The sequence below is a fragment of the Telopea speciosissima genome, chromosome 5 (assembly GCF_018873765.1).
Source record: "Telopea speciosissima isolate NSW1024214 ecotype Mountain lineage chromosome 5, Tspe_v1, whole genome shotgun sequence".
NCBI classification, from domain to species: domain Eukaryota; kingdom Viridiplantae; phylum Streptophyta; class Magnoliopsida; order Proteales; family Proteaceae; genus Telopea; species Telopea speciosissima.
The window spans coordinates 11,818,890-12,041,589 of NC_057920.1; the positions used below are offsets into that span (position 1 = coordinate 11,818,890).

The window sequence follows — 222,700 nt, forward strand, 5'->3', positions numbered from 1 at the left end:
GAGGGTGCACTCTATCGGAAAAGCACCAAGCAACTAAGCAATCTCTTCTAATTTAGCAATTAGGCCCCGTTTGTTTAGAGGGGTTTGTGGGGTGGGAGAATTGTGGGATTACTGACGGGTGGATCCCATGTATTTGGAAAAGTAAAGAGTTGATGGATTATTGTAATATTCCATGGGAAAGTTGCAAAATTCCACGTATTTAGTGAGTCTTTGTAAAGCCAAGGGGTGGGAAAATGATGAGATTTGCAATACCATGTCAGCAGACAATGGTCATGATTATGTTCCCTTCATTATCTCAACATTCTCATCCCCTTGCAAACAAACAGTTAGGGTGGGATTGTTGCAATGCCATGTCAGCATTTTACCACAACTTTCCCACCCCTTTCCAAACTATTCCTCTAAATAAACGGGGCTTTAGAATCATCATAAATACAAGCTCAAAATCAACTACTTTAGCCAATCAGAAAACACATGTTAGCTAGTGGGGCACGCCATCAAAACGTATCCAAATTGTTAGAGCAAAGTATTTTTTTTCATAAAATATGAAAAAAAGGAGGATATTCCGGGCGTTACCTCCCATTAAGCAAAACCGTTTTTAGTATTGTCAGACCCTATTAACTTGGCCTCATTTACCGCCAAGCGCAAATGTGTATCACTTCTCTTATCTTTTGAGATATGCTCTCATACCAGGGGGGTTTCATATCTCGTCCACAATTGGAGAATCGGGTCAATAACTTATACTCACTATATGATACGATTCAAATAGAGTGAGTGAACTCAAATATAGATAGAACCTTATGGCACAAGGTGAAGATAGGAGAGTCGAACCCGTGACCTTTTAGGAGCTTGAACTCTATAGGAAAGGAACCAAACAATTGAGCAAGCAGTTGTCTTCTAATTTAGCAATTAAAATCATCATAAATGCATACTCAAAATCAGCTAATTTAGTCAATCAGAAAACGCCTATTAGCTAGTACGGCACGTCATCAAAACGTATCCAAACTGTTAGAGCAAAATCTTTTCTTTTGAATAAAATATGGAAAAAAGGAGGATATCCCGGGTGTTACCTCCCATTAAGCAAAACCGTTTTTAGTATCAAGACCCTATTTACTTGGCCTCATTTGCCACCAGGCACAAATGTGTATCACTTCTCTTATCTTTTGAGATATGCTCTTATATCAAGGGAGATCCATATCTCGTCCACAGTTGGAGAATCGGGTCAATAACTCACACTCACTATATGATACGATTCAAATAGAGTGAGTCAACTCAGATGTAAATAGAACCTTATGGCACAAGGTGAAGATAGAAGAGTCGAACCCATGACCTCTTAGGAGCTTGCACTCTATAAGAAAGGCATCAAACAATTGAGCTAAATTTAACAATTAAAATCATCATAAATGCAGACCCAAAATCAACTAATTTAGTCAATCTGAAAATGCCTATTAGCTAGTAGGGCACGTTATCAAAACATATCCAAACTGTTAGAGCAAACTTTTCTTTTGAATAAAATATGGAAAAAAGGAGGATATCCCGGGCGTTACCTCCCATTAAGCAAAACCGCTTTTAGTATTGTTAGACCCTATTAACTTGGCCTCATTCGCCACCAGGCACCAATGTGTATCGCTTCTCTTATCTTTTGAGATACGCTCTCATATCAGGGGAGATCCATATCTTGTCCACAGTTGGACAATCGGGTCAATGACTTACACTCGTTAGATGATCCGATTCAAATAGAGTGAGTCAACTCAAATACAACTAGAACCTTATGGCACAAGGTGAAGATAGGAGAGCCGAACCTCAGACCTCCTAAGAATCTACACTCTACCAAAAAGGCACCCAAGCTCAAAATCAACTAATTTAGTCAACCAGAAACCGCCTATTAGCTAGTAGGGCACGTCATCAAACCATATCCAAACTGTTAGCGCAAAATCTTTTCTTTTGAATAAATTATGAAAAAAAGGAGGATATCCCGGGCATTACCTCCCATTAAGCAAAACCGTTTTTAGTATTGTCAGACCCTATTAACTCCGCTTCATTTTCCACCAGGTGCCAATGTATATCGCTTCTCTTATCTTCTTCTGAGATATGCTCTCGTACCTGGGGAAATCCATATCTTGTCTTCAGTTGGAGAATCGGGTCAATGACTCACACTCGCTAGATGATCCGATTCAAGTAGAGCGAGTCAACTTATATATAAATAGAATTGAGTTGACTCATGAGTTGGGCTCATTGTTTTCATATTTTGGATTTTTTTCTGCGTATCCTGAATTGGATCCTCTTGCTCATGGCAGGGTTGTTGGCACTCATGCCGCCTCCACTTTTGTCATGAATTCCATGCACTCCTCTTCGGACCTCAATTTTTTCTAATGAATTTTAAAAGTAACTTTTTTGCTTTGACACAAATAATTTAGTCGAATGACCATCGTGTTCTTTTATTTTATAATTTTTATACAAATTTACGAACCCAAAAGTTAACCCAACTTGAAGAGAAAATTTAATAAAATAAAAACCAATTAAGCACGTACATAATTGATTAAAATAGATAAAATTCTATTTAAATGCTGATTGAGGAGAATTTATATTTTATATTAATCAAAATGGAATTGTATTACATAGTGAATAGTATTAATATACTGTTACTTAAAAGAATTGTTAAGATGTATATCAGATGAGAAGAAAATTGATTAATAAAATATCCAAAATAGCATTTCTTTTTTCTTTTTTTTTTTAAGAGTTAATAGTGTACATTAGCGGATATTTATCCTCTCAAGTGTGGTGCATAGCGCAGTGCACCTTAAAGTGCATCCGATGGTGGGCATTGCACTTATTCACCTTTAAAATCCACCAATTCATTTTTGGAAACCATCGGATAGACTTTTGCAATGCACCGAGAAGTGCACCGCACTTGAGAGGATAAAAATCCATACATTAGTATAGTTCAACATTTGTAATATATCTTTTAAAATTTTTTTTAAAAAAAAAAAAAAACTGTTTTTTGCAAAAAAAATTTAAACTTTTTTCAAGAAATAAAAAATGTAATTTATAAAGTCATAATAAAATGCCGACTAAAAATAAACAAGTTTAATCACTCAAAAAACACGACTACTAGTAGGACACGTCAGCAAAATGTGTCCGAATTGTTAGAGCAAAATCTTTTCTTCTGAGTAGAATCTGAAATGGAATTGTATCCCAGGTGATACCTCCCATTATACCTTCCATTAATGAAAAGCCATTTTTAGTATTGTCAGACTCAACTTACTCGGCCTCATTTGCCACCAAGCGCCAATGTGAACCGTTTTCCATATCTTCGAAGATACACTTTCATACCAGAGGAGACCAATATCATGTCCACAGTTTAAAAATCGGATCAATGACTCACACTCGCAATATGATCTGATTCAATTCAAGTAGAGCGATTCAACTCAAACATAACTAGAATTAAGTTGACTCAGTCCATTGGGTTTGGATTTGGTATCTTGAATATGTTGAATTAGATCCTCTTGCCTTGTCATAATAAATAGTCCTCTCGGGTTGTTGGCACTCATGCCGCCTCCCTCCTCTCATGAATTCCATGCTTTCTTCTTTGCACCTCAATTTTTCTAATGAATTTTATAAGATTTACTCTATTGGTCTAGGTTACTTTTTTTGCTTAGACACAAATAATTTAATTGAACGACTATTGTGTTTTTTTTTTTTAATACAAATTTTAGAAAATTCAACCCAAGACAAAAGAAAAATAATAATAAAATTTATGTCTATCCAATTGACATTGCACGGTTTTAGGTATCGATATCGAATCGATCATGACCAATACTGATACAATATCAATAAAAAAGGGTCTATTTTTGAATTTTTACTCAATTCAATTCCAATACTATCTGATTCATATCAATATCGGTGGCAATATTGATACTATACACTAAAACCATGTAACAATGTTAATTGTTAACATATATCGATGGATATGGATAGAAAGCAATGAGGGTGTTTTAGTAAAATTCGCAACACTTAATCAGTGTAACTTGTCGGTGAAAAGGAAAGGACAGGTTAATAATCCCCATGACCCGAATCATAAGCAGGTAGAGATAGAGGGGCAATCTTGGGAGTTGAGGAAAGAGATGAGCCGCAGGAGATTCTTTGATTTTCCCAGATGCGATGCGGGGGGAAGAAAAAGTCAAAGAGAATAAGTGAGAACCCACCAATAGCCGCGTTCACTACGAACAACAAATGCCAATTAATCCAATTTTTTTTGGGTAGAATTATTCAAAATTTGAAATAATCAATTAGAAGAAGATTCTACATACTATATTAGTATTACTATCCTTGAGACCCATGGTTCAACGAATCGGAATTGAATTGTTCAAATCGGGTGATTTGTATCGGAATTGACAGGCAATGATGTCGATTTTGGACTGATCTTGCATCGGTGTATCGATATGGATTAAGGGTAGAAAGGTAAAAACAAATTTTTTTTTTGAAAAATAGAAGTACATCTGTTCGATCCATACCGATTCCAATCCTGATACTAATTATTAAAACTGTGGTGGATCGTGTGTATGGATATCTCCATGCCAATTCATTAGGTGCACTAAAAGAGTGTCTCACGATTGATACTGAGATAGTGTTAGGGAAGAGAGAGACCATGTACTATCATCATTGATACAACGTGTGTCTGTTGTGTTTTTGCATGTGTGTTAGTGTGAGAGGGCATGTACCATCAATAGTGTGTTGTGTCCTTTTCATATGAAATGACCTTATTGCCCTCATGTACGAAACTATTCCATCACCCTTACTTATAGATTCTTCTATGTCGTTTGCTCAGAGACCCATCCCTTATAACTAAAGAATTTGCATGCCACACCAATGGTGGTACAAAAAAAATTATCAAGAAAATAGTAACGAACCCCATGACAACCTTCTCTCATTATGATTGGTTTTTTTTTTCTTTCTCTTATTAATCTAAAAAGAGAATCCTTATCTTTCAAGCATTTTCAAATACCCAAATAATAAGATAATAAAATTTTAAATTGCTAAAAGGTTCTGAATTTAGCATCCCTCATCATCTACTATTCTTCTCTCCTGTTCATCTCTTTGAAAATAGAAAATGACACTTTCCTCAATGCGTTATGAGGGTCCATTATGAAACCAAAAGCATTGATTCTTTCACCAAAAGGAAATGGGTTGTGATATCATGTTAGAAAGTCTAATTTAAAACCTTAAGTTATTAGGTAGAGATAGCTTTAAGTATTTAAGGATAACAAAGATCTAAACAAATCGACATTGGATTATCTCTATTACTCCTAACTAATATTATAACATTAGCAGTGTAAATTAACATCTCCCACATGTTATAGAAAAAATATTTTCTGCAACCAACCATCGAATGGTGGGGAGGATTGGACACACATCCCCAGCCCCCAGGTATTGGCAAATGTTGGGATGTGTGTCCAAGTCCTCTCAATCGATAGATGGTTGGTTGGAGAGGAGTTGGAAGTCCAAGTAGTTGGAGAGAATCTGAATCCCGTGTTATGTGCTTAATGGGATTCAATCTATATAGATTCAGTATATTGGGCCAGCCTAATATGTGATAGGTTAAAGGATTTGATTTACTGTGCACTAAATCCGTATACACACAAGCAGTGTGTACATATATACACTAGGAGTGTGTACACACAAGCACAACTGCATCGTTCCTCTTTCTTGAATCCCAAAAGGGCTAAGATAAAAAGATTGAGCTCCTCTCTAGGGAGCCAAATGCCTAGGGTGCATCGAGCCATCAGGTTGTGCCGCACACATCTCGATGATTGATTGGGTACGTATTGGGATATGTGTGGCACAACCCAGCCCTTGGATGCCCCCTGGGCACTCCCTGGAGAGGAGCCAGGATCCAAGATAAAATCCTTGCAACCTATCACTTTCTCATGAGTGGCTAGTTTCTATTACATGATTATCTATTAATTTACTTTAAAAAAATAAACATTTTATTAAAGTTAGGGATAACTTATAAATACTTGATAAGGATTGGCCGGTGGGGTTTGTCTCAATTCTGGTGACCATTACTCAATGTTATCTATTATAGCTGTGATCATAATAATTTCAATTCTCCAATAAGAATTATGAGACATGATATGATGGTGGTATATATACTTGTAAAGAACTTTGATTAATTGCCTCATTATACGTTAATTGGCTTCACTAAATCCTAATTTGATAGAGAATTAGTCCCTTATTAAGGATTTGTATGACATAATCAATTTTGTTTATACATTATTGGAAGATAAGAAGCTCTATTATACTTTAATATCTCTAGTTGAATTAGTCAAATGGTAACATGGGATTTGGTCAGATCAACAACCACTTGTTTTCCAAAATTTTGATTCATAAGAGTGGTTGATCTATCTGATTTAACAAAAACCGGATTCGAACTGGGGTGAATATTTGGTCTGATTTTAAATATAAAGATGATAAGTTTTCCTTCACCCGTGGAGAAGGAATAATCCTTTCACTATTGGTGATTGTGATCCTGTGATTTGGATTCATGTGTCATTATTAAGTTTCACCCCCTATTATAAAGAGTTAAAAATAATTTTTCTCATGCTAATCTAATAATAAGATCTCCATGGGTGAAGAGAAAATGGATCCTTAAATTTATTATTCAAAAGCAAATAAAGTACTTAAGTATGATTTTAGTATTTTTAATTTGTCATTATGCCTACAATTAAAATAGTTGTTGAATCCTTTCTTTGCTCTTTGACCACTAGTCATTGGTGGACCTCAACATATAGCTTTTAATTTTTTTTCTAATGAAAGACCTCAATGATACTTGATTCCATTTCAAATTTAACAATTGAAGGGCTATTTAGTAAACAAAATTTTTTTTAAAAAAAATTAGTAAATTGTTTGGGCCTTTGGGGGACCACCCTCATATCTAAATCTCTCATTAGCTTTATTTTATATAAGATTAGGGCAGGTTTGTCTCCAAAAAAGAAAAAAGAAAAAAAGATTAGGGCAGGTTTAGTCTTAATTAAGTCATTTTAAACCACCTTCTAATGGTTTCTCCAAAACTTGAACCGGTTCAATTTAGATTTATATATTGTGATCTAACAATGTAATCTAATCCAAGGTTTTAAGAAATGGTATCTGATACGGATAACCGATACGTATCGATATTGATATCAATTTCATCAGTGACCGATATCGATCGATATCGGTTATCCGATACTTTGAAGTAAAACCTTGTTCTTATGTATTGAATTTGAATAGGTAAAATTTCCTTGACTAAATTTAATTTATTGAGGAAAAAACAGGGACAGTTTGGTGGAAGTCTGGAGAGTTTGGAGGTAAAAGTGAAACCAAATTAAGAAGGAAACCTGACTGATTCCTTTTTCAGTCCCACCTACTACTCCAAAGAATCTTTCAAAGCCAAACACAACCTGGAATTTCCTTTTAAGTTTCTTTCTATATTCCACGCCACAAAAGAAAGGGTTGGTTGCGTGAGTGTGTCATGTCATGTGAGATTCAAAACTTTTGCATAAAAAAAAAAACAAAAGAGATTCAAAACTCGGTGAGTCCAGACTCAGAAGAATGAGTCACTCAGTTTCAGACAGAGTTGAGGTATCGAAGATGATACGCGAGTTACGCGACGACCCGAGAGTGAGTTTGAGTTGTCGAGAACCGGCGTTGTCTAACCGAATCTTCGTAATTTAATCCTTCTTTCCTGGTTTTCCAAAACCACCTTTTTAGATCCCCGATTCCGGTTTTTGGGAATCCAATCGTTCCATATAAATCCTTTCTCTCTCTCTTCCTCTCTCCTCTCTCCTCTCTATTCATCTATCTATCGTTTTATCTGGGCGTTGTTAGAGGAAAGCTCACAGGAAGAGCACAGAGGAGGAGTGTGTGTGTTGTGAGAAATAGAGAAAGAGAGAGAGAGAGAGACATCTGAGAGACGAAATGGGTTCGAATTCGCCGGAACTGAACTTAGATTTCAATCTGGCGTACATCCCAGAGACTATCAGCAGTTTTCTTCTAGAGCTGTCGACGATCGGAGACGTTTCTGAGAGGCTATCGAAACTCAACGAGTATGTGAAGAGGTTAGAAGAAGAAATGAGGAAGATCGATGCCTTTAAAAGGGAGCTTCCTCTCTGCATGCTTCTGGTAAACGATGGTGGGTGTCTTCCTTTCATAGCTTTTACGGCAACCCCTTTGTTTTCCATCTTTTTCTTAAATTTTCTGTTACGGGTTTCTATTTTTTATGATTAAATCTGATGGGTTTTTGTAATTTTTGTTTTTTTAAATTGTATCTCTATCTGTGGCAGCCATTAAAGCATTGAAGGGGCAAACAATGCAGTGTACGGCATCAGATGTTCGACCTGTAATGGAAGAATTCATTCCATTAAAGAAAATTTCTAAGGAAGATGGAGAGGTGAAGAAGGAAATGGATTGCAGAGATAAGAAAAACTGGATGAGCTCTGTTCAGCTCTGGAATACTAATGGTTGTTCAAATGATGATCTCAACTGCGACCAGAAACAAAAATCTGTTGCAGATGTAAAAGATGTAATAATCGAATATTTTCTTTCTTTGTTCTTTTTAATTTATAGGAATCATATCGTAATTTTAAATGATTTAAACGAAGATCAGTTTTAGTAGAAAACTGGTTTTTCCTTCTTCTGTTTTTTTTTTTCTAATAATTTGCCCTTTTGGGTAATGTGATGACAGGGACCCGAAGAAGACGATAAGTGTGCCAGTGCCACTGAGAACCCATTTCAGTTATGCAAATACAACAATGGAGGAGGAGGAGGAGGGGCGTTCATGCCTTTTAAGGGCTATTCTGGTTTTCCGGCACAGCCCCCAAATGAAGAGAAAGAGGAGGCTTTAGCTATCGCTGGGCTTTCTCTTTTGTCTCCTGTACTTAAGACTCCCTCTACTGAAGCAAGCTCCGGTCTGAATTCGAAGAGAGCTGTTGCTTCATCTTCTATTAATGGTCAATCAAATTTACAGAAGACGATGACGATTACTTCGCAACAGCAGCAAGAGCAGGCTTCGAGAAAGCAAAGGAGATGCTGGTCCCCGGAGTTACACAGGCGTTTCGTTAATGCCCTGCAACAGCTTGGGGGCTCACAAGGTATAAGATAAGAGAATGATTTCCCTTTTTTTCCCTTTTCTTTTGCTAGATCCAGAATATAGATTTATTCTTTTTAGAAGGAAATTTATGAATCGAAAATTAATGTCTCTTTGAATCTCTCAATTCATCTGTATTTGATCCCTGATCATGTTTCGATGCAGCTGCCACACCCAAGCAAATAAGAGAGCTGATGAAGGTAGATGGTCTCACCAATGACGAAGTGAAGAGTCATTTGCAGGTGGGTTTTGAAGTTTTACTCTGATTTCATTTTACTTTTCTTGCTAATCTGTTTAATGGGTGATGAAGATGGAAATTGTCTTGTTTTGTTTCAGAAATACAGACTTCACACCCGTAGAGCTCCAGCCACTACATCCCAAGGGAATCAAACAGTGGTTGTATTAGGTGAACTATGGATGCCCCAAGATCAGTATGGGGTCACCTCAAAGCCCAGTACATCTCAGTCTGGGTCTCCACAGGGTCCCCTTCAGTTGTCTGGTACTGCTGGAGGTATCTCCACCACAGGTGGTGAAAGCATGGAAGATGATGAAGATGGCAAATCAGAAAGTTATAGTTGGAAAGGTCATCTTCAGAAATCCGGTGAAGACGATGTATAGACAAATCCACCATGAATTTTGCAGATAAATACTGTTCATAGGGAGTTTAGACTCAAAATGAAGAAAACAAGTGTATTAAACCATACAGACTGAACTACCCTTTCTGTGATAAAAAACAGATAGAGATATGCTGTGAAAATTTTGCAGGTTTTACAAACAGAAGTTTTAGGTTTTGGTGTAATGAGTTTCTTGTAAGATCCATATGTGCATGAGGAAACAGGATAAAACTTTCACCCCTTGTTAACGATCCTTTTGTGTGTCTATTCTAATTCATTACTGTTGTTGAAAGATTCAATTGGTGCTTATTTCCTGTCTAATCTCATTTTCATTCCCAGTTTCAGACTTCGAATCTACGATTGATCAACTTGTTTCTTCCTCTGTTGAATTCTTGATTCCATGGTTTGATCATACCAGAGAACTTTCATCTATTGCTCAAAAACTTTTGTCATACACTTCGACACAGTGCATAATCAAAAGCTTTAGTCATTCAACCAAATTAATAAAGGTGCTCTTCCCATGGTTTCTGACTTGGAAAAGAAAATGTTAGGCAGAGCACCATTTGTCTCCCTATTGTGTCTGAACTCTGAACAGTGACAATACTTTATCAAAACAACCCTTTGAACCAGTAGTCTTCAAGAATTAAGGAGAGGTGACAGGATTTTTTCAAGACTTCAATCTCTACATGTCCATCTTCTACTAGCTTGAAGTTTCTTTGCTGTAATCCTTCATTTTCTATGTAATAAATCTAATCTTTGACTTGTTTAACTATTCACATTAAGATTGACATACACATTTGAAACTAAAACACAAAAAATACTAGATTTTTTAATTAAGAATTGGCAGCTACTCTTGCTTTTATATTGACTTTAAATTCTTTGAGCTATGTTTTCAGGATTAAAGGGAGGTGGTATCCATATGAGAAGAGACCAGACTCCAGAGGATGTAGGTGAACAAAAGTAACTATATAGGTCCCAAGAGTAAAAGAAGTAGTTTTAGGCATGAACATTAACCAGAAGATCAGGTCCTTTTGCCATTACCATTCAAGTTCGAGACTGGGAATATCAGACACAACCAAAAAGTTAGCCAAACTTTCTTTGTTTTGTGTAGTTCTGAGGAACCTGAAACCATTCACTTAGATACCCTCTTTGCATCTAAATATGCTCTCCATTTACTTTCCAAAATTCTAACTAATGTTCTGAAGTCCAATACACATTTACTTTTTAAGTTTCCCCAGCAATATCACATGGAAGAACCAATGTTCAACCACAACTTCCCTTTTGCTTTGTGACTGGTTCCCCCCCCCCCCCCTTTCTCTCCTTATTTCAGCATTTCATTTTCTATTTTTCCGGTCTCAAACAAAATGAGAATAAAGGGGAGGCCAATGGATTCGAAGTCACTATGAAAGGGTCGGTTAATAGTAGTGCTCTTTCTTTCCCGAGTCTCCTTTCGAAGGCCTTTCTTTGAAAGCCTAATCTGGTAGGGCCAGAGGTTTTGTTTGCCCTAGTAATAAGATCATGGTCTACAATCAGCTAACGCTCAGGGAGCAATCAAACTAATGCGCTAATGCACCGCACAAGCAGCAAAGCAGCAAGAAAAACGTTACTTAGGGTGGTCGTAGATCAGCAGCTTGCACGGCTTACTCAAACAAGCAACCTTAGAGTGCGCTAGAACAACGAATGCAAACAACAGAAGAAGCCCATTTTTTGTAAGCTGATCTATGAGCACCGTTGCACGTTAGTGATTTAGGACCTGATCTAGACCACTCTCCTCCGGTGGTTGAACTGATTTACAATCACCCTTAAGAGTCTTGGTTTGATTGTTGGGGCTCATCCATTGTTTGTTCATTCAAAATGACTTGTCTTTTAAGAGTTTAAAACACTAAGAAAGTTGAGAATTAGAAACTTTTTTGTAGACTTTCTTGTCCATGATCTCCCATTTAATATCTTTCATAAACCCTTTTTTTGGGGGTAAAATCTTTCATTAAACCCTGTAGAAGGCAGAATGAACTGTATCAGTTAGGTATTGATTTTGATTTTTGAGTCTTAAAAATCGGTAAGAAACCGAGATCGATTGAACTAACCACAACCAAAAAATTGAAAAGCCCAATAAAATTCAAGATATTTTTGACTTTTCCTATGATATATGAAATAGGACAAAGTTTTCCTCCACCCATAGAGCACGGTTCATCCACTATCCTAGGGTTCACAAACCCCTCCTAAGGTTTTTGTATGTTCTAAAATACACTCCCGATACCCATTCCCGCTCTATGCTATCCCTCGGTGAATGGGATCCCATTCAACGTGGGTGGAGGGAAACTTGGTCTCATGAAATGATCCATGCTAGATTGATAATAAACCGATGAAGAAGGGAAAGGGCATGATTAAAAGAAATTTATAATGGACAAATACTGTTTTGATTTTTGTAGACCAAACATTTCATCTGTTCACTTTTAATTTGACTTGATATATATAAAAGGGAGAGGGATAGGCACACCGCCCACATGTGGTAAGCTGCACCAACAAGGCATGAGACGAGGCATCATACATGAGGAGTGGGGGTCATTTTAAAGAGAGAGAGAGAGAGAATGGACATTAACTTGCGGTACGAGGCCAGTGTGCCAAACTTTTCTTATATTAAAAACCAAACAAATCTATCGAGGCTCAACCAAATCGAGGGGTTGACACCCGGTGGGTCTAAATTGGTTCGAGTTTAAGTCATACGATACCCTAAACATTTATTAGCAAAACGGAAGTAAAAAAACAAAAAGCGAAAAAGACAAGGGCACAATAAACAAATTAGTATAGGGATCTAATTTTGGTAAAAAATAATAAATGTGATAGGATGGAGAGACAACGGACATTAACTTGCAGTATGAGGGTAGTGTGCCAATCTTTTCTTATATTAAAAACCAAACAAATCTATCGAAACTGAACCGAATTGAGGGGTTGGCATCCAGTGGGTCAAAATTGGTTCGAGTTTAAGTCATATGTTACCATAACCATTTATTAGGAAAACGAAAGTAAAAAAAAAAAAAAAAAAAGCGAAAAAGACGAGAGTACAATAAACAAAATGGTATTGAGATCTAATTTTGGTAACAAATAATAAATTTGACGGGATTCCTAACGGTACCAGTACCAAAATACCAGTTAAGTATCAGATGGAATTGGAACTACCAAGACCCTTTCAAAGGGTATATTTTACGTTCTTGTGTTCAATTTTTATGACTATAGTTTGATGTATTTGGACGGTATTTTCTCTTACGAAGGTTTCAGCTGATGGACCTTTACTTTTGTTTCTATAAACTTGTTTAGTGATTATACTAAAACCATATATGGACTTGTTTATTTCGTCCTCATTTATTCATAATCATCATTTTGAGAAGCTTACATGTGATCTTAAGGAGTTTGAAGAAGTAAAATCATGAAATTCCATATGGTTTTATATTCTATGTTGCTTTATTAAGTGAGAATCACCTTAGATCTCATAATAGTGAAAAGATCCACAACTTTTGATAATAGAAACATCTTAATAAGAACCATTAAAAATTTTCTCCCTCTTAATAATCGGGACTGAAACGTACCATAACCTAAAGTTGTTCTTTAGACTAAATTCCACCTGTCCTAATCTTGTCATTGTGGCCAAAGATTTAAAGTATGTGCATTTTAACCTTACAATGATACAACTTTTTATATGAATAGCATAGATACAATAAATGAAATCAAAACAAGGGAAAAGTATCTGCATGACGATTCTTGGATTCAGCTCCTTTCCTACGAGCACCCCATCTGGTGAGTGCTAGTGAGGCATCCACCGCGGGGCTGCTCACATTTGATAATAGTGAAAAGATCCATAACATTTGATAATAGAAACATCTTAATAAGAACCACTAAAAATTTTCTCCCTGTTAATAATCGGGACTGAGACGTACCATAACCTAAAGTTGTTCTTTAGACTAAATTCCACCTGTCCTAATCTTGTAATTGTGGTCAAAGATTTAAAGTATGTGCATTTTAACCTTACAATGATACAACTTTTAATATGAATAGCATAGTTAAAATGTTGATATAAAAAAAATAAATGAAATCAAAACAAGGGAAAAGTATCCGCATGACGATTCTTGGATTCAGCTCCTTTCCTGCGAGCACCCCATTTGGTGAGTGCCAGTGAGGCATCAACGCCCCAGGTTATGTGCCTAGCCCCACCTGGCGTGCATAGAGCAGCCCTATTGTTGGATGCCTCATTGGGAACTCACTGAGCTCGGTGCTCACTGGAGAGGAGCCCGATCCGATTATTCTCTCTCCTTCCAAACCCCCTTATTGTATGATTGTAACTCAAACCCTCCATTCACCTGAACTAGTACTCAGGCGTCGGAGGAAACCTTCTCCCTACAAACAAAATCAAAATGAATACTTATGCAAAGTTGCAAACACAATATTCATATAGATTACCTCTCAATGGGCTCTACTAATATGAACCAAAATAATGAAAAGGTTCCCTCAACATACTCAACATGTCATAGCATCTGAAATTTGTATGGTTTGTTTTTTTTTTTTTGTTGGTAAAACTTTGTATGATTGATAATGACAATTGTTTTACTTGTATAAGAAAGCCCCTCTAACAATAACTAGTTATACAATCTCTAGGATATCTAACTTTACCAGATTAATGGACTTACGGACCTTTTAAACTTAATTCCTCACAGTTTTACAACAAACCAAGACTTAGATTGGAGACCATGGTTTTGAGGAATCGGTATCAGATCAGTCGATCCATATTGATATCAGTGAAGACCGATATAAATTCATGGCCAATCCTGTATCGGTATAGACAAGGGTAAAAATATAGGGAGAAAAAAAAAAGACTAATTATTGGTGAATTGGTATGAACAAGGATAAAAATGTAAAAAAAAAAAAAAAAAAATTTTAAGAAAACATGACTAATCTAAATCGATATCGACAAAGATGGATACCAATACCAATTACTAAAACCTGCTCCAGACACATACAACTCTACAACAGAAAATTATCTCCTCTAATTCCCTGCTCGGCCCAATTCCCCCAATGCCTGTATTAATAAGGGGTGGTGGATCCCACTCGAGCATAGTGTTTGAGCAAGGGTAAGGTGATCATTGCACCACCCTCTTCTTACGGGCACTGGGAGACTGGGTCGAGTAGGAAATTGAAGGGGACAAAGATCCACTCTACAACTGTAATTGTCAAGAGAATAAAATATAGTTTTCTTGAAGCTGGATGGCACAAGATCTCGAAGCACGATCTTATTATCTATTCTTGTTGAGAATGATGTTAAGATTGCTTTTTACTATTCTTGGGACTATGCTTATCTACCACTGACTATTGTAATCTGTAAACTAGAATAGAATAGCAAGGGTTCTTGAGCGGCTAGAGTTTCTCCATGACACGAAATATTTTATTTATTATTTTTAAGCTCCTTATTTTTAAGAAAGAAAAAAATAATTTAAAAAATTCATATGAGGGAGCATTGAAAACCCGAAATCCTCTATGGTTTCAGAAAGAAAATCTTTCCCCAAAATTGAAAAAGTCAATCACACGTTTTTTTCCCCCAATTTCAACGCTCTTATGAGCTCATTATACATTCAATTTTTCATTAGGGGGAGGGTCTTCCATGCCGACACTGTAAGGGGAGTTTTTTATTTTTTATTTTTTATTTTTTATCTTATACCAATCATGTTGCGGGAAACGGTTTTATCTAGTAAGAGGTTAAGGAGAAGAGAGAGTATTACTGCAAGACCTATATGATCAAGGAAGAGAGAAAATGGAAAAGCATCCTCAACCAGTCGCCATGGGGGATCCTTTTCCCCTTTCAGTGGAAGTTTTCCCATGACACGAGATACCCCTTGCTCTCTCATAGTCTCTCTTCTCCCTCATAACCTCCTTGACACTCTTTCCGTTGCTCTACTGACAAAATCGATCGACACTTGGGCAATGTTATGGCCATAGTTAATAAGTTCAGGTATGACAAAAAAAAACAGGTACCAATACATAAAGGTATTAATTAGACGACAATAATAATTAAAAAAAAATTCAGCACAAAAGCATGTATAAAAATAATACAATATGTGTTTAATATGATACTTCCGTTAAAATTTGGAAGCAAAAATACAGGCATGTTTCACTATGCAACAAGCACGTACATCACCTGATTATAAATAGAATTATAGCATATAGACTATGATTTTAACAAGTATGGTATACTTGAGGATGCGTGGGGGGGGGGTGTATACCAATCACACTTGGGGAAACAATTTTACCCAAAAAGGGTCTATGCGTACAAAGGCATTGGTTCGAATGTAATTCTTTTATTTCATTGGGGCTAAACGGTCTTTTCGCACATAAAGACATTGGTTTGTGTCTAGACATAACAACCACGAGACTAGTTAGCATTCTATTTCCCAAAAAATAATCATCAATTTACAAGTAAATATGAGCCAGAATTACTGTATGTTTGTCTTCTTTTACTAAAGAAGGAAATTAATCTGGATCAATTAATTGGAGTATTGGACCACATCAAATACCTAAGAATGCCTAGATGATTCAGTTCTGAGTCTTCTAATTGGACCACATTATATGTATTTTTCTGCACAAAAGGGCTGGAGAATTTGAACCATAACATTCCTAATTTTGTTGTTTTCTTTGGATTCTTATAAAGATGGGCCGGATTATGGGCAACCCAAGCCCAGCTAAGGGTGACAAAAAAGTCAAAAGACCAAACCTTAACCCAAGCCCAGCCCAACCTTGGGTGGATAATATTAATTTTAAACCGGGCCTACCCGATCTCCTTATCCTATCCGGCCCGATATTAGAATTCTGATTTTTTTTTTTTTTCTTTCTGATATTGACTTCTCAACTAATATTGAAAATATTTCTTTATCAGTATCTATATCTTCTATTATTTATTGATTTGTGTTATGCATATTCGATCACATGTGGGAAAAAAAAATTTGTTTAGGGCTGAAATTGTCCACATGAAATGAGGGTGTAAATAAAAGGCTCCTTCAAAACACTACTCCAACCAATGGTGACCTAAACAAATTGATAATTATGATTAGTGCATTATAAATTATCCTAACAAAAAAAAATAATCCAAGTCTCAAGGATATGCATTATAATTATGATTAGTATTCTGTAGTAGATTTACACACCATTTAAATTATTTCAAATTCTATTTATTTTTTGAGTCACAAATTGGGCCTGTTCAATCCTAGCAATATCAGATTTGTTTTATTGGGCTTAAAAAATAAGTTTGTTCCCAATTGGGCCCAAAACTGTTAACTTGAACCGACAATAAATTCGAGGATGGGGCTCCTCTGTAGCGCAACATGGTGTGTTGCGCACATCCGAAGGCTTGCAGCGCATGGGCACGCAGCTCAATACCCTGCATGTGTGTTGGGGTACGTGCCCGAGCATGCAGGGCCGTTGGATGGTGCGCTACACACCATGTCGCGCTACGGAGGACCCAAATCCTAAATTCGAATTTGAAACCATAAAAACCATTTAACCAAAATCACTAAAATTTTATTTAACCGGAACCATTTATGAACTGGTTTCGGTTTGGGGTATTGAAACCATTTAATGGGTTCTGGTTTCTATCCTTCATACTTTGAAACAAGCCAAAACCGAATCGATTAACAGCCTTATTATATCTCCTATCACATCCCTAAAAAACATCACCCATTACACTAAACATGGTTCATGCGGTGATTACAAATCTAATTGATTCATCTAATCTGATTTTCGATTCATGGTAAGCTAATTTACACAAAGAGGTCAGTCAAACAAATCGAGTCGTGGAGGTAGACATGCTCAAGCCAAAATAATTTGTAATGAGACGGAAACTTTTGTAATCATTATCTCACATAATTGTGTTACTAACTCAAAAGCCTTATTAATCTACTAAAAATTAAGATATCAAATAAGTAATGAAAAATTATATTTTGATTATGTCAGAGAGTCTCCTAATACATTATTGGGTTGTTTAGGTAGGTGTTTGGGACAAGGTGGACCCACTAGGTCCAGCCCATGTTCAAACCCAGGCCCATTTTATAGTATTTACTGGACCACATGAGTTCCTCCTTCATAAGCCAACAAAAGCATTTCACACAGCAAATTGGTCAGCACTCAATAGTATTTTTCCTTTGTCACCATCTATTTAAAGTGCTAGATCGAGTAGATAGTTGCTTTCTAGGGCACATCCATGATTTTTTGAGCCTCTTTATAGACTTTATTTACAAGTAAAGTCCAATAAGGTTGACAATTTTTTACATGGATTGTTTACTTAGAAATGGAATGTGAGGGGAAGAAATGAAAGAAATTAATATGAAAAAAATAGAAATTAAAAAATGAACATAAATTTTTTTTTAAAAAGTTGTAAAACTGTAATTAAAAAAAAGGTATAAAGTTCTCTACATTGGGGCTCGCCCCCTGGATGACCCAAACCCGTCCATGTCCTGCCCCATGTGTTTGGGCACAACCTGCACCCAGATGCGCTCCTAAACAAAGAATTTACGTGCGCCCTGAAAAAAAAGATTTTCTTCTTCTTTATCAAATCTTTTTTTAGGCGACAATATCTAGAGTCTCAAATTTTCCAAACAAAACCATCAATCTGACTTTGAGTTTGGATTGGAATTGGTTAGGATTTGCTAGATTTTGCTGGGTATACAAATGGAACCTAACCCTACATGGACCTCTCTCTCTCTCTCTCTCTCTCTCTCTTAATGGCAAAGTACTACCCAAAAAAAATGAATTAAACTCAGTTCTTAGAGGTACTTCATGGACATCTTGGTCATTTTGTATGCTTTAAAGCAATCAAAATACTGCAATTACGTGGGATATTCAAATGTTTATGTTCTTCCTAGATAATATATCTTTTTCCATTGACTCTCTATATATAAGACTGGAACTACCTTGCACCAATTCGGTGACTTTTTCAACTTTTTTCAGTGTGTCTTTCGGATTTTGTTTTGGGATAGTTAGGTCCTAAGGAGAATTGAACTCATGACCTCTTATTTGTGAGGTATTGGTCCTTGTTAAGGATGTAAATTGATCAGATTCGGATTGGATGTGATTGGAGTCGGATATTCCCTGATCGAATACGGATACCTCTAAATAGATTTAGATACGGATCGAATTTGGATGTTCGACCATTCATTTACATCTCTGCCTTGTGTAACCTGACCTTCCTCCCCCTAGAGGATACAATTCACTCTCAATCCATATCTCTTAGATCTTGATTATCTTTTCATCATATTCTAGAAGCTGTTGAATCTTCAAAAACCCTCAAAATCCTTATTTATTTAATTTTTTATTATTAAGTATTTGAATATTTTTTTTCGGATTCGGATTTTGTTTATGTCAACTCAGCAACCCCTTGGGGTTGTGTCTTTCATCTTTGAAAATGTAAGAAAAGGTGGCTTATTCAGATCCACGAGGATCCACGTCACTCTCCAAGTACGTGTAGCACTTTTTCCCACCCACATGACCTAACAAGGTTTGCTTCTTAATTATTGAGCTTGATAACTACAAGAATGTCTCTTTCAAGGCCAACCCATTCAATTGCCCAGTATAGGGTATAGGATATAGGTTAACTAATATTTCTCAAACACTACTGGACGCAATCTAATAAACAAAAGGGAATAGAACGCTACCCGCGCCCAGCGTGGCTTGGGTGTCTGGGATTTTCACATTTACATGGGGTAAAGCGGTCATTTCCAGACCCCCAGGGTGGTTTCTGCGTCTAGAAGTGATCACCACGTTGGGCGTGCGACCGAATAGTAAGGATGTCAATGGATATTTGAAAATCTGTTTTCGAACCGCATTCATATCCGTTTTGGAGATCCAAATCCATCTGAAAACTAATTGGATACGAATATGATAATCCCCCTATCCGATCGATAATTATTCGATTCGTTTAGCAATCCGACGGTAATAAAATGTTTGAAATATTTCTTTGTGCTCCGTCTATCCGATTAAGTTTTTTTTTTTATACAATTTTATAAGTTAAGATAATGTGAATTTTTTTTCTAGATTTTCTATTGGTTTATATATATTGTTTTATGCATTGTGATACATGGAATCACATATCTATTAAAATAAATACAAAATAAAATAAAAAGTACAAAACATAAGAAAATCAAAGATTAACAAGCATCGAAGAAAGGGTAGTTGCTGAACTCCCAAGTCTCAACCTTAATCCTCATCAACAAAATGGTAAAGATGTCAACGGGTAGGTTATTAATTATTTGAATCCGTCCGAAAATCGATAAGATATTATCTGAATCCGTCTGAATATAATCGAATACAAATATGATAATGTCACTATCCGACCGAATTCGATCCATTCAAATCCTTACCTGATAGCGTTCTTTCTCCCTAAACAAAATTAGGGTTTGATTTGTGGGTTTAACCTCCACATTATGAAAAACGTTACAATAGAAGCTCAGACGGATACCCCAATCAGGAACCGACGTAACATCTTACCCTTTAGCTATTCACTTTGAGTGCTTAAGTCATGCATGGGCTTTCTTCCTAAAGCTGAAAGCGACCTAAGAAAAAGACCATTTCATCCAAAAAATTAAAAAAAACCTAAGAAAAAGACCAATTTAAAAAAGAAAGAGGAGTGTTCACACACGTTTTCTTTATTAATTGTTGATGGTTTCCTAAAATAGCCCACCTTAGAGAATTTTATCAAGATGGTCCAAATATCTGTCACGTGGTAAATTCTAAGGTGTCAATTCTAGGTCGCATCGGTTGGCCCGACTAAGAAACTTGAAATCGATTTGAACCGTTTGTTAAACGTGCAAGGTTTAAGTCCGAATTGAATTCGATCTATTTGGTCATTTTTTGTGCGAGTGTCCTACATGATGGCCTCACAACTGGTTTCAACTGCCTAAGAGCTTGATTAAACCCGATCCTCTAATGTCTGTTTAGAGATTAATGTCTCAGTAGCCCGTTTAGCCTGATTAAAGATCGGTACCCGATCTATTGTTTATAAATAGGATCATGCCTAACCTATGAGGACCAATTACTTAAGCAATTCGATGACGGTGCAAGATCCTAAAATAGTGGAGATTGATTAAACCCGACCAAAATTGACCAAACTAACCAATTGACATCCCCTAGTAAATCGAATTTTGACCCAAATTTTGTAGACAACCATAAGGTCTTCTGTTCACATGTAAAGTTTCAGACCAAATAAAGTCTCCCAAATAGCAAATTCTAGGTTTGAAAATTAAGAACTATAGAATAGTGCAGTTTAATGGTCAAAGTACCATAGACGTGCATCGAGAGTATTTGAGTATGTACTAACTATCTAGCAGCCAATTTAAATTGCTGCTTCATCAATATTTCACGTGGCACAATGAGGATGGGCGCTTTGATAAGCTTAATTAAGTTGGGTTGTTCAAAGGAGTTTTTTCCTTCTTAAAAGTTGTACCACTCTAGCACTCCTTAAATCCATCATGTGGAGGACTGTTTGGGGTGGCTAGTTATTGTAAAGCATTTAGTAAGTATAGTATAAATTTATATACATAGACTCTGTCATTTAACTTCAATGCTCATTATATGTTTGTTGGGTCTAGAAATCTCCATAAGTTGTCTTCTTGCCTGGTAGCCTGTGCAAAGAAGTAAGGGAGACTAGCAGGGGACTCTCCGATGCTTAAGTTCGATCTCTCTAAGCAACAATTGAGAATAATTCAGTTGGATCATGTGTGGTTATACCTGAGTATATATATAGTGCTTATGACTAGTAGAGGCGGTGAAGGAGAGAGTCCTGATATGGTAAACTTCGTCTTTGGTAAGGGCGTTACTGGTAAAGTCCTTTTAGGAGGGTGATCCCTGTTTCATAGGGATTGAGGTGCGCTTCTCTAATAGTTTCCTTGATGGAGTAGATTGGCGCAAGGAAAGAATAATCCAAGCTAACGTGACGTATTGCGCCGTCTTTAGTACATTCCATAGAGGAACAGATCATGGGAGTGATCTAGTACCCTTTGTTCATTATGGGGCTGTGCTTCCCTGATTATGTGGCGCAATGCAATTGGGTGGTTATATTTGGGTATAACAATGTTTAAGTAAAAGATTGTTTAAAGGTCACAGATACAAAACCTTTGCAGCTTAGAGTTTAGTAAGGGAGTGGGTTTTGGGATGCGAGGTAATCACTTAAATCCTATTAACCATGGAATTGAACTTATCTCGAAAAATAAAGTAGATGGAACAAAGACATCTTCGAAGTGCCCTAAAAAAGTTGATGATTCTATTGGCTATGTTTTCTATACTTCTAAACGGAGTTACCGCTTAAGATTTGTCCTGCACTACTTTCGCTCAAAGTAATGGGAAACTTAATTCTTGGTAGTCCATATTCTTCCCCTAGTTTTTTGATGTATCGTCAAATGGGTTAATCTCCACGTAACCATATATGATAAAATGGATTGCTCGTTTTGCAATCTAAGATCATAAGAAATTTTTTTGTATACAAAGGACAATGTAGATATTTCTCTTTTTATCTAGTTAATGTCTTTTTTCATAACAAAAAAATTGTTGATCACCATCTTACCTGGCATAAAAAGACGAAATTCTTTGTGTACAACCCCTATTATATAAAGATTCGAACTGAAGGTTTTTCTCAATGATGTCAGGCTTGATATAACTAACCATGGTTAAACCAAGAAATAATCACCAAGTGATCGGGGTGTCAGTACTGCGTCACTTAGAAGCAGTATGAGATTGAACATGGTTTGATGCAATTAGTATCATTCCCAACAATTGTCATTAAATACTACAAATAATTAAATGTCTCTTGATACTCTAGATTCCTTAGATTGATTTTATTGAGGGAGAAAGAACGCTACATGGGTGTGTGCGGTGTGTTGCCCCTGTGCTAGACACATGGGTGCACAAAATGACCATTGCACCCCTGGGATTTTCCGCCTTTCCATGGGGTGCGACGGTCTTTTGGCATACCCTTGTGTCTGGGCGCAGGGGCAACGCACCATACACGCCCAGGTAACGTTCTCTTTCACTTTTTAATTACATTGGAGGAATAATCATGCAAAAAAAAAATGAAAAGTACCATCTAATGTTATATTTATAACTTCGTTCAAGGAAGTTCTAATAGTTTTATTTACTTCTTTTTATTTTTTTTTGATAATGTACTTTCTTCTATTTTAGTAATATATATTGGACAGTATTCTAATGAGTTTACAATCAAGATGAATGCCATCACTGAGCAACCAACATTCAAAAATAGAAAAATTAGCAAGGCCTTCATCAAACCCTAGAGAAGGTGTGGAAGAGATAGACCAGGGAGGATCAGGGCACTAGTAGCATAGAAAGTACGGTTTCAAAAATTGGATTGGAATCAATAGAATCGGTTGACCCTTGTTGATTAATGTTGATTCTTGCAACCTACTTTAGAGTCTGCTATGAATGCTTTTTTATCTTCATTTTTGTCATTTTTTTATTTTCTTTTTCTGTTAGAAGGTAAAATTGTAGAAAATTTGTAAAAACTCATTTCTGATAGCAATATCTACAAGTCTTTCGAATAAAATACACCAAAAATTCATATTTCAGTGGAAATATTTGTTTCCGAGGGTTCTGGCTGATTTCAGCCAATTCTGATGTAATTCGAATTAAAATGCTTTTTAATCTTCATTTTTGTCATTTTTTTTTTCTTTTAGAAGGTAAAATTGTAGAAATTTGTAAAAACTCATTTCTGATAGCAAGATCTACAAGTCTTTCGAATAAAATACACCAAAAATTCATATTTCAGTGGAAATATTTGTTTCCGAGGGTTCTGGCTGATTTCAGCCAATTCTGATATAATTCGAATTAAAATTGTTAAAGGCCAATCCTGTGTTTGATTCCAATTTTTTAAATCTTGATGCAAATGTTTTTCTAGCCTGTTTGTACGTTCATTGCCAACAATAAATTGATAGGAAGAAGAACGCATTCAAGGGAAAAGATATAGTTATAGATCTTCTATACCCAATATGTGATGAAGAAGTGGAATCTATATTTTCTCTTGTGACTCATCTTATAGTCCCACTCAACAAATTTTCCATCTTGCCAAAAGTATTGAAGGAAAGGAAAAGCAATAATATTAAGGATCTAGTTTTTCTTCCCCCAATGGGTATTATCGACTTCATACTATAAGAGGTTGAATATTTATAACCTTAAATGGTGTACTTTTCCTTCACTCACAGTGTAAAAAAAACTTTCTCTTAATATTAATTGGCATTACCAATTTACCATGTCAACGAGAAACTATATTTTGTTGAATATGGTTTGATGTAATCATGCTTGCTTTTTCACCAAAAAAAAAAATGTAATCATGCTTGCTTTTCTAATTGTATCAAAATAATCATTACATTTGGGCTTTGTTGAAGGAAGATCTAATTTTACTCCTTTTACTTGGTAACATAATGGATTGAAAATCACATAAAACATTAGTTTCGTCATAGAAATTATAAAGTAACCAACTAATCATAAAACTTTTATTTGAATTAAATTTCTATCAATTTTTTAAAATAATATAAATTTATACATGGTAAAATTTTAACTAAAATATAGATAAAATTTGTAATAATCTATATTCAAATGAAATATTGACTACATTTTATGTTCTAAAAGAACAGATTTTCATACTAATAACAATTAACATCAAGATGGTACCATCCACTTTTAACCTCCATAGCAATTGAATAAATAAATAAATAAAAATAAAAAAACAAAAAAATAAATAATAAAATAATATATCATTCTTATTCCAATTTTAATAAACAATTGATTTGATTTTCTGATAACACATCAAGAAATATATAAATGAGGATTACTAGATGCCAAAATTTACCTTACATAGATATTTTGTCAAGGATCCTTGATTTTATTGTAATCAAATATTGTAACAACTTTGAAGAATCAATTAAGATTCATACTAATAAATAATAACTATTCAACTTAATCAAAGAATTTCTTCTTTCTTTTAAAAAGACATGTGCATCATGTGCACCTTCCTCGATATGTAGGCAAGATACAATTTTCACCCAATTGTATAATTCATTCCCTACATGAGGTCTCATTGTGGCCATGTGGAGTCATAACATGGTTGAAGAACTCATAATTTGGTATGTGGTGCTTTCTTAGCTACAATGTGTTCAGTTACCAAGAATCTAGTAACAATTATATATTGATCCTTGATGGATTCTAAACTCCAACTATCAACCTTTTACAAGAATAAAGGATTTATAGTCCAAATCTATCGTTATAAGTTTTTGTATCATGAAACTAATAGCCTGTGTTTGGTATGTATTCTAGGTCGATTTTGTATTCTCGGACAATAAAAATAAAAATAATTATTTTTATCGTCCGAGAATGCGAAATCAACCTAGAATGTATTCTAAGAATACATACCAAACACAGCTTAACTTTTCAAGATCCAACATTTATTTTTGTTGTTGGAAAGTATCGAAATTAAGTGAACTATCAAAGACTATTGTGCGAAAACTTGGGCCGTTTGGCAAGAGCTTGATTCATTGTGGATGTACCCGGATTATATTGTCGTATCCGGATTTGGGTGACTCTATCCTGCGGCTTCATGTATTGCCTGTAGTCTTCGTTGAAGATGTCATCTTGGATACAAGCAATCTTTTGTTCCAGTTTTGGGACGGCAAAGAGTGAGACCTTTAGCGGAGCCAGCCTTCCTTTCAAAGATATGAGTACACACAGATACCTTAGGTACGGGCTCAGGAGCGAAGGTTGGGTGCAATTCAAATGTGTAGCATTTTCAAGATGATGCCTACAAGGCAAGGACAAATTCGACACCTGAGAAGTGAGTAAATGATCATAAAAAGAGAACCTAAATACAAAGACACTGAATGCAATCTAACCATCGAACCATATGAATAACTGCAAATTTGAAGAGGAGATGATGTTGTGCCGACTGGTGTGACTCATCTATTCACTAAAATATAAAAGGGAAAATCTAGTTGTAACCACATTTGTATTCTACTATATAGAAGAATCATCTGGAAAATTGACCATTGGATATTTAGGGAATTGCCTAGTGCTAGCTTGGCCATGTTTACCTTCAAATAAATGCTCGTAATCAAAGAGTCTAAATATAAAGATACTGACTACGATCAAAGGTCGATCCATGTGAATAACTACAATATGGGGAGCAAATTAATGATATTGCACCAGCTGACGGTAATCATCTACTCACCGAAAAAATAAAAGGGAAAATCTAATTGTAATCATATTGATATTTAATCGCACATAAGAAATATGTACAAAATTGATCATTGGAAATTTGGAGAATTCCCTTGCTTTGTTGTCACATTAAACTTCAAATTTCAATCATTTACCCTTCCATCTAATGTCATATTTTCTCATGTATAGCCATGCATCCTCACAATAGTTCTATGCACTCTCATCTAGTCTCTTCTTTTTTTTTCTTTTTTTTCTTTTTTATTTTTTGGGCAACATGGAAATTTTTTATTAAACTAAAACTTGAAACTTGATAGTGAGTAGAAAGTAGAAACCTTGAAATCAATATTTTCACAAATTTTTCAATCCAACAGAACCGACACGTGGCAGAATCAAAATATCGTATCGGGTCTAGATTGTGACCAATGTGGTTGCCTATTACAGCTAGAGAAGCTCCCAATATAAAAATGACATTCTACTCTCGATGGTTAAAGACTTCGCTGCTCGTTTTTATCTGCCCTATTTTTTCAATTTTTTTTTTTCTTTTTTTACCCTATTCTTTTTCTCTCTTTTCATCTTCTTCTCTTTGGGATCCTGAAACTCGTTCCAAAAGAGTTTCAGAATCCGATCGAGAACGTTCGTTCCTTCGTTCGCTCGCTCGAAGTAGAGGTTTCAGGGAAGAGAAACCAAAGCGGCGAAAACCTTAGAATCTTCAATCGGAGAACGAAAGCAAGCAACCAAAGGTTTTTGTTATTTGAAACTTGCGGTATTGATCGATCCATCGATAACTTCTTCTATTCATCACGTGAATGATGTTATTGTTTGACATTTTTGGTTCGTCTGAACTTCCTTCTAGGGTTTAGTCTTTTATTTTTCTATTTCTTTTACAGATGTTGATGCTCGCTTCTCTAGAGATGATTTTGATAGAGTGAGAAAGAAGCTTCTAACTCTGATCTGGAGTTTTACAGGCTTAATCTAGGTTTTTGAAGGTGAGAGACCTGTCGTCACTGTTTTTCTTTTTTGTTTTTCCGGTTCTCTCTCTCTCTCTCTCTCTCTCTTTTTTTTCTTTTAATTACCTTTAATGTTCGTATGATCTCCCAAGTCTGAAACCGAAGATTTGAGATCGTTTCGATTATACATAAGGAAGATCTCAAACGATTGGAATGGAAATTTTCAGGTCCTTTTTCGTTTATTCATCCATTTATAGGATCCAAATCAAGAAAGATTCTCTGAGATAAAAGAGAAGATCAGATTTTCGATTTTATCTGTTTCTTCGCATCTTGATTAATTGTTCGCATCCGCAACCGCAACAGCACACCTTCTCTCGTCGCGAGAGAGAGAGAGAGAGAGAGAGAATAAATCTGTTTCCAGGTTGCTTAAGCGGTTAAGCCTCAGCGTTGCACCAAAGACGAGTACGAGAGAAGGAACGGCTTTGCGGTTCGAGTATTTCCCCCTCACCCCCTCCTCTTTTCGGTTACATTAAACAGTAAGCTATCACCAGTTAGTTATCTGACTTTGACCCCTTACTATCATTTTTCTGCTATTAGATTCTAGAGTGTTCTTCCTGCATTCGCTCACGTCTCTCTCCGGCGTATTTTAGTCGTTTGGAAAAAAGATACTAAATTACCCTAATAAGAAACTTTTAATGGCACACCTGTTTGCCAAAACCTCTATGAATCCAATAAAATCATAAACCAACTTTTCGGTTACATTTCTTTGCTTTATAAAAGAGGGCAAAGAAATACTGATTCTCTCTGTGATCATTTTTAGTTGTCAATCGTCACACGAAAATTTATTTATTGATTTTGTTGCTGAAATCTTCAACTCTAAATGTTACAGAAGTGAAGAGAAATGGCGTCGTCGTCGAATTCTCCGTGTGCAGCTTGCAAGTTCCTACGGCGGAAATGCACACAAGAATGCGTGTTCGCACCCTATTTTCCCCCAGATCAGCCGACAAAGTTTGCGAATGTGCATAAGGTTTTCGGCGCAAGTAATGTTGCCAAGCTGCTTAACGAGCTCAACCCAACACAAAGAGAGGATGCCGTGAACTCTTTAGCGTACGAGGCAGAAGCGAGGCTTCGCGATCCAGTTTATGGATGTGTGGGTCTTATCTCAGTTCTTCAACATAGGCTGAAACAAGTCCAGAACGATCTCACCAACGCAAAGAAGGAACTAGCAAACTATATTGGTCCATCTGCAATGCTTCCTTTGAGTCATCAACACCCACACCACCAGCTCCTGCACCCACACCCACACCACAACCCTTCTTCCAACACGGGACCCTACGGAATGTCCCCGGTGGGGTTGGGTATGCCAGCAGCACAGGCCCAGTTGTTAATGAGAGAGCAGCAACAACAGATGCTGGAAGCACAACATCTAGCCGCAGTTGTAGCTGCTAGAGAGCAACAAGAGATGATGAGAAGCTACGCCCAGCAACAACAACAGGAGGAGCTTGTCAGGTTTAATGGCGGCTTTGATGGGTCTACCGGGACTGCCATTGGGGGAGTTAGTGGTGGTTTTAATCAAATGACCGCAGCGTTACCTTCTTCCTTAGCTTTGGCTTCATTCGACAACCCGTTTCAGGTCCAGCAACCTCAACATGAACACCCGCAGCAGAGAGCAGGAAGCGATGAGATTAAGAGCAGCGTTGATCCGTCTTCTTAAGCTCCTCCGCTTGTCATTGCTTTTCCTTTGTTCTCGGTACGATCTCTCTCTTTTTTTGGATTAAGTCCTTGTATAATAGGGGGATTAGGGGATGGGGATAGGCGTCAAGGTGGTTTGAACTCATGATCTCTTGTTTGAGGGGTTGGTCTTTTGTCAACTGAGCTGACCCCTTGGGGTGGATCTCTCTCTTTTTCTCTCTCTATCTCTCTCACTCACACATACGGTTTTACACGTGTAACAAGTGTGCGTGCAAACGAAAATTTGGAATAACTGGACGTTGCATGTGTGCGTCGTTTCAATTTGGTTGACCGGAACGCCTCATAATGTTGCAGGTCAGAATATGATTTTTTTTGTTTAAATTAGTGAAACTTTCATTTATAATTACCCAAAAAAAAAAAAAAAAAAAACTTTCATTTATAAAAACATTTATACGAGTACTCCGTACATAACTAGAAGAAGAAATCGTGGATAACTTGTAGTATTTAAATTTATTTTAAAATGGAAATAAAAACTTCATTTGTTTTTCATTTTTGTTTCTTAAGATTTTGATATACAACGAAAGATACCAAAACGTTAACGCTAGGAGGAGGAGGTTTTGCAGTCAATGCTCAGAGGTTTCGTAGACAGGTGGTGATGGTGGTGATCTTGTTTTTTTGTTTGGTTCTTTTTTTGGCCCTTTTGATTGTCTTTCCTTTCTCTAATCTTATTAATGGTTGCCTGGCCATTATATGTAAAAATTTCGCAATCATCACGTTGGCAGGCACCACCTTGAAGCTTTGTCCCTTCTCTTATCCTATCTGGAGAAATAGAAATTAATATATTTTTTGGGATTTTGGTCTACTCTCCTTAATTAATTAATTAAGGCAAAGCCCTGTAAACACAACCTTCTTTAACTTTTCTTGAAAAGTCTCTCCTCAGATCCCTGTGGCTTAAGAAACTCTTTTTCAGCCAATCGAAAATGAGAAGGGAAAATTGATTTCTTCTTTGTGGATTTAACTTTTTGTGTTTTTTGGATTTAAGTGGATGCTTAATGCTTTTACTTTGGACAAATTGAAAATATGCTATACTGAAATTTTGTCTTGTATTTGAATGGTAGAAGACGATTTGATCTTCTTTCCCTCTTTCTCAATCTCTCTCTCTCTCTGGAACTGAATATGTTCTATACCAGAATTTTCTGTATAGTCCATTTCTTTTTCTTTAATATTCATGGTCTATTTCAAAGTCTCTGTATCTCATGGCATTTAAGAATCTGTTTGTTGTCACTAATACAGGTTTAACGGGGGCCCATATCCATAATCATCAAAAGACAAACGAAGAAATAAAAAGTGAAATCAACAAACGACCAGGAGGAGAAGAAGAAGAAAAAGAAGAGCTCGAATCATCTGATAAGAGGAGGAGGAGGAGGAAGAGGAAGAATGGGTGATGGTGTTTTCTGTTTTTTTTTTTTTAATTTTTATTGTTCTCGTGTTTCCTTCTCCTTGAAGTCAATGACAGCTATCTTTTTATTTTTCTTCCCCATCTTTTCATATATTATAGTATAAAACAACTTAAGTTGGTATATGGTAGGATTTTTTGGGTATAGCTTCCCAATCTACAAAAAAAACCCAGTTTTTTATTTTGTGCTTATTTTCATTCTTGCTCTTGAACTGCAAGTCTTTAGCAAGTAAAAGGGAAGTTCGAAGTACATATATATATTTATAGCAGAAACGCAGATGTATTGAGACTATCTCTTTCCTTTTTTATTTCGTTGCTTCTTTCTATGACCAATTGGTCAATGCAACTCCAATTAATACTATCTGATGACATGTGGTTTTGTGTTAGCAGGAGAATCAAAAAGAGAGAGAGAGAGAGAGAGAGAGAGAAAACCCTATAAAGCCTCCTGGTGTGATTTTGATTTATCTTTCTTTACATCTGAAATTGGGATTTCCCTTCTCATGGTGATGAAATGAAAAACATGAAGGGCAAGCAAGTAGTAATTATCAGCGATAAGTCACAAACCTGAATAGACAGGAGATCAGGAATATTTTCATTTCACTGTTTCACTTCAGAAAAGTAATTGAAAGGATGGGGGGAAGGGTATGATGTGATAGAACTTAGTCTTTACCATTACATATACAAACGTACACTGTGACTTGCAGTACTACTTGCCTGTCCTCCTGAGTCACTGACCCAGAGTCCCAGAGCATCATCGGCCACACCCCAACACCTCTGTGTGACCCCACACACTAGTCCTTAAAACAGAGAGTCTCCTACTCTCCTCTCCTCTCCTTGGGCATGGATTCTAGCAACTTTTTATTCAACACAGGTTTGTCAATTGGTCCCTCTCCCATTTTTTTAAAATAGTAAAAGACAGAAACACTATTCACTTCTGTACTCCACCCCTAGCCTACCCATGTGAGCTCTGTAATTTATTTTAAACACTTTACCCTAACTTCATTAATCCCCACCACCAGGTTTGACTGATCTGATCAATCTTCTCTCCTAAGACCATGGATTTCAATTTCATTACAGTAGTAATATGTTATTAATAGTTTAAGCTTCATTCTCAAGATTTTTTTTTGTTTTTTGTTTTCTATTCTATCCATTTCTTGACATCCAAACACACAGCCTTTAATGATTTGAAAGTTGAGTTGAGATGAGATAGATCATAAGGGTGTGTGGATTGGAAATGAGAGCCTTTTCGTCTCAATTTTTTTAAAGGTTTATGGGGACCATGAGAACAGAAGAAGCCATAGGAGAGAGAGTAGAGAGAGATATGGGTTGATTACTTTTTGGAGAAGATGCTGAAATTTATAAAGTGTGTGTGTGTGTGTGTGGGGTGGGGTTTCTGGAGTTGTATGAGTGTGTAGTCCATCAAGAGGAGAGTTAACTGGGAAAGTGTTTTCCCAAATGACTTTCTGGACACGGATTCCCACAAGGCTGAGAATAGAAAATCAACAATGGCAGGAACTAGGAAGTCAAATCAAATTGCTTTTGATTTGCACATCCGTATTCTGATCACTTTTGATCTGTGGAAAAATATAAAATTATTTTTATTTTTCTAAGGAGAAAGATAAAGAAATAAAATTTGTTATTTTGCGTAGGTGATATATCAACCAAATCCAATGTCAGGTATCTGTGGAGACAAAAAGGAAGAACTTATGACTCCTGGAAGCCCCACTTTCTGACATTTTTGGAAGCTTCTTAACGTTTCAATTTGTGTGTGTGCTTCTTTCTTTTCCCATGGCTTCATGCTTCATTGCTTCATACCTGAATCAGGGTTTGAAAGAGCAAAATTAGGATCAGAATAATCAACCATAATTGGATAAATTCTATCCTATTCTTAAAAATGCAGCACAGATTTACATATTGGTTGGAATCGGAATAGTTCGGAATCGGGATCGGACATCAATTCTGATCTGTGCCAATTGATCCAATCAATCTGAATCAAGAGTTTTAAAACCCTAACTGGAGGTGTGGTATGCAAAGTAATCAAGTTATCATAAGGGTTCGCCCTCTCTAGTCTTTCAGTGAAAATTTCTTGTTGTGGGGTGTTATTTTTTTAATTCCATTTTTTCTTCACCCATGGTGACGAAAGAATCCATTCACCATGAGATTTTTTATTTTTTTTTGGATCAAGAGGAAATGTCATTCAAAATTTACCATGGGGAAAATCCTAGAGGGAAAGTAAAGTGGTATTTACAATAAATTAAGAGTAAATCTCAGTGTAACCAAGCATGATTACTTTAAGATGTCATCTTTCCACAAGGTTTTTATTTATTTATTTGGTAAACTTACTTACCACATGATTCATATATAAGACAAATGATCATTATGATAGTTGATATCATCAACTGATATAAGAATTTTTATTTAATTATTAATGTTTTTTTTATAGAATAAAAAGGACTCCCCTATTGTACGAAGTATGACAAAGTGTAACAAACTATGGTTACATTGAGCATGACCCATTAATTTAAATTTATTTTTACTACTATAAGATTTATAAATATGAATTACTAAATGAATTAGATAGCTGTGTCACATACGACCAAATCCCAAGTTGATTGTGGATAATGGTATGAAAAAAATGAAACGAATTGTTAATGATTTATTAAATAGTTCATTACTTGGATCTTAAGGATAATGGTTTCTTGTGTATCTTTGAAGATCTCAAATAAGATAAAAATAAGAAAAAAAATTAGTTGAATACTCATTTTGATAGGGGTAGGCGACGAATCCTTATCCCCTCCAATTCGTTGCCCCTTCCAAATCCTCTAATTCCTCACATGGGGGTGGAAATGATCACCCTACCTCCCGCCCGAAAACACTGCCCAAGGTAGGATCCATTCCCCTTATTGAAGGAATTGAAGGAATTGGAGGTGTTCACGAATTGGAGCTGATAATTATTCTGCCACATGCAAGTTATAACTTCCAGATAGCATCATATTTGGTACTCAAATTTTAGGCTCAGTTAGAGCTCACCAAAACCTATTCATGTGAATAATTTCAATATAAATGGATTCCTATAAATAAAAAAAATCATGGTCAAAGTTAGACTGAAAAAGGAAAGTGGATTAAGGGAAAACCCTAGAGATATATAGTGGACTAATATGGTAGGTGACCATCCATATCTACCCAACGGCCTCACCTTTGAAATCATTAATCAGTGGTAGAGACATTTTCTTTTTGTTTTTATTGGTCATTTATATTGGTTAATTGTAATTAAACTTCATAGCTTAGTTTGGTAAATAATACCTTTGTTTGAGTAACCAGCTAATATAATGCGAGTTTTAGGTATGGGTTTGGTATTGATTTTATCGGTCAATACATATCGGTACGTATCGTCCTATCTGATACATGTCAATAAGCAATCCTAGAAAAATACCCTTAGTCCAAAGATATGGTATCCATATCTTTAAGGGTAAAATCGTTCGATCGTTGATACAAACGATATTGTTCATGGTATCGGTTCCAATACTGATACTACCGATACTAAACAATAATATATACATAAAACCATGGGTAGAACTATCCAACACCAAATCAAGTGGTAATCCCTTTCGCCCAACATGTATGGGGACAAAGATGAAATTCATCTGTCCAAGAGTCCAATCATAGGGTTACATAGAGGTTGGATTTTGGTTTATGCACGCGTGCATGCATGGTTTTTGCCATGCATGAGATGATGTTTCAATATGGGACTATTGCTCCATGGTACTTTATTATTTTCTCTCTCATCGTTTGATTATGATCACTATGTGAATGATACTGTTCTCTGCACCACTATTGGTGTAGCGTGTAGATTCTCCACCCCCCCCCCCACACTCCCACTATCATGGGAAACTCTCTCCTATACCTTAATTAACTACTAGGTTTGAAAGTCGTTAATATATCCTTTGCTCCTCATTCTCTTAACAAGGTGAATAACTTTAGCTTCTCTTTGTTATAAGAACTTTGAGTTGCATTTGATATGCATTCTTGGAATAGATTATAGGTCTATAGTGCATTGAAGCAAGCAAATAGAGAAGAATTGAGTTTCATAACTTTAACCCGAAATGGATTACAGAGTCTGTATAAAATAGTCAAAGACTTGAGGTAATGAAATTGGATTGCTGATTCATACATGACCCCTTCTGGCTGAATTAGAATCCATGGAGACAATGTTGATTAAATAATTGAAGTAAAGAAAACAAATGTATAACAAGATGCTGTGGTGTAGTGGTTATCACGTTAGTCTTACACACTAAAGGTCTCCAGTTCGATCCTGGGCAGCATCAAATATTTTTTTTTACTGATAGACGAGTTGAGCTCGTCTCCAAGGAGCATCCAGCCATGTGTGCAGCACAGCCCCACCCTTGGATGCTCCTGGGCGCAGAGCTCCCTGGAGAGGAGTCGGATCCCCGATTGACACCCTCACTCATGTTGATTAACAATCAGCCACCAAAACAGTGTCCATCTTCCTCCAGCCTTCAGCAATGGTTGAACAGTACTATCAAAGTTATTTTTTAGTCCCCCCTTGGAAGAGGTAGAGAATGAAGAAGACCTCCATCAAGGTCATTTTTTGGGCAACTCAAGACAAGCTTTTCCTAAACTGGGCCAGGTTTACAGTCCATGCAGGGCATGGTTGGGTTAGGTTGTGTTGAGCTGCGCAAGAGTTGAGACCCATGCTCGAGCTGGCCCATCACGACTATGGATCCTTGTTGGTAATGTCCAATAAGTACAGAGCAAATGTTTGTTGGGAGAAAACCTAAAACATCCCAACCCTAAACCAATGGAGCCCCTTCTCTGACATTATGGGAAATTTTTTCTAACTTCAAAAACCTAAAACATCCCGACCTCCACCCCTTCTCTCTCTCTCTCTAAAATATCTCGGTGGTGGAATTGGTAGAGGTGGAGGAGTTGGAGGTGGTGTTGGAGGTGGGGCTTCAAGGTGGTGATGGTGTTAACGGTGGTGGTGGTATTAGGTATCTACATTGTAAAAGAAGATGATGATATGGGGAAGATGAGGGCATTTTGGTCTTTTCAAATTTTAGCAAATAGGTCAGGGCAATTAGGTTTTTTCAAGTTTTAGAAAAGATAGAAGAAAGGGTCGTTTGGTCATTTTATAGCATTTAATGTTTGGCATGGACTTGAATGGCTTTAAGGGGGTAAAGCAGGGGTGGTACGTGGAATTTTCAAGGGTGGTACGTGGACTTATCATAACCTTAGGGGCTACGAGGAATATTGGGTGCATTTTAGAGAGGTACGCATATTTAACCCAAAAATATGAGGATGAAAATTCTAACATGGTGTAGCTATTTGTGGTGATGGTTCTCAATACTTGACAAACTAACTAATGAAGTGAGATGGGGCTTCCAATTTGATTTAATGAACCCTGCGTCTGGCTTTTTTTTTTTACTGAAAAAAAATGAAACATTAAGAAAAGCTTTCAAAGAAAGCTTTGTTCCCATGTGAAATTAAGACAACCCTGGGGTAGCTCAATTGGTAAGGGTCCAAGATCAAGGAAGAAGAGGTTCTGAGTACAAATCTTCTCCACCCTTGGGGCCAACTGCAAAGTAATTTTATGGTTTCCATTGGTCCCAATCTTTCTTGGTCCTTGTCGGTTTGGATCTCACATGGACCCTGAGTTTATCCAATCTACTCATAAAAAACCTACCACCTCATCCATGTGAAATAAAAGATGTTGTTGCTGCTGAGCAGCCTCTTGGTGACGTGTGCAATCTGCAAGGGGAGAAAGGACAAAGAAGAGACTCGGAGAGGTTCTGAGTACAAATCTTCTCCACCCTTGGGGCCAACTGCAAAGTAATTTTATGGTTTCCATTGGTCCCAATCTTTCTTGGCCCTTGTCGGTTTGGATCTCACATGGACCCCGAGTTTATCCAATCTACTCATAAAAAACCTACCACCTCATCCATGTGTAATAAAAGATGTTGTTGCTGCTGAACAGCCTCCTGGTGACGTGTGCAATCTGCAAGGGGAGAAAGGACTAAGAAGAGACTCGGAGCGGACTCCGAGGGGGGACTCTCCGATGCCTAAGTCAGTCCGGTGCACGAATGAGTTAATTAGAGGGGTACAGAGAGAGTAAAAATGTCAAGATTCTCTTACCTGGGTTCCTCTTTGTGCTTTTCTACCTGGAGTGGTTATCGAGGTAGTTGACAATCTCCATGCTTCCCATCTTTTGACACGTAGCAATAATGGGGTAGTTACTCGCTCCATTGAGGGGTGACGTCTCCCAGTGGACAGCAGTATCTTCTCCTGTAGATGCCAATTCTAATTGCTTCCTGAATTGTGCATGATGTCAGCTATTTTCCCCCCAAGGCAAGTCTTGTCGCCATGTGTAGTCCTGTTGTTCTCGGGGCCTTCTTGGCAAGGCCGTGCCACGTGTTTGTTGTTTATCGGATGGCTATTTTTTGGCGTATTAGATTTCGTTCATGTTGATGTCCTATATGCATTCTCATTGGCTTCTGGTGCAAGGGCCACACAGCTTGGTAGTGAAGAGGTGCATCCAAACTGTTGTGTGATCGTATTCTTTTAAAACTTAAAGAATTTTTTTTATAAATAGTCATATGATCAGCTATGATGTATGGTGCAGAATGTTGGATTGTTAAGAAACATCATATAGATAAACTCGGTGTAATGAAGATGAGGATGTTGAGATGGATGAGTGACAAAACTAAGAAGGATAAAGTAAGGAATAATCATATTAGAGTTGATTTGGGAGTAGGTTTGATAAGCTATGAGAATGTCGTTTGAGGTGGCATGGCCACGTTCAATGGAGGCCTTTGGATGCTCCAATATGGAAGAGTGGTTTGATTCAAATTGAAAGGGACTAAAAGAGTCAGGGGCAAACCTAAAATGACCATGCATACCTTAGGCCTTGTATCAAGTATGATTTCTAATAGAGCTGATTAGAAGGCAAAGTTCCATGCAGCTGCCCCCATTTAGTTGGAATAAGACTGAGTTGTTGTAGTTGTAATTGTAGTTTTTCTCTCTTTAAAAAAATTAACTGGAGAGGGATCTCTACACTACCTCAGTATAGTTTCGGGCGAACGATGAACCCCGTTTGGAATCACCCCAAAAGGGGGAAGGACACTTATGATATCACCTCCTCACATGAACAGTGATATGCGAGGGAGTGTGCAATTTCATTTTTGAGCTGGTGTTGTATAAAACTTTTACCCAAAATTAATATTCATCTTATGCTTGGAGAGGACCCAGATCCTCTCCGATGCGCATCTGATGGTTGGGGATGCGTGGCCAGGTGCTCCTATCAGTTAGATGTGGCTTAAAGAGTCATTTCCCATAATAATAATAATAATAATAATAAATAAAACCCTAACCTAGAAACTTTCAGGCTTTTAATGTGTAAAATTTGCCCATAGCCGAAATGACCCAGCCGCGACCAAACTGTGGCCCATGTCTACAGTCGATTGGGGCGTCCAGCCCAGCCCAGCCCATAGTAGGCCATAACAAAACTGGTGCTGCCCTGTAGACTGAGCAGAGGAGACTAGCAGAGAAGTAGGAAATGGCGAGGTGGTGGAACGGCGCCGCAGGTGGGCTGAGCAGGGCAGTTGCGTTGGTGAAGCCTAGGGCTTCATCATCATCATCATCTGCAACTGCATCGTACCATACCATACAGGCAATACCAAGAGATTACACAGGTAGCAGAATGTCCGCCAGGGACAGAGCCCAAGGCAGGATCCCTGCCGTCATCTTCGCCCAGCAATTCCAAGAACTCGACCCTAATAGCAGTACCAGTAGTGGCAATGACAGTAGAATTAGCACGACAGTGTCAAGGAAGCATCTCATCACCACTGAAAGGAAACAAATTTATTCCATACTCAAGTCCGTAGAACCTCTATTCTTCTGCTCTACCACGTTTCAGCTCCAAATTCGTGCAGGTGCCGGCTCCTCTCACCTCCTCGAGTCCGGAACAGTCCTTCCTATAAAGGTAATGCACGCATGATTAAAATCTTATGTTTAATTTCTGTCATTTTTGTTTGGGAGGAGAGTAAGGGAGTTTGATTCATCGATCGATCGATTATTCGTCTGTTGCAGATTCATAAGGATCCCGACACCGGGAAAATCCTAAACCTGGTTTTTGCTTGGGCTCAGAGTGGTTCAGAGTTGAAGGTCGATGTGCCAATCGTTTTTGAGGGAGAGGATCGTTGCCCTGGGATCTTGAAAGGTCAGTTCGACTCTCCCTTTCTGTAATCTACTAGTTCTAAATATAGTCTCTTATACTGGTTTGTTATTTGTTGCGTAACTTGAGTTTATATAGGGAGAACTAGAGTTTAAACAAACAAAAATTGGTACGCTACTCATTGGATAATTGCTTGGCTTTTGAGAATACTTTATTAGAATCGATAGTTTTGGGGAAAAAGAACTCAATTGAGATTTTTGAAGTGCAGGAGTAGTGTTCCCCATCCCCCTCACCCCTCCAAATGGAACATCACTCCCACTTGTTATTTGGTGTCACTTTCAGAATCCACACTCAAAATATCACGTGATCTTCTGAATGAACTTAACATGTCTTAATGTAATTCTAGACCGCTGAATTACCAACTAGAACCAATAATCAGGATCTGCTAAGGGTAGGAGGAATCAGCTAGGTCAAATAAGTGGGATTTTGAAAATTAGGGTTAGGATTAAATGGAATCTAGGGTTTGATGTCAAGGTTAGGTTAAGTTAGTGAAGGAAAGTCTTCCAATGAAGGTTCTGAGATGTTTTATGGAGGTTGAGTATGTAAACAAAGATGGTTTTTGAAAATTGAGGTTTGGGTTTTTGGGATAATGGAAGAAGAAGAGATCTAGGGTTTAGAGTTAGTATTAAGGGCAGGGGTTCAGGTCGAGTTCTCCTAGGGATGTGAGGGCTGCTCGATCCAAGTTTGGTTGGATTCTGATGGCTGGATTGACCTAGACAGAATTTAGGGTATGGGGAATGAAGTTCGAGTATGGGGAATGGTTAGGGTTTGGTTTAGAGGATTAAGAGAAGAAGGGTTTGGGGATGGGGATATGAACTTACTTGTGAGCTTAGCTGCTTAGGGTTCCTTGAACTTTGATGCAGAAAACCAGCAACTGAAATTCAAACTTCAAACTTTCGGCTATGGCAGAATTGAAACAACTTGAATGCTTAATTGCAGATCGAAGGGAGAGAGGCAGTGAAGGCTATCTCAGCCTGGGTATCTCACCCTCACAGCCTATCTCAGGACAGTGGTAATTGCAAAGTAATTTCTTATTCATTAAATCGTGGGAGGGCTCTCAAGAGCTCTTACATATATATAGCCTTATGGCTGGACAGAATTCAAACTCTAATGATGACTCAAAACTTAACTAGGACTCATAACTGAACTAGGAATACTAACTAGGACTTCTAACTAGGATTCAAACTTGCACTAGGAATCCCAATTAGAATTACAATTCAAATAAAGATTAACTAGAAAAAAAAAACTCTTCAGCCCACGATGTTAACTGCTGATGTAGAGATTCCCCTACACCTACCCGATGGCTACTCATGCTGGTGTAGGGAAGAATCCCTACACCTGCGGCTGGTTTTAGACAGCTAATTTACATCATGTCTACCACTTCTGCTTACATTGTCTTGCTTGCTATAGAACAAGATTACACTTATACATGTTGACACAACTATGGATGCCATAAATGCATTCTCTCAGGTTGATACCTCTATGAATCGTGCTCCATAAATTTATCCCTTGTCCGTTTTTCAAAAGGACCTACAATGCTTGGATGTTTCTTTGACTCACAAAAATCCTTCTTGTCCTTCAAAATCAGAAAATGAATCCTCTGGTCTGGCATTTGGGAATAATGATATCCTCTTCTCCCATGTCTAGCTATACGATAAACAGAATATTATTTCTGTTCAGAGATTGTTGGATTACTGTCATACAAGCTCTCTTTTTTAAAGTTCAAGGTCAAGGTAGTTTATTAAATTCTCGCATGTATTAACTCATAATTTTTATTTTCCTGCAACTTGCTATAAATTTTGGTTCCATTTATTTCACAGGCTTCGTTTGTTTCAGTGAAAATTTTTACATTGTGAAATATTTTCAAATGTTTGTTTCCAAGAGTTAAAATGCAGAGTGAAATATCACTGGAAATTTTGCAAGCCCTAATTTGAAATCAAAGGAGTTGCCAGTAAAGCCGGAACAAGAGCCATCATCTTCAGTTCTAGATTAAAATATAATGCCTTACAGGAAAAACATCGAACACGTAACGTGCAGAGAGAGATATAGACACAGTAATGGGTGAGAGGATTGAGGAGGCATGGGTGGCCCCATCTGCTCTAAACCGCAAAGCACAAACACACACACACAGAGCTTGCGGAAGCAGGAGGTGGAGCATAAGAGATTGGAAAAGCAAAAGGAATGTTGCAGATGTGGGAAAGGGTACTGCATAGGCACAACCGGAATAAGTGCAGAAGATGGGTTAGGGCTCCAACTCAGTTTTGATGCTTGATTTACATATTATTGTTCTCCTTCATCGGTAGCTTTAGCTTATTTGCAGATCTATTTAGATCTACTTGTTTAGTCTCAACCGAGTCCTGATCTTGGACTCTCGATTGATACTCTTGGACCTCCAACAACATCTTCTCAAACATTGAACTAGTCCTCATAGAGTCATAGGAACATCGCCGTTCACATAGCCTCCATTCCTTCCTCCTTTGGCAATCCCCTTCTTCTGCTATTTCTCCTCTCTCTTCTTCCTCACCTCTTAATGTCATAATGCCTGAGTCTTCCGTGTCCTTTGCGGATCCAAAGCCTTTCCTTCAATCTATACTTCCTTCTTTTCCCCAAAGACTGCGCCGAAGAGCAGAGGCATGCTAAATTTGAGATCCTCTTTGGTTTCACTAGATTTCTTGTCGACTGCAGAGGAAGACACTGATTTCTGTCGAATCCTCAAAGATTTCTCCGATTTCCTGAAACACCCACCCAATGAAAATCCCAAACTCAGCTCAATATCATTTTCTTCCACCATTATCTCACAAGCAGTTGCCATTAAATTGAACTTAGAGCAACATTGCTGGAGACCCTGTGAGGGGAGACATGGGAAGTGGGGTTGGGACAAGGAAGATAACCAGCGCGATCTATGAGTTGCAATGCCAGAGCATTTCCCGACGAATGCGTCGAGCAATTCTTGATGAGTACTGCTCCACAATGCCCTGACTCAAGGACCATTAAATATGTCGAGCGATTCGCGATAAACATCTACCTAAAATATTGTGTAAAATTTGTCAAGTTTTTTTCCGGTGAATGCATTGGTTTTGGTAAAAAAAACCCGCAATAAAAATTTTCCACATAACAAAACAAATGGCGGAAAATCTAATTTACAGTAAAATTTGTTTTACCGATTACTTTAGGCTGAAACAAATGGAGCTATTGTAAAATGTAAAATATTTTTCCGGAAAACTGTTATTATTTAAAAAATTTATTTCATATTTTGGTGTCCAATTCCGCCATCATCTCACAAGCAGTTGCCATTAAATAGAACTTAGAGTTTCCAGCTAGAGCTCTATGACCTATCCAATGGGCAAGGTCGGTTAGAGAGAAAGAGTACTAGTAGCGCCAGCGCCATTGCCAAAGCAATTCCCAATGAATGTGTCTAGCAATTCACGATGGATGAGTACTGCTTCACAGTGCCTTGACTCAAGGAATTGAATGTGTCGAGTAATTATTTTGTATTGGTTCTAACAAATCTCATTAAATATTTTGTGTTTGAGTCTTTGGTAACAATGAAGGGGCAAAAACTTCAACTGTAAAGCTTTTAATGGGGCCCCAGTAAGTAGGGGTCCAAGTTCCACCAGTTGTCGCCGATTACTTCAGCATACATATAATCTTCTTGCAACCGATCTGATTTTTTAATTTTGGCCTTCTCATCACATGGTAAACATATAGGAAAAACCTCCTTCTGATCTCCATTATGTATAGGAATATCACAGTCGTCAAATTCTATGCTAATTATTGGTATAAGGTCCCACATAATGAAAAGGATTGCTTCAATATTATGGGGCCCATCGGTAGTAATGGAGGCCAATTTTTTAATGTTATTATTACTATTATTATCATTGTTGTTGTTTTCCATTAACTATAAGGGGCTTACCTGTAATTACAAAAAAAGGTAAAAAAAGAAGAGCTAAATGCGAATAAACCGAGCAAAAAAGTATGGATAACGTTGGTCAAGATGGACAAGACGGTACTGATGGTCCTACTTGTCTCATGTCAAATTTCTTGATTTGGGTGTTTGTAACAAAGATGGAAGAAATTCTTGTGAATTCTAGTGAAGTACGGAAGGGGGAAAAGAAGAAAGAAGGAGGAAATCAATTGGTTAGAAGGAAGTGGATTCTTAGATAGGATATATTGGATATTGAAAATTCCAGTTAATGACCAAGACAAATGAAGCACTACTACTTTTCAATTGGTTGTGGCAACTTATGGTGGAAATAGCAACATCTTGGAGGGAAGTTATTGCTTGTGTATGGCATTGAGGCTTGAATGTGGGATTCAAACCGAGCAAGTACCATCGAATGGGGTTTTGTGTATGGGAGATATACTGAAACAATATGAGTACCTCTCCTCCAAAACAAGGTGGGAAGATGGTCTAATTTTTGGGGGATAATTAGTTCATAGTTGTCAAGGTGTCGCCTAGGCATCCAGGCTCTTTCTTGGGTCCAAGGCGACAACACGCCTTGTTGAAACTTTACAAGTTTACGCTGATTTATGTTTATTGTTTTATTTTTTTAATGAATATGCTTATATTATATCCTATGCTTAGTTTATTATATGTTGCTTTAATCATATTAGGTCATTACTAGCATAATTATATCATATTTCATTGATATAAATTCTATGTTGCATATAAGCATATTTATATAAAATTATCATGGCTATATTATATTATATTATATATTGTCATATATTGCACGCCCAGGTGGGCGCCTTGTCACCTAGGTACCCTTCCAACGTCTTGGGTTGCCTAGTCGCTGTGGCAACCTATAAATTGGTTGAAAATCAGAAGCATGTGAAACAGGAAGTGATCATTGACTTGAGATTGGAGTGATACAATAGCCTGGAACCATGATTTAGAAGAAATCTTCTGGACATGACAGTTGTGAGTTTTCAGCACTTCCTACAGATTTTGTGGTGATATTTTGGATCCAGGTAATGGGGACTCAACTATGGAAGGGTGGATATGGGGGCTGGTCTTGCCTTCTTAGTTAGGACATACTCTTAAGTCCCCGTCAAGGGATTTTAGTGAATATTCATATGTACATGTACCACGGGCATGTAACTCAATGGCCGCAGATGCCCTCCCAAGTCAATGTGTTTTTATATGTATAATACATAATCTGTGTGCATTGTGGTTTCAATTTTCAAAAATAAAGGTGATATTCAGAGCTGCAATAACTTTAGAGGCATAAAACTAATGAATCATACCATGAAATTATGGGAGAGGGTTATTGAAACCCACCTGAGACAAGAAACTACTATTACGGAGAATCAATTTGGTTTTATGCCAGGAAGATCCACGGTAGAAGCTTTTTGTTGATAAGACAAAAGCAGGGATTAACGTCAAGTTGTAGTTATGTAGAGATTGCAATTTGCAAGAAGGATCTTCATATGGTCTTTATTAACCTAGAAAAGCTTATTACATTCCCTAGAGAGTTAATCTGGCAAATACTAGAGAAGAGAAGTGTTTCAAGTAAATATGTGGACATAATTAAAGAAATGTATGATGGTGTGGTGACTAATGTAAGAACTGTGGGGAGTCGAGGCAATGAATTCCCAATTACAATTGGTGTCAACGATCAACTTTAAGCCTTTATTTGTTTGCACTTATCATTGATGATTTAACACAAGACATTCAAGATGAGGTTCCTTAGTGTATGCTTTTTGTTGATGGTATTGTTTTGGTGGATGAGACAAAAGCAGGGATTAACGCCAAGTGGGAGTTATAGAGATCCAACTTTGGATTAACACCAAGTTGGAGTTATAGAGATCAACTTTGGAATCAAAAGGTTTTAAGATAAGTAGAATGAAGATGAATTATATGGTGTGTGTAACTTTAGTTACATTAGGACAGAAAAGGAGGTGGTGAAAATTGATGAGAGGGAGATTCCACAAGTGAATATTGTAGGTATTTGGGCTCAATCATAAATAAAGAAGGTGTTATAGAGGATGATTTTTCACTGAGAATTAAAATAAGATGGATGAAGTAGAGAGATGCGTTTGGAGTATTGTGTGAACGATGTATTCCTTTAAAACTTAAAAATAAAATTTTTATAGGACAGTCATACTACCAGCTATGATGTATGGTGCAGAATGTTGGGAAATTAAGAAGCATCATATAGATAAAACTCAGTGTAGCGGAGATGAGGATGTTGAGATGGATGAGTGGCAAAACTAGGAAGAATAAAGTAAGGAATGATCATATTAGAGCTGATTTTGGAGTAGCTCCGATACATGATAAACTATGAGACAATCGTTGGAGGTGGCATGGCCATGTTCAACGGAGGCCTTTGGATTCTACAATACGGAGGAATGATTTGATTCCGATTGAAGGAACTAAAAGAGCCAGGGGCTGACCTAAAACTACCCCTAGGAGAAGTGGTGAGGAAAGACATGCATAGCTTAGACCTTGGATCAAGTATGACCTCGAATAGAGCTGATTGGAGGGTAAGGATCCATGTAGCCAACCCCATTTAGTTGGGATAAGGCTGAGTTGTTGTAAATTGTAATACATAATGTTACGGACCAGGAATCACCTAACTAGTAAAAGAGTAGAGAGTAGAGAAAAGAAGAGAGAAAGAAGAAGAAGAAAAGAGAAGAGAACCAAACTGCAGAGAGGTTTGGGAAGGGCAGCAGGCGATAGAATTGTTATGTTCTATCATGGCTCCCTTACCCCAATATATAATAAGAATATAAATTTCAAAATAGGTAAGATAGTTAGGGATTTTACTATTTACCCCTAACTCCTTACAAATTACAATCTTACACCAAGAGGAAAAGAAAATAACATAAAGACCCAAACCCCACAATTTATGAGTTATGACCAGAATACCCCTAATTCTCAACACATAATTTGTCTGCCAAACTACCATTGGTTGTCCAAATATAGGATGCAGCAAATGTCCATATGGCTGAAATAAGGAACTTGAAATTGTCAAGTGGACCAAACTTCAGCCATACATGAAATTTGGAAGTACAATGAAGCTCATTAAATGCCCCAGTGAAGGGTAGTGATATGGTAAACATTAGAGGAACTAAAAGAACAAGGGGGTAGTGATGTAGGCAAAACCTGGAAATGGGCTTTATTTAGTTGAAAGAAGGATTAGGATGGGTTATCCATATATTGGGCTTATGGCCCAAGGGGTTCTCATTAGAATGGGCTTCTTTAATGGCTTATATTATTGGTAGTTTTAAGATGTGTATTGTGGGATAATAATAACTCTGTTATAGTTATGTATTAGGTGTTGATCACAAACGGGGGAGTGTCCCTATCGTGTTAGGTGTTGAGTCTGATTTTAGTGTTAGTGTTTGCTTTCCTTTATTGTTTTCTTGTATTAGATTGCAATTAGGTGTTGGAGTCTAGTAGGTTTCCTATTAAGATTCTACTTGCTGGTTTATAAATAAAGGAGGAAGCCACGGACATACTGAATCCTATCTTGGCAAGTTGGATTCTCTTCTGTTGTTCTCTCTGTTCTCTCCTCTCTCTTCTACTTTGCAAGTACTGGTTTCAGATCCTGATTTACCACAGGGTATCAGAGGTATGAAGAAGAAGAAGAAAAAGTATCTGAACCCCTCTTGTTGCAGAAAAATGAAAACTAGGGGTGTCGAACCTGTTGCTGATAACTGCTGTTGTCCTCTTGTTGATATTATAGAATTTATTGCTCTTGTTTCAGAGTTTAATCTCATTCATCTGTGTGGGTGTGCGTTTCATGGCGATGGGTTTCGCAATTCTTAGATCTGCAATATCTATTCTGTCGGTTATAGCTGTTATTGTACTTTTCGCGGCAATTAGGGCTATTGTGGCTTTGATCCATGTTTACAATGCTGAAATCTTCAAGGAGGTTGGAAACGCTTATCTGCTCTCTGGTGGTAGTGAAAGAATTGTAGCTTCTCGCTCCTCCTGCTTCTGCTGAGCGGCATTTCAGATTGGGTACCCACAATGGCCTTTCTTATATCCGGTTTGAGAATATCACTTTCTGGAGGAGTAAGGAAGCTTCTGACAGGCATTCAAATATGGAACAATGGAACATGGCACAGGGCTGGTTAAGGCTATTTTTTTAGAGGCAGCTGATCGGGTTACTATTGCTGGCTCCGCCTTGTTGATGGAGATTTCGTTTGGGATTGGTTGTTAGCTAAAATCAAGAGTGCTAGTGATTTCAAACTCCTCTTTAAAATGTTGTGGGGGGTTTGGAGCCCTGGATAGATAGTTGATCTCATTGAAGGATTCTGGTTTCTTCTGCCCTGGTTCAAAGTCGAGATAGAAGATGACTTCCCCACTTCCCCACATTATTCTCTTGTAAGGAGAACACTCCCCCTGGGAGAACACTCCATGTTATTCTCTTGGAGTGCATTCCCCCTTTTTGTCCCTATTTCTTTTTTTTATTATGTCTTTCCCTTACTTTTATTTTTCTTCCAAGTTTACCCCTAACCTATAATTTTTAATACCACATCATGTCCTCTCTCTTTTACCACCAATTTATACCTTGGAAATTTTAATTTATTATACCTTTGCCATTCCCTTTTACCTACCAAGTACCCCCTTGGACATTTTGGTTAATTACGGGTCTGCCACTCCTCTTAATAATCTTGCAATAAATTACAGATTTGCCATTGTTCTTTAAAATTGATTCATAATGACCCCGTGTGGGTTTTTTAAATTTGGGAGATTGCACCGCTTGTCTTGAGTTTATTTCTGTCCTTTCCCATTATATTTTGACACTTCAGAATTTCTTTTTTCTTTCAACTTTATTTTCTGCTTAGTCCGAGATTCTGTTTTCACGCCAAAGGGGTCCTAAACTGGTGCCATAATTTACAGAATTGCCATTGGTGTTGTATATTTGTAATTTTATTGCTTTGGTAGGCCCTCGATCACATCAGTTTGGGGTTGCAGTTTTTTTGAAGATTGGTACCTGCATGGAGTGATGTTTATTGTTATTATTGGAGATTATCTGCTCAGATTTGTTTAAATCTGGCCTATCTGGTTTTTGTTTGCTACCACTATTTTTTGGTATGGGGTTTAACCGTTAAGTGTTGTTGGTCTTAATTGATACTAATTCTTGCTACCATATGATGATGGGTTATCTTTAATTACATTCTCTGCATTATTTGTCCACGTGTAGTTCTATGCGTGAGGGGGAGATTGGAGTTATCATATGGTATTTGAAGATTATTATTGTTATTTGCTCTGGTCGTCAGCTGAAGATTATTATTATTTGGTTGTTCTTGTTTTCTGTTTGTGTCCTCAACAACAATATTTTCTTATGAAGTTGGTTATACTTGTGGTAACAAGATTCTTTTATGTGGTCCGTAACAACCTTATGCTGAGTTATTTGGTCCCCAGCAACCTGATGTTGCTACGTGGTCCTCAACGACTTTATGTTGCTACTTGATTCTTAGCAATCTTATGCTGCTACTTGGTTCGCAACGACCTATGCTGCACTTTTTATTTGTCTTCTTTGTGACTTATTACCTGTTTTACTTGAGAGAGGCTTGTGATGTTGATGTTGTTGCTATAATATTTTTGGATTGCAGTTGGTGTTCTCTACCGCTTATTTTGTTCGTTGTTGTTTGGGTTTATTTGACACAGATTTTTTTTCTACTACTACTACTGCTGATGATTGTTGTGCTTGAGTTAATATTGCTATCAAAATGATGTTCTTTGTGCTCACTGGCGTCTACGACTGCTATATTTGTTCAAGACTGGTGCCGCTTTTAATATCTATTCTTGTTGTTTGAAGCTGGAGTTTTCTTAGGAGAGTCATGGAAAGATTTAGAGAGAGCAAGAAGGATCTCCATATGGTTTTTATCGACCTAGAAAAAGCTTATGATAGGGTACGTAGAGACTTAATCTGGCATGTGCTAGGGAAGAAAAGTGTTTCAAGTAAATATGCGGGCATAATTAAAGATATGTATGATGGTGTGGTGACTAGTGTTAAGAACCACGGGGGGTCAAGGTAGTGTATTCCCAATTACAAATTAGATTACATCAAGGTTCAGCCTTAAGCCCTTATTTGTTTGCACTTATCATGGATGAGTTAACTAGAGACATCCAAGATGAGGTTCCTTGGTGCATGTTTTTTGCAGATAACATTGTTTTGATAGATAAGACAAAAGCTGGAATTAACACCAAACTAGAGTTATGGAGATCAACCTTGGAATCAAAAGGATTTAAGAGAAGTAGAATGAAGACGGAGTATATGGTGTGTAACTTTAGTAACTCCGGGAAGGATAATGAGGGGGTTAAAGTTGATGAGATAGAGATTCCGCAAAGTGATCATTTTAGGTATCTAGGATCTATAAGTAAGGAAGGTGATATAGTAGAGGTTGTCTACTTGTCTCACAGAGAATTAAAGTGGGATGGATGAAGTGGAGAGGGGCATCCGCAATGTTATCGGATTCCTGTAAAGCTTAAAGGAAAATTTTAGAAGACAGCCATAAGACCGGCTATGATGTATGGCGCGGAGTGTTGGGCGGTTAAGAAGTGTCATATGGATAAGCTAAGTGTGGTAGAGATGAGGATGTTGAGATGGATGAGTGGCAAAACCAGGAAGGATTAACACTAAAATAAGGAATGATCATATATATATATATATATATATATATATATAGAGAGAGAGAGAGAGAGAGAGAGAGAGAGACGCACACACACTCCTGCTTGAGGGGGAGTGTTAAAGATTGCAGCATTGGGGGTGATTGTAGTTAACCACGATAGGGGGAGTATCCCTATCGTGGTATATCTCTAGTTTCCTTACTTTATCTACCTAGTTAGTCTAGTACTTTATTTCCTAAGTTAGAGTTAGACTAGGATTTCTATTTTCAAAATGACTATGCTTTGTAATTGGCTGTTTTAGTATTTATATATACACTGGAGGGAGCTGGAAACAGCCTCTTTATAAAAACAGGGGTAAGGCTTCGTACATTATGACCATAGTTATCAAGGCGGGAAAGCGACCATGGCGTTTTAGAGGGGCAAAATTCAAGGCGACACCGCCATGGCGCCCAAGGCGTCCAAGGAGCATGCCTTGGCGACGCCTTGATAACTATGATTATGACCCTCCCCAAACCCCGGAGTGGCGGGAGCCTTGTGCACTGGGTAAGCCCTTTTATATACGTGGAGGGAGGCTGCCTAATATAATCAACTGCTTTTCTCTTAGGCAGTCTCCTCTCTTCTTCTCCCTCTCTTTGGCAGGTACTGGTTCCAGATTTCTGGGTTTGTTACAGTTGGATTATACCCCTTTGAGTTATTCAGTTCCTCTTTTGAATCTCCAAAGCCTGTTCTGTTTCTGTGTTTTCTGTTACTAGATCTATCTGTTCTGGTACTTTTAGATCAGTTTCTATTTTTCGTATCTATTCCACCCTCTTAAGCTGTTCATAATCCCTGGCAGTATCCATTCCCTAATCCTAGTTTGCGGTTAGGATTTAGGTGAACTGAAAATGACATCCAGAGAAATGGTGAGAAAAGATGTCAATGGCTTTGGGTTAACATTATGACTTCAAATTGAGTTGAATGATGACGATACTGGACTCGTGTAACCAACCCCATTTAGTTGCTATGAGGCTCAGTTGCGTATTGTTGAGAACTGGCAGCTTCTTCCAAACTGGATAGGTGATTAGCAACAACTGCTCAATAAGAGCTTCTGAAGTGAGGTTCACCAGAGCCCCGTCATTGGTAGTGGTTCGGACATGCTTCTTTTTTCCGGTAATGTTGGGGGTTTTATTTATTGCTGATCAACAAATACTTGTAAAACCTCTGGCAAATGACCTGAAAGGCTGAAACATCATAAAGCACATAGTTAGAGAGATGGACATCTTATCTAAAACTATGAATCTTTTGTCAAGTCCCTATCCTACTTTGCTTGCACATTGGATTCACTTTGCCCTCCCAACAGATATCCTGTAAAATGATTGTGATGCAGCTCAAAATGCTGCATCAGATTGGCTGCAAAAAGTAAGCTAATTTGGAGAGATCCTATTTGACTACCTCATTAATTTGATTCTTCGTATCTTTATTGGAAAATGATGACTTCGAGCTGGGAGATATGGATGCAGCAAATGTTGTGATCTTGGGGGTCTGGAAAACCTGTTTGGGTTCACTGTGGGCCCAATAGAATAATAGGAAACTCAATTTAAGAGTATAGTGGCAAAACAGTAAATATTCCTAGGCTTAGAAGGGGGTGGCAATCTGGTCAATAACTAGAAGTTTTAAGGTGCTTCTTGGTAGACACATAGTTCCAGGTTTGCGATTTCAAGTATGGTTTCGAACAGGTTCGAAATCGAAATATTTCAACTGAAACTGAAATTTCGGTTGAAACCTGGACACTTTTTCCAACAAGTTTCTGTTAGTAGATCTGAATTAGAGAATGTTGCTTGTATGATCAATGTGATCAAACAAGCCTTGTATTTATAATAAAAAAGATTACAGCCTAATGTCCAAAATACCCCTAGCTTAGCCGACTTAACTAGAAGGTACATGAACATAATATTACAATTGTAAAAAGACCAAAATACCCCCACGGTAATCTGGTGTACATTGTTCAACACTTCCCCTCAAGTTGGAGCAAATATGTCAATCATGCTCAAATTAACTAAGTTTGGATGAAATAGCTTTCCAGACAATCCCTTGGTGAAAATGTCAGCAACCTTAGTAGTAGACTTCACAAAGGGAACACAATTCACCCCCTCTTCTAATTTTTTCTTCATGGATGGAGCTGAAACTGAGATCGAGTGTGCCTGTAGGTGTGGAGAATCACCCTTCCAAAAACCAGCTTCAACAGAGACCAGCAACACAAGTTTCGATATTTTTCGGGTTTTGGACAAAACCAGAATTTTGAAAAAAATCGATCAATGAGAAGGGATAGAAGCTTGCTCAATTATCTTCTGCAGTTCTTGCACTTCAAAAAGGTGAATCGAGTCCTTGTTTTGTAGAGAGGATCAATCCAAAAAAACTTGAAGGCTGCAAATATCGCTGATAGGGAGCAATCTTCTATCAAGCAGAATTTTTTTTCTTTCATGAATGAGGTAATGGACGGCAGCATCTGGATCTTTAGATCACCTCATCAGGGCTGCCCTTAAGGGAGAATGAAGAACAAAAGGAGAGAGAAGAGGGAAGAAGAAATCTCAAATGAAAGAGAGGAAGGAGAAATCGAGAATGAAAGAGAAGTGAGGGCCCTAATTCGAAACCTGCTCTGATACCATGTTAGCAGATCTGAATTAGAGAATGTTGCTTGTATGATCAATGTGATCAACCAAGCCTTGTATTTATAATAAAAGAGATCACAGCTTAATGTCCAAAATACCCCTAGCTTAGCCGACTTAACTAGGAGGTACATAAATATAATATTACAACTGTAAAAAGATCAGAATACCCCCACAGTATTCTGGTGTACATTATTCAACAGTTTCAACGGTGGGTTCCGAGGGCCAAATGGTTAAACTAGGTCCTGAAACTTGTAGGAAATCCTATTTGGGCCCTCTATAAACATAGTGGAACGATTATATTTTAAATTATTACACTCAAAAAGGTTGTTTGACTTCGAACCCTAGGTTGATAGTGTATGCTGTATGCATATGGCCTATTCACAATGTTTAGTACTAGAACAAATATAATTCAAGTAAAACATTTTAAATATGCATTAGGAATGAATATACATCAAATTATAAACCATTTCATAAACCATATAGCAAACATTGTTTGTTACAAAGAGTCAAATGTTTTGGAGTCAACAATATAAGCAATAAGTCACCCCTTTGCCCATCCTGGAGTCCTAGACTCCTAGTACACAATGTTGAGATCCGGCAAGGATCAAAATGACTAAAATGTTGTTGCTGTTGCCAAATCAAGTTATCCTCTGAATTTATCACAAAAGTTGGCCATGTCATATTATTGCAGAAGAAATGCTTGAAGTCCTCTATAGCAGCTGTATAGTTCCAGGTTTGCGATATTGAGTATGGTTTTGACCAGGCTCGAAATCGAAATATTTCAACTGAAACTGAAATTTCCATTGAAACCTAAACACTTTTCGATGGTGGGTTTCGAGGGCCAAATGGTTAATTAGGTCTTGAAACTTATAGGAAACCCTATTTAGGCCCTCTATAAACATAGTTGAACAATTATATTTTAAAAAATCTCACCCAAAAGTTTAGTACTAGAACAAATATAATTCAAGTAAAACAACTTAAATATGCATTAGGATTGAATATATATCAAATTATAAACCATTTCATAAATCACACATCAAACATTGTTTGTTACAAAGAGTCAAATGTATTGGAGCCAACAATATAAGCAATAAGTCACCCCTATGCCCATCCTAGAGTCGTCGACTCCTAGTACCACGTCGAGATCCGATAAAGATCAAAATGACTAAAATGTTGTTGTTGTTGCCGAATCAAGTTATTCTCCGACTTTATCACAAAAGTTGGCCATGTCAGAGTATGGCGGAAGAAACGTTCGAAGTCCTCTATAGCAGCCCTATAAATAGAATCATCAACATATTGGAAGTACCCTAACCTAGGATATAAATATCTATATGAGGAGCTCAATTGAGAGCCACTGCTACTAGATGGTGCTTGTGGAACCAGAACCGGCACCGACACCGGCATGTATGGTTGGGGGGCTGGGAACGAGAAGATGTTGTCCACAAATGATGACCCAGTGTGTGATTGTGTTAGAGTTGATAGTAGATATGTATCAGGGGTAGTTCAGGAACTAGACTTTGGACTAGTTGCCTTATTATGTCTTTTTACCTTTTACCTCCCTAGGGAGGTGGATGTAATACTTTTAGTAATTCTATTGGAGTAATATAGATGTGTTGGAGAAGTTACTCCAACACACAACATTACCACCGAAATACTCTCTTCTTCCCTCTCTTATCTCCTCCTTCTTCCTTCTTCTCTAACATCTTCCTCCTTTCTCCCTTGCTTCCTTAACCTAAAACTCAACTTGGTATCAGAGCAGTTGGTTTGAGAGTCGTATTTAGCCTCTTTCTTCCATTCTTTTTCTTCTCTTTGGAATCCTAGGATTCAAAGGGTTTCAAGGAGAAGTCACCAATGTAAAAAATCTGGTGTAGGAGTATGAAATAGGTTGGAAATAACCTAGTCAGATGTTTGAAGATGCTCTTTGAGCTTTGTTGAAGCTCTTATGAAGTTTTGAAGCCATTCCATCCACTCCAACAGTTACCGCCAGCCTCAGCTTGGAGTTCCTGGTTCTCTCTCTCTCGGCCTGAGTTTCAGCCGTGGAATGACCCAATAGGATCGCCTAAGGGTGCTCTTTTCATCCCATCTGGTCTCCTTTGCAGCTTGACAGCCCTGTTTGAGCAGTGCTCTTTTTCGTGGGATCTCTGTTCCTGCCCAGGTAATATCGTGACTGTAGTTTGTCTGTTCCTCTTGCATTTGGACTGCCATGTGTTACTGTCTTTGTTGAGAAATGCTTAGAACCAGCCTGTGTGAGGTGCTTAAGCTTGTTTCAGTTGTGTTATCCCTTGGTGGATGCTAGGGTGAAGCTCTTTCCTATGTTTTACTTGCTGGATTTTTTTTTTTTTTGCCTTTTTTGGAATCCTTATTTGGGTAGAGTGTGTACTCCCCACTTCAATCGATATTCTAAGGTATTGTCAAGATGGCTGAATCTGAGAAATCTGGACTTGGTGTGGCTGATTCACAGCCTATTCCTTCTCCTACAGCCCATCAATTGGTCTATGAAAGCACACATTTACAGATTTCCTTTGTCAAACTTGATGGCACCAATTACTTGGACTGGTCACATTCGGTGAAGCTTTCCCTTAGGAGCAAAGGGAAACTTGGGGTACATCACAGGTGCTATCAAGGCCCCAGAGCCGAGTGTGCCTACTTATGAGAAATGGGAGACTGAAAACTCTACAGTCATGACATGGTTGATCTTCTCCATGAAGCCCGAGATTGGGAGAAGATTTATAAGAAAGGAGATTGCCAAGGCCATCTGGGATAGTGTCTCTCAGACCTTTGACAGAGTAGGTGACTCTTCCAAGGTTTATCAGCTTCATCAAAAGATTCACTCCATGAGGCAAGGGGACAGAACTATCTCTGAATACTATAATGCCTTCCTTAGTCTTTTGGAGGAGTATGACCACTACAGAGATCTCCATTTGACCAGCCCAGAGGATGAAGCAAAGGTGTATCGGACCCTTGAAAAGGAGCGGGTCTTCTCATATTTGGTGGTCTGAACCCTGACTATGGGCCCATCAGACTCCAACTTGGAGGCCGGTCTCCTCTTCCATTTCTTAGTGAGGTCTGCAGTTACCTACAGAGTGAGGAGACTCGGCGTGTTACTATGGACCCAACACCAGCATCATCTCATGGGAGGTCAGCTCTCAATTCCAGTTCTTTCCAAGACACCCGTAGAGGTGGTAGAGGCCAAGGGCCCAACCGTGAGGCAGCCAGTGCAGTGGAGACAGTTGATGCCAGTGGAGTTGGGAGAGACAAGTTTAAATGTGATCACTGTGGGAGAACTGGGCACACCAAGGATAGGTGTTGGTCTCTTCATGGTCGTCCTCCTAGCACACATAGTCGTGGTGGTCGTAGAGGGGGAGCTCGGGCTCACTCCGTGATGACTGAGGCAGATGCTACATAGGATGATCCTGCTTTGGTTGATACAGTTCGCCGGATTATATCCCAGTTGAGCACATCTCCTACATCTACCGTGGCCAGCTCATCTTCGTCCTCAGCCTTGCAGCTCTCAACTACAGCTTTTACTGCAGCCCAGTCTTGGGTCATTGACTCTGGTGCCACTGACCACATGACTGGTACGTCTGATAATTATGATTCTTGTACCATTTGCTCTGGTAAGGATAAAGTTAGGATAGCTGATGGATCCCTTTCCTCCATATCTGGTAAAGGTTGTATCCCTGTTACCTCATCTATTTCCCTTACTTCAGTTCTTCATGTTCCTAACCTTACTGTTAACCTTTTATCTGTGAGTCACTTGACTAAATCTCTCAACTGTTGTGTCACCTTTTTTCCTTCTCACTGTCTTTTTCAGGATTTGGTGACGAAGAGGATTATTGGTAGTGGACGTGAGGAGAAAGGCCTTTACTTTATTTTATCCTGGTTTACCCACAGCTCAGTCCTATGTGTGTGGACGTGATGATAGTAATTCTGTGGAGTCTGTTATGTTAAGGCATCGGCGTCTTGGCCATCCATCTTTTGTTGTAATGAGGAAATATTTGCCTCACTTATTTTCTTCTGTTGCTTCTTCTCATGTCTTTCAATGTGAACCATGTATGTTTGCCAAACATTGTCATTCCTCTTATCCATATCATGGTAATAGAACTGCTGCTCATTTCCATATTATACATATTGATGTTTGGGGACCTTCCCCAACTACTTCTTTATTTGACTTTCGTTACTTTGTCTTTTGTTGACGACTTTTCTTGTGCTACTTGGACTGTTCTTATGAAACATAAGAATGATGTTTGTGAGGCATTTCAGAATTTTTATTAGATGATTCTTACTCAGTTTGATACTCGTATCAAAATTGTCCGGTCTGATAAAGGGGGAGAATATATGTTTAGTGGCCTCCAAACCTTCTTTACTAATAATGAAATTCTCCATCAGCTAGCGTGTGTTGACACACCCCAACAAAATGGGATTGCTGAGAGGAAGAATCGCCATTTATTGGAGGTCACCCGTTGTCTCTTGTTTGGCATGCATATTCCTAAGACCTTCTAGTCTGCTGCTCTTCTCACTGCTTCTTTTCTCATCAATCGCATGCCAACCAAACTTCTTGCTTTCAAATCTCCCTTAGAAGTCTTATCTCCACAAGTTTCTGCTTTCTCTTTTCCTCCTAAAATCTTTGGCTGTGTTTGTTATATGCATGTTAACAAATCACATCGCACTAAACTTGATCCCAAAGCCCTCAAGTGCCTTTTTCTTGGCTACTCTTCTACTACCAAAGGTTACAGGTGCTATCACCCATCTTCTCGCAGGTGCTTCATCTCCAAAGATATCACCTTCCTTGAGTCTGTACCTTTCTTTGCCCCATCTCAACATCCTCTTCAGGGGGAGAATTGTGGGAATGAACAGGCCGCTGATTTTCGTCATTACCCTCTACCTATCTCTCCCTTTATGCTTGACATTGGAAAGTCTGTGAATGTGGATGATGTGCATGCTGATTTGGTGGTTGACAGAACTGCCTGTGGTCCTAGTAAGGAGAAAGATTACCACATTACATACAAAAAAGGTGAAGGCTTGCATAATGAAGGAAAGAAGACCTACCAAGAGTCCTCTTTGGATCCAGATCCACATCCTGAGATTCATCCTTCTCAATCAGGTGATATCCCTTCTTCTCCTTCATGTGATTTAGACCTCCCTATTGCTGTTCGCAAAGGGAAAAGAGCTTGTACTAATCCTATTGCCCAGTTTGTTTCCTATGATGCTCTTTCTCCTATAGGTCTTGCCTTTATTACTGCCCTCTCTACTGCTTCTATTCCCAAAAATGTTATTGATGCTATGTCTGGTCCAAAGTGGAGACAAGCTATGTTTGAGGAAATGATGGCACTTGAGAAGAATGGTACTTAGCAACTGGTGGATCTTCCCAAGGGACGTGTCCCTGTTGGATGCAGATGGGTCTACACAATCAAGTAAAAATCTGATGGCAGTGTTGAGAGATACAAAGCAAGGTTGGTGGCTAAGGGATATAGTCAAGTCTATGGAATTGACTATCAGGAGACATTTGCTCCTGTGGCCAAACATAACTCAATCAGAGTTCTTTTGTCATTGGCTGCCAATAAAGATTGGCCATTATATCAGTTGGATGTGAAGAATGCCTTTCTCCATGGCGACTTGGAAGAGGAAGTGTACATGCAAACTCCACCAGGCTTCAAAATGCCCTCAGCTGAAGGGAAAGTGTGCCTCCTCAAGAAGGCACTATATGGTCTCAAGCAGTCACCAAAGGCATGGTTTGAGCGCTTTCGGCAAGCCATTCTGAAGAATGGATATTCCCAGAGCCAAGCTGATCACACTCTCTTTACCAAGCGGGGCAATGGTACCATTACAGCCCTCATTGTCTATGTTGATGATATTATGGTCATAGGAGATGATATAGCTGAGATAGGTAACCTGAAGAGTTACTTGGCACAACAGTTTGAGATTAAGATTTGGGCCCCTTGAAGTATTTCTTAGGAATTGAAGTATCAAGGACTAAGAAAGGAATCAATATATGTCAACGGAAGTTTGTTCTTGATTTGTTGACAGAGACAGGAATGTTGGGCTGCAAACCAGCCAATTCCCCTATTGAGCAAAATCATAAACTAGGAGAAGATTGTGGTCCTTCTCTTGTTGATGCGGGAAAGTACCAAAGGCTAGTGGGGAAGCTTATCTATCTTGCCATGACACGCCCAGATATCTCCTATACAGTGGGAGTGGTGAGCCAATTCATGCATGCTCCCAAGAGTGGCCACTTGGACGCCGTGTATCGTATTCTTAGGTATTGGAAGTCTTCCCCAAGGAAAGGACTGCTGTATGCCAGACACAACTACTTGAAAGTGGAAGGTTTCACAGATGCCGATTGGGTTGGCTCCATGACAGACAGGAGATCTACCTCTGGCTATTGTGCCTTTGTGGGGGGGGGTAATTTGGTTACATGGAGGAGCAAAAAACAGCATGTTGTAGCTAGATCCAGCGCAGAGACAGAATTTAGAGCTATGGCTCATGGAGTATGTGAACTCATATGGTTGAAAAGACTTGTTCAGGAACTGGGATTTGACACTGAAGGCCCTATGAGACTCTATTGTGACAACAAGGCTGCCATCAGTATTGCCCACAATCCTGTTCAACATGACCGAACTAAGCACATAGAGGTTGATAGACACTTCATCAAGGAGAAGATAGACTCTGGCTGCATTTGTACTCCTTTTGTGAAGACTGGTGATCAGCTGGCAGATATCCTCACCAAAGCCCTTACCTCTCCTCGGTTTAGTATCCTTCTAAGCAAGCTGGGAATGCATGATATATATTCTCCAGCTTGAAGGGGGAGTGTTAGAGTTGATAGTAGATATGTATCAGGGGTAGTTCAGGAACTAGACTTTGGACTAGTTGCCTTATTATGTATTTTAACCTTTTTATGTCTTTTTACCTTTTACCTCCCTAGGGAGCTGGATGTAATAGTTTTAGTAATTCTATTGGAGTAATATAGATGTGTTGGAGAAGTTACTTCAACTCACAACATTACCGCTGAAGTACTCTCTTCTTCCCTCTCTTGTCTCCTCCTTCTTCTTCCTTCTTCTCTAACATCTTCCTCCTTTCTCCCTTGCTTCCTTAACCTAAAACTCAACTGATTGACCCTCATACTTAGAAGGTAATGATGATGAAGAGCTAAGCTTGCTTCCACTGCGTTCCTCAGCTGGCCAGGTACTTGTTCCAACCTTCTACGGCAGTGATTTGGCCAAGAAAGCACTAAAACTGGGTTTTCCAAGGTTCATTGGTGAAACTAGGCAAAATGAACAAACGTTTGAAATGTGGTATTTAAACTATGGTCAAAGTAACGTTTCGGCCAAAATTTCAGCGAAACAAAAGTTTGGACCGAAATTCAACCGAAACCTCAGAATTCGGTCGAAATATGTGCAGTCCTTAGTATCACATAGTGTTTCATTACGAGCCCTTGCGAAACTGAAATATTTCACATAGTTTTGTGCAAGTTCGGCGAAACTGTGTACCATAGGTAGACAAGGATATAAAGGGGATTAGAATTTATATTGTGAGGGTATACTTGGAAAAAACCAAAATAAAAGGACAGAAGGAATTAACTACAATAGGGGAGGGGTATTAATGGAAAGTAAGGGAAATAAGTTGAAGGAGCAAAATATTGTAGAGGGGAAGTCGTCCCTAACCTCCAGACAACACAATCAGCGGAGGAGGGCTTCACTTCGAGTAGAAGATCCCCCTCAAGATGAGGTCGATCAGACTGAAACTGTGGGGCATGAATTTCAACCCCTAACCCTATCAAAACCTCCCAACAAATGGGTTCCGGTAAAAACAAACAAGTTGAGTAAACCTGCAGCTTACAGGTAGGGCGGTTTCAGTTTCAGCAAAGATTGGGAGTCTGGTCTACATAGAAGGGAAGTTGATTTGGGATGAAACTCTGTGACTTAGGTTGCCCTAGGGTTTATGACTTTTCTACAAAGTCTTACATTGAAAGAGGAAGGCTGAAGTATATTGACTAGAGATGGAGGTGGCTGTTGGTACACTGGAACAGGAGAAAGGAGAAGAGAAACAGAAAAGAAAGAAGATGAAGGAAGAGGGGGGTGAAAGGGGGAAATTGTACCTAAGAGGGAAGTGTACAAGGGAGGAGAAAGGTGGTGGGAGCAGCACCTGTCGGCCAGGTCTGAGCCTTGCCAAGCTCTGAAACAAAGTAAACTCAAACTCTTCCCTATTCAAATCTGTGTAATTGATGAGTACATCTCAACATCTAACGAGATTAAAAAAAAAAAAGACTTGTAAATTGATTGTAAAGCTGAAACTAACTTGAACTCGAAACTCTATCTCTTATGTCTTATGTAATCTAATCCCAAACAAAAGAAATGAAACTTACAAGATTAACCCCAAAACAAATAAATAAGTCAGTACCAGACTATATTAGACCAAAATTCCAAGTTTGCTTGGTTTCATTTGGGTTTGGGTTTTGTCTGAGTCAACTTGTTGAGGAATAATCTCACTACCTTCTTGAGCTTAATTTTTGGGAGATCCTTGGCAGGAAGAAGCTTCATTTCTCCCAGCCGTGCTTAGAAGAGTAGGTATTCGCATACCTGCAATGTTGCATCTTTTTATCTAACAACCTCAGTTGACAAAAAAGAATCTGGTACACCTTCAGTGGGAGGACATCTCATTGTACCATATCCACGAACCGACCAACAAAGTATGTGAGCAAGCACCTATCAATAATTTTAAGATTAGTGTTGTTCACCCATGCTTACTTGTAATGGAGTGGGGTGTGGCTCTATGATCTGTCTTCAATTTCAACTTGAAAACATCTTCAAAGATGATATTAGTGCAACTGCCTCCATCAATCACCATGCTGCACAATTGGTCATTGCACTTCACTCGGGTTTGGAAGATACTGTTGTGGTTGCAATCTTCGTCCTTAGAGACCTTGTTAGTGGTTAATACAGGACGAAGAACATAACAAGGTTATCGCTCCCCATCATTGTCGTTGTTGTTGACTTGCCTAGGTTCACGCTTTGCCTCCAAACAAACTATCTCAAGATTCAATTGCTTTTCTAAGGCAAGAGGTATAAAAGAATCCTTATCAATATAGACTACCAAATGGTTGGGACACCATAGTTGTCACAGCGTCACGGCGATCCAAGTCGGTGGAAGGGTGTCACGTCGATATATCGACATGTCGCCCACCATGGCGTTGCCATGGCGAGCATGTCAACCATGTTTAATTTTTTATTTTCTGTATTTTTAATGTCATTTAGTATGCTATAATATATGTCCTATAACATCAAAAATCAACATGAAAGTGTACTACACTACTACTAATATACTATGCCACTATGGTTTAATTCATGAAAGTGTAACTAATATCCATTAGTGTATATGAAAGTATGAAAAATTGAAAATATAGATTAACCTGTCAAATAATTGAAAGCAATAGTAAAAATCAAATGATAGGTTAACCTGTTTACTGAAGCTTGATAGCAATAGTCTTTCTTCAGTGTGTGTGATTTGGAGCAAAGCATCTAAGCTATTAAATGGTTTAAAAAAAAATTTTTAAATCTAACTTTTATATGTACAAATATCGACCGATATGCCAACATATCGTGGTATGGCGTCGCCATGGAAGCCATATCGAACGATATATTTACATCCACCATGGTGTAGCTCGATATGCCACCTCTCCCAGCGCCAGGACGCCATGACAACTATGTGGGACACTGAGCAGAGACGAGCCATTACCCTTTGCGTGAAACACTGAATGGCAGCCTTTAGCATCACAAGAGGTTTAGTGGAGAATATGGCCTATTAGGTCGTGAAGATGCCATAGATGAACCACTAAACTGTGGCTTGTTGAATGACTTTACCAGGGGAGAAGACTGTTGTTGATTGGAACTCTCACCCCTAAGAAAAATATCTGAGAAAGTCTTCTGAGTACAGGGTCTCTTCAGACTCTCTTCTACCTGATATGCCACCTATATTGCATCCTCCATCGTAGGTAGTTGACTGGATGCTAATTGCAGCACTGACCTGTGGACGCAAGCCACTACAGAACTGGGCAACTAATAACCTCCTCATCCCACTCAAAATCAGTTCGAGTGGCTAAGTAATAGAATTTGGCCACATACTCCTTAATTGTCATATTGTCTTGTCTCAGCTGTGCAAGCTTGAGGTGCATGCGCTGCTTGTTGTCGGTAGGCAGAAATCTCGGTTCATGGCTTCACTCATCTCAGCCCAAGTAGTGACTAACCCAATGCCTCAAGTTGATTTTGTTGCTGGTGTTTGATCCACGGACTAGTACCCTTTAGTTCATCCTCTGCAAACCCAATGCCTCGAGTTTGATTTTGTTGCTGGTGTTTGATCCACCGGACTCGAGTTGTACCCTTTAGTTCATCCTCTGCAAACCCAATGCCTCGAGTTTGATTTTGTTGCTGGTGTTTGATCCACTAGACTCGAATTGTTCCCTTTAGTTCATCCTCTGCAAATAGAATCTTTTTTACCTCAGTCAATCCGTACCATCTAAAGAAGATCTCCAAACTGTGAACCCAATCTAAGTATTGTTTTGGACTATTGTCCCGGAAGAAATCAAGGACATCTAATTTGGCTCCTCTGTCAGCTCCATAGGGAGCATCGTCAAAAGGACGGCCAGCTCCATATGGTGGTGGTGGTGGTGGTGGTGGTGTAAAATGATACCCTCAACACTTCCCAAGAGGGAAGTCTTCAGGGGAGGAGAAAGGAGGGGGGAGCAGCACCTTTAGGCCAGGTCTGAGCCTTGCCAAGCACAAAAACTAAATAAACTCTTCTTCTATTATAATCTGTGTAATCGATGAGTACATCCCAACATAATAAGGGCGTACCCAGTGCACACCACCGTTGCGGGGTCTGGGGAGGGTCATAATGTAGGCAACCTTACCCCTGCTTTTGTAGAGAGGCTGTTTCCAGACTCGAACCCGTGACCACTTGGTCACAATGGAGCAACCTTTACCGTTGCACCAAGTACATCCCAACATATAAAGAGAAATTTAAAAAAAAAGAAAGAAAAAAGACTCCTGAACTGATTGTAAAATTGAAACTAACTTGAACTCAAACTCTATCTCGTATGTTCTACGTAATCTAATCCCGAACAAAAGAAAATAAAAATTACCAGATTACCCCAAAACAAATAAATAAGTCACTGCCAGCCTTTTAAAAGAGCGTCCCAATGCATGAGGCTTCTGCAACTGCAGGGTCTGGGAGGGGCAAATTTATGCAGCCTTACCCCCTGCTTCGCAAGAGAGGCTGTTTCCAAGTTTTGAACCCACAACCAACAGGTTGCAATTGCACAACTTAACCGCTGCGCCAAGTCACTACCAGCCTTTGTAAGACCAAAATCCCAAGTTGGCTAGGTTCCATTTGGGTTTTCAAAGCTGGTCATATTGTTCCAACCACTCTAGATCCACTGCTTCAGCAAGACACTTGAATTGTTGCCATGCTGATGTCCAACCATGTCAGGCAGGGATGAGTGTCCTATTTGAAAGTCTCCTTTAACATAGATTTAATTTTGCACTGGCTCAATATTTTAACCATCCTGGTTAACCAGATCATTAGTTATATCTAGTTTCATGGTTCACTCTGGTTCATAGTTGTCAAAGCACTAGGCGAACCAAGGCAGTCAAGGGGGGTCAAAAATTTAGGCAACACCAACTAGGCGCCTTGGTTGGGCCAGGATGCCTAGACGACGCTTTGACAACCTTGCCCTGGTTATGATTCATAACCTGTTCAGGGCTCAGATGAACTGTTTCAGGGTCCACTCTGGTCTAATAATTTTTTGGATCTGAACTTCCAAACATCAGTGGTCAGTCTGGTTATTCCATGAAGAGTGGGTTATTCACAGGATGGAGCTTTAAAATATAGTTGGAAACTACAAATAAAGTGGAAGTCTTTGGGCAAAGATAAGTTTAATTTCTCAACTTTTCAACCGAAGGTTGGTGCCTAGATTTTAAAAGATTCCTTCATCTTAGAGTTGTGGTTTGAACCTGATTGCTTACCATCTTTAAAAGAAAAAAAAAAAATCATCATATTTTTTATCCAGTAATTGCAAATGGAGCCGTCATTTGAAGATTTACTATTTTGTGTTGTGAAGGTTGCTGAAACACAATTAACAGTTTCAGTCTTCTAGTTGACGACATGCTACCTGAATCATTGTATGGTGAATACTGGCCTGTGGTGGTGTTTCCACCATATGACTGTACTGGACCTCTGGGACCATTAGTTGACCATGGTCAGGGTTGTATATGATTCTTGTACCATAAATAGCCATAAAACCAGCAAATGGTTCACATACCATTTAACCATGGTGCCTAGGGAAAAAAATTGAACTGGTTGATTTAACATAAAAACTGTTCATCAATTGACTGGGCACTTCTCTGAAATCTTTGTTGGACCGAATAATAACTCTTCAGGGAGTTCATTTTTCTTGGACTTGAACCAACATTTGCCAGGTTCCCGGATCCACACTCCACTCTCAAACAACAAAGCATAACACCTTATCGTTTTCCTCCTCCCTTTATTTAAGGTTTCACCATTTATGAGAACAAAAAGTGTGATGCAGGGGCATGGGCAAGTTAGTATTTCTTTTGTTATCAGATAGGATAACTTTGTCCATTTATTGAATGGATGGTTAGGATTTGAATAATCCAATGGGTAGAAATTGAATGAAAGTTAGGGTGGTTACAGTATTTTAGCTATAAATTCAATATAGAATGTATTTTAGCTATAAATATTTGTACAGTGCAGAGAGGAAGACACTTTTGGATGTTATTTTTGAACTCTATTAATTTCCTCCTTTGTTGACCTGTACCAAAGGATCTTGGTTGCCTTTGAACTACGAAGAAGTGAAAATGGATTTGAGTTCGTCTCCACATCACGTTTGCCTGTTTTGGAAAATGAAGGATCACCCTTCCCCAGGGGAAACCTGTGAAAAAACAGATGGATAGTCTAACTGTTTGCCAGGTTGGCTCATTATAATCGCTATATGAAATGATTCCAGTTGTTTTATTAAGAGAAGGAACTAATACATTTCAGTTTTCCACGTCTCCCTCCTTGATTAATGAGCTACTTAGTAGCCTTTGATTGATGGAACTTAAATAGTTCCCCAAAATAGATAATTACATTTCCAACTTTGAAAATTTTGAAGGTACAAATACCTTTGAAGAAAATGAAATACATTTAATGACAAATAATTGGTAAGTGATTAAATATTAATACATAAGTTTTCTTACCGGAAAAGACAATGATAGCTGTGCTTTGGTTTCCCATGAATAACATAGGAAGTCGTCTGCACAAGCTTGTGCTGACGTCATTGGGTCCAGCTCGCTTTCACATGACAGTTGGCTGGGATCGATCACCTGTGGGTCTTTTTCTGTTCTATGCCTAGGTTGGGTTTAAAATTGTTGACTTTTTTTATTCACTTTTTCATGGATGGGTTCTTTCATTTGAGGTGCCACTGTGCCACAGAATGGAATTGTGACATCATAAGGTTATCCAACCATCTTCTGCTCTCTCATTTTCACATTCTAGGATATTTATTTGAGGACTGGTTTCTTGGATGGCCCACTTTGGAAGGCATCTATGGCTCTAACAGCCGCCAGGTGGCAGGTTGGATGACCAAGTTTTGTGGATGGGTAGGGCCCAAATACCCCTGGCTCACATATCAAGTTTCACGCCAAACAAATTTAGCCATGTGGCAAAACTTAAGCCTTGAATATCCTCTAAGAACATGAAACTGTTGGAAAATGTTTGAAGACAAATTGATGGCCAAAAATAAAAGAAAAATGCCAAAGCATGGGGGAATATATGATTGAATTTGGCCTTGGAACTTGACATATGGCCACTCTAGACCATAACTTATCTGTCCAATGATCATTGCCACATGACCTTTCTACGCCTCTCAATTGAGTCGGCCAAGTCGGAAAGTTTTCCTCTGATGTTGTTAGTGTATTCAAATTTTCTCTTCTTATGTCACAAGATGTTTTCTGGAAGTCCCTTCCCTCTCTCTCGGTTGCTTTCTGTTAACCCATTTTTTTCCTTAGTAAATGTTCTATCAACTGTCTAAAGGGAAAGGTTTTTTGTTTGTAAAATTGGATGGATGTGTTTTGCAGCTATAGGTGTATGGATTTTTTTCTTGTTATATCATCTAAGTTATGCACCCAGACTTGTATTATGAGTGCTTGGACTGGATACGCTACGGGTGGGCATTCCTATAATGACTTTTGAAGATCGAAATTTTTAACTTGATGGTGTTAACTGTGAAACACTGGCTTTTATGGTCTGGATCAGAGTTTCATGTAGAAAAAGTTTATTGCTTGCAGCAATTATCATATGGACAACTTGATTTCTTGGGTTCTAGTTATGTCAAGCCATTCTTTGGTTTGAAATTTTAATGCTTGTTTAACTATTCTGTTCCCAGATCTTAAAAATTTAATGCTTTTGTGGTCTGAATGGATTTTGTGGTCCCAATATCTTGATGGTTTTGATTTACTCATTTCATCTGCAGTTCTTCTCCTATGACTATTCTTGATTTATCCTTTATCTCTGTGTGCAAATAGGAGGGCATCTGAACAGGATAAGAGCAAGTTTGAAATACCTGTGTCCCGCTGAACATATTCCGCCAAAGATTGAGGTGGATGTGAGCAATTTAGATATTGGAGACAAAATTCTCGTGCATGATATTGAAGTCCATCCATCATTGAAGCTTTTAAATAAGAATGAGAAAATGCCGATATGTAAAATTGTGGCTACAGAGTCAGAAAGCTCAGAATCTGCAGATAAACTAACTGCGTAGTCGGGGCTTATGACACTGCAGATACTTTTAAAAGCGGTTGCCACCTTGCTAACAGAGAAATATGCTTCCTCTTGAATTGGTGCATTGAAATGCATGGTGATTCGAAATGCATCCAGAAACAGTATTGTGGTCTTTTGATGTTTGGTGAGTGACCATGTTCTCCGGATGTACTTGACCTACCAGCATTATTTGTTTATTTATTTTTCTTTTCTTTTGTTTTCAAGTTCGAACTTCGAACATTTAACAAATATCCATATAGAATTACTGAGATTGTATGAATTACCTAGCACAAGATTTAATGGTTTAAGATATACTTTCTTGGATAAAAGCTTTGATTTGCTATTCCAAGTATATTCCCCCCCCCCCCCCTTTTTTTTTTATATTGTCAAGTCGTGTTTACGATTAGGGAAAAAGAACGCTGCCTGGTTACGTGGATCCTGCACGTATACACATGGCCATGTGGAATTACCACCCTGCCCTCGTGAAATAAAAAAAGCCCATCATGTTGATGCCTCTGTGTGTGCTCTCATCGGCCCCTGTGTTGGTGCCAGAGGCCATGCGATCAGGCAGCGATCTTTTGCCCTTAGGATTATTATGGTGCAAGAATTACTTTTGGAATGGTGTGATGACCAGTTGACTGCTGGAACTACCATATCTGTCCTATTCTTACATTAGGCAATGTCGGGAATTGGTGGTATTAAAGGTTTATTTTGATCCAATTCTAATTCTCAATTTTCCAATTCTTGCCAATTTTCAGAATATGGTGCAAGAATTACTTTTGGAACATGTGAGAATTGCATTTGGGTGCACTATTTGCAAACTTCAATTCTAACACCCGAATTGGAGAACTGCGTTTGGTTGATTATAATGAAAATTTTGAATTCTCAACACATCAGTATATTGCAATCTGAAGCTCTGAATTATGAAAAGGGGAAGGGGTTGGTTTGGGGTTGTGAGAACCACAACTCTCACTATTCATTGCCATTCATGATACTGCACTCTAAACATTGTCAAAACCATTAAATCATGCATATTGGTTAATAAAAAAGATGAAACAAAAGCAACAGCATAGCCGGTGGAGACCTAACTCTTCTTAGTAGCAATTCTGGTTCATTAGAAGAAAAAAAAAAGATGATTTTCTTATCAATAGATCCAGTCCATGTCCTCTCTATCCAATGGTTGACATAGCCACATCATCTATCCACGTGGCATGATGAGTGTGAGCTATGTTAAGAGGCCTCTCTCAACATGGTACTATGTAAAGGAGTTTCTTTACCTTTGAATATATTCATAATAATTGAGTTTCTAACCTTTGATTATTTATTATAATAATTGAGTTTCTTACCTTTGATTATATATTTATAGTAATTGGCATATGAAACCTCATTTCATACAATTTATATTATATAATTATAATTTCTTTTTGTATTTTCTTGCCTCTTGTATCCCACATTGTATTTTGCACCGAAAATTCTTATAATATTACTCATATTTATGGTATACAAAGAAACATTTTTTGACATGAGAATTTTAGTTATAGCAATTGTTTTATGTTACCTCATTTCATAACTTTTTTGCCTTATATAAATTTAAATACAGTTATTTTTTTGGTAATTTTATCACATTAAAAAAAAATTCATACTTGACATATCCCATACCCTATTTTTCTAGTCTTTTAAGTTTTTCTAATCAATAAGAGAAAAACTCATCTACATGGTCTTATGATGAGAAGCCTCTCAACATCACCTACCTTCAATGTGCCACATGGATAAATGATTTGGCTATTATGATAATTGGATAGAGAGAGCATAGTTCTCATTTGCCTTGTGTGCAGTTTCATACTCAGATTCAATCAATACCCCCATATATGTCCATGCACGTCTATAGTACTCTAGCCATTACTATGCACTCTCTCATGATTGTGGTTTTTCAAAGTTATATTTTGTCACTTTAAAAATTCCATTTCTACTGAAATTTGACATGTGAGTAGGGGATGATGGTGCCTATCTACCCACAAAATTTAAGCCCCATTTGATTTGCTAAGTTATAGACATTTGGGTCATTTAAAGAAGGCTCTTAACACATACTTGGAAATTTCACCTAACTATTAATACGAAGAAACTTATTTGCAAATATAGTTTCTTTCTATATAAAATTTTCTTAAACGAATATCATATGTATGCGGATATAACTCATATCTTATTTTCCCTTCTCATCGCCAACCCCCCAAATTTATTAACTTGCTCATGTTGGTGAGTGCTAATATGGCAAGTTCGGTCTCAATCACGACTTCTGGAGCTTTACATTATTCCTAATTCCACTTCATATTTTTTTGTTGGGAAAAAGAACTTTGTGGAGGAGCGTGCATGTTGCGTCTGACACAAAGGGGTCGAAATGACTGCCCCACCCCCTATACAACAACAAACTCAACCTTATCCCAACTTAATGAGGTCGCCTACATGGATCCAACAAAGAAGTAGGTAAAACTGAAGTTTAAATAAAATAGGGGGATGAATAGATGGGAAAAGAGAGATGAAAAGTGAGAAATGGAAAATGACAAATGAACAATAGAAAATAAAAAGAAAAGTGAAAGATAAAAGTAAGAGGAAAGAGGCACAACCCAACAAGTCAGGAGAATCTTAGCTAAGTGTGGTCTGCTGCATGGATCCTTGCCCTCCAATAGGCTCTATCCGATGTCATATTTGGTACAAGACCTAGATTATGCATGTCTTTCCTCACAACTTCTCTTGTGATCATTTTAGGCATGTGTTTCTTATAGCTCATTTAATCGGAATCATATCACTCCTCCATACTGGAGCGTCCCTGGGCCTCCTTTGAACATGATTGCCCCAACCCCATGAAAGGCGCAATTTTCATCCCCATGATTCTTCCGTGTGCACTCTCGTTGGCCCTCTCAGCACAAGGGCCACACTCCCCATAGGAAACACTTCTCCTTCTTTGTTACTATCAAAATAAATGCAATAGGTCACCTTATAACTATTAATTATAGTTCAATGGAATTTTATTTGTTGTACAAGAATATAATTTATGGAAATTCTTGCATACAACTTCATTTAATTTCTTTCCTATATGAATACATTTGGTTCACTTATAACGTCTATAAAACCCTTCTTTCATTCTTCGCTTGTTAGGGTTTGCATCTGCGAAGTCCATTGTCTCTCAGAGCCATGATGTCTCCATTGTGTAAGGAGTCTTTTCCCCAGTAAGTCCTCTATTGTCTATCTTTCTCTCTCTTTCTCTCTGCAACTAATAGATATAAAACAATGGATCTCTATTTATCTCCCTTGATTGTCATTTTTTTCTAAATAATTTTTATTTTTGAAAATATTTTTTTATGACAGTCGAATGATAACTTCAAGAGATCTTTATTTTATTTTATTTTTTTTAAAAATGGTTTCCCTCCATCCACGGTGTCACCATGGTCTATCATTGCGATGGGATGGGTGTCAAAAAATAGGGAAAGATATTTCGGACCTTTAACTGATAAGAAAATCTAATAATGGATGTACACTTTTGAAGGAATTTTTTTTTTTTTTTTAAGTGGAGTGATTCTTAATAAAGGGGTAAAGTATTTTTTCCCCCACTAGCATGTATCTCTTGATTAGCATAACTCTTCTTAGATCTCTCCATTTATCTATCTTTGATTACTCAAATGATGACTTTGATTATCATTTTCTTTCTTTACCAAAAAAAAATTATCATTTTCTTCTATATAGTTTTTATTTCTATAAATTTTGACTTCTTTTCTACAACTGTGATGACTTGTCTACAACTGTGATGACTTCATCTACTCCAGTGTTCTTTTCATATATCTGGTGAGTTAATAACTATGCCATTTTAGAATGGTAGGAAAAAAGGATCGGGATCGTCTCCAGGGAGCAAGGAACGACTAGGGTGTTGCCAGCCATTGAGCTGTGCCGCACACATCCCTAGGCATGCGCTGAGATGTGTGCGGCACAACTCAACCACTGGATGCCCCTTGGCAGCACCCTGGGTGTACTACTCCCTAGAGATGAGCTAATCGATATCGAAACGGTAGAATATGTATCGATATCGTTGGTATCTTATATTGATATCGTAATGGTAGAATTGGTACAAGGGACGGTAAAATGTTTCAAAAGCCCTATGTATCGGTATTTGAAGGATAAAATGTTCCAATCTAGTTTGATGTGGTCGATTTGTATTGTCGATTTGTATCAATATCAGTATCAATATCAGTGTCTGTATCTATATTGACAAAATCGGTAAATGTATTAATACTGATACGTAAGACCATGGGCATGAGAATGAAAATAATACAAAATTCATCCTTCTACATCAAGAAGAAAATATTTTCACACAACCCAAAAAAACAAACGGGAAAAAGAAGGCTGCCTCGATGCGTGCATAGACACAAGAAGGGGAAAATGACCGCCCCACCCCCTGTGGAATAAAAAATCCCACCCCAGTCAGATGCCCCGTGTGCACTCTTGTTGCTCCCGCATTGGGGTAGGAGCCACACAGCTTTTAAGAGAACCCCCTCCTAAAATATATAAGGAAGAAAAGAACGCTACCTAAACGAATGTAGTGCGCTATACTTGACCCAGGGCATATACCCTAGAATTTTCCACCTTTCCATAGGGGTGTGTATCTAAACGTGCGTTGGGCTCCTCTGTAGCACAACAAGGAGTGTAGCGCATATCCAATGGCCCACAATGCTTGGGCACGCAGCCCAACACCCCGCTTGTGTGTTGGGCTGGGTGCCCAAACACTAGGGGCCATCGGATGGTGTGCTACAAACCATATCCAAGCAGTGCGGGACAGCACAATTGCACATGCTCCGAGGTAGTGTTATCTTTCCCAATAAGTTAATGGAAAGAGAAACTTTATAATTTTGTAGTTTTCTCAGTCTTATTTGTCCCACCTAACATCGAAATCGGATCCTCTTCGGTGGACATCGGAATTGGGATTTGGATCAGTTCTGGACCTGGTTGATTCCGATCTGATTTTGATTCGTGTCGATTAGAATCGATCAGCCAGATTCTGCACTAAATCATAGGAAAGCAATATGGATTGGTTGCTCTAGATCTGTCATAATGGGGATTGGCCTTGACCGATTCTAGTCCGATCCGAGTCTCTTATTATGAGATTGGTCAGATTGGCGGAGTTAATGTAATGTTGACCACTTAACTCATCCATGCCATACGTAACCTTGTTCCTATTTGAATTTCTTCAAAAGTCTACCAGGAATTGACCACGTTGGCTCAGTAAACTCGGTTTGAAAGTTTGAAGCCGAGTTGTAAAACGCCGAATCGAAAATTAGGTATATATAACCCTTTTTCCATAGAAGACGGGAAAGCTGATTAAAATGTACCGGATTGCGTAGTGCGCACTGGTTGACACTTGACGATTTATTTATTTATTTAATTATTAAATAAACTACATAACTATCTAGTGAGGCGGGGACCACTTGGCTAGTAGTAATCTGACCGTTGGTTAAGTACAAACTATCAAAATCAGAAATTACGATGAAATAATATAATGGGCTAAAATATATAAATTAATAAAGTTTAGTCAAATATAGATTTTTTATTTTATTTTTTGTCGTGTATCGAGTGGTAGTATTGTTTGACTTTGATGGTGGTGAGAGTTCATGTGGACCTTCGGACAACGTTCCTTTTCCTTCGTCTTTCTCTCTCTCTCTGGTTGAGAAATGTTTGTAAACCGCGTTACCGGAGAGAAGACCCAGATCGTCCATGGCTGATCCTGGAGATGGAGGGTTAGGGTTTATTTATTGAATATGGAGTTCTCTAATTAGGGTTTTTGCCTCCGCCATGGAGGTCTGCATCTGCAATTCCTTTGAATTGATGTTGTTTGGGTTCTTCTTCATTCTATCCTAATTTTCATAGCGTGAGCGTGCGTACCATGTTTACCGATCCTCAGAAATGCCTTGGTGGCAGAGCGCCGTTTTTTCTCCTTCTTCTTCATCGTCTAAAGACCCTAAATCCAAATCCTTAGCTGCTTCTCACCAAAAACGCAATAATGTAAGGGACATCAATTTTTTCAGGAACCGTAAAGCATCGAACGAGCAGCCGCGTCTCACTCGAGCGCGGAAGCTTCGTCATCTGAATGAAGAAGATATTGAGGGCTTACCACCCTTGAGAAGTCGTAGTCCCCTGTCTCAGCCAGATCCGATGTTGGTCTCTCGGTCGCCCAACAACCTTGAGCCGGCATCAACTTCTGCTAGGACCAGGCCATCGTCGGTAGTGCCACATCCGTTGCCGATACCCGAATTGTATATGCTTCTTCAGAGGGATTCTGGGTTTACCTCATCTATGCATACAGGGGACTGTCCTCTACCTTCCCCCAAGGAGGCGCCCAGCAGAAAAGATGGAGAGGACGGTGATCGAACGGACTACTTGTCCGGAGATGGGACCGAGGAAGGGGTCTCTGGCCGCAATCCCGCTTCCAGGTAACTTCGTTTTTGTTTTTCAGATACCTGTAAATCGTGAATTTATTTAAATATTGAACGAGGACCTTCATTCGTTCTTTTACTTACATTTCTTCCCTGATACATAGAACAATGGTATAATTTGCACATCTACTGCTTTGTTTTGATGAAAATTGAGAATTAATGTATTAGCATTTAGTAAAATTGTGTATCCAGCTCTTATGTCTTTCTTTCTCTGGTTGATTAATTGGATTGGACACTTCACTGCATTTTTCCTTCCTTGGGTATCCAATTCAAGGCCTATGGCTTGAGCCCATTTATCTGTAATTAACTCCAAACCTGAAGGCCTGAACACTGTCTCTATTCCGCTACCATTGGAAACCCTACCCTCAGATATTATGCACCATTAAAGGGGAAAAGAAAAATGATTGTAGTAAAAACAGGTGGAACAACCATAAGTTTGAACTGAGCAGTTTAGCAGTTAATATCAAGGATCTAAATCTCGGGTTTCAACCAGAGATATGGTCGAAACCTGGTACTTTTTCCCAGCCAACTCGAGACTGTGGTTTCGAGGCCTAGAAATGGTTTTGTAGGTCTGATTTTTTGTATACAGCCTAATTTTGACATTCTAAACACAATGCATGAACTATTTTCACACAAAAAAAAAAACAAAAACACTATAGTACTTATGGTATTGACCCAAGTTTACTAGTGTACGCTGAAAGATATACTAAATCTGGTATTATAAATACTTAGTACACATAAAGTTAAAGTACAAAAACACTGAATAATACATGTTATCCAAATTATAAAAAAAAGTGCTCAATAGTCAACACTTGCTCAATTCCATGCGGAGTTTCTTGGTGGGACCAATCCACGAGTTGCGTACCACTGAATATTTCAGAGCCGTTCCTCTGAATGTACCACATATGTATCCATAACATGCTTTGGGCCCAATTGTTTTGATAGTCCATAATTGCCCATCTATGAGCCCCATCATTGGATTAAAAGAGTTGATGTAGGTTGTAGATGCACCAAACGAAGGAAATATGCGAAGAAAACCACACTTTTCTCCTCTGCTTCGATTGAAACTTGTGAGAAATAGCAAGTTTCGATTGAAACTTGTTAATTTAAGTCGCGGTTTGGTTTGGTTCAATTGGTTTCGACCAGTTTTGATTGAAACCGGTCGAAACTGGTCAAAACCAACCGAAACCTTTAACTTTTTAAACTCCCACTCTGTTTCGTCTTGGTTTCTTGCATAGTTGTCAAGGCGTCGCCTAGGCCTCCAGGTGGATGTCTAGGTGCCTAAGCGACTGCCACCTTATTGTAGGGTGCCTTGCATTGGTTTAATTGGTATCGAACCAGGTTATGGCACTTATTTATGCCAAATATCATTTAAGTAAATGTTTTTATATTTACTTAAGATATTATTCATCAATAAGCAAACACTCCCCTATTTGAATCCAATAAAAATAGTTAAAAAATCAAATTCCAAAAGGATAAAAAGTCAACCCCTTAGTTCAAGAACTAAAATTGGATTTTTGGCGGTAGGTGAAATTTTCAACTTTCTAATGCTGGGGTTTTTCTCAAATCTAAAAATTCCTTAAATCTTAATATGGTAAAACATTGCTAAAAAACAAAAGTACGGTAAAATATTCATTTGTTTTGATATCTAAAAAAATATTTTCATTCAAAGCGATTTTGACAGCATTCGCGCACACCAAGTAAGGTTTGACCGGTACACAACTTCAATTTAAATGAGATTTAAGCAATCTTAGATTTGTTGGAAAGGTGGTTTTACGCTCTACCTAATTCAAAAAGTCTCATGTAAAAATAATATCATTTGTTCAATCAAATTTGTTAGAGAACAAGAACATTTCTCTAAATCGAGAGCAGGTTAATTACTTATTGATAACATCATATTTTCTAGGAACAGTAAAAACAAAATGTGAGACTAGGTATTGCTGAAAATGACCAATTCCAAGAACATACGAACCAAATGTGTGTTTTAATTGTTTCACATATAATTGATATATTAAAAAAATAATACTGGAATGCGATTTAGGCCGCCTAGGCGCCGCCTAATTGCCTAAGCACTTAGGGAGGACCTTGAATGCCTTAGATCGCCTAGTGCCTTGAGAACTATGGTTTCTTGCGAAACCGAGATTGCTCGGTGGTTTTGGTCGGTTTCGACCGAGTTCTTTTTCCATGATTTATATGTAAGAGGGACTAAATCCACCCACAGTGTATTAAGAGATACAATATGTTATTTTAGTGATTTCAAGGGACTTGGGTATCAGTCCAAATGAAGCATGGTAAAACAATAAGGTTCTTTCCTAGTTTACCAAACACACGACTTTTCCTATACCTTAACATCTGTATCATAAGACTCCCCAACAATTAGTCCTACCATGAGACTACCTGTTAAAACTTGAACCTTTATGCTTTTAATAAATCAAGCAATACATTGAGGTCGAATGGCCTGTTCAACTTCCTCTATCTGAATGGCTTCATCTCCAATTTGCTTTTCTCCTTCCCTTTGGCTTTTGTACTAGTAGATTATCCCACTCTAAAGCATAGCTGAGTGAAGAAGGGATGATCTATGGTATGTAGATACTTCATTCAGACAAGAGAATCTGGAGGGAGAATAATAGGTGCTGTCTGGAAAAATTGGTGCTCTAATAGCATGAGGACTACTTGAAATAGGGTTACAGGTGGAGATCAGATTTGAATGGGTGGAAAATTAAAAGTAAAATAGTTTGGGGGTTCAGAGGAGGTTGGGATTCTCTTAAATTAGCAGGTGTGGGAATGAAGAATGATTTCTGGTTTGAGAAGGCAGATATTGGTTTGAAGCAGCAGGAAAAACAAGTTTTTGTTAGTTTAGAGATAAATAGCAAGGCTGATTCAGGAGAAACAAGGGAGTGCTAACTTGGGATGACATAATCTAATTGAAATGGTTAATTTTAATGGAATCTAAAACTGGACTGTTGAGTTTAATAACTGTAGGCCTGCTTAACTGTTGAAAAAGGTGAGGGGAAGAAATCTAGTATTCCCTCGGGCAGAGAGAATCCAACTATCGAGTAGTTAATGCACTTCACACTCAAGCATGTCGCTTAAAAAATCTCTCTTATTTAATTTAGTAAATAATTAGATGCAGCCTGATGCAATCCGGAAGTGATATGAGCCCACCCAATCAACAAGATTCCAAACTTTGAAAGGGAAAGGCAGATTCATAAATAAACAGAATATTAGAGGGTTACTTAGGTAGATAAAGAGGGAAGGGATAGGATAGGAATTACTAATTAAAGGCTGGTGCCAGACTAGGCCATCAATATAAGTAAAGGATAGAAGTAGGATGGAGGCTGAAAGGGAGGGGTATTTTGGTAAAGAAAGGAATATGTTGACAAATAAAATAAGGGAAGAGGACTATAGCTACATGGGAATGGGAGGTTGTCTTCAACCTCACTACACTCACACTAACATGAAAGAACCAGGCTTGATCTCGATGAGAAATTTCACCCAATCCTGGGCCAATCAAGTCAAGACTTGGGCTGGAGATCTGTAACTAGAAGACCTATTGATCCTAACCAACATACTCTTAATGCAGCCAGAGATGAAGTGAGATTGAAGGACTGAAACTATGGTGGAAGTAGAAATAAAAACCTGGTATATGCTTGGATTTCGATTTCACAGCAGGGGGTTCTTTGTGGATGTGATTCTAGGGATCAAGTCGCCTACTGTAGGGGTTCCTTTGACCCAAACTTCAAGGTAAAAGGGTTTGAATATATGCGATTCGATTCAACCTTCGGGGGTGCAAGTACTGCCCAGGAGAACAGGCAGATAAAGAGAATAGAAAGGAAGAAGGAAAACAGAATGGAAAGTGAGAGAAGAAAAGAGGAACTAGGAAGGGAGATAGGGAGGGATATCTATATGTCTTTATTGACCTAGAAAAAGCTTATGACAGAGTCCCTAGAGTTAATCTGGCAAGTACTAGAGAAGAGAAGTGTTTCAAGTAAATATGTGGACATAATTAAAGTTAAGTTTGATGGTGTGGTAACTAGTGTAAGAACTGTGGGGGTTTAAGGTAGTGCATTCCTAATTACAATTGGGTTACACAAGGATCAGCTTTAAGCCCTTATTTGTTTGCGCTTATCATGGATGAGACAAAAGCAATGATTAACACCAAGTTAGAGCTATAGAGATCAATCTTGGAATCAAAAGATTTTAAGATAAGTATAATGAAGATGGAGTATATGGTGTGTAACTTAGTTACCCTAAGACGGATAATGAGGTGGTGAAAATTGATGAGATGGAGATTTCGTAAAGTGATTATTATGGGTATTTGGGCTCAATCAAAGTGATATAGTGTAGTGACTAGTGTGAGACCTGTGGGAGGTCAGGGTAAGGAATTCCCAATTACGATTGGGTTACATCAAGGATCAGCCTTAAGCAAAACAGCACTCAATAACTTCAATTCATTCAATCGTATGTGGCTGAGCAGTCTTACATTGTTTATATAGACTGGAAAATAAATTCCTAATCAAACTATGAAAACTGAAATATACTCCTATTATGAATAGAAGTGCTTACAACTTAGCTGAAAATAAAAAACAACTAATAACTAACTATTCTTACTTGAACTGGGAATGAAAATAAGATACCACTAAGCCTAATCCCATATGCCTACCTTGTACCCACATTTTAGGCCCATCTTTTGAGGAGGTTAGACAGTTGGGACGTATTGAGACTCCTACTCGAGTTCAGCCCCTGACTCATGTTCTGCTACACCACCAGGTGTCCAATGCATTAAGTAGTGTGAGAGAGAATAATGCGAGGGTTTGCTCCCTGTATTCCTCTGAACCCTCTGGAGAGAGATGCGATAATGTTCAAATCGTCTTGGAAGTCGATTCTATGGATTCTGAGATGGCCATGTCGGGAGGTCCTGTGCAAACTTCGCTGATTCATCTGCATTCTCAGTCCGAGTTGGTTCAGGATGTGGCAATTGATAATCCGAATGGGGACGTGGTGACCACTACACCTAGTGCAGATGATAGTGCTTTTGATGTGAATGGTAGGAGAGTCTTAGGATCTAATGGTGCCTTTTTGGATCGGGAGAGTCCTTCCTTAGCTTCTAATAATCAAAGCGGGATTCCTCCCATTCCTCCTTATAATCCTAATGGGAAGAATGTCAACTTTATCTATAGGTTATTGGTTGTTTGGGTCTGATTATGTCCTTTGTTCCTCTTTGGGTGGTCTCCCTTCAACTTGATTAGGCTGTAGGTTAGTCCGTTGTTTTGTTGTGGAGCTTTCTGCTTGTTTCTTCCATGTTCTTTCACCTTTTATTTTTTTGGGGGGAGGAGGAAAGATTCTTTGTGCTTCATTAAATATATTTTTGATTCATCCAAAAAAAAAAAAAGTGGCCCAATACAAAGAAAACTCATGGAATCAAAGGCCCAATTCATACATAACCCAACCCAAGGCATATTTCCCTAAAATGAGCCCTCTAGGTGACTTATCTACATCAACTTCACTTCAATTTCTAACAATTAATTCTATCCATTTATTCAAACAATCGTATGGACTGTTTAAGCCTTACAAACAAACATGAGTCAATCTCCTTCCATCGACCAGCCTATATGAAGGAGTTCAAACTTCTAAGTTGATTTAAACTCTTGAAATAAAGACCAAACAGAATAGATAATCTCTTCCCTTGCGCAGATTAATAGAAGAGTCCTAAAACAACTTAATAATAAAGTAATAAAAGACTTAAACTGAAAAGAAAACTTTTCCATATGCACATGCTTTGGAAAGAGTCCGAAGTTAGCTCAAAATTAACATTATCTCCTTCAAACTGGGTCCCACAAATTTATTAACAGCTATCTAATAAGATAACATCCTAACTAATAGCTAATGGGCTCCACTACTAATGATAACTACCTAATTATAATGCAAAAGTCGACCTCGAATCAGGGATACCAGCGGGAGATCGATTGCAGCTAGGATCAACACAACAAGGATGAACAAATTGAATAACTGAAACTTTTATTGTTTTTTTTCTTTTTTCTTTTTACATTTGAAAGAAGAACATAGAAAAGGATAAGAAGAAAAAGAAGAGGATATAGAGAAGATAGAAGAAGAAGGGGGTAGGGGAAGAATAATTATCACCTCCAATTCGCGGGCTCCTCCAATTCCTCCAATTCCTCTAATAGGGGGAGTGGACCCCACCTTGGGCAGTGTTTTCGGGCAGGGGCTAGGGTGGTCATTTTCGCCCCGATGTGAGGAATTGGAGGAATTGGAGGGGGCAGCGAATTGGAGGGGATAACGATTGGGGAATGGCTCTCTCAGCCTGGGTCTCTTACCCACAGCTATCCCAACTGTTGAAACATGGAATTTCTCCCATAACTGATGGCAAGCTTGGCTACAAATTCTATTCTCCAAATCTCTGTTCCTTCCATACAATAGGGGACCTATTAATAGCTTAGGCAAGCTTACAATAAAAATAGAAACTAATTGAAAATAAAAAGTAGAGAAATGGAAACTACGTAAAATTGGAAACTACTAAGGCTTTATAGTTCAGCCAACATGCAACGAATAAAATTAGAAACTAGTAAATATAGTAGAAAGAAACAAAATTATAAACTACTAGATACCTAGACTTAATAACTAAGAAACTATTACAAAAATAGAATAAGTTAATAGCAGCTTCTAATAGAATATCCACCGACATCCAGCAGCTAATCTTCACACTAGCTGTCCATGTCAGCCCCCAAATCACTGTTCATGTGAACAGTAACTTGGGTGCTATTCATGTGAATAGTAACTTTTTTTAATTTTAAATTTTTGTCTTGGTCTCTTATCTTTTTCATGCTTCTCTCTGGGCTGGGGTTGCCTTAGGTGATGCTCCATCGAACCAACAAAAACTTGCCACATCATCAGACCAGGCTGCCTCTCACAGCAGTCGAATCCCACAACCTTGCTCGCTGGTTTTGGGGCTTGTTCGTGTGAGTACATATAGACTTGTGATCTACATCAAATTAAAATACAAGTTTCGTGTGCCTCAACTCCCCCACTTTTGGGCCTTTAATTCAGCCCATAACAAATAAAAACATTTAAAACAAAAACTCATAGCCAAGTACTGTCAACACGGGACCTAATGTTGCACCAGAATTGCATTACTTAGATTGGTTTTACTGAAAATAACCATCTTAAAGAGTTTAGTGGCCAGCCAAGAGTGTGATTTTAGTTGGCACCATGTTTAACATTGTTAATGCAGCACTAGAAACCCTAATTCCCGAATTAGAATTAGGCCTAACTAGGCTGCTGAACAGGCCTAGGGTATAATAGAAATCAGAGAGCACAAAGGACTAATTTAATAGATTATTAGGAGTCAGTGTATGTGATAAACAAGCTAAAAATCAATAAGGTGATTTTGAAATCAGAAGATTTTGTCAATATTTAAATCTTAACAGAATATGAAATGCTCAAACAGAAAATAAAGATAAGATATCAGACCTTACCATCTAGAGAGAGTCTCACACGAACTCTTCACAAAAAGCTAACTCAACAAAGGACTCTTAAGACTATTTCTGAATTCAAATCTGAAAATAGAAACTTCCCAATAACTAAAACTGACTTATGACAGACCAAAATTACAAAACTGCCCATGTTAATAAAGTAAAAGACCTCACTAAACTAACTACCACTTTGGACCCCTATATGTGCCTAGTATTGATCCCATCAGCCTGGACTTTGAGCTGGACTTCCTTGGCTTCAGGTTCCACAATCTATAATAATTATCCAGCTGATCTGAGGCCACTGCATCAATCGTTGTATTATGTTTCGGGCCTTTTTCTTGGGGGGGCTGCATTTGAGATTTATTCTGTTAAGTTGACTATATTATTGTTTTCTTTTTTCCCATTGTAGATGCCTTTTGTCTTGGTCCTTGTGTTTGTAGTTGTACTTCTTTGAGCTCTTGTTGTTTAAAGGAGAAAAAGATTGTTCTCTGTAGTTAACACCATGGAAATTGAAGAACTATCTTTTTCCCCTGGTTGATGATCTTGGAAACATTTTCTATGAAGAACATATTGTAGACACCTAATTTTTGTCACCCCTCCCGGCGATGATTTTGTTTGTCGCTTTCTATGATAATGATAAGGTCCTGAACTCTTGATTGAGTCCATTCTATGATCCATCTTCACATTTATGAGGCTATAAAAGAGCTGAATAGATGTGTCGAGAGGCATCAAAACCTACACTTTCTATGGACTTGAAAGAGTTCTAGTTGTGTGTGGTGAGACGCTATATACACCAACCCAATAATTATTTGACAATGACAAACTTTCCACCTCTACTCCTGACTTGAACGCCTTTCCTTTTCTATGAAATTGTCTCTATTCCACGATAGAACAGAAGCTTTCTTCTGATATGCAAAGAGAGAGTTTTTTGTGTGCAAAGTTGACGTCAAAGCTCTGTCTTGATGCGACTCTTACCCATTAGTACACCTTCATCACTTTACTTGGCGAGGGAAAATTACTGATATTTGAAAGTTGACCATATGAATTGAGCAAGGGGAACATAGGGGGTAAAGTTCTGCCACTGGTAGATTGTTAATCCGTTTGTGGTTACTCTTCCCTTTGTAATCATATTTGACATTATTTTTTGTTTTTTTTTTTTTGGGGGGGGGGGGGGGAGGGAGGGAGAACCACCATATGTTTTCATATTTACACACAGAATAGCCACAGCTGAGATGGATGACTGGCCAAACTTGAAAAGATATGATCATGAATGAATGTAATCTAGGATCTTTCACCAAAGATGGAAAATTGAATGGAAATGGTTTCACTAAACTGGTGATATGGTAGAACAGGCTGTGGGTTTGGGCTATAGAGAATTTTAGGATACCAAAGAAATAATAATTGAGTTCTAGAGAGTAAAGGTCATATCATATGTATGAGGACGTAAGGAAGATTTGATGGGTATGTGTTAGTGGGGATTGTGACAGGAATGAGGAAATCGGCTAAAGTTGATTGGAAAGGTGTTAATAGCATTTAAATTGAGAAATTAGGGTGATTTTGAGGAAATGGATCAAGGAGTATAATCATTGTTGCTGTGGTTGTGGGTGATATAAATTCAGCAGCTTAAATTGACTAACAGAATTCTAGGAAGTCAGGGCCTTGAAAACATTAGAACCTTAAAAATAGAATGAGGGGTACCAAATTATCATCATTCCTTTACAACACCCAATTGACATGTCACAGGGATGTAGTTATATATGATTTGCTAGTTGTGTAAGTTGTTATTCTTCGTTTTTTTCCCTTCAAAATGAGTTGACTAATACGTTTATGTACATTTTCTTATTGCAGTAGGTCTGCATACCAAATAATCCACAGAAGCGCTGAGCATGTTGATGCACTTTCAGCCAGATCTCCAACTGATCGTGGTAGGACTGTGCTTCATGATTCAAATGGTATTGACAATGTTCGAAGCAATTATATGCTGAATGTTCCTATTAACAGTGCTCCAACCAGTGGGTTCAATAGTCCTGCACATAGCCCTCGAAGATATGGTTCTGGCGATTTTTTTCCTTCTCCCTTAATGGGTTCTCCAGGTTTTCAGGTTTGGTCTGCCCCAGAGATCCCACCCTTAGATATGCTTGGGGGGTTGTCTCCGCGAGCATCACCAGAGAAATTTATATCTAGTCCTGATTGCTCTCCACTTTATAGTCCAACAATAATGAGTCCTGGCATAAAGCCTAGAAGTTCAAGTGGAGCTGCATCTCCATTGCATCATAAGCAATCTGCAGAGAGTTCTTCTGCATGGCATGAAAGCAATGGTCATGTCACAGTCCACCCATTGCCTCTTCCTCCAGGTGCCATAACAACTTCGCAGCCAGCATTTGTTCATCAAACTACACCTAAACCAGAGACATCATCAATGACAAGTCAGTGGCAAAAGGGAAAGCTTATTGGACGTGGTACATTTGGAAGTGTTTATGTTGCCACCAACCTGTAAGCTGGTAGTCCATTTGTTGTTATGTTTGGTTTTTCTTTCCCCTGCTTTTAACACTAATGCATTCCGTTCCAAAACAGAGAAACTGGAGCTCTTTGTGCTATGAAGGAAGTTAATCTCATCCCAGATGATCCTAAATCTGTAGAATGCATGAAGCAACTGGAGCAGGTTAATTCTCCACAATCCTCTACATTCTATAGGGGGATTTTATATTGATTTTTTGTATTATAGCCTAATAAGGTTTATAACAAAAAAAGTAGAGCTAACATCATGATATGAATGTTTTTGAAGTCTGTGGAGGACTTTGTAATGCGGAGCTGGGTCTTGAACCTTTCTTTATTTTTTGATAACTACCACTATCCATTATATGTTTAGGAGCTTCATAACAAGTATGCTAGGCTTTTTCTCACTGCCATTCTAGTCAATTTGAGAGTGGGATTGATCATTGTTTCCTTTATTGGTCATGCTTTTGGAGGAGCAAAATTATTATTCATTAGTAATGCAAGCCCTAGTATTGTTACTGCTTTGTTCCATTGTAGATGTTGCAAAAATCTTAATGTGTTTGCCTCCTCTGTTCTGTCTTTAGTATTTCCAACACAAATACACTTTAGATTGTTGGTGACTAAATGCTGCTAACAGAGTTCTCATCCTTCTTTCATAGACTGGTGATTTTAAATACTATTGTTTGTTATTGTTGGACATTTCCCAAAAGCGAACTGTTCTCCTGATTCTTTTAGTTTTGAATTCTATTATTTTTCCTCAGTAATATAAACAAGGCTGAGAAAAGTAGCTCTCTTTTGGCCATCTGGCATTGGACTTATGCATGTAATTTAAAGTATAGGTAGACAGGAAATTGGTAAACATGCTGGGTCTTGTAAACAACCTTTAAGGCTTTAAAAATTTTGATTTGCAGGGCACATAAACTCCTTTGGTAGAGGACTCATGTAGAAAACTTCTCACTTTTTGGGGGTTGGGGCCTTGGGGGTTAATAGTTATGTATTTTAATCAAGCTGACAATGGTGAGTTGGTCCAGTATTTGGGGAATGGGGAGGAGGGGCATTTAGAGTAATGTTATGGTTGGTCTTCCCCCCCCCCCCCCCCCAGCCCATGCCCAATGCAGGCTTATTGGGATAGTAACTTGAGGACCTCTTGTTTACTGATATGAAGTACTTCTGTAGTATACTTTGGTTTCTGGTACATCATAATGTTGTGGATTCCTTATTCATCCATTGTTTGCACCTTTTCCTGCACTGTTTTAGTTACTATCATCAGGCTATGTGGGAGACTTTTCAGTTCCTTGGTTGATAATTGACCACTTATTTTTTTTATGAAAGCATCACACTTGATATATAATCAGCCTTTTGCTTTTCCTTGCACCGAAAGATTCCTCTGTGAATTAATATGTTATTCAAGCTTACTTTGTAAATTTTATATGGGCAAGAGATCTCTACTTGGTCGCATGGTCTCTACACAAGGGTCTGGGCCAATGGGGGAGCATTCCTGGGTATCTACCCAGGAGGCAGAGGCATCATTTCACAGTGCGTGTAGGAAACACCACCAAATAGAGATAATTTTCCCATTTTATATAATGCTTTATTTTTTCAATTGATCTTCTTTCATGAGCAAGATGTCATATGAAGTACATCTGTTTTAATTGGCTGTTTGAAATGGTCTCAATGTCTGTATGGTTGAAAAGTTTACTGTAGATTGGAATTTTGGCTTTTGACATAATAAAATCTAGTTATTCCACTGATAGAAATTTTATAATCTTAATAGCAGTAGTGATGGACTATCAATGATTTTATGTCTTTGCTGATAGACGCTATAGAAAATAGGAACAGTATACAGTGATACAAAGTTCAATATTCAGGAGAAAATTAGGGTTGAGATAGAGATCCAAATGGGAGAAACTAAAGAAAGAGGACCAGGGTTGTGACAATTTTATGAATATTTTGAAACAAAGGCTTAGAAGGAAAATTATAGGGTGAAAGGGAGAAATGGGTTTCACTTGGCACCCCAAGTGGTGTGACTGAGCTATATAACTGGAAATCCTTAAAAAATAATAATAAAATAGAATGAAAACCATCGAAAAACACAGTGTCCAGTTAGTAAAACATGAGTCTGCAATCTGTTGGAGTAAATCTTCTAAAATTTTGATCAAACAGTTTGGCACCAATTTACTGAATCATTTATTGAAATCATGAAACAGAATAAGATTGTTATTCTTTATTTGCTTCCATTTTATAAACCTTCGGTTGCCCTTATCCTATGTCTAATCCTTGCCTTAGTTTCTTCTTTCCTTCCTACTCTGATGTATCCTCTCCCCCCCTCCTCCTCGTTTGCTCTTTATTTTTCACCCATGGCCTAGGCCTTTCTTAGCTCCTCTTCATTGTAGTTTAGCCCTAAAACTTTAAAGCTTAATTTTTTCTACATCATTCTGCAAACGAAGTTCCCCGGGGTCATGGAGATTTTCAGATCTTATTAGATGTGTGGAATATTGAACATCATGTTTAATATCTTGTTCCAGAAAGCTGAGGTCTTGTGATGATTTGGCAAATGATCTAACCTGACAAACTGGTCAGGCCTAGAAGTTTTTTGTGGGTTCCCTATTGTCTTGCAGACCCCCCCGTGAATGGGGCAAATGTTTGTGAATTGTACTCCCCTTTCTGTTCTGTAATAAATTCGTGCTATTTATAAAAGAAAATATTCTGGAAAATATGGAACTAGAGAAAGACAAGGTCATTTACAACCCAAGTCCTGTTCTGCTATCCCACACCATCTCACAAATATTCATGTCTTTATTCACTACTTCAAGCCTGGTCATCTTTGGTCTCCCCTTTCCTTTTACCACTTTAATTTACACCATATCACAGCGGTATATCCAACAGTCTTTGTTGCATGTGCGGTGTGCCTGAACCATCTCAAACAATTCTCTCTTCTTGCTGGCTATTGGGGTGGAAATGTTTATTTCTTTAATACCGATATCCTTGTGTTAGAACTGCCCTAAATATTTCAATTAGATGGTATATGTTGAAGTATATCGAGCTAGGGTGTGTCGAGCTCATAGGAAGTTAAGGTAATCTCGATCAGAATATTCCAATATTCTGATTGAGATTCCCTCCTATGTGTCTCTTCTATTTGTGATTTATGATTAGGAATTTAGGATTACCTAGAAATACTTGGACTTTGGTTTCATTACCTCATGGGAAGGATCTTGTTTAGTGTCGGTGGGTTTATACTATCAAATACAATCTGGATGGTTCTGTTGAGTGGCTTAAGGCCCGATTGGTTGCTAAAGGCTATACTCAAACTTATGGTGTTGAATATTTTGAGACTTTCTCGCCTGTTGCCGCCTGAATTCAGTGTGTATTCTTATTTCTATGGCTTTCAACTTCGATTGGCCCCTATATTAGATGGATATCAAAAATATTTTTCTCTATGGTGATCTTCAAGAGGAGGTTTATATGGAGCAACGTCCAGGATATGTTGCTCAGGGGGAGAATTCTACCAAAGTATGCAAGCTTCGTAAGGCAATTTATGGGCTGATACAATCTCCAAGTGCATGGTTTGATAAGTTCAGCTCCATTGTTACTCAGTTTAGGTTCTCACAGTGTTATTTTCACCAATCCATTTTTGTTCACCGCCAGAGTTCAAAGGTGGTGGTGATGGCAGTTTATGTGGATGGTATTATTATATCTGGTAGTGATGATTCTAGTATTGCTCTAGTTAAATCATATCTTTATCAACATTTTCAGATGAAAGACTTGGGTGTTGTACTTCCTTGGTATTGAAGTTTTGCGAAGCAAGAAAGATGTTAGCTTATCTCAAAGGAAATATGTCATTGACCTTCTATCTGACACTGGAATGCTTGCTTCCAAACCAACAAATACTCCCATGGATCCACATCAAAAGCTTGGTTCCAGTGAGAGTGAGGATTTTACAGATGTACATCAGTATAGGAGAATAGTTGGGAAACTCATTTACCTTACCGTTACTTACCCGGATATATCCTTTGTTGTTGACTTGTTGCTGTTATTAGTCAGTTTATGCAACATCCAAAGAAAATTCATTGGGATGCTGCTTGCCGCGTTTTACGATATCTAAAAGGTGCTCCTGGCAAGGGTCTTATTTATCGACCTAATTGAAATGCTAATCTGGTTGGGTTTTCTGATGCTGATGATGATAGGCGTTCTACTATTGGTTATTGTACCTTTGTCGGTAGTAATATAGTCACTTGGAAAACCAAGAAACAAACTATTGTCGCTAGATCCAATGCTGAGGCTGAGTATTGGGCAATGGCACATATTACAACTGAATTAATGTGGGTAAAATCATTGCTTCAAGAGTTGGGGTTTCCTATCTCTCAACCTATGAAGATGTTTTGTGACAATCAAGCCGCTATATATATTGCAAGTAATCCAGTGTTTTATAAGAGGACAAAGCACATTAAGGTTGATTGTCACTTTTTTTGGAATGCAGTTATGAAGAAGTTGATTTCTACTCCGTTTGTTTCAACTACTAATCAACTTGTTGATATGTTTATCAAGCCGCTGTTTGGACATGCCTCTTGTAGGGGTTGTTCCAAGCTGGGTCTAGGTGATTTGTACGCTCTAGCTTGAAGGAGAGTGTTGAAGTATATCGAGTTAGGGTGTATCGAGCTCATAGGAAGTTAAGGTAATCTCAATCATAATATTCCAATATTCTGATCGAGATTCCCTCCTATGTGTCTCTTCTATTTGTGGGTTATAATTAGGATTACCTAGTCTCCTAGTCCTAGTTTCTATTTTCTATTTGGTTTCTATTTTTCCTATTGTAACTAGGACTCCTAATATGTTTAGGAATCCCCCATTTGGTTGGAGTCTAATTCATATAAATAAAGGCAGTATGAGGGAGACTGTTAAATTCAATCATCCTTAACAGCTCTCCTCTCTTCATCCTCTTCTCTTCTTCTCTCGGTTCTGGTTTTCTAGTTGTGCATTCTGTTACAGTATAGATTATACCTCTGGGTTGTTTTTTTGTTCTAAGAAGTCTTTTAAGATGGCTCCCTTTTATTGACATTTAACAATTGACTCTATGAGAATGTTGTCTTCTTTTGTGGCATAAACATGTCATATTTTGGAAAGCCTACCGGGATTATCCAATATGTTTCATTAACTATTTATTTATCTGGAGTAGAAACATGGAGAGACATGTCTGATTTCACACATAATAATCTTTCATACTTGTTGCTTATGCTCTCTAATTTCCTTCTAATAAAAAAATGAGTTCTGATTGTAACTTGTAACATCTTTGTTGCTGCAGGAAATTAAAGTTCTTAGCCAACTAAAGCATCGAAATATCGTGCAATATTATGGTAGTGAAATTGTAAGTATTCCTCATTTTCATCCTATTGTATCATGTATGAGTGTATTTGGGTGTGACTGCTTATGGTTTGTTTGCAAATTCAATTAATATAATGACCACTTACTCTTGTTTGCAGGTTGAGGATCAGTTCTATATATTTCTGGAGTATGTTCATCCTGGATCCATTAATAAATATGTTCGTGAACATTGCGGAGCTATTACAGAATCTATTGTGCGCAATTTCACCCGTCATATTCTCCAGGGGTTGGCTTACTTGCATAGCACAAAGACTATCCACAGGTAATGGGGCCTATCATTGAGTTGATGTTATGAAACTATGCTGCACTCTAAATTTATTTTAAACAAATAACATGATGCAATAGGAACACACATTAAACTTTTCATTTGACCAAGTGAGCTTGTATGCAGAAGATGTTTTACTTTTCCAATAAATGGAGAAAAATTATAAAATAGTGTATCTTTTGAAGAAATCCTTCTGTATGCTATTTCTTTGCAGAAAAATTTAGATTATTCAGAATAGGGTAGCAAAGGTTTTATGGTTGTTACATTGTTATGGTTCAGTTACTTTATGTTGTCCTCCATTTGGAGTTTGGACATCGATTGATATTCCAAATTGATGATCGTATCACAGGGACATTAAAGGGGCCAATTTGCTTGTTGATGCATTTGGTGTTGTCAAGCTTGCTGACTTCGGAATGGCAAAGCATGTGAGTTTTAAATTTCATAGACACGATGATTGATATATTTCATAATCATGATACTTTTTCTTTTTCTTGGTGTATGAAGTATTGTTTCTTTGCTGTTATTTTTTATGATCCACTCTATAAACGTTCATGGAATATAATGTTTTCCAGAAGCTGGCTCATGTCTTTTACCAATATGTGTTATATCCTGCTGAGATATAGAAAAGAATAGTCATGGAGGTTTGCAACGATATACCAGTGTGCATTGTATGTTACAAATACCATTCCCTGCCATCATAGCTTTTATACCTGTCAGCAATGAAGAAATGTGAATGGATGGCCATTTTTTGTTTCCTTCTTAAGATTTCTTTTCCACAAGTGATCTTAACTAGAGATATGTCAATGTAAGACTGGATCACGAAGGACCTAGCCCCAGGCAGGATCTTCTTGAACTAGGGTTCAGATGCGGAGAATTAAGTAAATAAGCAAACCCAGACTTAAATCAGCCTCAAACTTCAATCGAACCACCTAAGTTTAATGCTGGTTTGGTCTTCAAAAACTGGGCAGCAATTGATGAATGACTGAAGAGATTCAAGGCTTTAATGGTTCAGCAAAATTCCCTCAATAATTGCTTTTCCTGTGCTAACAGATATCACTTGATTTGTTATACTGTCATTTGTTATAGTCAAGAAGTGTAATGACCATTGACCAAAGGTTCCATTGATGCAAAACATTGAATAATAAATGTTGGTTGACAATTAAATTTGACTAATGTTCTCTTTTGTGCTTCTTTTTTCTTTTCTTTTTTTTTTTTTTTTGGGGGGGGGGGGGGGGATGGAGGTTGTAATGTGTTTTACAAATATATGTTGGCCAATGTTGTCAGAGCCTGGATGGAGGGCCTAATGGTTTGGTTTGACCCTAGACGCGGATCTGCTAAAAAACTAGATTGAACCATCAGCAGCTTGTTGCATTACATGAACCTGTCAGCCCACTCTGTTGAATATCACTGAGTGATCAGACTGGTAGGTTGGAGCCTAACAGTTTGGTTTGACTTTAAATGTAGATCTGCGTAAAACCTACCCTGATAAGCAATAGTTTGTTGACTCAGTCAAACTGATCTGACCAATTTGGACCTTTTTGGTCCACTGGCATGTTTAGCTTCTGGTTTATGTTTCATTGTGAGCAGTTATGTAAATCCAGGGGGGGGGGGGGGAGGACGTGATTGTGTTGGTCCTGTTACCCTGAGCAAACTCCTATGAATCTTGTCTTCAAGATGCATGAGTGTCCAAAGTTCTATACCCAGAATATATAGAGCCTCTGAAAGAGTCCATGGATTAGAATGTGTTGTCTATTCATTATTCGAAGAATGAAAGACACTACAAGAAAATGGTTTTGGCCTTTGGTCTATTCCATTATGACACCTTTGTATAAATGGTTGATCATTTCCTTTTTCAAATACTGTTAAGCTTGACACTGTTTGTTCTGTGGAAATTCAGCTTTTAATCTTGTAATCGCTGATTGGCATTGCTGCATTTACATCACAATGTATACTGAATGTTAAAATAAATAAATAATTTCCGAATATAATTATCGTTCAGAATATAATTAGATAGGAGTATCTTGAGTTATGATAAATAATTCCTACATAAAGATTTAGCACCCTCATTGTTATTTCTAAATTAGTTTCGTCTGAGTGGATGTTATCGACTTTAAGTTTTAAAATTTGGATTTGTGTCGGTGCTCAGCTTAGTGGACAAGCGGCTGATCTTTCTTTGAAGGGAAGTCCGTACTGGATGGCACCAGAGGTATTTCTTGTTGCAATTACTTACTAAAGGCTCAGATGGCCTATAGCTCCCATGATCTGACACCAAGTTCTTTCTGACAGGTCATGCTGGCTGTGATGCAGAAGGATCTTAACTGTGAACTTGCTCTTGCAGTTGACATCTGGAGTTTGGGCTGTACAATTATTGAGATGCTGACTGGGAAACCTCCTTGGAGTGAGTTTGAAGGGGTAAGCATTTTATGTTGTTTAGTGTTATGTTTTATCCATCATGCCTGAGACTCTTAACAAGTTGTCACCATTTGAAATTGTCATCTTGCAATGTAGAGTTAGGTGGACTTCTGAAAGAGTTAAGACATGTATCCAAAGATTTATGGTGTCAATTTCATGTTATTCATCATCTATCCTTGTTACTGTAGTATAATTCTGCACTCCCCTCTCTTGCATGATATTTGCCAAAGAAGAGCAACATCTTGCATCTGAGGTTTGGCTTCTCGTGCATGGTTTGCATTCTCCTATGAATTCTGAGAGATCTTCCCATGGGGAAAGGGGAATCACAGTATCTGGTCTATATATTCCTTCTCTGAGTTTCTTCTTTGTGCATAATTCAGAATTTAGTACACCATATGGGGATATGGCCTTATAATTCACAACTGAGCCTCATTTAGTTCTCTTCACTTGATTTTCACCTAATATTTCCTTTTCTATTTTCAACATGTATTCTAGTGCACGTGCTTTAGATTTTTTTTTTTCCTCCAGGACTACGTTAAAAAAAGGTTGTACCCAGTGCACAAGGTTCCTGCTACTGCAGGTTCTGGGGAAGGGCATCTGTATGTTGCCTTACCCCTGCTTTGCGGAGAGGCTGTTTCCTGATTTGAACCTGAGACCACCAGGTTGCAATGAGCTATCTGCTTGCTCCAGGACCACGTTCTGTAACCTAAAAATTAAACCTTTCTTGAGATAGATGTGAAGCTATCTTCTTGCTCTGACATTCCAAATTCAAGAGTTCTTTGGGCATAATTAAAGGTTCCAGGTCAGCGTGTTCTCCACAATCATAGTTTCATTTCTAGGACAACTTCAGATGTGGAATGATCTTCTCACCGTGTCTGCTACTACTATCATACTTATTTCTAAATTTCAGATTGGTTTCTGAAATTTCAGCTGAATTTTTGTTTTGGCCCCCTAACTGATATGGTATGCGTATCCCTAGATTTTTGGGATTTTCAGTAATTTTTGCAAACCTTCAATAATTTTACCACAAATATGAATTTTGGTTTTCCGGCCCAATTCCTTGATTAAGGCACTATGTGCCAGCCCATTTCTGTTACCCAAGCACAATATTCTCATATGTTTGGCCCATTGTAAAAATATGCTAATGTTATGCAAATAAGGAGGTTCAAACAAAGGGTGCACCCAGTGCACGAGGCTCCTGCCACTGTGGGGTCTGGGGAGGGTCATAATGTACTCAGCCTTACTCCCACTTCACGGAGAGGCTGTTTCCTGACTCGAACCTGCGACCAATAGGTCGCAATGGAGCAACCTTACTGTTGTGCTAAGGTCCATCCTCTGAATATATAATATACTTAAATATATAAAGATATGCTTATGCAGTTGTGATGCAGTATTCTCTTAGAAAAAAGAGAAAGAAGGCCTGTTTCTATGATGGCATGAGGAACAGATTCTGTTCTTGGCTTCATGTTTAGTTGAACCAGTGGTTCAGTTTCTGGTTCATGTACTTGTGGGGACCAGTTTGGGTGTTTCTTTATTGGTTGTAGGTATAGAAATTCCTGATTTTTCAGGAATCTAATCTTCAGTAGCTAGTGGGGTCCAGTTTAAAGAAGGAGTACTGCTTGCAATTCTAGAGTTCCTGAATTTCAGAACCTCATCACTACACAAGTCATATTCCAGTTTTAGTGTTGGTTTTGGGAATTGGGACTTGTGTCTATGAGACACCAGCCCATCTTTATTTATAATAATGAGATACAAGGTACAAAGACAATAGAGCCCCTAGGGCAACACGAAATAAACCCCAAGGACAATTCTACCCTTATACCCCATATTACAACTAGGGGTGTAAATGAATAGCCGAAATCCGTTTTCGTATCCATGTCTGTATTCGTTTAGCACTATCCGAATCCGTCCCAAAGCTAAACGGATGCGGATACGGATAGGTTATAGCTATCCAAAAAGCTATATTTACATGTAAACGGATAAAATATCCAATCCATATCCGTGTCCGTATCCGTTTAGCACTATCTGAATCCGTCAAGCTAATCGGATGCGGATGCGGATATAGCACTATCCGAGCCGAATCCGATCCATTTACATCCCTAATTACAACCCTCCCCCTCAAGTTGGTGCATGGTTATCACACATGCCCCAACTTGCACACAAGAGGAATAAACACTTTACTGTTTAAACCCTTAGAAAAAACATCAGCTAACTGGTCTCCAGACTTGACAAATGGAATACAAATCAGTCCCTGTTCCAGCTTCTCTTTAATGAAATGGCGGTCAATCTCCACATGCTTTGTGCGATCATGCTGGCCCGGATTGTGAGCAATATTGATAGTAGATTTGTTGTTGTAGTAAAGCATCATAGGTAAAGAGGTAGGAATAGCCCCAAGTCTTTCAACAGTCCCTAGAGCCACATTAATTCGCAATTGCCATAAGACATGGCGCGGAACTCAGCTTCAGCACTTGACCTGGCACGACAGTCTGTTTCTTGCTCCGCCAAGTAACTAGTTACCTCCAACAAAAGTGCAGTACCCAGATGTAGACCATCGATCATCAGGAGAGCTGGCCTAGTCAGAGTTGGTAAAGGCTTCCACCCGCAAGTGATCATGAGGAGAGAAAATAATTCCCTTTCCTGGGGCAGACTTTAAGTACTGTAATATACTAATATGCGGGTCATAGCTTCCCAATGTGATGTGTAAGGGTCATGTGTGTATTGGCTAACCATGCTGACAGTAAAGGTTATGTCTGACCGAGTATGGGAAAGATAGATCAACTTTCCAACCAATTGTTGATATTGCCCTTCAACCATCCCTCATCAAGTCCACCCACTCTTCCTTTTATGCTCTTCTTGAAACCCGCATTTTTTAGGAGAACGCTTCCCACATCATTGCTTCGATTGCCCCCTCTTGGTCCTTTATATCCAATTACGAAATTCCCCAAATGGCCGCATATGGATTCTCTCGGACCCTTCTCCTCTATCTCCTCCTCCCCTCAACTTCTTCACCGTCATCTCTCTCCCCCTAACTCCCCCAACTTTTATCTCTCTGTTGTGTATGGGTTTAATCGAGCTGTTGACCGGCTCCCTCTATGGTTCGTCTCTCCCTTCTCAAGTCTAGGGTTGACTCTCATCCTTGGGGTATGGGAGGTGACTTAAATGTAGTTAGATTCACCCATGAGAAAATTGGAGGTCGTCCTCTTAACCTCCATTCAATCAATTCCTTTAACGACTGTCTTGAAGACCTTGGTACCAACGACCTAAGATGGTCTGGCTCCCCCCCTAACTTGGCACATTAGAAGAGTTGGCTTCGATTGGATCACTTGCAAAATTGATCTCATTCTCAGTAATGGAGCCTGGCTCTCTTCTCTCCCCAACTCCCATGCCAATTTCCTTCTTCCCGGTACGTTTAACCACAACCATTGCCACCTTCTCATCCAGGCCTTCTCCTCTTTTGGCCCAAAGCCATTAAAATTTTTTGATATGTGGACCTCCCACTCCCAATTCCTTTCCACCGTCTGAGAGGCTTGGGACAAGCCGGTCCACTGTTTCTCCCTTCCCCTCCTCGCTTTTGCAATTCCAAAATAGCTCTCAAAACCTGGAACTCTTCCTCCTTAGGAAACATCACCTCCCAGGTGGCTTCTTTCCGCTCTAGTCTCTCCCTTGTCCAATCTTGGCTCCAATCCGACATGCTTAACCCTCTTTTGGCCGTAGAAGAAAAGAGGCTCTCTTCCTTTTCCTCTCAAGAAGAGAGTTTTCTTCGCCAAAAATCTCACATCAAATGGCTTGAGCTTGGAGATTCTAATATGGCTTACTTCCACCGATCTATGAAAGCCCGTAATAACTCCAACTCCATCCTTTTGCTTCTCAACCGAGATGCAACCCCCTCACTACCGCTCGTGACATCAAGGCAGAAGCCATCTCCTTCTTTTCCTCTCTCTTTAGCTCTTCCCCCTGCCCCCCTCTTCCCCCCCTCCCATATCCCTCTGAACCTTATCAACAAGTTTGTCCCCTCCTCCCTCTTTGACTCTCTCCAATCTATCCCCTCTGAGGACGAAATCCTCAAAGCGGTCCTTCCCCACAAATCCAATCGAGCACCTGGGCCTGATGGATTTAGTATGGGATTTTTCTCTGCTTGTTGGGACATCATCAATGATGATCTTCTTAAAGCTATCCGTAGCTTCTTTTTCAATCCCAGCCAACTCCCTAACATCAACCATACTTTTCTTTGCCTCATCCCAAGAAAGAGGGTGCCTCCTCTTTGTCGGACTTCTGACCTATCTCCTTCTGCAACATCCTCTACAAATTCATTACCAAAATTCTGGCTAATAGGCTCTAGCTGGTGGTCCCTTCCTTTGTTAGCCCCATCCAGTCGGCTTTCATCTTTGGCAGAAGCATAGAAGATAATATCCTCCTCTGCTCGAAAATTGTCAGGGTCTTTGATCGTAAATCCCACTCCTCTGCTGCCCTCATGAAAATTGACATCTACAAAGCTTTAACTCCCTACGATGGGATTTCATTTGTGTTGTCATGACCCAAATGTCCTTCCCCCTGTCTTTGTCCATTGGATCCACACTTGCATCTCCTCTCCTTTCTTCTCGAGCATCATTAATGGCTCCCCTGCTGGGTTCTTCGCTTCCAAAGTTGGAATCCGCCAAGGATGCCCTCTATCTCCTTTCCTCGTCTCCCTTCCCCTTGAGGTCCTTTTCAGGAGTATCCAGTAAAAAACTGATCAACTTCTCATCTCCCCCATCCCCAAGTGTAAGGCCCTCAAGCTTACCCATCTTGCCTTTGTTGACGATCTCAGGATCTTCTCCAAGGTCTCCCCTTCGTCTATTTCCTCCATCATGTCCTCCCTTCAGCTCTTCGAAAGACTCTCGGGTCTTTGCATCAACCTTTTGAAATCCCGTATCTTCCTCTCTAGTGTCTCTGAAGCTGATAAGGACACTCTCCTTCGCCTGACGGGATTCTCTGTTGGTTCCCTTCTGATCAAATACTTTGGCCTTCCCCTCATTCCAGCCATGTTGACTGGTCATGCGCCTTTCTTTGGAAAAGAAGAGAATCTTCCAAATTCCTCCACCCGATCAGTTGGGCAACCATCTGCCTTCCCAAACCGAAGGAGGTCTTGGCCTTCGTAGGATCCTCGATTGTAACATTGCGGGAATCCTCAAGCTAATTTGGAAAATTTCTTCTAAGCATGATTCCATCTGGGTCAATTGGGTCTACTACTCATATCTCCTAAAAAAAATACTCCATTTAGACTGCCCCTTCTCCTGCTAACCCTTCTTGGGTCTGGCGCAAAATCTTCCTTCTCTGCCCCTTAGCCGTCAAAGCTACCTCCTCTGTGATCGCTGATGGAACCTCCACCCCCCTCTAGCTTGATCCCTGGCACCCCTTAGGAGTCCTATACTCAGCTTTAGGTGCTCACTCGGTCTACTCCACCGACATTCCTAAACTTCCCCCACTCTCCACCATAATATCTCACGGCTCTTGGTCCCCCCCCCCCTCTCCTTTCCCCCGTGCCTTACCCATGTCTGGGCCTCGCTCCCCTCCCCCCTCCCCTTTACTCCCACTCGAACAAGGTCATTTGGATCCCTTCCTCTAATGGTCTCTTCAGTTCCAGCTCTACTTGGGACTTTGTCAGACATCATAGCCCCCACTGTCACCTAGCATAAACTCATTTGGTTCAAAGGCCATATCCCCCGCCATAGCTTCAATGTTTAGAGATCCCTTAATCTCTACCTCCCCACCCAATCATTTTTCCTTCACCGCCACATCCAAGTCTCCCCCTCTTGTACCTTATATTGGAATGGCATTGAGGACATCGATCACCTTTTCTTCACTTGCCCCTTTACCTTCACTATTTGAAAAAAAACCTTACTCTCCATTTGGCCCCGTAATAGGAGACCTCTACCCTTCGCTCAGGAATGGCTTTGCTTGGATATGTCTTTTTCAGGTAGTTCCATCTGCGACACTGCTGCCAAGTTGGTGTTTGGGGCCACAGGCCACTATTTCACACATTTGGATGGAGAGGAATCTTCGAGGATGGACATCCAACTCTCGTTCTATTGACAAGATTTGGACAACCATCTCATTTGACGTCACCTCCAGACTTCATATGCTCCCTCATTGTTCTATTATTGATTCCCCAAGGAACAGGCACATTGTTGTTTCCTGGGGTCTAGATGTTTCTTTTTTGCAGCCTTTGGCTCCTCTTAGGGCTTAAAGCTTTGTTTCCCCCCCCCCCCCCCGGGGTTTTGGTAATGAATTTTTTCATTCACCAAAAAGAAAGTGCTCCTTTTTTTCAAAGTGTTCACAATGGAAAGATCATTAAGCTACCGCAAGGTCTAGGATTGAGGTCCCATCGTCGTTCTTTCCCCAACTCCGAAACCTCCATGGACATTTTCATATCCTTTACGATCACACCCAACATGTCCATTCAAGTCACCTCCAATAATAATCAATTCATCCTAGCCAAAACCCTGCACTAAGTCATCCATGTGCTCCCAAAATTGACGCTTCTACTTTCATCCAATCCTACATGGGGTGTATAAGCGCAAAAAATATTGGCAACCTCTTTCTCCAAAACTAATTTGATCGAAATAATCTCGTCTCCCAGCCTTTTGACCTCTACTACATTTTTTAGATCCTTGTCCACAACTATACCCACTCCGCTTCTATTACTATGATCTCCCGAATACCAAAGTTTGAAGTCATCCAACATCTTAGCTTTGTTACCGTTCCATCTAGTCTCTTGTATACATGCGATACTTATCATTCGCCTCCTCATAATATCAACCAACTCTAGGCTCTTACTGATGTAGATTTATCACCAAATTGGGTTTCTTTTATTAGGAATAAGTCTAGGGTTGGGTTATATACATGTTGGGCCTTTGATCCCATGGATTTACCTGGCTCCTAGTAGGTCTCCTATTTATCTAGGACTACATTACTTACCCGTTAACATAGTACTCAAACTCGCGAAATTTCGATCGAGATATCGAATATTTCGAGTATCTCGACCTGTTCGAAACGAAACGCAAGTCCGATATGAAAAAATGCAATATTTCGGAAATTTCGGTGAAATTTCAGAAATTTCGATCATCTCGTTTTGGAAATCTCGGTAATTTCGGTCATCTCGTTTCAAAAATTTTGGAAATCTCGATCATTTTTGGCATTTTACACCCATAGAAAAATACCATATTTCGACGAAATTTCTGTATCTCGGAAATTTCCACGAAATTTCGGTATCTCGGAAATTTCGGTCAGACCGAAACACCGAAACGAAACGAGATTTAGTACCTTGCTCATTAAGGGTCCAATGTTCCGGGAAGCTAATCTAACCCTACTCTTCTGGGCTTAAATATTTCCTCTCACTTGCCTTTGTCTACAAGGTTTAAAATATTGGTATCAGGTATCGTATCGTCGGGTGATTTTAAGAGACGTATCATATCGTATCGTATCGTATCGTATCGGAGATGTGTATCGAACAATACAGATACGCATAGAAATGGTCAAGATACACATGGAAATACACTTTTGGAACAAAAAACAATATAAATAAGTAATATATAACAAGTGTCATGCACAAACACTAAAATGGAGAATAATGTATAACCAAACAAGTGCAATAAATTGAAATTGTTATAAAAGATGAGATTTCTTACGTGTTGTAATTGTCTATAGCCATGAAGAGTATTGGATGATGTTGTAGCACTCCTTGATTTGTTTTTGAGTCTTAAAGTGTGAAAACCAAGATTAAATGTAAGATTTTAGACTCTTGGTTGAGAGTTTTCCTTCATTTTTCCGTTAGATTAGGAGTTGTATCGAGTCTGTGAGTGAAAATAGATTTTTTATGGAATGTATCGATGGTATTGGTATGTATCGAGCCGTATCAACCGATACATATCGATATGTATCAATACGTATTAAACCACCCACAAAACTCTTTATGGGACGTATCAATGGTATCGCTACGTATCGGCCCGTATAATCCGATACAATTCGAGACAGTCCATTTAAAAAAAATAAAAAAAGAGATGTATCGGTATGTATCGTATCGATATCGACTGATACCGATACGTATCGGTCGATACTTTAAACCATGCTTGTCTAGTTATCACCGCATTCGGGCGTTTACATGGCGCGTCACTTACGGGGGACACCCTAGTAAAAAGAGGATGGAAAGACATGAGATCGAGGGAAAAGAAATCATAACACAAAAGGATCCATGCAAGAGGTGATTGGCAGAATATTTTAAAGTGTCGGCTGCCAAACTGACGCACCACTAATTAGACGATAAGAATTGCAATCTTGGATCCAGATTGCTTGATGAATAGGGTGTGATCAGCATTGCTCTGTGTCTGACCAAAAGAGACCACCGCAACATGAAATCTTCCAAACCAAGCTCGTGGGGACTGCTTTAATCTATACAAAGCACGCTTCAAGTTGCATACTTTCCAATGAGTCTTCTTAGCAGCAAAACCAGGAAGAACATCCAGGTATACCTCATAAGAGAATACAATACTGTCCCTCTTTTGCTTTAGAATCTTATTTCTTATTTTAACTTCATAAAATACACTTCCTTCTTAGAACTATTACCCGTTACCCTTATTTTACTTTCCATTCCAAGTTTACCCCTCCCACTTATATGTTACATTCCGTTTTCTTGTGTCTTGAAGTTCCAATAAATTGCCGTAGTGCCATTACTTGTTACTTGTCTTTCTTAAGTGCTGGATTGATACAGAAATTATAGTTTTGCCTTTGTTCATAATATTTGAGTTGTTGAAGTGTTTGGGTGGTCCCAAAGAGATGTGAACCGGGTTTTGGAACCCGGATTGCACCAGTGGGCGTGACTTAGCAGGCATTTTTGAGAAAAACTGAGCCTGTCTCTTTATTAAAGTAGGCTAGTTAAACACTATAGCTAATCCTCACCCTCCCTCATCCCACTATCCTTGTCTGCCTCTCTCGTGTGTGTGCAAGCATTAGAAAAGGAAGAAGAAATGAAAGAATTAAGAAATAGGAATGAGTAGAAGAAAGAAAGAATAGAAGCATATGGGAATTATATGAGAAGAATAAGCGAGAAGACAGAAAAGAAAAGATAATAGTACTTGTTACCAATTAGGGTGATGCAGATACATCACAAAAGGGGCTTGTTTAGGGTTGAGTTGTATACATGTTGGACTTTTGGTCCATGGGGTTTTCAATGTAATAGGCCACTTTAATGGGCCTAAACTATGGGTATTAAGGCTGCATACGGGATTGCTTTTATTAGGGTTTAGTTTCTTTTAAGTGTCTTTTGGTTTAGTCTAATTGAACCAAGGTGGTCCAATTTAAGTTCTTTAATTATTTATTTTATTGTCATGAGTCCATATCAAACTTAAGTCATAAGCATGTTAAGAAATTTTGACTATGTTTTGAGTTAGTTCCTTTAGTATTTCAGTTTCCTAGTCAAATTATGTTTTCTAATTAGTTAAGGATTGGGTTAGGCCTTTCCTTTTCAGTGTAGGAGTCTATTTTTGAGTCTTCTATATAAGTTTGTAAGGGAGGCTAGCATTGTACACATATTTGATAAATAAAGTTGCTGCTTTTGCTCCTCTTCTTCTCCATTGAAGATCTCTTGTGTTTGATCAAGGAGATTGGTGTTTGATCCAATCGAGCACCTTGCAGTGTGAAGCCCGGGTGTTATTTTCTGCTGTTCTTGTTCTGAAGCTGTTGATATACTACTGGATTTCTATTTCTTCTATATTCTTTTGCCATTATTAACAAGTTAATCCTGAAATTTCTGCAACTAGAATCCCTATTTCTAGAAGATTACAAGCTCTTTTTTTTTTTTTTTGAGATTAAGCAATCCAACCGTTAAAATATTTTCAACTTTTGACCTACTGTTCCATACCCTTATCCATGAGCTCGATTTGAATTTCAGCATATTCTGACCTGCTGATTTTGAATTATTAGAGTTTTTCTTAGTCTGCCCCTACCCCATCCTAGCTACCGTTTTAAACATCATCGAGTTAATATTTTCATGATCTACATGTCATTTGTTTCTGAACCTATATACAGAATCGAGTATCAAGTTCAGACCTAATTTTTTGAATTCAGTTTTGACTTTGGAAATTACTGTTTTATCCCTATCAGTTGCTGCTTGTTTTCCTTCATCGATATACTGATTTGAAATCTGTTTTATTCATTACTTCATATCAGCTTTCAGTGTGAATTGATTCTTCTGTTTTCCCATTCTTGTTTGCTGATTATTACCTAAATACCGTTCTCCTAGATCTGTTAAGATTGTCCTATATAGCTTGAATTATTCTTTAATTTAAAAATCTTTTCTATTGGCTACTGTTTTGAGTCTTTCAAACACAGTACTACATTATAGGGTACATGTGACGATTGCACTCAACCTTCATAACAGGATTCTAATATCCCATGAAAGCCTTCATTTCCGTGCTCAGTATCCAATTTCAATTCGCTAAGCCTACCAAAGCTGGATTTCGGGCAGGGGTGGGGAAACGTAGAAATTAGTTCATGCCACGACGATCTATATGGAAGGGCAGTCTTGTTGATGCAAAACTGGACCGATCCCACATTGATGTTCATGGTTATAAAAGCTTCTATGTTCCATGACAAATGAGGACATAAAAGTTATTTATATAACTTAGACTCAAACTCTAATTAAAAACTAAGACTCTTTAAGATCTAAAGATCCAGTTTGCTGAACTATACTTTTGATATAGACAATTCAACTCAACCCAACTGAGCATTATCCCAGCTAAATGGGGATAGCTACACAAATCCTGTTTCACCATTCTTTTCAGAGCCATACTCGTTGATAGAGGAAAACTACAAATATGGTGCATAGATAATTCTTTTAATGACCAGGCTTAAAATAAAAATAGGGAAACACCTTACTACTTTTAGGACTAAGTTAACGCAATGGACATTCATAAAGCCGAGAATTCTTAGCAGCCATTCAACTTAGTAAACTTGGCTGTTGGGATTCAAATTTAATCTTTCTTTTCCAACCATTGAAGTTGTTTCTGAATGTATTTGAAATGGATTGGGTGTTCCCTAAGGCTGTGGAAAAGTTTGGTTTGGGTGTGGCCTTATGCTCCATTTGTTTGTAGAATGAAGGTTTAATGGGGAGTAGTTTAATTAGCAGCCTTAGGTGCATATGGGAGGACTAGAATGCCATACTTTCTTGTAATGATTACACGGTATGTCGGTATCCCAGTTGGTGATAGATTGTATCATTTCCAAGGTCTCTCACTGGGCTTAGATGGATGAGTGTCTCAGAGGCGTTCTTGTTGGGAGCTGTTTACAGATTGGGAATCTTGATCTTTCAAGGGTGAGGGTGGACAGAGTGGCAGCTATTTGGAAGCCTCTGCCTAAGGTAGTAATGGAGTTAAATTTTTAGGTTGCTCCATTAGAAACCCAGGACCCTTTAAGGTTTGTGGATCTATTCGGTGTCAGTCATTGAGTCCTTAGTGCCTATTCGGATCCAATAATGGAAAAATGGAGCCTACTTGTGCAGAACTGCTCCTGCTGAAAATTGGATTGGATCTTGTTCTGGTGTTAATAGAAGACAACAACAAGATTGTCCAAACATTCTCACTTGGATATCTATTCCTTCTGAGGAGCCTTGGAGGTTTGCACCTCATCAGATTCATTTGCCACCTTGCATCTAGACTGGATTGCTCCTTTCCATGGAATCCAACTGGGGTTAATGAGATCTCCAATTATATGGCTAAGCAGAAGGTTGTTCATCCTAGGGTGCGTTATTGAAGTATTATTCCATTTTCCCCACCTCTTTTCTGTCCTCTCCTGTTGTTGTTGTTGTTGTTATAAGCTAGTTGTGGCTTCAATTCTTTTGGAGGTTTGTTGTATCTTGCTTCTCTTGATCTTTGAATAACTGTTAGTTATTAAATAAAGAAATAAGAAATAAATTGAAGAGCTGTTGTATCAAAATGTTACTGTTCGAATTGTTAAGTGACCAAGTTGTGGTTGGTAACTGGTAAGTATATAAAGGGCATACCCAATGCACGAGGCTTCCGCCACAATGTACGCAGCTTTACCTCTGCTTCGTGGAGAGGTTGTTTCCCAACTTGAACCCACGACCACTATGTCACAATGGACCCAATTACTCAATTTGACTTTTAAATTTGAACTTACATGGCTTTCTTTTCCATTCTAATCTTTTATGGGTTCATATGACAAATGTGATTAGACATGAAGATTTCCATCTCATCCCCCTTCCCCTTGCATATTTGTTTTCTTGTCTTGTCTCTCTTGTTGTTTTGTATCCTTTTACTTTTTTTGTCTTCCCAGCAGTTAAGCTGAATTTTATATTTTCTACAAATGCAGGCTGCAGCCATGTTTAAGGTTTTGAGAGAATCCCCTCCAATACCAGAAACGTTATCTCCGGAGGGCAAGGATTTCCTTGAGTGCTGCTTTCGAAGAAATCCTGCTGAGAGGCCATCAGCCAGCATGCTATTAGAACATCGTTTTGTGAGGACTTCGCACCATTCAGATGTTCCTGCTTTCACCCAAGTTTTCGCTGGAATGAAGTTGGCGGTAAGTCAAAATATTAACAAATCGTTTTTAATCATAAGTAGTACATCTGTTTTGACGATATTCTAATCAAATATTCATTACAGGATAATGCTCATAGTCCAAAAGAGTGGACTAAATATAATAAAACTGACATGTTGCCTATCTCCCCAAGCACACCAACTACCAAAGGGAAACTGACGTTTACTGGGTAGGCTTCTCTACATCACACCTCCCCAACCAGTCTGCTCAGAAATTACCACTCTTAAATTAGTAAATTACTTCTGCAAGACCACCGGATCCAGCTTCATGCATGATTATTCTTTTTCTCCAGTGCAACTATTCAACGACCTCATCCTGAAACTGGCAAATCCGCAGTGGTCATTCGTCATTCTCCTCGATCTACCCTTGAGGCCCTTCCAAGTTTATCTCCTCCACATTCGAATCACATGACACAGAGTCCCAGATCTTCTCCGAATGTTCTCAATGGTATTCATGTGGGTGTTGGGAGCAATAATTTTTCTGCTCTTCCGAGGACTCATGGGAGGGACTTTGCTGACCTTTTTTGAGGTGGGTTGATTGTATTAGACCATGGTTCCGATCGGAGAATGGCTCAATGCCCTCATGTCATCAAGTGAACGTGGAGGAGTGATTTAAGTTCCTGTTGTGAATATGCATCAGAGCTGCAGTAAAGAGAATGATCACATTTGCATCTGGTGCCTTCTTTGGTCATCAGCTCCCAGTTCTCATCAACACCGAGGCTCCTGTAAAAGGTTCATAGAAGTAATGTGGTTTTGCTCTTTTTTATTATTATTATTTTTTTATTTATAGCTTGAAAAATCCAACTCAGGGTTGGGATGTTAAAGCAGGTTTCTGACAACATTAATTTAGGGCCTTCAGTTCCAAAAGTTCTTGGTTCTTTGCTTACCCTAAAGCTTTCTTCTAATATACATATCCTAAAATTCAATCAAAGTGAGTTTGTAGATATTAGGTTCAGTAGTTGGCCTGGTGATCAGATAAACCTGTGCCGTATCTTTTTATTGTATACAAGGAACTCCAAGGATGTGATGTAATTTGTTACTTATAGTTGTCAGTAGCGGTGTCATGGTTGTGTTCGGTCTGCATGTCTGGGTTGTTGATCTAATATTTGTTAACTGTGGGCAATCACTCTCATCATATGTAATATGAATATGAATGTGCATAATGCAAAGATTAAAACTTTGTTGTTCTTTGCAGTTGGACCAGTGTTTGTTACCATTTTCCTTTGCTCTCGTCTTTGATTGGGATGATAGTCAGGTTATAGAACCCTCTGTTTACTCGTAAAGTTGAGTATTTGAGATCTGTTTATTAGTAGTGTTGTGTGTTTTATAAGTGGATCCAGAAAGCTTTGCCGATCAGAAATGGCTAAATCCTAGCAGTTGTGTCATTAGATCGGGAGGGGAGTGGGATGGTCTTGGTGGGTATTTTGTACTGTATCGAACCTCCCCACATGGTAGCGATCCAATTAAAGATTTTGATAGACTTGATTCCAGCAAGCGTACGGATAAAAACATTAGGATTTGGATTGAAAGAACATGAAACTCTCCATCGAGAAAAAGAAAAGGTTTCAGGTACAGATGGAGCGGGAATCTTTTGTTTGAGTGACCCTTCCCCGAGTCAGCCCAGTTAGAAAGGGGAGGGTCCGCTCTGTCTAGACTGCATCTTGGGAGTTTGACCTTTGTGGGTTTGATTGGTTGATATTTGGATGTGATTTTCCTACATAAACGTGAAGGAAGGACTCTCCTTAAAATGGGCACCTAGATTTGCCACGTGGTAGGTTATACAGGGCTGAAATCTTTAAGGGACGCTGTTCTCTGTGTGCAGCCTGTGCCCAAGCACATAGGAGTGGGTGCAATGACCACCCTGCCTCCCTAAGTGGAGGCCCATGTGCTTGGGCGCAGCCTGCGCTGCAGCACAGAGAGAATATTCTCCCTAAAAATAGGTAGATCCCAATGTCCCTTAATCACATGTTAAAGTTTCGGTGCACACAAGTTTTACCAAATGAAAAAAATATATATTGAAAAATTAGCATTAGATGAAAGTGTAAATGAATTTGAGGCTGAATTTGATATGTGGTCTATTTAGATAATTCCTTAGAAATCCTACAGTCGGATTTTCCATATCACTCTTCCATGTGTCCAAACTAGATATGCCCCCAAGGAGATTATTCTCTAAATAATTGTATCGGAAAAAAAAAATTATTGCTATTTGCACACTATTGGGATGTTAGGAATCAAATATTTTCACAATCTAATTTCCTTTTTTTTATTTTTTTGTTGGTAAAACACAACCTAATTTCAAACTAATGGATAATAATAATGAACACTGTTCCGGGAAATCCTTTTTCCTTTAACCTTCGGAGAATCACTTGGGGTAATATAATGAACTGAATTAATGGCTAATCCTTCCCTTGGAAGCCTTAAAGTTATTTAAATATTTTTTTGATAACAACCTTAAAAAGTTAATGTTGGTGAAGTTATCAACTCAACACTAGGCCGGGAACGCTAGCATGGGATGTGTCTTGCATCTAATCAATTTACATTTATTTATAGGGAAGGGTTTGCTGCCGGTGGAATGGACCTTGTGCCAGCGTGGGGAAGAGGAAAATGAGGGGTTGCGTAGGGACACCCAACAAGAGGGGTGGCAAGGTCATTTTGCCCCCTTGTGTGGGCGCAGCAGAACGCAGAAGGACTAAACCATGCATTCACACCATAAGATCAATAAACTTTCAAAATCATTGACCTTCAAGGTTGGAGATGTAATGGTAGAATGACAATCTGTATGTGTTATGCCCCATTTTCCTAACTTTGGCTTGCAAAGGATGGACAACATGATTTGAAACTACTAAGATCATACAGCTGGAAAGAACCATAATACAAAACCTTTCAAAGCCTTCAATTGACTCTGCAACTCTGTATACATTGAAGCAGCAAACTACAATGAGAACAACATCCATAACAGTATGATCTCCAACAAGGAGGGAAGTGACAAAGGTAGAGAAAGCATGTAGTGTAAAAGTAACAGAATGCATAGCATCTGGATACAAATATATCATCTGCTTGTATACTAGATCCTTTTAGGACCTTGTACCTGAATTAGTTTTTCATGCTGATGAAAAGCTGAACACGGAGATACGTACCTTCAATACTGCGTAAACTACCTCGTAGAAAATTAAGTAACTTCACCAGTTCATCTGACCCTCTCCTCAACAGATCCTGCCTTCCAGCATCAAGTATTTAATAGCATAATGTCACACTCCATGTCATTTCACTCCTAGACAGGAAGTGGAAAAATTGTTCATGATACAAGTTAGTCTGATTTGAAAAGCTCCTCCATTTTACTTGGTGCAGTGAGCATCTGTACCATGCTGAGTGCACTGGTGATAACCCATGCTACCAAGAAACTCCCGAATCTCTTTGGCACTGCTATTGCTAGCTTGCAGCAAGCGTTCGTCTTCCTCGTATATTAGGTAGGGCGCTTTGCCTCTCTTTCTAGACAACAGCTTAGAGGCTCCTCTCAATACATGATATTCCCAACCTTGAACATCAATCTTGAGTAAAACCACCTCTTGTGATTCTGGGATCACTTCATCAAGAGGAATAGACCTCACCTGAAGCTCAATCTCCTCATTGGACTTGAATGCCAGCTTTGCACCTACGGCAGAAACCGCACTGTTGTCCAGCCTTCCAACCAACTAGGGGGAAAAAGATGGAAAAGATGAGCAACAAAGTGGTCAAATGGGATATTGAACAATTACAAACACATAAAAACTGTTTAAGAAGCCATACCTATTTATCCATACCATGCATAGGGATGGGAATCCATATGATATACCAGTATTGAAAAGGATCATGGAACACAGAAGCTCAATGCAAAAGCATCTTTTTTTTACATTAATTAAAACTCAATCTTGAAACAAGGGTAGCAAGTAAAATAGAGTTAAGAACAAGAAATGCATTTGAATCCCCAAAAGAAAACCCTTTTAGAAACACGAAAGTCTACTCTGTTAATGTTTTTTTTTTTTTGGGATGGAGATAGCCCTCAGAGGTTCGCTCACTTTTGTAGATGGATTAAGCTCTTCGATTCAATAGCAACAAGATTGCAGATGACTTGGCTAGACAGGACGGCAACCAATAGTCAGTTATGAAACTGATTGCCATACTTGCCTGTATTCTTTTGCTTCGTCCATCTCTTTGCTCAATTGTGGAAGGTCAATGCATTTGCCACTTGGGGTTTTTATCATTCATTCTTTCTAATGAATGGTTTGGATTGGCTGTGTGTCAAAATTCCAGACTCAAATTGAATTATATACCCTCCAAGGTACTAAATGCACCCTAAGTAGTTCATGTAGCATGCACCCTCTCGCTCATCCTGGATTTTTCAATGCTTTATTTTGCCATTTGGCCAACTCCATTGGGCTGAAACTACTTGATATAACCTGTCCACAAAATTTCAATCACATCCCACCTGTAGATGGCACAACTAGATTCTATATTGAATGTCTAGGAAAACCACTCCTTCTAGTTATTCATTAGGGAGGAGAGGAGGAGAAGCATAGTTGTCAAGGCGTAAACCTAAGTGCCTTGTTGGTGTTGCCTTGCATCCAGGGCCCCCTCCAATGCCTTGGGTCACCTAGGCCCTACATGATAACACTTCTGTTTCTCTATTTCTCTATTTTTTTTGTTCCTGGGAACAAAAAAACAGAATAGATTGTTACCGCCGGTTCATTTTTTTGTTCCTGGGAATGAACCAACAACAAATAGTTGCTGAGAAATAGAGAAACATATGCTTTAATTTGGAACTTCTTTAATTTGGAACTTCTTTTGTTCCCAAAAACAAAAGGGAGAGAAATAAGCGGGAGAGTTGCACTTTAATGAGCACATGGTCAATATGATGGGCAAAATAGTAATTTCATGTTCAAAATAAAATACCACCTCCACCGCCACAGCCACCACCACCACCACTACCATAGCCTCCATGTACGCCTTCAAAACCTCTACGATCTCTCCCAACATATCCATTCAGATCACACCCTATAATAATCTTTTCGCCTTGACTAAAACCTTGCACTAATTCATCCATTTGTTCCCAAAATTGTAACTTACTACTTTAATCTAAGGGAAATTTTCACGTACCTCCCCTGAGGTATCACGTAATTACAAAAACACCTGTCAATTTTGGGAAATTTCGCGTGCCCCCCCTATTTTTCTAAAAAGTTTAACACATGCCCCCATTCCGTTGGACTAACAACGTTAAAATCAATGGGTAAAGAGACAAAAATGCTCTTGCAAGAAAGAAAAAAAAACCTGCAACTCATCTTCCCCAAATCGTTTAGTGTTTGAAAAAAAGGGAAGATGAGCTGTAGGTTAGGGCCTCCTAGGTGAGGATTGGTTCCATGAAAATCATTATTGAGGGCTCAGACTGACCAAAAGGGATCATTCTAAATTGGTGGAAGTGAAATTGTTCTGTGATTGAGGAAGTCCCTCCCAATGAACACATTCCCCTCAACTTCCTATATTGTAAACAAGCTTACAAGGTAGCTTTGCAGCTTCAGATCGTATGCAAATCTAACTATCGAGCAGGTTCAGAACAAGGCCTGAATTTGGTCAATTAACAGAGTTCCAACCCGACTATGATTTGTTTGGGTTATAGGCCATTTATAGATGACCATTTCCTTTTATCAATCGATCAGGCAACTATGGCAGAGACCAAACCAAGAGAAAAGAATACAGGCCATTCTCATTAAACCTGTGCACACTGACCCAGGTTTTGAACCAACAATCCAAGTTTTGGTAGACAAGACAGAGTTATTCACCAGGCATCGCTTACAGAACATCTCGATGCATCCACCGATCCATCTAGTCGACCTTCTGATTCTGCAATGGATGCACTGAAGAAGGAAGGAGAAGAATCAAAGGAAAGTTCCGTTGTGATAACCGAAGCTGTGATGTGTCCTGCTGATGCTGCCATGGCTACTGTGTCCGATCTTCAGAAAAAGATCTGTCGTGCAGAGCATTTTGGGATGTTCGTTCAACTCTCAGAAGAAGTAAAGAGGAAAGGTTCATTTTTTCTTTTATTTTTCCCTTAATATATTTTACTGCGGAGGTTTCTGTGAACGAGGAGGGTTTAGTGTGTTCTATGATACATGTTAGGGTTCTTGCGGTTTTCAGCGTATATTGCGTTATTTCTGAAAATTCTGGGTTTTCTGAGGCCTTAACTTACAACTCATCTTCCCTTTTTCAAACCCTAAATGATTTGGGGAAGATGAGTTGCAGGTTTTTTCTCTTTTTTTTTGCAAGGGCATTTTTGTCACTTTACCCATTGACTTTAACGTTGTTAGTCCTACACTAACGGAATGGGGGAATAAGTTAACTTTTTAGAAAAGTAGGGGGCACGCAAAATTTCCCAAAGCTGACGGGTGCTTTTGTAATTATGTGATACCTCAGGGGAGGTACATGAAAATTTCCCTTAATCTAATCCTACTTGGGGTGCGTAGGCGCTAATTACATTGACAACATCTTTCTTCAACACAAGCTTGATGGATATAATCCTATCTCCAAATCTTTTAACATCCACCACATCAATTTTTAGATCTTTGTCCACTACTATGCTCACTCGACTTCTATTACTTTGATCTCCCATATACCAAAGTTTAAAGTCGTCCAACACCTTAGCTTTTTTACCCTTCCATATAGTCTCTTGAATACAAATAATATTAATCATTCTTCTCCTCACAACATCCATCAACTCTAGACTCTTACCCGTTAAGGTTCCAATAATCCAAGATGCTAATCTAATTCTATGCTTTTGGACTAGTATCTTAACTTGCACTAGTCCACTGTGCAAGAACCCTTGCGTACTTGTCAGCGCAACCGGGCGCCGCAGCAGTGCATCACTTACAGGGGACCCCTTGCAAAAGGTTTATAGGATATGTTTCTAAGAAAATAAAAGTACTCATAAAATAGGATCCATGCAAAAAGGGGATTAGCTGAATATAATAAGGTGCCGACTGCCTACCTAACGCACCAATAAAAATATAAATATATACAATAAAGTAAAGTGAGAGGAGCACCCTAATGTATTACACAGACAATCTCAACACTTAAAATAGAGCGCATAACATGATGCATAGTCACCAGGAAATCAGTAAAGGTACCAAATATAACAAAGAACTACATCTAGTCTAACATATGCACTTTGAGACCCCTGATACGGTGGAATAAACAAAGCAAATGAGTCAAGTAAAGCAAGGTCGTTATAGTGCAGTATAAAGGAATAATTGAATAGGAATAAAGGAATGAATAATGCAAGAATTAACCTCGAACCAGGGAAACCAGCAGGAGATCGATTGCAGCAGGATCGACACAATGAAAGGAACAGCAGCAGGGTTCAAGACTGAGGTCTAGTGGGCTCCTTAGGGGCCGGAAGCAGTCCTCCAAGTATCACTCTGATTGGGAAGAAGAGTGCTGAGATCAAGACCTTCGAATCAGCAACAGTGAATAAGGAACTGATGCAGCCGTAAGTGTGAAAAGTGGTCTTCTTTGCCCCTGGACAGCAACAGCAGATTCAGTTGTTTAGGATGCTCTCTAGGTCTTCACAAATGTAGTAGCAGGTAGCAGCACTTGATTGCAGTCACACAACAGCAGAAACAGTAGGGAATCGAATAGAGAAGAAGTAGAAGATAGGAGAAAAAGGGAAAAGGGATAAGGAGATTGGCTCTCTCAGCCAGGCCTCCCAGCCCTTCATGTCACACACATGGACAAGAGAAAAGTTGCTCCAAGCAATAATAATCAACTTCATTAAATCGTCTGTTTGGCTTCTAAAAGCCTTATATATAAATAGTTAGCAATGACTTGCTCTTCAAATTACAAAAATTAGAAAGTTTTAACTTTGACAAGTCCTAAAATTGGAAACTATAAAAATAGAAACAATAAAATAGTAAGTCTCGAATTGGGATCTCTCTCGCATGCAAATTTTCTATCGGGAAACCCTCGAAACTTCTATTATCGTTGGTAGGAGCGGCAGGATGATGATGAGTATATAAATAAAGAAATATGAGACCAAAAAGAAGAAATGGCAAGAGAAAGATATTGTATATCGATGGAGGTGCATTGCTGATGTGGAAAACAGGGCAAGGATTCTCTACAATAACACTGTTAAAAAAAAGGGAATTAGTGCAGCTTGGTAGTGCCTTTGTTTAGGGTAAAAAATTTCACAGGTTCAAATCCTGTCATCCCTACCTATTACTTCTCCTCTGGGCAGTAACGATGGATCAATTGAGGTCAAAACAAATTGGACATAAATAATCTTTCATTTTATGATAGGTAATGAATGCAAGGTGTTTTGGGAAAAAAGAATCCTTTTCTTTACAGTTTTATTCTTATCTATTGTGAGAGACTTGGATTACAAGCAACGAAACTAAAATAGAAACTAACTGAAATATAAACTTCTAAATAAAAGCTAAGCAACTAAAATAGAAACTCTAATTTAGAAACAAATAATTAACAAAATAGAAACTAGGTCTATGCCAAAATAGAAACTAAATTAATAGCAGCTTCTAATAGAATATTCCACCACTATCCAGCACCTAATCATCACACCAGCAGTCCATATCAACCCCAAATCACTGTTCACGTGAACACTGTCGCACGAACAGTAACTCGTGGTACTGTTCACGTGAACCTTTTTCTTTTTTTTTTTTTAAAAATTCTGTCTGTCTTCTTCATGCTTCGATCTACATCAATAAATATCTCAAGTCTCCACACAAGTAACTCAATAAGTAACTCTTAAATAGTCATCTTATAAACTCCATTTTTTCATTCAATAAGGTTGTAATCCATTAACTTCGCACCATATCAGTCACAATAATAGTCAACCATGGGTATTGGTTGGCCATGCACCTCATCTTGTATACCAATACCTCTTGTAGGTTGTGGCCTTTTTTTTTTTTTTTTTAAGACAACCGAATACAACAACAACAACATTATGAGGGACCAGCACAAGGGAGGCACAATGACCCTACAAGTGAAAGGGGGGATGTTGATGTATTTTGAGAGAGCAGAATAGTGACAAAACTTAAGTTTACCTTAAAATAAGGTAATGAGTAAGAATTGCCCTCACACAAAAGTAAACAATATCAATCCACGACTCAATCCACTCCTAATGTTTCGGTTTTATATTAGGAGGGAGGGAAGCCATAAAAATATTGAAAGAACAAACAGGGCTCAACACGGCAAAAAAATCCAAAATCAGCGCGCCAAAAAGTGCACCGCGCATCGGACGGTTGAAGCTGTCCTTGGGATGCGGAGAGGTTCCGGGGTGAACATGCAATGTCCAAAAACTAAAGACTAAGGCTACGTTTGGTAACAGTCCGAACGCCGTTCTTCCGTTCTTTGAGAACAAAAAAAAGGAAAAAGTGTTTGGGTTGTCGGTTCCTTTTTTTGGTCTTTCAGAACGAACCAGAGGGAATCTTCATCAAAAGGACGTTCTTTACAAACCGTCTCAGACACGGTCTGTAAAGAACGAGAACAAATCTATCGTGGAAAAATGAAGTGAAGATCGAAAAAAAGGGGAAAAAACCCATGATTGCAAAACATTGATGAGAAGCTCGCCTTCGTGCTCATCCCCAACCCTCACTCTACAACTCGACTCCATTGCCAAGCTCGCCTTCGTGCTCCTGGTTCTGCTGCAACTCCGCCAAGGTCGTCTTCGTCCTCCAACGAAACAAGTACCTTCTTGTTCGTTCATTCCATTTCCCTCTCTTCCTCCCTCATTCTTCTCCTCTACCTCCAACAAACGAGCCTTACCCATCGCTCGACATGTCCACATACAAATCGTCAGTTTCCAAACCCTAAAAAGTCTCAAAATCCCTAGAAACTCATGCATCTAATCGATCTTCGTATTCGCTCGTCATCTCCATCTGAGGATTCATTCATCGTTAGCTAGGTTTTAGAAGTTGAATCTCTTCATCCCACCGCGAATCAGGTCTGTCGATGGTGTTATCATCGTTTTTGCTCATATTTTGTGTCAGATATTGGTAGAATCACCATGCGGTGGTAGATCGAAGAAATCTGAGGTGGGAAGGTATGGATTTGATAGGGTTCTTGATGAAATTTTTTAGGGTTTTTGAAATAGATAACTTCATCTTCAATGTAATGTACAAAATCTGCAGTTATCTCTATCTGTTTCTCTATTATCCATCTCTCTCTCTCTCTCTCTCTCTCTCTCTCAGCCTCTCAGGTTAGCAACTTCCCATTTTCTTGTTCCTTTCCTTTTCTCTCTTTCTCACCTCTACCCATTTCCCTCCTTCTTCTTTTGATTCCTCTTCAGCTTTCAGATATCTCTGTTTTGTATTTAAATTCCTTTGGTAGGTTTTCTCAAAACAGAGAAACTGAAGTTACTACTTCAGAACCCGTTTAGAAAATTTTAGGATCCTTTCTGGGTTGTTCTATTACTTCTGTTCTGGTTGAATTCTTGAAATTTTAGCTTATTGATCATAACCCATTTTGAATTATATACAGTTCAGTGTGCAGAGGAACAAAAACCAGTCTTTTGAGAAATGGAGAATTTTGTTGGGCTTTGTAAGGGAGACGATCAGATGGATTTACCTCCTGGGTGGGTTTCGATTCCACCCAACTGATGAAGAGCTTATAACTCACTATCTGTCCAAAAAGGTTATTGACAGCAACTTCTGTGCTAGAGCAATTGGAGATGTGGATTTGAATAACTTCTGTTTTGTATTTAAATTCCTTTGTTCTGAATTCAAGCAGCATATGAAGTAATTCACTACTTCTACCTGATTATCTATGGTGCATCATGATTATCAAAACTTAATTCTGAATTCAAGGCTTGGGTTTGAAAAAACCCAAGCCTTTGTTTTCCATACCATGGTTTTGGATTTGGAAAGATTTTCATCGAACGAGAATGAAAGCGAGGAGTTCTTTGTTAATTATTTGATTTGTTTTTAATGGGTCCTGAATATGTATAGGGCTGCTAGGTTCGATGTAGATTATAACAGGTCTTATGACGTCGTGCTGTGAGACTAAATGGTTCAATAAAAGGGTATTTGAGGTTTTGAATCTTGTCAATGGCATGAAACCATTTTGAGAATTATTGGAATGATTGTGATGCAGAGTCTCTTGTTTTTTTTGGACAAGAACTTCTGAGTTCATGGGCTTGTAATGTAAAGCGTATGGTTCGCTATTGGAGCAACTTTCACTTTATGGTACAATTTTAATGCAAGATAGTAGCATGCATTCTGCACAGTTGTTGTAAATATACTAGTCTTGATCATTGAAGTTGTAGTATTCCTCATGAGAGTTGGAGGTAAAGAACATGAGCATAGTAGAGGGCTAGAGGTACAAGTGATGGAGGTAGATAAAGAGGTGTATGCGACAAAGAAGGAAAGAGAGAGTGATAAGTTTGAAGTTTGGAAGGAAGAGAGAGCCCAACAGGGTTGGAGTAGATAGTGATTATATCATGAGTGCCTTATGTAGGGAAGAGAGAGCTCAATATGTTGGCATGTTCATTTCTATCTCACTGATGGTGTTGATTTTCATACCATGTGTATGTAGCGTAATATTATGCTCACTAATCAGCACACCAACCATTATCCATAAAAATTATGTTATATTTCTATTATATTGCCATGTTTCTTTTCTGAAATACTCACCTGACTTCAATGCTCTCAGTTTTTTATTTGTGTTAGAAATGCAGAAGTCCTGAACATTTTGTAAAGTAATTCCTTTGTGATGTATACAATGCAGAAGTCCTGAACATTTTGATCAAGTACTATTCTGCTTATTGTTCAGGTATACAAAGACAGGAATGTAGTTACACAACTTGTGAGACGAGCTGAAAGGGCTGGTTTCAAGGCAATTGCCCTCACTGTTGATACTCCAAGACTAGGTCGCAGGGAAGCTGATATCAAAAACAGGTACACCTGAAACATGCTAGACAAAAATAACTTGAAAGATTAGGTGGAGCAGTTTTGACACTGCACCAGCCCATGGGAGTTGATTTTTGAGGTCTTAAACTAAGCATGTGAAAATTTTTCCCGGTTACTTTATATGTACATGGTTAGGGTTCTATATTGAAAGAGGGGGGAGGGGGGGGGATTTCATTAGTTATTACCAAATTGATGGGTCTTTAGCTCAAATTGGTGGTTCGAATCCACCAAGGCCCTTTTTATTCAGCTGTTCATAGCATAGTCAGTTATGGCACTAATCCACACAAGAACCCAATATTAATGGCATTTTTTAAATTTGACATTTTTATAATTACTTTGGTTATGTTAATGATATATTTTACTTTTATGCTAAGATTGGTAAGAGAGAAAAGGGTTTTAAAGTATTTTTTGGTATAAGTTACAAGGAAATGGCATTATTATAATTAATATCAAATTTGGAAAAACAGGTTTTACCAAACACCATTTTTGTTCTGAACACGTTCTTGAGACCGTTACCAAACAGTCATTTTCAGTAACTGAACGACGTTCCAGACCAGAAACACTCATTTCTCGTCAAGAACGGGTGGTCTTAGTTCAGACCGTTACCAACCATAACCTACTTAAACAACGAAAAGAATGAGAATACTATTATTATTATTAAATAAAAATGAGAGAATAATACCTTATGGAAAGTGATATTCCCGATCCGATCCGAAGCGGCAGCCTCAAACACAGTAACCACGTCCCATACCCGATTCAGGAAAACGCCATCACAGATCCTCTGCAGATTCTCAAAAACAGGATCAAAGGCCAAGACCTTAAACCCCATAGCAGCGGCAGCGAAAGTCGCCATTCCCACATTTGCACCCACATCGACGACGACGTATCCACCATCCCCACCGCCACCTTGTTCTCTCAACTTCTCCAGAACCTCCTGAATCGTCACAGAAATATCAGGCTTTCTGAAAGGCTTCCCTTTAAGCATTCGAACGATGTTCTTGTGAGGCTTATCGGGTAAGGAGCCGAGATCAGCAAGAGAGTAAAGGAACGGGTAACGAACACCTTCGACAACGTTAGCAATCACCGGGTAACCCTGAGGGCATTTGTAGCAGTCGAAAGGTTGGATCGAACGGAAGGGAAATGGGGTTTTGAAGATCCGCTCTTTAGTGAAATTTGGGTTTGGAATTGAAGTTCGGGAGAGGTATGAGAGGAAGATTAGGACAAGAGTGAGCGGGAAGAGTAAGAGGAGGTTTCGAGAAGAGAGTAATGGTGAGGGTTTTTCCTTTTTGCATGCATTCGCCATGGAAAAGAAGCTCACGAGATGAATCTTTTTAATCAAGGGCCATGACCAACTACAGCTAAGAGCAACTACCTAGGGGAAGGGTAACAGTGCCTTAATAGATCACAAATGTGAGCACGAGAATCGAACCCATGACCTCCTGTGGGGGGCAAGCACTTCAACCGGCAAGAGCGGCTGTTCAGCACGAGATGAATTAGGACTTCAACTGAAACACTGTTGTTTCTGTTACTTCTGCAAGTGATACGATACCTTCTGGGAATGGGAGTTAACTAACGTGCGCTGAAGGGAGGTGGAATGTTAGGTTTCGTGGCCCATGAGCCCACCCGTTAAAGTCACAAGCCCATTAGCCAACCCAAATGCCATCAAAGGAGAGAGTCAAAAGAAAACCCCCGGACACGCGTCGAGATGTGATTGGTCGGATGGCAAATGCACTACAAAACACCGTAGTGGCGGGAGAGCCAGCACAAGATCTGACCAAGTTGCAGAGGAACTTGCATGAAAATGGAGCGACCGGCATCAAAGGAGCTTCCAGAAATGGCCAAAAAAAGCCTTGGCAAAAACCCAACCTTACAAATCCAGTCAAACCCACTTGCTGCGGTCGCGTGTAATGAAAGAGGGCCGATAAGATCTCTCATCAAGCACAGATGCCCGTATTTGTGCGAAGATTATGGATTTAATATCAGAAGCGGTTAGTTACAAAAACTTTCATTCTCAGGAGAGAATGAGAGAGATTAAAAGCAAGCGATTGAGTGTGTGTGAGTGAGAGAGGGAGAGAAATAAATAACATTGGGGGAATTGAAGAAATAAAGAAAGAAGCCATAGAGGAAAAGAAATGGCACAAATGAACCGAGAAGAAAAGCTGAATGAATCTACGGAAGTGGAGATGAACGATAGCAAGACAGCTTCGTTCAAATTCAACGCCCAAGCAGAAGAATTCGTTCCCAGAGCACAGACCCAGATGCCCCTTTCGGGTTATTTTTATCCGTGCTTCGATTTTATGGGTGGGACTAGTGGGTCTGATTGGTTCTATGTTGCAGAGCGAGAACCAGTACAGATGATTCCTAATTCCAATGTTTCAGTCCCCAACTCTACCAAGACTTTCCTCACTAATGATCTTCGCCAAAAGATCATTAAACAGGTATTGTCTCAGCTATTCTTGATTGTTGTTCTTGTTTTTCTGCGGATTTGATTTTTCTTTCTTTCTTCGGTAACTTAGATGATGATCTGGGAATTGGGTTTTGCTTGATTTTCTTTTCCTGTCTATGCAAGATGTTATTCATCAGGAAACTCGCAAATATTAATCAGGACAGCCCTTCCTTTTGAGTTTGAAACAAAAATGTAGGAAAATTTCGTGGTTGAAGACTTGACGATGCTTCATTTGTCATGTTATTCCGTTCTCAATTCTTGATACATTATGCAATCCTATTCTGTATGGGAATCAACTTTCTTTTATGCAGCCATCAAAATTGAGTTTAAATATTAGAACTTTCGTACTTAAATCTTGTTGATTTCAGCATTTCAAAATTCATAGGCATGTAAGATAGACAAAGTCTGCTTCATATCTTCATACCGGCAAAATCTTAACAGATAAAACAGCACCATTGGCTTTGTTTGATAACAAATCACCCTTATTTGTCTTTTGTTTTGATTGGTAGATCACTGTGTTAATTCAAGGTCATCTTTCATCTACCCTTCCCAAGTAGCTTTATGCCTTTATCATTCCCATTGGATTCTACTGCCGAGCTGCCCGGCAGGACCGTGCAGTCCAGACACAATGAGGCATGCAATGACCGCCTTACCCCCACTCGGGCAAGGCGTTTGGGCAGGGGCAAGGCGGTCACTGCACGCCTCACTGTGTCTGGGCTGCACGGTCCTGCCGGGCAGCTCGGCAGTAGAGGATCTGGATTGATTGGATTTTGATTCAATATTTTGTGATGAAATATGAGGTGCAATTTTACTGGAGATTAGTAAATTTTCTCAGGATTAATATCCAGTCTCGAATTGCTACGTATCTTTCCAGCACCCTGAAAATTCAATTCAGAATGGCAAATTTGGGCAGCATTATCGAATCTGGTTGTTTTGAAAAACTAGATGTCCTCTACTTTTCCTCCATCCCGCAAAAAGTTCAAATTGTATTTAGCCAAATTACAGATAGACCAGACCTTTAGTTTCATTGTCTTAATTATAGGGTTCCAGATAGAGCCATCTTTGTCAGCTAGGCACAGGCACTCTCTTCATTAATAGATTGACTCAAATTTTCATCCTGCCAAGAACTTTTGGTTTCATTGAGATTCCAATTCCCATGCTTCCAGATAGTTTCTGGCATAGTATGTCTGTTCTGAATCCATGATAAAACCAACCCAAGCATCCATGTCTGAGTTAAAATTTCCTGTGGTTATTTGCATGACGGGTTTCTAGGTTAAGTTCTGTAATTCATTTAACCTTTTTTTTCGACATCTTCTTCCTTCTAGGGATCAGACTCATACATTGATATCACACAAGTGTTTAAATTATATCTTATAGTTCTTTGTTGGACTCCAGTTTCAGTTTTGAATGTATGTTCTTTTGTGTCTAAAATTGATCTGTATGCATTGCAGGTGGAACACCAATTCAGTGATATGAGTTTGGTAGCAAGTGATCTGTTAGCAAAGCATATACATAAAGATCCTGAAGGTTATGGTAAGTATCCCTGTATTGATTAGACAAGTATAATCTCTCTGGATACTATTGCTTGGACAATTGTTTGATATTTTTAGTTTCTTAACAATTTTAATACAGTTCATTTGTGAAAATTGGTATTGAAACAGTTCCAATATCTGTTATTGCATCCTTGAAGAAAATAAAGTCACTTGTCAGCAACAATCATTTGCTTGTCCAAGCACTCCGAGCATCATCAAAACTGGTAGCTTTTTTGAGTTTACTTGAATCATTTTTATTCCTTCCTGTTTTCTCCAAAAGAAATGGATTTGGTTTATTTGGTTTTTATTTATGCTCAGTCAATTGCTCCTTTTCTTTTCTTTTCTTGTGTTCTGAAGATTGTGAGCGATGATGGCAAGAAGGTCAAACGTAAACACCTTTTCACTGAGCGGGACAAAGAGGAGTTGCAGGTCACTATAGCGATCCCTTATCTCATACCTATGCTCTGTACTCAGCTCTTTAAAGAACACATCACTTTCCCCCATAATGTGATCCTAAGGAAATTTTCTTCTGTGACTTTCAGTCTCGTATAGTTTTTGTTGAGAATTTGCCTGAAGATTATTCTCACCCAAACCTTGAGAAAATTTTTGGTGTTGTTGGAAGGTTGGATCTTCGCCCATTGATTTTTTTTATTTTTTTGTTTTCTAACTTTAAACATCAACAAGATCTTGAATGTATATTAACCGGCCACCTCCTGTGATGGACAGTGTGAAGACCATCAGAATATGTCATCCGCAGGAATCCAGCGCTTCTCGCTCAAAGAGTGATGTGCTCATCAGTAATAAAGTATAGCTGAAGTCAATCTTGAATTTTCTGTGTATATAATAGAAATTTTCTTATGTTAGTTGCTTTCTTTTTACCTTCTTTTTCCTTTTCATTTTTTAAGCTTCATGCACTTGTGGAGTATGAGACAATTGACCAAGCAGAGAAAGCAGTAAGCTCACATTGTTGGGGATTTTTTTTGCTTATATTACTTCCCCATCTCATTATCACTCTAAGAAGCTATAATCTTGAGCAGGTTGAAAAGCTAAATGATGAAAGGAACTGGAGAAAGGGCCTCCGTGTAAGATTGCTGCTTAGACGTTCGGTATGTCGTACTCTTAAAATACAAACCTTTCTCCCAGTTTTTTTTTCCCTTGTTCCCTTGTCAATTTTATGATCAAGTAACAAAGTATTTGTGTTATATACTTATATTCTTCATGGTTATGAAGATTGAAAATTTTATCAATGTCTATCCTTCAAATGTCAGCCAAGATCTGTTATAAAGAGTAGGAAATCAGACTATGATCACTTTGATAAAAACTCAGATGAAGATGAGGCACCTCACTCAGAATCATTGGAAGACTCTCATCAATCTAATAACATTGAACAGTCCATCGAAAACAATGTGAGTTAGCATGTTCATGTAAGAGACACCAGTATACTTCATCCATGTTGTTCTTGGAGTATGATATTGTTCCTTTGTGATATCAATGGTAGGCTGAAGATACTTCTACTGGAACGAAGAAAGGGTGGGCGAGAGGCCGTGGGAAGTCCCGTGGACGTCCCCAGGGTCACAATGTGCGTGGTCTGCTTTCCCCTTCACCACAATCTAGCAGCTCTATCCAGTGTGAAGCATCAACTAAATTGACTCCCAAGGGACCAAGAATGCCAGATGGGACACGCGGATTTACTATGGGTCGTGGGAAGCCAGTGAGCACTCTGGGTATGGATATGCCCAGTTCAACTGTTGAGTGACTGATGAGTACCTGGATTACTGTCTCTTTGCTACTAAGGAATTTTCCGACATTATCAATGGAATCAATAATGGAAGATGTATAGTATTCCATCGCGGCATTCAAAACAAACATCATGGTCTCTTGATTACAACATTCTTTCCCCCTCCCCCCCAATTTTTTGGGATTATATTGTGTTAGTACACTTCATCTAGTTTTGTAGGTGTATCACTGATACTGATTGTTTTGATCTATTTGAATAATGAGTTATGGAAGTTAAGGTGTATAGTATAATCTCTCTCTCTCTCTCTCTCTCTCCAAATAATCTTGATTCCAAATTATTCAATCATTCTTTCTCTAGTCCTTTGAGACAATTTGTTTAGTCTTCCTTTCTTTTTGGTAAAAATTTGTTTTGTCTGGATGTATTAGGAATCATAATATAAGATAGATGTTAATCTTTGTTCTTTTTACAACATTTTGTTGTTAGTTGTTTTACTTCTAGCAACAAAATGTCATATTCAACTAGACATTTGCAGTCAGTTCAGACATCGATATTTGTGGCTCCTTGCCTGCTTACTCTTTGCAATCCACTGAGAATAGCTCTTGCCTCAGACTCTTATTTGCTCCTTGTAAAACCAAAATCCAAAACTATACCATCAAAACCACTTTTGTAACACACAAATGGATGCTCAAACAGGCTCCTTAGAATCCTTCACAAACTCCCATTGCAAATACTCGTTAGAGTATTCGGATTAAAAAGAGATAGTAATCAGATAGAGGCATCATAGGTGGTGAAACAGAGATGGATGCATTTTTATGATTACTCTGAAACTCCCATAACTCTGAATCTGTGGTCTATCTATTAATGTTATTTAGAATTATACTCGGATTGGGTTTGGAGGAAGAATGAACACACCGATTTCTAGAATTATACTATGGACTTTTGTTTGAGTGGGACTGGTTGCCTAAGTCATGGTGGATGTACGGAATTATTAAATTACTAAGGTTGTGTTTGGTATGCATCTTGGAATACATTATGGGTCTAAAATGCATTTTGAAGCAAGGAAATTCAGAAGAATGTCGTTCTTATCTTCATTTTTAAGAAATAATGAATTTCATGATTAATATCTTATAAAGGATAAAAATAACCCAAAAAAGGAGGGGGTTTATCTAAATAAAATAGAGAATAATCAGGTTTCCAAAATGCATTCTAAATCCAGAATATATTCCAAAAATGCATATCTAACAGAACTTTGAATCTTTAGACAGATTGCTAGATGTTTGGACTTTCTTAAATATTAAATCCATGAAAATGCAGATTCGAAAGGTTTCTTTAGATCATCCAACAATGGAAATGAAACAAAAACGATTCACTGTATAATAGAAAAAAGTGTTGTTGCCGCTAGAATCTAAATTATAACGCCAGGGGGAGACTTGAGTAGGAGAGAGGGTTGGAGCGGACTCTGAGGGAGACTCTACGATGCTTAAGTTAGAACTCCGAACAATTGTAGTATGAACTAGGAACTGAAAGACCACGAGCGTGAAAGCAATTAAGCGTGATTAATTGAATGTGTTGGACCTTATACCCTTCCCTCCTATTTATAGGATGGGCAGTAAAGAAATCCGATTCCTAGTTGGAGACAAGAAAGGAAAGTTTTCTTGTGGAGAATCATTTTACTTGTGGAAAGTCTCTTTCTTTGTGGCGATTGCATGATGAAACAGTTTAGGTTTCAATGGGTCACGGTAGCTTCAACCCTAATCTTCCTCTTTGATTTGGTCTTATGCCACATGTCAATCATCCATTGGTGGACTATTTTTATGCATATCAAGTGATCATTTATTTGAATCTAGAGATTCTAAATCCCAAATTAGTTGATTTTCATATCTAATCACTTTGTAAAATTCTACATTGGAATTTTAGCCACAATCATCCATAGGAGTGTCAATTCTAAGCCCGCACTAGTAGAAGGATCAATCTTTAACTAACTAGTGAAAGCCTGAAATCGGGCTGACATGTTAGCTAAACATGTTGGGCTAAGGCTAACACATTAGTTAATCGTGTTGTTCATGCTGCGAAGGGATGGATCAACAGGCACCTGACCGAGCCCAACACGTTTATACCCATTTATGAATCCTTGTTTTACCCTAATTACCCCTTAAACTCCCTGTTTTACCCCAAATATAGCTTTTCTTAATCTCCTTGATTAATCTATCTTCTCGTGTTACAAAATTTTATGTAAAGAATTATGAGTTGAGTAAAAACATAGATTTTTTTTTTTTTTGGTAACAAGTAAAAACATAGAATTGATTATTGAATATTAATGCACTGTGAAGGTTTTTTTTTTTTGTTTTGATAAAGATGCAATATGAAGTTGATGGGCAAAAAATAAACGGAGCATATAATAAAACGCATTTATATTGTTCAAAAGTTCATCATATGTATGACCATTGAGATTGAGGCCCATAAAACTCTAAATACGTTGAAATTTACTTATTTAACCGTTGTCTCAGTGAGAAACACTCTCAAGTAAATTATTGTTTCATCCCAAAGAATTGAATCTCATTAAATCCGTTGAAATTTACTTATTTAACCGTTGTCTCAGTGAGAAACACTCTCTCAAGTAAATGCTTGTTTCATCCCAAAGAATTGAATCTCATTAGAATTTATATGAACGAAACTTGCATAACCCTAATTGTAACTCATTTAGTATGAGCCCATTTATAGGCACATTTAACTTGTTTATTACGAGCCCGATTATAGACTAGTACCCGACCTGCCATTTATAAATGGGATTATGTATAGTCTATGAGGACCAATTACTTAAACAAGTCGATCACAATGTGAGATTCTAAAATAGGGAGACCGATTTGGCCCAACCAAAATCGACCTAGACTGACCGATTGACACCCCTAGTACTACTCCTCTTTATTTTTGTCCCATTCATTATAAGATAGTAAAAGGGTCTTCTTTCAAGTGTTACCCTAGGTTATCTAATTTTATTAGGATGTCCCTCATAAACTTTTCTATTCCCATTCATAAGTGATCCACTAATATTTGTTACTCCCTTCGAGATGTAATGACAGTTACAAATTAATTTTCTATATTAACATATCACTTGGCCTATTAGCTCAGTTGGTTAGAGCGTCGTGCTAATAACGCGAAGGTCGCAGGTTCGAGACCTGCATAGGCCAATTATTTTTTTTCCTAAATTTAAAGGTTTTCTGTCTTTTTCCTTAATAAAAAGTGGGTATCACGTGATCTCTTAGTCCACTATATTCAGTAATCAATTACCCATTATCTCCCCCTTCCCTACCACTTATAAATATTGTATTTAATTGCTTTTTCCCCCTCTGTCTGTGTTTTTGTAAGAGAGAGAGAGAGAGAGAGAGAGAGAGATGGAACCTCCCCCAAGTCAAGCAATAGATGCTTCTAGTTTGCAGATAGAAGACGAGCAGGACAAGATTACTAATGAGTGGTAATCTGCTACCCATCTCAATTGCTTCAAGATTTTGGTTTTGATCTTAATATATCCTTTTTTTATTTAAACTTCTTTTTTCTTCCTTGTTTTAAATGAATAGTTCATGATGGTTTTTGATGCAGTTGTTCTTGCTGTTTCGACTGGTTGGAGAGCTGCTTTGAGGTCCTCTGTTGCTCCGACCTTTGTTAGGGTTTTTCTTCATCATTATATACTGTAATTCTCTTTTCTTCAATTCCTTGTTTGTTTCATCGTTATCTTTGGTTCTTGATTCCGTAGTAGATTGATTCTCTCTGGAATCGAAAGTAAAGGAAATCAAAAGAAAAAAAAGGATGTGATGAGATTAAAGACCTAATGAGAATTTCCATATTTGCCTTTTTAATGGTTTTCAACCCTAAACGAGTTTCTAAGATAAATTTTCCCCTCTACTATATAGACCCATTAGCATTATTCAAGTGTATGATGGCAACTCACTCACTCACTGCTGTTATTCTTTTATGGGCTTTTTAATAGAGAAAAATGTGATTCATTGTTGAATTAAGATTATCGCTTATCTAAGACTGAAGAAATTTGTTCTTCGTAACTCATAGGAGAATATAATTCATGAGTTGTAACTTTATTTTTTCCCCCTTGTTTTATTTTTATATGGGCGTATTCAATGCATGAGATTTCTGTCGTTACGAGTCTGGGAGGGTCATAATGTACGCAACTTTATCCTTATTTTATTCTTATAAATTATTTAATTCAAGATAAAAAATGATTTTTTTAAAAAATTAGTATAATTCTTAACTGAAATGACACATCGTAGAAAAAAAAATGCATTAATTATTTTTGAGAATAAAACATGAAAGTGTGAAATTCAGACACCCTCTATATTAGTATAATTACTTTTGAGAATAAAACATGAAGATGTAAATGCATCCATAGAGGTGTCATTCAGACACCCTCTGTAAAACGTTAATGGGCTTTGGGCCCAACTTGATTGCCCACATGTGGGGGCTGATCGCAAGCTCAAGACGAGAGAGGGGGGAACGATCACTTAAGTGATCGATTCCTTCCCCCCCCCCCCCCCTCTTCTTATCCCTTGGATTAGATTCCTAGAGGGAATCGGATTAGTGGGGAGCTCTAGGGGTTTAGCCTATAAATATGTTATTTGGCTCAAACCCCAAGGAAATAACACAATTAGAAACTCTCTTCCTCTCTTTCAAGTTCTGTGTTTTTTAGGATTTTCATCGTTGCCTAGGGTTTTGTAGAACGAGTTCTTCTTCGTGGAGAAACCTTTCGAGATTGTTCGTGATCGTGATCTGCTCGTAACTGCAAGCCGCATTCGATCATCCCTTCTGCTACGATTCCATTCGGTTTAAGTAATCCCTAAACCTCTGTGATTAATGGAATACTAATATGCTTATACCGTCTATATTAGACCGAGTATCTGTCTCTATACTAAAAGTGAATAGAGAATTATTATCGTAAAAAAAAAGTGAATAGGGAATCTTCACATCTAAGCCTTTAGATTAATATGGAGAAGGACATTTTCGATCAGGTACAATATGAGGTTGTTTGTAACTCAAGAATTCAATTACATGGTCACATCATCTTTGGAGAAGTTAAGAAAATTTTCTATTCATGAGTAAAGGAAAAAAAAAAACTTTTTGATAAAGCGTAAGGAAAACTTTATCTTATTGTGTTGATAAAAGGGTAAAACTCTTCATATGAAATTTTCTTTATCAGTTTTTTTTTTTTTTTTCTCTTTCTTAGAAAAATAATAAATAAACCTCATGTCAAGTGGTATTGGAAATGTTATTGGTTTAGGGGAATCCTTCCCTTTTCCCCTCCCCCTAAAACAAATTGCAAGTCGTATCACATGACATTATTTAGGGAAAGAGCATTGTCTGCTTAAAAAGAAATCTCCATGTGGGTCTTAAATATTTGCATGTGGCAATTCACAAGGACCCCAAATTACGCATAGTCCCCTCCTCACATGTAAAATTTCAGTCTAATCAAGATTTACCAAGTGGGAATTTTTTTTGAAAAGTTACGTGAAAAAGCAAATTAGTGGTTAGGGTAATCATAAGGACACATGAACATACATAGAGGGTATTTGCTATGAAATTTGACATGTGATCAATTTACACTATTCTCTAGATATACAACGATCATAACATCCATATTACTTTTCCGTATGGCAAAAATAAAACATTACTTCATTTATGTACCCTTTTGCTCATGTATTTTTATATATTATTGCACTTGTTATCATGTTTTGTTGTGAGGGATACATCTCTGCGACTGTATATGTCCATTCTAATGTCCATTTTTTAGTACCATCAACCATTTGATAACTAAGCTGGTGACAAGGCCTCGTGAAACTAGTGTCCACATCATCGTCTATTCATGTGATAAGTATCAACCAAATGATGCGCAGATATACCATTGAGAGTAAAGCCCTGACAAAATTTTGAAAGCAATTGGACCCTTGAAATTCTAAAGGAACGATTCATTACGAAGTAAGTATATGATTTTTTTTTTGGGGTCAAAAGTATATGTTGAATTCAAACTATTAAAGCATACATAAAGGGTAAGGCTTTCGATGAATTTTCTCATGATCCCCTTTTTGTGTGATTATGGAAATATAATCCTCAAAATTTCAATACGTTGTGTCCATTCCTCCAATCAACCTTCCCTTATACGGTCCGGTCTTAGTTTCTCACCAAGTTGCATACTTATTTTTTAAAAGGGAGAGGGATGGGAAGACAATCCATGTATAAAAGATAAGGGAGAAAAGAACGCTAACTGGTTGCATGGTTAGCATGGTTTCTACACCTTAGACACAAACCAATGCCTTTGTGCATGAAAAGACCGTTTAACCTCAGTGAAATAAAATTGCATCCAAACAAAGCCTCTATGTACACTTTCATTGACTACCATGCTAGTATAAAGGGCTACACGACTTATTAGTGTTCTCTTGCTCGATAGGGGATGGCCTTTACTTATCACTAATGGGTTCCTTTTACTGACTATTTATCTTTTAGACGTTTGTAAGTCAAACTTCCTTGAGTTCAGTGGAGAGGTTTTAACTTTTCAAAGCCAAATGTGTAACTCCCAAAATTCAGGATTATTATCCTCTCCAATTCCTCAAGCTTGGCAATGCGGCAGTGCTAGGTGGGGATGCCAACACGTGGCAACTCAGACATCTAACGGTTTGAGCTCAACATAGTCAATGAGCTCAAACCGTTGGATGTCAGAGCTGCCACATGTCTTCATCTCCACCTAGCACTGTCGCTAGTGATGTAAGCGGATTGAATTCGGTCGGATAGTGGCATTATCATATTCGTACCCGATTATATTTGATCGGATTTGGATAATATCTTATCGGTTTTTGGACAGATTCATATAGTTTCCGAATAGTGATTTTTTTAATACAAATTCTCCTAAATGGATATGAACACAGATCAAATACGAATTTTCGACTATCCGTTGACATCTTTACCGTTTTTATGATGAGGGTTAGGGTTGAGACTTGAGAGTTCAGCAAATACCCTTTCTTCTACTCTTGTTAGTCTTTGATTTTCTTATATTTTTTACTTTTGATTTTATCTTGTATTTATTTCAATAGATATGCGATTTCATGTATAACATTGCATAAAACAACATATATAAACCAATAGAAAATCTAGAAAAAGAATCACATTATCTTAACTTATAAATTTATAAAAATAAGATAACAAAATCCAATAAAGTAACTTAAAATGATAGACAAACACGGAGAAATATTTTAGATATTTTAGTACCGTCGGATTGCTAAACGAATCGGATAATAATCGGTCGGATAGGGGGATTATCATATTCGTATCCGATTAGTTTCAGACGGATTCGGATTCTCCTAAACGGATACGAACGCAGATCGAATATAGATTTTCGAATATCCGTTGACATCTCTAATTGCCGCATTGCTGAGCTTTAGGGAATTGGAAAGGATAATTTTCCCAAAATTCATGAGTGACGCAAGGCTTTCAAAGCCAGAATCGAGTTCCAACTAGTTACTAGTCCCAAAAATGAAAAACCCTTGCTCTCTCTCTCTCTCTCTCTCCTTCCTTGTTTGTGGGTTTATTAGATGGAGGGTTATAGCCTTGTAAGTATTGGTGTCAATGGTTGTATCGGTCACTGTCAATACTGGTCCTGATACGATACAGATCAGGCTGTATTAATATCAAACATAAATTTAAAAACAATTAATTGTTTGACTGATGCTCCCAATCCGTATCATTATTATTGATATTATTAATAAGTATTAGCTGATGCAATGATACAACTGATACAATACCGAGACCTTGATCCATGATCAAATGATTCTATGACTTAAAATTTCAAAACTTTGATGCCAAAACTCAACAGAAGCACATAAGAATAAGAAGAAATGGTGGTAAATTAGACCTAGAAACAAAGAGATCACTATTAGGTTGTGTGGTCAATGAGAGCACACATAGGAGCATCAACATGGATATAATTATTTATTTTGTTAACGGCGGAATGGTTACTTCGCATGCTTTTGTGTTTGGATGTGGCCTTTGTGCAACATAACAATAATCTTTTTCTCTTTTTCGAGGGAGGGATTTTCAGAGCAAATGACATAGAGAAAAGTATACAAATGAGATGCAATAAAACGGTATCATATATAAAAAGATAGCAAGATCATTTCATATGAGAAGGAAATCGATAAATAAAAAGGTGTTACTGTACATCGCCGGCCCAAACAGTTCTGAGAACCTTTTTTGTTCACTATTGTTTAATCTCGTTATTGGGTTAAATCTTGACCGTTCAAGTGTGAAAGCAATTGCCAATTATTAAGATACGCCTAATGCATGAGACGCATCTTATATGTTTTACTTCTTAGGCAGGTCCATTTCCCCATGTTCCTCTAATAAAGGAGGCAAAAATGATCGTCCTACCCCTATCCGAACACACTGCCTTGATGGGATCCACCCCTTTATTAAAGCAGCTTGGGAAAATGGAACGGACAGGAAATGAAGCAGATAAAAATACGGGTGCGGCTTGCCACATACGCACCTGGTGACCTCGGCTTGAAACCCCTCTTCCCGCTTCGGCTTCATGGTCGAACGGATCAGTCAAAAGCCCGCGAAAACCTTCATACAGATAGGCAGAAGATGCAGTGTTCATTCACTCAGTAATGAGCTTCGATCTTCATTTTTTTGGTGTTTTTCTCTTCTGTTAGTTTATTTAAGTCATGGAAGGTGTGAGGAACATATCGATTTCAGAGCTGCTCCAACGATCTCGTCCTCTAACAGGTGCTTCCTCTCTTTGCTCTCCTTCCATTTCGGTTTCTCGTTTTCCACCTGAAGCGAACTGTAGACAAAGATCATCTGACGGAACGGCCACGAAACCTGATTCTGTCAATATTTCTGTTTCCGAAGAAAACTCTAGCCGTAGAATTCTCTCTCCTCTCAAGTACCCTGCGCTTATTATTGGAACCCTAAGTCTCCCTTCCAGTGATACTGAGTCGACTTCTAATCAACTCTCTTGCGGGTTGAGAAACAGTTGCTTTGTGTTTTCTGATGGTGTTTCTAGGATTTGTTGCGCTGTTCTTGACCTGGATATTAAGATTATCGGCAAGCAAATCCATGTTCTTGCCTGGAATTTCATTCCTTTCAAAGGTGGTGGTGGATTCTTGGAGATTATCAGATGGAGCCTTTCGAATTTGTCCACGGAAATATGTCAATCGTCCCATGCGGATGCGTTTCTGTTGGCTTCAGCTTCACATGTTCAGAAAGAGCATTTCGAGCCTCGTTCTTCTGTTTGTGGCAGATTAGGATCGGTCAGCCCTGTTTTTGTAATTCCATGCACTGTTAAAGGTAATGTCGATTCCGGCAACTGCTCTAAAGATTCAAGAAACTTGAGTGGATTCCTTGCGGAAATAATGGTCTGTGAGTGTTACGTATGTACTTCCAAAGCTTCAGTAGCCTCGATTAGGAATCTACTTCAGGGACACAGTTCTCATTCTTTCAATCGACCTGCATTTTTATATTTCTATGGATCTGCTTCGTTTTGGCATCCTGTTCTCTCTAACCTTCTCGGGATTGTAGTCTTGCTCTCTGCCGTGAAGAAGAAACAGATTTTCAGCGGAAAAGAAGAGCCATGTTTAATGTTCACAAGTACAGACAAAACTGTTTTGCATATACCCAGGTCACCTGTGGGAGAATTGCTATCTGGAAGGAATAGAATCAAAGGGAGAGGTGAGTCTGGTGTGTATACTGGAGTTGTCACAGGTGTTTACATGCAAGGAATGGTTGTTGAGCTGGACGAGAAAGTGTGGCTTTTACTAACCGATCATATTTCATACTTACCTCATTCTTTGAGGCTAGGCGCTATTGTAAGTTAGTCTCTTTTGCACCATCACAAATTTGTCATTTTTGATCATATACGGTGTATAACGTTCTTGCCTTTTCACTTTTGCTTTCTCAAATTTGACTTTGTTTTAGATATCTTTGAGGAATGTTCATTTTGTACATCCCAATTTTTCTTGGTCAAGAATGCTCTTGCTCGGGGCTTGCTGTAAGACTACCATCAATGTGGAATCCTTTTCATCCGTGGAGTCTCAGTAAGAACTGCTGATTTAACTTCTATTCTTTTCTTTCATGCATTCATAGCCAGTGGAGGAGAGATCATATTGGAAGGCAAAAAACAATTTCTTGTTTCAGGTGTCATATTCGTCTCCAGTCACAAAGCCTGTTGCACAAATTCATTGGGACGTTGGCATTTTCTGCCAGATTATGGTGCGTCCGTTGATGAAACTTTTGAAGATTTTAGGAGATGCTGCCATTTTATGCTACTAATTGCCTCATCTTACCATTTGGATTGTAGGGTCTTACTTACAGTCTCATGTTTCAGAAAAAAATTTGCTGGCACCCTGTCAGAGAAGAAGATTCTTGGATCCAAATATGTAATATGCCTGCTTGGTACTCTATTGATTTGATTCCATTGACCATCATTTCTTGTTTCTTACTAGAGTTCCTTTATTTTTTTAACCCCCATTTAGTGTTGTTTTATTTCTGTAATATCTGTGTTCTAATCTGTGGACACTTGAATGGTGTACCAGCAAGAAGGATTGGTTCAGATGTATGCTAGATCAGGCCTACCTTCATCTTTTTTTCGACCTCGGGTAAATTGGTAAAATCAAAGTTGCCTAAAATTACATTTAATTATGGATATATTGTTCCAATTTTTTTGTATTCTATTTCATATCCCCAGACCCTGCAGTGGTGGGAGCTTTGTGCACTGGGTACGCCTTTTTTTTTTTCTTTTTTAAATTTCATATCTTAGTCTCTGTTTCTCATGCAGCATGGACTATTCATTGAATTCAGTAAGCACAATCAGAGTAGTTGTGGTAGTGAGCCAAATGATGGGTACTTGAAATTGGTAAGATAGTATTTTCTTTTTTTCGCCTTAAAATTTCTATATTCCTTCTTGTGAGTAGAGAGCTTCCAGAGAGCTTGAGATTTAATCTAGAATCTTAGTGGTATTTGCGAAAATAAGGACCTTTCTCAATAATGCGTGATAAAATTGTATTTTGGAAAAATTTAATGTTTTATTACACTTTCAGGTAGTGCCTATCACTAATTTCATCAGCCATTGTGAGGCCATTTGGTTAAAGACATTAGTACAAATGAATAAGGACCCTGAAACTATCAGGAAGAGAAAAAAATTCCGTCTCCTGCCATGTGAAGGGAATTCCTATGGGAGGTTAGTCAGAAGAATTATATCAAGTGAAGATCTTGCCTTGGTTCTGATGGGTAATCTAGAGGTTAGTATCATATTGTATCAAGGATGTTATTTATAGAGAGTGTAGAATGAATATTTGATGGATCTCGTTTGAAGCAAAGGAAGACGATAATCAAGATCCTGGAATTTCGATTCTTTTTTTGGGAGAAGTCAGGTTTAGTTTTTTTTTCCTCATTGAATATCTGTGTAAATGTTCTGAAAATAAAAAGAAAGAAACCTAGCCAGCCTTTCTATCTCTTAAACTTCCTTAGATCTCATGCTTATTTTACTGTTCCCTTCAGATTTCTCCATCTTCTGGGAGGTTGCAGTTAATTGATGCAACTGGCAGCATTGAGGTTGTGGTACCAGATTTGCCATCTAATTGGGATGCCAGAAGTATATATGAGGTGATACTTGATGATGAGTTGATACCTATCTCTGTCCTCTGTTCAGATTTATAGTCAGTTGCTTCAAACAAGTATGGATTCAAATGCTACTTATGAACTTCCTTTCTTTCCTCTTAACTCTGTTGTCTTTTCAGGTTAAACACTATACTGTTGTTATAGAAGGCATACCTGCACAATTGAGTTCTTTTAGCTTGCTTAGAAATGAGTCATTTCCATGCAGAAGTATCTTTGACCATGTTTCATCTATGAAAGAGAGAAATAATTTAGCTATCTATGTCCACTTCCATATGAGCAATGCAATTTCCCTAAACGGTCGGTTTCCTTGTATGGATTGGAGTGGCAATCCCAATCTACTTGAAAATGGGACATTCCGCATGCTCTTGATAACACACAAGTTTCCTGCAATGCAAAATGTATGTAAAATTTGGTTCTTTGTATGTAATTACTGTCATTCACAATTTTATTCTCCATTTTATTAATTTTAATCTACTCCATTTCATGTGTTGTTACAGTTTCAAGGTAGATCAAATATTTCAAAGAGCTCAACCTTGTTAGCTGAGGCTATAATCTTGCCTTGGGACTTGTCTCTTCCGTTGGAAAATGGAAATACTTGTCCAACTGAAGTTTCCAATTTCAAGCTAAGAAAATGCTCCCAAGATCATGTCAAAAGAAATTGCCAAGATTCCTCTAACAAGAGACCTAAAATTGTTCACTTGTTAGGTAGGGCATTGACTGCAGGATCAATAGATGGCTTGGAAAAGGATGAAAATGAAGCACATGGCAGTCTGAGTGATTGTAGTCCTTGTGCGGACTTTAGCAGTAACCAGAAACCATGCAACCTTAAGTATCCTCTTACAATGCTATGTTATGTCACTTTTGGAAGTTGCAATGATCAAAATCCACTTAGGTCAGCAATCTTGTATTGCACAAACCCCAATGCAGGGGATGATGAATTAGTAAAACGGAGCTTGCAAAAGGTTGTGCTGGAGTTCAAGCCTGAAAGCCTTTTCAAGTATCAGGTTTGTCAGATTTTTCTTGTTTCTTTTGTTATCTGTCAACACAGTGAAAGTGTTAAGAGTGGGATCATAACTCGGAAAAAGATATTGTAGCAAGTCTTTCGTATTCTTCTTTGTAGCATAAAATTCATTCATCTCCATTTATGTTCCAGTTATTAAGAATTGGTGGATATTATATCTTGAAGTACCCTGAGAAAGAGCTCCAGTGTAATCTAAGGGATTGTGGATATCGTAGCTGTGGTAAAGTTATTATCACTTCTGAAACGCAACTGTGGAGTATTTATTTTGCCTGTGATGAGGATCCTTTTCATACTAAACCAGAGTCGAGTTTGCCTTCAGATGTTTCTTCACGCACTATTGATGCAAATCTGTCTGAAGGTTCTCTTCAAAATGAACTAATCTTCCAGAGATCTGCAAGACAAAATCCCCTCTCGTGTTCAGATGTCCATCTCCATCTCTCTGCTGATGCAATGAAGCACTTGAAGATATGCACTGCAGCAGTGGAAGGGTTGATTAGTCCCATCATGGCTCCGGCAAAGGCTGTTAATGTCTCTGCATTCATTATGACCAACATGACTGTTCCAGTGCCATCTTCTGGAACCCCTGATCCTTCTTCGAGATTACCAGAGGGAGATTTAATATCACTACATGGAAATGTACTTGCTGTTCATAGTTTGAACTGCAGTTCTCTTTGTGCTCAGAAGCCCTTAGGTTGTGAAACAATGGGTGATGCTCATCAGTTGTGGTTCTTCCAAGGAACATCAGACAGCGTTTGTATTCACATTTTAGAAGGCCGTGACATTGTAACTGGGCATTTACCATCTTATCTTTTTCTTTCTATAATAGGATTTGATATTTAATTCAGTGGCTTACTACTTATTTCTTTCAATCAGGTGAAGATTCGGGGTACCCTATGGAAACACGCTTTTCCTATTGGATTGGGACCAGGAGTAACTGCAACCTTTCACCGTGTTCTTGTACTAGGGTATGTCTTTTCTCAAATTTCTTCTATGCTTTGAGCTTTGTAAGTTAGCTGCACAAATGCTTTAGCTGTTTTGCTAATTATCACATGTCCGTGATATCTAGGCACTAATATGGTTTTGATCCGACTTCTAGAAAGGAGTTCTGATAAATGTCCATAACTTGACTTAGTCCTGATCCCAAGGTTCCAGGTTTTGGTTTCGACCAAGCTCAAAACCAAAATATTTCGCGAAACCGCAAAACCTGGAAGGTTTCGATGGATGGTTTCGAGTCCCAAATGACCAAATTAAGTCCCAAAACTACTAGGAAACCCTATTTTAGGCCCTCTAAACATAGTGGAACCCGTAGATTGTGGAAACACACACCCAAATGGTAGTTTGACTTCAGACCTAGGTTGGTAGTATACGTTTTACATTATATACATTTTCTAATATAGCCTATTCCACACAATTCTGAATCTTGCACAAGGCTTCCACAAATGCAGCAAATTTTCTCTTTCGATACGTTCCACTACTGCCCGACAACTTGTTCCACGTTTGTATGGGAGTTGTTTGGCCAAAAATCACAAAAAAAACAAGTTTCCACAAATCGTAGAGTCAACCAGTGAAACCAATGATTTCAACCCATTTTATTTGAAACTACACATTTTATATTAAAGGTTTGTATCATTTTAGTCGAAACAATACCGAAACCACACGTATCATCGAAAATTTGCCGAAGCAGCGATATTTCAACTGAAACCTTACACTTTTTACATTTCGCATCGAGTTTCGTTTCAACATCTTCTGAACCAAAATATTTCGCTAACCCTGAGCATTGCTTTGTCCACACTGTTATTATCTTTCTAGGAATTGTTAGTTTTTCATGGTGTTGGGGTTTCATTTGTTATTATGGCTGAAGTTTCTGAACTCTGAACATCGAACTATTTCTTTTCTTTCTTTGCTGGAGATGGCCACTATGCCCCATGCACCAACAATTGAGGTCTCCAAACATTTCAGTAGTTCTATGTTTTTCTGTATTTTGGAAAGCCATAATATCACATAATGTCATGTTCCTGTTACTTGAGTAGGAGATTTCTTTGGTGTGAGGTGGTGCTTTATGACCATAGAAAGAGGATTTTTTGTTCTGCGAAAAGGATTGCTGACAGAGTTCAAATAGTAAGGTAAGAAAACCATGCATGACTCATGGTTGAAGAATATACGAGGCCAATGGAAATTATTATAAAAATAGAAGAATTCAATAAACAAACAAATTTGGGGTAGCAATTGATTGCATGGGAGGTTAATGCTTCTCAAGTGATGGCTTCATTGTGTTTGAATTGGTGGATAGCTCGTCACATGGTTAGGATTCATCTGATGGCGTAATAGAATATTATTTTCAAAGTCTGAAACATTTTTCATCATTTCCCAACAGAGAATTGGTAGGGTTGAACTGCCCTGGCTTCCTTGCATCCAATCGGCATGTCCCCTGGACCTTATTTCAACTGATCCCACCAATTTCTAGTTTGCCATAGGTGTTCATCCTAATTGATTGTAATCAATGTTGGTGGTCATCCTTCTCTGAAGTCTGAGCTATACTGATTGGAGTTCAGTTCTGCATGTCTTAGCAGTCACTGGTGAGCAACATGATCTCAGTAAAGAATCCTACCTGACCAAGAGATTGTGATTGAATCAATCTAGTTCAGTTGGAAGGTCAATCCAACTTTGTTCATTGCCTTTAGTCTTTGTTGTCAAATGATTATTTTGCTAAGCCCACATCAAGTAATGTGTTGAACTGACCCAAAGAGGATTTATTTTCCCAAGTCAACTGGGGTGCCAGCTTTTGAAAGATTTCCCTCCTCATGGCCCATGTACTGCACTAACAATGTGATGTTGGGCCTCACATTCCAGATCCTCCTTAAATCTGTCAATGGCACAACTAGGGACAAGATTTACCCATGTTGAAATATATATTATGCACTCATGCTGTTGCTTAATATGTGAATGTTCCCATAGCCATTGCTTCTATAAATGTGTTATTTTAGTTTTTGGTTGCAATGAAGTTACTGTATTATTTCAGTAAAGCGGACTTGCCGCATTAGTCTCTAACCCTATGGTCCATATCTCTAATTTTTATGCTTCTAGCAGGCCGAATGAGTTGCTGTTGACACCTGTTTCATTCATTGTGATTGACTCTGTAAAAGAAGTTCTTTCTCAGGATAGTGACATGAGTTCCCATCCAATATCTACTCCAGATATTTTATGTGATGCCCTACAGGACACTGTTCCGTCAGGCTTTATCCCTGAACTGATTCATTGCTTAGAGAGTGGGCCAGTACAGTTACGTTGCAGGGTATGTCACCTTGACTGTGGGTCATTTTTCTAAACTAATTGTGCTGTTTCATTTTTTTATTTTATAATTGGAAAAAGGTGCTGACCTGTTCATGCTGAATCTCTTATACATATATCACTGGTTATAGTGTGTTTGTTCTGAATTTGATAGGTTGTGGCTATACGTGTCCTAGTGTTAGAAATGCCCAAAAGTAAATTTGAGAAGCTACAAACGAGGGAGCAGTCCAAGGATCCTGCTGTAAACATCCCACTTGCTGGTTTTGTTTTGGGTAAAGTCTGGAATTAATCAAGGGTTCAATTTGCAATGAACGCTATATATATATATGGGAAAGAGAACACTACCTGAGCGTGTATGGTGTGCTGCCCCTGCACCCAGACACAGGGGTGGGCAAAATGGCCACTGCGCCCCTGGGAACTTCCGCCTTTCCATGGGGGAGCGACGGTCATTTTGCCCGCCCCTGTGTCTGGGCGCAGGGGCAGTGCACCGCGTGCACCCAGGTAGCTTCTTTCATATATATATATATATATCACTCAGATTTGCCTGCGTGTTTACTGAATCTTTGGAAGTACTAACCATTTCATTTTGCCCATATGTGCGTAGATGATGGATCATCCACTTGTTGTCTCTGGGCCAATGCAGAGAGAGCAGCAAAATTGCTAAGGCTACAGGAAGAAACCTCAATCAGTTATTTCAGTAGCAGTTACTCGACATTGAGAACAGGAAGCAACAAGGCACCAAGCACCACCATTTATGATCTGCGGAAGATTTTAAAGAAGCACAATAGAGTTACTGTGAAGAATCAAGGGTCTATGCATGATCCATCATGTCAAGAGCTTTTGTTTTCTGTCACTTCAGATAAAGTCCTCAGCAGCTCAGATGAGAGTGTCATCAAGTTCATAATCCTCAATGCTTGCCATGGTGCAGTTTTGGTGAGTTCCCTACTTCCTACCCAAGAGACACAGAGAAATGTTCATGAGATTTTCACTCTCTAAGCACAACTCAGTTGAGTCAATGTTGCTGTTGGTTAATCATTATAATTTGATGATCCAAATATGTACTTAGGAAAGTGAATTTTTGGACTTGTTATTTGGAATATAGTCAAATATGTTGACTAAGCTGTTCTCAGTCAAGCAAAGAGTTTTTGCTTGTCAAACTCTGCCAATGATCTCTTTTGCTTCAGCAGTCAGGCACTGACTCTATGGAAGTTCTCAGGTTCAGACCTAAGGATTGTAGAAGAGCGTGCTATAGTCCATTTGCCATCAAATCTTGAGCATACTGTCTCACAGGCTGGCCTAGCAGGTCTGTTTGGGATGCCATGCCACATGGTGAATCGAAATGCCTTGTTGATAGTTTTAGTTTGATCATTGAATTGCAGTTCCATGTAGATTCTTCTGACTGGCTAGTAGCATACATCTTTTGTATGGGTTTCTGTCTATGGACACCCAGAAAAAAATAAGAATAAAATATGACAAGGAATTGTACTGCACTGCAGGTTCACTGATTGGAAACAAATACTGTGTTCTGAAAATTTGATAGTTCACTAATTCATTTCTGTTTCTAGAATGTTCTCGGTAGTGTAATGGATTCAGATGCTTTTGGATGGCTGGAGATGGAACTTGCAGAAATGGAGATGCCAGTACATTCGATTCGAAATATTTGGGCAAGAGAAATTCGGTATGCAGATTATTTGACTGATGCAAAGACCGTACTTCAAGAACTTTTAGTCAGGTAGCAGTTGTCCCATTGTAAATTAATCACATTTGCCTGTTTACTTTTTGCAATGCTTCCTTACTAACATTATGCAGTGAGCATGGGAGGGTGAAGATAGTTATAACTTGTAGCACCATGAGGAAGAAACCTGGTGTCATATGTGAATCTTGTATATTCCTGTCTTTTGTTTATTTTTCTGCATGCCAATGTTTGTGGTATGTTAATGAGCCCACTGGGTTTAAGTCATAGTAACTCTTGCTGGATTCAGTGTCAAGTTATAAATTTTTTTTCTTCTGGAATTCTCTTCTTTCCTTGCTGTTTCCTTTTCTCCATAGCCATTGGCATGCTCACAAGGATCATGCCTTGGCCTGAGTCTTGAAAAGGGGGGTAACAAAAGAGCATGGGCCTCATTAGGACCGTCAGTGGCTCAAATTAGAATGAGACCTCAGATTATCTGTACTTGGTTCCTATTAAATATCTGAAATTTTCCTATTCACATTTGAACCTGTTTTTTTTTCCTACTATAAACATTTATTTGGACCTTCGTTGTGTAAATAAAGCAGTACATAGACCCCCGTGATAAGAATCCACCTAGGTACTAAGCTTCACCATCACGTGTTTCCAGCTCAGCTCACAATGTTATTGTTATTTTTGTTTGTAGGTGTTAGTTATTCTGTTTTAGATTCCATTCCAACGCTATATATTAACATATCTTTCATTAATAAAAATTAAGATTCATCACTCCTTACATGGTATCAGAGAAACCCTCAATTGCTCCACCGAGCTTCGACCTTCGTCATCCATGGCAGCTTCTTCACCAATGGCGACAGGCACCATCTCTGATGTTCCTTCATCCGTCTCCATTGAACAAAGCTAAAGAACGGGTGACCAAGGCAATGACCACTCATCGATGGGAACATGTACAGTAGAGTAAAAGAAGCAAGACTGATCGCTAGCCAAATGAAGTTTGTATAGACCGTTGTTACTCAGGCCACAATAGAGGGCTAATGCTTCTACTGCCGTTGATATCCTCTGGTTGCATTTGTTGTTGCAAGAACCTGGAGTATTTCTTGACCATCAGTCGGTGTTTTGGTGTGATAATGTGGGTGCTATGCATCTTTCAGTGAACCCGGTCTTTCATGCGCGAATGGAATAAAGAGAAATTGATTTTCATTTTGTTCGCGAAATGGTTGTTTCACGGCAATTAGTTATTCGTTTTGTTTCCACGGTGGATCAACTCACTGATGTTCTCACAAAGGGCCTCTCATCAACGGTATACCTTCCTTAAAGGCCCGCTCACTATTGGCTCACCCTCGCTGAGCTTGAGGGGGGCTGATAAGGATCCATCTTCAGTGCTAAATTTCACCATCATATGTTTCCAGTTCAGCTCACCGTTTGCTCACTCTTGCTGAGCTTGAGGGGGTGCTGATAAGGACCCACCTCAGCACTATGCTTCACCATCATGGTTGCTTCCCAGCAATTAGTTGTTCGTTTTGTTTCCACCGTGAATCAATGTACTGATGTTCTCACAAAGGGCTTCTTGTCAGCGATTTACCTTCCTTAAAGGCAAGCTCACTGTTGGCTCACCCTCGTTGAGTTTGAGGGGCACTGGTAAGGGTCCACCTCAGCACTAAGCTTCACCATCATGTGTTTCCAGTTCAGCTCACTATATTATTGTTATTTCTGTTTGTAGGTGTTAATTATTCTGTTTGAGATTTCATTCCAACGTGTATATATAAACAAATCTTTCATTAATTAGGATTGAGATTTGTGATTCCTTGCACCCAAAAGCCTTCAAAAAAATTTAACCGAAGGCAATAGATTTCTTATAGTTGATCTCCAACCTGAGATCATCAAGAGTAAATGTTTAAATCGCTTAGGCTGGCTGCTGTTGGACTGCAAAGATAGACATGGCAAGGTAAACTGGTGCTGGGGGTCCGCCTTTGAACTTGTCTGCAATCTTCATCAGGTCACTAGCACAGAGGGTGCTCCACATGTATCAGTGCTGTATTAGTACCGATCATTGTAGAGATCAATATGTATTGATCGGTACAATACCGATGCCTAAATCCATGCTCTACTGTAGTACTCAACCACCACAAGTACTACTTGGATGGCCAGTGCCATAGAGATACGGATCTTTGATGGGTATATATTACTAGTTCCCACTAAATGTCACCTAAATCCCCACTTACTTATAAAGAACAAAGAGAGGTTTGTGACCTTTAGGATTTTAATATGATTATTAATTGACATGGTGATTTAATCCCAAATTGGTACACCTTTTAGACTTAGTTCAAAGATATCCAATATTCAAATTGAAGACCAGTTTTTCCACTCAATTGAAGGTTAAGTCAAACCATGAATAGTGAATCAATAAATTGAATAATTGTTCCACAAAATTTTGGATTTCTAGAAATATATCAGATTCCCATCCAACTATCCTTCACCACATCGTCAATCCTCATATTTTCAAAACATGATCTACCAAGTTGCCTCCTGTTTCTTCCCTCCATTAATTATTGATTAAGTGGTAATATACCAAACCCTAGTGATTAGACAATGGCTAGAATCGATGCTTGTTTGTTATGTATAAATTGGCCTTATCCACCTCAATTGAAACTAAACAAAGTTTGGTTTAGAGCATTAATTGACAGCTTTTGTCATATGCAAGCCATGGATTCAAGCTCTTACACCCACTCACTCCTTTCCTTTGTTATCATTTTGGTTTTGAGTCCCTTGGCCTCTAGCCAACTTGATTACAAGTTTTATGATTCTACTTGTCCAAACCTAACAAAGATTGTTAGGTATGGTGTTTGGTCTGCTATGGGCAATGAAACTAGAATGGCAGCCTCTCTTCTACGTTTGCACTTCCATGATTGTTTTGTCAATGTAACAACCCTAACACTTCTATTCTTTGCCATATTTATCATTGAGTTCATAGTCACAATTTGACTTTTACTTGGGAACTTTAACCAATTTATCGGTGATTCGAATCGAAAATCGGTCGACCCTGATTCCGATTGTGCTTGATTTTTTAACCCTTGTTTGAATCGGCTGCAAATCCATTTTTATTAATGTCAGTTGCACTTAGATCTTCATTTTTGCCCTTCTTCTTCTTTTTTGGTAAGGAAAATTGTAGAAAATCAATGAAATTTACCTCTTGTAGCAAGATCTACACGGGGTTATTTTGTCTTAGTTTCTTAGAGAGAGTTGTCTCGCGCCCCTAGGTATTCTCCACCTACCCACCTGTGTCGATTTCGGGTACAAGTACCCTTTTGTTGAAGGTCGTTCAAAATTGACCGATTCTGGGTTGATTCCAATCCGATTTGGTTCGAATTGAAATCAAGGGAAGCCGATCCCATGTCGGATTTCGGGTTTTAAAACCTTGTTCCTCTCCATAGTTTTATGTTTATGTTTTTGAACTTTTATGTAGGGATGCGATGGATCTATTTTGCTGGACGATACAAGCAGCTTTACTGGTGAGAAAAACGCTGGGCCTAATCGAATGTCTGCTAGAGGTTTTGAGGTTATTGATGCCATCAAAGCTAATGTGGAGAAGTCTTGCCCTTCAACTGTCTCCTGTGCTGATATCTTGACTCTTGCAGCAAGAGAATCTGTCTATCTCGTAAGAAACTCTTATATATATAACTTAGGAAAGAACATGAATCTTTCTCTTTTCTTGTTCTCTGTACTAACTTAGTTCTTCTCTCTCTTTCTTACTGTGTTTATTCATCATTTTCTCAGACAGGAGGGCCTTACTGGTCTCTACCATTAGGAAGGCGAGATGGCACGACGGCAAGCCAAACTGCAGCTAATCAGCAGATACCATCACCTTTGGAGCCTTTAGAAAACATCACAGCAAAATTTACTTCAAAAGGTCTGGAAATGAAGGATGTTGTTGTGCTCTCAGGTATTATATCATTCTCTATCATCTTCACTGTTACTTGTCTTTCCTCCCTTAAAGAATACATGGATGGTGTTATTGGTGAAACCTGATCTCGGTTTAATCGATTAAGTACCGTTGATTCTTCCCCAATATTGGCTGTCCTACTTGCCGGAGAGTGGACAGAGGGTTGGAGGGGTGGGAGCCCCTAACCCGAATTTTTGGGATTCGTTTATATTGAAGTAATTTTGTACTTTTAGGGATTAGGGTTTCTCTATATTATACACGTCAAAACCCTATATATAAAGGTTATCTCTTAAGGTGGTGAGTGTGAGGGTTTTGTAATTTCTTCATAGGGAAAAAAAAAAACACTACTTGGTTGCACACCCCTATGCCCAGACACAAGGTTGGTGAAATGACTACGTCCCATTGTTGGATGCCTAGGCATGCTCTCCCATTGGCCCTTGTGCTAGCCCAGGAGCCATGCAACCAAGGAAAATTATCTCCTCCAGTTCCTTGCTCGGCCTAGTTCCCCAGTCTCTCTAATAAGGGGTGTGGACCCTACCCAGGTAGAGTGTTCGGGTAAGGGTAGGGTGGTCATTACGCCCCCCCCTCTTGTTTGGGGGATTGGGGAGCTGGGCTGGGCAGGGAACTGGAGGGGATAAAGATCCATGCAACCAATCAGTGTTCTCTCTCCCATTCTTCATCAGAATAGTGGAAGATCTGGTTTATCGCTGAACCATGGATGTAGCCCATCTTGGGTGAACCATGTAAATCTTTGTGTTTTGTGTGTATGTGATTTTTTTTCTTTTTTCCTTTTGAGCAAAATCATTGTTCTGCTGTGTTGTTAATTCCTAATAGATAGGGTTTTTGTTTCTAAAATGTTTCATTATAGGTGCACACACCATAGGATTTGCAAAGTGCAGCACCTTCAAGCAAAGGCTCTTTAACTTCAACAGCACAGGTAATCCAGATCCAACACTTGGATCATCACTTCTCAAGGATTTACAGAGTACATGCCCAGATCAAGATAGTTCAGACAGTAACTTGGCAGCACTTGACCCAGTAACAGCTAATAAGTTTGATAATGTATATTATAAGAACCTTGTGAACAATTCAGGGCTTCTGCAATCAGATCAAGCTCTTATGGGAGATTCTAACAGTGCAGCCATGGTTAATAACTATAACAAGTACCCTTACCTGTTCTACAATGATTTTGGGGCATCTATGGTAAAGATGGGAAAGATAGGTGTGCTCACAGGCACAAATGGAGAGATAAGGAAGAACTGTCGCGTGGTTAACTAAATAATGCATTATTTTTACATGCTACACAGGCAATGCTTGGTAGCTTAGAACACAGAGATTGTAACAACAGTACTGGAAAGATAAGTATACGTGAAGTACGTATAACTTGTTCTATTAATAAAAGCTTTTTTTCTTTGTTGGGTTATAACAGTTGTTTTAATAACATTACTTGGGATTAGTAACAGATGAGACTCCGTCTCAGGAAACGAGGTCTCGTGATCAAACCTTCGTCGCTGCATAATTTCTTGGGGCCACCCGCTTGAGGCTCACTAGGGCGCAGGGGTTGTGTTGTTGGTGAAAAATTGTCAAAGCCAAGTACGTTAATACTTGGGAGGGTTTTGATTACAAAACTACTGAATTTTTCCTCTCAAGTGCAAACCAAGGATGCAAAACACGGAATCTGGGATTAAATTGGTCCTTGTCGATTCTGATATGAGAACAGAATCGATCCCAAGAACCCTAGAATCTCCCCTCAGATCTGATAAGTCATGTTTTTTGGGGTTTTTTATTTTTTTGGGTAAGAATAGGCCGGAATCAAGATCGGTCATGGCTGATTCGATCTATATCTGATTACGATTCTTGAAACGGTGGTTCAAACAGTAAATGGGTTAGGCGCAATGCGATTGCCGCTCAACCTCAGGCAGCTGAGGATCCAAATCCTTCAAAAGAGGGATGCAAGAATTAGACCTTCCCCTCATGCTTGAAAATGAAAACGAGACCACATTTCATGAGTTTGGTAGGATGGATCGAGCCGAATACAGGAAGTGATTTTCTTAATGGATAATGAATTTTTCCTTATGTAGGTCCAATTACAATTATTTCTTGCTATGGGAGATGCATTAATTGTTCTTAATTACAAGTTTGGTTCTTGTTCTTGGTCTATAATTTGGCATGATAATCTTTTCCCTTTATTAAAGATTAGGTAATCTCTGTCACGCTGGTTGTGTGGCCCTTGCACCAACTAGAGGGCCAATGAGAGCCCGTGCAAGGAAAACTCATACATGTGGGATTTTTAATTTCACGGGAAGTGGGACGGTCATTTCACACTTCATGTGTCTGGCGTAGGTGCCACGTAGCCTAACAGACTTTTTTTTTCCTAATATTGAATATTAATTTAGATCTTTTTCTTTTTCTTTTTAAATTGATTTCTAATTTCTTTTAAGAAAAAAATATCTTCACAATGTTGGAGTGGGGATTCCTTTCCAAACCCTCACATAATGGTCCATGGGACCTTCAACAACACTCTCTCTACTTTGAAAAAATATGAATCCCTATTAAACAAATCCATCTCTTACCTCCTCATAGGTGAAAACTTAGCCTTTCTTCTATTATGGCAAACTAACTGTGAGTCGCTGACTTTGAGCATAAACAATACTCCCTCAGGTAGAATCCAAAAGAATCCAAAAGAGGAAAAGAAAAGAATTTTTTTTTGGTTGAAAAAGAAAAGAAAAGATAAGTGTCAAAAAATCTACTTAATTACTACTGACACTAGTGGAATCCTCTGCCATGCTCACCAGTGTTCATAGTGGTGCTCAAGCCGCCCAAACTCAAAACCTTTTTGTCTCTGATGAATTAATTTTGGAATTTAAAAATAATAAAAAATACAAATAATGAGTCATCTTTCTTGTCCACATTGCCTCAAAGAAAGTAAAAAAGTAATGAAATTCTCCATATGTTTGACTTGTTATATCCATGATAAGTGTTGTTGATGAAACCTGATTTGGTCCAGAAAGTGCGATTGAGACCTTCGAAGGGTCGTTTCGGCCTCAAAATGATTTCGAAATGCCAAAAAATGACGGGGCTCCATGCCAAAGGTTGGAGTTGTGTTGGGCTAGTCGAGATCTTCGAAATGAGTACTTTTGAGCCATGTGTTATGTTTTGGTTCGGCTCAAGTTTTTTGGGCATTTTTGGACTAGAGACATTTGTGTACTTTCTAAGGTTAAGGTTTTTCCTATATATTATTCTTATCTCTTTGAGATAGGGTAATGAGGGTTTGTAATATTTCCAGAGAAAATAGTGAAACCTGTTCTACTGCTCGGCCATGGTCGTAGCTTCCATCTTGGAGGTGAACAACGTAAATCTCTATGTGGTGCATTGTGTGCTCTCTCTCTCTCTCTCTCTTCTCTATTTTCGTTTTTTTTCTGTAAATCGCCATTCTAGACGTCGTTTTCGTAACAATAAGGTCATTTAAGTAGACTTTTTCTTTCCTTTTTCCTTTATAAAATTTCTTTCCCTTTTAGCTTTTTAGGGTTTGAAAGCTAATCTAAACCCCAATAATTATAAAGTGGTAGAGATGATATAAGGGATTAAGATTACACTTAGTGGTACTCCCACTCTCTTGAGCTCTGGCCAATAAAGTAGCATGGCTACACCCTATATAATAAGCCCTCTTCATCTCATCACTAGTCAGTATACTTAGCCCACTTCAAAGCATAAAAAAAAATGGTTGAGAAACAGAAGAAACCCGTTACCCACTTCACCATTAATATTCCTATGCTTCTCTTCCTTGCCTTGTGTATGAGCCAGCACCCTCTTCTTAGTCATTGCCAACTTGACTACAACTTCTATTACAAAACATGTCCTCTTTTGGAGGGGATTGTTAGGAATGGTGTTTGGTCTGCTATTATGAATGACACCAGGATTGCTGCTTCCATCTTACGGTTGCACTTCCATGACTGCATCGTTAATGTAAGAGAGACTCTCTTGTTTCTTAATCTTCATTTTTGTTTCTTAATTCTTTCTTCTTAACCTTCTTCCATGTTGTTATTGGTGAAACCATCTCACCTTAATCTAGGAAGTACTATTGATTCTTCCTCAATAACGATGGTTTCCCAGTAAAGACGGTTCCACTCACTGTGAGTGGACCATGGGAGTTGCAACGAGGGCTATAGGGGTGAAGCCCCCCCCCCCCCCACCAAATTTTTTTTTGAGTAGTTTATATTGGGGGTAATTTTGTAATTTCAAGGATTAGGTTTTTCTATATTGTAATAGGGAGAGGGTTCCCTGCAATGCTAGTGTGTAGTTTCATGCCTTGGAGGAGGGGTATTATGGAAAAACACTAAAAATATGGGGGTATAGGAGACATTTTAAAGGGGGTAGTGCTGAAGTTATCTGAGTCTTATGAGGGATACTTGCATGCAATTTTGAAATTAAGCTAACGTTGTGCAAATCTTTTACCCATTGTAATACCAGAGATCAGATCATGTCCTTGTATAAATACCGTCCATAAGTACCGTCCAAGACCCTCTAGGGCCACTCAAATGGAATCCACTCCTCTCATGGGTCTCATAGTGGATTCCATGTGACTGGCCCTGGAGGGCCTTGGACAACACTTGTACAAGGACATGATCCACGTTCGTAATTAATACGACAAAACGCTATTATATAAAGTGTTATCTTGTAAGATGTGTGATTAGGGCTTTGTAATTTCTTCATCAGAATAATGAAAGCTCGGGTAAATCACATAAATCTTTGTACTCTCTCTGTGTGTGTACGTGTGTGAGTCTCTTTTGTTTTTCTATTGCAAATCGTTGTTCAGCTGTGTAGTTAATTCGTAACACATGTTGGTGTAGGGATGTGATGCGTCCGTACTTTTGGATGACACGGTAGACATGACTGGGGAGAAGAACGCGGGACCTAATCGGAATTCGCTGAGAGGGTTTGAAGTTATAGACAACATAAAGGCTGATGTTGAGAAGAACTGCCCATCAACTGTCTCCTGCGTTGATATCCTTACTCTTGCCGCAAGGGACGCAGTGGTTCTTGTAAGCAACCCACCATTTGTGTACTCAACAACAACTCAAACTCTAGGGTTCTCCACCTTCACGTACTAAACACTAATTAATGGTTTTGTGGATTGATTTTAGTCAGGTGGTAGTTACTGGTATGTCCAGTTGGGAAGGCGTGATGGCACAACGGCTAATGATCAAGCAGCGAACCAGCAAATCCCATCACCCTTTGAGCCTCTAGATAACATCACAGCCAAGTTCACTTCCAAGGGTCTTGACATCAAGGATGTTGTGCTGCTCTCAGGTTCCTATATTTCAAGCCCCTCTCTATTCTTCTTTAAGCTTTAAGAATGGTAGTGGACCTTTCTGGTTTGATCGATTACTAAAAGTGTCGGGCTAAAAATTGAAAGTTTTCGGTGTAAGGTACTGGCCTAACGGTCGCCCGACCATAACTGACCATTTATAACCCTTTTAAAGATCGTTTATGGTCTAACTAGTCAAATAACCCATTTAAAGCCCAATTATGGACTGGCAACCCACTAACCGAATAGAAACATGTCCATGCATTGGCCTACAGAACCTGATTACCCAAACAGATGGAAACGTGCGAGGCCTTAAATTGGTGGTACTGATTAAGCCCAACTGGTAGACACCCCTAGGGGCTCTATTTGTTTTGTTTCATGGTAAAGTTTTATCTTTTTTTGAATTTTTTCCCCCCATCTTTTTATATGGAAATAAATGGAGTTGGGAAAGGCTTACAACCACTGTCCCAAGTTTTAGGGTGGAGAGATCCTTTCAAGAGTGATATCATAAGCCCAAGAGCCTCACACTACCGATCAATGTGGGACTAAAACTCTCTATTCCTGGTCAAGGAGCTACACTCACGATGTTACTCGCTCTCTCTTCCCTCCCTAACCATGTAGGCCATCCTATACTACAAATCATAAGACATCCCCTCCCATGCCTCCATTTGGCAAGTTCAGATCTGCTAACGGGACGGGTGGGGACAGATTTGTACCCTCCATGGGGGTGTGGGACCCACACCCCATGGAGGGGTCAGATCTGTCTCCACCCATCCGCTTGTGGGTAGTTGATCTGGATTCCCATTGGCTCGCAGTCGTGGGATATGCCATATTACATGCGAGCTGCGTGTAGATCTCCTTCTCTTTTAATTATTAACAAAGTCAACAACTTTTTCTGACCTTGAATTGGGTCAGCCATCATCCAACCGGCTGGTCTAATGGTTGGTTCGATTCGTGGATGTTCCTTGAGTCAATTGAAACATCTTCTGAGTCAGACTCGGTCATTTTTTATGTATGTATATGTAGGTGCACACACCATAGGTTTTGCGCAATGCTTCACCTTCAAAAGGAGATTATTCGACTTCAAGGGCTCTGGTAAACCAGATCCAAATCTGAACTCAAATCTCCTCCAAAACCTGCAAAGCACTTGTCCTAGCAGCGACTCAACGAACAGCAATAAGCTCGCACCTCTTGACCCAGTGACCATCAGCAAGTTCGATAATGTGTATTATAAGAACTTACTAAACAATTCAGGTCTTCTGGAATCCGATCAAGCGCTTTTGATAGATCCAAAGACTGCCTCAATGGTTGATTACTATAGCAAGTACCCTTACATGTACACTTCAGACTTTGGTGCATCAATGGTGAAGCTCAGCAATGTTGGAATACTTACAGGACAAAATGGACAAATAAGGAAGAAATGTCGTTCTGTAAATTGAAAAGTTCCTGTCTGTTGTAAACTTGTAATATTAGTACTTTTGATTTCAACATGCATGGATGATGAACTTGCCTACTACTCTGGATCACTTATCCGTACGCGTATGGGTACATATGAATAGGTGATGACATCTGTCTCTTTTGCTTTCATAAATGTCCTCCATGCAATTGGGGACAAATCTGGAGTCTCCAGGGTGTGGGCCATACATACCAAAGGTGGATCCCACACCCCATAGAGGATCCAGATCTGTCCCCATCCCATCAATTTGTATCATAGGAAAATAAAATTTTCCTTTTTTCACGTCAGCCGGTCAATCAGCTAACCTGTAAACTAAGTCTGTAGTCCAATGTCCACACTACATCACTTAGTTCACTATTTACCTGCACGAAAAGATCACTCAACCCCAGTGAAATCGAAAATCCCTTTCAAACCAATGTCTCTATATGCACTCTTATTGCCCCCTTGCGCTGGTGTAAGGACTACACGAACCGGTTAACGATCTCTTGCCCAAATAAAAAAAGGGTAAAGTACACGTACCCCCCTAGAAGGCACCCAATATTTCTCGTACCCCCCTAAGTGGCTCAATATTCCACGTACCACCCCTGCTTTACCCCCTAATGCCATTTAAGTTCACACCAGGTATTAAATGCTATAAAATGACCAAACTACCCTTTCTTCTATCTTTTCTAAAATTTGAAAAGACCTAATTACCCTGACCTACTTGCTAAAATTTGAAAAGACTAAAATGCCCTCATCTTCCCCAAATCATCATCCTCTTTTACACACCACCACCACCACCACCACCACCATCTGCTATTCAAATACTAATTCCTAAACTTAGAGTTCTGGACCTTTCGATCAATAACCTGAGGACTCTGCCTTCTGGATTCAAGAAGCTACGGAAGCTCAAGTATCTCGACATCTCAACCTGCAACATTTCAGGGAATTCGAATCTCCTATCCAACCTTCTCTCGTTGAAATACCTCGATGTCTCTGAGAATTCCATGAACGGTAGCTTCCCTATTTCCCTCCACTCGATAATCTCAAGTATTTGAATGTCTCAGTAAACAAGTTTACCGGCCGAGTAGATCCAGATAAAGTCAAGAGATTCGGTAACTCAGCTTTCATCAAGACGATGATTTTCAATGCTTCAAAGGCCCTAAATCTGACAATTCGAACTCATCCGAGAAAAGCTGTCCCTCCCAAATCCCCCAGAGAACACCACCAACCCGGGGTCCAAAGCAAGAAAAAGAAGAAACCCAATTCAAAACCAAAAGCTCTGGTTCTGGGTTTAGTCATTGCAGCTACTTCAATCATCTTCGCCATGGTTGTGTGCATAGCCTGCTTGTATAGGAGAAAGAGAGCGAAAAGAAAGCAATGGGTGATCTCAAGACCGACTTAGTTACCAATTAAGATTGAGAAATCAGGGCCGTTTCATTCGAGACCGAGTCAGGGACATGGGCAGCAGACATTAAAGAACCGTCATCGACGCCGGTGGTGATGTTTGAGAAACCGTCGATGACTCTGAAATTTATGGATCTGATTGTGGCCATGTCTCACTTCGGAAAGGAATCGTAACTTGCAGAAGGGAGAGGTGGGCCCGTGTATTCGGCGGTGTTACTCGGAGAAATCCACATTGCCGTCAAGGTATTGGAGAAGAGCAGAGATGTCGCCCACGAAGATGCCGTGGCACTGTTCCATTATCTTTCTCGGCTTAAACACCCTAAAATCCACATCCTTCCCCTTTCTGGTTATTGCATTGCCCCAGGTTCTATAATTTTTAAATTGTAACTCATTTTTTTGAGAAAAAAAATTTAGTTTCATTCTTCTTCCACCAATTCTATTTATTAAAATGGATTCATGGGTGGCGGATCCCAGAATTTCTGCAATGGAGGTGGTGTTGAAAGTGCGGCTTCACGGTGGTTGGTGGTATTAATGGTGGTGGGTGGTGGTGGTGGTGGTGGGTATGTAAAAGAATATGATGATTTGGGGAAAATGAGGGCATTTTAGTTTTTTCAAATTTTAGCAAATAGATCAAGGTAATTAAGTCTTTTCAAATTTTAAAAAAGATAGAAGAAAGGGTAGTTTGATCATTTTATAGCATTTAATATTTTGTGTGAACTTAAATGGTATTAGAGGGATAAAGCAGGAGTGGTACGTGGAATATTGAACCGCTTAGGGGATACGAGGAATATTAGGTGCATTCTAGGAGTTACGTGTACTTTACCCATAAAAAAAGGTTCACCTAGAAAGGGTAAAACCGTCGAAAGAAGAAAGTCAAACTAGGGTAAAGCAGCATTGACACTCATACCCTGATCGGCTGATCACAAGTGACCAGTCTTATTATGCCCAGACTTTTTGGTCTTTTGCTTTGTCCATTTTCTTCTGATAGAGTTTTGACAGATCATCGTCGACAGTCACTAAGCTGGGCCTCCTCTCGATCGCCTCGAAAGGCTAAAAAAAAAAAAAAAGAGAGTAAAATTCCCCTCTTTAATTAACTTCACCATAACTCTGATGACCAACGAACAGTTTTGGAATCTTTCGGTACAGAACAGCAAGTTGTCTGTCTTGAACTCTACTTTACACCATTGGAACCTCCGTGGGTGAAGGAAAACTGACTCGTCATGAGTTTAACTTTTCTTAATACTTATATATCCACACACTAAGGTTCAAAATCCAGGTATCGGACTCGGTATTGATCATTGTCAAAATCTTTCTGGATCGGGATCAGATCGATCAAAAAACTTCCAAAATCATTTTTGTATGGATCAAGTCATGTATCGGTCAAAGTTGGTGGGTGTTTGATCTCAGGATCGGATTGGTCAATATCAGTTGGTATCGGTTAGTATCGATCAATATCGGTCAAGATAATATAAAAAATAAACAAAAAAAACTTAAAAACTTTGAAAAAATCAAAAAAATATTCAATCGAATCAATCAAAGATTGGATCAGATCGGCCGATCCAAGGAATGATCTAGTCAAACCTTATTATATCGATCTAATCTCAGGATCGGTCTCAACCGATACCAATTCGATCCAACCAATATTGGCCGATCCAATCCAAGATTTAGAACCATGCCACACACACACCAAAAAAAAAAAAATACCCCCAACATTGAACTATAAAACTCTCACTAGGGCTTGGGTTTATTAGAGTTTGTACTCCAAAACTTTCTCCATTCATGATTGAAAAGTCAAAACTACTAAAACTCAAAAACTCTCTATTAAACCGTAATGTGATGTTTGGTTTTGATACCAAATTTTAGGTGCTTGACTGATATGTCAGAAACTCCAAAACTGATGTAATGCGTTAAATCAAGCTCTATAACATATCCTATACTAAACTAGTCCAATCTGGTGCCCCTACACTAGATCATTACCCTATGGTGAGGAGGTGACGGATGTCCTTTTAGCTACCATAAATACCCTTCCATGCACACTCCTATTGATTGCATGGTGGTAGGTCATGGTCCATGCACACTTAGATGACGCCGCCTTTTATTTTATTATTAAGGTTTTAAAAAATGTTGAAGCAGAAAATATATAGATCATTTCCTAAATAGTATATAGCATTAACCTATGTAAGGGCTAAATTAAATAGATAAGATATGAGGAGGGTCTATGTTATTAAAAGAAAAAAATGATGAGGCACTCTATCGGTAGTGATCAACAATATTGCAATGGTAATGGATAGACGATAGCAATTATATGTATCGTATTTCGTCCAAAAAGTAAACCATAAAGGTTTAAAGCTTTAAACATGATTATCTTAACTTTCTCCACTTCTTATCAAAGTTAAAACTTATCTTCTCTCTCTCTCTTTCAAAAAATAAACTAAACCAAACAATTAGGCCACTTGGAATTTTATTTACCTGTCTTGTACCTAATGTTGAATTAGCATTGAATATAACTTTTTAGGGAAAGAGAAGGCTACTTGATCACGTGTCCCCTACACTAACGTGGGGACCAATGAGAGCACATGTTCAAGAATCCAATAGGGGGTGGGTCATTTCGTCACCCATGTGTTTGGGTGTAGGGGGCGTAACCAAGCAGTCTTTTTTTTTTTTCTCGATCAACTTTTGAATAGACAAATAATGAACTTCGAATTACAGTCGATTAGACGACCCGTTGAAAATTATGAATCTCCTTCGGTGTCCTCCACCTCCCCCCCCCCTTTGGTATTGAAGCTAAATGAGAATTGCTCGAAAGGAGTCCATGAATGGAAACCGTAGACCATAAACCAGAACAATAAACACCCCATATGTGAACTTTACTTTTAGGACCGAGTTTCCCTCCACCCCATTCACCGAGGGGAGGGAGAGGGCAGGAATAAGTATTAGGAGGGTATTGAAACATACTAAAACCCTAGGATGGTGGGTGAACCGTTCTCTATGGGTACGTGGATGAAAAACTTTGTCCTTACTTTTATCTTATTATATTTTTTTTTTCTTTTCTATCCATTTCTTACCTTCTTAAACATAGCCTCATAAAGAAAGAGAAATGAATCCAGAGGTTCTCCTTCAACCATTTGAAATGAAATGGTGAAAATCCATACTTGTTTTTCAGTCATGCATCTCACAATTTGCATCCTTTTTCCAATGTATCTGTTTTGGTACTTTTTACATTTGACTCAAAATTATCATGCTTTGGAATCTAGAGAACCCCAAAAAAATAAATTTCTAACCCCACAGGCTTTTAAATCTATAGCTTTTGGATACCTCATTTCTCAAAACTAATCACAAATCAAATATTCTCAAATTGATTCTCGATCAAGAGCAAATATATTAAAAGATAAGGGGAATGGATCTAATCAAATCTTACTGCAATATTTTTTTTTTAAAAAAGTAGTAGAAGTATTTACCATATGAGAAATAATGAACTAAACAAATTAAATTTCAGAATGCAACAAATCAATACCTCCTCTTTATGGGTGGGAAAGTGAATCCTTGATTATTAATATAGTGTAAATTGGATCATGAGTTTACGCCAAGGATTTTAAACTCAGAATCAGAGATCGAATCAAATCTTTTCACTTTTTATCTAGATCAGGTCTACATTGGCTGGAATGGGTCTCAAAAATCCTAAAATTGGCCACTCCAGAATATCCAGCATTGAGATCGATCATGGCTGATTCTGATCCGAATTAGCTGACTCAACCGATCCGTATCTAATTTTTTTATTTTTTTTTGGGTAGAGATCTGCATCTAATTTTTGAAATAGTTTCCAGACATAGTGGAGGCGAAATGACCGCCCCACCCCCACCCCCCATGAAAGGTAGAAATCCTACCTCCCAAGATGCCAGCGTTTGCGCGTGACCCCTACGCTCCCCGAAAAATTATCGCCCCCAGTACTGGGGGCGTTGCTGTGTGCATCGTGCGGCGCAGTAGCGCCCATGTGTGCACAGTGGGCCCCATCATGCACACATGGGCGCTGCCACGCCGCACGATGCGCACAGTAGCACCCCCAGTATTGGGGGCGATAAAGATCCACACTCCCCTGCAGAGAATGCTCCCCATACATAAAGTAGTTCATGGCACTTTGGATTCTCAAGATCTAAATTGAGCTAAATCCAATTATAATGCCTAAGTAATGTTATTTCTTCTCTTTAATGCTTCACAAATATAACACATCAATTTCCCCTTGGTTCCCAAAGGTGGAATCTTACAAATTCAATTGATGTATTCCAAGGTGTTGCTGCAATCTTTATAAATCCTTAAATGAGTAGTATGAAATTCTTAACTCTTTTCATTAATGACTATGTTGGAGGGTTTAGTTGAAAACCTTAAAGCTTTATTTGGATATAGGTCTTAAAAAATATGAAGGTACTGAGGATCTGAACAAACCAATGTAAGACTAACTCTGTAGCTCCCGATATCTCAACACTCTCTTGTTAAGGGTTGATATCTCAGCTTGGCGGCACCTGGCGGCGATCTTTTTCCTATTGATTAATTAATTTGGTTCAAACAAATTAGGAGAAATAAAATTCAATAGAAGAATCCAAAAATTTTCATTCCATGCTACTAAAGACTTTCATAAAGGAGGTAATTCATGAATTTTGTTCTCTAATTTGTATTTGATTTGGAATTTACATTTTTACCCTTGGTTTGTACCAATCCACTGATATGGTATCGCCCCACAATCGGTATTGTCGTATGTGAATTCCAATACGTAGCGCCCAATTTGGGCAATCCGATACTGACCTCAAACCATGACTTGGACCCAATTCTGAGTTCCTCCCCGGTTCATCTTCCTCTCTATATCTATCACAGAGACTACTACATTGGGCATCCGGCTCCTCTCCTTGGAGGGCATCGCCCAATGAATGTCCAATGAGACATCTGATGGTTGAGCTGTGTCGTACACATCCTGAGGCTGACTGGGTGTGCATTTGGATGTTTGTGCCACAGCCCGAGCCATTGGATGCCTTATTGGGTTCTCCACTCACTCAGTGGATAGGAGCCCAATCCCTACATTGGATTTATCTGCACAGTCGTCCAGAAACCAGACAGGTCACAAGAAGGCTCAAATCATCCCAGCAGAAAGGAATAAAGATGATGAGGTAAGTGGCAACTGGCAAACTGAGAACTTTCTTAATAGTCAGTCATAGAGATTCAAACGTTACCAGCCCAAACGGTTCTATTTATTAGTATTGAATGAATAAAGATCTATTTTTAGCTTTGAGATTTTCTTACAATGAACAAAATCCCAGGAATTTAATGAAGAATAATATTGAATCAGAAAACCGCCATTCAAAAAGACCCAAAATTTTCGCAGAGAAACATGATGTCCTCTGGGTCTACTACTCCCTCTCACTTTCATGGAGAAATCCTTTTCACCTGTTTTTGCTTTAATTTTGCCCCAGAAAAAAAAACAGAATCAAACAGAGACCCTAGTTTTACTGGATTACTCTTACTATTCTGTTGTTTAAAGAAAGGCCAAATCAACTTTTCCCTTGTCCATTTTAAAATAGAATTGCAGAAAAAAGCTGATGTTGTTTTCCATGGTTTCTTTCAGTACCAGAAAGGGTCCTGAAAAAAGCTCTTTCTTTTGATTTGAAAGGGTTTTTCTAGGGTTTTGGTCAAAACAGATATTCTAATTCTCTCTCTCTTTCACTCTCTCACTTGAGGTGGGTAATCATGGGTTTTCAGAAAGAACGACTTTTTACAGCTAAAAACCCAAACCCTATCCGTAATTTCATTTGTCTCATCCATCCATGTTCGAAGTTTGAAGTTTAAACTCTACGGCCTATGCTCTTGGCGAAGAGATAGGATGATTTTGGAGGGGTTTATAATCACCAATTACAGCCATTTCTCGTTTTCCCCACTTCCAGAACATCATCAAAGAATCAGTTTTTGATTTCTTTCTATACTACCTAAGCCGTAAATCTTAACAAGATCTTCGGTGGTAGTTTATCTTCTAAGTTGTAGGATCACAAAACCAGATTCCCTTTTACTTCCCCTTTTGTTTTTTCTTGAAGAACCAAGTTAAAAAAATCTCAACTTTCTCATTTGTTTCTTCTCCCTCACTCATCAAGAAGAAGAAGAAGAAGAAGTAGTCTGGTTTTCTGGGTTTGTTTCTAGTGAAAATGTCAATGCCAATAGGATCTCAACAGCAACAAACGCCATCGATGACTACAAATCAGGAGACTTACAGTACCCACTCGAGCCATGGATCAATAGGCCCTGTTATTGCTGTCCTGGCTGTGATCACCATCTTGGGCGTCGTTGCAGGGATGATCGGGCGTATCTGTTCTGGAAGAAGAATCATGGGCTATGGCCAATACGATTTCGAAAGTTGGGTAGAGACCAAATGCGCTTCTTGCATCGACGGAAGGATCGATCCTCCTCCACCACGACCACCACCACCCAATACTAACGGCTCCGGCGACTCTGTTCCTATTGCAATCCAGATCGAAACTCCTCATGAAAGGAAACGGACCGAACAATCTGCAGAAAACCCACATGTCGCTTCTGATTCGTAACATGGTATATCCATCTTTTTCTTCTTTTACTGTATCTGAAATGGGATATGTTCATTTTGTTAATTTCCTCTGTATCTGATACTCTTGTTTCTTTTTTTTTTTTTTTGTTCTTTCTGGGATTCCCAACTTCCTTGTCATTGCTACGATGGCATTACTGAAAGCATGAGAACTTTCATGAGATGATGGGCACTGAGCTTTTTTCATGGTTGTTAGAGATTTCAAAACCTGAGCCTTTGTTTTATAATCTTCTGTGTCTTCTATGTGGGTTACCCTGATCATCTCCACCATGATCATGGCCATCATCGCCAGCTTCTTGATGCAACTGAACCCAACAATTATTTAGTAAAAAAATCTTCTTATATTCATTATAATTCATTATAATCCTGAGAGTAGATTATAATTGACAGGATTCAATTTCTATTTATGGAGATTTTTTATTTTTTTTTTTCTGTTTTCTTCTGTGTCCATGGCTGTTATCTTCTTCTTCTCATTGTTGGTTTCTTTAATATGATTATTAAAACGAGGCCATGAAATCCAAATTGTTAGGTTACTGTATTGGATCTTCTTCACAATGCATTAAAAAGCATGAGAGTGTGACCATCATGGAAAGCACCATCACAGGCCCCAGGGTTTAAGCCTTAAGGGCCCTCCCCACTGTCATCAACTCATCATACGCCAAAGCTGTTTCCATTTTTAAACCCCACCAAACACTTACAGCTTCTCAGACATAGATTATTATAGTAGTAGTTACTAGTTAGTAACTCAGTACCCTCACTCACTGATCAGTGATCATTCATGACTGAAACTGAAATAAATAAATCTGTGAGAAACAGTTGTGGTTACTGGGTGTGTATGGCAACGTTTAAAATATAGTTCTGGTGTTTGTGTGTTTTTTCTTTGAAATAATTTGAAACAGAACATGTATGTGATGCCAGGTGTGTTTCTTTATTTTTTTTTGTTTTTTATAAATGAACTGGTAAGAAAAAAATACATTTCTTGGTCATTGGAAAAAATTTAAAGTCGTTTTAGAAAAAAAAAAAAAAAACCATAAACAAAAATTTATAACAAAATCAATCCAATAAATCTGACTCTCTCCCACTCCCCAGTCCCTACTGGCACAAGCACAACTCCCTCTTCCATCTTCACCAGCACCGCCACCACCACCACCACCACCATACATGTTTCTATTCTTTTTTAGCAGCAGATTTTTTTTCCTGATTTTACCATAAAACATTTTTTTTTGTACAAGAGTATTCCAAATTAACAAAAATGCACACACACACACACACACAAATTTTTCTGACTCAGAAATACTAATTTGAAATAGAAATGTTGTCATAGACAACCTAATGTGCACATGCAATTATGTAGCTTCCAAACAATCTCTCAGATTCCAACCGGATTATTGAGTCGATCGGGTGGCTCAAATCATGCTTATTTGGCAAGAAATGAATAAAAAAAATTTATTCCTATTTTGCTTTATTAGTTTTTTGTTTGTCAATAAAATATAAAGTAAAAGAATATATATTTTTCTTTCAAATTTGAATTCACATTAAGTATAATGAAATTCCCATTTCTTTCTTCTCACAAAGTTTCCTTTTATGGGGAACGCCTCTTGGTGTGGTGGTGGATGTCAGTGTAGTAGAGCATAGACCTCTTCTCCTTGGGTACGAGCTATGACCCAACCTAATACAACTCAACTTGTATGGACAAGAAAGGCATTTCCATCTCTTTCTTTCTTCTCACAAAGTTTCCTTTTACGGGGAACGCCTCATGGTGTGGTGGTGGATGCCAGTGTAGTAGAGCGGAGACCTCTTCTCCTTGGGTACGAGTTATGAGTTTATGACCCAACATGATACAACTCAATTTGTATGGACCAGAAAGACATTTCCATCCCCAATTTGTGCGACCTGACATATCAGATGATCAAGTTTAGAATATGAAGAGGATACCATGTATTGCAATTCTAATTTTAGCAACTCAAATCATTCAAAGATTTGCATATTTTAACTTTATTTTGAATTCAAATTTTGCACATTAGTAGGAGAATAAATGATCACTACCAAGAACACTATGGTTTTCATAAAATCCTACATCCAACTTCACAGACACACACAAAGGATAAAAGAGAGGAGCTTGATGGAGAGAAGTGATGGAGAATCAAATCTGTAAGGGGATAGAGTGTCCATTGTGAAGATTTAGGCAAAAAACTTAGATTGTCTCCGCTCTTTATTCACAACATTATTTTCTAAAAAGAATTCTTTTTAGAATATTGGTGATATGGCATGGGATTAAAATCCTCTACAGTGCAAGCATCTTGCGGTGCACTGCAGTGAAGTACGAGCTCGATGCAAGGCAGTTATTTTTTTCTTCTCAAGCTCGATACCGTTGGATGTCACATCTTCCATGTGTTGAGCTCTCAGACCTGCACTGCTATGCACCACAAGAGTAAGGCACTGAAGAGGATTTTTTTTTTTCCTATGGCATGTCCATATGAAAGCCAATCACCAATCTTCCCCCTAAATCATGCCTTTATGAAACAAATTCCATAATGGGATGATTTAATTTGAATTCACAATTCAATAAGTGTAGAAAAATGATTCTCTTCCATATCCTCTTCTTGATGTTGATGTGAGATCTCCTCTCTCATCAAGACCCTGATTATGCAAAATTCAGCCCTCGTGCTTGTTGCTTGCACCTGCAGGGTTGTTCAAGCAGGTGAAAAAAACAAAATGATGAAAGAGGAAGGAATCTTGATAGGTGTCAGCGCATGAGCAGTTTTTCTTCTTTTGAATCTCACAAAATTTTCTTGGGAAAAAGAACGCCATCCAATCATGCAGCGCACAGTTCCCTTGCACCCAGATACAGGGCACGCTTAATGATCGCCACACTCCTAGAAAGATTGTAATGACCAAGAGTGCAACGATCATTTTGCGAGCCCGTGTGTCTAGGTGCAGCGGCAGCATGTTTTACACGACCAGATGACGTTCACTTTCCCAATCTTCTAATACCCAGTTTTACACCCCCAAAAAAAAAAAATTCTTCTAATACCCAGGATTTTAACATCTTCTACAGTTCTACTCTCTTGTAAAGCCATCAATCATTTCTTCCTTACCCTCTCAGTAAAGGGGTGGAGATTCAAATGTGTGGGCTCCGTATTTAATGCATTTAATGCGCTCAAGAAAAACTACCAAAACCAGAATCACCTTCCTTTCATCGAGAAACCTTCTCTACAAACCTCCAAGAACTCCCACTCCATAAATTTACATGTTTCTCTCTCTCTCTCTCTCTCTTTTCTTTGTCTTGTTTGTCTGTCTGAAGGTATTGTTCTCGTCTGGAAAGCACCACCGCCATGGCATTAACTTTGGAACGCCCCTCTGTATTGCATCTCTGACTTCTCTCATGCAATCCGAGTCTACATTGTGCTCATGGTGTTTGCATTCTTTCAGATTTGGGAATATAGCTCTATTATGCATTCCAACAATGTATACCAAACGCAATCTAAGGCTGCGTTTGGTTTGCATTCTTGGTAATTTCGCATTCTTTCTTGAACAGGTAATTGTGTAAATCCGGCCCGGGGTCTCCATTGGGCCCATTAATGCATATTGATTAGCCCAACTCCACTCGCTGCCCACCCGTGACCCGTCCAAGGAAGGAAAAACTTAAAAAAAAAAAAAAAAAAAAAAGAAGAGACGTAACGTTCAATAAGGTTGACGAGCTCTATAGGGTTAAATGTGGCTAGAAATGGTGAACATAGGTGGGTCCATATCATAAAGAATTCTATACACATTTCAATTGTAAATTTGTCAGCTTAATAAGATTATATAATGTGAATAAAATCAAGATTCAAAATTTATAAATTTACACGAATTTCACAAACCTATAATAATGTAATAATGTAGGCTAAAGGCATGATCGTAATTGTAATTTTCTACAACTCTGAAAACATTTTTAACCCACCCAAATGTTAATCAATCACTTGTCAAATGACAAGTTCAAAACCTGCAGAGTTCATCCTCATGAATGTTACAACCCCCCTCTCCCCCCGGATTATTATCCTCTCCAATTCCTAAAGTGTAGCAGTGCGGCAGTGCTCGGTGGAGATGTCGACACCTAACAGCTGTCGCATCCAACCGTCCAAGCTCATTGATATGGACCATTGGATGCGGCAGTTGCCAGTTGTCGACATCTCCACCTAGCACTGCCACACTTTAAGGAATTGGCGAGGATAATTTTCCCTCTCCCCCCCTCCCCCAAAAAATAAATAAATAAATAAATAATGAAAGAGAGAAATGTTTAGACCCATTCTATAATATTAAACTTGATCCCTACTGAAGAAAAGGAATCAGAATATTCATCAAGTCACAGATGCTACATTATTACTTAACTACCTGCTAATTTATTTCTGAAAATGGCAACCAATTTTTATCTTTGTTGCACCAAAAGAAAATTGCACAAAAACGTATACTTTTCTTCACTCCACTGATTAAAAGTGAAGGGAAATCAAGGGAAGAGACATTAATGCAAAGAGGAAAATGGAAACTTTGGTTATAATGAATATGTAACTAACTTAAAATCTTGAGATGAAGAAGAGAACTTAAAACAAACCACATACAGCAATTAAACTTTCAAGTGAATACTTCGGATACTTTATTTTTCCTATTCAAATCCAAGTAATGTCACTGAAAAGTAAACTAAAATTTTATTGCTACATTTAGTCAACTTTTCAGTTAGTTAGACAATAATTTTTGATAAAGATTAGTATAAAAGTTGTCATTTTATTTTTATTTTAATTCCATTTCTATTCACTTTTCCAACAGGGCAGAACAGTAGCCTACTTTAACAAAATGGTGATTGGTGACTGCAATTTGATAGATAGGAACATCACCAAGGGTCGCCAAGTTTCAAATATTTTTCCTCGAAGCTTCAAAATTCAAAGATGACTCAGAGTTCATTTCCTCTTCTGATTTAAAAAACATCTAAGCTAACCTCTATCAAAGTCCTCCACATTAAGTCCGGAAACTCTGATTTTTAAGTGTGCACAAATCATCAAACTTAGATAAGTATAATGCCTTACATTGAAAAAGATCACACTTTCAAATGAATTTACATGGATTTTAGGAACTTGATTTTGGTTAACCTGGTCCTGACGGTGAATTTTTGGCAGCGCTTTTCTGAGGCTGCTTCATTTTGAGAAGATGAGAAAGACCGGCCACTACATGAAGCCGGCTAGATGGAACACCGGTTTTTGCTAATGCTCTCCCATATTTGTCCAGGATTACAAAACAAGGGACATATCTGATGTCATAATAGAGGAGCTGCAAGAAACATATTACTAAACCAAATCAAATCAGCTGGAAACTTTTTTTCTTAACTTATGAAGTGACACCATTGGAAGAACCACTTGCAAACTTGAATGAAATCATGATGCACATACCACAGCTAAAGAAAGTGCTTTAAGCACAAATGAAAGATGGTAGTGCCAATATGAGATTTGATGCAAATATGAACCTGCTCAAACATATCTACATGTAATGCACAGACCACAACCACATTTCCAAAGAAAATGGTTTGAGCACAAATGAATGATGACATTTCCCATAGGAAATGGAGGGTAATTATAGTCGGAAAGACTTAGTATTAGGAAATGGAGGGTCGTTATTATCAGGACGACTTAGTGGATTAGTACCATGATTGGATTGTAGATGAGTATCATGATCGGATTGTGCCTCAGGCACCTTTGACCACTAAAGTTTGAACATATGCATTTGAAGATTTCTGTTAAAAAAAATTGCTAAAAAAGTTTAAGCATATGCAGTAGAAGATTTCTGTCTCAATGTTATGTACCAGGACAGATCATGTCAATCCACCTGAGCTTCTACACTCTAACAACCAAGGTCTAACGGTTTGGCAAGAACCTGTTGGGGGGCACCTTTTTTGTGGTTTTTAGCACTAGCATACTGCATACCTCACTTGTCAGATTAAGCCACCTCAGGAAGCAGTTCCTTGTTCAGATAGACATTCGATACTGCTCATATGTAACTGGATTCTAGCCCAACTACTAATGCCACTACTGTGTTATACTCTAAACCATGTAGGGTGCAAAACCAAAATAGCACTTTGGGTGGTTCTTTTTTACATCTAATTATTCATACATGTCTATTTATGCTTAAATAAGCATCCTCTAAAGTTTCATCTCAAAATTTTATATATATCCCTAATTTCCCTTCGTTTCCCAAAATTTTACCAAATATATACCAGATTTCAACCATTTCAAGCAAATATTTTTATTTCAGCAAGGATTGAAATGACTTATCCTGTCAAAATCTCAAACCTTATCCAATTCTTATTATTAGATGCTATTAATAAATATTTATTTGTCACTCAATCAAATGAAACTGTAATCGTTTCAAAGTGAGGGTGTGTGGAAATGGTTGAACACAGTTGAAGTTAACAAAATTGACTATGGATTCACCACAAATCAAGAGGATTCAATCAAATATTGCAGTTGTGAACATGACCAAGTTCATTTGTCCACTCAACAACATGGTTATAGCTACAAGTAACATGCAAAAACAACACTTCATTAAATATATAACTTCTAAAACAGGTAATGAAAGCTTATCTATATAATATCTTAACATCCCTCTCCCCCCCCCCCCCCACCCAAGGTGTTAACAAATGTTCTAGGGACAAAGTACAAGGATAATAAAACCTAGATCTGACCAGTGTCACCATAAGTTCCAATATCATTGCTCACTAAAACTAGTTTGTCATCTACAGAGCTACTGTTTAATTCCAGAATATGAATGATAAAGAACTTATTACAATTGGTTCAATGACAATCCAGAAATTGAAGGAGCATACAATCCTCATCGGGTGGAACTCTACTCTACAGCAAGCAGAAAATTTCGAACTTCATGGACTATAAAAGATACCTATAATCAGGTCAGGGGGAGAAACATTACAAACCTCAGGTAGCCATTTCTCATTCTCCGCATCCGCCAAGACAATATTAAGCCAGTCCGAATTCCTTGTCTCTATCTCCATGACGAGATTAAGCATAGAATTGCAAAGTCTACATTTGGGAGAGTAGAACTCAATAACTGTAGCCTCTTTACCGCTGGCCAGAGCTGAAGCTAGAGCTCGGTGTTCAGCTTCACCTTGTTCTTCGGGGGACAAAAACTGTTTCCTCTTCCCATTGATTCCTTGATTGAAAGAAAATGGTTTAATTCCGATATCGAAATGGAAGGGTTTGAAGGATTTGGTGGAGGGGTCGGAGATTTTAAAAGCTGAATCGAAGAGATTGGTAGCGAGGAGTCCGAGATTTTGCATAGATTTTAAGAGCCAGGGATCTTCGAACTGGCAGGGATTAGAACTTGAAATTTTAGGGTTTTGATGGATGTCCCAAGGCCATTTCAAGCAGAAGATACCTTCTTGTTTTGCTGCAATTCCCATGTTGGGTTTCTTCACACACTCACTCACTCACGGTCTCCGTCTCTCTCGTTCGATCAAATCTGGCATTAGGGATTTCAGAACAGCAAGTAGCAACTATCTTGTCCTGGATTTCGGGTCATGGGTCGGATCTTTATCACCTCCAGTTCCCTGCCCGGCCCAGTTCCCCAGTTCCTCTAACAAGGGGGGAATGACCACCCTACCCCTGCCCAAACACTCTGTCCGGGTGGGGTCCACCAGCCCCTATTAGAGGAACTGGGGAACTGGGCCGGGTAGTAAACCGAACCAAACCATGACCTAACCTCCTAGGCAGGGTTTCAAAGAATTAGATCGGGAATCGTCGATTCAAATCTGCATGGTTTGGTTCGGTTTTTATTCAGTTCATTGTTTGGTTTTGATCCGGTTGTATTCAGTTTGGACCCAACTTTAGGTGTGGGGGTAAAGTTTCTACATCTTCACCAACAAAAACCAGAATCCTTGTTTGTTAGAGTGTGGGTAAAGTTTCTACATCTTCACTATCAAAGGACATTCGTCAACAAAAGAATCACCCTAAGATGATCATCTCATGGCTATTGAGAACGAATTAAATCAAATGGTTCTATTTCTCAATCATTTTGACTTGCTCCTATGGAACTAATGTCGAAAAGATTAAAAAATCAATCATTCACAATCAGATGAAGGATTGCACGAAAAGTTAAGGACTAGTAATCATTTTTAGAAATCGAATGCATTCGGTCTTGTACATATGCAAGGAAGGTATTCAAAAAGGAAAGAATGATAGAATTTATCATACACATCGATTAAACACATGAAAAAAGGTATATAGTTTATTTGGATCCTTAATTGGTTTGGTTCAGTTCAGTTCAAACTGACAATTTTAATCCTAACACCGAAACAACAAAATATTTCATATGTTAAAAGTAAAATCAAACCAATTTGTTTTGATTCAGTTGTAAATGACCGATTTTGGTTTTCGATTCTAAATCAACACCCTTAGTTTGGATTCTAGGTTGATATTGCATTCCAAGGTTGTGTTTGATATGCATGTTCATTTTTTTTGTTTTTTGGGGGAGGGGTTTGGGAGGGGTAAGAAATGCATTCTCATTTTTTGAAACTCGATTCTTCTCTATTTTCTCGTGTCATAATGCACTTTAGAAATAAAATTTATTTCAATAATGTACTTTTTTTTTTTGTGTGGGTATACAAGGTTAAGCTCAATATATTGGCAAAAAGTTGAAATTGAATTCCAAACTTGCACATGGCTAATTCATAAGGGGTACAACTCATCCAATAGTATGTTTGCCAAAAATCAAATGTCCACGTGGCTCGAAATGGTGGATCGATCATCATATTAGTTAGATCATCTAAATGAATTGTTGTCTTTTTGAAAAGTGTCATTCTTTACTAACACTCATCTAGTTAAATGTAAAATGAAGTATAATAAAATTTTGGGGCTGTTCTTCGTCAGTGCAAGCACGTTTAGGCACATGGGGGTGGGCGCAATGCTGCCCCCTTGAGTGGCAGTGCCCATGTGTTCTGGTGCACTGCACTTAAGACAAAGAACATTCTCCCTAAAATTTTCAAAACAAAAATAAAGAAAAATATAGTTTAGAGAAATTACACATTTGAGGGTTTTTTTTTTTTTTTTTTTTTTTTTTTTTTTTTTTGATGTATGAAAACAAAGTGAGACTCACAATATAGAGAAAATATTTTTAATGATGTTTTGGCTGAAAACTTTTCCATTTTGTTAGTGTTATAATTTTACCTCACTTCATTTCTATCACTTCTAAGAGAAAATGGTTTTAATGAATTTTCAAAAAATTTCATTTTGTCAACTTTGTTTGGTTCAAACTTAATATGTGGGTGGGGGACATTGTGTCATACTTATCCATAGAATTTTGGCATAGTTTGAGCTCCTCCATGGCATATTTTAAGATCATACAATAATATATACTTTCCTAAGTGAGCCCTTTAGGAAGCTATTGCTCTATGTATTTTTATATCAACACTATTTGTTTCCATGTGTAATGGATGAAGAAAAAACATAAAATATATAAATTATAAAATTTATTTTTATAAGATGTTAAAATAATTAAAGTTTTATAACATAGTCCATTATTTAATGTCTAAAATCTATAAATTATGTAAGAGAAATAAAATAGTTCTCCGGTCCTAATTGGTTTTACTTTCTGATAATTTACGTTTAAACAAAGGGTTGTGTAGGCTTAGTAAATTACATACAACTTAAAAAAAAAAATTAACTGAATTATACAAAAGGAAAGGGAAATTTCTTATTGGCACCTTCTAAGATGTCAAATAATTTGTAACCATATTTTTATGCTCTCTTAGTTTAACACCCTATGAAAGGAAGTAATGACCACCCTGTTGATGTCGTTGTACATACTCCCATTGGCCCTACACATGCTCAGGGATCACGTTTCCCCACAGAAAACTCTTACCCATAAATTTAATCTAAAAACTGATGTGTTTGTGTTAGGTTAGACAATGATTTGGGAATTAAGCAATACTGAAAGTTCAATTTTGGTAAGATTACTATGATGGTGGTGGGTTACTTGCCAAAACTATTTACCAAAAAATTTAAAAAAAAATGGCTATCAAAAATGGTTTATTGTTGGCTATCTCAGAATGTATCGAGTAGCTTTAAGTGGAATCTGACGGTCAAGAAGTGGTAAAGTTCATCAATTATGAGTCCCCTCCACCTTTTGAAATTACTCCCATCATCTAGGAATTTTTATCCTCTCAGCATTCGCACGATGCAATACGTGCATCATGCGGCACTACAGAAGGCCACGTGGCACAAACGAACCTCACATGGTGCACATGGCCTTTGGCCGCCGCACGATGCATTAGTGCACGTGCAATAACGGAGAGGATAACGATTCATCATTCGGACATCAAACTTCTAAAGACTTACTCTAAAACTTGCTCCTTTTCTTTTATTCCCAGGGAGATTAACAGCGTGGCTAACTCCTTGGCCCAAAAGACTAAATCTGTTGCGAATAGGATTTGTTGGCCTGTGTCCACTCCTTGGTCGTTGGACATCTGTATTTCTGACACCTTGCGTTTCTCCCTCTCTAATGAATAAAGTTCTATTTATCAAAAAAATAAAAAAATAAAAGGGTTATTTGCCAAAACTACAAAACCCTAGATCCCAAGTCATATAATTCTCAATAATGATCCATGCCAGCTAGTTGGGTGTTCATAGCTCCAATTAAAAACACTAGTGATTGGGCCGTTGCAAACCCCACACAGTTTTCTAAAATCGAGGCTTTGTGTAGATTGATTGACATATGCCAACCTACTCTCAGGTTTATTTATTGGTGATAAACGCATAAGCCGCAAGCTAGCACTCGTGTATGACGCATAAACGAACATGAGCACAGTGCGCATAGTACAACCAAATCATATATAATAATAATAAGGGAAAATTACATCCGCCTCCCCTGTACTTTGACCTAATTATACATTCTTCCCCTTGATTTTCCCACCTTACATATCCCTCCCCTCTACTATGAAAATAACTACTATTACACCCCTATCGTTACTGTCCGTCTGTTAAATGCTGATGTGGCATAGTAAAAATTTTCATAATCTCCAAACTAACCCTGATCCTTATGAGATGACTCAGTTACCCTTTTGATTTAATCCCCACACTAACCTTTGATCCATGTAAATAGACCCTTTTACCCTTTTTCTTCTTCCTCCTCTTCCTGCTCCTCCAATCCCGACCTTCTCTTGCAAACTCCGGCGAGAACAAAAATGGAGTACCTCCATCTCTTCCTCTCCACTTCACTAAACCCTAACGGTAGGTAACCTAGCTGAACCTTCTTCTCCACTGTTGATCTTCTTTTTCTTTTCTTCTCCATCATCTTCTTCTTCCTTCCACCAACCGATATATCCTTCGAGCTTGTGGTGTTATAAACCAGAAACCCTACTGAGGCTCCCATGGATAGTTAGAATCGTTGTTTCGTACGTTACGAATCATATGATCCATCAGGGAACATCGTTTCGTCATCGCGATAGCTGGTTCTTCTGGTTTCTTATTCTACGATTCCAGATCACAAAGCCCTAATTTTTCTACTGTTCCCCCCCTCCCCCTCTCTTCTTCTTCACATATCTTTTGGAAATTTTCTCCTTGATAGCGTTATCGATTTTAACACTCCACTATGGAATTAGATTTTCAGTTCTCCTGTAAACCAATTCTTCGTAAACCCAGAGAGAATCAATATAAATAAAAAAAAGAAAAAATCACTCCTGCGACTCAAAACCCATCTCTGCATTTTCTATCTCTTCATCTAAAACCATTCAACCTGCAAAAAAACAAAGGGCAATTTCAACATGGAGAAACCCATCTCTGCGTTTTCTATCTCTTCAGTGAAAAGGTTACAATGGCTGTAGTAACGAACAACATGGAGAAACTTTTGATTTTTCAGTTGCAAAAGAACCAGTGTTGGATTAAAAAAAAAAAAAACATTTACATACAATTCCGCTCTCGATTTTTTGTTCAAAACTAAAGAAGCGAGAAATAAAAATATTTTTTTTGGGGAAAAAAAGTCCCATCTGAACTGGCGATGCCCAAATTGAGGTATCAAACAACTTTCGGCGCAGGGGGGAGATTCAGGTCAAAATCGAATCTCCTAGGAGAACTCTGTGGGTGGTGGCTAAAATCGACGACCGAGGACGAGTCGGAATCGCTCTGGACCCCAGCACCAACAGAAGCCTGGAAATCAGCAGCAGCTGGGTCCAACCTCAGACGGTGAAGGTTCGTGCCCATGTTCTCCGACCTCTGTTTTTATCATACTACTATAATGATACCAGAGGAGAACGGCAGACGAGAAAAATCACCTATATTTAAGAAATTAAACGGCGGTGGAGGTGGCGGTCTTCCAAAGCCATATGCAAATCGGAGCAACTTGCTTGTGCCCTCTATTTTTCCCCTTTAGACCACATTCTGCAACCAATCTGAAACAATGGAATGAGTTTGATCTATAGAAGGTGTTTCCGGTTTCTGGTGCAAGCTCTCATGAAACCATATTTTTGGGATCCTTAAATATGAGCTTTCTGTTTGGCCATTAATTAGTTAATATCAAATTTGAGTTTCATTGGCAGGTTAGACCCTCGTATATCACCATCCACGGTGACGGTGGTGATGGTGTTGGCAGTGGAGGAGGCAGAGGAGGCAGCGGCAATAGTGGTGGAGGTGGTATTGGTGGTGCTGGCGGTGGAGGAGGAAAGAAAGAGGTGTTTTAGGTTGAAGATGATGAAAAGGGTAGAATAGAAAATGTAGTTTTAATTTGTTAGTAAAGGGTAATACTGTCTTTTTAAACTAGTAACTAACAGCACTCTAACACCGTCAACCATAAGGGGTCAAAATGTAAGATGGGAAAATCAAGGGGAGGAACGTGTAATTAGGCCAAAGTACAGGGGAGGCGGATGTAATTTTCCCTAATAATAATAATAATAATAATAAAATAAAGATAGGAAACCCAAAGCCCAGTCTCCTGTCTCTCACCCTCCCTCTCGCGAGTCCCGACACCCATAGGCCAAGGCCACACCCACACCCAGCGCTCCCTCGCCAGTGTGATCGTTTAAATTGAAAATTGCAGTAGTTGGTGCGGGAAATTCCAAAAGTGTTTTTTAGAGTTCATAAGAAAACAGGGTTTAGCCGTTTAGGGTCTTTTTTTGTTATTGGATTTATTGACCTTGAGAAGGGAAGAGATGGTGAACCCACGGTGCTTCTTAGACATTAGCATTGGAGGGGAGCTTGAAGGGAGGATTGTGGTCGAGTTATACAGCGATGTGGTACCTAAAACTGCCGAAAATTTCAGGGCTCTCTGCACTGGAGAGAAGGGCATTGGTCTCAACACTGGTGTTCCTCTACATTACAAGGTCTGTCTTGGTTTTTTTTCTGCATCCTTCTTTTGACTTTTACTCTTCTGGGTTGTTTTTTTAACGGAAGAAAGGGATTATTTGTTTTTTCTGTAGTTAATTATTTCTGATAAGTTAAGCTATTTTTCAGCACTGATTATTTGGAATGTTTCGTGTGTTATGCCCATTTGTTAGTTCCTCAGTTTCTTCAAGAACTCAATGAAATAATGTGCAGTTTTTCTATCTTTTATCTTGTTAGACCAACATGCAAGAACTCTGCTACTTATATGTGTCATATTCACTTTGTTCCTTTCAGAATAACTTTCCATGGGACTTTTCAGTTTACTAATTTTTTCAATATTTCTTTTATTCAGGGCGTCCGTTTTCATAGGATTATTAAAGGTTTTATGATACAATGTGGAGATACATCTGCAGGGGATGGCACTGGAGGAGAATCTATTTACGGTTTGAAGTTTGAAGATGAAAATTTTGAACTGAAGCATGAGAGAAAGGGGATGCTATCAATGGCCAATGCTGGCCCAAACACCAATGGATCTCAGTTCTTTATAACTACTACTCGTACTCCCCATCTTGATGGGAAACATGTTATATTTGGAAAGGTTATTAAAGGCATGGGAGTGGTTCGTTCAGTTGAGCATGTTACTACTCGTGATGGTGATAATCCCACTGATGATGTTATCATTGCGGATTGTGGGGAAATTCCTGAAGGGGAAGATGATGGGATTTCTAATTTTTTTAAAGATGGTGATACTTATCCCGAATGGCCAGCTGACCTCGATGAGAAGTCTAATGAGGTTGCTTGGTGGATAAAGGCTGTAGATGCTGCCAAAAATTTTGGAAATGTGCACTACAAGGTAATTTGTATGTCACAGAAATTTTCCCGGTTGTATTATTCACACTTTTGTACATTTCACTGATCATGTCTGATGAGTAATGCGTTCCTGAGTTATTCTTATATGCAAAGGTGATATAATTTTCGTGGTTAATCCAATCATTTAGTGTCTCTTAATAAACACCTTTTATTGGTCCACATTCTTCTGTAACCTTCTCTTCTACTGTGTACAGAAGCAAGACTACAAGATGGCTCTTAGGAAGTACCGGAAGGCTTTGCGCTACTTGGATATTTGCTGGGAGAAAGAAGACATTGATGAAGGTCAATATTTTGTTTTCAATAACGCCTCTTCTCGTTAGGAGTACTATGTTACCATTCTTTATTCCAGTCTGATTTGTATACTTATGTCGTGGTGCAGAGAAGAGTACATATTTGAGGAAAACAAAGTCACAGATATTCACAAATAGTTCTGTAAGATTCTAAATTTTAGAGTTGATGAGAGTTATGAACACTTCTAGATATGTCTTGGTAGCATATTCGATATCCGAAAAACATGCTGCTTAACAAAATACTGGTATCTTTACCACTCTGTTCAGCCTAGTCCCTAGATAATTGTGTATGTTTTGCTGTGTTTGTGAAATTTAAAGGTTCATGAGGCTAAGATTGTTTACAAATATAGTCAAGTTAGATGAAGGACGGGTCATCGCAACATTATAGGGGGTGTATGCAAAGAAGAAGAAACAGTGACTGCAAGAGAGTTTAAAAAACATAATAAATTATTAGGGTAACATTATATTACAGAATTTGTTGTCATCAGATTTGAGTGAGAGGAAGGCATTTGTCTTTGAATACAGGGAATATGGGGTCAACTCTCTCACCTAGGTCCCTTCCATTTCATTCATGGAATTTCCGGATCCTTTTTTAGGCCTAAAATATTTAGGGATATTTTGTATATTAAATGAGAATCTGGACATAAAAATTCTATTTTTAGATTTTCCCATAGTTTTAGATGCAACAAATAGGATGTTTTTGTGTAGCTGATTATCTAGCCAGGAAGTTGGCCAAAAAGAATTTGGAAGAGATGCTCTATGCATTTTCACATGCATTTTCACTTGTCTTACATAATATTTTGATCCAAAACAAAAAAGAATTTGGAAGAGATGCTCTATGCATTTTCACTTGTCTTACATAATGTTTTGATTCAAAACAAAGTTCCATGTTGCCTATGTGGCATCGTTTCTTGGACATAAAAGCCCAATCATTTCAAAGTAAGTGTGTTTTGCTTACAAGACTAGCTCTTATGAGGGATGTTGGCTGATTTTGAGATTAAAAAGTTGGTTTGATGGGTAAAAACATAAATTCTGAAGCCGAACATTCTCTACAGGTGACACTCCAGCAATAGTTGTCAAGAGAAGTGTGGGGATGGATAGGATAAATGGTGTGGCATGGTTTTTGGGATTTTCAATGGGTGAGCACCTTGTTGGGGTTTTGATAGTTGTAGGGTTAGGTTTTGGTCATGGTTTGGAAACTTTGGAGATGGACTGCTTAGGGATTGGGGAAGTAGTGAAAAAAGAAAGACAAGAATGTTGGTGATGCAGAACCAAGGGTGAACTCAAGGAAGAAAAAGGAGAAAGTTGTTGCTTGTGTGATGAAGATCAGCCCAACCTTAATAGGCTAGGCCTATTGACCCATAATGGGTTAGGACTATTGATGTGGATCAAATCCAACATCATAAACCCAACTTTTATTAGTCCTAATGGGTTTTGGCCTAGGCCCAAGACTAAGGCCCAACCCATGCAAGTTGGGTTTGGTCAATCCATGTTTTTTAACATGTGTTATGTGTGGGTGGTAGGTATTGTTAATAAAGGGGGCCTTATTGTCAAAGGAAGGCTCCATTGTCAAAGGAGGCTCCAATGTCAAAGTTAGGTAGGGGTTGGTGGTAATAAGTCAATGTTTGGTAGGAGGTTTCCTAAAGTCAAGTATTAGGAAAGTTGGATTTTGATGTCCTTTCTTGGAAGCTTTTGCTTCTATTTATATGTAAGGTTGTTTTCAGTCAAAAGGGGAAGTTGGATAATTGAATATTGTTGTAAGCAGTTGCTTTCTTTTGAAGTAAATCCATGGTGTTTGATCCTTGGTGATGGAGCTGGTGTATGATCCAAGCTAACTCCTTGCGGTGGGAAACCCAGGAGGTTACTCTTCAATCATTGTTCTCATTCTTCTTAAGCATTCCAGCCGTTAGAGGCATCACCTTTTCAGTCGAAACTCATTATTACTACTTGCTGTAGATTTGTTGCATCACCCCTTGACTTCCCTATTTTCCTTATACCTATTTCCCTCTAATTACATTACCCTTATCCTTGAACTATACCACATCCTATTAGACCATCCCAATCTTAACCCCATCGAATTGAACCTCTGTTCCCCTGATTCAGATCCTGTGTTGGGATTGGTTGAACTTTCATTCCAGTTCTACATTATTTGGTATCAGAGCCATGACTCTAGAAGACAACAATCAAACCCTTCCACCTGCTCCAGATCCTATGGCAACAGTGATCACCATGTTTCAGCAACTCAGAGAAGAACAGAAGACTATAAGTGATAGATTGTTGGCCTTGGAAGAACGGCAGCGCACTTCTCCTCCTCAGGGTTATTCAACCAATCACTCTTTTGAGGAAGAGGGATATCAGATGAGGTCCGAAGTTCATCGCAATAATCGACGGATACCTGAAGGCAACTAGTAGAGAGGATCCCCTCAACGACCTACTTTTGAAGAATATATAAGGTCTTACTTTGATGGAGAAATTGAAGCACCCTGTCGAAGAGATGACTCCCATAAAGTCAAGCTTGAATTGAAGGAATTCCACGGTAAGCTTGATCCACAAATCTTTTCAGATTGGCTAGCTTCCATGGACGACTATTTCCGATGGTACGATATGTCAGAGGCAAGAAAAATGCAGCTAGCACGTACCAAGCTGGTTGGTGCTGCTCAAGAAAGGTGGAGAACCGAAGAAAGAAAGTTAGAAGACAGAGGTAGAGCTCCCATTTCTTGGGAGGAGATGAAGGAAGATCTGAGTTCGAAGTATTTACCACGTCACTGCCGTTCACAATTGCAAGACCAGCTGAACTCTCTAAGGCAAGGAAGTCTGTCCGTAGCTGAGTATATGGAGCAGTTCGACGCTCTCTACTCACGTATCGGAGTAAGGGAAAATGATATACAGGTGTTGTCCCGTTTTCGTTTGGGTTTGCGATCTGACATCAACCGTGCTATTGGTGTTGTGGACGTGTCTAGTGTTCGAGAATGTTTTGAGAAAGCTGCCCATGCTGAAAAGTTGTTAGCTCCTACAAGCAAACGCTGCGGAGGTTCAGATGGGGAACCAAAGAGGGCTTTTTCAGCTAAGACCTATGCTGCTACCCCACCTCGCACTACCTCCTCCACGTTCAGATTATAAAGGAAAAGCACCAATGGAAAGTACTTCCAAAGTGCAATGTTTCCACTGTCAAGAAGCTGGTCACTTTGCTAAGAATTGCCCTCTGAAACGGACGGTGGCCTTGGCTCTTGAAGAAGATGAAGATTCAGCTGGGAATGATGCTAGCGTATAGCCTGTACCATTGGAAGAGGAAGACGAAGATGCTGATTATTATGAAGGGGCTGACGAAAATGATGACGGCACCTATGGTATTCATGTAGTCACTCGCATCTTGGTGGCTGAAGTTAAAGGTGAAGATTGGCGGCGAAATTGTATCTTCTACAGCCGTATGTATTCAGCCGGTCGTACGGCTCAGGTCATTGTTGACAGTGGCAGCTGTGTCAATGTGGTCTCTGATTTGTTCGTGAAGAGTGCTCAGTTGAAGACAAAGAAGCATCCTCAGCCTTACAAGGTTTCCTTACTGAATGGGACTACCTTGGAGGTCAATCAGCATTGTGCTGTCCCCTTACAGCTCTCTAGGTATGATGAAAAGGTGTGGTGTGATGTTATCCCCATGAAATTGACAGATGTACTCTTAAGGAGGCCGTGGCTTTATGACAATGATGTTCTCACCGGGGGAAAGAAAAATCAGTGTAGTTTTCAGTATAAGGGTCAACACACATTGTTTGAACCTATCAACTTGCCTGAGGAGCTGCGAAAGAAACGGTCCTTGAGGAATTCCCACCCCGAAGAAGAAGGTGTTAGCTCTGCCCCACAAAGAGATCTTCGCTGTTCCGAAGAAGGAGTTTGAGCGGACCAGCCACGACACAGGGCTGATATTGGCACTAGTGACCAAAGAAGTGACTCCACAGCTTGTGGTTCAGCTAGCACCACCCATCAAGGAGCTCCTCTTCAACTTTGTTGACCTAGTACCTGACGAGCTACCCAATGAGCTCCCCCCTTTGAGAGCTATCCAGCATGTCATTGACTTGGTACCAGGCTCAGTCTTGCCAAACCTGCCTGCGTATCGACTTAGTCCTATAGAACACACAGAGCTCAAGAGACAAGTGGATGATCTACTACAAAAAGGCTTCATTGAGGAGAGTTTATCCCCATGTGCTGTACCAGCCCTCCTTACCGCAAAAAAGGACGGATCATGGCGTATGTGTGTGGACAGCAGGGCGATAAATAAAATAACAGTCAAGTATAGGTTCCCTATACCACGGTTAAATGACATGTTGGACATGTTAACCGGTTCTAAAGTCTTCACCAAGCTGGATTTGCGTAGTGGCTACCATTAAATCCGTGTTCGACAAGGAGATGAGTGGAAGGCAGCATTTAAAACCAAGGATGGTTTGTACGAGTGGCAGGTCATGCCTTTTGGTTTGACTAATGCACCAAGCACATTCATGAGGGTGATGACTCAGATACTTCGTCCTTTCATTGGTCACTTTCTTGTGGTTTATTTCGATGACATTCTAATTTACAGTAAGGACCCTACTGACCACATCGACCACATAAAACAAGTTTTCAGGGTATTACGCAAGGAAAAGCTCTATGTGAACCTCAAGAAGTGTTCCTTCATGCTGCCCAAGGTGGTGTTCCTTGGATTCATCGTCTCCTCAAAGGGTGTTGAAGCTGATCCTGAGAAGGTGAAAAGTATCCTTGACTGGCCTGTTCCTCGCACACTCACTGAAGTTCGTAGTTTCCATGGTTTGGCCTCTTTCTACAGAAGATTCATTCGAAACTTCAGTGCCATCATGGCACCTATAACTGAATGTATGAAGAAGAGCAAGGGCAGTTTTAAGTGGACAGTGGCAGCAACTAAGGCACTACAGCTGATCAAGAAAAAGATGACAGAAGCTCCTATACTTCGCCTACCTGATTTTGACAAGATCTTCGAGGTTGCTACCGATGCCTCGCATGTTGGCTTAAGTGGAGTTTTGATGCAAGCTGGCCACACCGTATTGCCTATCACAGTGAGAAAATCAATGAGGCAAAGAAACATTACTCCACATATGACCTAGAGTTCTATGCTGTTGTTCAAGTGCTACGTCATTGGAGGCACTATCTCATTGGCAAAGAATTCATCCTCTACACCGACCATGAGGCACTCAAGCATCTACACTCACAAAAGTCAGTTAGCCATTGCCATGCCAAGTGGGTTGCATACCTATAGGAGTTTGTCTTTGCTATGAAGTACAAGGCTGGTAAGGAGAATGTTGTAGCCGATGCCTTGAGTAGAAAGGTGCTGACCTTGACTACATTTTCAGCTCATGCCTTGAGCTATATCAGATCAGAGGAGAATATGCGGCCGATCCTGACTTCAGTGTTCTTTATGAAGAGCTGCAACGTGGCAGGCAGCATGCTAAATATTCAGTACAAGATGGTTATTTGTTCTTAGGAACGCGTCTGTGCATTCCGAACTCCTCCCTACGACATCACATCATTAGGGAGCTACATGGAGGAAGTTTAGGAGGTCACTTTGGCAAGGACAAAACTATTTCACTGGTGGCTGATCGCTACTACTGGCCTCACTTAACCAAAGATGTGGACCATGTGATCAAACGATGTCGTGTATGTCAGCTGGCCAAAGGAACGAAGCCAAAATACAGGTCTATATTCTCCATTGCCTGTGCCACATGCACCGTGGCAAGATATCAGCATGGACTTTGTTCTCGGACTACCCCTTACCAAGGATCGACATGATTCCATCATGGTGGTGGTTGATCATTTCACCAAGATGGCTCACTTCATACCTTGTTGCAAGACTTTCGACGCCTTTCATGTTGCAAAGCTGTTCTTTCGAGAGGTTGTACGTATCCATGGGCTGCCAAGCACTATAGTTTCAGACCGGGATGTCAAGTTCACCAGCTATTTTTGGAAGACGTTGTGGCTGAAAACTAACACTAAATTGAAGTTTTCTCTGACTTTTCATCCACAAACTGATGGGCGATCAAGTAGTGAACCGAAGCTTGGGAAATCTCTTGAGGTGCCTAGTTCGAGATTATGAGAAGACCTGGCCAGCCATTTTAGACATAGCTGAGTTTGCTTACAATAGTTCAGTCAATAGAACTATTGGGCGTACTCCTTTTGAAGCACTTCTTGGATTGCAGCCTTGGTGCCCAATTGACTTCATTCCACTCCCACCTCAAGCACGCCTCAATCTTGAAGCGGATGAGTTCATTAGGCACATCACTGAGGTGCATGCTAATGTTAGGTGACGCATCGCCCTCAACAATAAAGTATACAAAGCCACAGCTGATCGCCATCGCCGTTATGTCGAGTTCCAGCCAGGAGATATGGTGATGGTGCATATTCAGCCCGAGAGGTTCCAGCCAGGCTTCAATACCAAGCTTCATCCTAAGAATATGGGTCCATACAAGGTGTTGAAACGCATTGGACCTAACGCCTACATGTTAGAGCTGCCTGAAGATATGAACATTAGCAACATTTTCAACGTTGCTGATCTCCATGTGTACGTGGGACATCATTCTAACAATGGTGATACGGAGCAGATGCTAAGACTGCCCCAACTTCAGTCCCCACCTACAGATATCATTGAAGAGGTTTTGGACGACATGTACAAAACCACTCGTCGTGGCACCGGTTACCATACCTTTCTCGTCAAATGGAAGGGTTGCCCACGACGTGATAACACTTGGATACACGCCGATGACTTCAAGAAGCTTGATCCGGACTTGTACAAACGTTATATGGCCTTCACCCATTCGTCGGAGACGAATGTTTTCAAGCCAGGGAGAGTTGGTGCAGAACCAAGGGTGTACTCAAGGAAGAAAAAGAAGAAGGTTGTTGCTTGTGTGATGAAGATCAGCCCAACCTTAATGGGCTAGGCCTATTGACCCATAATAGGTTGGGACTATTGATGTGGATCAAATCCAACATCATAGGCCCAACTTTTATTAGTCCTAATGAGCTTTGGCCTAGGCCCAAGACTAAGGCCCAACCCATGCAAGTTGGGTTTGGTCAATCCATGTGTTTTAACATGTATTATGTGTGGGTGGTAGGTATTGTCAATAAAGGGGGCCTTATTGTCAAAGGAGGCTCCAATGTCAAAGTTAGGTAGGGGTTGGTGGTAATAAGTCAATGTTTGGTAGGAGGTTTCCTAAAGTCAAGTATTAGGAAAGTTGGATTTTGATGTCCATTCTTGGAAGCTTTTGCTTCTATTTATATGTAAGGTTGTTTTCAGCCAAAAGGGGAAGTTGGATAATTGAATATTGTTGTAAGCAGTTGTTTTCTTTTGAAGTAAATCCATGGTGTTTGATCCTTGGTGATGGAGCTGGTGTGTGATCCAAGCTGACTCCTTGCGGTGGGAAACCCAGGAGGTTACTCTTCAATTATTGTTCTCATTCTTCTCAAGCATTCCAGCCATTAGAGACATCACCTTTTCAATCGAAACTCATTATTACTACTTGCTGTAGATTTGTTGCATCACCCCTTGACTTCCCTATTTTCCTTATACCTATTTCCCTCTAATTACATTACCCTTACCCTTGAACTATACCACATCCTATTAGACCATCCCAGTCTTAACCCCATCGAATTGGACCTTTGTTCCCCTTATTCAGATCCTGTGTTGGGACTGGTTGAACTTTCATTCCAGTTCTACATTAGTTGGAGGATGATATAACAGAAGTAAATGTCAATCAAATATCAGAACCAAGAGGGTGGGGGCAGGGAGCTGTAGGTCAAACAATGTTCTTACTAGATCAGATATGTTTTACTAAAATGAAGATTACTGTTTCTTATCAGCAGGAAAAAATATTTCTGATCTTCTTGATGGGTATATTAATATTATTTCCTCTGTGTGTACGTGTGTGTGCACACGAGAACACATGCTAATCTAGAAATGAACGGTTAAGACAAGCATATATTAATTAATTATACAAAGCGATGCTGATTGAAGGGAAAATACATGAAAATAGGGTCATAGGGGTAACATCTTAGCATTTTTTACCATTTAGTCCATGCTCCAACATTATGGTCAAAGGAAATTTTAACTGTGTCAAATCTCTTTCATGCTATATTCATGTTGGATGCCCACTTGTTTATCTTGTTTCATAGCATGTTCGTTAATTAGGTTTGTTTGTTAGTTGCTAATGGATTCTACTTTGCTTCTTGTTTTAATGATTTCCCCTCTTTGTCTAAATGATTGATTTGCAAAAATGCTTTCTTCAGGCTTGTAAGTTGAAATTAGGAGATTTAAAAGGAGCATTGCTGGATACAGACTTTGCAATGCGTGATGGGGAGAATAATGTGAAAGCTTTGTTTCGCCAAGGGCAGGTTGGGCTCTTGCATCCATATAGTGCTTTTGAGTTGCATGTGCATGCCTTTATAAATATCTTGTAACTGGCATTTTGGCTGTTCTAATCATTGCAAGCTTTGTTTTTATACATTGCTGTTCTGTATTTTCTTGTTTCTTAATTCAACGATTTTTTGCAATAGAGCCATGATGGACCTTCTGAGGACACGTCGAATCTACTTTACTGAAACTCTTTGCTTTAGGGATTGTTAAGATAGTTTGAGGCTTTATAGCCTAGACTGTTGTGCTTGTACATTGAGAAGACATTCGATTCAGCACTGACATCTTAATGTTGGACCTGTTTTATCTAAAGCTTTTGTCTATGGGATTGAGTGTGGTATGTAACTTTGATATGCTTTGGTTTGGAATGGTGAACACTGAATCATAGTTGTCAAGGCGTCCAGGCGGCTTTGCCTGGATTGGCGCCTTGGTCACCTAGGCAATGCCTTGGCGCCTTGCTGGTGTCGCATTAATTCCCCCCCCCCTTTCGACCGCCTTGGTTCATCTAGGGGCTGTGACAACTATGCACTGAATCACTGATAGCTTGACTAATCATTACTGTTTTAAATGTATTGCTTACTCCAGTTACTTTTATTGCTTAACTAGCATTTTAGCTGATAGCATGGAACATTAACAATGATTGCAGGTATGCTTTGTAATTAGTATTTGAGTTCTTGGTCTTAGTGGTACTATTACATTAAAGGCAACGAGTCATTATGTGGTAATATGAAAGAATTACGCTGAGCTTTAGCTGGTGTACCTCAGAGATTCCCATGGATAGTGACCAGTCATTATCTTTTTATTGCAATGAATGGCTAGGAACTAGTCTGGAAGCTCAAGATTAGCATGATTCCTGATCTAGGAACTGGCAGGGATATGTACTGATTGGCTTTGCTTGTTTTCTGTGATGTGGTCCACAGATGTTGTGTACTTGTTAAATTTTGCCCTTTCCTGGGGGTTGCTTGAGTTTTTGTGCAAATGTCGAAAACGTTCTTGGAAGCAAGAATATTGGACGACTTTGTTTTTTCAGTGGAGTAGTTTTGTAATGCCAATGATAATGGTTTTATTTACATTTCAGGCATATATGGCACTTAATGATGTGGATGGTGCAGTGGAGAGCTTCAAGAAGGCATTAGACTTGGAGCCAAATGATGGTCAGTGAATTATACAATTTCAGTTTCTCTTGTCAAAATGCTCAAAGTAGGAGACAACATGAACTTGGCTGATTTATCATTTGAAAAGTAATTTCTGGTGCCCCTGTGTAGCTCACATGCTACAAATGTAAATGGCACAAAATTTCAAGTATAAGGAGCAAATCTGTTGGATCGGCCAACACTGATCCTTTGATACTAATCTGATACTGAAGCATCGGCTACAATCTGGCCATATTGTCTGATCCGATGCCTAATCCTGAGTTCTAATTCCTTGAAATGTTCAGCAGTTCGAAGTTCGAACAGTGTAGATATGATATGCTTAATTATTTAATCTGATTGAGATAAGCAACTGCATTGGTTTTTTTAGAAAGTTGTAACACCTTGGATGTTGCCATACAAAATGTTGGAATTGCGAGACCTTCAGTCACCCACATCACATAAAAGATCTCATTTTTCGACATTATTCTCTGTTAAACACCCTGTGTCCTTGTCTGTAGCTGTATAAACCTATGTAATTTTCACAATAGGTTCCATGTAGGACAAGCCATGTCAGTGGATACCAAACTTGCGGCCATGTCCTTGTTATCTAGCAAATTGGTCAACAAATGATTGTATTTATACACTCTTCTATGTTGAATATTCCTGTGTAAAATCAGCTCTTGATTTCTCTTTGCATTAATATATCCTGTCTTTCAGGTGGCATAAAAAAGGAGCTTGCTGCTGCAAAAAAGAAGGTCCATAATTGCTCCAATGTTTAAGCATTTTTGGTTTGTTATGTGATTTTTTTTGACGTAGTTATGAAATTGTGAAAAATGTATTTCAGATTGCTGACAGACGTGACCTGGAAAGGAAGGCCTATTCCAAAATGTTCCAATAGAGTTCATGGAGCTCTATGGTATGTTAATTATTCTTAGTAATCGGGATTTCTGAATTGTTGTTTGATATGCAAAAGCCTTTCACCATTACACATGGGAGTATCATTTCTTCAAGCGTCAACTCAAGTGGTTTTGGCGTATGCTACCATAGCTTCTATAAAGTGGGGCAACCACTATTTTTGGATTTCTTTTGGGGCTATGTCAATCCAGATCTGTTCCAGATGTTATTCTTTCACATAATTGTCACAATCAAGTATATTTTGTTCCAGACAAAGTTTTCCTCCACCCATAGAGGACGGTTCATCCATCATTCTAGGGAATACCCTCCCGATACCCATTCCCGTCCTGTCCCGCCCCTCGGTGAATGAAATCCCATTCACCGTGGGTGGAGGGGAACTCGGTCCTTTTGTTCATTTTGAATTGTTACAATAATTATATCTGTGTTACTTTGCTCAGAGATCTCCTAGGTGGTAAACTGGTAACCATTTAACACTAGGACCTCTCTGTGTTTGACATATTGATGGCCATGAGATTCATAGGTTGCACTTTGTATTTAAATATAATACTGTGCATAATTGCCTGCTAACATACCCCTCCCCTTTTCTAATTGTGTCCCAGGCTATAGACAGGGTGAAGGAAAACCAGCAGATCCCCTGATCGCGTACAGAGATAGACAGCGCAAGCACCAGCCAATTTTTGTTTGATAGGTTTACGAGTTTAAAAATTCAGGACTTGATTATTGGCTGAACTGGATTGCTATATGATGAAATCATGTGCAATCATTCAACAATCTTGACATGTTTGACATTAAAGTAACAAGCTTAATTGGTCTCAAAAGCATGGTTTCTTCTTAACCAATTCCTTGTGATTATTTTCAATACTAGCAATAGTGGTATCTGGTATCCCCCCCCCAGTCTATTGTGGATATTGGCTTGTGCGGATGTCTGGAGTTTTCGATTCTCTCGTCGTAGTCATTGAATTTTCAGGTCTGCTTCTCCAGCCATCTTCCTCATCTTTCACATTTCTTTGGTTTGTTCTTGCATTTAGTTATTTCAGTCCTGCCAGTGCCATTAAGCTTCAAGCAGCTACAAGTTTTCGTTTATTGGAGGCTTATGATACTGGGACATGGCAATCGACCAATACAGTTTCCAGATTAGCTTTTCTTATCTGGGACATGGCAATCGACCAATGCCTGATAGTCTACGTGAGCTATGAGGTGGTCTACAATATCATCCCTTACTGGCTGCTTAAGTCTTAAAATTACTGTCTTCTAATGCTCTGAATGATTGTGTGTACATGTGCATGGTGGTTGATAGTTTAATTGCTTGATGTGTTAGCCCTAACGTATAAGTTCATATCTGCAAGGGAGGCTGTCTTCAGTTGGTATTTCTGCTGTTTGTCTCCTGTTTTCAGCTTAAGTTCTTCTGATCATTGTTGGATCATCTGCTCTTCCTTTTCCCTTTGGCACAGTTATGAGAAGCAGCTCAGGCCACTTAATATGATTTGCCCTCTATTTCTTGGGGCTTCTGAAGTTGATTCGATCCAGTAAACATTCAGGGTGGTAATGCTTGATTTCGTGCCATTCTGGGATTTTCAACCAAAAACTGAAAAAACCCAACTTCAGTTATTCGGGCACTCACACTTAGGGTATAGGAATCGAATAAATGCATTATTAACTATAGATATTCTTTCACGAGTAGTATGGGCTAATGAGAGACCCAGGATCACATTCAGTGTACGTGAATGTACGAGAATGGCTCATAGTCGGGACCCACATGGAGTGGAAGCAATTCACGTACGTGAATGTGAGCCCAACTCCTAATGAGGCATGGGAAGGTTATTGGTATTCAGATTCCAAAGAAACTTGGACATCTATTATTTGGATTAAAATTACGATTTATTTACATACTCAAACAAATAAAAATTTGCCAGGTGCAAATTTTACAATTGTGGCTTCTTTAGGATTTCTTATAATTTGGATATACTATTTCAGGGTCAATCTATTAGTTAGGAATAGGGTTACATAGTTATGGTTTATACACATTAACATCTAAGATTACTTTCGGCTTTGGCCTTTTACTAGTTAATCCTGCTAAAGCAACTAGACGGCGTATTTTTTTGAAACGAGGTCCTTGATAAAGAGGCATAAGGACTCCCTTTTTATTTCATTTTATTGTTATTGAAATTTTATTTGACCGAGAATAACACTAAATTAAGACTGAACTAATCGATAAAAGAAACAAAATCTACTGAAATACTCTTCTACAAAGAAGAAAAACCAAATGGTGTTGCTACGCTTCAATGGACAAAATCTACCAGGGGAATATTTCATTTCTTAACCAGGTATGGCTTTGAAAGGTGACAGAGTAGGCCAAGTTTTAACGATTACACCACATATCAGAAACTTTGCCCGAGAGGGAACCTCTGGTTTCACAAGCGAGAACTGCAACATTTGGAATTTGAAGACCCGTACGATGGATTGGTTGAGAAAACTGAAGCCATTGAGTTACCATTTCTGAGACAACAGTAGTGTCATTAAAACCCAATCTTTACTGGAAGGCTAAATATAACAACAGCAGAAAGCAATCAGAGTTCAATCAGAGTTCATAAACTATGAATTATAGTTATCAGGCCCCAAATCCCTTAGTGCATCTGTAGCTGCTTCTTTACAGCTTTCATGGCTTTCTTTGGCCATTCTTATCATCTTCTCAATTCCACTGTTAAGCAAAACACGTCTGCAATTTTTCACAAGAGAAGCCAAAAGAAAAAAAAAAATCAGTTAACTGTAAACATCAAACAATTGGAGAAAAGCTCCATCAACTAAAAGGTTCACCTAATTTCAGTTGGTAGGAACCCTCAACATTAATTGGGGAAGACGAAAAAATGAAAGCAGTAAACCATTGCAAAGGTGTAGTAGAAATATGTTAAATCATCAGACTCGCCTGTTTTCAGGGTTCCTGACAGCAAGATTGCGGACCATAAAACATGCCTGACGTTGCATCTGATGTGCGGTTGGGAACTTCTCCATGGCTTGAATCACAAAATCTCCAGCTCCAGCCTCAATTGCACTGGCTGCATTGCCTGGGGACCTTAATGATAGAACACAGATAATCGACATAATCTGGAAAAAAAAGAAGAAACCAAAACAAAGGTTAAAAAAAAGGCTTCAAAAGTAAAGTTGCACCAGTTCAAGTAACTAAACACAGATACAATGTAGATACACATAGTTGCTTTTTTTGGAGATGACTTGTATACTTTTAGAAACTGAACCAGACCACTTAGTCAAACCAGGTGTGAACTGGCCATCTTCAAAATTCAAAAACAAACCCCCCCCCAAAAAAAAAAAAAAAAAAAACTGATGGTAAGAAAACCCGCAAAACGTTTCTAAATGGCCAGTTTTCAATTATTTATTTATTTGTTTATTCATTTCCTATTGTGAGTTTTCATTTATTTATCTATTTATCGCAAACCAGGTTTGACAGGTCAAACAAGAACTCGCCTCCACAGTTAGATGGCTAGTCTGGTTTTTGATAAGCTCAAGGAACAGCCAAAAAACCATATTAAATGGATATTCTAAACCATCCAAGTAACTACATTCCTCCCACCGGAAAAGAAGAGAAATGCCCAATGATAATAATTCATTGAGATTGATTACTATTTCTTGTTTCCTGGGTTATTTCCATCCTCCCCAAAAAGAAGGCAACCAAATAGAACTTTTGGTGTTGTAAGATACCTCTTCTGAAAGTGTAGTAGGAACACTAGAAGCCAATATATTGGACATAACTACATAAGACCTACAGTAACCATTGTCATGCTCATAACGTGGGAGGCACAGTGATGTTTACTGTTCATTGTTGATAGGGAATTCATACTCCAACTAAAAAGCTGTGCATATGGAAATGTTGGGTTTTGCAATGATGAGTGATAGCAATACCTGTTGGTGTGTGCTGACATTTGTTTCCAGTAAAGGAAGCAACTTACCTCTTGCAAGACAGATGGGTCATCAAAAAAGCTTGATGAGAGTTTCATTAACCTATCCATTCCCCTATTCTGGACGATGGTAGTTTTGTTAGCATCACTTCCTGCCAACTGATCAGAGTAAACCAAATTAGAGCAGTTTAAAAGCTCAGCATATGGGTTGAGCTTACAAATCTGAGTGCAGTGTCATGTTGCCGGAAAGACAACTTCACATCAACAATGGTTCCAGTGCAGAAATTTATTAAGTTTAAATCAAATTACAGCTTCAAACCTTAGACAACAAAGAGCAGAAGGCTTTAGCAACAACTTTGTTGTTTTGTTTACCACTGTCATCAATACAACAGAAAACAGCATCAATGCCACCATTGTCAGCTATTAATCTGCATATTTCATCCTGCAGAAAGAAGCAATGGAAAGAGTAGCCAACAACCCATTACAACAGCGGTAGAACAGCTATACAAAATCAATACGAACTTGTAAATTTCCAGATTCACTAGAAACCATTATTATGATTCATCGCATGGTTAGTGCTCCCCAACCACCCCCCCCCCCCCCAAAAAAAAGAAGTCCAAATCACCAGGCCTTATAGGAGCACACAAACTTTTTGAATCTGAGCTCAAGAATATTGATTCACACAGATACACCTTTACAAATAGAAGGAAGTTGACATGGATTCAATGGACATCCATTTTAAAGTCAGATATAAACAGAAAGGAGCACCTTCCTTGGAATGCTAATGTATACAGCCTTTAAAACCAAGAGAATTTCTAAGAATCATCAAATACTGGCAAGGAAATAACTGGATCCAAAGAATGGCAATAGCAGAGAAATTAAACTGTATAATGATTTGATGTATTTCAGAACTAACAAAACATACATTAACAGCAACAGCCTTCAGAGCTATGCTCGCTGAAACTAGACTAGGAGAGCTGAGTCCTTCACAAAGTGCATCCACAAGAGCTACAGCAATTCCAATCTCAGCAAATCTTCTAGCATACCCATAAACCTGGAGTTTACACACATATCTCAATTACTTCAAGGCAATGATTAGATAAAATTAAATGTAAACCTATGAGTTCACATGAGAGTAGTCAACTTGTGGAAGTCAATCAAATCATTCCACGTTGGAAACAAATAAAAAAACCATATTACCACTCCTTTTGAAAGGATGGAAAATGATGTTATCAACTCAAATCTTTCATTTTTCTTCTTGATAAGTTAAAAACCAGTGCTAATCTGACTACATTTAATGCCAGTCGTGCGCATGCACAGCCGTGCATGAAAACTTTTGCCTTAAAATTTATAATAAATATTTCATAAACCAACTTTTTTTGTGTTATTGTATGTTAACTTTATCATATTAACTTTTTCACCAGTCAATTATAAGATTGTCAACATGTGGGATTGAGTATTTAAAATAATACTAATAAATATAAGGGGAAAATGCTTGGCTGACAACAACAACAATAACAATTATGATGAGCAATAACTATGGTGCTTGAATCAACGCTATAAAATTAAATATTTTAGGAGCACTAAGATCAAAACATTCCTTATGCTAATCCCTAGGATCCAGTAAAAAGATTAGGACCATTGTGCTTGCGTCAATGTTCAAGCACTCTTCAACTTGCTAAATGTTACAGAAAACGAATATCACTTAAAATAAGCATTAAGTTGATAAACAGGTGATCACTAATGAAAACACATCAATTTATCAATGAGAGTGTTAGAAGATTTGGAGGATTACAACTTTCTAGGATTAAGGTTCTCTTTAATTTCCATGAATTCTATAAAAAGAACCAGATCAAGATAGGCCACAAATGTCAGTACGTACCTTAGGCAAATTGATTAAAGAGGAAAGGAAAAAAATAAGGATGCAGATGTAGTAACTTAATCCCATGGATGGGCATTGCATATGCACCATACAGTACTTACTTGAGAAGCTACAACACGGTTATCATCAGGTGTCAACAAGACACGAATAGCATCATATAAACTTCCAATGCTGCCTCTACTCTCCGTCCTCATGATTTGGATGAAAAGCTCATCAATTTTTAACTCCATGAATGCTTCCTTGAGGAGCTCATTACCAGTTGCAGCTGCAGCAACAACTGAGAAACTACTATTCAATATAATCACATTTTGACGATTATCAGAAATAATATCCACCACAATCTTGGGTCCGCCAATCTTTCGAAATGTTTCCGTAGTTTGAACATCTGTACAATGAGAATATTAAATAAATAACAGAGTTCAAGTAATCTACAGAGAAAAATTTACTATGGGCAAGCCTAACGTCCCTAACATCATTTAGATCAAAGTTACAAGCATAATTATATCAAAGGATTTTCTTTTCCAGTATATTAATTTGCAAAAGAGAATGGTCATTCCCTTTCAGCATTTGGTACCATGTGATAAACATATACTTCAAATACAAGGGCATTACATTTACACAATTCCATTGTAAACACAAATTCAAGGTTTCTCATATAACTCTGCAGGAATCAAATACAGGCCAAGTAATGCATATGGAATATCCTAATCCTATTCAAAAGATCTAGAGAGAACAACTGTAAGTTATATGATCTACATTTTATCTTTTGTCCAGTTCTTTTTCTTAGGCTAAATTCTACCTTGAAACCCTTCCACTGAAAAAAAACACTTACATAGTCCTAGGTATTCCTGCAAAACTGTAATTTGTTTCTATGTTTTTATTTATCCAACCCAAGATGAAATCAGCCTTCGTTCCTAATTCAAACAACAGGAATTCCATTCAATGCAGCTTGCGAGGTTCTTTAATAGATTATGTCAAAGCAAAATAGCAAATGCGAAACTTGCTCCCACGCAGACACACCCACTTGTGGCAAAGTAACGTGTATTAACAAACAGCACAATTATTCTGATTCTTGAAAACTACAGAAACGAATTTTCACAATCCCTCATCCATACCGTAGAGGAACGAAGCCATTGCCTTCAGTGCCGAAACAAGAGGCCGCTCACATCCATCACGAATTTTGGAACATAATGAACAAACCAGCTCCACTCCTCCATTCCTTGCTGCAATCGATGCATTTCCTGATCCTGAAGATGAGCAGAGGACACTAAGTTTATCAAAATGCTTGGCAATCTCATCGAGATCTTCACCACTGAAACTCGCTGTTGACGGTTCATAATCTTGATCCTTCAATTTGGAGGTAATTTCTTTCACTCTATCTAGAGATTGGATCACGGGATCGTCTTTGAGGCTACTAACTCCAGGAATGCATTTAACGATACCTGTGAAAAAAGATTTAAGACTATGGTTAGCGAGTGAAAAAAGATTCGTGTTTGTTTATAATTCAGAAAGAGCATTGTGATGGGGGAGAGGAGAAGGGAGGAGTGACCGGAGAGGTCGACGCCCTGAAGAGTAAGGGTTTCAATGGCATCTTGAAGGGCTTCTTCTGGATCCATGCCGAGATCGTCCATGTTTTCTCTCACCAAACCCTCGAATGCTTCCTGTGAGATTGTTCGTATATTCTTCGCTGGAGCCATCGTCTTCCACTCTTCCGCTTCCGCTTCGCTTTGCTAGTGAGAGTGGAATTAGACAAACATTCAAATTTTTACGACGCTCACGCGACTCAAAAACCGTCCGTCCAAAATTATTTTATGCTCTCTTTGGTATTATTTCTAGGGTTTTTTACAATTATCACCCCAAAAACTTTGATATTAACTATTACCCTCTTAAAAGTTTTCAAACAACTATTACCCTTCTCTGTTGCATGTCAATAATTAATTGCCCCCACCGTTACATACCCGTAAGGGAGAGTGTGCCATTGTCACAAATTTTCTAAGACCAAAATGCCCACTCTTGGGGTGGTAATTGTAAAAAAAAATCCTACCCCATCACCGTCCCTTCTCCTCCTCCTCCTCCTCCTTCTTCTTCCTTCTCTGCATTTGTGGTAGCCATTAATCTTCCACTTTATCAAGGCCTCTTCTTTCGCAAGGACACAGGCCGCATGCCTTCCTCTCTCCTGTCGAGATCATTTGTTTTGGCTGTAATAGACTGCATGCTAACCATGTACTAGTATGTGGCTGTACCAAAGTGAAGAGTATTATGCAAGAAGATTGTTAAGTTTCAAGGATTAAGAGATTCTTTGTGTTGAGAGAACCCTGTCTTAATGTTTCAGTCAAAACAAGGGAAATGCACATCTTTTCGTTTCTCTTCTCTGTGTCTTCCACATTTGCAAAACCTCCCTCTGGAGGGAGAGCAGATTCTAAATGAGAAAAATCTCAAAGTGTCTTTGTCTGAGAGTCTCTGCTGACCATCTCTTGTAGCCTGCAGATCTAAGATGAAATGATATGATATTTCAGATTGGGAGATTCAAATGAAGAAGGGCAAATACATTTGTGGTTGGAGCTAGTCTTATCGCAAGCGACTGAGACCCTAGTTCTGTGAGGTGAACCACAGCCACCAACATAGCAGCTCCATTCTCTCCATTCCCAAGGTCTAATGAGCAATTTCTGTAAGGGGGAAATCCTACAATTCAAACCCCAACTCAAACTTAACTCCTTCGTCCAGGTCATCTGCTTCAACATCCTATTAGGACTAGGTTGCAAGCTTAGGTTGGATAAATAATTAGTGAAAGATTAAAAAGGAAGTAAATGGAGATAATACTTACAAAAATCTCTGAAACAAAGGCCATGGCTGAAATCCCTTCTGACCAGTAGGTCAAACTTCTTTAATCCTAAGAATTGAACAGCTGCAACTATAATTTTGGAGGTAGCATGAGCCATCATGTCTGCTTGATCTGCTCTTTTCTTTTTTCGAAACTGGAAGCAAAGTTACCATATGGGTAGTCCTGATTTGTAATCTGGCTGACTCACAGAGAGAGAGAGAGAGGGAACAGGGGAACATGGCCCCTGCTTTAGCTGTTGATCAATGAATACACACAGGCCATTTTACGGTAGGGTTTGATCTAATGGCGTCATCGATTGGGGCGGTTGGGGTTGCAGAGGAGGAAGAAGAAGGAGAAGAAGGAGGAGGAGGAGGAGGAGGAGAAGGGACGGTGATGGGTCGGGGTGTTTTTTTTACAGTTACCATCCCAAAAGGGTATTTTGATCCTAGAAAATTCGTGACAACGGCATATTCTCACGATTAACCCTCTCCGTGGGGGTCAATTAGTTATTAATATGCAACAGGGAGGGTAATAGTTGTTTAAAAATTTTTAGGGGGATAATAGTAAATATCAAAGTTTTTGGGATGGTAATTGTAAAAAAAATAAAGAATCGGTGTTGGAATCAGTCAATGCCGATTCCCGATTCGCATCAATCGGAATCGGCCAGAACGATCCAAAAACACCCTTGAATCAGTCTGAAACGGTAGAAATCGGGGAATATTTGTTTAAATATTCCGATTCAGAACAAAAAAATTGGAATTGATCCCGGCTAATTCCCAATCCAATTCATCAATTTTTTTATTTTTTTTGGTGAAGATCCAATTCATCAATTTTTGAAACCCTATATGGGAGAGGAATTGCTATGACGCTAGAGTTAAGGGTGTAAATCGGTCTAGAACTAAGTATTCGGTTTGGTTCCGGTTTGCTACCAGGAAGTATTAGCATGATCCAGATCTGGATAGTTATGAAATTCAGTATCCATATCGAATTTGTATGGTTTCGGTTCGTTTTGATTCCTACACAGTTTCGATTATAGTTCTTATACTTGGTTTATATTATGTATATATTATACTCTAATATAGTAGTATTATAAAATCTAATACTAATACTAGTAAAATATATATTATAATATATCAGTATTATATTATATTAATATACTATAATATATTGGTACCACAATTTGGTTCGGTTTTGGTTCTAACCGTCGGTTCCAACGTTGGATTCGAAAAGTAACCAAGTCTCACCTCGGTTCTATTCCTTGGTTCCGGATTGTAACCAAATTCTATTCGGTTTGGTTCGATTCTGATTATTCAATCTGGATCTGATTTCGATTTTTAGTTTCGATTCAAATTTGACACCCTTAGCTAGTGTAGTTTCCTCCAATGTAGAGATGGGAAATCAAATCATCCAGTATAGTAAGGGGTTTAACAAGAAGAGAGAGATTTCCATGATTAAAGCATTGGGGAATATACATTTTTTTTTGGGTAAACGGGGAGTATACATTACACTACGATTTTTAATCATAAGAAAAATTGAGGGTTCATGAGTGTGATGTGAGAGAATGTGTGTAGGATTTGAATACTCGTGCCGTTATAATATTTTTATGTGTTTATATGAAAATTTTGTAATAATAAATTGGGGAAAAGAACTCTGTACGGGAGTGTGGCCTATGCTAGCACTCTCATGTGTCTATCTCTCTCCTCTCCATATGAAAAGACACCTCTGCCCCCTTGTTTTGAGGAGGAGATAAATAGACACATAAGAGTGCTGGCGTCGGCCACACTCCCAGACAGAAAACTAGTTCCCTAATAATTTATGTGTTAAACAAAACTCACCGAGTTTGGTTTCTTTGTTTTCTCATTGGACCATATTCTATTAATAAACCATCAGTTTAGTCTACAACTAAACAAAACTTTGGAAATTTTTTTTGTCATAAAAAACCCGAGAAATTTTGTCCATTATCTTCAATATTAGTCCATTTTGTTGTTCTCACCTACAAAGCTAGGGTCACTCTCTCCTCATTCGGAAAAGGAGAAGTAGGATATATAATCCTGCATGTGCAAATGTTAAGAAAACAACGCCCAAAATGGTCGATTTGCAGAAGAAATACGAAAAACAGAGAAGAACAAGCACACACAAAAACATAGGATTTACGTGGTTCACCAAAGATGAAAGCTACATCCACGACCGAGCAACAGAACGAATTTCACTATTCTTTGAGAATGTTATAAAACCTCTCTTACAGTCCTCTCAGAAATAAGAATATTATATAGAGAAGCCATAACCTGAAGAAGTACAATAATACCCCTAGACCTAGAAATTGCCAAACCAGACAGGGTCGGACCAAAACATAACGTATACCCATAATATATTGTTTCGAAGATCTCAACAAACCCAACACAACAACTAGCTTTTGGCGAGGACGTACGCCATTTTTCGACAATCTGAGATCGTTTCGAGGCTGAAATAGCCCTCCGAAGATCTCAATCGCACATTCTAAACCAGAAAAACAGGCTTCACCAATAAGAGCAAATGCATTTGTGGGTTTTTGTTTAGGGGATAGGGTTTAGGGCTTACTCTACTCGGTTGAATCTGCTTACAATGTTTTATCAAGTCACGTACAAGCAGAAGAAGTAGCTTTAGCCTCTACCTCTCTCTCTACTACAGCTCTCTATGTCCTTAACTTGGTATGGAAACGAGTATGGGTGATTCCACGACTTGAACACTACCTAAAATTAAGGCATTCTTATGTAGGAGTTGTGCATAGGGCATTGCATCTGGTGAAGGTCTCCATTGTCGACAAGTCCCACTCGACCCAACATACCAATGATGTAGTTATACTAAGGAATCTATTGATTACATCCTTCTCGATTGTCCCTTTGCCCGAGCTGTTTGGTTTGGGTGTTCTTACTCGTATTCCTCATCTTCAAACTAGGAACATACCGCTAAGTGCAAGGGTGGCACTCTATCTTCCATAAGGATAAGCATTTGGGTCGAGAATCTCTCTCCTTAGCATCTTTTATTTGTTAATTGGAATATATTGAAGGCACGTAATGGTCTGTTGTTTAAGTGGGAAGTCTAGTCTCCCAAGGATATTATTGAAACTGCAAAGCTACATTGCAGGGAGTTTTTATTGGTAAATTATCCACCGATTACCAATGGTGCCAATCCTAAATGACATTAGGGCTTTTTGTCTATTCTTTTATGTATGTTCGTTTCATTATATTCCAAGATGTATCAATTCTATAGTTGATACCTTCACCAAGAAGGGTTTGACAGTTTGGCATGTTTCCATTCTTTGGCTTCTTCTCCTCTACGAAGGTGAAGCATCAAGTGGCTCATGCTTTTCTCATAAATAAATCCAATTTCTATCAAATAAAATTTCTTTCCCCCCCTCCCCACCCCCCGCGCCCTTTTTTTCTAATCCTGTTTTAACTATGTTTTGACTAACCACTTTTTAATCGAGCACCCTCACCCTCACCCTCACCCTCACCAACCCACAGGCCACTCTTTTGGAGAAGCACGAAAGTAAAAGTCTTTAATGAGTACTAACAACCATCACTTACGCTCTAGTTCTCCAAAGTGGAGACTCGCCTACATTTAAACCTGTCCACTTATAAAATTCATAGTCAATATCTGTGAAATTACATCCATAACCTTGATTTCTTCCCCTCCATCATGGTAGGATATATTGGTTTTTGTGTAATTAATGTAACCAGGACCATCTGATTAAGATAAGGAAGGGCAAGTCCGTAGTACCATTAAGGCATTTTACAAAAGACAAGATATTCACAACTCTTTTATGGCAAAATATTAATCCCTGACATTTTACCTACTTAATCTTAAAGAAAAAAGAACAAAAATTCAAGAGGGGTATCTGTGTCATTTACTAGAGGCACTTCCATGGAACACTGTTTATTGAGATGTACAGGGTCCAATGTTATTAAACTTGGAACCGGGATCCGGATCGGGTCTAGTCGATTCTGATTAGCTTGATTGACTTAGATTGAGATGTGCTGATATGAACAATCCGATTCCAATTCTCGAAACCTTGATTGGGTTGGATCATAACTTGTAACTAAAAGAAGAGGTGAGGTCGGTGAGGTAATTTACATAGGATTATTTTTTAGTGTAACCATGAATAGCGAGAAAATGTTGTCACAATCCAACATAGAAAAAATAAAAAAGTATTTTGCGCTTTGCATATAAAACAAAACACATTAATAAACTCATTACACCAAGCAAAATCTTTTTACCTAAGATGTTGTAATGTTGAAAAAAAAAGAGAAAGTTTTCATTCACCCTCGGTGATCGTTTCTTTCACCCCTATATGTTGGAGGTCCAAAATACCCTTCACTGTTTCCCTAATGCCCCATACCAGTATACAACACCAAATGTAGCCATTGGTGAGGAAATTCTTCATTCACCCTCGCTTGAGGAGACGTCTTCTTCTTCTTCCTTCTTTTTCTTCTCTTAATTTCTTTGATTCCCATATCTAACACAATCGGATTGAAATCCACTTCTGCAACGCATGGCTGCCTCTTTGACTAGAAAGAAAAGAGGGGAAAGTATTGATCCAACCATTTGATTTATTCTAATTAGTAGTGTGTGTGCTACTGTACTGTGCTGTGACCTTCACTTTCCTTACCTACCCAAGTAAGAGAAAGAAAAGAAATGAAAATAATGTTTCCTTTCTCTTCTATATAAACCCAACTACCATTTTATCCCTTCCTCACAGCAGCATATCTCATTCTACTTTCACTGTTCTTCTTGGAAGATATTTGAGATCCTATATTGGTTCTTGTGTAATCGAGAGATGGGTTTCTGCAGAAGCAAAATTGGTTTTACCCAGTGGCTCATCCTTGTGATAATGGGAACTGCCTCAATGTTAGCAGTTAGTAGTATGGCGAAGACGATCATGGTTGGAGGATCTGAAGGCTGGCATTTCGGCTTCAACTATACTGACTGGGCTTTTGAAAATGGACCTTTCTACCTCAATGACACTCTAGGTCAGTTCTAATTAAAGAGTTAGTTATTTCAGTTAGTACTAACTAGGGCTGGTTGGGCTGGTTTTTTAAACACCCCCCCCCCAGCCCAACCCTGAGTCCGTCTCTGACTCGGGGCTTGAAAAATCCAACCTTGACAACCCACCTTCAGGATCGGACCGGTCTGGGCCAGGGTCAGCCCAGGGCCTCAACCCTAGCCCGGCCCAGCCTAGACCCAATGCTAGAAATTCCTACCCCTGACCCGTCCTCAGGGTCGGGGTATATTAGCCCATGCCCTGACCAAAGGCTAGAAATTCCCAACCCTAATCTGCCCTTAGGGTTGGAATATCTTAGCCTAGGCGTTGACTCAGGGCTAGAAAGTCCTAGTCCTGATCCTTCCTCAGGGTTGGAGTATCTTAGCCTAGACCCTCACTCAGGGCTAGAAATTCCGAGCCCTGACCCGCCCTAAGGGTCGGGGTATCTTGGCCCAGGCCTTGACTAAGGGTTAGAAATTCCCCACCCTGATCTGCCCTCAGGGTTGGGGTACCTTATTCTAGACCCTGACTTAGGGTTAGAAATTCTCAGCCTTGATCCACGCGCCCTCAAAGTCGAGGTATCTTAGTCCAGGCCTTGTTTGAGCTCAGGGTGAGCTCGAGCTGATAGGGTCAAACTTGCACCCCTAGTAGTACCTGATTCAATCAGCCTTTGCCTTTTTTTTTCTGATTAAATTCTCAATTATTAATTGATGAAATGCAGTGTTCAAGTTTGATCCACCAAACAGCACAACCTTCCCTCACAGTGTGTACTTACTGCGAGACTTCTGGAGTTTCTTGAGATGCGATCTGAAGAAAGATAAGATGGTGGCGAATGTGACAGACGGTGGTGGGGAGGGCTTCAAGTTTGTGCTCAAGAGGTGGCAACCTTACTATTTTTCTTGCGGTGAGCGCAATGGCTTCCATTGCAATGTTGGTAGGATGAAGTTCGTCGTCTTCCCCATGCCTCGTTGCCGTAATAGTACTCACGGTTGATGCTTAATTGCTTGCTCTAATTAGTTGATTGTCCATTGGAGAGGCAACCTAGTTTGGTCCAGGAACATTTTGTTTCTCAAAGCATTTGAGAAAAGTAAGAATAAGATTATAAGAGGCATTCTTGTTAAGCTCTTGTTACTTGATTCTAAATGAGTGGTTATTTTGTTGTAAGCAGAGATAGTTTTGGCTTCCCATTTGTTCTCTGGGTGTGTGTTCTTCATTTTCTGTCATTAATGTTTCTTAATATATATTACTAGAAATTTGAAAAGCATTCTCTTTAGTTTTAACCATGGAATGGAGTCTGGCTCTGGTTAGTGTTAACACTAACATGAATCCCTGTTTCCCAATTTAAATTCTGTTTAATTAAGGTCATGTTTGTTGAATTTTTATCTGCTGCTGTAATTGGAGGGAAGTCATCTTATGTGAGGATGAGAGAGAGAGAGAGAGAGAAAGTCTTGTGTGTGCTAGCGTACCCTTTGAGAACCTTTTCGTTTAAGGGAGGTGATTGTTGTCAGGTCGTGTGGCCCCTCTGTCTAGACACAGGCTTGTGAAATGACCACTTTACCTCGGTGAATGCCTTTGGTGCGGTCTTATTTTTGCCTTCCTTTAAATAATGGTAGAGGGTTCTCTCAACAAGCAGCTTATGCACACTAATTAATGAGGTGCAAGAGTGCTACAAAACAATAATTGGCTGCAACAGGGTCGGGTTGGGCCGGGCTTTATAGAAGCCTACCCCAATCCTAAGTCCCCTTAGTTGGGCCCAGGCCCGACCCGACCCTGATTAGAGCCAGAAAAATTCAACCCTGACCCGACTTCAGGGTCGGGCCGGGCTGACTCTGATTGGCCCTGAATCCTGATCATGGGGAGGGGGAAAGAAACGCATGGGCTGGAATGAGCTGGGGAGAACGTTATCAATTTTACATAAAATAACACTATAATAAAATGTATTATATCACTTATTGTCTTCATATATAATATATTATATAAAAAAATGTGGGTGATGTTTAAAATTTATAATGTATATATTTTATAGTATAACTTAAATCAGGGTCAGGCTGGGCGGGGCCAAGCTTAGCCCAAGGACTCAACCCTAGACCAACCCGACCTTGACTCAGGGCCAGGAATTTTCAACCCTGACCTGCCCTCAGGGCCAAATATCTCAGCCTAGGCGTTGTTCGGGCTCAGGGTGAGTTCGGGCCGACAGGGCCAAACTTGCACCCCTTAATATTGTACATAGGAGGGTAGTGATGTCATTTCTTCCAAGGAGGACAACAATAAACAAAAGGTGCTAGCATACCATATTTAATTAATATTCAAAAGCATCTTAACAATCTATGTGGCCCTACAAAAAAGGGTATACCCAATGCACAAGTCTCCTGCCACTACGAGTTTGGGAGGATCACAATCTACGTGGCCCCACAATGGAGTTTAGAGGATCCAGATCCCCTCCAATGAACCCAAGGAGTGCCCAATGAGCATCCAACGGCTAGGCTGGCTGGCATACATCCTCGTGCGTGCGTCAAGATGTGTATCAGCCTGCCCAGCCATCAGATGCCTCATTTGGTCACTCATTGGGCGGATTCCTCATTGGAGAGGAGCCCAACGCTTTGACAAATGGCATAGCGATTCCTGAATTGGGACAACAAAGTGTGAGAGTTCAACCCAATGACCAAGAGACCACAGTCGTCCAAATATGCATCGTTGGATTAGAATCTTTTACAGATCGATGCTTACACAACTAGAAATACCTGTTCAGAAAACGAAAAACATTCCAATCCGACGGCTCACACAGCGGCTCTATGTTTATCAATCACGACTCTCCACTGTAACGACCATCCCTGTCCAAAGAAATTTCTGATCTGCCCTCACCTAAGGGTGTCAAATCGGACGGTTCCCGGTATTCGGGATGGGTCTGTATCGGTACCAAAGGTGTTTGTCCCAGTACCGTCCCATTTAGTTAACGGGATCAAATCTAGGTCCCGGTCCTGATTATCAATGGGACGGGATGGTACCGGTTCCTAAACGATTCTAAGCCTGCTAGGAAAAGGTAGAAAGAACTTTAACGGTTTCTAATGAGATGGTTTAATTAGTAGTGTTGTGGATCTTTTCACTATTATTAGATCTAAGGCATTTCTTACATTTGAAAGTAATTTAGAATACGAAACCTGATGAATTGAATTTCATGGTTTTACTTTTTCAGATCACATATAACTTTCTCAAAACGACAACTAAGAATTAACAAGGATGAAATAAACAAGTCCATATACAATTTTAGTGCTATCCCAAAACAAAATTATAAAAATAGAACTGAAGGTTTATCAACTGAAACCTCCATAAGAGAACATGTCTCCCAAATTCATCAAACTCCAGCCGTAAAGCTTGAATGAAAGAATATGAAATATACCCTTTGAAAAGGTATTGATAGTTCTGGTCTTATCTGGTACCTAATCGGTATTTCGGTACTGGTCCCAATGGGAATCCCATCCTAGAACCCTCCCGTCCCATTTATTATTCGTTGCCAAAATCAGATCCCAGTACCATCCCGTTTATTAATGGGACGGTCCGGTACCAGGTTTTAACGGGACGGTTCTTGGTTCTGGTCCCAAATTGACATCCTTACCCTCACCATCCTGTCCTCGATTCTTCTTTCATGCTCTCTGTACGTAAAACTACTTAACTCCCTTTTCTTTCTTTAAGGTCTTATCTCTTCTCATCCTGTATTTGGCAACTGTGGTACTAATAGAAATCACACAGAAGCTTTTTATATTTCTAATTTCAATTTCTGATATTATGGTTTATGAGACTGAGACAATAATGACATCCTAAAACTTGCCCTAGAAACCAAAGTTCGAATCTTCTGCTCCTTTTAAAACTCCGGAGCAGAAGATTGCTCTATTGGGCAACTCTACCAGTCGGGTGAGTTTTCTACTTTTCTTATTAATTTGCGATATCTAAACTAAGTAAGCTATACCAAGGCAACAGCTTGGCCTGGTTGAGAATTGAGACCCTAGAAGCTTGCATGAGGTTCTCACTTCTGAGTGCTTATGCAGCTGGGTGAAAAGGTGAATGAGTTGTCTAAATTATGAACAATACAATGCTTAGTGCTATTTTTCTTTAAATACAATGGGTTAATTAGGATGTCAAAACCTTGAATTGGGAATGTCTTCTCAAATTTTGGTTAATTGGCCATGAATTTGTCTTCCTGTAGTGAATTAATCTTCCTTTTTATTTGATCCACAAGAGATCAAATATGATATCCATAGGGCTCCATTTCTTAGAAAGCAATTAAATGTGGACTTAGTGCCGCTAAGGAGACTTGAACCACCAATCAAGCTCCTGACGCAGTTCTCCCAAGGGAGTAGCGAACCACCCGAACAAACCCTGGATCGGCAATCTTCCTGAATAGGTAGTCTTTTATTTATTTACCCCCCCCCCCTCAACTTTTTTCTCTTGCTAGTAAACTAAAATCCTATTTTTTATTCTAGATGCTGGGGTATAGCTTGTTTCAGTATTTATGACTTGTTGATTTTGATAGATATTATTTGTTTCTTTATCTGGGCATCACTAGGGTGTTGCCAGAGAGGGCAAAATCACTCTAGTAACGCCTTGAGGCCATTCATACACATAGAAAGTACAGAACACCCTTTGAAGAACAACAGAAATATATTCATAATGTCCCATGTAATCTCAAGGCAACATGGGTAGCATTGGAATATGTGAAGGATCCAAATGTGATATGCCATTTAGTTTGTCCTTCATTTGATTTGTATACGTGGATATGTTTACAATTTCAAAACTTGTGTGTGACTTTTCAAAACTTATTAATTTCCAACATATATATGGTTCTTAGGCTCATTTTATATAGAATGTAAGATGTAATATCCAAAGTATGAGTTTGATTTTTCTTTCATTGCCCAGTTTTTATTTCCTGCTTTTAATCAAGCAAAACATAATAAAGGCCAGTAAGTCCATTTGTGGTACAGGGGAACTACAAATCAGTTTATATCTCTTTCGGTTTCACTTTCAACTTTCTTTACTTCTCCTGAGGGTATTCTTGGCGAAACTCTTGGCAAGTTCAGTATATGGGGTCTCTACATTACCTTTGTGCCAGCGCAAGCACTGCCCTGAACAGGATTTCCACCTTTCTATGGGGTAGTGCAGTACTTTCACACACTTCTGTGTCTAGACGTAGGAACCACATAGACCACGCGACCTACCTGTTCTTTCCCCCTTAAATTATATAGAGTATCTGTTAGCCATCAAACATGAATTTGTGAAAGAAAAATAGACCAAGTGGAGTGCCTTTGCAACCTCATTTGATAAGCTGCAAAAAAACATGTCTCGGCAAGCTAGAATACTTTGATATGTGTTCAATGGAACTAAAAACATTTTTTTTTTCTCTTTTTCTAGAAATCAGGTTTAGTCTGGATAATGAGATGGAGATGCCTCAAAAATTCAATCTGGAAACACTTGAAAAATTGCTGCTTAGCAACTCTTCCATGTACAGCAGCCTAAACTACAGGTGTCCCAGGGAAGACAAAAAACGATTTTTTGGGGTAATAGGTGAAACTGTCTATTTTTCTGATAAACTTTTCGCAAAGTTCAGAAATGAATACTGAGTTATATCATTGATGCTTTGAGGTAAGGCCTTTTGGGGAATTTTGAACCCTTCTTTCTTTTTTTGTCATATTTTTCTAAACACTTCTATCCAAGGGAGGTTAAATCATCATTTCGGGTCTCAGGGGAAATAAATTCTCTCTCTCTGCTGTCCGTTGCCCGAACAGCACCTGCTATTCCCTCACATGGGGCCGAAATGACGACATAACCTCCCTGCCCGAACACATTGCCCAAGGGAGGTTAAGTCGTCATTTGTGTCCCATGTGAGGGGACAGCACTGTACTATTCGGATAGCGAATAGTAGAGGATAAAAATTTGGGTGTTAGGCATGCCTCCAGCTTACTGGTAGTGACATGCACCAATCACAGGGCTGGATACAAGAGGACAAAAGGGTCTTTTTCAAAAGGTAAGAGAGAAAATGACACAAGTTGGATACCCTGGCGGCGTGGTCAACCTTTTTCCATAATTCTAACTGCAATGGCTTGCTAATACAATTAGTAAGAAAAGACAATAATGAGATGACACGAGGGGGGAGAGATCTGGTATATACAAAATAATTCGGAATACCTTTTCCCAAGTGGGATTGGATCATCGGCTTCGGCCAAGAACAATCCTAATTCCGGATTATTCGAAATTAGGTGTTTTCAATTATTTTTCTAGGGTTCATCTGATTCTGGCTGGATTGGAATCAGAAGCGGCGGAGGCTAATTGGCATGAACCGAACTTGATCCTAAAAGTCAGTTTGTAGGATCAAGTTTTTCAGAGGTTCGTACTAGTGATATAGAAGGGGTAAACTATTTGTCATAAGGCAGAAACCCTAGAGAAGAGTGGAACCTATTAGAAATGATTACTTGATTCAGAGTAGGGCTGCAACAGGGTCGGGTGGGCCGGGCGTTTTAAAACCCCAACCCAACCCTGAGTGTATTTAGCTGGGCCCAGGCCTGACCCGGCTCTAATTCAAGACCAGAAAAATCCAACAATGACCGCCCTCAGGGTCAGGCCGACCCTGATTGGCCCTGATAATGGGGTGGAGATTTGCATCAGTTGGCCAAGCTGGGAAAGGGAGATGCATGGGCTGGCCAGACTGACTGGCTGAGAAGAAGAAGAGAACAAAGAAGAAGAATAACGAAAAAAACATGAAAAAGAAGAAGAAGATAGGGTCGGCCCAGGTTGGGCTTAGCCTGAGGCCTCAATCTTGACTCAGCTCGATCCTGATTCAGGGTCAGAAATTCTCAATTTTGACCCGCCCTCAAGGCCAAGGTATCTCAACCCAAACTTTGTTCGGACTCAAGGTGGGTTCGGGCCGTCAGGACCAAACTTGCACCCTAATTCAGAATGGGCTACTATGGATCGACGTCAATTTGAAAGTATGGTAATCTGTTACTATTCATTACCAATCATATAGAGAGCTGACACCACATTGATTCCATGAGGGACTTGGTGGAGGTTGTTATGGTCTTAAATTTCCTCACCTTTCAACCTCCCTTTTAGGAGCGAGTTCTCCTGAAGTATTCATCTCTTCTCTTTTCTCCCTATGTCAATTCTGGCTTTGATTATTATTTTTTCTTCCCCAGAACAGGGGAGAGCCCCCTCAATGGAAAGAACTACGAAGGTGGAGAGGAAGAGAAAAGGAAAGAGAGGAAAAAGACCTACAATTTACGGCCCGACAAGCAAGGTGAGAGAGAATTTTAAGTGCCTAAATCCATCGTATCATCACAAACAAACGAATCATGATGTACGTACATGGAATACAATGGTTGACTTACCTGTCATCAGATATCGATCTGTCTTTGACTTTTATACGTGTTGGGAAGGGAATGGAGAATGGAGATTCCCTTGGTGAGGTTCTTTGCTAGCTGGATAAGATAATGGGTTATGTTCCAAACCGACACAGCAAGTAGGGGACCTCAGGTTTTTTCGGATTTGGCCTCTCTTTGTCTCAAATAGTATTTTGGATTTGGACCAACCCGACCGAGAGAATTTATGGTTTTGAGGTGTTTGGGGCAACATCCGCCGACATTCATGGCTGGCTTACAATAAGAGAAGCTATAAGTTGTAGACAAGAAGCCATTAACTCGGGGAGTTAGAAAGATTTCTCTCCTAATTTTACAATTTGAGTCTCCTTGTATATGAATTGATATTCATCAAATTTTTTTCTTACTCCCTGCTACTGACTAGGCATGTATGGGGAATTTATCGTCTTCATTTATCTGTTCTTCCATTTCTTTCATTAGATCTAATAAGAGGGAATGGATCCCACCTAGGCAGTGTGTTCGGGTAATTAGATGTAATGGAAGAAATGAAGGGACGGATAAATGGAGATGGTAAAGATTTGGTACGTATGATGTCAATATAAGTGGATGGTGTGCCGATGCCTCTCATAAAAACTAAGAAGAAAAATCTCGTCATTACTCCCACCCCCACTGACAAAAGTTTGAAATTCTCAAAACGGGATCAACTCCCCATAGGTGGCGTTTAACGACTCTTCACATATAGTTTGGTGACAATACTTGTTATTTTTCTTCTACAAATGCCCATCTAAACACTCTTAATGACAGATAAAAAGATATTTATGGAAACAAAAGGATACGTGTTATCACATAATTGTGCATAAAATATCTGTATACAAGAACTAACTAAAATTATAGAAAGTCCTACCAAAAAAACCTAAAGTTATAGAAAGGTATTTTTGACATTGTAGAATAGGAAGTGTTTGATGACTCATAAAGTGAAATCACCATTGATTCACTTTTCACCATGGGTGAAGAAAAACTTAATCTAATATTTAATTCCTTAAAAGTGAGAAATGCAAACATGGTTAAATACGGGGGGGGGGGGGGGAGGACATGTGGATGTGGCGGTGGAATTTGTTTTGGTTTTCCCACAAGATATGTAGGTTAAGTCGGTGTCTGCCATAATAATAGAATTGGGTAGTCAACTGTCCACGACCTTGCTTGAACCAGGCTGGCCCATTGACCTGGACTTTGGGCTATCAGCCCAAAACCCAAGCTGGACATGATAATGCCAAGTTGCCGTGCATGTTCAATCTAATTTAGTAAACTTCAAAGTTCAAAGTCTTATATGGGAACAACTTGTCGGCAACAAAGAGGTAAATTAATTATTAAGTTGTAAACTTCTTTTAATTGTCCCAATTTTATTCTTAAAAGTTATTTAATATATAGGAGAAGAACGCTAATTAGTCGTGTGGCCCTAGACAAAGGAGGACGTAAAATGATTCTCTCACTCCCATGAAAGACATAATTCTCATCCCCAAGATGCTTGTGTGCACTTTCTCATTGGTCATCCCATTGGCACAAATGTTATGCGATCATGTAGCGTTCTCTTGCCCTTAGTATAATATTGGGAAAGAGAACGCCACTAGGTCATGTAGTGTACACCGCCACTGCACCCTGACATGAGTACATGAAATGATCGCCACACCCCCCTAGGCCCCTAGAACCCCAAAAATAACTAGGGTTGTGACGATCATTTTGCACGCTCTTGTGTTAGGGCATAAGGGCGGCGTGTTTGGCGCGATCGGGTGGCGTTCTTTCTCCCTATAATATTTAATGTAGAGATAAAAAGAGTTTTTAAAAAATTAATGAAAAGAAAGGGAATAGATAAAAATGATCATATCTCACTCATACGGAGTCCAATTGACTTGATTCTGGTGGAAGTTGGCAAGATTATTTCCAACATCGCCTCATTCAAAGGGGGCATTTCGTAGACACTGAATTTTGTCATTCCAATATATTCTCTTTTGTCGCCATTGATTTGAGTCCAAAATTGCTCTTAAGATTTGTAGTATAAACAATTACCATTTTACCCTTGGAGTGACTTGGATCTCCAAACATTGTTAGAATGGACTCAAACTTTCCCCCTTCTTTTAAACTGTTCTTCTCTACACAGTAATAAATACATTGGGGTCGCATCACGCATGGACCCTGCATCAGTGCAGGGGCCAATGAAAGTGTCTAAAGTGGCATCAAGGGGCGGGACGATAATTTCACGTGCTCCTGTGTCTAGACGTAGGAACCACGAGACTAGGCAAAGTTTTTATTTTTTCAAAAAAAAATACATTTTATAGTAAAAAAACAGAAAATAAAAACAGTGTTGTTGCAATCAACCTTGACTATAATAAGATTTCCCCTATAAATAAACATGATTAAGGAAACATACCAGCATGTTCAAGAATAAGCATGCTGATGGACTGGTTGAATTTTGAAACAGTTCTTTCTGACCAATTTGATTTTGCAGTGTCAACTGTTTAAGTTTTTTTTGTTATTTAAATTCAATTAGGGTTTACAAACCCAGAATTGGGATTAAGATCGGTTTTGACTCATTATGATTCGGATAAGATTCGAATCAGTCCAGATAGATGAATATTCTATCAAACTCGGCTACAAAATACCTTAACTCTAGTTTTCTCGACCGAGTTATATCGCTCAGAATCGAAATCGATCTCAACCAATATCTATTTGAATCAATCGATTCGATCCTGATTTTTAAAACACTACACTCAATAGAGAAAAACGGAAATGAGTCCGAGGAAACCAGATCCTCTCCTGCTCACATCCAACGGTTGGGCCGGTATGATGGGCACCCTTACACACAATCCGTACATTGTTGATTGATATATTTCAGTGACACATTCACGTGATACATTGTAGTGTTTGGCTACAAGAATCTTTTGAGGTTTATGGTTAGGTTCCCCTTTGAACCGACATGAGGAGCAGTCATTGCAAAGGAACAACAAATAATGGGAAGCAGGTAGTGTGCATAAAGTTAGAACTAGACAAACAGCGTAGATCCTACTGTACAGATGTATCCATCCTTATCCTTCCACACATTCACTATGTGTTAAGAGGTATTAAAATCCTCTGCAGTATCGGTGGGGCGGCAGTGCACATATGGCGATACAATGAAGGCCATGTGTGCCACCTAGTCTCTGCTATGCCATCGGATGTGCACCGCCAATGTCCCTTTGTGACAATGTTGAAACCTCACCAACCTTAGTAAATTTTAGTTTCTCTCAAATTGATGACCTGCTTCACCCTTGCTAAAAGTACATTGTAATTAGAGATGGATTGGTTACTTTGAACTCTAAGACGCATCTTTGATTAGGGATGTAACAGATAGTAGAAAATTAAAATTAGATTTGCATCTTTCTAGGGGTATCTGTATCCAATCAGACAGTATTCGAATTTGAATTTAGACAATTTAGAACATAATTCATTCGAACTGATATTCAATTAATAAAAAAAAATTAAATAATTAATGATCTTGAGGGTTCTTGAAGATCCGATAGGTTTGCATCTATTTAGCGGTATCTATATCTAATCAAACAGTATCTAGATCCAAATTCGGATAATCTAGAACATAAAATATTCGAACAATTATTCAACTAATAATAAAAAATTAAATATCTAATGATCTTGAGGGTTTTTGAAGATTCGACAAGTTCTTGAGTATGAGAAAAAAAGTTTTAAAACAATGCGAGACATGGATTGAGAGCGAATCGTATTCGAAGGGGGAGGAAAGTTTAAGTTACACAATTCATGAATGTAAACAGATAGTCAAAAATCCAGATTCGATTCGTATTTGTTCCCATTAGGGTATCTGTATCCGATCGAAGATATCCAAATTCCTTACCCGTATTCGATCCGTTTACATCTCTAATTTTGAAGTGTTTTAATCGCAATAAATCATACATGTACATGTGTTTGATGAAATAAAACTCTCCTAAAGTATGTGGTTTCTCCAATTCAAGCCTTTATGCCATTGAGATAATTCCTACTCTGTTTTTTTTTGGGCTTGGGTCTTTGCCAAAGAAAGATATTATTTTGCTTTCAACAATATTAACAATACTATTTAATCAAAATTAATAAATAACAAACACCCAAAAAAAAAAAAAAACAAGGGCAGAAGAGAGAGAAATTGGGCATTGCTAATCCATTATACTCTCTCAAGTCTCAGCCATTCCAAGGTAGCCCAAGCCCAAGCCCAGGCCCAGCAGTTGCTGTTTCAGACAAGGAAGATGTCACATAATTCCTCACTTCTCTCGCAATCACATCCCTCATCATATCCCAAAACGCCGCCGGCATATTCTCCATCCCAACCTGCCTCTCCGGTGGAGCACAACCCACCCCCGGCGGCGCCAGCGTCAAAGCAGTCAGTGGCTCCGCCTCCGCCGGTGTCGATGACAAACACCCAAACCCCCGACTCATCCCACTCCCACTACCACTGCTATCTCCCTCCGCTACCACTTCTCTCTGTTTCCTCCTAAGCGTAGAGTTCCAATGGTTCTTCACAGAATTGTCGGTCCGACCCGGAAGTAATCGAGCAATGGTGGCCCACCTGTTTCCGTACTTGGCATGAGCAGCTAAAATAGTCTCATCCTCTGAAGCAGAAAAGGGTCGGTGCTCGACGTTGGGGCTGAGCTGGTTACACCACCGAAGCCGGCACGATTTGCCGGACCGACCCGGTATGTAACGGCTTATCAGAGACCAGTTTCGAGCACCGTGTCGCTCGACGAGCCGAGATAGAATCTTGTCTTCTTCATTAGTCCATGGCCCTTTGATCTTTTCCGATTTCTTCATGTCTCTTTCTCTCACTTCTTGTTTAGAAGACCCATAAGATGTAGAGTCAGAAGAAGAAGACGAAGTTGTGGAAGAAGAAGAAGAAGAACGAGTGTTGTTGATTGCTGCTTCCATGGCTAAACCTGCTCAGTCTTCGCCAGAAACAGTTTAAGCTTTTCTTCTACAAGTCTCGTTATATAGAGAGAGAGACTGGGCGAGTACATGGACTTGCCCATTTGCCTTTCGCTGTCGGGTGGTTCTGAGAAATTTCCTTTTGCTTGGGTGAGGGTTCTAACCAAGGCAGGTGCGTAAATGCGCACCATGTCTTTGGTTTTCCCTTCTCACCCTTTAATCTGAGAGGGAAGAGAGGGGGTCTCTTTTGTCGTGACTCGCAAGTGGATTTTATGATTTTCCCTATCAGTCTGGAACTGGTCAGGTAAGTGGGGTCCACTTGCACCTGGTCCCAAATATATTTTCTGAACCAGTGGTGGGGGTCCATAAATTATTCATATCCTTTTACATGTCAAGTTTAGCTTTAAGCTTAGCCAAATTGTTTTCCAAGATAAGGCTTATGAGTTATGAGTAAGACCTCTTATAACTAATATTTTCTAGAGAAATTAAATTTAATAATATTTTTGCAAAAAAGAGACATACCTAGTGCACAAGGATCCCATCACTATGGGATCTGAGGAAGGTCATAATGTGTGCGGTTTTACTTCCACTTTGTTGAGAGTGTTTTCAAATCTAACAATATTTCAATGGATCAAAATTAGTTCTATCATTTATAACTATTTTTGGTTCGTTTTTGTGCATCAGTATGGAAAGGAATGTGCACATTATACACCAACGATTGTGCAAAGAATGATAGCATTTACATGGGTCAGAACAAGAGAAAGTGTTACACCCGTGCCCGGATTTACTATTAATTATAATTTCTCTCTTGTGTGACGTATAGATTCTGCTACCGTATATGTTGGCGAATTATTTTTACTTGTGGTCAAGTCTAGCAACAAGATCATTAACCAGTTCACGGGCTTGCCTGTGGAAGAGAGCTTCCTTAACCAGCAGTGGAGAAGATTTATCGATGATGACTTTGTCGATCATCCTCTTAGTACGAGTCCACGAAGCCAGGAGTACCGGAAGGCATTCCCCGTGTCCCCACAGCTAGACACCTCCTTTGGCGATGAGCTTAGTATCGCGATTGAAAAACTATTCGGGATCACGAAGGACACGTCGTGACGGTAGAGGGGTAAGATACTGACCTTGTAAATGTTACTGTACCCTCCCCTAGTTGACCTTGGAGTTTGGGCCAAAGCCCGATTAATTTCCTTATGTTTTTGCCCTTACAACAGCAACGGACGCACGAGCGGACTCACCAAGATTGAATCCACCCGTTAGTCCGCCAGTGCTGTTTTCGGACTCTGTGTGTTTTCCTTGCGTGGGACCCAGACCCCGTGCCTCGGACACCCTATCCTAATCTTTTGGACGAGGTTGGCCTCATCCTTGATCCCCTTGACTTGTGGGTTTACCATTTGGTGGATCCAATGGTTTGGTAGACCTCTTTAATGAGTTTTAACTCAGTAAGCCCCAATCCAAACAGACCCTAGGTGGGAGATTATACTTAAAACCAAGACTTAGCTCTCAAGTCTCATTATTTTATTCACCTACTCAAAACGTTGGAGCCGTGGGAGCATTGAAGTCTTGGAGAAGAAGGATTTTGAGAGGTTGTGGAGGTGGAAAACATTGATTAATCCATCTTTGAGGTAGGCATCTTCACCTTCCCCCCTCTCTTTTCCATTTTAAACTCTCGGAATCCCCTTGAAATTGATTCCAAGTTTAGGGTTTCTCTTGGAAACCCAATAACCCTAGTTAATGCTCCTTTGAGACTCACATTCCCTTTCCTTAATGCATCCATGGCTTTGGATGACCCAGCGTAATGCTGTTCAAGCATTTAAACCTAGCTTTGGTTTGGGAAGAACCTCGGGGATGGACCCAAATCCCTTGATTTCCCCTTACCTCCTTGAAGGGCCATGTGTATTGGACCTCCAACGAAGGTCAGAGCTCACCTCCCCAACCCTAGGACCCCTATAGATCCATGAATGAAGGGCTGGAGGTGATAATCTTTGCAGCTTTTCAAAGGAATGGCAGCGGACGAACGACCGGACTCACTGTCGTGTATCCGCCCGTTAGTCCGTTCAGCCTGACCTGGCTGTTTAATCTGGGCGGAGCCACGAGCGGACCCGCCTAGGTGAATTAACCTGTAGCTCAGGTTGCTCTCGGGTGTGTCTCAGGTTTTGGACGGATGCACAAGCGGATCCATGTTCCGTGTCCGCCCGTGAGTCCGTTCCATGTATTTTCTGGTTATGGCCTAAACGGATCAACGATCGAACTCACCTGGCTGACTCTGTTCCTTCATCCGCTCCTACTGTCTTGACCCAAACTTCATTTAATTTGTTGGGGACCCTTTGTGGGAACCACCTGTATACTTCTAACACTACTTTCACGTATCCTCAGACTTCAGAATTTGTACGGAAGTACGTGCACAAAAATAAACCTCACCGAACGACAAGCAAACAAACTGTGAGTGGATTTTGGGTGATGTTTGGGTTTGACATATACATATATATATAGATATAATCATATGGATTACATAATGGTTTATGTGCTTGCATTCATTCTTGCCATGTTGCATTTGCATATAAAACCATGCTGGATATGAATTGATGGGATCTTGATATGATGCTTTACATTGTTATATCGGGTTACGGTGCCGGGTATATCGGTGCCGAAATCCTGAGGTTATTATTATTATTATTATTTCATTGCTTGCCATCCTGGTCTGTATGCGTCGTGCAGTGCTGGTATCCGGGTGCTAGATGGAATGGGACGTTGATGCACCTGAAATACCACTCGGGACGATAGAAATGCATGTAGCATATCTGTAGTTAGGAATTATACTCCCTTATGCTACGACCCTTGCCAACAGGGGTTTACGTGTTGGATAGTCGAAGCACCTGATGTCTGTGGAGGTGGGAGAGGCCAGGTCAGGGGAAGTAACGGCTATCGGGGTCTGCCACTGGGTGGTCATGATGGCTTCTACCTGTGTAGGTCCCTTGTGATAATTAAGGTTTCACTGGGGCAATAGGATAAGTGACCTTCAGTGTCTCCCGAGTTATCACTGTAGCATATACCATGACTTAGACTGTTGTTAGGTGGAAAAAATATATATTTAATATTTCATGCATCATGGACTATGTGTGATTGTGTGTATGTTCACTCCCCTTTCCCCTCACTAGCTGAGTGAAACTAACCCCCTGTGTACACAACTTTTAGACTTTAATGCAAGTGATGGATATTTGGCCGGCCTAGATGTACAGTCGGCTGAGTATGATGATATTGGTACGGAGGAGCCGGGGTACTTGTTTAAGGAACACGGCAAAGGGTGCCCCTGCGATGATTGCGCTTATGGACACTGATACTATTTGGGGACTTTCCCCACTTTTTGATACTTTTGGGGCGTTGTGCCCGTTATAAACATTTTCTGTAATAACTTATTATACTTTTGAGTAGTTATGTCATGGTCAGCTGATGTCAGTACTAACTATTATATTATCACTTAGACAGCTGAACATACTATAACTGCTTATGTAAATATTGCTTTCGCTCTTTATAACTCTGACAATGATTGGAATATTTATTCTTTTTTGCTCAAATGTGTTTATTTGGGTGGTGACTATGCGCTGGGACACTGTGTCGTTGATCCTGGTAGGTATTGGGGTGAAGAATATCATCCTAATCACCCTCTTGACTGTGCTTATGGCATAAGCTTGGGATAGGGGCGTGACAGAAAGAGTGTGTCCGTATAGGACCTATGTCTCATTATGTGAGAAGGTACACGTAAGAATTTGCATTCTAGTGTCGTGCACTACTTTTTCCCATAAGGATATTTAAGAAGAGCTTTTATGTAAGAGTGCTACCTGTTCTCATCAAAGTTGTGAACTAAGAACACTTCTTTTAATTACCCATTGTCTTATTCTTAAAGGCTAAAAATTATTTAATGCAAAGGTTTAAAAAAAATTAAAATTAAAAATTATTAAATATAATAATTAATCCAATATTTATATGAAATGACAAGATTTACCTTCATTGGGAAAAAATGTTATTTAAAAGGGCAAAAAAAGTAGGGATACAACTTCTTAGTTCACCACTTAAAATATTAAATAAACTTAATAGTATTGTAGACGCTGATTTTTTGTCACCCCCTAATTGGCGATGATGACAACGGGACATAGAAGATGGACGACGCACTCTTTTTAGACCCAAAGATACCTGACCCATAGGACCAAGAACCATGCTGAGCACAAAATGACCCATTTTAGACCCAAAAAAGGGAAAATGGCACTGCGCTCCCATGGCGCCGTGGGCACCTTCCCAAGGCACCGTGGAGATGTGTACCGGATTTCCACGATGTCATGAGGGGGTGTGACATCAGCCTACTGACGTCACCCAATACGCCGTGTAGGACTTAGCCGACCAGGAGAGAGAAGGGGTCCCTCCCTATAAATAGGAGGGTCCCCTCCCACATTTCCCATGGAATTTTGGGTAGAGAAACCCTCCCCAAGTGATTTCTAGCCTCTTTTCCTCCCCTTTCACCCTCATTTCTCCTCCTTCTCTCATGAGAGTGTGAGTGCTTGAAGTCTTCTTGTGGCGGACTCCTTCGATTGTCCCTCTGAGTATAGAGCTCTTTTTGCTCCTTGGCGCTGGTATCCCGTCTGTGCACGGATAACCATCAAAACTCCTTTATTATAGACGTTATTCTGTCTGTTGACCCCTCTCCAAATCATTTGAAAGAACCGTTACCCTGCAGAGAAAGAATCGGCGTCAGTCCATTCGTCTATCTCCCCTGAGCCAGGAGAATACAACCATACGGGTATAATTACTGCATTTTTTGTTGATTCAATGCAGTCCTTTCATATTTCATCGTTTTAGTCCGCATTTTTCATATATGTAATATAGTTTATTATGCTTTAGTTCAATTTATAGCATTTGAATGTAGTTCATAATATCCCCCATCCCCGTAATAAAAGAGAGAGAACATTTGTCCTTATGTAGCATCTAACACAGGGAGATCGGCTTTGGCCGGGCGAGGTGGGTGCCTAACACCTTCCCACACTCGTAACCTGACCCCTTACCCAAACCTTTGGTTGGACCATATGGAGTCACGTAGCCCGATTCTGATCACAACGGGTAGGGCTACCTTTAATGGGTCCCAAGCCCTAACCCTAGGCGGCGACTTCATATTATATTAACATATTTTAATGCATGATCCCAATCCCCTATTTTTCAATATTATACATTGACAATATTATCTCTATCCATATACACACACACATACATCTCCCAAAACCCTATATCGCCATATACCATAAGGGTTGAAGAAACCCTCGGGTCCCGAGGGACCACGGTGCTTACAAGTATATTTGCATGTTATTTATGTCAAGCCATTCGAAAACATATATTTATTTATATAGCACTAGAGATTCTTGAGATTTTTGTCTAACAAATTTATTAGTTGGACAACGACTGTATGCAATTGTCATGGATGATGTTCTTATAATCAAGGAAGTTTAATTGACATATCAAATAACCATTTCATTCATGTATTCGAGGCTTATAACCAGCTTTCATAAGTCACAAATTTTAATATAAACAATTATCTAGATATGTTGACCAATTACAAGTTTATCATAACATGTAAATATGTAGAATATTTTTATCATAAAAAAGGTATACCCAGAGGCCAGAGTGCACGAGATTTCTGCCACTGTGGGGTTTGGGGAGGGTCATAATGTAGCAACCTTACCCCCACTTCATGGAGAGGTTGTTTTTCAATTATATTATTTTCATTTTTCTATCCTTATTTAGTTATCTATTTAGAAACAATGCAAAAAAAAAATAAAAATTGAAACAAATATGTCAATTATTTTTTAATGTACCCTTTAAATCTCTTACAATAAGACTATTTTTGATATTGTAGCCATGATACCACTCAACTTATACATCTCCAACACTTAATTATCTATTATTTTTTCAATATGAACACCATAATTTTTAATCTACAATAGACCAATGTTAATAATATTGTAAACATAAAATAAATTGACTCAATGCGAGGCACAAAATGAACACCTTGTATAGTATGTAATGATGGTAAAATTATCTTAAACCAATATGACCAAATAAAAATTATAGGCCCCGTTTAGTTACAAGGGAACTTAAAAAAAAAGGAAAGTGAATTTTTCAAGCCCAAAAAAGAAACTTTTGATTATAAAAATTTTCACTTTATTTTGAATTCAAATCCAAAGAGGATTTGAAAAGTAAAATAAAAATTACACCTAAAAATATTATTTCTAAATATGGAAAAAAAAATTAAATACTTTATACAATCATGTTGGATAATGATTACTAATTTTTTTTTTTTTTAGATTTAAAAATTTTCACTTCCCATTTCTTTAATTTCTCCTGCAATAAAATGGAACCATAGTGAACGTGATATGCAAAGTTTCTATGAAAAATTGGGAACTTCTTGTTTATTTTAATTAATCGGGAAAAACTCATTTTTATGGGCCATATAGAAAGTGAATAAGTAATTGATCAGATTACAACTATTTCCGATTAAGAACCTAGCAGAAAGGCCGTCAAAAAGAATTTAAATTGCAAACACCATAAAACTACAGTTTTGAGTTTTAGGCCACATGGAGGGTGGGGGTCCAACTGTTGGATGGGTTATATAATTTTTTAGCAAAGACGACACTACTTGATCGTGTGGCTCTTGCATCAACACGGGGTCAATGGGAGAATGCACCAAACATCCAACATGGGGCGGGGTCGTCTTTTTACCACCCCTATGTCTGGGCATAGGGGAGTGACCAAGCAACATTCTTTTTTCCCATTTTTTATTAACCAAAATTTCTGACTATTTCTTAACTATAAAGCCCAAATTTTTTTTTTTATTTTGACCAATTTATAAAGTTTTGTATATTTATCTGTTAAATTGAGTATGGTTGAAATAGATTAAATTAATTGATAAATGATATGGATAACTAATCCATAAAACTTAAGCATGATAGGATTACCACATAAGCAATAACTAAGTCATCATGATAGGTTTCTAATAGAATATCTAAATAGACCTTGTATTAATTAATAGGGAAAGTGTTCCTTCACCCCGCGGTGAAGGATCACTACAACCATCAATGGTTATCAATATTTATCACTATCTACGAATGATCGATAATATCTTCTACTCCATTGTTTCCCTATATCCTATGATCACGAGTCGAAGGTCTCCCTTGATTATGTGAAGGAAAACTCAATCTTTAATTACTAATAATAAAAAAAAAAAGATTATTTGAATCACCACATATATCTTTATTTTAAAAGATAGGCATACTTAGTGTACGAGGATCCCGTCATTATGGGTCTAGAAAAGATCATAATGTATACAACTGTATCCCTAAGGGGGGTGAAAAAAATTATATCTGGACTCAAACCCATGACCATTAAATCACAATGGAACAACATTAGCATTGCACCCACGTCCACCCTCTCGTCCATTGATTTGTTTTAAACAAACTACTCACCCTTATTAGATATAAAAGGTTCGAGGGGAGGGGGTAGAAATGGAAAGTGGAAAGTTGAAACTAAAAAGACGAAGAAAATTCCTTTTCCTCGTACGGGGCACTACGGACTCGAACTTATCCGAAGTCAATAGAGTAGTAGGGGGGACTAGGGAAGTAGAGTGGTGAAGTGGAAGTTGCATTTAAAACATGACAGTAAGGCAAAAGCTGTGAACCATTCTTTCTTCTATTAAAAGTTAAAACAACGTGTCGTTTATTATTTTTTTAAAAAAAAAGAGTAGTAGTAAGAGGAGGCGGCGATCTTTTTGACCACCACCAAACTAAAGTTTTACTCAAGCGGTTTACAGCTTAGTTTAGTTGGGGTAGGGTCCACTGATTCCAAACAAGACAAAATAGTTTTTGGACCACTCATCTCACCTCACCTGTGGCCGTGATTGTCATGGTGTGATGATGATAGATGTTAAATATTCCAAATATCAAATTCTCATTTGTTTAAAAATTTTATTTAGACTCACCAACTTCACCTTCTAGATTTGAATCAAACGGCTTGAAATCGATCCGCCGCTAAAAAAAAAATAATAATAATAATAATACGGTTAAAGAGGCATGAATCATGCATGTACACGTCGGATGGGGTCCACTAACAGGCTGGAGGAAAGGAAAGGAGAATCTCACGTGATTACGATATTGTTTCAACGGGTTTTGTCTTTTAAACGTTTTAATGTTCCAGAAGAGGACGTTTACTAACAACGTTATCACGATAATGAGATCTCTACAGCCCACGTGGCGTTTTTCTAAACTTGTTTGGTTTTACCGTTCCTAAGAGAGGAAAGGCGGACAGTTGCAGGTTTTACAGCTGTTTCGTCGCTTTTGGACATAGACAGCTGGACTGCTCTCTCTCTCTCTCGATTTCGTTTGTTACTGCTCCGTTTGGTTGCAAGGTAAGTGATTTTTGGAAAATATTTGCATTTCTCTTGTAATCAAACACCAAAATTGTCTTTTTCTATTAATGGACCGAGGTTTTTTTTTCATGCACGGTGAGGCGGGTTCAGATATGCGTGGGGTATCAATAAGGTATTTTGAAAAACATATTAAAACCATGTAAGCTGGGTTTCTAAACCCTAGGATGGTGGTTGGATGTTCATCGAACGATAGCAGAAAACTTTGTCCTAAAGTATATGTCACTTCTCTTTCTCAATTTTGTTTTATTATTATTCCGTTTGGTTGCAAAGGAAATGCAAATATTTCCTTGATTAATCTCATTCTATGTTTGATTGTAAGGATAATAAAAATATTTTTTTAAGAAATAGAATATATTTTACAACAAATACAAAATATTTATTTTCCCCACTTCCCTTGCACCCAAACAGAACATTTTCAAGTAAAGAACGAAAGGGAAGGCAAATTTAGTTTTAAAAAACTCTTATCTTATTTGATAATTATATTTTGATGATAAATTTGATATATGATCGTGTATGAATACAATCAAGATGTCAATCATTGGATAGTAATACTTGATTCTCGTGCTCTTATCCAATGATTGAAATATTGATCGTGTATGAAAATTGATCATTTATATTTTTTCGATGTAATCTTTATTTTATTTTTCAAATTAAAGAAATTTATTGAAAGTAAAAGGATTAATTACGATTTGTTACACAATCTTTTTCGAAGATGACAATATAGGTTTTCATTTTAGTTTTGATTTAATTTCACTTCGCTTCCCTATAAATCTTCACCACAAGACGTTGGTTCACAAGTCAGTCTATTGGTATATCCGACCATAAAAATGGTAGGTGATCAAACATAATATTCACCACGAGGTTGATTATTATAGCTAGTTCAAATTTTGTGTACAATTAGGTCCCATAGAACCTTGGTTATCAATCAAAATAAACCTCAATCAAAATTGGATTATGTGGTAGAATAATGTATTAAACATTTATTATATTTTGAATAATGAAATGATACCATAAAACTAACTACAAGAGAAAGATATTAAAATAAAAACAAAAAGATCTTAGTCCAGGGGAAGAAATGACCACCTCACCTCATGAAAAATGAAAATACCACCCCTATATATTAACCTCGCATTGGGGAGAACACATTCCTTACAATAAATCATTATTGTGAAAATTAAATGTAACTAATCCAAATTATACCTTTATATTCAATAATTTAATTTACCAACTCATTCTTATATTTGATACAAAAGATGGCCAATGATCAGGAAAATTTACATTTATTTGAACCAAGACCACCCCGAGATCCCAAGGGAAAGGGTGGTTGACAGTTGGACTCATTATTTATTTTTTTTGAGAGCAATTTACGGGCCGACTAGCCAACACTCCATCAGGGCCTCACAAGGAGACAAAGAGAGGGCCCACAAGGAGTCAAATATAGTACCTAATGAGGATTAGGTGTCACCAAAGAGACTTGAACCACCGATCAAGCTCCTGACGTAGATCTCCCAAGGGAGTAGCAAACCACCACGACAAACCCTGGATCGATGACAGTTGAACTCTAACTACCTTTGCTGTCATGCATATGTTGTGTAGAAGGCTCCATGAAGATGAAAGAGACCTTTGACTGGTATGCAATGTCCTTCATTTTTGGATTATTCTGAGCCTTTGGATTCGATTGTCACAATCTGGAGGTTCCAAACCAACTGCTGGTTGGTATTATATATAACTAACTACCCCAATACCTAATGCCGCGTGGTATTCTGGAACTCCCAATGGATCTTCTCCTTCTATTTGGATGCAATTGATCGATATTCTATGAGCATCACCTCATTTCTTTGAAATTTGGATAGATTATTATTTGGGAAAATGTTGTCTATCTCTCTCACTCTCACACACATGAAATGATCTCGCTGTCCTCTTATGTAGGAAATCATTGGTCGTATCTCATTGGTGTTCTCCTGAACCTTTTTCACTTATTTATGTTTTGGGGAAGTGTTCTATGTTTGGGAGCGCAGCTCGTGCATGCAAAAGCATCTATCAATAGGGGAGGCATTTCCACTTTTCATAGGGGGTAGCGGCATCATGTTGGCCTATGTCTGGGCATGGGTACGTGCTACGTACATTCTCCCACAAGAAACATTTCTCCTTATGTTTTTTTTCCACCTCTAGAGTTGTATACTATCGACTCCAAACTCATCCTTCCGAGAAATTTGTAGAGACATAATCAACACTAGATAATGACACCTTTACTTAGAAGGGAAGAAAAAGGGCTCATGTTAGAATTCAGGTTACATTCTCGTACGTCCTTAGGAGCACAAATAGAATCCAAAAGAGTGAGTGGATTCCATCAGTGAGCCAAAGGGTGTACGAGAATGCGATCCAACCTCCTCAGGTCACTATCTGGCTACATCTGATCATTTTAATAGGAGAGATAAGGAAACACTTAGGTCAAATTAAATTTCTAACAAAATCCAATTTAAAAGTACGTATAATTTTTTTTGATCTGCCTATTATGGTCGAGAGTGAAAATTTTGGTATTTCTTCTTCCATCATTAAGCCAAGTTTGATTAAAAGTATCTCTTTAATTTTCCCAATTTTACTTCAATCTTCAACAATTAATTATCCTTAGCTCCATCTTGGTATTTGATGGCCATATAAATTGAGGGGATAAAGATCCATAACATACCATGTTTCCAAATAAGAACTTAAATGTCTATGTTTGACTTCCATGTCTTATAAAATTGGCCTTAAGCTATCATATATTAATAACTTTTTGAACATATTGAGTTGTCAATCACAAGCTGTGTAGGTAAAATTTTGAACTTTGGGCTTTGCTGGGAGAGGTGTACACAGTAGGGTTCAATGACCTAATCTTATCACAGGTAGAGCAAACACACAGGATAAAGAAAGAGAGAATCAGACTTCAATTAAGTTATATGTATAGTAAGTCCATCTAATCTTCCGTGAGAATGGTTTGGACCCAATTGGTTGCCAAACACAATTAAACTAAGAATTAACCACCCAAAGAGCATGACAAGGTGTAGTAGCTAGAATGTTCAAGCGTGGTGTGCCCATAGATTTTTATAATGGCAAGATCATTGAAATATGGAGGCAGTTTCCTTCACCCACGGTGAATGGATAATCTCTTGCTCATGGGTTTGTCTTCCAAGATCATATGAACCACTTTCATCCTCACTTCTTCACATTTGGTAAGGGGTACCGCCGCTTCATATCGGTATCGGCAAAAGTTGATATATTCCTAGACGATCCTGTATGGACGAGTATGGATTATTATCCTCTCCAATTCCTAAGGTGTGGCAGTGCGGCAGTGTTAGGTGAAGATGTCGACACCTGGCAGCTGCTGCATCCACACTTTAAGGAATTGGAGAGGATAAATTTTCGGATCAATATTGACCTTATTTAGTAAATTTATGTATTATATGCATATTATACGTGTACCTGATTTTTAATTGAAAAAATGTATTTTTACATATTAATCCATTAATACGCTTTTATACATGGATTTTAAGGGACTTGGCTCTTATGCAGCACCTGCTTGAGTTGCATGTGCAATGCTAGACACACCGAGGCATGAGGAGACTGCCTTACCCCTGCCTGAGCACCTTGCCCGAGCAGGGGTAAAGTGGTCTCTTCATGCCTCATTGTGTCTGGCGCTGCAAGTAAGGGTGTCAATTTGGGACTGGAACCGGGAACCGTCCCAATACCGTCCCGCTAAAACCCGGTATCGGACCGTCCCACTAGTAAATGGGACGGTACGGTACTAGTATTTGATTTTGGTACCGAATGATAAATGGGACGGGACGGTTCTGGGATGGGATTCCCAACGGTACCAGTATCGAAATACCAATTAGGTACCGGATGGTACCGAAAGTACTAGTACCGTTTAAAAAGAAAGAGTATATAAGATCTTTTGTAAAAAAAAAAAAAAAAAAAAAAAAAGGAATTACGACTCATTAAGGTTTCACTAATTGCCTTTTGAATACGAAGCGGAACAACAGGTCAACAGCCGTAGCTTGAAGTCTCTCCTCACAGAACCTGCTACAGTGCTACTCCCTCCTCCATCGACCAACTACATCTACCAGGTTCTTCCTTTTTGCACTTCGTACTTCATATCATACTACCATGTGACATGTGTGATAAATAGAGTTTTGTTTGGGAAAATCAAAGAGGAAACACAACGGGATTCTTCCATTTTGTAGGACTTCTCTAGATTTAAAAAAATGAGAAGCTTATTACATGTGATCATAGGGAGTTTGAAGAAGTAAAATTATGATTTCATAATTCAAGTTGTTTTATAAAAAGCTGTAGGCAACTTAGATTTCATGATAGTGAAAAAAATTCCACAACACTAATAAATACGCCTTGTTAGAAACAATTAAACTTCTTCTCCATTTTTCTATGGTGCCTAGAACCGTTTAAAAATCGGTACCGTCCCGTCCCACTAGTAATCGGGACTGGGATCTAGGTTTGGTCCCGTTAACTAAATGGGACAGTACTGGGATTGACACTTTTGATACCGGTGCCGGTACCGTCCCATCTCAAATACCGGAAACCATCCCAATTGACACCCTGCACGTGCACCCTGGGCAGAATGCTGCACAGAATCCTTTTGGAATTTTAAGGCGCAGAGTATTAAACGCGAATGAAACGCGAATTACAGGCTTATGTTAAAAAAAAAAACAAAAAACAAAACAAAACAAAACAAAACTAATCGATTGATTGCTGTTGCCCTAAACCCCTAACCAACAAATCCCTAATCGACTTATCGACGTCGCCCTTCAGGTTCACAATACGAACCCAAGCATTGAAGCAGATCACTTGGAGTTGGATTTTCGAACCCTAGCCTTGTCCCCTTTTCTCCGGCTCCGTTCTTGGATGATTTCAGTGGCGGGCGGGGACTGAAGCTCCAGATTGTAGAACTCCATCGGCGATTGCAGCGGCGGGAAGGCGGCTCACTGCTCCACTTCTTCGGCGAGCACCTGCCCCGGTGCCCCTGTTTCTTTTCCGTCTCCATCAAATCAATCAAGGCCTCTCTCCTGTAAGTTTTTTCTCAGATGGATGCATCTCTCTCTTTCTCAGGTATACCAAGTGTGCTTTTCTGGGGAGGGGGCACTTGTCTCGACCCCATATCCAAGAAATAACATACCAAATTATGATGGGCTTCTGAATAAAATTTGAAATCTCTATGTGATCAAAACTTTCAACACCTGGAACAATATATGTAATTTGTTGGGGCTTAATGGAGGATGTAACGCCATTCTACCACAGCCAGAGAGAAAAAAAGAAGTAAGAATAAAGGGAAGAAAACACAGGGTCACCATTTGAAAACTAAAATTCTGGAATTAGATGGTGGAATAAAAACTAATTTTAAAAACTAAAATTATGGAATTAGAGAAAAATCAGAGATGTTTAAGTAGCAGGGGGATTCAAGCCTCGGATAGGGCCCAAGTTATGGTCGAATGTTAGTCCTTAGGGCACCCTTTGAATCCCAAAATAGTGGCAGGATCTGATTAACAGATTTGCCTGAACCCACAAAGCTCTATTGCTGAAACTAGGACACAGAATAGGGGAACCGAAAGTCTTAAATCATAGAAAACAGGGTTTAACTATCAATAACAGGAACAAGATCAGTGATATCAAACCAACTCAAAATCAGAGATTAAGCATTCAGTAACAACACTCGATAGATAGGGATACCATTACCTATTTTGCGCAGAAAAACAGAGTATAAACAGCAAGAAAAATCCCAGTTTTACCACCCTTTGATCTAGATAAGAATCCCTCTGTCTGTAATGGTTTCTCAC

The 222,700-nt window shown here is 38.8% G+C and overlaps 14 protein-coding genes, 2 non-coding genes and 1 pseudogene across 20 annotated transcripts in view; 13 read left to right on the plus strand and 4 right to left on the minus strand.

Annotated features, from left to right (window-relative positions):
- Positions 1–9,988, plus strand: part of LOC122663431 (transcription factor HHO5-like) — a 10,768-nt gene extending 780 nt beyond the window's left edge. The window contains exons 2-6 of the mRNA XM_043859144.1: positions 7,928–8,167; positions 8,319–8,557; positions 8,720–9,125; positions 9,287–9,363; positions 9,458–9,988. Of these exons, the coding sequence (XP_043715079.1) occupies positions 7,954–8,167; positions 8,319–8,557; positions 8,720–9,125; positions 9,287–9,363; positions 9,458–9,739 (1,218 nt within the window). The 5' untranslated portion in view covers positions 7,928–7,953 and the 3' untranslated portion in view covers positions 9,740–9,988. The remainder of the gene's footprint in view (positions 1–7,927; positions 8,168–8,318; positions 8,558–8,719; positions 9,126–9,286; positions 9,364–9,457) is intronic.
- A 16,663-nt stretch (positions 9,989–26,651) lies between these two features.
- LOC122661174 (LOB domain-containing protein 36-like) lies at positions 26,652–28,638 on the plus strand. The gene is made up of 3 exons (XM_043856512.1): positions 26,652–26,740; positions 26,865–26,963; positions 27,814–28,638. Exon 3 carries the CDS (start codon positions 27,826–27,828, stop codon positions 28,636–28,638), a length of 813 nt encoding a protein of 270 aa, XP_043712447.1. The 5' UTR covers positions 26,652–26,740; positions 26,865–26,963; positions 27,814–27,825.
- Positions 28,639–34,324: 5,686 nt separating this feature from the next.
- Positions 34,325–34,397, plus strand: TRNAV-UAC. The gene has a single exon. It is a non-coding gene; the product is annotated as a tRNA-Val (tRNA).
- Positions 34,398–37,583: 3,186 nt separating this feature from the next.
- Positions 37,584–66,695, plus strand: LOC122662416 (50S ribosomal protein L25). Its single transcript, XM_043858042.1, has 3 exons — positions 37,584–38,071; positions 38,179–38,308; positions 66,136–66,695. Exons 1-3 carry the CDS (start codon positions 37,646–37,648, stop codon positions 66,369–66,371), a joined length of 792 nt encoding a protein of 263 aa, XP_043713977.1. The 5' UTR covers positions 37,584–37,645; the 3' UTR covers positions 66,372–66,695.
- Positions 66,696–72,265: 5,570 nt separating this feature from the next.
- On the plus strand, positions 72,266–104,676 carry LOC122661347 (mitogen-activated protein kinase kinase kinase 5-like). 2 transcript variants are annotated; one of them, XM_043856710.1, is made up of 11 exons: positions 72,266–72,843; positions 82,185–82,829; positions 82,911–82,998; positions 88,132–88,194; positions 88,310–88,473; positions 88,826–88,901; positions 90,623–90,682; positions 90,763–90,888; positions 103,252–103,461; positions 103,545–103,648; positions 103,772–104,676. In XM_043856710.1, the coding sequence occupies exons 1-11, from the start codon at positions 72,317–72,319 to the stop codon at positions 104,004–104,006; spliced, it is 2,298 nt and encodes a 765-aa protein (XP_043712645.1). In that variant the 5' UTR covers positions 72,266–72,316; the 3' UTR covers positions 104,007–104,676. The 2 variants fall into 2 exon arrangements, with proteins under 2 accessions (XP_043712645.1, XP_043712647.1); XM_043856712.1 differs by having other exon boundaries at positions 82,188–82,829.
- A 1,836-nt stretch (positions 104,677–106,512) lies between these two features.
- Positions 106,513–116,745, minus strand: LOC122661348. Its single transcript, XM_043856713.1, has 2 exons — positions 116,106–116,745; positions 106,513–107,170 (listed from the first exon to the last, which is right to left on the minus strand). Exons 1-2 carry the CDS (start codon positions 116,724–116,726, stop codon positions 106,814–106,816), a joined length of 978 nt encoding a protein of 325 aa, XP_043712648.1. The 5' UTR covers positions 116,727–116,745; the 3' UTR covers positions 106,513–106,813.
- Positions 116,746–117,499: 754 nt separating this feature from the next.
- On the plus strand, positions 117,500–121,421 carry LOC122662693 (la-related protein 6C). The gene is made up of 10 exons (XM_043858396.1): positions 117,500–117,861; positions 119,321–119,402; positions 119,531–119,625; positions 119,759–119,830; positions 119,944–120,023; positions 120,128–120,206; positions 120,307–120,354; positions 120,439–120,507; positions 120,670–120,807; positions 120,900–121,421. The coding sequence occupies exons 1-10, from the start codon at positions 117,556–117,558 to the stop codon at positions 121,155–121,157; spliced, it is 1,227 nt and encodes a 408-aa protein (XP_043714331.1). The 5' UTR covers positions 117,500–117,555; the 3' UTR covers positions 121,158–121,421.
- A 2,832-nt stretch (positions 121,422–124,253) lies between these two features.
- Positions 124,254–124,327, plus strand: TRNAI-AAU. The gene has a single exon. It is a non-coding gene; the product is annotated as a tRNA-Ile (tRNA).
- A 5,372-nt stretch (positions 124,328–129,699) lies between these two features.
- LOC122662692 (CST complex subunit CTC1-like) lies at positions 129,700–139,121 on the plus strand. Of its 2 annotated transcripts, none has more exons than XM_043858394.1 (16): positions 129,700–130,999; positions 131,109–131,227; positions 131,328–131,402; positions 131,491–131,569; positions 131,726–131,788; positions 131,968–132,045; positions 132,230–132,430; positions 132,690–132,794; positions 132,929–133,207; positions 133,307–133,813; positions 133,963–134,613; positions 134,704–134,795; positions 136,915–137,122; positions 137,273–137,390; positions 137,723–138,051; positions 138,684–139,121. In XM_043858394.1, exons 1-16 carry the CDS (start codon positions 129,857–129,859, stop codon positions 138,852–138,854), a joined length of 4,218 nt encoding a protein of 1,405 aa, XP_043714329.1. In that variant the 5' UTR covers positions 129,700–129,856; the 3' UTR covers positions 138,855–139,121. The 2 variants fall into 2 exon arrangements, with proteins under 2 accessions (XP_043714329.1, XP_043714330.1); XM_043858395.1 differs by having other exon boundaries at positions 129,701–130,999; positions 136,918–137,122.
- Positions 139,122–141,445: 2,324 nt separating this feature from the next.
- Positions 141,446–144,166, plus strand: LOC122662695 (peroxidase 10-like). Its single transcript, XM_043858398.1, has 4 exons — positions 141,446–141,724; positions 142,269–142,460; positions 142,580–142,745; positions 143,614–144,166. The coding sequence occupies exons 1-4, from the start codon at positions 141,500–141,502 to the stop codon at positions 144,021–144,023; spliced, it is 993 nt and encodes a 330-aa protein (XP_043714333.1). The 5' UTR covers positions 141,446–141,499; the 3' UTR covers positions 144,024–144,166.
- Positions 144,167–146,465: 2,299 nt separating this feature from the next.
- On the plus strand, positions 146,466–149,492 carry LOC122662783 (peroxidase 10-like). Its single transcript, XM_043858499.1, has 4 exons — positions 146,466–146,711; positions 147,596–147,787; positions 147,890–148,055; positions 149,080–149,492. The coding sequence occupies exons 1-4, from the start codon at positions 146,466–146,468 to the stop codon at positions 149,490–149,492; spliced, it is 1,017 nt and encodes a 338-aa protein (XP_043714434.1).
- Positions 149,493–150,276: 784 nt separating this feature from the next.
- On the plus strand, positions 150,277–151,282 carry LOC122662784 (annotated as a pseudogene).
- Positions 151,283–162,365: 11,083 nt separating this feature from the next.
- LOC122662696 lies at positions 162,366–168,816 on the minus strand. 2 transcript variants are annotated; one of them, XM_043858399.1, is made up of 3 exons: positions 168,774–168,807; positions 164,446–164,940; positions 162,366–162,791 (listed from the first exon to the last, which is right to left on the minus strand). In XM_043858399.1, the coding sequence occupies exons 2-3, from the start codon at positions 164,929–164,931 to the stop codon at positions 162,609–162,611; spliced, it is 669 nt and encodes a 222-aa protein (XP_043714334.1). In that variant the 5' UTR covers positions 164,932–164,940; positions 168,774–168,807; the 3' UTR covers positions 162,366–162,608. The 2 variants fall into 2 exon arrangements, with proteins under 2 accessions (XP_043714334.1, XP_043714335.1); XM_043858400.1 differs by having other exon boundaries at positions 162,731–162,808; positions 168,774–168,816.
- A 1,842-nt stretch (positions 168,817–170,658) lies between these two features.
- On the plus strand, positions 170,659–183,266 carry LOC122662694 (peptidyl-prolyl cis-trans isomerase CYP40-like). 2 transcript variants are annotated; one of them, XM_043858397.1, is made up of 9 exons: positions 170,659–170,838; positions 171,192–171,692; positions 171,904–171,991; positions 172,089–172,141; positions 180,277–180,381; positions 181,479–181,554; positions 182,251–182,288; positions 182,378–182,449; positions 183,048–183,266. In XM_043858397.1, exons 1-8 carry the CDS (start codon positions 170,668–170,670, stop codon positions 182,429–182,431), a joined length of 1,086 nt encoding a protein of 361 aa, XP_043714332.1. In that variant the 5' UTR covers positions 170,659–170,667; the 3' UTR covers positions 182,432–182,449; positions 183,048–183,266. The 2 variants fall into 2 exon arrangements, 1 of the variants encoding a protein (XP_043714332.1); XR_006333078.1 differs by lacking the exons at positions 182,378–182,449; positions 183,048–183,266 and having other exon boundaries at positions 180,326–180,381.
- Positions 183,267–184,941: 1,675 nt separating this feature from the next.
- On the minus strand, positions 184,942–190,023 carry LOC122663392 (armadillo repeat-containing protein 6). Its single transcript, XM_043859068.1, has 8 exons — positions 189,791–190,023; positions 189,357–189,683; positions 188,343–188,626; positions 187,285–187,413; positions 186,679–186,801; positions 186,411–186,518; positions 185,372–185,550; positions 184,942–185,164 (listed from the first exon to the last, which is right to left on the minus strand). The coding sequence occupies exons 1-8, from the start codon at positions 189,936–189,938 to the stop codon at positions 185,041–185,043; spliced, it is 1,422 nt and encodes a 473-aa protein (XP_043715003.1). The 5' UTR covers positions 189,939–190,023; the 3' UTR covers positions 184,942–185,040.
- A 5,773-nt stretch (positions 190,024–195,796) lies between these two features.
- LOC122662510 (blue copper protein 1a-like) lies at positions 195,797–197,129 on the plus strand. Its single transcript, XM_043858164.1, has 2 exons — positions 195,797–196,071; positions 196,804–197,129. The coding sequence occupies exons 1-2, from the start codon at positions 195,879–195,881 to the stop codon at positions 197,073–197,075; spliced, it is 465 nt and encodes a 154-aa protein (XP_043714099.1). The 5' UTR covers positions 195,797–195,878; the 3' UTR covers positions 197,076–197,129.
- A 10,508-nt stretch (positions 197,130–207,637) lies between these two features.
- Positions 207,638–208,444, minus strand: LOC122661120 (transcription factor MYB73-like). The gene has a single exon (XM_043856440.1). The coding sequence runs from the start codon at positions 208,403–208,405 to the stop codon at positions 207,665–207,667; it is 741 nt and encodes a 246-aa protein (XP_043712375.1). The 5' UTR covers positions 208,406–208,444; the 3' UTR covers positions 207,638–207,664.
- Positions 208,445–222,700: the final 14,256 nt, after the last annotated feature.

What these genes read in the sequence shown, in the direction of transcription:
- LOC122661348 (XM_043856713.1), bottom strand. Translation starts at nt 116,726, where the DNA reads ATGGCGAATGCATGCAAAAAGGAAAAACCCTCACCATTACTCTCTTCT. An exon ending in GGAATATCACTTTCCATAAG is followed by an intron (nt 107,171 to 116,105) that starts GTATTATTCTCT and finishes TTTTCCCCCTAG; the next exon opens with TTGGTTGGAAGGCTGGACAA.
- LOC122662510 (XM_043858164.1), top strand. Translation starts at nt 195,879, where the DNA reads ATGGGTTTCTGCAGAAGCAAAATTGGTTTTACCCAGTGGCTCATCCTT. An exon ending in CTACCTCAATGACACTCTAG is followed by an intron (nt 196,072 to 196,803) that starts GTCAGTTCTAAT and finishes GATGAAATGCAG; the next exon opens with TGTTCAAGTTTGATCCACCA.
- LOC122661347 (XM_043856710.1), top strand. Translation starts at nt 72,317, where the DNA reads ATGCCTTGGTGGCAGAGCGCCGTTTTTTCTCCTTCTTCTTCATCGTCT. An exon ending in GGCCGCAATCCCGCTTCCAG is followed by an intron (nt 72,844 to 82,184) that starts GTAACTTCGTTT and finishes TTCTTATTGCAG; the next exon opens with TAGGTCTGCATACCAAATAA. An exon ending in AGCACAAAGACTATCCACAG is followed by an intron (nt 88,474 to 88,825) that starts GTAATGGGGCCT and finishes ATCGTATCACAG; the next exon opens with GGACATTAAAGGGGCCAATT.
- LOC122662692 (XM_043858394.1), top strand. Translation starts at nt 129,857, where the DNA reads ATGGAAGGTGTGAGGAACATATCGATTTCAGAGCTGCTCCAACGATCT. An exon ending in CTTTGAGGCTAGGCGCTATT is followed by an intron (nt 131,000 to 131,108) that starts GTAAGTTAGTCT and finishes ACTTTGTTTTAG; the next exon opens with ATATCTTTGAGGAATGTTCA. An exon ending in GCATTTTCTGCCAGATTATG is followed by an intron (nt 131,403 to 131,490) that starts GTGCGTCCGTTG and finishes TTTGGATTGTAG; the next exon opens with GGTCTTACTTACAGTCTCAT.
- LOC122662694 (XM_043858397.1), top strand. Translation starts at nt 170,668, where the DNA reads ATGGTGAACCCACGGTGCTTCTTAGACATTAGCATTGGAGGGGAGCTT. An exon ending in AGATATTCACAAATAGTTCT is followed by an intron (nt 172,142 to 180,276) that starts GTAAGATTCTAA and finishes TGCTTTCTTCAG; the next exon opens with GCTTGTAAGTTGAAATTAGG. An exon ending in CTTTGTTTCGCCAAGGGCAG is followed by an intron (nt 180,382 to 181,478) that starts GTTGGGCTCTTG and finishes TTTACATTTCAG; the next exon opens with GCATATATGGCACTTAATGA.
- LOC122662783 (XM_043858499.1), top strand. Translation starts at nt 146,466, where the DNA reads ATGGTTGAGAAACAGAAGAAACCCGTTACCCACTTCACCATTAATATT. An exon ending in CAAGGGACGCAGTGGTTCTT is followed by an intron (nt 147,788 to 147,889) that starts GTAAGCAACCCA and finishes GATTGATTTTAG; the next exon opens with TCAGGTGGTAGTTACTGGTA. An exon ending in GGATGTTGTGCTGCTCTCAG is followed by an intron (nt 148,056 to 149,079) that starts GTTCCTATATTT and finishes ATGTATATGTAG; the next exon opens with GTGCACACACCATAGGTTTT.
- LOC122662695 (XM_043858398.1), top strand. Translation starts at nt 141,500, where the DNA reads ATGCAAGCCATGGATTCAAGCTCTTACACCCACTCACTCCTTTCCTTT. An exon ending in TCCATGATTGTTTTGTCAAT is followed by an intron (nt 141,725 to 142,268) that starts GTAACAACCCTA and finishes ACTTTTATGTAG; the next exon opens with GGATGCGATGGATCTATTTT. An exon ending in GGATGTTGTTGTGCTCTCAG is followed by an intron (nt 142,746 to 143,613) that starts GTATTATATCAT and finishes GTTTCATTATAG; the next exon opens with GTGCACACACCATAGGATTT.
- LOC122662693 (XM_043858396.1), top strand. Translation starts at nt 117,556, where the DNA reads ATGGCACAAATGAACCGAGAAGAAAAGCTGAATGAATCTACGGAAGTG. An exon ending in TAAAGATCCTGAAGGTTATG is followed by an intron (nt 119,403 to 119,530) that starts GTAAGTATCCCT and finishes GTATTGAAACAG; the next exon opens with TTCCAATATCTGTTATTGCA. An exon ending in GGGACAAAGAGGAGTTGCAG is followed by an intron (nt 119,831 to 119,943) that starts GTCACTATAGCG and finishes TGTGACTTTCAG; the next exon opens with TCTCGTATAGTTTTTGTTGA.
- LOC122663392 (XM_043859068.1), bottom strand. Translation starts at nt 189,938, where the DNA reads ATGGCTCCAGCGAAGAATATACGAACAATCTCACAGGAAGCATTCGAG. An exon ending in AATGGCTTCGTTCCTCTACG is followed by an intron (nt 188,627 to 189,356) that starts GTATGGATGAGG and finishes CTCATTGTACAG; the next exon opens with ATGTTCAAACTACGGAAACA. An exon ending in TGAAGGCTGTTGCTGTTAAT is followed by an intron (nt 186,802 to 187,284) that starts GTATGTTTTGTT and finishes TTCTTTCTGCAG; the next exon opens with GATGAAATATGCAGATTAAT.
- LOC122661174 (XM_043856512.1), top strand. Translation starts at nt 27,826, where the DNA reads ATGGCGTCGTCGTCGAATTCTCCGTGTGCAGCTTGCAAGTTCCTACGG.
- LOC122662416 (XM_043858042.1), top strand. Translation starts at nt 37,646, where the DNA reads ATGGCGAGGTGGTGGAACGGCGCCGCAGGTGGGCTGAGCAGGGCAGTT. An exon ending in GAACAGTCCTTCCTATAAAG is followed by an intron (nt 38,072 to 38,178) that starts GTAATGCACGCA and finishes CGTCTGTTGCAG; the next exon opens with ATTCATAAGGATCCCGACAC. An exon ending in TTGCCCTGGGATCTTGAAAG is followed by an intron (nt 38,309 to 66,135) that starts GTCAGTTCGACT and finishes GTGTGCAAATAG; the next exon opens with GAGGGCATCTGAACAGGATA.
- LOC122661120 (XM_043856440.1), bottom strand. Translation starts at nt 208,405, where the DNA reads ATGGAAGCAGCAATCAACAACACTCGTTCTTCTTCTTCTTCTTCCACA.
- LOC122662696 (XM_043858399.1), bottom strand. Translation starts at nt 164,931, where the DNA reads ATGGGAATTGCAGCAAAACAAGAAGGTATCTTCTGCTTGAAATGGCCT. An exon ending in ATGAGAAATGGCTACCTGAG is followed by an intron (nt 162,792 to 164,445) that starts GTTTGTAATGTT and finishes TGTTTCTTGCAG; the next exon opens with CTCCTCTATTATGACATCAG.